Source organism: Ornithorhynchus anatinus, chromosome 3 (genome assembly GCF_004115215.2).
Source record: "Ornithorhynchus anatinus isolate Pmale09 chromosome 3, mOrnAna1.pri.v4, whole genome shotgun sequence".
Classification (NCBI taxonomy): Eukaryota; Metazoa; Chordata; class Mammalia; order Monotremata; family Ornithorhynchidae; genus Ornithorhynchus; species Ornithorhynchus anatinus.
This window is the reverse complement of record NC_041730.1, coordinates 127,669,297-127,931,173: the sequence shown is the minus strand read 5'-3', so window position 1 is coordinate 127,931,173 and position 261,877 is coordinate 127,669,297. Positions and strand designations below refer to the sequence as shown.

At 44.1% G+C, this 261,877-nt stretch overlaps 1 protein-coding gene and 4 non-coding genes across 11 annotated transcripts; 4 read left to right on the top strand and 1 right to left on the bottom strand.

The window, feature by feature from the left end:
• The first annotated feature begins 30,699 nt into the window (after window positions 1-30,699).
• On the top strand, window positions 30,700-248,577 carry FRMPD2 (FERM and PDZ domain containing 2). 7 transcript variants are annotated; one of them, XM_039911615.1, is made up of 43 exons: window positions 30,700-31,040; window positions 33,493-33,596; window positions 50,020-50,145; window positions 51,570-51,727; window positions 57,159-57,224; window positions 60,287-60,472; window positions 62,161-62,284; window positions 64,384-64,471; window positions 70,786-70,927; window positions 75,826-75,897; window positions 79,614-79,788; window positions 80,225-80,375; window positions 81,157-81,295; window positions 84,079-84,231; window positions 89,637-89,819; window positions 90,795-90,951; window positions 97,608-97,818; window positions 101,880-101,977; window positions 112,564-112,662; window positions 116,436-116,543; window positions 116,658-116,774; window positions 119,953-120,173; window positions 125,103-125,174; window positions 125,773-125,866; window positions 133,504-133,589; window positions 142,539-142,686; window positions 145,802-146,016; window positions 148,763-148,861; window positions 152,515-152,858; window positions 159,585-159,840; window positions 163,770-163,922; window positions 167,446-167,617; window positions 190,692-190,729; window positions 205,147-205,318; window positions 215,127-215,230; window positions 224,798-224,898; window positions 228,721-228,857; window positions 231,101-231,249; window positions 236,089-236,179; window positions 238,225-238,559; window positions 242,754-242,969; window positions 244,835-244,897; window positions 248,176-248,577. In XM_039911615.1, the coding sequence occupies exons 3-43, from the start codon at window positions 50,022-50,024 to the stop codon at window positions 248,251-248,253; spliced, it is 5,895 nt and encodes a 1,964-aa protein (XP_039767549.1). In that variant the 5' UTR covers window positions 30,700-31,040; window positions 33,493-33,596; window positions 50,020-50,021; the 3' UTR covers window positions 248,254-248,577. The 7 variants fall into 7 exon arrangements, with proteins under 7 accessions (XP_039767549.1, XP_039767550.1, XP_039767547.1 ...); XM_039911616.1 differs by lacking the exon at window positions 33,493-33,596; XM_039911613.1 differs by lacking the exons at window positions 30,700-31,040; window positions 33,493-33,596 and adding an exon at window positions 35,650-35,695 and having other exon boundaries at window positions 64,390-64,471.
• LOC114810926 lies at window positions 34,818-34,956 on the top strand. The gene has a single exon (XR_003758615.1). It is a non-coding gene; the product is annotated as a small nucleolar RNA SNORA7 (small nucleolar RNA).
• Window positions 54,426-54,563, bottom strand: LOC114810898. Its single transcript, XR_003758588.1, has one exon. It is a non-coding gene; the product is annotated as a small nucleolar RNA SNORA7 (small nucleolar RNA).
• On the top strand, window positions 79,181-79,239 carry MIR7432 (microRNA mir-7432). Its single transcript, NR_127422.1, is given in 1 exon segment — window positions 79,181-79,239. It is a non-coding gene; the product is annotated as a microRNA mir-7432 (primary transcript).
• Window positions 195,819-195,956, top strand: LOC114810930. Its single transcript, XR_003758619.1, has one exon. It is a non-coding gene; the product is annotated as a small nucleolar RNA SNORA7 (small nucleolar RNA).
• Window positions 248,578-261,877: the final 13,300 nt, after the last annotated feature.

The window sequence follows — 261,877 nt, the reverse complement described above, 5'->3', positions numbered from 1 at the left end:
GAGGGTAATGGGCTGAGAGCCCTCAGGGAGCCTCCCTCTAACATCGGCAGTGTTCGTGCTTGCTCTGATGAAGACCAAGAGCTCTTCTTCCCATTTCAGAGATGGTATATGTTAAGCATTTAGGCTCTGAGCATTGTACTAATTGCTGGAGTAGATACAGTTATAATCAGGTCCCACATGGGACTCACAGTCTAAGGGGGCAGGAGAACAGCTATTGAATCCCTATTTTACAGGTGAGGAAACTGAGGCTCAGAAAAGTAAAGTAATTTACCCCAGGTCACAGAGCAGGCAAGTGGAAGAGCTGGGATTGGAACCCAGGTCCTCTGACTCCCAGGCCTGTGCTCATTCCACTAGGCCATTCTGCTTCTCACTAGAAGTGGCATGCTGTGGACTAGGTTCTGGGATAATTTTGCCCATGGTTGCACAGCAGAAAAGTGTCAGAGCCCGGGATTAGAACCCAGGTCCTCTGACTCCCGGGCCCAGGCTCTTTCCGTTAGGCGGCGCTTCTCTCTCAAGATCAGCAGATAACGGAGCCAGCGGCTTCCACCCTGTATTCGGGTCCTTGGGCGCCTGGAGACTCTTCTTTCCTCCATGACCACCATCTTCCTCTGCTCCCTCTCTTGTGGGTCCTTCCCCGCTGCTTCCAAACATGCTCGCATCTGCCCCCACCCTAAAAAAACCAAAACCCCTCTCACCACCTAAGGCACTGTCCTGCTTTCTTCCCCTCTGCCTTCAAACATGCCCATGTCTCCCCCATCCCAAAAAAACCCTCTCTCTACCTCACTTCCCCTTCCATTTATCGCCCTATCTCCCTCCTACCCTTCCTTTCCAAACTCCTAGAACAAGTCGTCTACACTCGTTGCCTTGAATTCCTCAACTCCAACTCTCTCCTGGACCCCCTCCAATCTGGCTTCCGTCCCCTCCATTCCAAAAGAAACTTCCCTCTCAAAGGTCATCCACGACCTCCTTCTTGTCAAATCCAATCGCTCCTACTCTATCCTAATCCTCCTTGACCTCTCAGCTGCCTTTGACACTGTCGACCATTCCCTCCCCCTCCACACCTTATATCACCTTGGCTTCACGGACTCTGTCCTCTCCTGGTTCTCCTCTTATCTTTCTGGCCGTTCATTCTCGGTCTCCTTCGCGGGCTCCTCCTCCCCCTCCCGTCCTCTAACTGTAGGGGCTCCTCAAGGGTCAGTTCTTGGCCCTCTTCTGTTCTCCATCTACACTCACTCCCTCGGTGAACTCATTGGCTCCCACGGCTTCCACTATCATCTCTATGCGGATGACACCCAGATCTACATCTCCTCCCTTGTTCTTTTCCCCTCCCTTCAGGCTCATATCTCCTCCTGCCCTCAGGACGTCTCCACCTGGATGTCTGCGTGCCACCTAAAACTCCACATGTCCAAAACTGAGCTCCTCATCTTCCCTCCCAAGCCCTGTCCTCTTCCTGACTTTCCTGTCACTGTGGATGGTACGACCACCCTTCCCGTCTCACAGGCCCGCAACCTCGGTGTCGTCCTTGACTCAGCTCTCTCATTCACCCCACACATCCAATCCATCACTAAAGCCTGCCGGTCTCACCTTCATAATATCGCCAAGATCCGCCCTTTCCTCTCCATCCAAACGTCAATCCTACTGGTACAAGCTCTCATAATATCTCGCCTGGATTATTGTGTCAGCCTTCTCTTTGATCTCCCTTTCTCCCGTGTCTCCCCGCTCCAGTCTATTCTTCATTCCGCTGCCCGGATCATCTTCCTGCAGAAACGCACTGGGCATATCACTCCCCTCCTTAAAAACCTCCAGTGGTTGCCTCTCAACCTCCGCACGAAACAAAAACTTGACACTCTGGGCTTCAAGGCTCTCCATTACCTTGCCCCCTCCGACCTCACCTCCCTTCTCTCTTTCTACTGCCCACCCCGCACGCTCCACTCCTCTGCCGCTCACCTCCTCACCGTCCCCCATTCGTGCCTATCCCGCCGTCGACCTCTGGCCCACGTCCTACTGTTGTCCTGGAATGCCGTCCCTCCTCACCTCCACCAAACTAACTCTTTTCCCCTCTTCAAGGCCGTACTTTGAGCTCACCTCCTCCAAGAGGCCTTCCCAGACTGAGCTTCCCCTTTTCCCTCTGCTCCCTCTGCTCCCTCTCTGCTCCCCCTCCGCCCTCTGCTCCCTTCCCCTTCCCCCTTCACCTCCCCTCAGCTAAGCCCCCTTTCCCTCTGCTCCTCCCCCTCTCCCTTCTCCTCCCCTCAGCACTGTGCTCATTTGTACATATTTTTATTACCCTCATTATTTTGTTAATGGGGTGTACATCCCCCTGATTCTATTTATCATAATTATGTTGTCTTGTTTTTGTCCATCAGTCTCCCCCGATTAGACTGAAAGCCCATCATTGGGCAGGGATCGTCTCTATCTGTTGCTGAATTGTACATTCCAAGCGCTTAGTACAATGCTCTGCACATAGTAAGCGCTCAATAAATGCTATTGAATGAATGAATGAATGAAAGGTTGTCCCACATGAGGCTCATAGTTAATCCCCATTTTACAGATGAGGTAACTGCGGCACAGAGAAGTTAAGTGACTCGCCCACAGTCACACAGCTGACAGGTGGCAGAGCCGGAAGTCGAACCCATGACCTCTGACTCCGAAGCCCAGGCTCTTTCCACTGAGCCACGCTGCTTCTCATGAAGTTCCCATCACGGTCCCCAGAAGGAACAGCCCATATGGTGACTGTGACGTACCTTGAGCTATTCAGAGGCCGGGACTATGCCTTTTCAGTGAATGGTATTCTCGTCTCGTCTTATGCCGTCGAGTCGTCTCGACCCATAGCGACTCCATGGACACGTCTCTCCCCGAACTCTCCACGTCCATCTGCAGTCGTTCTGGAAGTGTGTCCGTAGAGTTTTCTTGGAAAAAATATGGAAGTGGTTTACCACTGCTTTCTTCCACGCAGTAAACTTGAGTCTCCCCCCGTGATTCAATCCCAGGCCGCTGCTGCCCAGCACGGATGAGTCTTGACTCGTATCCGATTGCCTTCCACTCGCTAGCCACTGCCCAGGCTCGGAATGGAACCGGTAGGCCTCTGCTTGGATCTCTCATATCCAAGACAGGTAGAGGACTGGAAACTCTCCAAGTCCGATCCTGAGAGGGGAAGAGTAGTAGTAATCGTATTAATTAAGGCTTTACTGTGTGGAGAGCACTGAACGAAGTCCTGGGGTGGGGATTGGAAGTGGACCCTACCCCTTAAGGGACTCCCAATTTACCAAGGGCTCAGAATACAGAGCCAAAAAATCTCAAGAATGGGGTCCTGGTGCCGGATGCCATTTCAGACTAGAACTTCTCTGGATTGTAAGCTCATTGTAGGCAGGGAATGTGGACGGTGAGCACTCGATAAATACGATTGAATGAATGAATAAATCTGTAAAGCCTAAAATGAAAGGAATCCAGTAATGGATTTTTCCCTTAGAATGATGAGATTGGGCTCTCCATCCCCTTGCCTCCTCCAACCTCACCTCCCTGCTCTCTTTCTCCTGCCCACCCCGCACGCTCCGCTCCTCTGCCGCTCACCTCCTCACGGTTCCCCGTTCACACCTATCCCACCGTCGACCCCTGGCCCACGTCCTCCCGCTGTCCTGGAACGCCCTCCCTCCTCACCTCCGCCAAACTAAGTCTCTTCCCCTCTTTAAAGCCCTACTGAGAGCTCACCTCCTCCAGGAGACCTTCCCAGACTGATCCCCCCTTTCCCTCTGCTCCTCCTCCCCTCTCCTTCCTCCCCTCCCTCTGCTCTTCCCCCTTCCCCTCCCCTCAGCATTGTGCTCATTTTTATATATTATTTATTACCCTATTTATTTTCTTAAAGTGGTGTACATCTCCTCGATTCTATCTATCTTGATGATGTTGTCTTGTTTTGTTTTGTTCTGTTTTGCTTTTTTGTCTGTCTCCCCCGTTTAGACGGTGAGCCCGTCACTGGGCAGGGATGCTCTCTATCTGTGGCCGAACTGTACGTTCCAAACGCTTAGTTCAGTGCTCTGCGCATAGTAAGCACTCAGTAAATACTATTGCAAGAATGAATGACTTCTTTTACGAAGTTTTCAACCACCCCAACAGTCTAAATGATATCTTGTGAGAAGCAGCATGGGGTAGTGGATAGAGCATGCACCCAAGGAGTCAGAAGATCATTGGTTCTTATCCCGGCTATGCCACTTGTCTGCTGAGTGACCTTGGGCAAGTCACCTCACTTTTCTGTGCCTCAGTTACCTCATTTATAAAATGGGGATTGAGACGGTGAGCTCCATGTGGGACGGGGACTGGTATCCACCCCAGAGCTTATAACAGTCTCTGGCACACAGAAAGTGCTTAACAAATATCATGAATATTACAATTATTATTATTACTTCTTCTCTAAGAAGGCTTCCCTGACTAAGCTTTCTTTTCCCCAAATTATTTGTCCTCCCCAGTCTGGGTCAACTTTGCACTTGAGTCTGTATCCTTCAAGCACTTTGACATTCATTCCACCCCATCACCACAGCTCTGATGTACATATTCCTCTCCTCTGCCCCTCGACTACTGGAAATTTATTTTAATGTCTAGCTCCCCCTGAAGCCTGTAAGCCTCTTGTGTACGGAGATTTCTTTTGTACTGTACTCTCTCAGGATCTTAATACAGTGCTCTGAAAACACTAAACACTCAATAAATGCTATTGATTGATTATCGCCCTGAACTATCTGTGGTCCCTGACTCAAATCACTCTACTGCCCCAGTTTTCTTGCTGCTCAGGGAAATAATAGAGAAGCAGCGTGACTCAGTAGAAAGAGCATGGGCTTGAGAGACAGAGGTCATGGGTTCGGATCCCGACTCTGCCACTTGTCAGCTGTGTGAATGTTGGCAATGCACTTAACGTCTCTGTGCCTCGGTTCCCTCATCTGCAAAAGTGGGGATTAAAAAATGTGAGCGCCACATGGGACAATCTGAGTATCCTGTATCTACCCCAGTGCTTAGAACAGTGCTCTGCACATAGTAAGTGCTTAACAAATATCAATTTTTAATAATAACAATATATAATGTAATAATAAAGGTAATAATGATATTTACTTTAAGAATAATAACAATGTTGGTATTTGTTAAGCGCTTACTATGTGCAGAGCACTGTTCTAAGCGCTGGGGTAGACACAGGGGAATCAGGATGTCCCACGTGGGGCTCACAGTCTTAATCCCCATTTTACAGATGAGGTAACTGAGGCACAGAGAAGTTGTGACTTGCCCACAGTCACACAGCTGACAAGTGGCAGAGCTGGGATTTGAACTCATGACCTCTGACTCCAAAGCCTGTGCTCTTTCCACTGCTAGGTGCAAAGAACTGTGCTAAGCACTGGGGTAATTACAAGATGATAGGATTGACACTGTTACTATCCCAACAGGGTTTCACAATCTGAAAGAGTGGGAAAACAAACACGTTATCCCCATTTACAGAAGAGGAAATTGAGAGGCAGAAAGGCTAGAAAAATTGCTCAAGTTTACCCAGCAGGTGACAGAGCTAAGTCTCAAACTCTGGTCTCCAGGCTTTCTTAATCTCTCTCTTTCTCTCTCTCTTTCTCTCTCTCTCTGTGTCTGTCTCCCTGCCTGTCTCTCCCTCTTCTTCCCCACCTCCAAAGCCCTCTGTAGCCCATATCAAGGAAATATGGACTACAGCTCCTAACTGCCTTGAATCTGGCTCTGATCTCTAGCTCATCTTCACCTGCTCCTTGCTCTCCCAATGGGATGGATGGAGTGTTGGTCCCAAGAGGGATCTTTCTGGCTTAGAGGTGGCAAAACGATAAGTCTTCTCCCAAAGAGTTCAGGTGATTCCCCAGCAGCTGGAGGGCAAAAGAACTCAAGAAGAGTTGGAAGAGATAAAATTTCTGCTACTTGTCTACTGTGTGACCTTGGGCAAGTCACTTCACTTCTCTGTATCTCAGTGACCTCATCTGTAAAATGGGGATTGAGACTGTGAGCCTCATGTGGGACAACCTGATTACCCCGTATCTACCCCAGAACTTAAAACAGTGCTCTGCACATAGTAAGCGCTTAACAAATACCAACATTATTATTATTATATGTACTGTGTCCAGCCTGATTAGCTGGTGTCTACCCCAGCGCTTAGTACAGTACCTGACATGTAGTAAATGCTTAAAAAATACCATAAAAAACGATTAAGGGAGACGGCTAGTAGTTGTAGAGTTCAGTGCTTCCGTGTATCGAGCGCTTACTGTGTGCTGAGGTCACTGTCGACTGCTTTTGTCTCTCCCTCCTTTCCATTTATTAATCATTCAATCAATGATATTTATTGAGCACTTACTGTGTGCAGAGCCCTGTACTAAATCCTTGGGAGAGTATTAATAATAGTAATAATAATAATGTTGGTATTTGTTAAGCACTTACTATGTGCAGAGCACTGTTCTATGCGCTCGGGTAGATACAGGGTAATCAGGTGGTCCCACGTGAGGCTCACAGTTAATCCCCATTTTACGATGAGGTAACTGAGGCACAGAGAAGTTAAGTGACTCGCCCACAGTCACACAGCTGACAAGTGGCAGAGCCGGAATTCGAACCCATGACCTCTGACTCCCAAGCCCAGGCTCTTTCCACTGAGCCAGTGCAGTAGAGTTGGTAGATATGATCCCTGCCTCAAGGAGCCAGTGGCCTCTCGGGGAAGATTTATTCATTCGTTCAATCGTATTTATCGAGCACTCACTACGTGCAGAGCACTGTACTAAGCGCTTGGCATGTACAATTCAGCAAGAGATAGAGATTTATTCTATTTATTCTTGATTCTATTTATTGCCATTGTTCTTGTCTGTCCGTCTCCCCCAGTTAGACTGTAAGCCCCTCAAAGGGCAGGGACTGTCTACCAATTTGTACAATCCAAGTGCTTAGTACAGTGCTTTGCACATAGTAAGTGCTCAATAAATACTATTGAATGAATGAATGAATTTATGAATACCACTGCTTTCAGTGACAATACTTTGAAGGTCTAGAAAGTCCTAGAGTCATCTCAAACTTGCAAATTTGCGAGTATGATGTTCCCCAATTCATACATTCATTCATTCAATAGTATTTATTGAGCGCTTACTATGTGCAGAGCACTGTACTAAGTGCTTGGAATGGACAAATAGGCAACAGACAGAGTCAGTCCCTGCCCTTTGACGGGCTTACGGTCTAATCGGGGGAGACGGGCGGACAGGAACAATGGCAATAAATAGAGTCAAGGGGAAGAACATCTCGTAAAAACAATGGCAAATAAATAGAATCAGGGTGATGTACATCTCATTAAACAAAATAAATAGGGTGATGAAGATATATACAGTTGAGCGGACGAGTACGGTGCTGAGCGGGTGGGACGGGAGAGGGGGAGGAGCAGAGGGAAATGGGGGGAAAGAGGGTTTAGCTGCGGAGAGGTGAAGAGGGGGTAGAGGGAGCAGAGGGGAATAATAATAATAATAATTTTGGTATTTGTTAAGCGCTTACTATGTGCAGAGCACTGTTCTAAGCGCTGGGGTAGACACAGGGGAATCAGGTTGTCCCACATGGGGCTCACAGTCTTAATCCCCATTTTACAGATGAGGTAACTGAGGCACAGAGAAGTTGGGAGCTCAGTCTGGGAAGGCCTCTTGGAGAAGGTGAGCTTTAAGTAGAGATTTGAAGAGGGGAAGAGAATGAGATTGTTGGACGTGAGGAGGGAGGGCGTTCCGGGACCGCTGGAGGACGTGGCCCAGGGGTCATGGCAGGTCATCAAGGTAATCTGTTGTGCTTGTGAACATGCTGTGGCGAGGAGGGTAGCGAGGTGGTTTTGACTTTCAGTCCCCTGTAGTTGGAACTGGAAGCCAGCAGATGCTGCTATTGCAGACAGCATTCCCGATTCCCGATCTGTTCCTTGTGCGGCTGCGAGAGCTACACCATTGTTATCGCACTGTCCTTCTTCTCCCAGACCCGTTCTAGATGACAAATAGAACAAAATAGAACGATGCAATTTCCCTTTATTTTCCACCTCTTAAGAGCCCTTTTTTCTTTCTCCTCCCCACCCCTCACCGCCTCTATCGAACCGGAGATCTACGCTGGGGGTTATAATTAAGGCGGATGGTAAACCAGTGACCTTGAAATCCAAGCAACAACCCAGTAACCTTGAAAACCCTCCATTCGCTGGGGATTTCGTGACCTTGAACGCTCAGGAAATGTCAGCGATCCGGTGACCTGAGAACCCAGAGACACTTCGTTTCCTGGGGAACGGTCTTACTGCACTCTGCCATCCTCAGACGTGAATATTAATTATGGCATGAATCCGGCACATATTATTAATGATAATAACTGTGGTATTTATTAAGCGCTTACTATGTGCCAAGATAGATTAGCGTATTTTGGACACATAATCGGGAACCTCCGGGAGGCCTTCCCGGACCGAGCTCTCCCTTTCCCTCTGCTCCTCCTCCCCTCCCCGTTCCCCCACTCCCTCCATCTGTTCTACCCCTTCCCTCCCCCACAGCACTTGTGTATATCTGTATATATTTATTGCTCTATTTTAGTAATGATGTGAGTTTATCTATGGTTCCGTTTATCTATTTTGACGGTAGTGATGCCTGTCTACTTGTTTGGTTTTGTTGTCTGTCTCCCCTTTCTAGACTGTGAGCCCGTTGTTGGGTAGGGATCGTCTCTATCTGTTGCCGAATTGTACTTTCCAAGCGCTTAGTACAGTGCCCTGCACACGGTAAGGGCTCGATAAATACGACTGAATGAATGAAAGAAAGGAGGATAGAGGACACTAATGGTAGGAAAAAATCCAGGGAAAAGGTGGAAGAGGCAGATTGGCAGCTAGATGGACAGAGACCATAACAACGATAACGGAAGAATCATTAGAAAGGTTGTGGATTGTGGCAGAAGACAGGACGTTCTGGACAAAGTATATCCACGGAGCCTCTATGAATCGGAAACAACTCGATGGCCTATAATAATATCGATGATTACATTAATGATAATTTGCCAAGTACTGTTGTAAGCCCTGGGAAAGATACAAGGTAATCAGGTCAGACCCAATCCTTGTCCCACATGGGGCTCACAGTCTTATTTCCCATTTTACACAGAAGTAACTGAAGCCTAGAGAAGTGAAGTGACTTGCCCAAGATCACAGAGCAGACATGTGGCGGAGCTGGGATTAGCCAGTCGGCAAATTGTATTTATTGAGTGTTTACTGTGTGCGGAGCACTATCCTAAGCGCTTGGGAGAGTACAATAGAACGATATAACTGACACATTCCCTGCCCGCAGAGAGCTTGCAGTTTAGAGGGGGAGTCAGTCATATTTATTGAGCACTTACTGTGTACAGAGCACTGTACTAAGCACTTGGAAGAGTCAGAATCTAACAATATAACGGACACATTTCCCGCCCGCAGCGAGCTTACGGACCAGAGAGGGAGATTAGAACCCACGTCTTCTGACTCCCAGGCCTGTACTCTTTCCACTAGGCCATGTTGCCTCCCAAAATTTACTTCTTGCAGAATCTTCCCCACAGATATTTCCCAGGGTGAAGAACTACCAGAACTACCTTCGACTTTGAAAATGACCAGTGGTCAGATGGAGCGAGGAGCCCCACGAACACGTGGCCTGGGGTGGAGCATACTGCTGTATTTGCTTAAATTAGGTAGCTCCAGCCAGAACCGGAACTAGAACCCAACCAATTTATCCATCAATAATAATAATGATGGTATTTGTTAAGCGCTATGTGCCAAGTACCGTTCTAAGCGCTGGGGTAGATACAAGGTAATCAGGTTGTCCCACGTGCGGTTCCCAGTCTTAATCCCCCTTTTACAGATGAGGGAACTGAGGCACGGGGAAGTTAGCGACTTGCCCAAAGTCACACAGCCGATACGTGACGGAGCCGGGATTAGAACCCACGACCTCTGACTCCCAAGCCCGGGCTCTTTCCACTAAACCACGCTGCTTCTCAACCCATCGGGTGTATTTCTCGTTCTGCACAAAGTAAGCGCTTAACAAATACCAACCTTATTATTATTTTATGCGGAGCACTGTGCTAAGCATTTAGGATTGAAAAGAGTCGGTAGGCACGCTCATTGTCCACAAGGACCTTTCAGTCTACAGCGGGAGCCAGATGTTCAAATAAATATGGATCTGTTATTTAAGTGCCGTGGGGTTGAGGGTGGGGTGAGACTAGTGCTCCGCACACGGTAATGGCTTAATAAATATGAGTGAATGAAAGTGACTGTCAGGTGCTTTATCTTCTTATGCCCTCAACTCTCAAAATTAAGATTCGGAAAGCCATGATTCTTCTCCTGCCTCCACCTCACTCCACGCTCATCGCCATTAGGGAAAGGTGCTTGACACTTCTCAGGCAATGAACTGTCCTGGTTTGGTGACCTGCACAGTAATAAAACCACTATTTATAGGGAAGCAGCGGGGCTCAGTGGAAAGAGCCCGGGCTTGGGAGTCAGAGGTCACGGGTTCGACTGCCGGCTCTGCCACTTGTCAGCTGTGTGACTGTGGGCGAGTCACTTCACTTCTCTGGGCCTCAGTTACCTCATCTGTAAAATGGGGATCAACTGTGAGCCTCACATGGGACCACCTGATTACCCTGTATCTACCCCAGCGCTTAGAACAGTGCTCTGCACATAGTAAGCGCCTAACAAATACCAACATTATTATTTATGCTTAAGCACGTGAAGCCCTCTGGGCTTCAGTTACCTCATCTGTAAAATGGGAATTAAAAGTCTGCGCACCGTGTGGGACGTGGATTGTGTCCGACATGACTGAGTTGTATCTACCCCAGCACCCAGCACTTAGAACGGTGCTCGGCACATAGTAAGTGCTTAACAAGTACCACGTTTCCTCGGTTAACTCATCTGTAAAATGGGAATTAAAGTCTGTGCACCGTGCGGGACGTGGACTGTGTCCAACATGACTGAGTTGCACCTATCCCAGCGCTTAGAACAGTGCTTGGCACATAGTAAGTGCTTAACAAGTACCATATTTTTTTTGCAGCGTCCATAATTTATTTATATTAATGTTCGTCTCCCCCTCTAGACTGAAAGCTCTTTGTGGGCAGGGAACATGTCTACCAACGCTGTTCTACTGTACCCTCCTAATCGCTTAGTACAATGCTCTGCACACAGTAAACACTTAATAAATTTGATTACCGATCGATTGATTAACCTCCCAGCACAGGCACAGAGTTAAGGGTGAAATTCCCTCTAACATGTCTCTCTCCTCACTCTACCTGCTTCACGCAGCATAGCTCAGTGGAAAGAGCCCGGGCTGGGGAGTCAGAGGTCCTAGGTTCGAATCCCAGCTCTGCCATTTGTCAGCTGTGTGACTGTGGGCAAGTCATATCACTTCTCGGTGCCTCAGTTACCTCATCTGTAACATGGGGATTAAGACTGTGAGTCTCAAGTGGGACAACCCGATTACCCTGTATCTACCCCAGTGCTTAGAACAGTGCTGTGCACGTAGTAAGCGCTTAACAAATACCAACATTGTAATTATTAACTGGATTTGCTTAAGAATCCTTCCACACTCCTCTGAAATATTTGAAGCCAGTAGTATCCGCACAGGCTGGTCTTGTTCTGTCCATCACACTGTATCCACAGAGCAGTCAGGGTCGGTATGCTGTCAACCGAGAAAATCTAGACAGAATCCCAGGAAACGGTGCTCAAATGTCTGCGTGAGATAAACTTTCCAAAATCCATTGAAGCAAAAATAGACTGCTGGGACATTTCATGACTGGGGAGACAGGGAAGAAGAGTTGTAGAATCCTAGGGTGATTTTCCCTTTAAACAATCCTTTAACTGATGATCTGACTGATTGATTTCCTTAGCTTGCATAGATGTCCAATGAATATCCTTTAACTTTATGTAAATGTTAAGATCTCTGGCCTCCGGTGAAGGATGAGTAGGAATTACTGTCAAGAAATAATTGGATTCCTCCGCTCCACTGATCCTAAAAAAGCTGGAGAGAAAAGAAGGAAGATCTTAAGCTGGTACCCAGTAAACTCCACAAGAATAAACGGTCAGCTCACTTCTATCTCGGCTAGTTATGCGAACAACCGTCTCCGCCTGATTATTCCCAACGTACAGGTAAATGTAGGTGTTTGTGAGAATGAAAGAAATACTGCCAGTCCTGAAAAAGGCAGCTATGATATCTACTCATTTACCTGGTGGCTCAGTCGCAATTCTCTATGGTAATCATTAGTTTAAATAAGTTCAGGGAAATAGACTCTTAACTACTAGGAATGGAAATGAGCTGGAGGAGAAAGGAATTCGGCCCCTTAAAATAGCCCTGCTTACACTAATACAGTCATTTGACAGGGAAGGTTGCCTGGCATATCTCGTTCTCTTTCTTGGAAAAATACAGGAATGCAGTTCTTCCTTAATATATAGCTGATCATTCTCCAACCTATCTTGAAATAAGAATTGATAAATTTATGTCTCTGTCACCCAAGAACGAGGAAACTTTGCTAACTTGTTAATCCTCAAAATACTCCTGTGAAACAGACCTCAGGATTTTTTTTTTAATAGTATTTAAGTGCTTACTATGTGCCAGGCAATGTATTCATTCATTCAGTAGTATTTATTGAGTGCTTACTATGTGCAGAGCACTGTACTAAGCACTTGGAATGTACAAGTCTGTAACAGATAGAGACAGTCCCTGCCCTTTGACGGGCTTACGGTCTAATCGGGGGAGACGGACTGACGAGAACAGTGGCAATAAATAGAATCGAGGGGAAGAACATCTCTTTAAAACAATAGCAAATAAGTAGAATCAAGGTGATGTACATCTCATTAACAAAATAAATAAGGTAATGAAGATATGTACAGTTGAGCGGATGAGTACTCTACTAAGTTCTGGAGTAGATATGATACTGGACACAATCCAAGTCCCACACGGGGCTTACAGTCTTAATTCCCATTTTCCGACGAGGTAACAGGCACAGAGAAGTGGAATGACTCGCCCAAGCCCACACAACAGACCAGTGGCAGAGTGGGGATTAGAACCCAGGTCCTTCTGACTCCTAGGCCCATGCTCTATCCACTAGGCCACCCTGCTTCTCAAATTATTACTACTGGATTAAAGATCTGGATTTTAGGGTGAAGGCAGCTTTGGATGCAGAGAGTGGATAGAGTTACGCTTGCTGCCTAAAATGGGGAACCAATTTTCAGATTGGGATTTTGCAATAGGATTCGGGACACTAAAATTAGAAGTATGCAACCTTCAGATGGAAACAATAACAAAAAGGATATTTGATTCTTCCCCTCACAATCCAAAGAAAAGTGCTTCCCTAAAGAAGCTGCATATGTCTAACAAGAAGCAGCGTGGCTCAGTGGAAAGAACCCGGGCTGGGGAGTCAGAGGTCATGGGTTCGAATCCCCGCTCTGCCACTTGGCAGCTGTGTGACTGGGCAAGTCACTTAACTTCTCTGGGCCTCAGTTACCTCATCTGTAAAATGAGGATTAACTGTGAGCCTCACGTGGGACAACCTTCCTGTATCTACCCCAGCGCTTAGAACAGTGGTCTGCACATAGTAAGCGCTTAACAAATACCAACAATATTATTATTATTAATGGATTTCAGATCCTCGGCAGACAGTATTGATTGACTGTTTATGAAATCTCCTGTCCCCCCAAACTTCTATGGCTTGCCTCCAAAGTGGTTACTCTCATCTCTCCCTCTAGGCTGTAAGCTCCTTGTGGGCAGGGAACGTGTCTGTTAACTCTGTTGTAATGTAGTCTCCATAGTGCTCAGTACAGTGCTTTGCAAATAGTAAGCGCTCGATAAATATCTTGGTGATGTTGATGGGCTGGCACGTTTTACCCATTAGGTTGCTTTGACTTTTTTTTTCAACGATGTCTTTAATTTGGCATTTTCAAGCCACTTGCTCTTAGGTGTGTTTGTGGGGGAGAGGCAGAGATGGGGGTCTGTATCCCGATTTTCTATGCAAAGAAGACACTGTGATGTTGAATTTCATCTGTGAATGTGTTTGTTATAGAAAAGGCCAATCCAGGATCCACCATCCCAATCAGTCAATCATTCAATCCTATTTATTTAGCTCTGACTGTGTGCAGAGCCCTGTGCTTGAAGCAGCGTAGCTCAGTGGAAAGAGCCCGGGCTTGGGAGTCAGAAGTCATGGGTTCTAATCCCGGCTCTGCCACTTGCCAACTGTGTGATTCTGGGCAAGTCATTTCACTTCTCTGCGCCTCACTTACCTTCATCTGTCAAATGGGGATGAAGACTGTGAGCCTCACGTGGGACAACCTGATTTCCCTGTATCTACCCCAGTGCTTAGAAGAGCGCTTGGCACATAGTAAGCACTTAACAAATGCCATCATTATCATTATCATTATTATTACTAAGCACTTAGGAAACCACAATACAACAATAAGCCCTGGCATCCCCTGCCCACAACGAGTTTACAGTCTAGAGGGGGGAAACCCCTCACACCCACTATTCTACCAACATTATAGTATTATACTCTCCCAAGCACTTAGTGCAGGGCTCTGCACACAGTAAGCACTCAATAAATAAATAAATAAATAAATAAATAAATAGCTACTCAAAAAATAAGCACTCAATAAAACACAATAAGCACTCAATCCCATGAACTCCCTAGGAAACTCCCATTCAGTCACTGATGCTCCTTTATTGATTGTAGTGTGTTTTGTTGATCTGGTTGGTACATTGGTTTTCAGTAGGATTCGCCATTGTCTAAGGCTTTATTCTAATGTAGCCTTAAAATATTCCTTTGTTCTCCTTGCTTTCAGTTTCCCAAATTCAGCTCCCCACACCGCACTCCGTAAGATCACTCTAGTCTGTAGGCTTGTTGTGGTCAGGGAATGTGTCTTTTTATTATTTTCTTGTACTCTCCCAAGGACTTAGTACAGCGTTTTGAACGCCGTAAGTGCTCGGTAAGTACAATTGAATGAATGGATGAATCCTCCTTTCGTTCATTCTCCTTACATGTGCAGCCAACTTCATCCTTTCTACATTTTTTAGTTTGGAAGCCATGTTTCTCACTGTCTCTTCTCTTCCGCTTACTATGTGATGATGATGAGATGATGATGTTGATGATGATGATAGTATTTGTTAAGCGCTTCTATGTGCCAAGCACTGTTCTAAGCACTGGGGGAGATACAAGGTCATCAGGTTGTCCCACATGGGGCTCACAGTCTTCATCCCCCTTTTACAGGTGAGACAACTGAGGCACAGAGAAGCTAACTGGCTTACCCAAGGTCACACAGCAGGCAAGTGGCGGAGCCAGGATTAGAACCCACTTCCTCTTATTTCCAAGCCCATGCTCTCTTCACAGAGCCATGCTGCTTGTGGGCCCCATATAATCCCTTCTGATTATCTTGCATCGACTTCAGAGCTTGACACGATACTAGGCACATAGTTAGTGCTTAACAGATACCATTATTAGTCTTATCAATATTAATAAGGATAATTAGTAATATCATTCTCCTTTCCTTTTAGGCTGACGCAGACTATGTTGAGTACAGCAAAGATAAGAGAAATAATAAAAATAATAATTACTGTGTGTGGTATTTGTTAAGCACTTACTACTTACTATGTGCCAAGCACTGTACTAAGCACTGGGGTGGATACAAGATATTCTGGTTGGACACTGTCCAACATAGGACTCTCAGTCTCAATCCCCATTTTACAGATGCGGTAACCGAGGCACGGAGAAGCGAAGTGATTTGCTCAGGGTCACACAGCAGCCTGGTCTTTCTTATTCATTCAATAGTATTTATTGAGCGCTTACTATGTGCAGAGCACTGTACTAAACGCTTGGAATGTACAAGTCGGCAACAGATACAGTCCCCGCCCTCTGACGGGCTTACGGTCCAATCGGTCTTTCTTATTTTCTTACAGTCTTTCTTCCTCCCAGGCCTGTGCTCCATCCACTAGACCGCACTGCTTCTCTTAGGAACTCCTGGTGATCCAGTTGAGCAAAGAGGAGAGACGTAATAATATCCACCTTGAAATTCACAACCCTTTGAATCTCTGGAAAAAAATATCTTTGAAAAGTGAAAGAGATTTCACCTTATTCTCTTTGAGAGCGCTGTGTCTTCTCATTATACTGTTGCTGTTCCTTTATCTCTGCCTGACTCTGTGGGTATGTAGGCCTTCACCTTTGTTTTCTCCCTCCATTTACGGCGAAAAGGAGGACTAAAATCCAGGACCGGCTCGATATCGTTGCCATGGCGATAGCCTTAACATCTTCACCGACCACCTGCGTCCATCTTTCCGTCACAAAGGAGCCATTTCCATTCTCCGTGACTCCTGCTGGGGCTATTATTACCAAATTGGTTTCCCCGTCTCGTTATCATTTCGAGGATCTAACTTAATACTTGGCTTGCTTCTCTTCTGACCTTCTTCATAGTGTGGGTGGGGAAGTAAGAAGAGACACCCGGAGCAGCAGGCAGGATGCAGCCTGCGCCGCGCAACGGAGAAGCAGCGTGGCCTAGTGGATAGATCCCGGGCCCGGGAGTCAGAAGGACCTGGGTTCTCATCTCGGCTCCGCCACTTGGCCGCTGTGTGACCTCGAGCGAGTGACTTCACTTCTCTGGTCCTCAGTTACCTCACCTGGAAAATAGAGGTAAAGACCGTGAGCCCCACGGAGGACAGGGACTGTGTCCCACCTGATCAGCTGGCAACTATCCCAGCTCTTTCTGCGTTTCCCTGACTGGCTCTCTTTGCTCTTCCTCCCTCCTAGGCCCTTGGCCCAGCGTGGCTCAGTGGAAAGAGCCCGGGCTTGGGAGTCAGAGGTCATGGGTTTGAATCCCGGCTCTGCCACTTGGCAGCTGTGTGACTGTGGGAGAGTCACCTAACGTCTCTGTGCCTCAGTTACCCCATCTGTAAAATGGGGATTAACTGTGAACCTCACGTGGGACAACCTGATGATCCTGTGTCTACCCCAGCGCTTAGAACAGTGCTCTGCACATAGTAAGCGCTTAACAAATACCAACATTAGAGAAGCAGCGTGCCTCAGTGGAAAGAGCCCGGGCTTGGGAGTCAGACGTCATGGGTTCGAATCCCAGCTCTGCCACTTGGCAGCTGTGTGACTGTGGGCGAGTCACTTCACTTCTCTGTCCCTCAGTTACCTCATCTGTAAAAATGGGGATTAATTGTGAGCCTCACGTGGGACGACCTGATCACCCTGTATCTACCCCAGTGCTTAGAACAGTGCTCTGCAAATAGTAAGCGCTTAACAAATACCAACATTATTATTATTAGTGCGACACCCCCAAGTGTTAAGACTGTGAGCCCCACATGGACAGGAACTGTGTCCAGCCCGATTTGCTTGTATCCACCCCAGCGTTTAGTATGGTGTCTGGAACATAGTAATTGCTCAGGAACAGCAAGGTCACGTGGATAGAGCCCGGGCCTGGCATCAGAAGGATTTGGGTTCTAGTCCCGGCACCTCCATTTGTCTGCTCTGTGACCTCGGGCAAGTCACTTCACTTCTTTGTGCTTCAGTTACTTCATCTTTAAAATGGGGATTAAGTCTCTGAGCCCCGTGTGGGTCAGGGACTGGGTCCAACTCATTCATTCATTCATTCATTCAATAGTATTTATTGAGCACTTACTATGTGCAGAGCACTGTACTAAGCCCTTGGAATGTACAATTTGGCAACAGATAGAGACAATCCCTGCCCATTGATGGGCTTACAGTCTTGTACCCACCACTTAGCTCAGTGCCTGGAACAGAGTAAGAATTTAACAATGATCACAATTACTATCAAATATCACAGTTATTATTATAACTATTATTATTATAACCATTATAATGGAAATGATAACTATGGTTAGGCACTTATTATGTGCAGAGCACTGTTCTAAGCACTAGGGTAGATACAGGCTAATAAGATTGTCCCACATGGGGCTCACATTTTTTAATCCCCATTTTTACAGATGAGGTAAGTTAGGCACAGAGAAGTTAAGTGACTTGCCCAAGGTCACACAGCAGACAAGTGGAAGGGCCGGGATTAGAACCCACGACCTCTGACTCCCAAGCCCTATAATATATATTATCATAACTATTGTTATAACTTCTAGACTGTAAATCCATTGCTGGGTAGGGATTGTCTCTGTTGTTGAATTGTTCTTTCCAAGAGCTTAGTGCGGTGTTCTGCACACAGTAAGCACTCAATAAACACGAGAGAATGAATAACATCTTCGAATCTCCCTTCCTCGGAGACTATGCAGTAGGGTCGCAGGGTTTGTGGCCACTCTAGCCCATTAGTCAGTGACCAGTGTCCGCCGCCAATCTGATGCGTAACCTTGGGCGAGTCACTTAACTTCTCCAGCCAGGGTTTCTCCACGTGCGGTCCGCAGCGGAATCAACCGCAGCACAGCTGAATACCACCGGCCTGGAGCAAGGAATCCGGTGGCAGCCAGGAGTTAGGGAAAGGTGCTCACGAGAAGAGCTCAGCAAACACGATGATGGGTTGATCGATTGATCGATTGAGATCGCTCTCTGCTGGACTTCTCTCCGATGGCCGAGGGGACGATCATCTCGGTGAGCGTGTGCGTTTGTGGGTGAGATTTAATGTGTGCTTAAGGGCGAGAGCAGAGGTGCAAGAAGAGACTCTAACCCTGACCTTCATGCATTCACTCAATGGTATTTATTGAGCGCTCACTGTGTGCAGAGCACTGTATTAAGCGCTTGGAAAGTAAAATTTGGCAACAGATAGAGTCAATCCCCACCCACCAACGGGCTCTCCATAGGAAAAGCTTAATAAATATCGTTTATTATGGTTTGACAGTGCAAGTGGTGGATTGATGTGATGGAAAATCAGTCAATCAACGGTATTTAGTGAGCATGGCCTAGTGGCTAGGGCACGGCCCTGGAAGTCATGGATTCTAATCCTGCCTCTGCCACTTGTCTGCTGTGTGACCTTGGGCAAGTCACTTCTCTTCTCTGGGCCTCAGTTACCTCATCTGTAAAATGGGGTTTGAGACTGTGAGCCCCAGGTGGGACATGGACTGTGTCCAACCTGATTAACTTGTATCCGCCCCAGTGCCCAGTACATTGCCTGGCACTTAGGAAATGTTTAACAAATACCACAGTCATTATTATTTTCGAGTGTTTTCTGTGTGCAGAGCACTGGGTAAATGCTTGGGAGTTTACAGTACAAGAGGATCGGTAGACAAGTTCCCTGCCTACAAGGAGCCTAGACCGGGATGGACATTAGGACGTTGTAGACGTGCTCTGTGTGGGACTAAGGGTAAGGTGAATAGCAAATGATTAAAAGGTACAGTTCAAAGTTGATGCAGTAGGGAGAGGGAGGAAGGGGAATGAGTCCTTAGTCAGGTAAGGCCTCTTGGAAGAGGTGTGATTTACTAAGGCTTTGAAAGTGAGGAGAATGATGGTATGCAGTATATGGAGTTGAGGTGTAAAATAAAATCAATCAGTGGTATTTATCGAGTGCTTACTGTGTGCAGAGAACTGCATTAAGTGCTTGGGGGAGAGCAGTAAGAATCATTCGGTAGGCATAATCCCTGCCCATAAAGAATCTACATAGTCAGCCCTAAAGTAGGTCTAAAATTGCTATTTTAGATCAAAGTCCAGTTCTTCTATAATACGAGGATTGCAGTCTTACAGAAATAGAGTGGAAAAATAGTCGTCAGGGAAGTTAGAACTGAAATGATTTCATAGTGGCTAATAATAATAATGATGATGATGATAATGCGTTTGTTAAGTACTTACTCTGCGTCAAACACTGTCCTAAGTACTGGATACAATTTATTCATTCATTCATTCAACTGTATTTATTGAGCGCTTACTGTGTGCAAACCACTGTTCTAGGCTCTTGGGATATTACAATATACAAATGAAGAGACACAATACCTGCCCACAATGAGCTCACAGACTAGAGGGGGAGACAGACATTAATCTAGAAAAATAAATAAATAAAATGAATTACCGATATAACAGATACATACATATGTGCTGCCGGGAAGGGAGGGAGGATAAATGAAGGGAGCAAGTCAGAGTGACGCAGAAGGGAGTGGGAGAAGAGGAGACGAGGGCTTAGTCGGAGAAGGCTTCTTGGAGGAGATGCGCCATCAGTAAGGCTTTGAGTGGGGGAGAGCAATTATCTGTCTGATGTGAGGGGGGAGGCCATTCCAGGCCAGAAGTAGGATGTGGGAGGGAGGTCCGTGTCAAGATAGACGAGACGGAGGTACAGTGAGACGGTTAGCAATGGAGGAACGAAATGTGCGGGCTGGGTTGTGGTAGGAGGGTAACGAGGTGAGGTAGGAGGGGGCAAGATGATGGACTGCTTTAAAGCCAATGGTGAGGAGTGTTTGTTTGATGAGGAGGTGGATGGACAGCCACTGGAGTTACTTGAGGAGTTGGGGGACATGCCCCGAACGTTTTTGAAGGAAAATGATCCGGGCAGCAGAATGGAATATGGACTGTATTGGGGAGAGATAAGAGACAGGGAAGCCAGCAGGGAAGCTGATGCAATAATCAAGGCAGGATAGAAGAAGCGCTTGCATTAATGTGATAGCAGTTTGGTTGGAGAAGAAGGGGTGGATTTTGGTGATGTTGTGAAGGTAGAACTGACGGGATTCATTCATTCACTGACTCATTCAATTGTATTTATTAAGCACTTACTGTGTGCAGAGCTCTGTACTTAGAAAAGTATAATACAACAATAAACAGTGACAATCCCTGCCTGCAATGAGCTCAAAGTTTAGAGGAAGGCGAGACAGACATCAACACAAATTAACAGACATCAGTACAAATAGAAAAAATGACAGATATGCATGTAAGTGCTGTGGGCTGGGAGAAAGGGGGAAGGGCAGAGGGAGTAAGTCAGGGTGATGCAGCAGGGAGTGGGAGACGAAGAAAAGTGGGGCTTAGTCTGGGAAGGCCTCTTGGAGGAGTTGGGCCTTCAATCAGGCTTTGAAAGTGAGGAAAGTAATTGTCAGATTTGAGGAGGGAGGGCGTTCAAGGCCAGAGGCAGGATCTGGGCGAGGGGTCGGCGACGAGATAGGCGAGATTGGGGCACAGTGAGAAGGTCAGTACCAGAGGAGTGGAGTGTGCGGGGTGGACTGTAGAAAGAGAGAAGGGAGGTGAGGTAGGAGGGGGCAAGGTCATGGACTGCCAGTGATGAGGAGTTTTTATTTGATACGGAGGTGGAGAGGCAACCACTGAAGATTTTCGAGTAAGAGGATGGAGACACGTCCTGAACGTTTTTGTATAAAGATGATTCGGGCAGCAAAGTGAAGTATGGACTGGAGCGGGGAGAGGCAGGAGGCTGGGAGGTCATCAAGGAGGCTGAAGCAGTAATCTAGGTGGGATAGGGTGAGTGATTTTAGTAGCTTGGATGGAGAGGAAAGGGTGGATTTTAGTGATGTTGTAAAGGTGGGATTGGCAGGATTTGGTTACTGATTGAATATGTGGGTTGAATGAGAGAGAGGAGTCAAGAACAACGCCAAGGTTACGGCTTGTGAGACGGAAAAGATGGCGGTGCTGGGTACGGTGATGGGAAAGTGCTGGAGAGAAAAGGGTTTGGGTGGGAAGATAAGGAGCTCTGCTTTGGACTCGCTGAGTTTGAGGTGACGGAAGGACATCCAAGTGGATGTATTATTAACACAGAGACCACAGCTACCGCCGACAACAACCGCTGAGAATGTTCCTCGATGCAATCATTTTTCTTGATTAACAGGCACTAGAATATTAGCTCAAACCCAGTAGACAAGGAATCCAGCACCATCCATTCCCCTGGAAATCAGAGTTGCCAGTCACTACTAGGAGCATTTATTAGCTTCCTACTGTGTGCAAAGCACTGTACTGAGGATAGGGAAAAAAGTAAATGGATGGGACTTAGGCTCAGTCCCCAAACCCTGAGAGGCTCACATTTTCATTGTACTTTAATTGTAAACCCCATTGTCCCACTACAATTAACAATACTAATAATAATGATGGCATTTGTTAAGTGCTCACTATGTGCCGGGCACTGTACTAAACGCCGGGGTGGATACGAGCAACTCTGGTTGCACGCAGTCTCTGTCCCACATGGGGCTCACAGTCTCAATCCCCATTTTGCAGATGAGGTCAGTGAGTCACAGAGAAGTGAAATAACTTGCCCAAGGTCACACAGCAGATAAGTGGCGGAGCCAGAATTAGAACCCATGACTGTCTGACTCCCAGGCCAGTGCTCTACGCCCTGCTGCTTCCCATACTCTAAGCTCACTGTGGGCAGGGAATGTGCCTGTTTATTGCTTATTTTTCCCCACTTCCTTATCTGTAATTTATTAATTCATATTAAGGTATATCTCCCTTCTAGACTGTAAGCCAGTTGTGGGCAGGAAAAGTGTCTATCGTTCTTTTGTACTCTCCCAAGAGCTTCATAGAGTGCTCTGCACAAAGTAAGCATTCAATAAATACAGTTGAACGAATAAATACGATTGAATGGATGTTCTATCTTACTCTCCCAAGCACTTAGTACAACGCTCTGCACAGAGTGAACATTCAATAAGTGTGATTGAATGAATCGAATGAATGCTAAAATGATTTCACACTTAATGAATCACCAATAATTATGCAGTGTTTTACTATCAGACATCCCCGGCCAGAAGGGAATGAGAATGGGCCAGTAACTGAAATGCTCTTTGAAAGGTTCGCTAGAAGGAGCCAGCAATAGCTGGAATGAAAGTGAGTTATACAGGTGCCATAGGCAAGTATTACCAATATATTCAGGGCCTAGCAGTACCGTTGAATGGTGACGGTTGCCATTCCCTTGCTAAATATTAGGTCTAATTGAAACGGAGACAAAAGCAATTTCCAGCTTCATTTGTTCCGGCTCAGTTGATTCTGTTATGCGGTTTGCATTCTTAGGGGATCTTTCACCTAAGGATCTCATTCCTGGCCGTGAGGGAGAGAGATCGAGGCAAAGAGGATGAAATCTATTGCTCAATAACCCACAGGGAGCCAGCTGTAAACCTCGAATTTCCCGTCTTTTCGACGGTGCACCCAGATATTACCATCGGCCTTGAAAATGGTTTGCCGAAAAACACAAGACCCATGAAAAATCAATTCTGTTCACAAAATGTGCCCTGGGCTGGCTGCAGATACTAGTTTCAGTGTCTTTTTTCCTCCAAATAGGTTCCCAATCTCCAAGGAAGTACAAGAATACCTGCAGGAAGCACGCTTTAGATGCCATTTCTCATGAAAATCAAATAAAAGATAATGGGAAGGAAAGAGACTGCTAATTTGATTTTCTTTAGGCTCTGGATGTGTGAGCATGTATTTATTTTTATGGCTGAGATATGCCATCTGTCTACCCTGTGGAAAATTTTGAAGTTCCATCCTTGAGTCTGCACTTAATCTTGGCAGCCTACGTGATCTCAACGACAAGATTTTAGACTAAAGATTCCTCCCATTTAGGAAGAGATTCAACCACATGTTGGGCAGTACAATATCCTAGGGAGTAAAGCAGAGCTCCATCTAATTCTCCTGGGACTGATTAGAAGTTCTTATTTTATTCTGGACTATATTGGACTGGACTTAACTCTTGGGAGTGCACAATGTAATGAAATTGGAAGATGCGATTCTTGCCCACAGAGAGTTTGCAGTGGGAGACAAATAGTAAAATAAATTACTGATAGAGAAAATGGCACGGCACAAGGATCTCTACCTAAGTGGTTTTGGTGGGGCGGGGCTGATTTGAGCAGGCAGAGAATCCTGCAAACCCGATCTTGGCTCCACAAGCCCTAGATATTTCAGTGTAGCAGCTTTATACTTCACGGTGTAGACGTAAAGACGGATAATAATAATAACTGTGCTGCTTGTTACATGCTTATTTGGTGACAAGCATTGTACTGAGCCCTGGGAGAGATACAAGTTGTTCAGGTTGGGTTCAGCCCCTGACATACAGAGCTTACTGTCTAAGTAGTAGGGAGAAGAGTTAATTTATAGATGAGGAAACTGAGGCCCAGAGAAGTTAAGTGACTTGCCCAAAGTCACAGAGCAAGTAATAGTACTAGTGATAGTGGTAATAGCAGTAATACTATTCATTAAATGCTTACCGTGTGCGGAGCACTGCGCTAAATGCTGGGAAAGGGTATAGAAATGGAAATAAGATATGGACCCTGTCCCCCAAGGAGTTCATTCATTCAATAGTATTTAATAATATTGTCGGTATTTGTTAAGCGCTTACTATGTGCCGAGCACTGTTCTAAGCGCTGGGGTAGATACAGGGTAATCAGGTTGTCCCACGTGAGGCTCACAGTTAATCCCCATTTTACAGATGAGGTAACTGAAGCACAGAGAAGTGAAGCGACTTGCCCACAGTCACACAGCCGACAAGTAGCAGAGCCGGGAGTCAAACTCATGACCTCTGACTCCGAAGCCCAGGCTCTTTCCACTGAGCCACGCTGTATTGAGCGCTTACTATGTGCAGGGCACTGTACTAAGCGCTTGGAATGTACAAATCGGTAACAGATAGGGACAGTCCCCGCCCTTTGACGGGCTTACAGTCTTCACAGTCTATGAATAAAGGTCGGGGAGGACAGGAGACAGACACATCGGAAGCAGTGAAGCAGTAAAACACGAAAAGAGCATAAGCAACATGGCCAAACACACAGTTAACCAAATAAAAACCAATATCGGTGGGGAGCCATGACTAGAGGGGCGGCCCCAATCCACCACTAAGACCCGCCAGTCCCACCTTCACGACATCGCCAAGATCCACCCTTTCCTCTCCATCCAAGCCTCTACCATGGTAATACAATCACTCATCCTATCCCGACCGGATTACTGCATCAGCCTCCTTTCTGACCTCCCATCCTCCTGTCTCTCCCCACTCCAGTCTATACTTCATTCCGCTACCTGGGGCCGCAGAAAGGTTCTGGTCTCGTCACCCCGCTCCTCGAAAATCTCCAGTGGTCGCCTATCAACCTCCGTATCAAGCGAAAACTCCTCACTATTGGCTTCGAAGCTGTCCCTCCCCTTGCCCCCTCCTACCTCATCTCCCTTCTCTCCTCCTACATCCCAGCCCTCACACTCCGCTCCTCTGCCGCCGCTAACCTTCTCACTGGATCTCATTGTCGCTTGTCCCGCCAACGAGCCCTGGCCCACATCCTACCTCTGGGCTGGAATGCCCTCCCTCCTCACACCCGCCACACAATCACACTTCCCCCTTTCAAGCCCCTACTAAAAGCTCACCTCCTCCAAGAGGCCTTCTCGGTCTAAGCCTCCTTTTTTTCCTTACCCTGACTCGCCCTGACTCGCTCCCTTCGTTCTGCCCCCCTCCCCACAGCAGTTGTGTATATATATACGTATCTATAATTATAGTTATTTACATGAATGCCGGTTTACTTGTTTTGATAGGTATACATAGCTATAATTCTATTTATTCGCACTGATGCTATTGATACCCGTTTACTTGTTTTGATGTCTGTCTCCCCACTTCGAGACTGTAAGCCCACTGTGTGCTGAATTGTACTTTCCAAGAACTTAGTCCAGTGCTCTGCGCACAGTAAGCGCTCACTAAATACGATCGAATGAATGAATGAATGATTTCAAGGTCCTACTGAATTCAGAGTCTGTGGCTCGCCCACAGCCGTAGGGACGGCTCGCCCCTGGTACCTCTAGCTTTCTAGAGGTTAGATGAGGCTTGATGCTGCAGGGGTTGTTCGCCCCGCTCGGTTGGAGGAAAGCAGGATGGGATGGGGTCTCTTCGATCAATCAATTGATCATATTCATTCATTCATTCATCCAATTGTATTTATTGAGTGTTTACTGCGTGCAGAGCAAGTGCTTGGGAGAGTACAACGGTAAGCAGTCACATTCCCTGCCCGCAGTGAGCTCACAGTTTAGATCGGAGAGAGGAGAGGTGAAGCAGCGTGGCTTAGTGGAAAGAGCACGGGCTTGGGAGTCAGAGGTCATGGGTTCTAAGCCCGGCTCTGCCACTTGTCAGCTGGGTGACCTTGGGCAAGTCACTTAACTTCTCTGTGCCTCAGTGACCTCATCTGTAAAATGGGGATGAAGACTGTGAGCCCTAAGTGGGACAACCTGATTACCCTTGTATCTACCCTAGCGCTTAGAACAGTGCTTGGCACATAGTAGGTGTTTAACAAATACCAACATTATTATTATTATTATGTGGCAATTACCGATGGTTAGACTGTAAACCCATCGAAGGGCAGGGACTGTCTCTATCTGTTACCGATTTGTACATTCCAAGCGCTTAGTACAGTGCTCTGCACATAGTAAGCACTCAACAAATACTATTGAATGAATGAATGGTTCATTCAGCTCCCTTCTAAGTCACCCTGACTCATTCCCTTTGCTCTTCCCCTGCTCCCTGCCCCACAGCATTTATGTATATATGTGTATACCTGTAATTCTATTTATTTTTACTGAAGCCTGTTTTCTTGTATTGATGTCTGTCTTCCCCGTTCTGTGAGCTGGTTGTGCTCAGAGATTGTCTCTCTTTTCTGCTGTATCGTACTTTCCCAAGAGTTTAGTACAGTGCTGTGCACACAGTAAGCACTCTAAAAACACAATTGAATGAATGAATGAATGAATGAATGAATGAATGGAAGAGGGACGTTCAAGCTTTTCTGCCCGGCCTGGTGTGCCCAAGCATGCTGGGAGCAGGCACAGATTTCCTCAGATTATTATAATAATAATAATAATTGTGGGATTTGTTTAGCACTTACTATGTGCCAGATGTTGATGAAGGTATTTGCTAAACACTTACTACGTTCTAGGCACTTTCTGAATTCTGGGGTAGAGATAAGTTAATCAGGTTGGACACAGTCCGTGTCCTATATGGGGCTCACAGCACTAATCCCTATTTTACAGATGAGGTAACTGAGGCATTGTGAAGTGAAGTGATTTGCCAAAGGTCACAGAGAGCCAGGATTAAAACTCGTGTCTTTCTGACTCCCAGACCCGTGCTCTAACCACTAAGCCACGCTTTTTCTTTCTGTACTAAGCACTGGGGTGGATGCAAGCACTTCAGGTTGGACATAGAGCATAGATTAGAAGCCAAGTCCCTCATCTTCCAGGCTAGGGCTCTTTCCACTAGGCTGTGCTGCTTTTCAGAGAATAATAACAAATACCAACATTAATAATAGTAATAATGATGTTGGTGTTTGTTAAGCGCTTACTATGTGCCAAGCACTGTACTAAGCGCTGGGATAGATACAAGGTAATCAGGTTGTCCCACGCAGGGCTCACAGTCTTTATCCCCATTTTACAGATGAGGGAACTGAGGCACAGAGAGGTTAATAATAATGGTGGTATTTGTTAAGCGCTTACTATGTGCCGAGCACTGTTCTAAGCGCTGTGGTAGACACAGGGGAATCAGGTTGTCCCACGTGGGGCTCACAGTCTTCATCCCCATTTTACAGATGAGGTAACTGAGGCACCGAGAAGTTAAGTGACTTGCCCAAAGTCACACAGCTGATAAGTGGCTGAGCCGGAATTCAAACCCATGACCACTGACTCCCAAGCCCGTGCTCTTAGTGACTTGCCAGAGGTCACACAGCTGACAAGCGGCAGAGCCGGGATTAGAACCCAAGACCTCTGAATCCCAAGCAGGGGGCGAGTAGAAGATGGCTCCAAATTCCTCCGTCGCTACTTCCTCAGGGCTTCTTCTCTCATTCCTTTCAGACCAATTCAGTGATTCAGGAGGATTAAGAGAAGCAGCGTGGCTCAGTGGAAAGAGCACGGGCTTGGGAGTCAGAGGTCATGAGTTCGAATCCCCGCTCTGCCACTTGTCGGCTGTGTGACTGTGGGCAAGTCACTTCACTTCTCTGTGCCTCAGTTACCTCATCTGTAAAATGGGGATTACCTGTGAGCCTCACGTGGGATGACCTGATTACCCTGTATCTACCCCAGCACTTAGAACGGTGCTCTGCACATAGTAAGCGCTTTACAAATACCAACATTATTATTATTAATATCCACAAAACCCCTATTTTCCCATTGTGAGGGCCAAGGCAAGGGACAGGCGGCTGACAGAACTGATATTTCTGGGAGAAGGAAGAGTGCCCAGAATCCAGTTCTCTGTCCGGCAGGAAGTTCTGTTCGGTAAGCTCCCTTCTCTCCACCGATGACCCCGGCACGTGGTAATTTGGTAATAGTAGTTGTAGCATTTAATGAGCACTCACATACTGGGCCTTGGGGGAATGTACAAAATAGCAAAGTGTCACGTGCCCTGCCCGCAAGGAGTTTGCACCCTAACTTAGGTTAAGGCCTTGCATCATTCTAGGCCCAGCCTTGCCAGCAGAATGCCCCATTTGTCCTTCCAGTTCAATTCACCAAAGAGCACAGTGCAGCAAATTAAAATTTTTGGAGGTGAGGATTTTATAGTCAAACACACATAGCTCATATGCAACACAATATTATTCACTCTTTTTTGGTATTTATTAAGCACTTACTCTGTACTAGACACTGTACTAAACAATGGGGTAGATACAACATGATCAGGTTGGACACAGTCCCCGTCGCTCATAGAGCTCACACTCTAAATCCCCATTTTACAGATGAGGTGACTGAAGCCCAGAGAAGTGAAGTGACTTGCCCAAGGGCACACAGCAGACAAGTGGCAGAGCTGGAATTAGGAGCCAGGATCTTTCCACTAGGCCGTGTTGCTTCTCTACCCTCCCAGGCCTTTATGGATTAGTTTTGTTGTGTGCCTCTGGAAACTAGGCCTGCGGTTAATGGGTGGGCAGTGGAGAGAGGTTATAGAGATAAGGAGGATCCACCATCCTACTGAAGTGTAGAAAATAAAGCCTGGGGTGTGAAGTTGTGAACAGTGTCACAGAGTTAAAGCGGAACATGATTGCCCACCATCATGGACCTTGTGCATTCTGCGAGTCCCAGTGGGGCAGGGACTGTGTCCAACCGATTTGCTTGTAACCAACCCAGCGCTTAATACAGTGTCTGGCAGAAAGTAAGTGCTTAACAAATGCCATTATTATTATTATTACAATGACCTGTCTGGCAGAAAGTAAGTGCTTAACAAATGCCATTATTATTATTACAATAGAACAATAAAGGGTGACCTGTCTGGCAGAAAGTAAGTGCTTAACAAATGCCATTATTATTATTATTACAATAGAACAATAAAGGGTGACCTGCCCCTAGCAGCCCTGTGTCCTAGGACCAGGGGGACTAGGAGATCATGGCCCAGGGAAGCTGAGGATCAAGGTGTCACGGAGCACAGAGGGTCTCAGGGGCAGGTGTGTTGAGTTATTAATGACTTTTTGTGATCCCTCGAATAAGAAGAAAGAGACTTTACAAAGACACTGATGGGCTCTACCTGAGGCAGGTGATTGTGGGGCCGTGGGGACGGAGCATGGAGAGAGGCGATTGTTTTCTCTCCCTGTTCTACCTAGTAATGGGCCTGGGCCAATCAGTGACTACCATGCCACAGCTGCCATGCCTAAGGCAGATAAAAGATGCCCATTTGGGAGGGTGTGGGGGTATCTGGAGGCAGTATGGAAGCACTTAGGAGGAGTAGAAGCATGCAGAGAAGTGAGAAGGAAACATGCTGAGGGTAGCGGGAGAGCAGCACCAAAAGCATTGGTAGAAAGGACTCCTTTGACCACAGATTGGTATGGGACCCTTGGGTGATTGAGTGAGTGTATGTGTCACTCCTTTGCATATTGGTAAGAGTAAGTTAGAAGGTTTTCACAGTAACTTTGGTGATCAGAGGTGAGCTTCACTATATGTTGTTTAGGATCCCTTGGTCCAGAAGGTCCTGGTTTATATGAGGAGAGGGGGTTTGTGACAACAGGCACCTTCCTCCCACTTCTGCCAGCAAGGTGAAGAAGTAAGACTGTCAGAAGGCCAGATGGTTCAGCCTGGATCTGGGCATCATGATTATAATGATGATGATGGAATTTGTAAAGCCCTTATTATGTGCCAAACACTGTACTGAGCACTGGGGTGGATATAAGATAATTAGGTTGGACCCAGTCCCTGTCCCTCATGGGGCTTATAGTTTATGTAGGAGGGAGAACAGAAATTGAATCCCCATTTTGCAGTTAGGAGTTTAGTGATTTGCTCAAGGTCATAGGGCAGGGAAGCAGCAGAGTTGCGATTAGAACCCAGGCCTTCTGATTCCCAGGCCTGCAGGATAGCCTAGTGGATAGAGTACAGTCCTGGGAGTCAGGTTCTAATCCTAGATCTCCTGCTTGTGGGCTGTGTGACCTTGATAAGTCACTTTATTTCTTAGTGCCTCACTTACCTCATCTGTAAAATGGGGATTAGGATGGGAGCCCTATGAGGGTCAGGGACAGAGTCCAACCCCATTACCTTGTATCTATCCCAGTACTTAGTACAGTGCCTGGTACATAGTAAGTGCTTAACAAATACCACGGTTATTATTATTTCCACTAAGCCACCCTTCTTCTCAATTCTTGCTGCTGGCACTGCAAGGTTGTTAGTAATTTGCTTGAATCTAATTCCCAGTTAGTCAGTAAGTCCAAAGTCTTCATCCAGGTCATGGAGTGTGAGAGGACTTTTCTAGCTAGTAAAACCTAAGGCTCCCGTTCCGAGCTGCTCGATTGGATCTCTGCTTGCCAGCCTCTTCGGATTGGACCGGCGTTGGTGATGTCAGCGTAAGAGCCATCTTCCCTGTTTTAAATCCAACTTTGTCGTGGATGTCAAGTAATCCAATTGACTTCTTACAGACCTACTGGGCCACAGGCTTACAAGAAGCCTACTTTACTTGATTGTCAAACTCTTAAAGGGCCCATGCAAATATATAGTCATGACAGTTGATTCTGATCAAGGGTGTATAAGAGACAGGAAAAGTTACTTTGGGCTTGCTTAATCACTTGCCAGGCTACTGAGTGCTTAGTAACAACCATAAACAAAGCAACAGCTAAAGGGTTGGGGTGGATGGAGTAGGGGGCAAAAGAAGAAAAGAATTTTGATTTTTTTTTATTGAAAAGACCGTGAATCCGTTGAAGACCTAAGGTAAAGGTTTCAGAGAATATTGGATGCAGCACCGACAAAGCCTAACACAGGTACCTTCTTTGCTTCTTTCTCTAACTTCTCTTCTGTTCTCTAAAAGAATCTCAGTGTCACTTTTTACATCAATACAAGAGGAATATTCACTTGGCTTTGAGGTAAAGGAGTGTTTCATTCTCTGCTTCTGTAAGAAATGGGCTGGGGATATGCTTCTCCTTATTTATGGACAGCTCAGAGTTAAATGACTGGGATGAAGAATTGTAATCGTGGTTCTGCTTTATATTGAGTCCTAAAAAACGGTTGGGTGTGTGTCAAGGAAAGGAAACCAAAACTCACTGCTTGGCACCCTCCAGATTATCAATTAGAGACCAATCAATCAGTTGTATTTATTGAGCGCTTATGTGCAAAGCACTGTGCTAAACATTTGGGAGAGTATAATATAACACAATTAGCCCTTAATGAGTTTACAGTTTAGAGGGGGAGACAGACATGAATATGAATAAACATCTGGATAGAGGCCAGGGAAGAAGAAGGGAAAGGAAAGTCGAGGGTAGCCTGAATTCTGATTCTTTGCTTTAAAAATAGCCTTCACTGATACACTTATCCAAATATCAGTGAATGCAGATGTTTGAGAGGATGAACTAGCAATCAGAGCACAATTCAAGAACCATGAAAGAATGTTTTAGTGGCTAAAGTCAGGGAAGGAAGAGAACCAGGGGAGTCTTTAGAACTAGAGTGAAAGAATTGTGGCGCTCACCCTTGACATGTAAGTGGCAAGGATTTGGTCTACATCAGAAACAGTGACTGGAAGGAGAAAGAGGATGTCGCTTCAGGTAAGGAATGTGTAGAAGGAGGTTTCTTGAGTTGCTTGAATGGCTTTCTGCCAAGATAGTTGGACTCTGGACATTGTTCTAAGTTGGAACTGCCAATTAAAAAAAAAATTACCTTCCCTTGGGCTCAGGGGTTTTTTTATCTTAAGAATGTGACTTCACACATGCAGATCTGGTTCCTGTGATAACTGCCTTCCTGCTAGCAATGCTGGACTACTTCCTTAATGTTTCTTCAGATTCAATGAATCAGTGGTTATTTATTGGGCACTTACTCTGTGCAGAGTACAGTACTAAGTGCTTGAGAGGGCACAGTAAACTCTAGGTTGTAAGCTCATTGTGGGCAGGGAGTGTGTATGTTTATGGTGTTATATTCTCCCAAGCACTTAGTACAGAGTTCTGCAGAGAATAAGTGCTCAGCAGATATAACTGATTGAATAATAATAATAATGTTGGTATTGGTTAAGCACTTACTATGTGCCAAGCACTGTTTCAAGCGCTGGGGTAGATACAGGGTAATCAGGTTGTCCCACATGGGCCTCACAGTCAATCCCCATTACACAGATGAGGGAACTGAGGCAAGGAGAAGTTAAGTGACTTGCCCAAGGTCACACAGCTGAAAGGGATTAAAACCCATGCCCTCTGACTCCAAAACCCATGCTCTTTCCACTGAGCCATGCTGTTTCTCTAACTGAATTGAATGACTAAGTACAACACAATTGAGTTGATAGCCATAATCCCTGCCCACAGGGGATTTACAGTCTATGGGGGAGACAGACATTAAAGTAGCTTAAGAATAAGGGAAATAATAAAGTATAAGTGCTGTGGAGCTGGGGTGAGTATCTTAGTGCTTAAAGGGTTTATGGTCCAGTTCATAGTTCAATTCAATTCAATAGTAATTACTGAGCGCTTACTATGTGCAGAGCACTGTACTAAGCGCTTGGAATGAACAAGTCGGCAACAGATAGAGACAGTCCCTGATGTTTGACGGGCTTACAGTAGATAGTAGTTTCTCACTCCTCAGGACTCTGCGTATGCAATTTACAAACTCTAATGCTTAATCACTAACAAAGCTCCATTTCTGTCCTCTCCCTAGTGATGACTTTTTGCTCTTTAGCCCCCAAAACATAGTAAACTCCTGAAGGGCAGGGATCATATTGACTAACTTGTACTTTCCCAAATGTTTTGTACAGTGCTCTGCATAAAGACACCCAATAAATACTATCGATTAATCAACTCATTTCCTACAGTTCCATTTTTTGGGAACAAAGACTGCATAGGATTGATATTGTCCTGAGAGGAGCAGAATTCCCCCCCACCCCCATCCCTTTGCTTGCTATCATTGCCGTGATTGGTCAATAACGTGGCAGGTGTAGCAAATGCTGATGCTGTAAGTTTCCTTCCCACCAGCTGCATGCTGACTTGAGTTTAATGACCATTAAATGGGCAGGGTTCCAAATTCCTCTCAATTGCTGACTTTGTAAACCTCAGCTTGCCTTGAGGCCAGTGTGGGAAGGGTTAAATATTAAAGCTTTGTGGTTTCTGAAGAGGCATCTAGCACTTCACTAAACAGTGCTTGAATTTTCTTTATCTAGTTTTGCCCTCAGGCTGAGGTTAACTTTTTATGTAAAAGCCAGAATAATTGATAACAGTTTGGTGTTTTGGAATGATTTCATTCCAGGTGGAAGGAATTCACTGAATTGAGGTTTCCCCATCCCCAACAACCGATTTCCTCTTGAGTCCTATTAACAGTATTCAGGTGCTCATCAACTGGATTTCTTAAAGGTAATGTTTCCTTGTTCTATGAACTACGCTTTGTATATTCTTTATAAATACAGAATACTCATTTTAGTCAGCTTTTTTCATCATTGGGGTATTTAAGCACTTTGTGTGGCAAACACACACAAGGGGCTGGGGTGATACAAAATAAGCAGAACAGACACAGACCCTATCCCTCATGGGGCTCCTAGTCAAAGGAGAAGGGAGATCAGCTCTTTGATCCCCATTTTATAGATGAAGAATCCTAAGCCTAGAGAAGTTAAGTGACTTACCCAAGGTCACAAAGCAAGCAAGTGGCAAAGCTGGGACTAGAACCCAGGTATCCTGACTCCAAGCCCCGTGCTCTTTCTACTAGGTTATGTGGCTTCTCTTGTTGATAAGTCAATTTATCATAGAATTTAAAAAAACAACTTTGAGGTAGGGAGATAGAAGGTCTTTTCCTAGTTTTTTTAAATGGAGGCCCCAGAAAGATGATTTCCCATCACAGAGCATTATAAAAGTAATGTAACTGACTCATGACCATTCAAATCACCTAATGGATCATCCCAAGATCTTGTATTAGGATTCTGAAGAAGGTCTTTAAATTAATCTTCATTTGAGCACTAGTGGAATGCAATCCAGAATAACACTCTTAGGGGAGTCAATGGCAGCCTCAAGGGCACTTACTTTGCACCGGTAGCATAATAATAATGTTGGTATTTGTTAAGCGCTTACTGTGTGTGGAGCACTGTTCTAAGTGCTGGGGTAGACACAGGGGAATCAGGTTGTCCCACGTGGGGCTCACAGTCTTCATCCCCATTTTACAGATGAGGTAACTGAGGCACAGAGAAGTTAAGTGACTTGCCCACAGTCACACAGCTGACAAGTGGCTGAGCTGGGATTTGAACCCATGACCTCTGACTCCCAAGCCTGTGCTCTTTCCACAGAGCCACACCGCTTCACCAAGTATCAGAAGTCACATGGAGTCCTAGATAGAGCATGGACCTGGAAGGCAGAAGGTCATGGATTCTAATCCCTCCACTGCCACTTGTCTGTGTGACCTTGGACAAGTTACTTCACTTCTCTGTGCCTCAGTTACTTGAGGATTGAGACTGTGAGCCCCACAGGGACTGTGTCCAACCCAATTTGCTTGTATCCACCCCAGCTCTTAGTACAGTGCCTGGCACATAGTACTTACCACTATCATTATTATTATTAGGTAATTATTAGGTAAAGTAGTCTTCCAAAGTCCTCCTCAGGGTCACACCTAGAGAGTTTCCAGTACTCTACCAGTCTTAACTATCAGAGGAGGAGTCAAGCAGAGGCATACCCATTCCATTCCTAGCTTGGGCAGTGGCTAGCGAGTGGAAGAAAATCTGCTACAAGTCAAAATTCACCTATGCTGGGCAGCAGTGGCATGAAATCTCTTTGGTCAGTAAACTCAAGTTTACTGTATGGAAGGAAGAAATGGTAAACCACTTCTGCATTTTTACCAAGAAAACTTTGAGGATCCACTACAGGAATGATGGCAGATGGAGAGGGGGGCATTCTGGGAGAGATGTGTCCATGGCCTGACTATAGGTCAGATGACTTGATGGCATAAAATAAGCTTTCCAAAATGGGATGGAGTTTGCAAGGAGTTAATAGTTGGGGCTTTGGCATTTTAAAAAGTCTAATGGTCTCTAAGAGTTTGAATTCATTCATTCATTCATTCAATAGTATTTATTGAGCGCTTACTATGTGCAGAGCACTGTACTAAGCGCTTGGGATGAACAAGTCGGCAACAGATAGAGACAGTCCCTGCCGTTTGACGGGCTTACAGTCTAATTCATGGAAATGGGCGGGATAATCATAAATCTGCCACCTGAAAAACGTTAAGGTGGACCCTCGCTCTTGCTCGCAACCAGTAGACGCTCGATAACTAACTCTGAAGGAATGATTAATCTCACCACCACCAGCAGGATGGATCAGTTGAGCTGGCACTGGTCTCTACCGCCGTCACTGTGACCCTCTGGGCGCAAGTGGCAGTGGCCCTGGCAACTGCTTCAGCTCAACTGGCTCACTCTGGGCTAGGCCATCCTCATCCCTACTTCTTGGGTCAGGAATGGCAGTAGCAGAGACAGAGGGTGAGTGGTCTCTCCTTGAGATTATTTCCTCCCCTTACCTTCTTTTCCCTCTTCCTCTTTGCTCCCTTCCTTCCCTTCTCTTTCCCCCATCTTTTTTCATTCCCATTTCTCCTTCCCATTTTCTCCCTTTTTCCTATTTCTATTTATCTCACCTGTGTACTCTCTCCCAGGGCAAACAGTAAATGCTTAATAAATACTACTACTATTATGCCTTTCTCTTTTTCTGAAAAATCTCTTTCCCCCTATTTTCTGTGCACTCTCTCTTAAGCTCCTCCCCTTTTAGTCTTACTTTTACTTGAAGTGAGGAGAATTCTGGTCACATTAATTTTGTTTAATCTACCTCCTTGGGCTGGTCACAACAGGGGCACCCACAGCCCTTTCATTCCGCTTTAGCTTATTCAAGTTCATATCTATTCAAACTTCTTTTGTGTCGGATTGAACCAGAATTTAAGACCTCAGAAAACTAGTTAGGGTCTATCAGGATTCAGACCTGGATCCTGAAACATGTTTTATATTTCCCAAATGATCATTTGCTGCACTATTTAAGAAAAGTAGTGTAGCCTAGGGGAGAGCGCACCGGCCTGGGAGTCAGAAGGACCTCGCTTCTAATTCCAGCCTGCCACTTGTCTTTCTGTGTGACCTCAGGCAAGTCACTTAACTTGTCTGTGCCTCAATTACCGCATCTGTGAAATGGGGATTAAGACTGTGAGCTCCATGTGGGACAGGGACTGTGTCCAACTTGATTTGCTTGTGTCATCCCTGGTGATTAGAATAGTGCTTGACACTATGTTCATTCAGGGATTTATCCTAAATTCCCTTTTTGTGAACATTTTTTTCTGTTCCCCCCCCCATTAACAGGGAAGCAGCTGGCTAGCTGGGAAGCAGCTGGCTCAGTGGAAAGAGCCTGGGCTTGGGAGTCAGGTCATGGGTTCGAATTCCTGCTCTGCCACTTGTCAGCTGTGTGACTGTGGACAAGTCACTTCACTTCTCTGTGTCTGTTACCTCATCTGTAAAATAGGGATTAAGATTGTGAGCCTTGTGTGGGATAATCTGATTACCCTGTATCTCCTCTAGTGCTTAGAACAGTGCTCTGCACATAGTAAGTGCTTAACAAATACCAACATTATTATTATTATTAACGTATAAGGTTTTTGCGGCCAAGGCTGCTGTTGTACTTCCCCAAGAGTCAAGTAGAGTGCACTGTGCCCTGTGAGTGCTCAAGAAATGTTTTTAGTTCTACTGTTATAGCTCTGCTACCAAGATCAATCAATCCATCAATGGTATTTACTGAGTGCTTTATGTAGACTGTAAGTCCATTAAGGGAAGGGAGCGCGTCTGCTTATTCTCTTGTATTGTACTTTCCCAAGTGCTTAGTACAGTGCTCTACACATAGTAAGCACTCAATAAATAACAGTGATGGGACTACTGTGGGCAGAGTACTGTATTAAGAACTTGGGAGAGTAATGCACATTAGAGTTAATAAATGTGATCCTTGCCCTCAGTGAGTTCTCAATCTTGATTCAAATTATTCAGTTACACAAAAAATCAGTGGCAGAATTGAGGAGTAGGATTTGGGACCTCCACCGCAGTATTTTTTCCCTGAGTGCCCCATAACAACTTTAAGCAACATTGTTATGTAAATGTCTTTAAAAGAAGTATATATTGACCTTTGGGGAACTCATAGCTACTCTGGTTATTACCATTAATAATAGTAATTATGATATTTGTTAGGGGCAATGTGTCAAGCACTGTTCTTAGTACTGGGGTAGATGAAAATTAATCAGGTTAGACACAGTCCCTGGCCCACATGGGGCTCACACTCTTAATCCTCATTTTACATATGAGGAATCTGAGGCCCAGAGAATTGCAGTGACTCCCCTTAGGTCACACAGCAGGCCTGTGGGGAAGCTGGGTTTAGAACCCAAGGGCTCTTACTCCCAGGCCTGTGCTCTTTCCACTGGGCCGGGCTGCTGATTAACTTGATATGGTGCCATACACACCGGTACTATTTTATTTTCAAGATGGGTTAAATTAATGGATGGGCTACACTTTCCACTTAACCATAAAGATCTTTTCTTCTGCCTGCAGTTCGGGTAAATGCAGTTATCTTTATGGAACTCAGTCAGAATTCTGTGCTAATTACCACTAACTGAACACTTTCAGGCACAGCAAGTCTTTCTGTGACTGGAATTTAAACCATGAATGTTAAGGGGGAAAGTCTAGTTTGCTAGAAGGAATGATAAGTTTTTATTTTCCCATCATGCAATCAGCAAGAGTGCTAGAAGAATGTTGGCAAAAGCTAAACTCTTCCCGTGCAAATTGCTAAATTGGTTTCAGAAACCTAAGAACTCTAAATGAATTATAATTCACACAATAGACTGTGGCCATCACTGTTAACAGCATTTATTTCTAGTCTGGAAACACTGCAATGTGGTTGGGAACATAACCACAGAAGTAAAAGATGTGACCCTTGTTGCCAAGGAGTTTAATCAATCAGTTCTATTTATTGAGCATTTACTGTGTGTAGAACATTGTACTGAGTGCTTGGGAGAGCACAGCATAACAGAACTGATAGACCTGTTCACTGCCCACAGTGAACTTACAGTCTAGAGAGGGTATTACTATTAAGTGCCTTCGAGTCGATTCCTATTCACAGAGACTCGATGGATCGAGGGGGAGACAGACATTAATATAAATGAATAAATTATGTCACTTCACTTCTCTGGACCCCAGCTGCCTCATCTGTAAAATGGGGATTGAGACTGTGAGCCCCACATGGGATAGGGACCGTGTCCACCACGGTTATCTGGTAGGTGCCTGGCATATAGTAAGCACTTAAATACCATAGTTATTATGGATATGCACACAAGTACAGTGGGGCTGAGGGAGGAGTGAATTAAGGGCTGCAACTTTCCACATACGATGTAGTTTTGAGAAATTAATCAAACTGTAGACTGGTGAGGTCAAATATAACACCACAACCTTGTTTTCTTAAAGGGTGCTAATTGGGTCATGGACACCTTCTCCCTCACTTCTGACCAGGAACTAAAAAAAGGGGCCAATCTGTAGTAGGCTGTACTTATCAGAGGCTGTGAGATTGATGCCCAGTCAAAGGAAGCTTTCTGCCCTACTATTTTCATGTAATGTTTAAAAGGCAAACCCCCAATTTTGTCCAGCTAAATTAATTCAATCATATTTATTGAGCACTTACTATGTGCAGAGCATTGTACTAAGCGCTTGGAATGTACAATTCGGCAACAGATAGAGACAATCCCTGCCCAATAATGGGCTCATAGTCTAAGCGGCAGACGGGAGAGCAACAAATAAAAGTAGTCTGGCATAGATACCAAGTTTGAGTCATAGATATTTACACATCATTAACAAAATAGAGTAAATATATACAAATATGCACAGTGCTGTGGGAGGGGAAGGGGGAAGAGCAGAGGGCAGGAGAAGGGGCAATGAGGAGGGGAGGAGGAGCAGAGGGAAAAGGAGGGCTCAGTCTGGGAAGGCCTCCTGGAGGAGGTGAGCTCTCAGTAGGGCTTTGAAGAGGAGAAGAGTTTGGCAGAGGTGAGGAGGGAGGGCGTTCTAGGTCAGTGGTAGGACGGGGTCCAGGGGTCGACAGTGGGACAGGCGAGAATGAGGCACAGTGAAGAGGTGAGAGGCAGAGGAGCGGACTGTACAAGGAGAGAAGAGAGGTGAGGTAAGAGGGGGCAAGGGGATGGAGAGCTTTGAAGCCAAGAGTGAGGAGTTTGTTTGCTAAATGGGTAATTCAAGATGGAAGAGACATTTAGGAAGGCCAAATTAAGAAAGCTAAAACCCCTGGCTGTAAGACCTCACAAATACACTCTAACTGGTGTGGTGGAAGAAGGCTGAGATTAATTTGGCTGGAATCTTTAACAAGATGACACTCCTTTTAGTTCTTCTTAACTCTCCCAGCTTGCAGCGCTGTTCTTGGCCTGTGATCAACCCACACATAGGAATTCTTGACAGGGCTACTAGATTTATAAATTCCTTGAGGACAGGGACATGTCTATTGATTGTATTGTGCTCTCTCAAGTAGTCCGTTCATAATAATAATAATGGTACTTGTTAAGCCCTTACTGTGTGTCAAGCACTTCTTCAACTACTGGGGTAGATACAAGTTAATTAGGTTGGGCATAGGCCCTATCCCACATAGGACTCCCATTCTTAATCCCCTCTTTTCAGGTGAGGCAACTGAGGCACGGAGAAGTTGCGACTTGCCCAGGATCACACCACAGACACGTGGCAGAGTCAGGATTAGAACACAGGTCCTTCTGACGTCCAGGCCCATACTCTACCCACTAAGCCAAGCACGCACAGAAAGTGTCCAATAACTGCTACTGAGTGATTGAGGGCCAACAAAGGGTAGGAACTTTGGGCTCATACTTGCTGATGAGTGGACAATTATTTCCCTCCCCTCCTTCAAAACTTTATTGAAGGCACATCTCCTCCAAGAAGTCTTCCCAGACTAAGCCCCCATTTTCCTCATCTCCCACTTCTTTCTGCATCACCCTGACTCCCTTTGCTCTCCCCCTATCCCAGCCCCAGAGTACTTACATACATATCTATCACTTTATTTGTATTGATGTCTCCAACCCACCTCCAGACTGTATACTTGTTGTGGGCAGGGAATATGTCTGTTCATTGTTATATTGATCCCTCCCAAGTGCTTAGTACAGTGCTCTGTGCATAGTAAGTGCTCAGTAAATATAATTGAATAAATGACTGGATTCCAGGCTCCTGCCACCGTGAAGGACAGTGAGAAAAGGGCAGGAAAAAGTTGTATAGCTGAGCCCAAGTCATAAGCACCTCTGTGCCCCACCACTCCCTCAGCTGCCCTGTTCAGCAGCAGCAGTAATCAATCAGTGGCATTTACTGAGTACTTACTGTGTGCAGAGCAGTGTCAGGGAAAGTAAAATGTATAAGGTTGGTAGACATGAGCAGAAGCAGCTGTCTCAAATTTGGTTTGCCAGGAGTGACAGGTCTGTTCATCTGTGAGTGTGTTCATGTGGGAGTGGGTTTGTGGGAAGAGGAGACAGGAGTTAATTGTGTAATAATAGTAATCACTGTGGCATGTTAAGCACTTACTGTGTGCCAGGCATTATACTATCCTCTGGGGTGGAAACAAGCAAATGAGGTTGGGCACAGTCTCTGTCTCACATGGGGCTCCCAGTCTCAATCCCCACTTTACTGGTGAGGTAACAGGCCCAGAGAAGTGAAGTGACTTGCTCAACATCACAGAGCAGACAAGCAGCAGAGACGGGATTAGAAGCCAGTTCCTTCTGACATCTGGGCTCTATCGGCTGTGCCATGTTGCTTCTCTATCAGAGTTGAGGGTGGTGGAGAGAAGAGCTCGAAGTGTGTGTCTTTGGTTCCACCCTACTCTCCCTGCTCCTGACAAATGGGAACCTGTTCTAGAACCCACAGTGTCATAAAGTTGGGTCTAGTTTCTAATGAAATAGAATTGGCTGTGAAAATAACAGTGGCCATGTCGAAGAGGAAGATTATATCCAACCAGTGTCCTTAAGTGGGATCATCGATTGGATTTGGTCTTTGCTTTTTGGCATCTGGTATGATACCATGGCTCCTTTCCCGGCGTTTTTCCCAGAAGTAAGAGCCAGATTTTACAGATGTTTATACTTTTGAAGTTTTCCTAAATCTGAGAAAATGTTGGGGAAATGTGGACAGGTGGTTCTTTGGACACCTGTCAGCTCTTCCTACAAGACTGCTCTGACTCGAGAACAACATAAAGAGCAGAAATCAGGATCTGAGCCCTTGATCTGTAGGAGAACTACTCTGAATTTTTGCACCAATTAACTTTCCATTCTTGGGGTCAAGCTCCTTTTCAAATAGAAAAGTAGCATGGCCTAGTGGAAAGAGCATTGGCCTGTGAGTTAGAGGGCCTGGGTTCTACTCCCAACTCTGGCAGTTGTCTGCTTTGACCTTGGGCAAGTCACTTCTCTGTGTCTGTTTCCTCATCTGTAAATTGGGGATTCATTGTCTGTTTTCCAATCTATTTAAAATGTGAGCCCCTTATGGGATAGAGACTGTGTATCTATCCTAGTGCTTATGTGCTTGGCACATAAGTGCTTTAATACCATAATAATAAAAAAAACCCACCTCATTATATAAATTAGCATGTTGAGAGAGCAGCATTGCTTTTAGCAGGACTAGCACCCTAAGTTCTGGGGATGGTACAGGAGAAAATTATTATATAGAGATAAGAAATTGGATCTGGGGCATTTGATCCTTCTCTCAACCCCACAGACCTTAGCTAACTAGGCCTTCCTCTCCTCTTCTCCCATTCCCTTCTAGGCTGCCCTGACTTGCTCCCTTTATTCATCCCCCTGTCTCAGCTCCACAGCACTTAGTTACATATCGGGGAAAGCAGCGTGGCTCAGTGGAAAGAGCCTGGGCTTCGGAGTCAGAGGTCATGGGTTCGATTCCCGGCTCTGCCACTTGTCAGCTGTGTGACTGTGGGCAAGTCACTTCACTTCTCTGTGCTTCAATTACCTCATCTGTAAAATGGGGATTAACTGTGAGCCTCAAGTGGGTCAACTTGATTACCCTATATCTACCCCAGCGCTTAGAACAGTGCTCTGCACATAGTAAGTGCTTAAGAAATACCAACATTATTATTATTATATGTGCCATTTATTTATAACAGTTTGTCTCTCTCACTAGACTGCAAGTTCATTGTGGGCAGAGAATATGTCTGTTTATTGTTTTATTGTACTCTACCAAGCACTTAGTACAATGTTCTACACTCAGTAAACATGAATGAATGAATTACATACATATCTACTCTACATCATGTGCTACTTTATCAATGATTAAAATTAATGCCTGTTTGTCCTCCCTTCTAGACTGTCCTCCTTTCCTACCAATTCTCTTGTACTGTACTCTAGCAAATGCTGAGTAAGTCTCCTGCCCAGTAAAGATTCAATAGTTGCCTTGATTGCTAAGAAGACCTGAGGATATATGTTCTTGTTCCTCAGGTACTTGTCAAACCTCTGAGAGTTTTGTCCTTTTTTTCCCCCCCAATAGTATTTAAGTCTTTACTATGTGCCATATACTGTACTAAGTCCTGGGGTAAGTACAAAACATGATATGGTCCATGTCTCAAACAGGGCTTGGGGTCAATCCCCATTTTACAGATGAGGTTACTGAAGGAGAGAGAGGTGAAATGACTTTCCCAGGGTCAGATAGCAGACAGGTGGCGAGTTGGGATTAGAAACCAGGTCCTTATGACTCCCAGGCCATGCTCTATCCACTAGACCACACTGCTTCTCTGCCTATATAGTGGATTCCCACTGTTTGGCATATAGTAAACACTTAATAAACAGAAAAGTAATCATGGTAATCGTGTAGAAAATCCTGAGGCTGGAAGTTTGGAGATCTGAACTCTCATCTCTGCTTTGACCTTGGCTACCCGTGTGACTTTGGACAAATCTTTTAACCCCTCTTTGGACTAAATTTCTTCACCTGTAAAATGGGAGTAGTAGATTGAGATCCCTGAAGGCCAGAGGCCACATTTATTTTTCCTTTATTATACTCTATAGCCCAGTTCTCTGTACATAGTAAATGCCATTGAATGAATGAATAATTTCTGCCTCTCCTTACCTCATAGAGATGTTTTGAGGATAAAAAAAAGTTAAATTGTGAAAGGCCTAAACCAAAAAAGAAGGTATTAAATAGCAAGGTATTATTAAAAGGAAAAAAATCACTCTGTACAGAGAAGACTAAGTTCGAAGTTGGAAGAAATTCCAATTACCAACTTTATTTGGTTGGGATTGGGCCAAATTTAAATACTCACTGATGTTAAAGTAAGATTTTTTTTTCCTAACAACCTATGAGGGAGAACCACCAAATTATCTTAATTCTTTAACCACTGCCTGGTAGATAGTAGCACCTAGCTCACTTTTTCCCCAACTAAGAAACGGAGATAGAGAACACTAAAGTGTCTTGCTTAAATGAGTTAGTGGTGAAACTGGAAGCCAAGTCCAGCCCAAATTGCTCTCAGCACTTTTTAATGGCATTTAAGTGCTTATTATTTACCAGGCACTGGAGACACAGGATAATTGAGTGCAACAAAATCTACTCCTACATGAGGCTCAGTCTTAATCCCCATTATACAGATGAGATAACTGAGACCCAGGGAAGTTGTGACTTGCCTAAGGTCACCCAGCAGACAAAGGATGAGCTTGTATTGCATCCAGATCCTCTAACTCCTAGGCCCGTGCTCTTCCCCCTAGGCCAGGTTGCTTTTCAACGTTGTCCTCTGCTCCAGTATTATAATATGATTTTATCATCTGGTTTACTTTTAACAGAACATTCTGTCCTGTACTTTTCGGTCTACATTGGTGGCTCGTTTGGTTACCCGTATTACTTCATTCAGAAGTGGTAGGGCATTCAAAAATGAAGTGATTATTGTTCGGTGCAGGTTGGATGCTCTTAAATGGGAGAAGTTATCAAAATTCTACTTCTTTCTTCATACTTGGACTGCTGCCTAAAGCGAAGTCAGCCACCATCAGCCGGGTTCCTTTGACGCATGTGGGATTCTTAACTAAGATCTTTCATCTTTCCAGGCAATTTGAATGTCCCACTGACACCTCATCTTAAACATGCCCGAAATGGAACTCCAAATCTTCACACCCAAACCCTGTCTACCCCCTCTGACATTAGGGGTCCCACAAAGTTCAGTTCTGGTCATCTTCATCCACCCCCTTGGAGAACTCATTCGCTTCCATGGCTTCAACTACCACCTTTATGCAGATATTTCCCAAATCTACCTCTGCAGTCTTGTATTTCCTCCTGCTTTCAGAACATCTCTACTTGGATGTACTGCTCACACCTCAATCTTAATATGTCCAAAACAGAACTCCTCATTTTCCCACGCTTCTCTCCCTGTCTTTCCTATTACAGTAGGCAGTACAATTCATTTAATCCTATTTATTAGGTGCTTACTGTGTGCAGAACACCGTACTCTACTACTATCCTCACTGTATAAGTTCTTAACCTTGGCATTATCCTTGACTCATCACTCTCATTCAACCCATATAGTCAGTCTCTCACCAAATGCTGCCTGTTCCTCTCCATCCAAATAGCTACTTTGCCGATTTAAGCACTTAAAAACCCACCTTGACTATTGCGTCCGACCCCTGCTGACCTCCCTGCCTCCTGTCTCTTCCCAAACCAGTCCATACTTCACGTGGCTGCCAGAATCATTTTTCTTAAACAATATTCACATTTCTCCACTCCTTAAGAGTTTCCAGTGGTGGCCTATCCACCTCTGCATCAAACAGAAGCTCCAAACCAATGGTTTTAAAGCACTCAGTGAGCCTGGCCCCTCCTACCTTAACCTCACTGATTTCCTATTAAAGCCCAGACCACCCACTTTGCTCTTCTAATGGCAGCTCGCTCACTGTGCTCCGATCTCATCTAGCTCCCCGCCGACCCCTTTCCCTCGTCCTTCCTCTGGCCTGGAATTTCCCCTCCCTCTATATTTGCCAGATCGTTATTCTCCCCACCTTCAAAACCTTCTTAGAGAAGCAGTGTGACTTAGTGGCATGAGCATGAGCTTGGGAGTTGGAGGATCAGAGAAGTGAAGTGACTTGCCCAAGGTCACACAGCAGACAAGAGGCGGAACAGGGATTAGAACCCATGACCTTCTGACCCCCGTGCTCTGTCCACTTCACCATGCTGCTTCGAACCCCTACTTCTGTTGCTGTCACACTCTTTGCTCGTTTGTATACGCAACATTATTAAATCTCCTGTCTACACGAGAAGCAACCTGGCTTAGTGGTAAGAACACAGGCTTGGGAGTCAGAGGACGTGGGTTCTAATCCTGGCTCTGCCACTTGTCTGCTGTGTGACCTTGGACAAGCCACTTTCACTCATTCATTCAATAGTATTTATTGAGCACTTACTATGTGCAGAGCACTGTACTAAGCACTTGGAATGTACAAATCGGCAACAGATAGAGACAGTCCCTGCCCACTGATGGGTTTACAGTCTAATCGGGGGAGACAGACAAAAACAATAGCAATAAATGGAATCAAGGGGGTGTATATCTCATTAACAAAATAAATAGGGTAATAAAAATATATACAAATGAGCGGAGGGGAGGGGAAGAGAGGGGGGAGGAGCAGAGGGAAAGTGAGGGAAAAGGGGGCTTAGCTGAGTGGAGGTGGAGGGGAGGGGTAGAGAGGCAGCAGAGGGAGCAGAGGGAAAAGGGGAAGCTCAGTCTGGGAAGGCCTCTTGGAGGAGGTGAGCTCTCAGTAAGGCTTTGAAGAGGGGAAGAGAATTAGTTTGGCGGAACTGAGGAGGGAGGGCATTCCAGGACAGCGGGAGGACGTGGCCCAGGGGTCGACGGCGGGATAGGTGAGAATGGGGGACGGTGAGGAGGTGGGCGGCAGAGGAGTGGAGCGTGCAGGGTGGGCAGTGGAAAGAGAGAAAGGAGGAGAGGTAGGAGGGGGCAAGGGGATGGAGAGCCTTGTAGCCTAGAGTGAGAAGTTTTTGTTTTGTGCAGAGGTCGATAGGCAACCACTGGAGGTTTTTAAGAAGGGGAGTGACATGCCCAGAGCGTTTCTGCAGGAAGATGAGCCAGGCAGCGGAATGAAGAATAGACTGGAGCAGAGAGAGAGAGGAGGAAGGGAGATCAGAGAGAAGGCTGACACAATAATCCAGCCAGGATAATATGAGAGCCTGTACCAGTAAGATAGCCATTTGGGTGGAGAGGAGAGGGTGGATCTTGGCAATATTACAAAGGTGAGAGAAGCAGGTCTTGGTGACGGCTTGGATGGGTGGGGTGAACGAGAGAGCCAAGTCAAAGATGACACCGAGGTTGCGGGCCTGAAAGACGGGAAAGATGGTCGTACCATCCACGGTGATAGGGAAGTTTGGGAGAGGACCGGGCTTGGGAGGGAAGATGAGGAGCTCAGTTTAGGCCATGTTGAGTTTTAGGTGGCAGGCAAACATCCAGGTAGAGATGTCCTGGAGGCAGAAGGAGATACGAGCCTGAAGGGAGGGGGAGATGACAGAGGCAGAGATGTAGATTTGTGTGTCATCTGCATAGACTTAACTTCTCTGTACTTGTTTCCTCATCTGTAAAATGGGCATTAAGACTGTGAGCCCCATGTGGGACAACCTGATTACCTTATATCTACCCCAGTGCTTAGAACACTGCTTGGCACATAGTAAGCACTTAACAAAATACCATAATTATTATTATTATTATTATTGTTAAAGTCACATCTCTTCCAAGAGACCTTCCCTGATAAAGCTCTCTTTCCCCCTGCTCAATCTCCCTTCTGTTTTGCCTGTACACTTGCATCTGTAGCTTTTAAGCATCTGATGATATTCCCCACCCTCAGTCCCACAGTACTTACATATCCATAACTTGTATATTCATATATTAATATATATATATATATCCATATATATTAGAGAAGCAGCGTGGCTCAGTGGAAAGAGCCCGGGCTTTGGAGTCAGAGGTCATGAGTTCAAATCCCGGCTCTGCCACTTGCCAGCTGTGTGACTGTGGCCAAGTCGCTTCACTTCTCTGTGCCTCAGTTACCTCATCTGTAAAATGGGGATGAAGACTGTGAGCCCCACATGGGACAACCTGATTCCCCTGTGTCTACCCCAGCACTTAGAACAGTGCTCTGCACATAGTAAGCGCTTAACAAATACCATCATTAAGCTCTGTCTTAACCTCTGGACTGTGAGCTCTTTGTGAGCAGGGAATATGTCTACCATCTCCCAGGGGCTTAGGACAGTGTTCTGCACTCAGTAAACTCTCAATAAATATGATTGTAAGGCAAAATGAGGAGACTGTTGGGTAGTGTCTTTTGTATTATTTTTCCGTTGTAAAGATTTCCAGTAAGAACTGCCTTCAGCAGCTACTCTGAGTCATCAGATATGAGCGTCCATGTGTTCATGAACATTACCCTGCTGAAGATGCTTTCTTAAAGCAATTACAGTGTGTGCTCTGCTGATTAGTTCTGGGAATTTGTTCCACAGTACCCCTGAAACAAGATATAGGGACTGAGTCACTGTGACAGCCAAGGTCTGTCTAATTACCTTTAATAAATCTGTTCTTTGGCTGATTGATAACAGGGAAAAGTTTGGTTTCAGTCAATCAATTGAATTGATTGAGCATTTACTCTAAACTGAACCCGATACTAAGCACTTGGGAGAGTACAGTATAACAGAGTTGTTAGTCACATTCCCTGCCCACAATGAGCTTGGGGTCTAGAGGATTTTATTGAAAAACAATGAAGTAGGTGTGGGAGAGAGAAGCTGGAGAGAAGCTTTGTTGTAATTTGTTTCATTCTTTCTTATGAGACATAATGAATACATTAACACTGTCCTGATTATCTTGTACCTACTACAGTCTTTGGTACAGAGCAAGAAATCAACCAAAATGATCAACCAAGGGTATTTATTGAGTTTTTACTGTGTGTAGAGCATCGTACTAAGAGCTAGGGAGAGTGCAGTGCAATGGAGTTTTTTATTTGTTTTTTTAATGGCCATTTAAGTGCTTACTCTGCCATGTACTGTACTAAGTGCTGGGGTAGATACAAGCTAATCAGGTGGACTCAGTCCCTGTCCCACATTGGACTCAGAGTCTTAATCCCCCTTTTACAGATGAGGGAACTGAATCACAGAGAAGTTAAATGACTTGCCCAAAGTCACACAGCAAGTAAGTGGCAGAGCTGGGATTAGAAACCAGGTCCTTCTGACTCTGAGGGTCATAGTCTATCCATTGGGTGAACCTGCTTCAGATTGTTAGATCCATTCCCTACCCACAAATAGCTTATAATTAAAGGGGAAGACAGATATTAAAATAAATTATGGATACATACTTAAGTGTTATGGGGCTGAGGGTGGGTGAATATCAAATTATGATGTACAGAGTCCTCACTGATATGCAGCACATTCTATGTATTGCTGTGGATAGAAGCAGCATGGTGTAATTGATAGAGCACTTGACTGGGAATCAGAAGGTCAAGGGTACTAATCCTGCCTTCACCATTCATCTATTGTGACACTTTGGGATTAGGTGTCATTAAGTGCTTAATTGTCATTATTATTACTGTTGTGGCACCATCGGATGGTTATCATTTTGCTAGATGTAACTTTTTTGTTTTTTTTCTTAAGTTTGGAGGAGGACTTTATTGATGCTTACCATTTGTATTTCTGGGCATTACATTCAAATATAACATTCTGGGCATTAATCTAAAACCACTTTTCTAAACGCACAGTGTTAAAAGGATTTTGAGTCTTGCTTGTAGTATTCCCTTTAGTAAGCTCTTGGGAGTGTACCATCTAATGAGGCAGGCAGGCAGGAACAAAACTATTGAGCCTTGGAAGAAAGATGTTTCAACTGGTTATATTAAGAGGAATAAATGAATAGCATCTTAAATAGTAGAATATTTTATTTCCCCTTCGGCTCCACCCTATGTCACTTTGCTAATCTCCTATTACAGCCCAGACCGCCCACTCCGCTCCTCTAGTGCCAGCTTACTCACTGTGCCCTGGTCTCATCCGTCTTACCCCTGACCCCTTTCCTACATCCTTCTCTTAGCCTGGAACTCCCTCTCCCTCCACAAATGCTAAACCACCACTTGGTCCACTTTCAAAGCATTAGTAAGGTCACATTTCCTCCAAGAAGCCTTCTCAGATTAAGCCTCTTTTCCCTGGCTCGCTCTCCCTTCTGTGTTGTTTGTGCACCTTTGGGCACTTGATGTTCTCCTCACAACTCCACAACACTTATCTGTGTACAAACATTTAAATATATAAATTACTGATTCATTTTAACGACTGTCTCCCCCTCTGGACTGTAAGCTCATTATGGGCAGGGAATATGTCTGCTAATTCTGTTATAGTGTACTCTCCCAAGCACTTGATACAGGGTCATGCACATAGGAAGTGCTCAAATACGACCAATGGATTGATTCTCCTCTCTGCAATCCCCTCTGGGTCGTCTATGAACTTGGAGGTGTACCTCTTAAGTATTTTGATGCTCACCCTAGCCCCACGGCACTTAGGTAAATGTCTTTATATGCTATTATTTTCCCTGTCCATATTCTGTTTTCACGTTTGTCTCCCCTGTACGTTCCTTGTGGGCAGGGATTGTCTGCCATCACTGGTACATTGTACCCTCCCCAGCGAATAGTGTGGTTCTTTGAGCACAGCAAGTGCTCAATCGACTACACCGGATAGATTGACGTGGGTTACCCTGAGTGTATAATTATCCTGGAAGATGAGTTGCCATGTGTTTTCTGTGGTTGCAGATATGAGTTGCTCCTCTGTGACTCTGGCCAGTGTTCTGCAAGTGAAAGGAGCAGCTTTAGATGAGGAAGAAATATGGGCCCTCTTACTTCTGGCCACTGAATGCATTCTTGAAAATCTCAACAAGGGTAAGTGAAGAGTATCTTCCTAGTGCCTTTCTCATAATTTATTACAATGTTTGTCTTCCTCTCTAAACTACCCAAGGTTTCAATTCCTTTCACAGTCAATTCTTGGTAATTCAAAGTGGATTATCCACTCACTGGATTAACGACAGCATATAATATTAATGATGAGGATGATATTTAAGCACTTACTATATGCCAAGCACTGTTCTAAGCACTGGGGTAGATACAAGGTAATCAGGTTGTTCCACATTAATTCATTCATTCAGTAGTATTTATTGAGCACTTACTATGTGCAGAGCACTGTACTAAGCGCTTGGAATGTACAATTAGGCAACAGATAGAGACCATCCCTGCCCAGTGACGGGCTCACAGTCTAATCGGGGGAGACAGAGGGACCAAAAACCAGACAACATAATCACGATAAATAGAATCAAGCCCACATGGTGCTCACAGTCTTAATCCTCATTTTACAGATGAGGCAATTGAGGCACAGAGAATTAAGTGACTGCCCCAAGTCACACAGCTAAGTGGTGGAGCTGGGATTAGAACCCACAACCTCTGACTCCCAAACCCGGAACATGCTACTTCTCTGTGTATATGAATATACTTCAATAGTGACTCTCTTAGGCCCTCTGAATCTGAACCTAGTTGACTCTAGAAATCAGAACTAGCCTGGTAATAAGTGGATTTTCAGTTTGGGAAATTTCTGATTCCTTTGGTTATCTATTCATAATTGAACACCATCATTGTGTCCAAAGGTACAGTGGTGATACTAGTAGGAATACTAGTATGGTGAACATTATATTATTATTATTATTATTCTATGGGTTCATTATTTTTCAAACCCTGGGGTTGAAACAGGGCCATCAGCTAAGACACATTCCCTGGCCAGCATGTGTTTTGTGATCTAAGATAAACAGGGAGAAGATATTTCTATCCCCATTTTACGGATGAGGAAACTGAATCCTAAATTGAGTGCCTAAGCTTACATCCAGCAGGTCAGTGGCAAAACTGGGATTGATCCTGTGTGGCTTCCACTAGACCACGTGAAGAGACCTGGAATAGATCTTTCAACACTTCACAGTATCTATTATTCATTCAGAGAAATGTGCAAATACTCCTGACAAACTTCCATCATACTTACTGAGCAGCAGTCTTAGACCAGAAGAGGTGTAGATTGGCAGAGGTGAAAATACTGTTCTTCTCTGTTTCCTGTTTGATGTTGTGTGAAATCACAGAGTGCTGTCTGAAAAGTCTGTCTTACCAAATCCACCTTCACAAATACATCCCTTTTCAGAAGAAAGTGAGTTCTAACCAGCCTGGTCAGGAAGACTGAATTATTTTCCTCGCCCACGGAAACAATCGAGATTGTATTACAGATTGAGTGTGCTTTAACAAAATACTTTATTGTTGCTATTGGCTTTCAGATTCCTTTAATTATGTTGTCTGCCCCTGGTCAGCCCTGCTTTCTGCCAGAGGGACTGTGGCTTTCCAACACAATGTTTCCCACTTGGAGGCTGCACCTTTCAAAGCCCCAGAAACACTTCAAGAACAGGGCAAAATTGGTCAGCTTGAACTATCTAAGGTAAGAATGTTTTCTTTCCCCATGGAAAATAGTAAATGAGATCCATGTTCTAATGGAACCCCCTTGAGGCTGTGAACTCTTTGTGGGAAGGAAATGTGCCTAACAACTCTGTTTTATTGTATTCTTCCAAGTGCTTAGTCCACTTGCCATGTTTCTTGTTTGCAGTTCCTGGGGCTGCTTATTTTTTTCCTTTACTCTGCACATAGTAAGTACTCGATAAATGAGAGTGGATTTTTTTTTTTTCTTTTTTGATTGATGGAATCCCCATAAATAGAATGGGTTTAAGTTGACCTTGTGCTTGGAGATCCTCAGAATGGAAGGTATGAGCAGGGTAACACCCCTGCTTTAGGGAACTTCATTATACTATAACTTCAAACACTTAGTTCAGTGCTCTGCACATAGTAAGTTGTCAATAAATACCTTTGATAATAATAATGTTGGTATTTGTTAAGGGCTTACTATGTGCCGAGCACTGTTCTAAGCCCTGGGAGAGATACAGGGTCATCAGGTTGTCCCACGTGAGGCTCACAGTTAATCCCCATTTTACAGATGAGGTAACTGAGGCACAGAGAAGTGAAGTGACTTGCCCACAGTCACACAGCTGACAAGTGGCAGAGCCGGGAGTCGAACCCATGACCTCTGACTCCGAAGCCCGGGCTCTTTCCACTGAGCCACGCTACATTTTCAACTGCTTGAGACTCTAAGCTCTCAAGGGCAGGGAGCATTCATTCAATCATATTTGAGCGCTTACAGTGGGCAAAACACTGTATAAGCTCTTGGGAGAATATACTATAGTAACAAATAGAAACATTCCTGTTCACAGCGAGCTCACAGTCTAGAGGGGAAGACAGATGTCAATATAAATAGGTAAATAGATAAATTACAGATATAGACAGGTATATACATATATGCTTTGGGGGGGTGGGAGGAAGGAAGAATGAAGGAGCAGGTAAGAGCAGCACAGAAGGGAGTGGGAAAAGAGGAGAGGATGGCTTAGTCAGGGAAGGCTTCTTGGAGGAGTGTGCCTTCAGTAAGGTTTTGAAGTAGGGGAGAGCAATTATTTATGTTGTATTTTACTCTTCCAAGCTCTAAGTACAATGTTCTGCACAAAACAAGTGCTCAATAAGCACCACTGATCTTTATAAATAAGCAGGGATTAGTCCAACTTTGTGAATACATTTCCTGAAGAATAGAATTCAGGACTTTTTGATGGAACCAATGTCCTTTTTCAAATGAAATGAATCCAAACAAGATTCTGGGGTTGACTTTTTGAACTTTCTCTCAGGGAGTGTTAGCTAGACTGTACACTTGTTTTGAGCAGGGAAAATGTCTACTAACTCTGTTATACTGCCCTCGCCCAAATGTTAAGTACAGCGCTCTGCTCAAGAGATTCGATTGTTTGGATGATTGACCAATTGTGCATCCTTAGCAGTATGGAAGGAAAAAGTGACTCCTTTTTAGTTTTGTTCTCTAGGTTTTTCAGGCTTCACCTCTGTAGCCTCTCTCCTGGTTCACACTGTAAGGGAGAGGGACTTAATAGTCTGTTAACCACAACACGTAGCTCAGTGGAAAGAGCCCGGGCTGGGGAGTCATTCATTCATTCAATAGTATTTATTGAGCGCTTACTATGTGCAGAGCACTGTACTAAGCGCTTGGAATGAACAAGTCGGCAACAGATAGAGACAGTCCCTGCCGTTTGACGGGCTTACGGTCTAATCGGGGGAGACGGACAGACGAGAACGATGGCAATAAATAGAGTCGAGGGGAAGAACATCTCGTAAAAACAATGGCAACTAAATAGAATCGAGGCGTTGTACATTTCATTAACGAAATAAATAGGGTAATGAAAATATATATAGTTGAGCAGACGAGTACAGTGCCGAGGGGATGGGAAGGGAGAGGGGGAGAAGCAGAGGGAAAGGGGGGGGAAAGAGGGTTAAGCTGCGGAGAGGTGAAGGGGGGGCGGTAGAGGGAGTAGAGGGAGAAGGGGAGCTCAGTCTGGGAAGGCCTCTTGGAGGAGGTGAGTTTTAAGTAGGGTTTTGAAGAGGGGAAGAGAATCGGTTTGGCGGAGGTGAGGAGGGAGGGCGTTCCGGGACCGCGGGAGGACGTGGCCCGGGGGTCGACGGCGGGACGGGCGAGACCGAGGGACGGCGAGGAGGTGGGCGGCGGAGGAGCGGAGCGTGCGGGGTGGGCGGTAGAAAGAGAGAAGGGAGGAGAGGTAGGAAGGGGCAAGGTTATGTAGGGCCTTGAAGCCTAGAGTGAGAAGTTTTTGTTTGGAGCGGAGGTCGATAGGCAACCACTGGAGTTGTTTAAGAAGGGGAGTGACATACCCGGATCGTTTCTGCAGGAAGATGAGCCGGGCAGCGGAGTGAAGAATAGACTGGAGCGGGGCGAGAGAGGAGGAAGGGAGATCAGAGTCAGAGGTCATGGGTTCGTATCCCAGCTCTGCCACTTGTCAGCTGTGTGGCTGTGGGCAAGTCGCTTAACTTCTCTGGGCCTCAGTTCCCTCATCTGTAAAATGGGGATTAAGACTGTGAGCCCCACGTGGGACAACATGATTCCCCTATGTCTACCCCAGCGCTTAGAACAGTGCTCGGCACATAGTAAGCGCTTAACAAATACCCACATTATTATTAAACTTGAGTCTCCGCCCTCGACTCTCTCCCATGCCACTGTTGCCAAGCATGGGTGAGTTTTGAGTTGTAGCAGATTCCCTTCCACTCGAAAGCCACTGCCCAAGCTAGGAATGGAATGGACAGGCCTCTGCTTGACTTTCCCTCTCATAGCCAAGACTGGTAGAGGACTGGAAACTCTCCAGGTGTGACCCTGAGAAGGTGCTAGGCATCTATGGATCCCTGTATATTCCTATACATAGGTATCTCAAGGGGGAAACTCATGTCTTTGTGTTTCCCAGCACAAGCCAGGGGAGTGCCCATCTTCAGCATGGGGACAACTAAGGTAAACTCTCTTTTACCTTGGCAAAATGCCTGCTCCTGAATTGAAGGGACAAAATCATGTTTATTATACTCGAGTTTCAGTTAAAAAAAACAATGCATGAAACAGGCTTTTAGACATTTTCTCTTTTTCATCATTTTAATAAGACAAACAATTTAATCAATGATAAAGATTGTTGATAGTTTAAGGAAATTGAGTCCGGTACTAGAAGCAGCATGGCATAGTAGGTAGAGCATGGGCCTGGGGGTCAGAAGGTCCTAGGTTCTAATCCTGGCTCTACCACTTTTCTACTGTTTGACCTTGGGCAAATCACTTCATTTTTCTGGGCTCTGTTGCCTCATCTGTAAAATGGAGATTGGGACCGTGAAGCCCAGATGGGACAGGGACTGTGTCCAACCCAATTTACTTGTATCCACTCAGTGCCTGGTACATAGTAAGCACTTAGCAAATACCACAGTTCTGCTATTCATTCATTCAATCAATCATATTTATTGATTTGAGTGCTTACTGTGTGCAGAGCACTGTACTAAGCACTTAGGAAATACAGTACAGCAATAAACGACGACACTGGGAGTTCTCCTGTCACCTCAAACTTAACATGTCCAAAACAGAGTTTTTTATCTTCCCACCCAAACCCTGTCTGCCCCTGACTCTTCCATCAATGCAGAATGCGCCACCATTCTTTCTGCCTCACAAGGCCGTAACCTTGACATTATCCTTAGAGAAGCAGCGTGGCTCAATGGAAAGAGCCCGGGCTTGGGAGTCAGAGGTCATGGGTTCTAATCCCAGCTCCACCGTTTGCCAGCTGTGTGACTTTGGGCAAGTCACTTCACTTCTCTGTGCCTCAGTTACCTCATCTGTAAAATGGGGATTAAAACTGTGAGCCCCACGTGGGACAACCTGATTACCCTGTATCTCCCCCATCACTTAGAACAGTGCTCTGCACATAGTAAGCGCTTAACAAATACTGACGTTATTATTATCCTTGACTTTTCTCTCTCATTCAATCCACGAATTCAATCCATCACTAAATTGTCAGTCCCTCCTTTCCAACCTCACTAAATTCTGCCCTTTTCTCTCCATTCAAACCTCTACCACAGTAATACAATTACTCATCCTATCCTGCTTGGATTACTGCATCAGTCTCCTTGCCTCCTGTCTCTTCCCGCTCCAGTCCATACTTCACTCTGCTGCCTGGATCATTTTTCTCTAAAAATGTTCAGGACATGTCACCCCACTCCTCAAGAACTCTAGTGGTTGCCCATTCACCTCTATATCAAACAAAAAATCATCACCATTGGCTTTAAAGCAGTTGACCACCTTACGCCCTCCTATGTCTCTTCTCACCTTCTACAACCCAGCCCGCGCACTTCACTTCTCTAATGCTACCCTTCTCACTGTGTCTCGGTCTCGTCGCTGACCCCTAGTCCATGTCCTGCCTCTGGCCTGGAATGCCCTCCCTCCCTCAAACCTGAAAGAAAATTATTCTCCTCTCCTTCAAAGCTTTATTGAAGGCACATCTCCTCCAAGAGGCCTTCCCAGACTGTGTCACTTTTCCTCACCTCCCACTCCCTTCTGCCTCACGCTGACTTGCTCCTTTTGCTCTTTCACCATCTCCCATCCCCACAGAACTTGTGTACATATCTGTAGTTTTATTTTTAGTGATGTCTGTCTCCTCCACTCTACTCTATAATCCACCTTGTGAGCAGAGAATGTGTTGGTTCATTGTTCTGTTGTACTCTCCCAAGCACTTAATACAGTGCTTGGCACACAGTAAGTGCTCAATAAATATGAACGAGCAATCATGACTGAGGTATTTAAGTGCTTACTATGTGGTAAGCATTAGGGTAGATATAAGGTAATCAATTAGGACACAATCCCTTTCCACATGGGACTTTCACTTTAGTTAATATTCAGTGACATTTTTTGAAAATGCTCACATGTTGTAAGTACCAACATGGTGAATTTTAGCCCAAAGTTTTATTTCTTGATTTTTTTAGCATTCCCTTATGATGTCATCTACTTAAGGATCTGGTGTTGCCTGGGTAAATTATGGGATAGTCTTGCTAATTATCCTCAAATTGTCATAGGCAATGGGCATGGAAATTTTATAGTGTAAAACTTCAAATATTCTGGGCTCTGGCACCTAAAATTGTGAAGTGTTGGGTGTTCTGTAGAATACTAATGGAGAATACTAACCATTACTCCCTGAATTAGAAATAAAAGAAAATCTTTGTTAAACTCAATTAGTAGATCAATCAAGTAGGTACTTCTCTTCTTTCCTCTATTTCCCCAGCAGTGGTATTAATTTCTGAAGAGAGATTTTATAATGAAAACACCTTCACTTCTAATAAAACAGCACAGGCTATGATGCTTTCTAATAGATTTTCCCCGAGATGGTGTGTTATTTTTATTCAAAATACCATGTGATATCATTGCTATCAGGCACCTAATCACCTTTTTTCCTCTTTGACAGATGCATGTTTATTCATTGGGAATGACCCTGTACTGGTCAGTAGATTTTCAAGTTCCTCCAAATCAGGTCTGTATTTAGGACACGTTGCTGATGTTTCTTTGCACAGCTTCAAAGTGTCACCCTGTGGGAAATAGTTTGCTGAAATATTTTTACAAGTTAGAAAAAATAGCAAAGGCTGTAACAGTGTCGAGTGACAACCAGAGTGTGAGCTTTTTTTTTTTTAATGAAATTGTTCAACGATGTGGTTGCAATTTAAGGCAGGGATTCAGTACCGATTGCTTCTATTTGGAGAATAATCCATTTTAATCAGAGGTGAGTAGATGTCTTATCCCTCTGAAGTGGAAGCCCTAATTTGTGATGAATGGACACAACGTTGATAATGATTAATTCTTTTCACAAATTATTTTCATCCCTAATGGATTTAGATGAGGCTCAGATGGCACTTCAAATTCAATTTGACTTCCACAACCCATAGGTTTCAGAAGCAATGGGCCAAATCTTTTCTTAAAATAAGAATGCCTAGAGGGACTTCTGAATTGGATAGTCCTCTTGGCTTTTATTCAAGAACTAACTAGCAACCTCAGATTATGTAATCCTGAAAACTGTTATTTCCATGGGTAAAGTGGATCCTCTTTAGGACAGTGCATTTCAATTTAGTTAGGGAAATATGTATTTGGTATTTGTTAAACACTTATGTATCAAGCACCATCCTAAGCACTGGGTAGATACAAGGTAATCAGGTTGGACACAGTCCCTGTCCCACATGGGGTTCACAGTCTTAATCCCCATTTTACAGATGAGGGAACTGAGGCACAGAGAAGTGAAATGACTTGCCCAAGGTCACACAGCAGCCAAGTGGGGGAGGCAGAATTAGAACCTAAGTCTTTCTGACTCCTAAGCCTGGGCTTTTTGGTGCTCACAGGATTTATGTGCCTCTACTGAGTACTTCACAGAGATACAAATTGGGTAGCTGGGTATCCCAGTCAAATTATTTCCATACAAATAAACTCATTGTGGGCAAAAATGTCTCCATTTATTGATGTATACTACTACTACTACTAATGATGGTATTTGTTAAGCGCTCACTATGTCCCAAGCACTGTTCTAAGCACTGGGGAAGATACAAGGTATTCAGGTTGTCCCACATGGGGTTCACAGTTTTAATCCTCATTTTACGGATGACTGAGGCACAGAAGTTAAGTGAGTTGCCTAAGGTCACGCAGCAGACAAATGGCAGAGTGGTGGATGTGGGGGATTAGAACCCACGTCCTCTGACTCCCAAGCCCGGGCTCTTTCCACTGAGCCATGCTGCTTCTCTGTACTGAACTCTCCCAAGCCTTTAGTACAGTGTTTTGTACACAGTAAGCACCCAATAAGTATGATTGGATGAATAAATGAAATATGTACTGTTGAGGCCAAGAAGTCCTGGAAATGTACTTCCAAACCAGATTGATGATGATGATGTCTTCTCTTGACATAGATGAGCCTTGATCCAGTTGCCAAAACATCATTTGATCAATATTATTGATTGAGCACCTACTCTTTGCAGAACATTATATTAAACAGTTAAGTGCTTAGTACAGTGCTTTGCACACAGTAATTGCTCAATAAATACAATTGAATGAAGAGAACAGTAGCATTAGTAGGCATATTTTCTGCTTCCAAGATAATAATAATGTTAGTATTTAAGTGCTTACTATGTGCAGAGCACTGTTCTAAGCGCTGGGGTAGATACAGGGTAATCAGGTTGTCCCACGTGAGGCTCACAGTTAATCCCCAGTTTACAGATGAGGTAACTGAGGCACAGAGAAGAGAAGTGACTTGCCCACAGTCACACAGCTGACAAGCGGCAGAGCTGTGAGTCAAACCCATGACCTCTGACTCCGAAGCCCAGGCTCTTTCCACTGAGCCACACTGCTTCCCACCATGCAGACCATCTAGTAAGGGACACACATTATAATAAATTAGAGAAGGAAGAAGGATAAGGGTATAATGCCATGAGAGGGGGGGTTAGAGAACAGGGAATGTAAGATACGTACAAAGGTGCTACTGGAGGTTATGGAGACCTAAAATGCCCAGCTAGTAGCAGTGAGCCAGCTTTGCCCACAATAGATTAAGGAAAAAGATTAAGATTAGCAGATTAAGAAAAAATCCTTCAACAGAATCATCTTGCTGAGAAAGAAACTTGGAGTCTGAGTTTTAGAGGATGTAGTCATTTGATCTTATTTGAGCATTTACGGTGTGCAAAGCACTGTATTAAAACCATACTTGTATTGATTACTTTGCTGTTTTACCCAAAGTTTTCAAAGCCTGCATCTGGAAGGAAATTCTATTTATTGTGTGATGGAAAATTTCCCTTCTTATATGAATCCTCCAAATGTATTTATAATGCAATTTAGATATTAATTCAGATGCAGATTTCAGTGTAGAGAATTCTGCCTTTGTTTCTCAGTGATGCAGAAGGCCCAGTAAATCTCTGATGTGGTCGATTCTAAATGAAGACATTTCCGTTTGCCATTTTTACGTTCATTTACACAAGAATGCCTGTAAGCACGATAGCAGACCTATTTTTAAAAAGCTCATTCTGGTGGTTGACTTTTTTTTTTTTGTCATTGTTGTTGCCTTGCTGCAAACTATACATTTGCAGTCCACTGAGGGACTTGATAGCTTAAAAGGAGACATAAGGTAGGAATTCATGTTTGCAATTCCCTAAAACACTGTAACACCTCACTGAAATACTTCAAATCGTCTATCTTGATCTCGATCTCTGGTGAGCACATCTTAATCTCTGAAGAGATCATCTATCCATTTTAACCATAATGGGAACATCAACTGTGTTAGTTTCTAACCCAGGGCTCTTGACAAGTACTTCATTTATCGACTCTTTTTAGTCATTATCTTCATTATCATGATCCTCTTGGTACTTGCTAAACACTGTGTTAAGTGCTGGGGTAAATAGAAGGTACAGTCATTGTCCCACAACGAGCTCCCAATCTAAATAAGGGGGAGAATAAGTATTTAATCTTCATTTTACAGATGAATAAATTTTTGAAGCTCAGAAGTGACTTGCCCAAGGTCAAACGGCAGGTCATACTACTTCCAGAAATGTTTTATGTTGTTTTCTTCAGCCTCTTCAGATAAGTGATCCATTGCACTCCATTCTGCTAATGATGTGTGAAGATTTGCCCCACAAACGCTTTCCTTTGGAATCTATTTTGGAAGCGTGCAATACCCATCAGAAAGAGATCGCCACAACTCCAGCCAACATCTGCATTAAGCGAATGGTCAGACTCGTGCAGGGAAGCATTCTGGAGGTCTGTTCTAAACTCACTGTAACACCTGTTTTTGAAATGACAAGGGTCATTGGAATATCTGAATGGATTGTTAGGTTAAATAAGGATGGTATTAAATAATATAAACGAAGCACTAATACTAAGGGCTGGGGTAGATCCCATAGCAGAACGGATGCAGTCCCACGTGAGGCTTCCAATCTATGAGGGAGAGCAGGGTTTTTATCCCCATTTAACTGAAGAGGAAGCTGAGGTTCAGAGAAGTTAAGGGACTTTTTCAAGGTCACACGGCAGGCAAGGGGCAGGGCTGAAACTAGAACCCAGCTCTCCTGAGTCCGAGCCTCCTGCTCTATGTAGACCACACTGTCACCAGCTTAAAAGAAAGTGTCCCAGATAGCATTAGGACAGCTATTACGTGACATCCAGAACATTTTATAGACTTAACCCCTCAGCCTGCCTTTATTTGCATACTGAGGGAGTATTTTCCTTGCTACTGAAATACAGTCACTGGTTATAATTGAGGAAATTTTCAGAGACAGTGAAGACAGTTAAAAATCTCTTAATGTTTTCCTTGGAAAGTGGAATGTGATTGCCTACCTATCTTAGCATGGCCATTAGGTGACCCCAATAACTCACCACCTTCGATTATATTTTAACTGATGGAAACCATAAAAAAGATTTTAACCACCAATACTGGCTCTCATCTCCTGTGACAGATAATTCCCTTGATAGAGGATTTTTAGTTACATGATATGATGTGAGTAACAGTGTGGCCTTAGTGGATAAAGCACAGAACTGTGAGTCGGGAGAACCTGGGTTCTAATCCAGACTCTGCCATTTGGTGGTTTTGTGACCTTGGGCAGATCACTTAACTTCTCTGTAACTCATCTACTGCATCTGTAAAATGGCGATTAAGACTGTCAGCCCTATGTGGGACATAAACTGTGTCCAACCAGATTAACTTGCATCTAACCCGGAGTTTAGTAGTGATGATAATGGTACTTTATGTGCGATGCACTGTTCTAAGCACTGGGGTAGATACAAATTAACCAGGTTGGACATAGTCCCTGTCCCCTTCTGGTCTTAATACCCATTTTACAGATGAGGTAATTGAGGCCCAGAGAAGTTAATTGACTTGCCTAAGGTCAACATCAATCATGCGGCGGAGCCGGGATTAAAACCTAGGTTCTTCTGACTCCCAGGGCCATCCTCTATCCACTAAGCCATGTGCCTGGCATAGAGTAAGTGCTTAACAAATGCCATAAAAAAATAACTATTAGAAAATATCCCCCAAATTTAGTTTCCTTAAATTCAGCTACTTAAGCTTTGGTTCTGTTTGTATTAAAAGTGATCGAACAGAATGTGATAAACTGACCTAATTATCCAACTGTCATCCGGGCTATTTTTAATATGTCAAACTGAGACTACAAACCAAGAAATAAATATGAATGGAGTGCAGCTCTGTTAAAAGAATCTAAGGAAACCAAATTTATCAGTACTGAAGAAAGTATGGGTAGTAGTTTTATTGCATGCTTTGTTTAAATAATCAAATGAGTAAAGGTTCCTTAGGCATTCATCGCTCAGTCCTGAATTGAAAAAAAAACCCAGGAGGTATGACTCCAGTTTGAATCTGTCAGCTCAGATCTATTTTGCTCCAATTTAGGCTGCAGTTCTGACTGTGGATAATGATTTGCAATGCAATTGGTCCTCAGATGGAACAACTAATAGTTGAAGAAAGCACATCGATCTGGCAGAATAGAAGTTCTAAGATAAGGAAAAGACTCCAGAAGCAAAGCGACCCTTCACTGTTGTCTTCCCAGCTGAACTTGTACCAAGGTAAATAATAGTAATAATTAATAATAATTATGGCATTTAACCACTTACTATGTGTCAAGCACTGTTCTAAGCATTGGGGTAGATAAAAGGTAAGCAGGTCATCCCACATGGAGTTCACAGTCTCAATCCCCATTTTCAGATGAGGTAATAATAGGCTCAAAGGAAAGGAGGGGACCCAGAAATGGCCTTGTGGAGAGATCACAGTAGAAAAAACATGGGATTAGAACTCAGGTTCTCTGACTTACTGGCCCTCATTTGTTTCTTCTCCACTCCCTTTTGCATCATCCTCGCACTTGGATTTGCACCTTTCATTTACCTTTCCCTAAGTCCCACAGTAATTTCATATACTTATGTAATACATTTATATTAATGTCTGTCTCCCACTCTAGACTGTAAGCCTGTTGTAGTCAGGGAACTTTTCTACCAACTGTCATATTCTCTCTCAAGTGCTTAGTTCAGTGCTCTGCACCCACAAGCACTTAATAAATGTGATTTATTGATCTTGCACTTTGTTTTATCTTATTTCTGTGTCATTATTTCATTAGCCTCACCTAGCGGTGACTTAGTGGGAAGATTAAGAGTTTTAGAATCAGGCGATTCTGATTTAAGAACCAGCCCTACCACCTGCCTGCTGTGTAATCTTGTGGAAATCACTAAACTTCTCCGTGCCTCACTTTCCTTACCAGTAAAACGGGGCTAAAACATCCATTTTTTCCTTCCTATGAGCCCTGTTTACCATCTTATTATCTTGTACCTGTCCCAGCTTTTGGGACAATGTTTGACTCTTGCTATGCACTTAACTGCATCATTACACAGGAGATCTATCATAATGGTGAATTTCTAAAATTGAAATAGTGACATTAAATTCCCTACGTAATGCTTCTGCACTACTGACACAGAAATGGCAGAAAGTACAATGGGATCTAAGTGGTGTTGGTGGTAATAAGAATTATAGTATTAAGCACTTACTATGTACTGAGCACTCTTCTAAGTGCTGGGGTAGATAGAGAGTAATCACACTGTCCTATGTGGGGCTCACATTTTTTAACCCCCATTTTTACAGATGAGGTAACTGAGGCCTAGAGAAGTGAAGTGACTTGCCTAAGGTCACACAGCAGACAAGTGGCGGAGCCTGGATTAGAACCCATGACCTCTGACTCCCAAGTCCTTGCTCTTTCCACGAAGCCACGCTGAGACCCCTATGGGACAGGGACTGTGTCTAATCTGATTACTTGTATCTACCCCAGCGCTCAGAACAGTGTTGGGCGCTTAACAAGTACCATAATTATTATCATTAGTGGTGGTTTGATTTTGAACTTCCATTGGATTTAATGTGCTGCAGTAAGCACTTGATAACCCATAATAGGAGTAATAGTCATAACCCGCTCTTAGTTAGCTTACACTGTCCTGCGTGAGACATGTGAAGAGTAATCCAGCTAACCTGAAGTGATTGCTAAACCTGACCATGGGAGATTGCGTTTCATCCAGTCTATATCCTGGTCAGCAAAACGGTATTGAGTTAGTCCGCTGTTGAATGAATCACTCCATCACAGATATTTGAGTGAGTGCTTAGTGGATGCAGAATACCGCACTAAGGTCTCAAGGAAAATACAAGAGAGTTAGAAGATGTGTTTCCACGGGAGCTTACAGCCTAGACTGGGCGGCAGACATGAAAATAGATTAGAGATGGGCATAGTCGAATAGAAGAATTTTGACATATAGATATTGGGCCCGGGGTAAGTAGTTGGACGATCCACAGTTGGCAAAAGAAGCTTTCCACCTCTCTGGTACGGCCTTAACTGGAGGAGAAATCATGGTTTAGAGCAGAGTGGCTTGGCAATTCTGTGCCTAAGATGCTAACTCCCTCCAGAAATAGAAGGAGAGAATGGGGCTCAGTACATTCTCTTTCTCCTCCAGTTTTCCCAGGCCGTTATCAATACAATGAGACTTTGTTTTCTGGCCTAGAGGATATTGGGAAGCCATTTGTGTTGACTCTCTCTGCCAATAAAGCAGTATGTGTATCCATTTTCCAGATCTTCTGTTTAGCCCAAGTTGGGAGCTTCGCTTAAATTGTATAGTAATTATATCCACTGTGTTAGTTTCAGAGAGAAATTCACAGACAAGAAGTGAATGGGAGCCTCACCTGAGCACTTTGGAGGATAACAAGTACAAGCGCTTTATTAACAGGTAAGAATAAAAAGCTGCAAGCTCTGTGTACGATGCAAGTTTTGTTATCCCACAGCAGAGGATTAACTCAGAATCCTATCACTGCCCAAGGAAGAAACTCCTATGGGGAATCAAACATTAACCAATTCACAGGTAAGTCAACCACATTTGGGCAAACTTTTTTTTTTTTAATAGAATCAGATTAAAATCTTGAAGTACATGTATTAGGGTCATCCAGTTTGTGTGTCCAAGGACATCCTTCAGATGGACACTTTAAAAAAAAAAAAATGTTGTGATTGGACCTCATTTGTAAAAGGAATACAACTAAGCATGCATTGGTTATCATGTTCTGCACTGAATCAATACACAATTAGACCCACCTTGCAAGATCTGATCTTGGGCCATTATGGTTTAAGGACAAAGACCATTTTTAGACCTGAGCCGGGTTGAAGGAACATTCTCTTGAAGTGAATTAGTTTTGTTATTATTACATTTAAATGCATACAATGTGCCAGGCACTGTATTAAGAGCTGGGGAAGAAATGAGTTAATCAGGTTGGACACAGTTTCTGTCTCACATATGGCTCACATTTTTAATCCCCATTTTACAGATAAGGTAAGTGAGATACAGAGAAGTGACTTGCACAAGTTCACACAGTAGACAAGGAGTGGAGCCAGGATTAGAATCTAGGTCCTTCTGACTCCCATTAGGCAACACTTCTTCTTCAGGAATGTTTGTCTGTGCAAGGTGAATTTGCTTATTTAAAGTATCCAAAATGCCTGATTGGGTCCAGGTCATTTACTCTGAGAATCCTTGGTGGGGTGAGGCAATTACATCACAATGACAATCAATAATAAAAATAATTGAGGTATTCATTAAGCACTTAATAAAAATAATTATGGAATTTGGTACTTGTGTCTTAAGCACTGGGGTGGATACAAGCAAATTGGGTTAGACACAGTTCCTGTCCCACATGGAACTCAGTCTTAATCCCCATTCTACAGATGCGGTAATTGAGGCACAGAGAAGTGAAGGTCACACAGCAGACAAGTGGCAGAGCTGGGATTAGAACCCATGTCCTTCTGACTTACTATGACAAACACTGGTATAGATATAATCAGGTCGGACACATGATCTGCCCCATGTTGGGGAGCACAGACAATGAGGGAGGGAGAACAGGGATTTAATCCCTATTTTACAGTTGAGGAAACCTAATTCTGTTTTCTATTCTGTCAAATCATATGGTGCTATTTACCCTGAAATCTCTTTCCCCTCTCCACTCTATTTGGATTAACTTCTTGGTCTGTATGAAATGAGTGAGGGAATAATGCAATTTTGTAGGGTGAATTCGTCTGGATAATCAGATGGCTTGAGACTGGCTCCTCAGCAGCTCATTTTGGCCAAGAACCTTCCAGTCCGAGAGAGACTTTCCTGGATGAGCAGGAGAATGGGGAAAGATGCTGGCAAATATCCAGCTCCCCTCACAGTTGAACTTGAAAAGAGCAAAGTGTTTTGGGCAGGCCTAACCTAGAGGGGAAGCAAGAGAAGTGGCCACCTCAGGCTGGATCGCCAGGGGAACGTCAGCTCTTCTGCCCAGGATGGAACCAGCATCTGCTTAACAGGGATGCAATGGGAGGGGAACACAATGGCCCTAGAATAAGGGAGAGGAGTCAGGGCTTCCCTGCAGAAATGCTCTAAATTTGGGAGTTGGGCCGGACTCGGAGGTCATTCAATTATACTCTATGCCTGCCATAATGGATAGAGCATCTCTTATGTCAGGGTGGCCTCTCCAGGGATGGCCAAAGGCCTAAACTTGCCCAATGATTATGGGGACTTAATCAATTGCTCGGTGGTATATACTGAGCCCTTACTACGTGCTAAGAACTTGGAGTGAAATACAACAGAATTAGCAGACAGGTTCCCTGCACTTAATGAGTTTACGGTCTAGAGTGGGAGACAGACTTCAATATTGATATCTTACTAAGTATAATTTAAAGATATGTACCTAAGTGTTGTGGAGTTGGGGGTGGGGAGAATATCAAATGTCCAAAGATCACAGATCCAAGTGTATAGGTGAAGAAGGAGGGAGAGAGAGCCGGGGGAAAAAAAAAGGTTTAGTTGCCAAAGGTCTCTTGGAGATGTGCCCTTAACAATGTTTTGAAGATGGGAAGCAATGATGTTCTGGCATATATGGAGGGGGAGGGAGTTCCAGGCCAGGGGAAGATGTGGGACATGGTTCATGGTGAGACAGATGAGATCAGGGTACAGTGAGTAAACTGGCGCTAGAGGAGTGTAGTGTAGTAGGAGAACAGTAAGGTGAGGTAGGATGGGATGAGCTGATTGCTTTAAAACTGGTGATGTGGAGTTTCTGTTTGATGTGGAGGGGTGTGGGCAGGCAAACTGCTTTTAACTTCTACTTCCTCTCTGTCTTATTCTCTAATAATAGTAATTGTATTTTTAAGCACTTATGATAATAATAATGTTGGTATTTAAGCGCTTACTATTTGCAGAGCACTGTTCTAAGCACTGGGGTAGATACAGGGTAATCAGATTGTCCCATGTGAGGCTCACAGTCTTAATCCCCATTTTACAGATGAGGTCACTGAGGCAAAGTGAAGTCACTCGCCCACAGTCACACAGCTGACAAATAGCAGAGCCGGGATTCAAACCCATGACCTCTGACTCCCAAGCCCGTGCTCTTTCCACTGAGCCACGCTGCTACATACTCTACTAACTGCTGGGACAGATGCAGGATAACGAGGTCAGACCCAATCCCAGTCCCATATGGAGCTAACACTCAAAGAGGGAGGGAGATCAGGCATTTCATCCCCATTTTACAGATGAGGGAAACTGAAGCACAGAGAAATTAAGTGACTCGCCCAGGGTCACGCAGCAGACGAGCGGCAGAGCCGGGATTAGAATCCAAGTCTCCTGACTCTCAGGCCTGGGCTTTTCCCACGAAGCCATGCTGCTCTGGCTCTCTCCAGATGCACTTTACAATTCTGAAATGTAGGAAGGCTGGGATGAAAATGGAACAAAACAAACCTGGAGCTTCCATTGCCCTTCATCATCAACAGTATTTATTGAGCGCTTACTTTGTGCAGAGCACTGTACTGCATGCTTGGCAGAGTACAGTACAACTGAGTCAGTAGACAAGAGAAGCGGAGTGGCTCAATGGAAAGAGCATGGGCTTGGGAGTCAGAGGTCATGAGTTCGAATCCCAGCTCTGCCACTTGTCAGCTGTGTGACTGTGGGCAAGTCACTTCACTTCTCTGGGCCTCAATTACCTCATCTGTAAAATGGAGATTAACTGTGAGCCTCACGTGGGACAACCTGATTACCCTGTATCTACCCCAGTGCTTAGAACAGTGCTTGGCACATAGTAAGCGCTTAACAAATACCAACATTAAGTTCCTTGCCCATGATGAGATTAAAGTTTAGAGAATAGCATGTAATAATAATAACAGTATTTAAGCACTTTCTATGTACCAAGTACCATGCTAAGCTCTGACGTGGATACAAGCAAATCAGGTTGGACACAGTCCCTGTCCAGCGTGGGCCTCCCAGTCTCAATCCCCATTTTTACAGATGAGATAACTGAGGCAGAGAGAAGTGAAATGACTTGCCCACGATCACACAGCAGAAAAGTAACAGAGCCGGTATTCGAACCCATGACCTTCTGACTCCCAGGCCTATGCTCTAACCACTACACATTGCCGCATCTCATAATTATGGTATATTGTTGAGCGCTTGCTCTGTGTCAAGCACTGTTCTGAGCACTGGGTAGATAGAAGATAATCAGGTTGCCCCCCGTGGGCCTTAGTCTTAATCCCCATTTTGCAGATGACGTAACTGAAGAACAGAGAAGTTAAGTCATTTGCCCAAGGTCACCCAGCAGACAAGTGGCAGAGCTGGGATTAGAACCCACGTCCTCTGACTCCCACACCCGTGCTCTTGCCACTATGCCGTGAGGCTTCTCGGGTAACGTTGCTTAGATTCCCTCTGTCTTTGGGTGCCATTCTGAAACGCCTGTCTCAGCTTTCTTGCTTAGCCCCTGAGAATCTGAAACTTGCCATCAGAGTAGGCAGCACATAGAAAGTTATGCAGTTTCCTCTTGATGGTTTTAATAACAATAATTAAGGTACCCGTTAAGTGCTCAAAAGACTCACCCAATTCATAAGTCTTGAGAGGGGCAAACTGGTCAAACGAGATGTCGGCCCCCACCCCTTTACCCCTTCGATATTGGACCAGAATAGCAGCTTTTAATATTTGCGTCCGCTTTATCTATCCACCTTTATTTACCTGAATCGAAGCTCCTTTGGTTACTAGCAGGCGAGGATACCTAGGAAAATTTGACATGCGTCCTGATTACATTTTCAAATCGAACAGAATTTGAAGATTTAATATGATGAGTGATGACAAAATACCAGGGGCTGTAGAGTGTAAAATTAGTATAAATCCCTGCCATTTTAATCACTCCAATCCATCAATCAATGGTATTTCTTGAGTGCTTCACTGCATGCAGAGCATTCTATTAAGTTCTTGGGACAGTGCAATACAACAGAGTTGGTAGAGACAATCCCGCCCACAAGAAGCTTAGGGTCTAGAGGCGTAGTGGTTAGAGCATGGGCCTGGGAGTCAGAAGGTCATGGGTTCCAATCCCGGCTCCATCGCTTGTCTGCGGCGTGGGCTTGGGCAAGTCACTACAATTCTCTGTGCCTGTTACCTCATCTGTAAAATGGGGATTGAGACTGTGGGTCCCATCTGGGACAGGGACTGTGTCCAACCTGATTGCTCGTATCCACCCCCGGCCTTAGTACAGTCCCCTCTAGAGTGTAAGCTCATTGTGGGCAGTCAATATATCTGTTTACTCTTGTACATTCCCTAGCACTTAGGACGGTGCCCTGCACGCAGTAGGAGCTCAATAAAAGCGATTGAAAGAATGAATGGCACATAGCGCTTAACAAATACCACAGTTATTCATTCAGTCATATTTATTGAGTGTTTACTGTGTGCAGAGCAATGTACTGATCTCTTGAAGTACATTTGGGCAACAGATAGGGACAATCCCTACCCAACAATAGACAATCATCAGAGAAACAGCGTGGCTCAGTGGAAAGAGCCCGGGCTTGGGAGTCAGAGGTCATGGGTTTGAATTCCGACTCTGTCACTTGTCAGCTGTGTGACTGTGGGCAAGTCACAACTTCTCTGTCCCTCAGTTACCTCATCTGTAAAATGGGGGATTAACTGTGAGCCTCACGTGGGACACCCTGATTACCTTGTATCTACCCCAGCGCTTAGAACAGTGCTCTGCAAATAGTCAGTGCTTAATAAATACCAACATTATTATTATTATTACTATTATTATTAGGAGCTTATGAAGAAATCCCTGGTGTGGAACTTTCTTCAATCTTATTTCTGCCTTTTCCATTTTCTCATTCATTCAGTAGTACTTATTGAGTAGTTTCTGTATGCAGAGCACTGTGCTAAGCCCTTGGCAGAGTACAATATAAGAATTTCACCTTCCCTACGCTTCTACGCCACATCTAAATGGGACTTTGTAGACTGTGAGCCGGTTATAGGCAGGGATTGTCTCTCTCTCTTGCTGAATTGTACTTTCCAAGCGCTTAGTACAGTGTTCTGCACACAATGAATATGATTGAATGAAGTTCCTTATCTTTCCTGGCAAAAGTTGATCTTAATCCTGCTACCTAACAAGCTCCTTACGCACAGCTTCGCTTCCCCAGTGGGCTGGTACCTCTCCATGGATATAAGGTTGTGATCCCAAACAGCCAAGTTGCCGTGAGGCCTTTCTGGGCTTGCAGTCTGAAATGTCCCATGGTTTTCCAGGATTTCGAGGGAGTGGCATTTCAGAACTTGTATCTCAATGGTCTCTTCTCTGCGAATGCAGTGGCTTTCTAACTGCATCTACGCCATGCTGCGGAGAAGCAGCACGGCATAGTGGACTGAGCACGGGCAAGGCAGTCAAGTGGTCATGGATTCTAATCCAGGTCTGCCACTAGTCTGCTGGGTGACCCTGGGCAAGTCGTTTCACTTTCTGTGCCTCAGTTACCTAATCTGTAACATTAACTCAATTTATTGAGCACTTACTCTGTGCAGAACACTATGCCAAGTGCTCGGAAAATACAATAGAGCAATAAAGAGGGACGTTCCCTGCCCATAGGGATTGAGACTCTGAGCCCCACGTGGGACAGGGACTGTGTCCAACTCGCTTTGCTTGTATCCACCCCAGCGCTTAGAACAGCGCCTGACACATAGTAACCACTTAACAAATACTATATATATATATATTCACGTTTATCCTTTGTCTGCAGATCAGCCAGCACCTCTATGAATGAGCTCTCCATGGGAGTTCAAGACAACTGGCTCAGTTCAGAATCCATATTCTCTGTCTCGGCCAAAAGCTCGTCCTCAGTGGACCCTTCTCGGAGGTACATGTTCCAGAGGAAGGCAAAGGTGATGACAAAAAATAGTGGAAGGGTTTCTTGGGATATTATATTTTTTTCTTCATCCTACCTTCACCCCACAGACTTACATAGCTGTAATTTATTTTAGTATTTGTGTCCCTCTCTAGATGTAAGATCCCTGTGGACATGGATCATATTTACTGATGCTGTTTTATTGTATCCCCAATGTGTTCAAAAAATACAGTTGATTGAATCCTCATTTTATATATAAGATGTCAACCAATCTAATATTTATTGGGCACCTACTATAAGCACTTGGGAGAGTACAAAATGATCTTGCCCTCAAGCATCTGACAATCTTGCGGGGAGACAGACGGGACATAAATCTGGGTAGGGGAGAAAAGAGCATGGACAAAGATCTGTGAATGATCGAATAAGTAATGGTAGAGATTTTAAGGGGACATCTACAGAATTGTCCAACGTGAATATAAATGTATCAGTGCCAGCAGAGAAAGTGGTGAGTAAGAGAGAATTCAGCTGGACAGAGATGTGGAGAGCCTTCTTAATCCCTGATTATTTGGAAAATATTTGTTCAATCAATTGATCGATCAAGCATATTTATTGAGCGTTTACTGTGTGGAGTTAGCCTAAAATGAGAGACAGATGTGAAAATAAATTTATAGGGGAAATTGGAAAATATAAGAATATGTACAAAAGGGCCGTTGGATCAGTGGTATTAAACGAGTGCTAACCGTGTGTAGAACACTGTACTATAGAGTAGAATAGACTGTGACTGTCTAGACCGAGCCTGTTGTTGGGTAGAGATTGTCTCTATTTGTTGCTTATTTGTGAGCTCACCTCCTCCAGGAGGCCTTCCCAGGCAGAGCCCCCCTTTTCCTCTGCTCCTCCTCCCCTCCCCATTCCCCCTTCTCCCGCCCTCTGCTCTTCCCCCTTCCCCTCCCCACAGCACTGTGCATATTTGTACATATTATTTATTACTCTATTAATTTTGTTAACAATGTGTATATATCTATGATTTTATTTATCTTGGTGATATATACACCAGACTACTTGTTTTGTTTTGTTCTGCTTCACTTTGCTGTCTCCCTCGTTTAGACTGTGAGCCCTTTATTGGGCAGGGATTGATCTGTTGTCAAATTGTACATTCCAAGTGCTTAGTACAGTGCTCTGCACGTAGTAAGCGCTCAATAAAGACGATTGAATTGAATGAATGAAAGCTGCCAAACTGTACTTTCCCAGTGCTTAATACAGTGCTCTGCACACCGTAAGTACTCAATAAACACGATCAAATGTAGGAATAAAATCGAATTGAACTCTCTAGGAGCTCTCTATTTACCAGGTAAGATAGACATTAAAATAAATTAAGGAAGCAGTGGGTCCTAGTGGAAAAATCATGGGTCTGAGAGTCGAAGGACCTGGGTTCTATTCCTGGTCCATTTAAATAACCATATCATTAAAAAGAAAACCAGCCAGAAACATTATAGAGGGGGAAGACACAGAGTTATAAGGATATATACATAAAATATATAAAAGCCATTCTTTCAGACCACTTGGTGGCCATTACTCCTGCAGTGGGTGACTTGGCAACTGGGAATTTGAGTAGTTAATTGCAAGACCAAGAAGTCCTCAAAGATATCAGATTGAAAGCTCTAGGGACATTTCTTGCCTGAACTCATGGAAGAGAAACGGTTCCAGCCAAAGGTATAAATAGTGTTGCTATTTGCATTCCACACCACCTTCCATCTGTGCATTCGGGAACTTTAGTGAAACAAATCCCCTAATCGGCAGTGAGGAGGCGAAAGACTCGGTTTCCTCCACCGTGAAAAGAGATGGAAGGACTTGCCTTAGTACTGCACAACTGGTTGGTGCTTGAGCCGGGAGAGTTTAATGAGATGTACATCACCTTGATTCTATCATTTTGTTAATGAGATATACATCACCTTGATTCTATTTATTTGCTATTGTTTTAATGAGACGTTCATCCCCTGGATTCTATTTATTGCTATTGTTTTTGTCTGTCCGTCTCCCCCGATTAGACTGTAATCCCGTCAAAGGGCAGGGACTGTCTCTATCTGTTTACCAATTTGTACATTCCAAGCGCTTAGTACAGTGCTCTGCACATAGTGAGCGCTCAATAAATACTATTGAATGAATGAATGAACTCCGGCCTCTCTACTCAAGCCATCTGATCACAGATTTCTTCTGTTATGCTAGAAAAGCAGCATGACCTAGGGTATTAAAGGGACCTGGGTTCTAATCCCAGGTTTAATCCCAGGTTCTAATCCCGGCTCCACCACTTGTCTTCCGTGTGACCTTGGACAAGTTACTTCAATTCTCTGTGCCTCAATTACTTCATCTGTAAAATGGGGATTGAAACTGTGAGTCCTATGAGGGACAGGGACTCTGTCCAACTCGATGATATCGTATCTACCCCAGGGCTTAGAACAGTGCATGGAACATAGTAAGTGCTTAACAAAAACCACAATTATTATTCCCATCTGCCAGTATGTAGGTTACCCCAATTCCCCAAAATTCTCAATAAATACAGTTAAATGAATGAATAATAAATAACTGGGAAAATAGTGAGAGGACACTTTTCTTATCACCAGATGCAAGAAGGATTCATTCATTCAGTTGTATTTATTGAGAGCTGATTGCCTGCAGAGTACTGTAGTAAGCTCTTGGAAAATACAATTTGGCAACGTGTAGAGACAATCCCTACCCAACAGCGGGCTCACAGTCTAGAGGGATCATGAGAGAGGTGGGGGTAGGGTGACGGAGGGGATTCAGTAACTGGGATGAGTCTCAGATTCAACCATAGGTTTCTGGGACTTTCGGTGCAGTGGGAAAGGAGCGTGGCCTAGTGGATAGGGCACGGATCTGGGTTCTAATCCCGGCTCCGCCTCTTGTCTGCTGTGTGACCTTGGACAAGTCACTTGACTTGTCTGTGTCACTATTCCCTCATCAGTAAAAGAGGAATTAAGACTGTGAGCCAGATGGGTACAGTGCCTGGCACTGTTTAACAAATGCCATCATTATTATGATGTGAAATAGGGACTGCGCCCAACCTGATTTTGTATCTACCACACAGCTTAGTACGTTACCTGGCACACAGTAAGCAGTTAACAAATACCATTATTATTATTATTACATCATTGGCTTCTCCTATTTGTCCTCCAATGACTATTATTCCAGATCATGGGAATAATAATGATAATCGTGGTATTTAAGTGCTTTCTATGTTCCCGGCACTGTACTAAACACTGAAATGGATATACGCAAATCAGGTTGTCCCATGTGGGGCTCACAGTCTTCATCCTCATTTTACAGATGAGGTAACTGAGGCACAGAGAAGGAAAGTCACTTTCCCAAATTCACACAGCAGACAAGTGGCAGAGTTTGGATTAGGACCCATGACCTTCCGATTCCCAGGCCCGTGCCCTATCCGCAGGGTCAGAATGGCGAGTCTCAGTTCTTACTCTTATGATCCCAGGCGGCACCAGGTAGAGGAGACTCCAGGGACTTAGAGAAGCAGCGTGGCTGAGTGGAAAGAGACCGGGCTTGGGAGTCAGAGGTCATGGGTTTGAAACCCGGCTCTGCCATTTGGCAGCTGTGTGACTGTGGGCAAGTCACTTCATTTCTCTGTGCCTCAGTTCCCTCATCTGTAAAATGGGGATGAAGACTGTGAGCCTCACGTGTGGCAATCTGATGACCCTGTATCTACTCCAGCACTTAGAATAGTGCTCTGCACATAGTAAGTGCTTAAATACCAACATTATTATTACCTCCACTTTGGGGTCTCTTCTATCTAGACTATCTTGTTGTGGCTAGGTATGTCTCTCCTAACTCTGTTATATTGTACTCTCCAGCGCACTTAGTACAATGCTCTGTATACGGTATCGATAACCTGATTGATTCCAGTTTCTCATGCTTCAGTCAAAAGCTTGGAAGCAGGAGTGGTTCAGGGGTAGAATTCTCGCCTCCCACGTGAGAGACCTGGGTTTGATTCTCAGTCAGTGCATCATTCTTTGGGAAGCAGCATGGCCTAGTGGAAAAAGCACGAGCCTGGGAGTCAGAGGATCTGGCTTCTAATTTTGGCTCCTCTACTTGTCTGCTGTGTGACTTTGGGCAAGTCACTTAACTTCTCTGTGCCTCAGTACCCTCATCTGTGAAATGGGGATTAAATCGGTGAGTCCCATGTGGGATAGAGACTGTGTCCTACCTGATTATCTTATATCTAGTAAAGGGTCTGGCTCACCTCCTTCAAGAGGCCTTCCCAGACAGCCCCTCCTTTCCCTCTGCTCCCCCTCCACTCCCCCCACCCTCTGTTCCTCCCCCTTTCCTCTTCCCCTCAGTTGAGCCCCCTTTCCCACTCCCCTTCCCTCCCCCTACCCTCTGCTCCTCCCCCTTCCCCTCCCCTCAACACTGTCCTCATTTGTATATATTATTTATTACCCTATTTATTTTGTTAATGAGGTGTACATCTCAATTCTATTTGTCTTGATGATGTTGTTTTGTTTTGTTCTTTTTGCTTTGCTGTCTGTCTCCCCCGTTCAGACTGTGAGCCCGTCACTGGACAGGGATTGTCTCTGTTGCCAAATTGAACATTCCAAGCGCTTGATACAGTGCTCTGCACATAGTAAGCGCTCAATAAATACTAATGAATGAATGGATAGTAAGTGCTAGCTCATTGTAGGCAAAGAATGTCCGTTTACTATTATATTGTACTCTCCCAGGTGCTCAGTAGAATGTTTTGCACACAGTAAGTGCTCAGTAAATATGATTGAATGAATGAACAAATACTATAAAAAAACAAACAAAAACACTTATTGGTTCTATGAGATCTCTTATTGGCGGTTGTGTGAAAAACTAGTCGTTTTTAATTGTGAGCACCGTTTTCAATAAAATGGAATTATTTTCTCCTAGTTTGCGAGGCCTGAATTTATCCTGTTGTCCGGAGAGCCGCCGGTGACCTTACCTCTGCACGGATCCGTTGTGGTGACTGTCGACTTGAATTTTGACTCTTTGGCTGAAATGGGAGGGGGCTCCACCAAAAGCAGTGAACTGCTCTTCTCATATTCTCAGTATGGTGTAGTGGTTAGAGCACGGGCCAGGGAGTCAAAAGGACACCAGTTCTAATCCTAGCTCTGCCACGGGTATTTTTGTAAAAAAAAAAAAAAAAAAAACCACCAAAAACCCACATGCTTAGCTGGGAGGACTCAAGTGTATAGGTGATGCAGTAGGGAGGGAAATAGTGCAGGGAGATGATTCATTTATTCATTCAATCGGATTTATTAAGTGCCTACCGTGTGCAAAGCATTGTACTAAAAGCTTGGGAAAGGACAATATAACAACAAATGGACACATTCCTGTCAACAATGAGCTCACAGTCTAGAGGGGGAGGCAGACATCAGTAGAAAATAGATAAGCTACAGATACATACACATGAGAGATTAATCAAGGATGTTTTCCTGGATGAGATATGATTTTAGTAGGGCAGGAATGAATTCATTTATTCATTCAATTGTATTGACTGCTTACTGTGTGCAAAGCTCTGTACTAAGCACTTGGGAGAGTAGCGTGGCTCAGCGGAAAGAGCCCGGGCCTGAGAGTCAGAGGTCATGGGTTCTAATCCCAGCTCTGCCGCTTGTCAGCTGTGCGTCTTTGGACAAGTCACATCACTTCTCCATGCCTCAGTTTCCTCATCTGTCAAATGGGGATGAGGACTGTGAGCCCTATGTGGGACAACCTGATTACCTGGTATCTATCCCAGTGCTTAGAACGGTGCTTGGCACATAGTAAGTGCTTAAATACCAATATTATTATTATTATATAACAGACACCTTCCCTGCCCACCATGAGCGTATATTCTGAATCCAATCTTCTTCTGGTTCTGGCATCACCTGTACGTTTCATCAGATAGAGTGGAAGATTTCTGGAATCCTTCTCTCCCAGCAACCTGAGTTCCTTCCGTGTGGTGGCATTAGTGAGGCATGAAGGGAAGCCAGTGGATTTTTCCGGGTCACTTGGGGATCATTTAATAGTAACGATGATGATGGCATTAATTAAAGACTTCGTTTGTGCCAGGTGCTAGGATAGATACAAAAGATCACAACAGACACAGGCTCTGTCTCATCCGGGGCTCACATCCCAAAGGAGTGGGGGAGACCGTGTAAATGCCACCCAGATTATAGAGGAGGGAACTGAGGCCCAGAGAGGTTAATTTGCCTTCCCAAGGTCACCCAGCAGTGACAGAACCAGGAATAGGATTCCCAGAACCATGCTTTTTCCACCTGCTTTTTGAGTATCTCTTTTGCATGCCTGCATCAATTTCCCCTGGGAGCCTCGTGGGCTAGTGGAGGAGAAGCATGGCCCAGTGGAAATAGCATAGGCCTGGGAGTCAGAGGAACCGGGTTCTAATCCTGCCTCAGCATTTACCTGCTATGTGACCTTGGGTACGTCTGTTACCTCCTCTGTAAAATGAGGATTCAATACTTTTTCACCCTTCTACTTATAGTGTGAGCCCTCTGTGGTGCAAGGACTGTGTCTCACCTAATTATCTTTTATCTACCTCAGTGCTTAGGGACAGTGCTTGGCACATAATAAGAACTTAACAAATGTTATTAATATTATTAATAACCAATTTGGGTACGATAAAACCCTAACAAAGCAGAAAATGCAGAAAAGAGAAGCAGCGTGGCCTGGTGGAAAGAGCCTGGGCTTGAGAGTCAGAGGTCGGGGGTTCTAATCCCGGTTTTGCCACTTGTCTGCTGTGTGACCTCGGGCAAGACACTTAACTTCTCTATGCCTCAGTTACCTCATCTGTAAAATGGGGATTGAGATTGTGAGCCCCACGTGGCACAATCTGATTACTTTGTATTTACCGGAGCACTTAGAACAGTGCTTGGTACATAGTAAGCACTTAACAAATACCATAATGATTATTAAGCACTTAACAAATGTTAATATTATTAGAAATAATATCAATATAATCATTATTATAATTAACCAATTTAGGTATAGTAAAACCCCTCTAACGGAAGATGCAGCATGGCCTAGGGGAAAGAGCCTGGGCCTAGGAGTCAAAGGACCTGGGTTCTAATTCTGACTGTGCCATTTGCCTGCTGTGTGACCTTCTCCGTGCCTCAGTTTACTCATCAGTAAAATGAATTTCAATATCCAATCTCCCCCCTAGACTGTGAGCCCTATGAGGGATAGAGACTGCATCCTACCTGACTATCTTGTATCTACTCTAACACTTGACACATAGTAAGAACTTAAGAAATACCGCAATTATTAAAACTGATGAACTGGTTTTGAGGACTTTCATGTACACTCTGGCTTTGGGTAGTGGGTTGCAAAGGTAATGAAAAGCTTCATTGTCTGGTGTTTGGATTATAAAGGAGTTCATCATAGAGGGATCCTTTTTCCTTTGACATTCATTCATTTAGTCATTTCTGAGTGCTTACTGTGTGCAGAGCACTGTACTGTGTGTGAAGCAGCGTGGCTGAGTGGAAAGAGCACAGGCTCAGGAGTCAAAGGTCATGGGTTTGAATCCCGGCTCCACCACTCAGCAGCTGTGTGAGTTGGGGCAAGTCACTTGACTTCTCTTTGCCTCAGTTGCCTCATCTCTAAAATGGGGATTAAGACTGTGAGCCCCATGTGGGACAACATGATAACCTTGTAACTACCCCACTGCTTAGAACAGTGATTAGCACATAGTAAGCACTTTACGAATGCCATTATTATTTTAGAGAAGCAGCGTGGCTTAGTGGCGAGAGCACGGGCTTGGGAGTCCGAGGTGGTGGGTTCTAATCCCAACTCCACCACTTAGCTGTGTGACTTGGGGCAAGTCACTTAACTTCTCTGTGCCTCAGTTACCTCATCTGTAAAATGAGGATTGAGACTGAGAGCCCCATGTGGGACAACCTGATTACCTTGTATCTACCCCAGTGCTTAGAACAGTGCTTGGCACATAATAAGCACTTAAATATCATCATTATTATTATTACTAAGCACTTAGGAGAGTACAGTAGAACAATAAACACACTCCCTGCCCACAATGAGCTTACACTCTAGAGGAGAATACTGATATTAATATAAAGAAATTACAGATATGTACTTAAGTTCTATGGGGCTGGGAGCAGGCATGAATTGGCTTGTTACCTCAGTCACTCGACAAGGTGAATCCCTTCATCTGTTCCTGGAGCGCAGTGTAAGGAGGAGTCACTGGAGAGAGAAACTAAAGGAAATCAGGAAATTCCAGGACTGCTCAATTTTCAGCAAATGAATATCTGTCCTGGAATTTCCTGATTTCCAGGACAGATATTGATTTGCTGAAAATTGAGGTAGAATTGGGCTGAGTCCATTTCCAGATTCTAATTCATCTCCTTATCTCTGAACCTTGGCTATGCACCGATTAGGGACATTCTTCTTCATACTGGGAGAATCTTGGCTGGGTTGGGAACCTTCATTACCATCATCTCGAAAGGCTCTACTGCAGTTTCATGATGAACAGTATTGGGTTGACTGTCAGTGCTGACAGGGAAGTGAATAAGTTATGAAGGGGAGATGTGCCAGGGAGGATGTTATACTGAGGATTTTAATGTGGATTTCTACAGAGGAGAGGGTGCGGTTTGAACTGCTCCATAAAACAATTCAGAACATGCTGCAAGACACGTACTTTCCGCTAATTGTTTTTCTTCTGTTTTCAGACAAAAAAGGGCAAATCTTACCCGTCTCAAAGAGACCTTTATGTAGTTCTGCTGAATGGACAATGCTTAGAGATGAAATGTGACAAGAAGTCCAAAACAAAAGATGTCCTTGATGCAGTTATAGCCTATATGAATCTGGTCGAACCCTTCTACTTTGGTTTAGCTTATGTGAAAGGTAAGTGCTCACTAAACACTAATTCTCTTCTAGGCAACAGGCAGATAATCATAATAATGATAATAGTAATATAATACTAAGCACTGGAAGACAGAGAACCTGGATTCTAATCCCAGCTCTGCCACTTGTCTTCTGTGTGACCATAATTATTATTAATAAGTGGCAGAGCCGGAATTAGAACCTATTACCTTCTGACTCCTAGGCTTGTGTTCGATTCCAGGCCCTTCAAAAACATAATCATGTTCCATATACATGCCTTAACAGGACAACGATATCTTCATAAGTACCGAAGCAGTGACAGGGATAGCAGGGGCAGAGCTTCACTGATGTTTTTCCCTCTTGCCATTATGTGACCTCCGACACGGGAACCCTTTGGCAAAGTCTTATTTTCTGCTCACTGTTTCCTTTCCCCAAACAATTGGTCTTCCCAATTTAGGAAATGAGTTCTTCTTTTTGGATGATGAGACTAAACTGTACAAAGTGGCACCAGATGGCTGGAATAACCAATCCAAAAAGAAAACTTCCATCGTCAACTTCACACTCTTTCTGAGGATAAAATTCTTCGTCAGCCACTTTAACACCATCCAGTAAGTGTTGTGTTTATCTTGATCTCCAACCCCAGGGATGTGAACATTAAACTCTACCCCAAAACCTTTCTCTTCGTCATTGCCCATCCACCTCTTCATCGGAGAGAAATTCCTTACTATCGGCTTTAACTCGGTCAATCACTTTACCCCCTCCTATCTTGCCTCGCTACTTTCATTCAGTAATATTTATTGAGCGCTTACTGTGTGCAGAGCACTGTACTTTCTACTACAACCCAGCCTACACACTTTGCGCCTCTCATGCCAACCTACTCACTGTACCTCAGTCTCGTCCCGTCTCACCACGGACCACTTGCCCACATCCTGTCTCTGGCCCGGAATGCCTTCCCTCTTCATATCTGACAGACTCTCCCCTCCTTTAAAATCTTACTGAAGGCACATCTCCAAGAGGCCTTCCCGGACTAAGCCCTCATTTCCTTTCCTTCCACTCCCTTCTGCATCGCCCTGATTTGTTCCCTTTATTCACTCATTCATTCATTGTTTTAATCATATTTACTGAGTGCTTACTGTGTACAGAGCACTGTCCTAAGCGCTTGGAAAGTACAATCTAACAATGTAGCAGACACATTCCCTGTCCACAATGAATTTACAATCGAGAGGGCTACGACGGATTGATTCCTGCCCCTTGACACATCTCCCATCAAATCATCACATTTCTACTGAGATTTTAGTCTGTTGGATGTTTTCTATCACCCGAGTGTCCCTGAAGGTTTGCTGCCATATGTCGTTTGGGGTCTGATTCTCCCTCTCTTTTGTTTCTCAGACACGACTTCACAAGGCATCAATTTTACCTGCAGCTTCGGAAAGATATTCTGGAGGAGAGAGTGTATTGCAGTGATGAGATGTTGTGGCAGCTTGGCTCACTGGCCTTACAAGCAGAATTTGGCAATTATACTGCAGAGGTACAATCAGGATGCTTCTGACCATCCGTCTATCCCTGGGCCGGGCGAGAAATGAAGGCAGAGTGATTCTAGCTTAAGTTGACTTAGTGGGCAGAGCACGGGCCTGGGAGGAGGAAGGACCTGGATTTTAATCCTGGCCTTACCACCTGTCCATTGTGTGACCTTAGGCAAGCCCACTTCTCTGGGCCTTAGGTCCCTCATCTGTAAAATGGGGATTAAAACCATGAGCCCCGTGTGGGACAGGGATTGCATTCAACCTGTATCTACCCCAGCACTTAGAACAGTGCTCTGCACATAGTAAGAACCTAACAAATACCAACATTATTATATCCATGTTCTTCGGCCCTTTTCTCTCCAAGAAGCATACAGTCCAGACACTACCGTGGCCTCTTTAGAGATCCTCATACTTCAGCCCAGTTAAAAGAGAAATAACATAGTCTAGTGGAAAGATCATGGGCCTGAGAGGCAGAGGACCTGAGTTGTAATTGTCGGGAAGCAGCGTGGCTCAGTGGAAAGAGCCTGGGCTTCGGGGTCAGAGGTCATGGGTTTGACTCCCGGCTCTGCCGCTTGTCAGCTGTGTGACTGTGGGCAAGTCACTTGACTTCTCTGTGCCTCAGTTACCGCATCCGTAAAATAGAGATTAACTGTGAGCCTCACGTGGGACAACCTGATTACCCTCTATCTACCCCAGCGCTTAGAACAGTGCTCTGCACATAGTAAGTGCTTAACAAATACCAACATTATTATTATTAATTCCAGCTCTGCCCCTTGCCTGCTGTTGGACCTTGGGTAAATCACTTAACATCTCTAGGTCTCAGTTTCCTCAGCTGTAAAATGGGAATCCAATGCCTGTTGTCCCTCCTACTTAGAATGTGATCACCTTGTGAGATGGACACTGCTTCCAAACTAACATCCATCTACCCTAGTGCTTAGAACAGTGCTTGACACACAGTAGGTGCTTAACAAATATCATTGAAAAAATTTGACCTCAAACAAATCGCTTTAGTTTCTTCTCTAAGAGGTACACTAGGTAACTGTTGAATTTTGAGCTTTGCAAATGGCTTCCTGGAGGCAATACTTTCCCAGAAATGTTTGTGATGAGTTTATAAGATAAAAGTTTAGAATGGTGAAAATATCTTCCCAGAGCCAAGGTAATGTCAGCCTTTTCCTTCTCCAGGTCCCAGTATGACGATTGTGAGGTCCAAATCTCAGGATCGGTTATAGCCAGGCTGAGTCAAGCCCTATATGAAAGAGGACCCAAGGGGACCTCATGAACCCAAGAACCACAGTGACCTAAAGTATCAAATTCTCACTTTAGTCAGGTGACAGGAGAATATTCTTATGGCATTCTATAAAATATTGGATGTGGTTTACATTTTCTTCTAAAGGAACAAGATAGGAAGTGGAGGACAAGTCATGTGGTTAAGTGGAAAGAGCATGGGCTTGGGAGTCAGCGGTCGTGTGTTCTAATCCCGGCTCTGCCACTTGTCATCTGGGTGACTTTGGGCAAGTCACTTAACTTGTCTGTGCCTCAGTTATTTCATCTTTAAAATGGGGATTAAGACTGTGAGCCCCACATATGTCAACCTGATTACCTTTTATCTACCCCAGCACTTAGAACAATGCTTGGCAAAGAGTAAGCGCTTAACCAATATCATTAATTTAATTTAATTCTTGCAGAACTCCAGTTTAAGGAAGCTGATCTTGGAGTACCAATGCAAAACAGACCATTTCTCCCAACACTGTGGAGTGCTGGGTACAAACGGGCTTGTTTTGTTAAACCAGAATGGCTCAGTGGAAAGAGCCCAGGCTTGGGAGTCAGAGGTCATGGGTTCCAATCCCGGCTCTGCCACTTGGCAGCTGTGTGACTGTGGGCAGGTCACTTAACTTCTCTGTGCCTTACTTACCTCATCTGTAAAGTGGGGATTAACTGTGAGCCTCACGTGGGACAACCTGATTACCCTGTATCTACCCCAGTGCTTAGAACAGTGCTCTGCACATGGTAAGCGCTTAACAAACACCAACATTATTATTATTATTGTTATTAAATACCTAAAACATTCTAGCAAAAACCCACAGTGAAAACACATGCTATGACAGAATTGGGTATAATACCCAGGTTATTCCTTCTCTTACTCTTTAGTTGTCCTACTGGATGAACAACATGAGCCTATTTGAAATGCACTGACCAAGGGAGATGTTCCCATGGAAATGGCTCTCTAAACCTCCCTTTGGGACCTCACTTGACATTAACAGCAGGCTTCTTCCCTCAGAATTCTGGATACAACCAAACCCCAGGAAGGTCTCACTTAAGGCTAAGTGGTACAATGCTTTTCTAGCATCCTCCATTTCTCTGGACTTGTAGGCTCCTCGTGGGCAGAGAATGTCTCTACCAATTCTATGTGATATTCCGCGATGTGCTTAGTACTGAAGCAGCCACAAGAAGCAGCGTGGCTTAATGGAAAAAGCATGGGCTTGGGATGCAGAGCTCACGGGTTCTAATCCCAGCTCTGCCATTTGTCAGCTGTGTGACTCTGGGCAAGTCACTTCACTTCTCTGTGCCTTAGTTACCTCATCTTTAAAATGGAGATTAAGACTGTGAGTCTCACCTGGGACAACTTGTTAAGTGTGTATCTACCCCAGTGCTTAGAACAGTGCTTGGCACATAGTAAGCACTTAAATGCCATTATCATTATTATTATCATTATTGTTGTAGTGCTCTGCAAACAGTAAGTGCTCAACAAATAAGATTAATCGATCGATCGATTTCCCGTTCCTCCAAGGTGCAGGATAGGAATTATTTTTGGATTGAAGACTACCTCCCGGCGAGTATGATCGAACGAGTGACCGCAAGCTATGCACAACAACAGATCTCAGAGATGCATCGTCTCCGCTGCCCTCTCTTTGTAGACGAAGCTGAACTGGAATTTTTAAAGGTATGGTGTGTTGTTACCTAAAAGAAAAACATCGTATTTTATTGTTCTGATTCATTCATTCATGCATTCATTCAATCATGTTTACTGAGCACTTACTGTGTGCTGAGCACTGTGCTAAGCGTTTGGAAAGTACAATTTGACAACAGATAGAGACAATCCCTACCCAACAATGGGCTCACAGTTCCAAACTTTTACCTTGCTGGTACAAGCTCTCATAATATCCCAACTGAATTATTGCGTCAGCCTTCTCTCTGATCTCCCATCCTCCTGTCTCTCCCCGCTCCAGTCTATTCTTCATTCTGCTGCCCGGATCATCTTCTTACAGAAATGCTCTGGGCTTGTCACTCCCCTCCTTAAAACCTCCAGTAGCTGCCTATCAAGCTTCGCGTGAAACAAAAACTCCTCACACTTGGCTTCAAAGCTCTCCATCCCTTTGCCCCCTCCTACGTCACCTCCCTTCTCTCTTTCTACTGCCCACCCCATACGCTCCGTTCCTCTGCCGCTCACCTCCTCACCATCCCCCATTCTCGCCTTTCCTGCCGTCGACCCCTGGGCCACGTCCTCCCATGGTCCTGGTCCTGGACTGCCCTCCCTCCTCACCTCTGCCAAACTAACTCTCTTCCCCTCTTCAAAGCCCTGCTGAGAGCTCACCTCCTCCAAGAGGCCTTCTCAGACTGAGCCCTCCCTTTCCCTCTGCTCCTCCTCCCCTCCCATTGCCCCTTCTCCCACCCTCTGCTCGTCCCTCTTCCCCTCCCCACAGCACTGTGCATATTTGTATATATTACTCTATTTTATTAATGATGTGTGTATATCTATGATTATATTTATCTTGATGATATTTACGCCAGACTGCTTGTTTTGTTTTGTTCTGTTTTGCTTTGTTGTCTGTCTCCCCCGTTTAGACTGCGAGCTTGTGGCTGGGCAGGGATTGTCTCTATCTGTTGCCAGATTGTACATTCCAAGCGTTTATTATGTGCTCTGAACATAGTAAGTGCTCAATAAATAACACTGAATGAATGAATGAATAGAAAGGGGGAGGTTCTGATGTTGCGGAGATTAAACTCTAAAGCCCTACAGTATTTCACATCTCTCTCCCCTTGGCTGACTCCCTCTTGCCTATCTGCTGTCTTCTCCCAGTACATCCAAACTCAGTCAACTGTATTTATTGAGCAGCTACTGTGTGCAGAGCACTGTACTAAGCACTTGGGAGAGTACAAAATAACAATAAACAGACACATTCCTTGCACAGAATGAGCTTACGGAGTCGGTGGTCTGTTTGTGTGGAAGACCCAAACAGAAATGAATCTTTGAGCAGTCCCTCCAGACTGTAAGCTCGTTGTGGGCAGGGAATGTGTCTACCTACTATAACAATTATACTGTTATATTGTAATCTCTTAAATGCTTAGTGCAGGGCAGTTTTAAACGATGGATAGAGCAGGTATCTTATCCCCATTTTACAGAAAAGGAAACCAAAGCATTATGTACCTGGGGGAGAGGGAAAAGAGGGAAAATCTCTTGTCTCCTTACTCATGCCATTTCCCAGGCTTGGCGCTCTCTCCCTCCCTCTTTTCCTCCCTCCCTTCATGAGACAGACTGCAGAGAGTCCCGTATTCAAAGCCCACCTACAATCCCACCTCTACCAGCCGGCTTTCCTCGATTATTTCCAACCATCCTGAGCCATATCATCCTTCCTGCCAATTTCAGACTTCTGAATGTATTTACCACCACCTAGCATTTATGTCTTTGTGTCCTCTTTATTTTGGTTCTCTCTAGTTGTAAATGGGTTTGTCTGTCTCCTCTGAGTAATTGGTTCCTGTAGGCAGGTAGTGTGTCACTTCATTATTCTGTAGTTCCCAAGCACTGCACCACTACTATTCATTCATTTATTCAATTGTAATTACTGAGCACTTACTGTGTGCAGAGCACTGAACTAAGAGCTTGGAAAGTACAATTCGGCAACAGATAGAGACTGTCCCTACCCAATGCTTACTGTTACTATCTCTGTTATTACTATAACTACAGTGTGAGGTGACATAAGAACCCAAGCCTGCTGACTCCTAGTTTAATGGTCTTTCACTAGGCCACACTGTCTTAATATATAATAATAATGTTGGTATTTATTAAGCGCTTACTATGTGCAGAGCACTGTTCTAAGCGCTGGGGTAGATACAGGGTAACCAGGTTGTCCCACGTGGGGTTCACAGTTTCAATCCCTATTTTACAGATGAGGGAACTGAGGCATAGAGAAGTTAAGTGACTTGCCCAAAGTCACACAGCTGGCAAGCGGCGGAGCGGAGATTCGAACCCATGACCTCTGACTCCCAAGCCCGGGCTCTTTCCACTCAGCCACACTGCTTCTATATGCCAGTTTGTGTTGGTTTAGGTTAATAAGCAGCCTGGTATAGTGGGTAGAGCATGGGCTTGGGATTCAGAAAGTCATGGGTTCTATTCCCTGCTCCTCCACTTGTCTGCTGTGTGACCTTGGGCAAATCAATTACTCTGAGCTTCAGTTCCTTCACCTGTGAAGTGGAGATTGAGATAGTGAGCCCTATGTGGGACAGAGACTGTCCCACCTGATTTGCTTGTATCCACCCCAGCGCTTAGTACAATGCCTGGCACATAGTAAATGCTTAACAAATGCTATTATTATTATCATTAAGTAAGTTGATGCAACATAACATCTGCTTAGCCAGTCTTCTTTGATTTACATTTTTTTATTTCTTATTTTATTTAAAGGCAGTGCCAGGCACTCGTCGAAGCACTAGGGGCTTAGTTAATCAAGTTGATCAAGGTAATCAAGTTGGAGACGGTTCCTGTCCCTGGTAGGGTACCCAGTCTTTATCCCCATTTTGAAGATGAGATAACTGAGGCACAGAGAAGTGAAGTGACTTGACCAAGGTCACACAACAGATATGAGAGGCAGAGCTCAGGTCCTTCGACTCCTGGGCCCACGCTCTCTCCACTTGGCTATGTTCCTTCTCCCCTTAGTGCAGGACATTCCCTGGAGCCAGCCACTGTCCTTTACTCACATCTTCACCTCGATCTCAGCACTTATATACGTCTATAATCTGCCATGTCCTCTTTTGTTCAGTCTTGCTTTTCCTTCTTCCTTCGGGACACGTCTGGATGTTTGGCCAATCCCTCAGACTAAATCTGTGCAAAACAGAACTCATCATCTTCCTACCCAAACCCTGTCCTCCTTCTGCCGTTCCCATTCCTGTAGACAGTACCACTATTCTCCCGATTTCACGAGGCCCCTACTATCTCAACTCGCTAAACTCCTACGACAACGCTACCTGCTCACTTGGGTCCTCTAATGCTAACCTTGTCACCGTACTCTCATCTCGTCTATCTTGCCGCCGATCTCTCACCCACATCCCGCCGCTGTCCTGGAAGTCCCTGGTCCTCCTCGTATCCAGCAGACAATTACTCCCTCCACGAGCAAGGCCTTACTGAAGGCACATCTCTTCCAAGAGACCTCCGATTATACCCTCCTTTCCTCTTCTCCCACTCCCTTCTGCATCACCTTGACTGGCTCCCTTGATTCATCCCTCCTGCCCCCATCCAGCCCCATGGCACTAATGTACAAATCTGTCTTTTTTATTTATTTATATTAATGTCCATCTCCTCCTCTAGCCTGTGAGTTCATTGTGGGCAGAGAATGTGTCTGTTATATTGTACTCTCCCAAGTGTTTAGTACAGTGCTCTGCACACAGTAAGCTCTCAATAAATACAATAGACTGACTAACTTTGCCATTATCCTCAAGTCATCCCTTTCATTCAACCCACATATTCAATGTCACCAAATATCACCAGTTCTATCTGCACGACATAACTGAAATCCATCCTGTCCTCTCATTCTACCACAGTGATGCAAGCGCTTATAGTATCCTGTTTTGACTAAGCATCAGCCTCCTCTCTGACCTCCATGCCTCCTATCACTTTCCTCTCTAGGCTATTCTTTGCTGTGCTGCCCAGGTCATTCTTTTTTTCTGAAAAAAACATTCAGTCCACATCTCCCCACTCTTCAAGAACCTCCAGTGGTGGCCTATCCACCTCTGCATCAAAGAGAAACTTTACCATAGACTTTAAAGTACTCAATCAAATTCAGAGAAGAAGTGTGGCTTAGTCGAAAGAGCCCGGGCCTGGGAATCAGAGGTCGTGGGTTCTAATTCCGGCTCTGCCACATATCAGCTGTGTGACTTTGGGCAGGTCATTTAACTTCTCCGTGCCTCAGTATCTCATCTGTAAAAAGAGTAGTAAAACTGTGAGCTTGATGTGGAACAATCTGATTACCCTGTATCTACCCCAGCGCTTAGAACAGTGCTTGGCACACAGTAAGTGCTTAACAATTACAATCATCATTATTATTATTTCCTCTTATCTTACATCTCTAAATTTCGTAGAACAGCTCAGCCTGCACTTTTCATTACACTAGTATCTGCTTCCTCACTGTGCCTCAGTCAATCAGTGGTAGTGATTGAACACTTACTATATGCAGACCACTGTACTAAGCATTTGGGATATTACAATACAACAGAATTAGCAGACACGTTCCCTATCTATAGCAAGTTTACATTCTAGAGAATTTAGTCTAGAGTCTACAGTTTAGCCTAGAATCTAATCTCATCTATCTCACCATCTAGTCCTTTCCCATATTTTTCCTCTGATCTGGAACTTCCTCCCTCCCCATATATACCAGGTCTCCACTCTACCTACCTTCAAAGCCTAATTAGTATGACATCTCTCTCAAAAATCCCTGATCCTCTATGTGTCTGCTGTATGACCTTGAGCAAATCACTTTACTTCTCTGTGCCTCAGTTACGTCATCTGTAAAATGGAGATTAAGACTGTGAGCCCTATTTGGGACACGAACTGCGTCCAACCTGTAACCCGATTAGCTTGTATTTACATTAGCGCTCAGTACACTGCCCGGCACATAGTAAGCTCTTACATGCCATTAAAAAAAAGAAGACTTCTCCGATTAAGCCCTCTTTCCCCCAACCCTTTCTCCCTTTTGTACCACCTATGGAATTGGATTTGTACTTTTTAAGCAGCTGGATATTCACCACCACCTTCAGTCCCACAACACTTCTGTACATATCCATAATTCATCTTAATGTCGGTCACCTCCTAGACTGTGAGCTCCTTGTGGGCAGGGATTATGTCTATCAACTCAATTACACTGTATTTTCCCAAGCACTTAGTAGAGAGTTCTGCAAGCAGTAAGGACACAAATGTGATTGATTAGTTGACTGTTTGACTTTGCATCAGAGGAGTAAATTTAGCTGCTAAATTCAGCAAGAAACTTAGGAGAGTTGACTGTTATTTAAATACAAAAAGAAAGTGTTATATCCCAAACAGGTGACCGATATTTTCTAATCTGGACAGTGCATTCTTTTCAGATGACCCAGCAACTTCCAGAATATGGAGTGCTCTTTTATCGAGTTTTCCAAGAGAAGAGACTGTTAGGGGAGATGATTTTGGGGATTTGTGCCAAAGGCATTATCGTATATGAAATAAGAAACAGCAGCAGAATTGCGAGCTTACGATTCCAGTGGCAAGAAGCGGAGAAAATTTACACCCACGTAAGTGCGGTTCAGTGGAGTCTAATTATTTTCTTTATTTGCTCTCTGTCTGTGACCTTTTTGAATAAGGACTAAAAAACCCATTTCCCCTAGAGTGCTCATACGATCATTCTTTGGCATGCTGATGGCTTTGTTTTTTGCAGACTCCTTTTCCGTTTATATATTTGTCTCTCGGGATCAGTCAGTAGCACTTATTGAGTTCCTGTTATGGGTAGAACGCTGCACTGAGCTGTCAGTGCGATCTTTCTGAAACCTGTGCTCAATGAGAACAGTTCCTTTTCTGTTCTCTTTCTTCCAAGCTGCCCTGTCTATTGCTGTTGGTGCTTAACCGGCCATTACTTCACCACATTGTCTGAAATGATGCCTAATTATACCTTTAAACGATTTCTCTCCTTTACTGCTTACATATATGCCATTTCAACTCACTATACCTCAACTGCTAGGGTTTGGCTGAAGAGTAAAGACAAGGGCCACATAGTTCTGTGACAGCTCTCAACTTTTTGTCAATAATAATCGTTGGTTGTGTGTAGCATTTACTAGTACTACTATTATTCATTCATTCAATCGTATTTATTGAGTGCTTACTGTGTGCAGAGCACTGTACTGCCATTAAATGCAGAGAAACCTAGATAATTGGATCAGATTCACTTCCTGTCTCCCACAGAGTTCAGAGTTGAAGAAAGAAAATGAATATCAAGTGCTTAAAGGGTACAGATTCAAGTGCATAGTCGACACCAAAGGGAGAGGGGGAAATGAGGGCTTAGTTGGGTAAGGCCTTTTGGAGGAGATGGAATTTTAATAAGACTTGGAAGTGGGGAGAATGACAAAGAAAGACAATAAGTCTTGCAGTGTCTGGGAGAGAGAATTTTGGAATGCCTTGCTAGTGCTCAAGAGAAAAGTGTTCAAAGATAGCTAATTGAAATGAATCACAGACATGAGAGCCACACCTGAGATTCATGGGTTTGCCTTCTTTAGCGAAAGAAGTTCACTGTTGAGAGCCGCTTCAGTGGGAAAAAGCACACTTTTGTCACGGATACTGCCAAGACGTGCAAGTATTTACTGGACCTCTGCTCTGCCCAGCACAAATTTAATGCTCAGATGGGCTCTGGCCACTTTTATAGAGCCTCTTCAGGTGAGTTAATGTTTTAGTCCCTACTCTGAGACACTATAGTAACTGTATGAATGGCAATTTTAGAAATGTTATATCGCAACATCAGAAACGGAAGGTGTGGGAAAACTCACACTTGTGTGGTCAGGATGTCTGTCCATGTGTTTGACTACCTCCTTCTCTGTCTCCCTCCCTCCTTTCAGCATGGTCTAGTGAAAAGAGCCCCAAACTGGGATTCATTGCTATGGGAAGACTCTCTGCTGTGTGATGGGGTATAAGTCATTTAACCACTCAGGGACTCAGTTTCCTCCTCCCCAAAATGTAGAAAAAGCAAACACCTGTTCTCCCAATCTCTTAGACTGTGACCCTGAATAGAGAAGCAACGTGGCTCAGTGGAAAGAGCACAGGCTTTGGAGTCAGGGCTCATGAGTTCGAATCCCAGCTCTGCCACTTGTCGGCTGTGTGACTGTGGGCAAGTCACTTAACTTCTCTGTGCCTCAGTTCCCTCATCTGTAAAATGGGGATTAAGACTGGGAGCCCCACGTGGGACAACCCGATTCCCCTATGTCTACCCCAGCGCTTAGAACAGTGCTCGGCACATAGTAAGCGCTTAACAAATACCAACATTATTATTATTATTATTATGTGGGACAGGCACTGCGTCCAATCTGATTCTCTTGTATCTACCCCAGAGCTTAACCCAGAGTGGGTAAACAGTAAGCTCTGAATACGATGTTGCTGTTGTCTTATCCTGTCAAGTCGTGTCCGACCCACAGCGACGCCATGGACACATCTCTCCCAGTATGTCCCACCTCCGTGTACAATCATTCTGGTAGTGGATCTGCAAAGAGTTTTTTTGGTAAAAGTACAGACGCAGTTTACCGTTGCTTCCTTGTGTGCAGTAAACCTGAGTCTCTGCTGTCGACTCTTTCCCATGCCGCTGCTGCCCAGCATGGGTGAGTTCTGACTTGTAGCAGATTGCCTGCCACTCGCTAACCACTGCCCAAGCTAGGAATGGAATGGATAAGCCTAGCTTGACTCTCCTTCCCATAGTCGAGACTGGCAGAGTACAGGAAACTCTCCAGGTGTGACCCTGAGAGGTGTCTGACTACATACCATCATCTTTATCACGTCCCCCTCCCTCCTCCAGGAGCAAAGTTCGAGATCTTGGATGCTCCCTCAGGAAATTGTCCTGTTCTCTAGGAAGATCCCAGTGGAATTTGCTTTGTAAGCTGAGGCTAACCAGGCACGAGCCAATTCTCCGTAACCCATCACTGTAGAGAGATAGCGGCTCCAGTTTGATGGCAGCAGGTGGAAGCAAGAATTGTGATGAGCGACTCATAGCTATCTAGGCTGTGAGGTTGGTGTGGGCAGGGATTGTCTCGATTGCTGAATTGGACTTTCCAAGCACTTAGTACAGTGCTCTGCACACAGAAAGTGCTCAAATACGATTGAATGAATGAATGAATGAATAAAAGGAATCCTGTTGACCCTCCACTGGATTTCAGATACCTGGATTTAAAAATTTTATTTCTCACTGCCTTCTAGAGATTATTAATGTATTTTCATCCCTAACCCTTTTAGAATTGAGCTATCAAAATGACACCATTTCTCTCCAACATGCAAATGGGGAACAGATAGGGTTCAAGTCTTTCTTCCCTGTGTCATTTGATACTGGGGAGAGGGGAAAAGCTGTTCTTCTCTCCCTAGGAAGAGGGGGTCTTAAACAGAATCAGATCCATCCATAGTTCAGGGAGTCAGAAGGTCATGGATTCTAATTCCAACTCTGTCATTACTCCGCTGTGTGGTCTTGGGCAAGTCACTTCACTTATCTGTGCCTCAATTACCTCATCTGTAAAATGGGGATTTAGACTATGAGCCCCACATGGGAGAGGGACTGTGTCCAATCTGATTTGCTTGCATTCACCCCAGCGGTTAGTTCAGGGCCTCGAACATAGTAAGCACTTAACAAATACCACAATTATTATTGTTGTTATTATTATTATGATTACCAACTGCTTCCTTCCTGTCTACCTTCCAGTGGGGAGACCAGGATACCTATTCGTACAGATAATTTTCAGATTGCTTTCACTTACCTCTCTGCAAATAATGGCCCTGTGCCCAGGACTGGAATTGCTTTCCAACAAAATTTTGGAAGTATATTTTATGCCAGGCTAGGGCCCAGAGGATATGGGAATAAAAGGGTAAAGCCATTTAAATCCCAAAGAACATTTGCAGTTTAGATGCTAGATATGCTTTCCTCACTATGCTCATTCTTTTTCAATATGCTCTTGCTTCAGTTGAGGCTGAACTCCACCAAAATCTCTTCAGTTGACCTTCAAAGAGACCTCTTGAGGAAAGAAAAACCTAAGGAAAGCTGGGATGACAAATCTTAGGCTCAGTGAGGCAATTTTACTTCCTTGCCTAATCCTGCTCCCAATCCCTTTCCCATCCCATCACTTTCTACCCCCAGTTCTCTGAGTAAAATCATCCTGAACCCTTCCTTCTCCCCCCGACCTAGCCTGCTTCTCCTACAGAAAAAGTCTCAGCTCCAAAGACGGGCAGGGAGTTCTCTGGGGCAGCATTGGTCTAAAATGTTCTGGGGGAATGAATGGTCTTCTTTACTGGGGGAGGCAATGTAGCCTAATGGAAAGAGCACAGATGCCGGAGTTCTGTTGCACCACCCGTAAGCTGCATGACCCTCAATTGACTTCCCTGTGCCTCAGTTTCCTCATCTGTAAAATGGGGATTAAATACCACTCTCTCTCCTTCTTATGCTGTTTGACCCAGAGGGGTCAGGGATGAGTCCAGTATTATTATTTTGTATCTACCCCAACACTTAGCACAATGCTTGGCATGTAGTAAGCACCGAGGAAGTATTATTTTTATTATTATTATGGTTACTAATGCTAGAGGCCCCCAGGCAAAGATCAAAGTCAGCCTTAGAAGTAGAATTTCAATTTCCTTCACCTTTGTAAGGGAATCGTTTGACCCTTGAATGGGGAAAATGGGAGTAGTCAATAAGCTTGATCCCTTTACTTTGCAGCTGAGTGAGAGCTGGATGTGAAAATTGAACATATCAAGAAGACCCAGTCTTTTCTCTGGGTAACCAGACATTTCTGTTGAGTAATGAGCAGAATGTCTTTATCCTTTCTTCTAGAGATAATCATCATCATCACTGAGCTCATAACTAGCTTACAGTGTGTTTTTTATGGTATTTAAGTGCTTACAATGGGTCAGGCACTGTTTTAAGTGCTGGGGTAGATAAGAGATGATCAGGTTGGACATAGTCCCTGTCCCTCATGGGGCTCGCAGTCTTAGTCTCATTTTGCAGATGAGGTAACTGGGGCACAGAGAAGTGAAGTGACTTGCCCAAGGTCACACAGCAGAAAAGTGGTGGAGCTGTGATTAGAACTCAGGTCCTTCCGACTCCCAGGCTCATGTTCTATCCACAAGACCATGCTGTTTCTCTGTCTAATGAATTTCTTAACTGCTACATCAGGTTAATCCAACACCTATTCCCACCCTTGGTAATTCACTTTGTGCCTTATGCTCTGCTGGGCCCAGAAACCACCTCTACTTTGGCCTATTAACTCTGAAAACCTCACTGGACCTAGATGAAAACAACTGGCTATGGGTTTGGAGTAGAAGTTTGGACATTCCTGCTTGGAAACATGATCTTTCACCTCTCTGTAAGATGGAAACTTCACCGCTTATCATTTTAAATTAGATCTTTTATTTCTTTGCAGCAAATTGGGTCATTCTAGTGTAGTGGCAATAATAGTTTTAATTGTCTTACTGTGTGAAAAGCATAGTACTAAACCCTGGGAATGAATACACTGATAGAAATTTAGTCAGAGTTCTTATCCCTTGTCGGGCTCACAATCCAAGAATGTAAGTGGGGGAGGATGTGCTGGAGACAAGACATATCAGTGATGGAATAATAAAACACTAGAACAGCATAAAACACAAAGACAGATTCACAGATTGAAAACAAAAATCAGTTGGGTGCAGTGGTTAGAGGAGAAGAATTTCAGGCTCCTTGTGGTTTAGAGTCCAAGTCCCAGCCGCAGCAACCATTACAGCAGCCATCAGACTTCCCCAGCTTTCATAGAGGCCTCATAATAATAATAATGTTGGTATTTGTTAAGCGCTTACTATGTGCCAAGCACTGTTCTAAGCGCTGGGGTAGACACAGGGGAATCAGGTTGTCCCAGGTGGGGCTCACAGTCTTAATCCTCATTTTACAGATGAGGTAACTGAGGCACCGAGAAGTTAAGTGACTTGCCCAAAGTCACCCAGCTGACTTGTGGCCGAGCCGGGATTCGAACCCATGACCTCTGACTCCAAAGCCCGTGCTCTTTCCACTGAGCCACTCTGCTTCTCTAATGCCTCATGCTCTGGGCATTTTTCTTTTTCCTGCTACAGTGGAAGAAAGGATGGAATAGAGTTTCCTTGATGGCATGGAAGAGAAGAGATAGTACCAGTTTCCAGCAAGGCACCCTGGCTACCACAGAACATTTTGGGGGCAGAAGGGAATGATGATAATAATAATAATAATAATTGTATTTAAGCACTTAACTATGTGCCAGAAAATGTACTAAGCGCTGGGGTGTATACAAGCAGATCGGGTTGGACACAGTCCCTGCCCCATGTGGGGCTCACAGTCTCAATCCCCATTTTCCAGATGAGGTAACTGAGGCCCAGAGCAGTGAAGTGACTTGCCCAAGGTCACACAGCAGACAAGTGACAGAGCTGGGATTAGAACTGATGATCCTCTGACTCCCAGGCCTGGGCTCTGTCTGCTATGCCATGCTGAAGGCTGTTGTTACCATGGTTGCTTGGCTCGAATGAGTTGTGGAATGCCCTTCGTGAAAAAATCTGCACTTTTGTGCTGGCTTTATTTTCCTGCTGCCTCAGTGTACATGATATGATATTTTGTAACAGATTCTACTTGTACAGTACCTTCATTTGCCTTGTGGTTCTATCCCAAAATGCTCAAACTATTTCACGTATTACTTTAATCCTTAGTCTATTAATTTTAAATATTCTACGCGATCAAGCGGTACTACATTTGTCCCAATTTAAATGAGAAGGAAGTCACATCTCCCTCTTTAAAATTTAGAAGGACACATTCACTATGTAGTTGAGTATTCCAGAAACTGAATTATGATATTTTGAAGACTTTTTTTCTATCTATGGAACCACCTTTCTTCCCCCCAAATAACCCTGGAACTGCTGACCTCCCAGCCAACCTTTACAACTGGGGAGTGAGAGATTCCTCAATCTTGTTGGTTCTAGAAACCAGAGGATGAGTTCTGAACTGCTCTGATATCTAACCTAGATGTTTGTCTTATGCTATTATTGTTTTTTTTTTAATCTCCCCATAACAAAGGTATAGGAAATGAATATTCGTAAAGAAATATATATATGTATATTCATTAATACATTACATTAACATATATATATATATATATCTTATATATCACTGTGAGCCCCATGTGCATTACATAGAAAAGCAGTGTGGCTCAGAGTACGGGCTTGGGAGTCAGAAGTCATGGGTTCGAATCCCAGATCTGCCACTTGTCAGCTGTGTGACTGTGGGCAAGTCACTTAACTTCTCTGTGCCTCCGTTACCTCATCTGTAAAATGGGGATGAAGACTGTGAGCCTCAAGTGGGACAACCTGATTACCCTGTATCTACCCCAGTGCTTAGAACAGTGCTCTGCACATAGTAAGCGCTTAACAAATACCAACATTATTATATATGTATATAATGTAATATATGTAGCAAATGTATACATGCATCTATATGGTAATAATAAAAATAATAATAATGGTATTTGTTAAGCACTTAATAAGTGCCAGGCACTATACTAAGTGCTGGGTTGGATCCAAGAAAAGTGGTTCGGATATTGTGAGCCCCATCTGGGATAGGGACAATCTCAATCTCCATTTTGCAGTTGAGGTAATTTAGGCACAGAGAAATGAAGTGACTTGTCTAAGGTCACCTAGCAGACAAATGACAGGGCTGGGATTAGAACCCATGGTCTTCTGACTCCCAGGCCCATGCTCTATCCACCACACCATGCTGCTTCCTCCAACAATAATAATAATAATAATGGTATTTGTTAAGTGCTTACTGTGTGCCAGGAATTGTCCTAAGTGCTAAGCAAATCAGATTGGACACAGCCCCTGTCCCACATGGGACTCAGAGTCTCAATCCCCTCATTTTATGGAGGAGGAAACTGAGGCACAGAGAAGTGAAGTGTCTTGCCTCAGGCCACCCAGCAGATGAGTGGCAGAGTCTGGATTCAAACCCATGACCTTCTGACTTCCAGGTTGTGCTCTCTCCACTATGCCTTGTTACATTCACATATAGTAATAAATGTATTACAATATAGATGATGTGTATATGTGGCCTAGCCATAAACATACAAATCAAAGCATAGCTAACTCCTATGATAAAAATCGTCGCCATCCTATCTCTCTTTTTATAGCAAGCAGCAGATGGGTTCAATTCACAATTGTCTTCCTTTTTTAAGAAATACGACCACAGCTTTTTGTACAGCTCTTTTTTCGTTTTATTACAGGTTCGTGAGGAGCCTAGTTTATTGTTCATCATAAGAAAAGTAATAACCCATGGGTTGATATCAGTGTATTTATCTTCTTTAATCCAGAGGACCATAAATTCTTGGAAACAGTGCAGTCCAACTCCGCCTTGGCGTCTCGACAGGAGCATCTGGCCTTGGTTCGGAGATTGTCTCGCTCGGAAAATGGGCTGTTGGGGTCCAAGAAGGAAACTACATCCGCCAGTCTGATGAGCAAATCTTGTGATAACCTCAGTGAAGGAACCGGTAATGGGATAGGAAAAGACAGCGATGAAGGCAGGTGGGTTTGAATCCCTCTTTTGAGCCTGGAACACTCTCCCGCTTCACAACGACAGATCATTACTCTCCCCCGTTTCAAAGCCTTAGTAAAGGCACATATCACCCAAGAGGCCTTCCTTCCCCCACTAAGCCCTCACTTCCTCTTCTCCCATTCCCTTCTGCGTCACCCTGACTTACTCCCTTTATTCATCTCCCGTTCCCAGCCCCACAACGCATAGCTGGAATTTATTCATTTATATTGTTGTCTAGATTGTAAGCTCATTACCGTTGAGGAGCTATCACTTGATTTGTTGAAAGCAGGTGAAATGAATCTTGGAGGATCCAGATAAATGGAACCTCACTGAAACTGGAATATATCTCTCATTCTATTGTACTTTAGAGGGCCTGGAGCCATAGGACCAAATTTTCTTAGTAGTAACTCTAGTTGTAGTAACATTTCTTGAATGCCCACTTTGGTGTGCTGTACTGTACTAGGACCTCTCTTAGGGTCACACCTGGAGAGTTTCCAGGACTCTACTAGTCGTGGCTACGGGAGGGAGAGTCAAGCAGAGGCCTGTCCATCCCATTCTAGCCTGGCCAGTGGCTAGCGAGTAGAAGGCAATCTTCTACAAGTCAAAAGTCACCCGCGCTGGGCAGCAGCGGCATGAGAGAGAGTTGAGGGTGAGTTGACGGCGCAGAAGGAGGCAGTGGTAAACCACTTCCGGATTTTTCCCAAGAAAAGTCTTTGGTCACATTACCAGAATGATTGCAGATGGAGATGGGACATTCTGGCAGAGATGTGTCCATGGAGTCGCTATGGGTCGGAGACGACTCGAAGGTATAAGACAAGACTGTACTAGGTGGTTGGGAAGTACAGAATAACCAAGTGGCATCTTCCCTGCCTACAAGGAACTTACACTTGAATAATAAAATAAATATATAAATTAATAGTATATTTTTAGGCACTTACAATGTGCCAGACACTGTACTAAACCCTGGGGTGGGCATAAGCAAATTGGATTGAACACAGTCCTTGTCCCAAGTGGGGCTCAGCCTTAATCCTCATTTTACAGATGTGGTGAGTGAGGTGCAGAGAAGTGAAATGATTTGCTCAAGGTCTCACAGCGGACAAGTGGCCTAACTGGGATTGGAACCCAGGTCTTTCTAACTCTCAGGCCCGTATTCTATCCGCTAGGCCACTCTGCTTGGAGACGAGCATAAAAATATGTACAAATCTAACAGCATGTCTACTGGATAGAGCACAGGCCTGGGAGCAGAAGGTCATGGGTTCTAATCCAGGCTCTGCTACGTGACTTCTGTGTGACCTTGAGCAAGTCACTTAACTTCTCTGTGCCTCGGCTCCCTCATATCTGCAAAATGGGGATTAAGACTGTGAGCCCCACATGGTACAGGGACTGTGTCCAACCCGATTGTCCTGTATCCACTCCAGCACTTAGAACAGTGCCTGGCACATAGTAAGTGCTTAACAAATGCCATCATTATTTTTATTATTGGTCAAAATAAATACTGAAATGCACATATGTACATGAATGCTGTAGTTCATAAGTGATATTTTTAGCAACCAATCACCTGCTCAGTTTTCATTAACAGTGTAAGCACTCAATACATAAAACTGATTGCTTGACTGAATAGTAAATTGTCCTTTTCATTTTTTTTGTAATAATATAGAACAAGTGTATAGGAATATGGAATTGCTAATCGTTCATATTTGAGTACCGACTGTGTGCAGAGCATTGTACTCTGTGATTGGAAGAGTACCAAAAAGGTCACAGGTGTGTTCCCTGCCCCTAGGACATTTTAATCTAGTATTCATTCATTCAATTGCATTTATTAACCACTTAATATGTGCAGAGTACTGTACTAAGCGCTTGGAATGTACAATTTGGCAACAGATAGAGACAATCCCTGCCCATCGACGGGCTCACAGTCTAAACAGGGGAGACAGACAACAAAAAAAGTAGTCACGCATGAATACCACCAAGATAAATAGAATCATAGATTATACATATTAATAAGATAAATAGAGTAATAAATAATATATACAAATATGCACAAGTGCTATGGGGAGGGGAAGGGGAAGAGCAGCAGGAGGGAGCAGGGGGGATGGTGAGGGGCGGAGGGGAAAAGGAAAAGGGAGGGCTCAGTCTGGGAAGGCCTCCTGGAGGGGGTGAGGTCTCAGCAGGGCTTTGAAGAGGGGAAGAGAGTTAGTTTGGCAGAGGTGAGGAGGAAGGGCGTTCCAGGACAGCGGCAGGACGTGGACCGGGGTCGACGGTGGGATAGGTGAGGAGGTTTGCAGCAGAGTAGTGGAGTGTGCGGGCAGGGCTGTAGAAGAAGAGAAGGGAGGTGAGGGAGGAGGGTGCCAGGTGATGGACAGCCTTGAAGCCAAGACTGAGGAGTTTTTGTTTCGTGCAAAGGTTGATAGGCAACCACTGGAGGTTTTTGAGGAGGGGAGTGACATGCCCAGAGCATTTCTGTAAAAAGTTGATTCGGGCAGTGGAATGAAGAATAGACTGGAGTGGGGAGAGACAGAAGGATAGGAGATGAGAGAGGAGGCTGACACAGTAATCCAGTCGGGATATTATGAGAGCTTGTACCAGCAAGATAGCTTGGATGGAGAGGAAAGGGCCGATCTTGGTGATGTTATGAAGGTGAGACTGGCAGGTTTTGGTGATGGATTGGATGTGAGGGGTGAATGAGAGAGCTGAGTCAAGGACGACACCAAGGTTGCGGGTCTGTGAGACGGGAAGGTTGGTAGTGTTGTCCACAGTGTCAGGGAAGTCAGGGAGAGGCCAGAGTTTGGGAGGGAAGATAAGCAGCTCAATCTTGGACATGTTGAGTTTTAGGTGGCAGGCGGACATCCAGGTGGAGATGGTCTGAAGGCAGGAGGAGATATGACCCTGGAGGGAGGGGGCGAGAGCAGGGGAGGAGATGTAGATTTGGGTGACATCTACATAGAGATGTTAGTTGAAGCTGTGGGAGCAAATGAGTTCACCAAGGGAGTGAGTATAGATGGTGAACAGAAGGGGACCAAGAACTGACCCTTAAGGACCCCCAACAATTAGTGGATGGGCAGGGGAGCAGGAGCCCACGAAGGAGACTGAGAACGAATGGCCAGAGAGATGAGGAGAAGCAGGAGAGGACGGAGTCCATGAAGCCAAGGTTGGATAAAGTGTGGAGGAGAAGGGGATGGTCGACAGTGTCAAAGGCAGCTGAGAGGTTGAAGAGGATTAGGATGAAGTAGGAGCCATTGGATTTGGCAAGAAGGTGGTCACAGGTGTCCTTTGAGAGGACAGTTTCAGTGGAGTGGAGGGGATAGAAAACAACTGGATGTAATCATTTTAGAGAAGTAGCATGGCCTAGTGGATAGAGTTTGGGCCTGGGAGTTAGAAGGTTCTGAGTTCTAATCCAGGTTCCACCACTTGTCTGAGTGACCTTGGGCAAGTCACTTCACTTCTCTGTACCTCATCTGTAAAATGGGGATTAAGACTATGAGCCTCATGTGCAACAGGGATGGTGTCCAACCCGATTTGCTTGTGTTCATCCCAGCCTTTAGTACATTGCCTTACACGCGGTGAGTACTTATCAAATCCCATTGTTAGGATTATCATTTATTGCACCAAAACCTTAACCCAGGACTTCCATTTGGTTCCTGTATGTCTTTGGGAATAGGACACAGACATTGGCATATCGAGACAACTGTATCAGTGATCAGGGACTTGGATGATGCGGGAGAATCAAAGTGGCATACACTCATGGCAGTAGGCCAGTTCTTATTCTTAGGAAGAATCATATCCACACACTGCACAGGCATATGGCCCAGTGGGGAACCGAAACTCCCAGATGTTGCACTGGGCAGACAGCCTGATAAGAGTGTGGAATTGGAGAGGGAAATTGCCCAGAGTTTTTGTCATACTCCCTAATTCTCTGACCCTCTTTGTAGGGTTGTTCCTCCATACTAATTAATGTGTACAAACCTTTGTTCTCCTGTAAAACAGAGTGTGGAAGCGATACTTCCCTTCTCACAGGGGGTTTCCTTACCTTCTCTTCTTCTATCTTAACTAGTGCCTCTGTTGAACAATCTGAGATATCACCTTCTGCATCCAAGAAACAGAGAAATTCTGACTACCTGGTTATTCAGTCTGCCCAAAAACCTTTCAGTGGTAAGTAGTAGCTACCTTTTAAGCTAAACTAAGACTGCGACAGTCTATTCCTTACTTCTGGCTAGTTTATCCTTCCCTAAAATTCTTGGTGGTTGGGAGAAATATCTTTACATTTCTTTAACCGATCAAATGCAATTGAGATTTTAGTCATCTTTTCTGCACCAGTAAGTAGAGCCATTCGAGAAAGCTAATGATGCTAAAAGTTAGATGAAACCTAACAGACGGTTAAATTTCTCTCTCTAAAATGTTGCTCTTCCTAAAACAAGCTACAGAAAAGCTTCCTAAGATTATATAGAAAGTAGACTCACAATATTAGGTAACCCAACAGAAGCAAGGCACTCCCGACGGGACTTTATGATTTCTCTGCTCTCTATCAGGTTGGAGGCAGTCCCAAGGATAGGTATCCTAGATCAAGGTGATCGTTGGTAATTTAGGACTTAATGAATCAAAACCAGTATAACCAGGAAAAGGTGTTTTCGGGAAGACTTTCCTGGAAGATGCATGTAACCCCATAGACTTCCCAGGAGTTTAGATTGTCATGGGATTGGTGAGCCTAGCCCTAAAGTAGAGAAGTAGTGTGGTTTAGTGGATAGATCATGGGCCTGGGAATGAATTATGTGATCTGGGGTAAGTCACTTTTCTTCTCTCTGCCTCTGTTGTGTCATCTGTAAAATGGGGATTAATACTGTGAGTCCCATGCGGGACATGGACTGTGTACAACCTGATTAGTGTGTATCTCCCCCAGCACTTAGAAAAGTGTCTGGCACATAGTAAGCATTTTAACTAATGCCACAATTATTATTATTATTATTATTATTCTGAATTAGTCCTTCAGTGGGGTCTAGCCAAAGAGGCTGACGTGCATGTTTGACAATTGATTAATCCTCTGGTAACTGGTTTTCCTTAGTCCAAAAATCATATATATATATCAGTCAATAAGTGGTATTTACTGAGTGCTGATTGTGCACAGAAGATTACTTGGAAGAGTTGGTGGAAACATTTCCTGTCATAAATGACCTTAGTGATTCTTTCAATCTGGTGGTATCAGACCATATGTTTGCTTGTTAGGGCCTGTTTTCCTCATCTCCCTCTCCCACTCCCTTCTGCATCAGTCTTGAACTTGGATTTACAGCTGTTATTCAACCCCCCTTAGCTCCACAGCACTTATGTACATATATGTGATTTGTATTAATGTCTGTCATCCTCTAGACTGTAAGCTTCATGTGAGCAGGGAATTGGTCTACCAACTCTGAAGTATTCTCCCAAGCGCTTAGTACAGAGTTCTGCACACAATATGTGCTCCATAAATACAGTTGATTGACTGAAGGTGAGTAATATTACAGTAGGAAGTATTAGCTACCTCCCCAAATGGAAAGTCCCCTTACTTCATGTGACATACTCTGTCTTCATCAGTTAGCTGAATTAGAATTATGAATTGGATATTGAGCCCTCCAGTCTCTTCTTTTTTCTGCCACTTGAAAATATCTGTGTGAACCTGAATAGATCACTTAATTAGGGTGACCATATGTTTTGGAATGGCCAGGATAATCTTAGAAATCCATGCTTTCCAGGCTTCGCATCCTCGTGTTCATTGTTTCAGACCTCCTTGGTTGTCTCTTCTGGAGACATTCCAAAGTGGCCATTTTTTCCACAGATGTTCTGAAAAACGTCACTCTCAGCAAATTAGATTAAATATGTGAGGAAAAAAAGCTGCAGGTTACTCCTGCTTCTTCCCTGACCATTATTTGGTCTCTTTTGCTCACAACTCCTCTGCCTCCCACCCTCTATCTGTGACTCTGGGTTCTTTTCTATTCTACACCTGCACCTTCTCCCTTGGAAAACTCATCCATTCCCAGAGCTTCACCTACTCTCTCTATGTGGATGATTGCCATATCTACCACTCCAGCCCAACCTTTCTCCTTGGCAGTCCCACATTTCCTCCTTCCTTCAGCACATTTCTAAAACTCTACATGTCCAAAACTGAACTCATCTTCCTACCCAATCCCTCTCATCCTCCTACCTTCCCATTACTGTTAATACCTCACCATCTTCCCTGTCTCACAAGCCTGCAACCTTGGCATTTTCCTGAGTCATCTCTCTCTTCTAGCCTTCATATTCAGCCAGTCACCAAATCCTGTTGGTTCTATTTTTGAAACATTATCAGAATCTTCCCCTTCCTCTCTATTTAAATTGCTACCACAGTGGTCCAAGCACGGTCATATCCCACCTTGACTACTCCAACCCTCTAGACTGTAAGCTCGTTGTGGGCAGGGATGAGTCTGTTTATTTTTGTATTGTACTTTCCCAAGTGCCCTGCACACAATAAGTACTCAATAAATCCTACTGAATTAATGAATCAGCTGTCTCGCTGACCTCCCTGCCTCCCACCTCTCCCCTCTCTACTCCATATATCACTCTGCAACTTGTAACACATTCCTAAAAAAATGATTCAGTGCATGTCTCCCCACTCCTCAAAAGCCTCCATTCCTTGTCCATCATTATCCACACTAAGCAGAAATTCCTCATCTGCCTTTAGTCGCTCAAACAGCTTGGCTCCTCTCACACCAACCTAGTAACTGTACCTCGATCTCATCTCTCTTGCCATCGAACCCTTGCTCTCACCCTCTGACTCACCAGAACTCTCTCCATCTTCAGAGCCGACAAGCCACGCCTCTTCCATCTAAAATCATATCTCCTCCAGGAAGCCTTCCCTGACTAACTTCTCATCTTCCCACCTTATTTTCCTCCCTTTTACATCACCTGTGCACTTGAGTCCATACCCTCTAAACGCTTATATACTCTCTGGACCCCAGCAGCACGTATGTACCTGTGTATATTTGCATATATTATTTGTTACTCTATTTTATTAATGATGTGTATATATCTATGGTTCTATTTATCTATTTTGTTGGTATTGATACCTAACTACTTGTTTTGTTTTCCTGTCTGTCTCCCCCTTTTTAGACTGTGAGCCTGTTGTTGGGGCAGGGATTGTCTCTATCTGTTGCTGAATTGTACATTCCAAGCTCTTAGTACAGTGCTCTGCACACAGTAAGTGCTCAATAAATATGATTGAATGAATGTACAGTTGTTTTTTTTTAGGTATTTGTTCAACGATTACTATGTGCCAGATATTGCACTAAGGGCTAGGATAGATTTAGACTAATCAGGTTAGACATAGTCCCTGTCCCACATGGGGCTCACAGTCTAAACCCCCATTTTGCAGTTGAAGTAACTGAGGCAATGAGAAGTTAAGTGACTTGTCCAAGGTCACACAGCAGACAAGTGGCAGAGCTGGGATTAGAACTCAGGTCCTTCTGACGCCCAGAGCCATGCTCTATCCACTAGGCCAGGCTGTTTCTCCCGTTTTTTCCTTATTGGTAGTTGATTTACTTTTTGTTTCCCCCACTAGATTATAAACTCCTTGAGGGTAAGGATAATAGCAACCTACTGTATCCTACTCTCCCAATCTCTTGGTAAAATACGCCATGCACAGTAAGCACTCATCTATCCCGATTTGGGCTGACTGCTATATAATCCACTTACTTTTAACCTCTCTGAACTGATTTTCTTGGCTGAAAAATTGGAAAGATAATTAAGTCTTGTATATTTTTAAATCATTTGGTAAAAGTAGTTTTACTCGGTCTTTAAATGCCAGATGAGAGCTTGTTTTTATTTTATGGCATTTGTTAAGCGCCTACTATGTGCCATTCTCTGGACCTTTTCCCAAACCCATAAAAAACATGTCTATACTTCCAAACGTGAGCTTTAAGATTCAGGTCGATGGGATTTGCAAGGGCAAAATATTATCTTACCTTTCAGTTCATTACACTTCAGTTCTGAATCATTTGATGAATGGGATTTATTGAACGCTTAGTGTGTGCAGAGCACTTTACTAAGCACTGGGTAGAGTACAATACAGTAAAGTTGGTAGACATCATCCCTGCCCACAGCAAGAGAACTAGAGAAGGAGCTTGGCCTAGTGGACAGAGCACAGGCCTAGGAGTCAAAAGGACCCGGGTTCTAATTCCAGCTCTGCCACCTGCCCGCTGTGTGACCTTGGGCAATCACTTAACCTCTCTGTGCCTCAATTGCCTCATCTGTAAAAATGGGGAATAAGACTGTGAACCCCACTTGGGACAGGGATTGTGTACAACATGATAAGCCTCTATCTACCCCAGCTCTTTATAGAGTGCTGAGCACAAAGTAAGCAATTAACAAATACCATAAAAAAAAAAACACACCAGAAACTGAGGCTCTTACATGCTGCCTTGAAACCAGAACGGCCTTAGTTCTTCCAGATTGCACACTGTGGTCTACGTTGGGAAGCTGTGGGAGAGCCCCATTAAAAATAGAACTGGAAGAGCACTCATCAATCAGTTACCTCATCTGTAAAATGAGGATTAAGACTGTGAGCCCTACATGGGACAACCTGATAAGCTTGTATCTACCCCAGTGCTTAGAACGGTGCTTGACACACAGTAAGTGCTTAACAAATACCATCATCACAATCAGTGATATTTATTGAGCGCTTACTATGTGCAGAGCACTGTAGTAAGAGGTTGGGACAGTACAGTGTAACAGAATTGCTGGATCTGTTCCTTGCACTCAACAAGCTTTCAGCCTAAAGGTATACACTTATCTGCTTCATCCCTCTGCCTCCAGGAAGGTGAACACATAGTCACCTGGAGCAGACAGTTTGCTATACTTTCCTTAGAGGTTACTGATAATAATAGTAATGATATTTGTTAAATGTTTACTTTATTCCAGGCACTGTATTAAGTGTTGGGGTGGATACAAGCAAATAGAATTGGACACAGTCCCTGCCCCATATGGGGCTCACAGTCTCAATCCCCATTTTTCAGATGAGGTAACTGAGGCACAGAGAAGTGAAATGACCTGCACACGGTCACACAGCAGACAAGTGGTGGAGCTGGGATTGGAACCCATGACCTTCTGACTCCCAGGTTCATGCTCAATCCACTGTGCCATGTTACTTGGAAGGGAGATCCCACAATCGCCCTCGGGAGCATATTTTAGAGCTTCCCCACACTTCAAGCCATGAAATCCTCCTAAGGTCCAACTGAAATCTCTCCTATTTAATCTCGCTTCCTCTCCTATGCTGCACCAGGGGCAAGGAGTGCATTGGATCAGAATAGTCCCAGTTGAAACATTTTAGGTCCTTCCCCAGGCTCAATGACAACACCAATTAATTTAATTGATCAATCAGTGGTATTCATTGAGTGCTTATTGTACGCAGAGCTCTGTACTAAGTGTTTGGGAGAGTACAGTAACACAGAGTTGGTAGGCACGTTCCCTGCCCACAAGGAGCTTACAGTCTAGAAGGGGAGACAGACAAAAATAGAAATAAATTGCAGTTATGTACCTAAATGTCATGGGGCTGCAGGTGAGGTGAATACCAAGAGCAGTACCAAATGCCCAAATGGTCCAAATCCAAGTGCAATCTTTCCTCATAGGTCCTTCTGTTCTCTCCCATTAATACTTAATAATTAATAATTAATTAATAAGAATTCATAAGAAGCAGCATGACCCAGTGGCAAGAGCCCAGGCTTGGGAGTCAGAGATCGTAGGTTCTAATCTCGACCTCTCCTCTTATCAGCTGTGTGACTTTGGGAGAAGGCACTTAACTTCTCTGGGCCTCAGTTACCTCATCTGGAAAATGGGGATTAAAACTATGAGCACCACGTGGGACAACCTGATTACCTTCTGTCTACCCCAGCTCTTAGAACAGTGCTTGGCACATAGTAAGCACTTAACAAATACCAAATTATTATTAATGCTCTTTTTGCAACCATCCTTCAAATCCTTTTTAAAGTGTTTCCAGAACGTGACACAGTACTCGATGCTTTAGTATAGAGTTTGGTACATAGTGAGTGCTTAAATGCTATTATTATTATTATTATTATTATTGTTATAAGCATCTTATCAGTGTTGGATGAAGGAGAATGATTTTAGGTCTGTTCTTGTGTGCCATCCTCATAGTGGAACACATCTTTCATTCAATCATATTTATTGAGGACTTACTGTGTGCCAAGCACTGTACTAAGCTCTTGTTCAAATTACAGTCCTGGATTGCTGTACTGCTCATATTCTGCCTCTGGATGAATAGGAATCCTTGGTCATTTTCTGCTGTTCTAGCGTCTAGCCAGTCTTTTCCCAAACCCTCCTAGATTTATTTTGTTATTTTGGCACTAAATATGGTGCTTTGTGCTTTATCCTTATTGAATTTCATCCTCTTTTTGTGGGATCATTTTTCCAATTTGTCTGAGTCACTTTGAATTCTAGTCCTGCCTTCCAAAGTGTGGGCAACCTGCCCATTTGAATAGCAATCTGGAGAGTAATAACTCAGATGTTAAGAAATTCTATTTGGCCCCAAAGGAAGTTGGAAAATTCCACTGGAAGCCATCTAATATAGAAGGGCACAAAATACAGAGAGAGAGTGAGTGTTGGGAAGCAGCATGATTGAGTGAAAAGAGCATGGACCTGGAAGTCAGAGGATGTGGGTTCTACTCCCTGTTCTGCCACTTGTCTGTTGTGTTATCTTGGGCAAGACACTTAACTTCTCTGGCCTCAGTTACCTCATTTATAAAATGGGGGTTAAGCCCGTGGGCCCCATGAGGGACAGGGATTGTGTCCTACCTCATTACTTTGTATATACCCCAGAGCTTAGAACAGTGCTTGGCACATAGTAAACTCTTAACAAATACCACAATTATCATTATTATTATTGTTCCACAAGGAGGAGATGTAGCCTAATGAGGTGGGGTGGGGAGGGACGACACTAAATAGAGAGGACCTGTCAATTTAGAGGTTACCCAAATTGTGGGCTTTTCCCAAGATAAAGTGCATCTCCAAAATGGTCTACTTATTGAGGCTATTACCAAGGCATGTGGCTGAAGGAACAGACATAGCTCTGTGGTAACAGGATTCTTTGGGGAGAAATCCTGAGTATATCAAGTCCTTATTCATTCATTCATTCATATTTATTGAGCGCTTACTGTACGCAGAACACTATACTAAGCACTTGGAAAGTACAATTTGGCAACAGAGAGAGACAAACTCTATCCAACAGTGGGCTCACAGTTTAGAAGGGGGAGACAGACAACAAAACAAAACAAGAAGACAAGCATCAATACCATCAAAATAGATAAGTAGAATCATAAATATATACACATCATTAATGTAATAAATATACAAATATACACAAGTGCTGTGGAGAGGGGAAGGGGGTAGAGCAAATGGAGGGAGTAGGGACGATGGGGAGGGAAGGAGAAGCAGAGGGAAAGGGAGGGCTCAGTCTGGGAAGGCCTCCTGGAGGAGTAGAGCCCTCAGTAGGGCTTCGAAGAAGGGAACGGAGTTAATTTGGCGGATGTGAAGAGGGAGGGCGTTACCCGTCAGAGATTGGATGAGGGCCAGGGGTCGACGACGAGACAGGCAAGAACGAGGCACGGTGAGGAGGTTAGCAGCAGAGAAGTGGAGTGTGCGGGCTGGGCCGTAGGAGGAGAGAAGGGAGGTAAGGTAGGAGGGGGCAAGGTGATGGAGAGCTTTGAAGCCAAGAGTGAGGAGTTTTTGTTTCATGTGAAGGTTGATAGGCAACCACTGGAGATTTGTGAGGAAATCTCCTTAAAGCACTTGAGTCACCCCACCCTTGGTTCCACAGATTTCAGTAAGTCTGTAATTGATTTATTTATTTCTATTAATGTCTGTCTCCCCCTCTAGACTGTAAGCTAGAGAAGCAGCGTGGCTTAGTGGAAAGAGCACGAGCTTGAGAGTCAGAGGTCTTGGGTCATTCCTGCTCACATCTGTCTTCCAGTCAGTCATCCCTGCTCCGCTGCTTGTCAGCTGTATGACTTTGAGCAAGTCACTTAACTTCTCTGTGCCTCAGTTACCTCATCTGTAAAATGGGGTTGAAGACTGTGAGCCCTACATGGGACAATTTGATTACCTTTTATCTACCCCAGTGTTTAGAACAGTGCTTGGCACATAGTAAGCGCTTAACAAATACCAACATTATTATTGTTATTAAGCTCCTTGTGGGCCGGTAATGTGCCTACCAACTCGCTTGTATTTTACTCTCCTCAGCACTTAATACAGTGTTCGTCACACAGTAAGTGCTCAGTAATACCATTGATTGATTGATACAGGGGACTGGTAGTGTGGGGGAAATGTTTTGTGAGATCCCATGCTCTATCCACTAGGCCATGCTGCTTCTCCTTTCAGAGGATGCCTGAGAAACTCCTTTAAATTCATCTTCAAAGAGGAGGTTCACTGTTGGCTTCAAAGCTGTCCATCACTTATCCCCCTCATTTCTCACCTCCCTTTTCTCTTTTTCCATCACATCCCATACATTTCGCTCCTTTGCCACAGCTAACCTCCTCACTGTGCCTCATTCTCCCCTGTCCTGCCGTCGACCCCTGACCCATTACCTCCTCTGGCCTGGAATGCCCTCCCTCCTCAGATCGGCCAAACTAGCACATCCCCACTTCAGAGTGCCACCTCCTCCAGGAGGCCTTTCCGGACTAAGCCCCCCTTTTTCTCTGCTCCCCTCCCCATCGCCCCCACTCCCTCCATCTGCTCTTCCCCACTCCCTGCCCCGCAGCACTTGTGTGTATATATGTACATGTTTATAATTCAATTTATTTCATTAATTCTGAGTTTATATGTATAATTCTATTTATATTGATGCTATTGATGCCTCTCCACAATGATCCACAGGGAACAGACCACCTGAAAACTAGTCTATCTGATATGACATAAACCATAAATTCCTTGTGGGCAGCGACTGCATCTACCAACTCTATTGAATTGGACTTTAGGAGGTAGGGCAGAACACTATTCTCGTACTGCATGAGCTCACATCTGTCTGCCAGTCAGTCAATATTTATTGGGGACTTACTGTGTCCAGAGCACTGTATTAAACTCTCAGGAAAGTACAGTATAACAAAAAACAGACAAATCCCCTTCCCACAGGGAGCTTACAGACTAGAAGGGAAGGCAGACAATATAAATAAGTAAATTACAGATACGTCCATAAGTGCTTTGGGGCTGAAACTGGGCAGGGGATGGGATGAATAAAGGGAGCAGGTCAGGGCAACACAGGAAGGAGTAGGAGAAGAGGAAAGGAGAGCTTAGTAAGGGAAGGCCTCTTGAAGGAGGTGCGCCTTCAGTAAGGTTTTAAAGGAAAGGAGATTAATCCCCTGTCAGAGGAGGGAAGGCATTTCAGGCCTTGGGCGAGAGGTCAGCGGCAAGATAGACAAGTTGGAGGTTCAATGAGGCGGTTAGCACTAGAGGAGCAAAGTGTGGATTTTCACATTACTTTATGGTGGCCAAATTTGGTGGCTCCTTGTGTCTAACCATGGACTCAGTGCGGAGAACTAAAACAAAACTTGTTTCCGAAGCACTGCGGCCTAATGGGAAGCACACGGGCCTGGGAGTCAGAGGATCTGGGTTCTAATCCCCATTCTGCCACTTGTCTGCTGTATGACCTTGGGCAAGTCACTTCACTTCTCATAACCTCAATTCCATCATCTGCAGAATAGAGATTCAATACCTATTATCTCTCCTACTTAGACTGCGAGCCCATTATGCATCAGATTTTTCATTCATTCATTAATTCATTAATTCAATCGTATTTATTGAGCGCTTACTATTTGCAGAGCACTGTACTGAGCACTTGGAATGTACAATTCGGCAACAGATAGAGACAATCCCTGCCCAACAACGGGCTCACAATCTAAATGGGGGAGACAGACAACAAAACAGAACAAAACAAAAGTAGTCTAGTGTCAGTATCATCAAGATAAATAGAATCATAGATATATACACATCATTAACAAAATAAATAGAGTAATAAATAATGCATACAAATATGCACAAGTTCTGTGGGGAAGGAAAGGGGATTATTTCATATCTATCCCAGCACTTAGTACAGTGCTCGACATATATTAAATACTAAAATGGGGAATAAAGACTGTGAGTCACATGTGGGACAGGACTCTGTCTAACCTGACAAACTCGCATCTCTCCTAGTGCTTAGTAGAGTAACTGGTACATAGTAAGTGCTCAATGAATACCATAAAGAAGCTTAATAAATACAATTATTATTATAATTATTATTATTACTACTATTTAAATTGTCAGCCCTCTTTGATAGACGTTCCCAAGCTCCCCTCTGTCTAGTGGACAGAAAAATTCTGTGCCCACATAGAATGTACTTGCCTTGAGAAACAACAACACAGTTCCTGGATTGACAAACTGATTCTTCCATAAACCGAGGCTTACTCAGCCTAAACAAGGGGAAAAAGTCGGGGGGAGAGCAAGAGAACGATCTTCCATTGTACCCTGGGAAATATGTGAGGGGAAAGTCAAGGAGATGGTGTATTTTCTCATTTTCTATTATAAAACACACAGGTGGCTTTGAACAATGAAATGAACTTTGAACTTTATGAAACTCAAGTCAGAGTGTGAATGTATCTTTCTTTGGATATATTCTTTTTTAAGTGCTCTTCATTTTCTTTGTATTGGATCCCAAGATCCTCTTGCATTTATCACCTCTTTCTTTTCAGCTCCAGGGACACCAGATATTAAGAGGGAGAACTTCTTAAGTGGACTGGAAAGAGAAATAATTTGTTTGACTCTTCATCGAGACCCAACACATGGCTTTGGTGAGTATTGGGCAGTCTTGTTCCCTAAGTAAGGAGGGAGTCGATTTTAGTAGTTGCACATGTGGAGCATTTCTCATTCGGGAGATTCAGTTAGGCCGTTCCTTCTTTCCAATGCTCTTTAGCACTCAAGAATTTCCCTCAGACATGGCTTCTTGCTCCATTTATGTATGAATGAAACAGGATTCAGTCTTGGTGGTTGTCAAGATGTATACTAGGAGATCTGGGTTCTAATTTAGGCTCTACCCCTTGCCTGCTGGCCAAGTCACTTATCTTCTCTGTGCCTCAGTTTCCTCATCTGTAGAATAGTCATTATTCATTCAATAGTATTTATTGAGCACTTACTATGTGCAGAGCACTGTACTAAGCTCTTGGAATGTACAAATTGGCATTAGATACCTTTTCTCCCCACACTTAGATTGTCAGTCACATGTGGGACAGGGAATGAACCTGACTTGAATATCTTGAATTTACCCCAGGCCTTAGTACAGTATTTTACAGACAGAATGCACTCAAAAAATTTCACAATCATTATGATTTTACCTTTCCTGTTGTATTTGTTAATCTAGTAGGAGTAATATTTAAGGAACACTTACTAAGTGCAAAGGATTACTATACACTTAGGAGAGTGTAACAAAACACAGGAAACTTACTTTCTTATGGGAAGGGAGTTACAAGAAGACTTAGAAACTGAGCAATCAGAACAAATAGTAGACTATAATTTGATAGTTTAAGTATATTGCTTTTATGATTTTCAGAATCTCCAGGGTATTCCTGCCTCTCTCTTGATTTGTCTACATGTCATATTTCCAAGCATTTAATACAGTGCTCTGCACACAGTAAGCGCTCAATCATAACCACTGATTGGTTGATTTCCTCTCATATAATAATAATAATAATAATAACTGAGGTATTTAAGTACTTACTATGTGCCAAACACTGTATCTCATTAGAACAAGAAGAAGCCTTGGATCTGAGCTCCTGGGACAGCCAAGAAATCTTGTTAGGTTTGACCTCAACTTTGCTCTAGTTTATTGCTCCCCATATTCTGACCACACACTCACAGGAAAATAGATGATCATTCAACAAGAATCTTATGTGATAAAATCCTTGCTCTCTGGCCTCCAAATGTTAATGCAGCTTTAGCCTATCAATAGAATGCACTGGGCATCTACTGAATTCAAAACACCATATCTAATGCTTGGAAAGGTACAACAGAAGAAAAACGCATGTTCCCTGCCCACAAGGAGTTTACAATCTAGGACACTTCAAAGTCACACATGAGCAGGGACAAATTGAGGCATTGAGGTCGAGCTACATGCTGCTGGAGCCAAGGACAGGTCTGTACCAACATTATTATTATTATTATCATTGTTATCAGTGGAGGAGAGGAGAAGGTAGAAGCATTTATTAAGTGCTTACTGTATGCACTTTATTTCTATTAAACTCTTCATTTTTTTATTAAGAGTATAAGCTCATTGTGAACAGAGAATGTGTCCATTTATCATTATACTGTACTCTCCAAGCCCTTAGTACAGTGCTCTGCACAAAGTAAGCACTCAATAAATATGATCCACTGACTGGCTAACACTGTACTAAGCACTAGGAAGCAATTCACAGGGGGGATTAGACACTTTCCCTGTCCTATGGGAAGTGGCAGACCATGGAGCAACTTCCAGTTTCCAGGGCCTTGAAAGATCTAGAAGTGGTGATTCCAATTTGGGCCATGAGATATTGGTGTCGTGGCCAAGGTGGGCTCATTAGAGACAGAGTTACCAAGCATTTAGAGGTCAGAACCACCGAGGCTTGCTAAAGCCAAGGGGGGCCTGGCACTGGCCAAATTAGAGGAGAGGAACAAAAGAGGGATATAGAGAATCCAAAATTGAGCTACTCACTGTGCTTCATTCTCACTTCTCCCGCCACCGACCTCCCGCCCACACCCTTCTCTCTAACTGGAAATCTCTCCCCTTTCAAATCTGACAGTCTGCTGCTCTTTCTATCTTCAAAGTCATCCAGAGATCACGATTCCTTTAGGAGGCTGGTCCTCATTAATTTCTCCTCTTCCCACCTTTATGCCCCCACAGTTGACACTTTAGAACTTCTGGGCCACCTGAGACCTTGTGAATATGCAACCTTCCTGAGTGCCTCTGCACAAACATATACCCTATTACTTAAGGCACTCACTCATCTACATATCCCCTTTCCCTTCAGTCTTCTAAAATAGCATTTGTGGTGTTTAAGAGCTTATTTTGTGCCAAGGTATTTGTAAATTATTTTGGTATTCGTTTCCCCCACTAGACTGTTCTTTGAGACCAGTACCAGATTTGTATTATTATTATCATATTAGTGATATAATAATAATAATAATAATGTTAGTGGTATTTATTAAGTGCTTACTATGTATCAGACACTGTACTGAATTTTGGGGTGGGTGCAAGTAAATCAGTTTGGACACAGTCCCTGTTCCACATGGGGCTCACAGTCTTAATCCCCATTTTACAGATGAGGGAATTGAGGCCCAGAGAAGTGAAGTGACTTGCCCAAGGTCACATAGCGAAAAAGTGGTGGAGCTGAAATTAGAATTCAAGCCTTTCTGACTCCTAGGCCCATGCTCTATCCTCTAGGCCACAACTTGTGCTCCTAGCATGTTAATGATGGATTACTAGAGGTAAAATGCAGTGAAGAGGAAGAGGGGAAAGGGGATTGAAGGGGGAAAAGAGGAAGGATTGGGGGAAACAAAGGAAGAAGGGTGAGAAGAACCGGTAGTTGAATTGTAAGGAAGAGGGAAGGTAAGGGTGTAGGCAAATGGAGGCGGTAGGAAGAGCAAATTTGAGTGTCTGAGTGGCAAAAAAAAAAAAAGGGTGACCCAATAAAGGGAACGGATAGAGAAGGACCAGGAAGGGAAAGAATGTACACTAGAATGTAAGCTCACTGTGGGCAGGGATGTATTTACCTACTCTCTTATATTGTACTCTCCCAATGGCTTAGTACAATGTTCTGCACACAGTAAGCGCTTAGTAAATACGATTGATCGATCAATTGATTGAGATGGCAGACTCAATCAGGGAAGAGACGAGAGACTAAGATAGGGAGAGGTAGAAGGTAAGATAGGCAGGGAAGGATCTGGAGAGAAACAAGCATGCAAGAAATGAGAAAAAACATAAGGGGGTTTTTAAGATAAGATGTGGGACAAAGAGAGGTGAGAGGAAGAGCAGAAATTAAGGGACTGAAACGTACAGGTCTGACAAGAAAGAAAGGCAGGGAGGGAGAAATGATGTCTGGCAGCCCTGTGTTAGGGGAACAGAAAGACTGAGTCACAGTTTCTGTCTTCAAGAAGCTTAAAATCTACTAGAGAAAGGCACAGCAAAAAGAAATACGTAAGTATAAATAATCTGCATAAAACTAAGATGGATGCCCCACCAATGATGGAAGCATATACATAATAAATTGATCAATTAGTGATATTTATCAAGCACTTACTGTGCGCAGAGCACAGAATTAAGCACTCGAGAGAGCATATTCCAACAGAGTTGGTAGGCCTGTTCCCTTCCCACAAAGAGCTTACAGTTACGCAAACACAAACATCCAATTAGCAAATTTCTTGATGTCACCGCTTTTTCCAGATGTCATTCTCTAAACGATATGACTTGAATTCCTTATGTTGTTCCTCATTTACATCATCTACAAATATCCACCTACATTTCAGAAACTATCTTCCATCTAACACTGTATTTTCCTGCAACACCCGGATCTTCAAATATAGTCTCCTACTACAGGTTTTGTCATTACTGGAGGGGAAAATGTAGGGAAACTGGACCTTGGGATCTTTATCGCTTCTGTTGTGCCCGATGGACCGGCTGACCGAACTGGAAAGATCAAACCAGGTAAACTTCTCGTTCTTCTCTTTATCTTTCAGATATTTGGGCTTTAACGAGTTTAACTCTCTTCTTATTTTCCTTGTTGGACTTTATGTTCCTGGTTTGTTTTGTTTTTCCCAGGGGGTCGAATAATAGCCTTGAATAACATTAGTCTGGAGGGAGTCACGTTTAATATGGCTGTTAAAATGATCCAGACTTCTCCTGACAAAGTGGAATTGATTATTTCTCAGCCAAGAGGTATGACTACAGCTACGTTTGGAGGCTATGGGTTGTGTCTGTTTTAAGGAGTAGATGGCTCAAGAGATTAGTAGACATTGTTAGGACTCTAAGTCGCTGAAAGATCTTTTCAGTTACTTTTCCAAGTTCGTTCATTCAAATATATTTATTGAGCACTTACTGTGTGCAGAGCATCGTACTAAGAGCTTGCAAGTTGCTGACTGATGGTCGCAGTGTGTTCCCTATGGGACTCGTAAAAGCCCTAGTGGCATAACTCAATAGACTTTGGTAATTTAAAGATGATAGACTCCTAAATTATTCGTGCTGATGGGAAGAGTCCCTCAGATAGGCATTAGACCTGTTCATCAGTCTGCTGGGCCCTGTCATTAAATTGATTAATCCATCATATTTATTAAGCTCTTACTATATGCAGAACTCTTTACCAAGAGCTTGGGAGAGCACAATACAACGGAAGCAGCAGAAACGTTCCCTGCCCACAATAACCTGTCAGTCAGAGGGGGAGGCAGACATTAATACGAATATCTGACGTTAATATGAATGAACTGATGACACGAAACTTCAAATCTACAGATTTGTGTTTTGTTCGTGATGTTTTGGAAATATTATTGACTGCTGTGATTCTAAAAGACTTGCCTGTCAAAACCTGCCTGTTCCTGATATTTCCATAACTAAACACAGTCTTAGATCGTGTGCCCAATGTTGAGAAGCCGCATGGCTCAGTGGAAAGAGACCGGGCTTGGGAGTCAGAGGTCATGGGTTCTAATCTCGGCTCCACCACTTGTCAGCTGTGTGACTTAGGGCAAGTCACTTAACTTCTCTGGGCCTCAGTGACCTCATATGTAAAATGGGGATGAAGACTGTGAGCCCCACGTGGGACATCCTGATCACCTTGTATCTCCCTCAGCACTTAGAACAGTGCTTTGCACATAGTAAGTGCTTAACAAATCCCACCATTATTATTATTATTATTTACAGGGAATGCCTAAGGTGGTTATTTTGTACGTGCCCCACTGCTTAATATAGTGCTTGATAACAGTAAGCACTTGACAAATATCACCTTTCTTCTTCTTCTTATAAAGCAAAAAGCAAAAGTTGGAAAAAGAAAAGAGGCACCGCCTATCTCTCCTGAGAGATGAAAAATTCCTTAAGGACAGGTACTTAGTGTGTGGGCCCACTGGTCTGGTTCAGTGACTTCAGCACAGTGTGGCACTCAACGATACCGATAACGAGGTTGACAGAAAAGGCATTTCACCCAATTCAGGCCGAGCAACTCTGACCCAAAAGAGAAGCCCTGAATTCCTGCCGTCACTATCATGAATTTCCCTGTTATGCTAAAGCCAATTCAACTTTTGCCTAGGAAAGGGCTTTTTGCTCAAGGCCCAGTTAATGTCGATTGCTCATACTGTTTGGACTGTGTTTTTTACCAGACTGAAGGAAACCCAGAGTTTCAAATAAGTACTTACCCAGTTCCCTGCATACGGTAAACACTCAATAAATTCTGTCAAACATATTCATTCATTCAGTTGTATTTATTGAGTGCTTACTGTGTGCAGAGCACTGTACTAAGCGCTTGGAAAGTACACTTCATCAACAAAGAGAGACAGTCCCTGCCCAACAACGGGCTCACAGTCTGAGCAGCGTGGCTTAGTAAGAGAAGCAATGTGGCTTAGTAAAAAGAGCACAGGCTCAGGAGTCAGAGGTTGTGGGTTCCAATCCTGGCTCCACTATTTATCAGCTGTGTGACTTTGGGCAAGTCACTTAACTTCTCTGTGCCTCAGTTACCTCATCTGTAAAAAGGGGATTAAGAGTGTGACCCCCATGAGGGACAACCTGATTCTCTTGTATCTACCCCAGCACTTAGAACAGTGCTTGGGACATAGTAAGTGCTTAACAAATACCATTGTTATTATTATTATTATTACTGCATGCAGAGCATTGTACTAAGCACTTGGGAGAGCACAATACAACCAAGATGGTAGACCCATTCCCTGCCCACAGGGAGTTTACAGTCTTGGGGGTGGGCGGCAGAAATGGTCAAACAACAGGATTGGCTTATAATGTCTTGACTCTCACATCTGACCCATAGATTTATGCCAAAGTCAGAAAGGGAACCTAAAATCCAGGCAGTTCATTCCCCCACACCACATAAATGGGTTTTAGTTATTAATAGACTGACATGGCATTGAAGCCAACCTCTCTGTGGTATTTTGTATAAAACTATTCTCACTGTTAAAGGGCAACTAAAAATATGATGCATGCCTTCATTAAGAAGAATGAAGTTTTAATCTACTGTGCACAGGAGGATGCAATGCAGGTAGAACACCATTTCTAGTTTGGTAAAACTCTCCCAGCCAGACACCTATCAAAACCTAAACTCTTCAATGAAACAAATCTGGAAATTGTCCTGGAGAGGCTTTTAAAGATGCTTTATTTAAAGAAGCTTTTATTCTTTTTCATCTCTCCAGCTTTTAATGTAAGTTGATTTAAACGATCTAAGAACTTTTTTTCCCTAGGAGATTTTTGAAAATTTCCACACCTCTATGTCAAATATAGAGAAATCAATCAATCAATGGTATTTATTTATTTTTATGGTATTTGGCAAGTGCTTAGTATGGGCCAGGCACTGAAATAAGCGCTGGTATAGATACAAGCTAATTAGGTGGGACAACCTTCCTGTTCCACAGTCAATCCCTATTTTACAGATGGAGGGAACTGAGGCATAAAAAAGTTAAATGACTTGACCCAGATTACACAGCAGATAAATGTTAGAGCCGGGATTAGAACCCCGGTCCTTCTGACGCCCAGGCCCGCTCTATCCACTAGGCCACACTGCTTCTCTCTAGTTGCTTACTATGCGCAGAGCCCTGTAGGAGAGAGCAGTATAACAGAATCAGCAGACGTGTTCCCTGCTTATAACGAGTTTACAGTCTAGACGGGGAGACAGGCAATAATGTGAATAAATAATTTCTCATATATAATTTAAGGTAAATGCTGAAAGAAAAATTCCTTAAAGCCATTGAACTCCTCTGGAAAACAATTCTGGGTCTATTGAAAAAGGTATTTCTGACCAAGAAACACCCCCTCTGAAAAGAGGAAGCTCTGTGGTCATACTCATATAGACATCTGGAGTCTCTCCAGCTCTCTGGAATTGGAACTTCTCAGCGACTTCTTTTTGTAGATGCCTGTGATGAGACAGCGCATGAGAAGACTGGACAAAGGAAAGGCTCGGAGGTCTCCTGTGTAGACAGTGGGATGTTCAGGCTTCAAAGCAGCAGTTCATCACACTCCAAAGAGCAAGAAATAAATATCGATGAACTTGAAATGTCTCTCTCTCGGAATCTAGCCCCCGATTTGGAACCTCAAGTTTCAACTCCATCAATTGACGGAATCAACCTGAAGGTAATCCCCACCCACCATTTTATGGAAAATGATAAAACCGCCCCCTGAAAAATGGAGGGTTGTATCGTCGAGGAAAAGGGGAATGACAGAGAAAAGATGTGGACCCTGAAGATCGAGTGTCTCAGAATTAACGTTGGCAGAGACGGGCCTTATTTGGGCCAGATCCACTGCTGCAATGAAATCCAGCCCTAGTTGCAGCAATGTGGAAGGATGTGGTGAATTTATGTACATCTTTTCAGCCACATTTGCATGCCCCAAGAGGCCTCCTCCATCAGTACCATCATTTTCAAACATAAAGTCAGTCATTTGTATTTATTGAGCTCTTATTGTGTGCAGAACACTGTACTAAGTGCTTGGGGGAGTACAGTACATATTCACGCTCCCCAACAAGCTTGGGGTCTAGAGGATGAGCTTACTGTCTAGAACAGCTTTATGTGCCTGGCACATAGTAAGCGCTTATCAAATACCGTTATTATTATTATAATGTAAGTATCCATAAAAACCACTTCCCTGTATTAACATCCGTTGTCAAAGCTGTTAGCAGATGGAGGCTAAGGATCATCCAGGACCTTTTTGCCTTGTGGGTGTTTATTTGGGCATGTGTCTGCATGTTTATGCCCCCTCCTACCTCACCTCGCTATTCTACCACAACCCAGCCCGCACACTTTGCTCCTTTAATGTGAATCTTCTCACTGTATCTTGATCTCATCTATCTTGCCACCGAACTTTCACCCACATCCTACCTCTGGCCTGGAACACCCTCCCTCCTCATATCAGACAATCATCCTCCCCCACTTCAAAACCTTATTGAAGGACCATCTCCTCCAAGAAGCCTTCCCTGACTAAGCCCTCCTCTCCTTTTCTCCCACTTTCTTCTGGGCTGCTCTTCCTTGCTCCTTAATTCATCTTCCTTCCAATCCCCACAGCACATATGTATATATCTGTAATTCATTTATGAATTTAGATTAATGTCTGTCTCCCCCTCTGTAATGTGAGCTCACCTTGGACAGGGAATGTGTCTGTTTGTTGTTATAGTGTACTCCCCTAAGTGCTTAGTGCAGTGCTTTGCCCACAGTAAGCACTCAATAAATACAGTTGTATGAATGAATGCATATAGAACCGAGTGTTCACTGAGAAGGGGAGAAATAAATTAGATTTTGATCTTACTTTCCAGGCTATAATTACTCCCACAAAATTTCTCACTTCCAGAGATTGAAGATATTAAGCTCCCTGTGGGCTGGATTTGGGTCTACTAACTATCAGATTTTACTCCCCCAATCTCTTAGCACAGTGCTCTGTCCTTGGTAAGCTCTCAATAAGTACCACTGCTTGTTTGATTTATCTCCAGACCGAGCAAGACATTCATCTTGACCAAACAGAAATGCTTTTACTTTCCCTCTGCTCACTTGAATGAAAGTTTGGTCACCTTCATTCATTCATTCATTCATTCATTCATTCGTATCTATTGAGTGCTTACTATGCAGCGTGGCTCAGTGGAAAAAGCATGGGCTTTGGAGTCAGAGGTCATGGGTTCAAATCCCAGCTCGGCCACTTGTCAGCTGTGTGACTTTGGGCAAGTCACTTAACTTCTCGGTGCCCCAGTTACCTCATCTGCAAAATGGGGATTAAGACTGTGAGCCCCACGTGGGACAACCTGATTCCCCTGTGTCTACCCCAGCGCTTAGAACAGTGCTCGGTACATAGTAAGCGCTTAACAAATACCAACATTATTATTATTATAATTATGCAGAGCACTGTACTAAGTGCTTGGAATGCACAAATCAGTAACAGATAGAGCAGTCCCTGCCCTTTGACGGGCTTACAGTCTTCGGCTGCCACAGTTTCTCACCCCTACATTATAAGCTCCTTGAAGGCAGGAATCATGTCTACTAACTCTACTGAACTCAGTCAACTAATCAGTGCCACTTATCGAGTGTTTACTGTTTGCAGAGAGCTGAACTAAAAACTTGGGAGGGTACGATAGGCTAGAGAGCACAGACATGATCCCAGCTCACAAGAAGCTTTCAGTCTAGAGGAGGAGCTTACATCAATCATGGCAGCACAACAGGAGATAACCTTTGTGTGTGTATAAGAAGGTCGGGATTGTGGCTTAGGACAGTGGCCTGTACAGATAAGTACTCAGCAGATAGAATTGATTGATTATTCCCTGAAATGGCTAACATCCTGCATCCACCATTGTCTTCTTTGGAATGGCAGGAAAGGCCACTGTTCATTCATTCATTCATTCAATAGTATTTATTGAGCGCTTACTATGTGCAGAGCACTGTACTAAGCGCTTGGAACGTACGAGTCGGCAACAGATAGAGACAGTCCCTGCCCTTTGACGGGCTTACAGTCTAATCGGGGGAGACGGGCAGTCAAGAACAATGGCAATAAATAGAGTCAAGGGGAAGAACATCTCATAAAAACAATGGCAACTAAATAGAATCAGGGTGATGTACATCTCATTAAACAAAACTGCCAAGTTAGCTGCTTTAAACCACCTCTAAATGTGGTCGAACCTGGAAAGTTTCCAGTCCTCTACCAGTCTCGACTACAGGAGAGTCTAGCAGAGGCTTGTCCATTCCATTCCTAGCTTGGTCAGTGGCTAGAGAGTGGAAGGCAATCTGCGACAAGTCAAAACTCACCCGTGCTGAGCAGCAGTGGCATGGGAGAGAGTCGAGGGTGGAGACTCAGGTTTACTGTGTGGAAGGAGGCAATGGTAAACCACTTCTGGATTTTTACCAAGAAAACTCTTTGGATCCACTATCAGAATCATTGCAGATGGAGGCGGGGTGATCTGGGAGAGATGTGTCCAAGGTGTCGCTATGGGTCAGAGACGACTTGACAGCGTAAGACAAAGACAAAATAATAGAAGAGGAACCTGTTCATGTTATTTTATCAAAAAAGAAATAAAATGACAGGATGTTTCTCTGGCTTCTAGAGCCACATTCCAAATGGTGGAACCAAATGGTGATGAGAACGGTGTTATCGGGAACTCCCACGGGCTTTCTCACTTGGCAGGTGAGAATTCTGGGGAAGTAAGAAGCTGCAGATGGATGGCAGCCCAGCTGAGGTGGCTTTGGTGAGCAGACAGTAGCCGTGTCTGCCCGGATTTCATAGGCGTCAAATATGGTCAAATTGAACAGATAGATTCCCACTCAGTTTTGGGAGAATTTTTGGTTAACCTGACTCTCCCCAAATTACACTGCAAGGCTGCTTGAGCCCAGGAACTATGTCAGTGTTTTAAGTGCCTGGGAAGTGCATTCAGGTGCTTAGTGTGAATCTTCCTGACTCCACCATTTGTCTGCTCTTCCACCTTGGGCAAGTCACTTAGCATCTCTATGCCTCAGTTACCTCATCTGTAAAATGAGACTCATCTGGGAGTCTCATGTGGGACAGGAACTGCGTCCAACCTGATTTGCTTGTATCTACCCCAGCGCTTAGTGTAGTGCCCGTCACATAGTAAGTGACTAACAAATACTACAATTATTAATATAATTATAATTATCTTCATCTTTGAATGGTCAGATCACCCTTTCCTTCTCTCCTTCCCACTTCAATCAACCAATCAATCGTATTTCTTGAGCACTTACTGCTTGAAGAGCACTGAACTAAGTGTTTGGGAGAGTATAAAATAACAGAGTTGGTAGATATGTTCCCTGCCCAAAATGAGCTTACAGTCTAGAAGGAGGAGACAGACATCAATATAAGTAAGTGAATTACCAATATGTGCATAAGCGCTGTGAGGCTGAGGGAGGGGTGAATAAAGGGTGAAAATCCTAAGTACGAGGGTGACATAGAAGGGAGTGGGAAAAGAGGAAATGAGGGCTTAGTCGTGAAAAGCCTTTTAATAAGACTTTTAAGTTGAGGAGAGTGATCATAGCCAGATATAGAGTGGGAGGGTGATCCTGACCAGAGGCAGGATGCGGGTGAGAGGTGCTCAGCGAGAGAGGCGAGAGAGATGAGAACAAGATTGGCAATAGAGAAGAGAAGTGTGAGGGCTGGGTTGAAGTAGTAAATCAGAGGGACAAGGTAATTGAGTGTTTAAAAGCCTATAGTAAGGAGTTTTGGTTGGAGGTTCATTAATTCATTCAATCAAATTTATTGAGCACTTACTGTGTGCAGAGCACTGTAATAAGCACTTGGATAGTACAGTTCAGCAACAGAGACAATCCCTACCCAACAACGGGCTCGCAGTCTAGAAGTGGGAGACAGACAACAACAACGAAAAGGTAGACAGGCAGCAAAACAAATAGAGGTGGAGGTGGATGGACAACCAATGGAAGTTCTTGAGGCATGGGGAAACATGGACTGAACAGTTTTGTAGAAACTTTGGCCCATATTGTGCTGCCGATTGACAGACTCAGATTGGGTCTTTAAAGCTGACGTGCGGCTGACAGAATCCAGGGGTGATAGGCAGTGTTGTCTAGTGGAAAGAGCACAGGCCAGGGACTACAAGGACTGAGGTTCTAATCCCAGTTCCACCACTTGCCTGCTGTGTGAGCTTGGGCACACAGCTGACCTCGGTTTATTCATTTGTAAAAGGGGGGGCTTCAATACCTAGTCTCCTTCCCTCTTAGACTGTGAGCTCCATGTGGTTCAAGAACTGTGTCCAAACTGATTATCTCCTATTTTCCCCAGTGTTTAAGACAGTGTTTTGCCCAAAGCAGCTGAGAAGCAGTATGGCCTAGTGGCAAGAGCATAGGCATGGGAGTCAGAGGAAGTGGGTTCTAATCCCTGCTCCACCCCTTATCTGCTATGTGACCTTGGGCAAGTCACTTCACTTCTCTGTGCTTCAGTTCCCTCATCTGTAAAATGGAGATTAAGATTGTGAGCCCCATCTGGGACAGGGACTGTGTCCAACCTGATTACCTTGTGTGGAAGTTCTATGTAATATCCTTATTTAGTTACTCTCTTGTGAAATAGGAAGCATCACTTGCCAACACATACTCCGTGGAGCTGATTAAAGAAGAAGGGACATTTGGAATCAGTGTGACTGTAAGTACCACTGTTGATATTATTTGTTGAAAAGGATGCTTAATTATTCTGTAGTCCATCGTTCTATACTTTAGACAAAACAGTGTGGCTTAGTGGAAAGAGCATGGGCTTGGGAGTCAGAGGTCATGAGTTCTAATGCTGACTCCATCACTTGTCAGCTGTATGACTTTGGGCAAGTCACTTAACTTCTCTGGGCTTCAGTAACCTCATCTGTAAAATGGGGGTTAAGACTGTGAGCCTCACATGGGACAACCTCATTATCTAAACCCCAGCATTTAGAACAGTGTTTGGCACATAGTTAGCGCTTAACAAATACCATCATTATTATTATTATTGTTCTTCATGGGGTTAGTTGATTCTTGGGGGAGCCAAGTCATGTCCCTTTGAAAGGACATTTGTGAATTCCCCATGGGCTGTAAATCACTTTTAATTTCTTTTAAGATAATGCACTTCTAAAACAGTTCTGGAAATGTCAATCAGGGACTCGTTTGAAGATCCATAGATGGATTTCCACTGAGGCTGTTTCTGCTGCTAGGTATTGTGATGAGTCCCACGTCATTCATGTGGAATCGATGAAGTGTTTGATCTTCTCTTCCAGGGAGGTATAAATACCAGCGTGAAGCATGGTGGTATCTTTGTGAAATCCATCATTCCTGGAGGACCAGCTGCCAAAGATGGACAAATTAGAATCGGTAAATGATTACGTTTCATTGAATTAGCCACACTCTGGCGGTAAAGCCGTTGAGCGATACTTTTTTGTGATTTTAGAAGAAAATGTAGTGATGTCTAGGGCTGCTCAATCTAAGGATGAGAAGATCTGTTCATATGTAACCTGGGAGGAACTCTCTGTCCTCTGTCTTGGAGGACCATTCATTAATTCATTCAATCATATTTATTGCATGCTTACTGTGTGCAGAGCACTGTACTAAGCGCTTGGAATGTACAATTCAGCAACTGATAGAGACAATCCCTATCCAACAATGGGCTCACAGTCTAGAAGGGAGAGACAGACAACAAAACAAAACAAGTAGACAGGTCCAGGTAGACAGGCATCACTAGTGTCAAAATAGATAAATAGAACCATAGATAAATGTACATCATTAATAAAATGAATAGAGCAATAAATATATACAAATATATACAAGTGCTGTGGGGAGGGGAAGGGGGTAGAGCAGAGGGAGGGAGTAGGGGCAGTGGAGAGGAGGAGGAGCAGAGGGACAGGGAGGCCTCAGTCTGGGAAGGCCTCCTGGAGGAGGTGAGGTCTCAGTAGGGCTTTGAAGAGGGAAGAGAGTTAGTTTGGCGGAAGTAAGGAGGAAGGGCATTCCAGGTCAGAGGTAGGATGTGGGCTAGGGGTCAATGGCGGGACAGGCAAGAACAAGGGACCGTGAGGAGGTTAGCGGCAGAGGAGCGGAGTGTATGGGGTAGGCTGTAGGAGGAGAGAAGGGAGGTGGGGTAGGAGGGGTCAAGGTGACGGAGAGCTTTGAAGCCAAGGCTATATATATATATATATATATATATATATATATATATGTGTATGCGTGTGTGTGTGTATAAAATAGACAGTGGAGGTAACTGGTTATAAAAACAATGATAGTATAAGTAGGAATGTCTTTCCCTTTTCACAGTTACATATTCCTGAAATTCAGTAGAATGCATTCTTATTCTATTCCCTATTAGGCCCTATGGCCAGACCAAGGTCAGAGACATAGTAAATCCACTGTGAATCAATCAGTGTGAGCTCCCCTCCTACCACCACCATTTAGACTGTGAGCCTGTCACTGGGCAAAGATTGTTTCTATCTGTTGCCACATTGTACATTCCAAGCGCTTAGTACAGTGCTCTGCACATAGTAAGCACTCAATAAATACTATTGAATGAATGAATGAGTGCTTACTTTGTGGAGAGTACTGTACTAAACTCTTGGGAGAGTATGATATAACAGTTTAGTTTTGCTTATTATGGTATTTGTTAATAATAATGTTGGTATTTAAGGGCTTACTATGTGCAGAGCACTGTTCTAAGCGCTGGGGGAGATACAGGGTAATCAAGTCGTCCCACGTGAGGCTCACAGTTAATTCCCATTTTACAGATGAGGTAACTGAGGCACAGAGAAGTTAAGTGACTTGCCCACAGTCACACAGCTGACAAGTGGCAGAGCCGGGAGTCGAACTCATGACCTCTGACTCCGAAGCCCAGGCTCTTTACACTGAGCCTCGCTGCTTCCCCACGCTACATAGTAAGTGTTAAGCACTTACTATGTAGCAGGCACTGTACTAAGTGCTGGGGTAGATACAAGTTAATCAAGGTGGACACAGCCTATGTCCCACGTTGGGCTCAGAGTCTTTGTAGAAGCCCCATGGCCTAGTAGCAAGAACACAGGCTTGGGAGTCAGAGGATGTCGGTTCTAATCCCGGCTCTACCACTTGTCTGCTGTGCGAACTTGGGCAAGCCACTTCATTTCTCTGTGCCTCAGTTTTATGATCTGTAAAATGAGGATTAAGACTGCGAGTCCCATGTGGGATGACTTGATTACCTTGTATCTACCTCAGTGCTTAGAACAGTGCTTGGCACATAGTAAGCACTTAAAAAATACCATTAGTATTATTATTAATAATCTCCATTTTACAGATGAGGCAACTGAGGCTCAGAGAAGTTAAGTGACTTGCTCAAAGTCACACAGCAGTCAAGGGCAGAGTAGGGATTAGAACCCAGGTCTTTATGACTGCCAGGCCCGTGCTCTATCCGCTAGACTATGCTACTTTTCAGTGTTAGTAGACATGTTTCCTGCCCTCAAGGATATTACCATCTACAGGGAGAGAGACATTAAAAAGGAATTACAGAGAGGAGGAAAGTGGCAAAGTATAAGCATATGAATATAATACTTTTATTATAGCATAGGTGGGGATGGTGCTTAGCAGATACTGACCAGAGTGTGTAGGTAATACAGAGAGAATAGGGTGGGAAGATTAGAGATTAGTCAGCGATAAAGAGAGAAGATTTGAGTAGGGTTTGGAAGATGGGGAGAGTGGTAGTCTATCACGTCTGAAAGGGGAGGGAGTTCCAGGCAGGAAGGAGGGTGTAAGTGGTCGACAAGATCAAGGCTTAGTAAGTAGATTGATGTTAGGGCTGAGTTGTAATGGGAGGGAGTTGTTTGAGTGTCTTAAAGATTAAGGTGAGAAGTGTCTGATGTGGAGATGGATGGGTGACCGTTGGAGGTTTTGGAGGAATGAGGAGCTGTGTACAGAACAATTTTTTTTTAGATAAGTAAACCTGGCAGTAGAGTGAAGTATGGACTGGAGAGGCTGGAGGCAGGGAAGTCAGCAAGGAACCTGAGGTGGGACATGACAAGTGCTTGCCCACTTGCCCTTCCAGTTATCACCCTATCTCCCTACTACCCTTCCTTTCCAAGCTCCTAGAACGAGTTGTCTACATTCGCTGCCTAGAATTCCTTAACTCCCATTCTCTCCTGGACCCCCTCCAATCTGGCTTCCGTCCCCTCCACTCTACCGAGACTGCTCTCTCGAAGGTCACCCGTGACCTCCTTCTTGCCAAATCCAATGGCTCCTACTCCATTCTAATCCTCCTTGATCTCTCAGCTGCCTTTGACACTGTCGACCATCCCCTTCTCCTCCACACCTTATCTCACCTTGGCTTCACAGACTCCGTCCTCTCCTGGTTCTCCTCTTATCTTTCTGGCCATTCATTCTCGGTCTCCTTCGCGGGCTCCTCCTCTCCCTCCCATCCTCTAACTGTTGGGGTTCCTCAAGGGTCAGTTCTTGGCCCTCTTCTGTTCTCTATCTACACTCACTCCCTCGGTGAACTCATTCGCTCTCACGGCTTCAACTATCATCTCTATGCAGATGACACACAGATCTACATCTCTGCCCCGTCCTCTCCTCCTCCCTTCAGGCTCGTATCTCCTCCTGCCTCCAAGACGTTGCTACCTGGATGTCTGTCCGCCACCTAAAACTCCACATGTCCAAAACTGAGCTCCATATCTTCCCTCCCAAGTCCTGTCCTCTTCTAGACTTCCCTATAACTGTGGATGGTATGACCATCCTTCCTGTCTCTCAAGCCCACAACCTCGGTGTCATCTTTGACTCGGCTCTCTCATTCACCCCACACATCCGATCCGTCACCAAGACCTACCGGTCTCACCTTTATAATATCGCCAAGATCCGCCTTTTCCTCTCCACCCAGATGGCTCTCTTACTGGTACAAGCTCCCATAATATCCCGGCTGGATTATTGTGTCAGCCTTCTCTCTGATCTCCCTTCCTCCTGTCTCTCCCCGCTCCAGTCTATTCTTCATTCCGCTGCCCGGCTCATCTTCATCAGAGAAGCAGCGTGGCTCAGTGGAAAGAGCACGGGCTTTGGAGTCAGAGGTCATGGGTTTGAATCCCAGATCGGCCACTTGTCAGCTCTGTGACTTTGGGCAAGTCACTTAACTTCTCGGTGCCTCAGTACCCTCATCTGTAAAATGGGGATTAAGACTGTGAGCCCCACGTGGGACAACCTGATTCCCCTGTGTCTACCCCAGCGCTTAGAACAGTGCTCGGCACATAGTAAGCGCTTAACAAACACCAACATTATTATTATTATTATTATCACTCCCCTTCTTCAAAACCTCCAGTGATTGCCTATCAACCTCCGCACGAAACAAAAACGTCTCACTCTGGGCTTCAAGGCTCTCCATCACCTTGCCCCCTCCTACCTCTCCTCCTTCCTCTCTTTCCACTGCCCACCTCATAGTCTCCGCTTCTCTGCCGCTCACCTCCTCACCGTCCCCCATTCTCATCTATCTCACCATCGACCCCTGGGCCACGTCCTCCTGCGGTCCCGGAATGCCCTCCCTCCTCACCTCCGCCAAACTAATTCTCTTCCCCTCTTCAAAGCCCTATTGAGAGCTCACCTCCTCCAAGAGGCCTTCCCAGACTGAGCTTCCCCTTTTCCCTCTGCTCCCCCTGCTGCCTCTCTACCCCTGCTTCACCTCCCCTCAGCTAAGCCCCCTTTTCCCTCCCTTTCCCTCTGCTCCTCCCTCTCTCTCTTCCCCTCCCCTCAGCACTGTGCTCGTCCGCTCATTTGTGTCTATTTTTATTACCTTATTTATTTTATTAATGAGATGTACATCCCCTTGATTCTATTTATTGCTATTGTTTTTGTCTGTCTCCCCCTCTGAGACTGTAAGCCCCTCAATGGGCAGAGACTGTCTCTATCTGTTACTGATTTGTACATTCCAAGCTCTTAGTACAGTGCTCTACACATAGTAAGCACTCAATAAATACTATTGAATGAATGAATGAATTTAATGTGATAGCAGCTTGGATAGAAAGGAAGGGACAGATTTTAGAGGTGTTGTGAAATTAAGTGCGCCGAGCCCAAGGGCTAAGTACAGTGCTCTGCACACAGTAAGCACTCAGTAAATATGAATGAATGAATGAATGAATGAATGAGTGGAGAGGGTGGGTTGCACAGTGGAGCAGATGGGTAAAGGCAAAAAATATGGAGCATCAGACGATGGAGCAGAGCTATGTCCATGAACAAGATTATACCCAGGGGCTGGCAAAATTGACAACTGCCCCAGACTTGATGTCCTGCAGACTACTACTCCAGGTGTGGAAGCTGGTAAATAAATACAGGAGGTTGGTGAGGGCCGAGTGTCAGGAAAGATCCTAAAAGTATAGTCCTTCCACAGAATGTTTTTGAGCTGAAGGACAAAGAGGAATTGGTTGGCTTGAAAGATCATCTTTATTACTTCCAAACATCTACAGGGGAGAGAGTCATTGGTGGGGGAAGGATACTCACATTCTCCGGCTCGAGGGGAGCAGGTGTCTTTCATTCAATAGTATTTATTGAGCGCTTACTATGTGCAGAGCACTGTACTAAGCGCTTGGGATGAACAAGTCGGCAACAGATAGAGACGGTCCCTGCCGTTTGACGGGCTTACGGTCTAATCGGGGGAGACGGACAGACAAGAACAATGGCACTAAACAGCGTCAAGGGGAAGAACATCTCGTAAAAGGTTCTTGCGGTAATAGGGCCAGTTCCTCTCGCACTCTGCACCTCACCTGCTCCACTCACTCCATCCTGCACCCCATCCTTTCTTCTCACCCTACTCTGCACCCCACTCAGCTCAGGTCCCAAGATGTCAATAAGCAAGCAGGGCCCTAGAACATCATTGGTTACCAATCCTCCTGGAGCTCATGTGTGAATCTGGGGGTGAGAGCTGGATACTGGGAAGATATCTCTGCCAAGAGGACTTGGGTTCTAATCCTGACTCTGCCACTTGTCTACTGTGTGACCTTGGGCAAGTCGTTTCATTTCTCTGTACCTCAATTACTTCAACTGTAAAATGGGGATTAAGTCTGAGCCCCACGTGGGACATGGACCGTATCCAACCTGATTAGCTTGCATAGACCCCAGTATTTAGTACAGTGCCTGGTACATAATTAGTGCCTGACAACATAAAACAGGTAGAAATGAGTGAATATGTAATGCTGTAATGCTGTGCATTTTCTGCTCAATTCCCACTCCAAAGAGCATTTTCACGGTATTTGTTAAGTGCTTACTATGTGCCAGACATTGTACTAAGTACTGGGGTTACAAGCTAATCAAGTTGGACACTGTCTTTGTCTCACATGGAGCTCACAGTCTTAATTACCATTTCAAAGATGAGGGATCTGAGAGACAGAGAAGTTTCGACTAACCCAAGGTCACACAGCAGACAAATGACAGAGCTGGGTTAGAGCCCAGGTTCTCCTGACTCCTAGGCCTGTGATCCAGTGTGGTCCAGGAGACCACACTGCTTCTCAAAATGCTGAGAGTTAAAGGAACTGAAGATTTGAATGAGAGATGAATAGAGGATAATGCATAGCACTGTTCTAAATTCTGGGGTAGGTAGAAAACAATCAGGTTGAACACAGTCCCTGTTCCACATGGAGCTCACAGTCTAAGGAGGAGGGAGAATAGGTACTGAATCCTCTTTTTACATATGAGGAAACCGAAACACAGAGAAGTTATCACTTGCCCAGAGCACTTATATACATATCTAAAAAAATATTGATTCATATTAATGTCTCCCCCAGCTATACTGTCAGCTCTTGTGGGCAGAGAATGTGTCTTCTAACTCTACTCTCCTAGGCTATTAGTACAGTGCTCTGCACACAGCAAGTGGTCAATAAATACAACAGATTGAATTATTGTCCAAGGTCACACAGCAGGAAAAGTGGCAGAACTGGAATTAGAAACCAGATTCTCTGACTTCCAGGCCTGTGCCCTCTCCAATTGGCCACACAGCTTATCTTCACATGGTATTCCCTCTAGACTGTAAGCTTGTTGTGGGCAGGGGATGTGTCTACCACCTTTGTGATGTTGTACTCTCTCAAGTGCTTAGTACGGTGCTCTGCACACAGTAGGTTCTCAAATACTGTTCATTGATTATTTAGGGGAAGAACTTTTCATTCATTCATTCAATAGTATTTATTGAGTGCTTACTATGTGCAGAGCACTGTACTAAGCACTTGGAATGTGCAATTCAGCAACAGATAGAGATAATCCCTGCCCAGTGACAGGCTCACAGTCTAATCGGGGGAGGCAGAAGGACTAAAACAAGACAACTTAATCACGATAAACTGAATGAAGGGGATGTACACCTCATTAACAAAATAAACAGGGTAATAAAAATATCTACAAATGAGCACAGTGCTGAGGGGAGGAGAAGGGAGGGGGGAGGAGCAGAGGGAAAGGGAAGAAAGGGGGCTTAGCTGAGGGGAGGTGAAGGGGGAGCAGAGAAGGGGCAGAGGAGACAGAGGGGAAAGGGGAAGTTCAGTCAGGGAAGGCCTATTGGAGGAGGTGAGCTCTCAGTAGGGCTTTGAAGAGGGGAAGAGAGTTAGTTTGGCGGAGGTGAGGAGGGAAGGCATTCCAGGACCGCGGGAGGACGTGGGCCAGAGGTCGACGGCAGGTTAGGCGTGAATGGGGGACGGTGAGGAGGTGAGCGGCGGAGGAGCAGAGTGTGCGGAGTGGGCAGTAGAAAGAGAGAAGGGAGGAGAGCTAGGAGGGGGCCAGGGGATGGAGAGCCTTGAAGCCTAGAGTGAGGAGTTTTTGTTTCATGTGGAGGTTGTTAGGCAACTTCACCATCAGAGGAATTTTCTTTGAATTCAAAGGACAGTTTATAGGTAGATTCCCCTATTTCTTTTAGCATTAAGGCTGTAGGAGGGAAGGTTTAAATAGAGAGTCTGTGTTGTAAGTGGCGTTATCTCATGCTGCCGTAGGAGCACGGAGAGGGTCGAGGCTCTCACCATCACTGACACTTGCTGCTTCCCCATCCTTAGGTGATCGTCTCCTGGAGGTGGATGGAGTCAGCCTGCGTGGGGTCACTCATAAAGAGGCGGTGGAATCCCTCAAGAGCTTGGGCCAGGTGAGTGAGCTGTAATGTCATACATTTTCTGCTCAATTCCCACTCCAAAGAGCTTTTTTATGGTATTTGTTGAGCGCTTATGATGAGCCAGACATTGTACTAAGCACTGGGGTTACAGGCTAGATTGTGAGCCCATTGTTGGGTAGGGATTGTCTCTATCTGTTGCCGAATCCAACCTTCCAATAATGATGTTGGTATTTGTTAAGCCTTACTATGTGCAGAGCATTGTTCTAAGCGCTGGGGTAGATACAGGGTAATCAGGTTGTCCCACGTGAGGCTCACAGTTAATCCCCATTTTACAGATGAGGTAACTGAGGCACAGAGAAGTGAAGTGACTTTCCCACAGTCACACAGCTGACAAGTGGCAGAGCCGGGAGTCGAACCCATGACCTCTGACTCCAAAGCCCAGGCTCTTTCCACTGAGCCACACTGCTTAGTACAGTGCTTTGCACACAGTAAGTGCTCAATAAATACCATTGAATGAATGAATGAATGAAGCTAATCAGGTTAGACACCGTCCCTGTCCCACATGGAGCTCACGGTCTTAATCCCCATTTTACAGATGAGGGAACTGAGGGACAGAGAAGTTAAGTGAGTTGCCCAAGGTCACACAGCAGACAAATGACAGGGCTGGGTTAGAACCCAGGTTTTCCCAACTCGTAGGCCTGTGCTCTATCTAGTAGACCAAGCTGCTTCTCCGAAAGTGCTGAGAGTTAAAGGAACTGAAGCACTGGAAAAATGAAGTGACTTGCTCAAGGTCACACAACAGACAAGTGGCAGAGTGGGGATTAGAACCTATGACCTTCTGACTCTCAGACCCTTCCTCTACCCAGTAAACCACACTGCTTTTCACTACCCCAATTTTTTTCTGGCATTTGTTAAGTGCTTACTATGTGCCATACACCATTTTAAGCGCTGGAGGAGACATCAGATCATCAGGTTTAGCACAGTCCTTGTCCCACGTGGGGCTCACAGTTTTAATCCTCATTTCCCAGATGAGGAAACTGAGGCACAGAGATATTAAGTGATTTGCCCAAGGTCACAGAGCAGACAAGTGCCAGAGCTGGGATTAGAACCCAGATCTTTCTGACTCCCAGGCCCAGGCTCTAGCCATTTGGCCACACTGCTTCTCAAGGAATAGGAAGGGGAACTCTTCCTTAGCCATCTCTCCTCTTTTCCCACTTCCCTCTGACTAGTAGGAGAGCCAAAATTGAGTAAATCGATTAACGGTATGTACTGAGCACTTAGTGTGTTTTGGGGCAGCAGCTTGGCTCAGTGGAAAGAGCCCAGGCTTGGGAGTCAGAGGTCATGGGTTTGACTCCTGGCTCTGCCACTTGTCAGCTGTGTGACTGTGGGCAAGTCACTTAACTTCTCTGTGCCTCAGTTACCTCATCTGTAAAATGGGGATGAAGAGTGTGATCCTCGCGTGGGACAACCTGATTACCCTGTGTCTACCCCAGTGCTTAGAACAGTGCTCTGCACATAGTAAGCGCTTAACAAATACCAACATTATTATTATATAGAGCACTGTACTAAGCATGTGGGAAGGTACAGTAGAGCACAATCAAACACCTTCCAAATGAAAGTTCTGCACTCTACACCCAAGCTTGAAGCAGCTAGAGAAGTAGCATGGCATAATGGATAGAGTACAGGCCTGGGAGTCATAAGGTCATGAGTTCTAATCCCACCTCCTCCACTTGGCTGCTGTGTGGCCTTAGGCAAGTCACTGCACTTCTGTGGGCCTCAGTTACCTCATCTATAAAATGGGGATTGAGACCATGACCCCCACGTGGGACAGGGATGGTGCCCAACCCTGATTTAGTTGTAACCCCAGTGCTTAGTACAATTTGCTCATATCCACTTCAGTGCTTAGTACTGTACCTGGCACATAGTAAGTGCTTGACAAATACCACAATTATTATTATTATTATTACTGAATAAACAGGAATTGGGGCTTATGTTCATTTGTTCTGGAGAATTTCATAACTTTCACTCAGGGACATGCCACTTGCTTGGTGTGTGTGGCCTTAGGCAAGGCAGGCCTCTAGACCTCAGTTTCCTCATCTCTACTATGGGGATTAAATAACTGTTCTCCCTCCCACTTAGACTGAGAACCACGTGGGGCATGGAGCTGATAAATTTGAATCTACATCATTACTTAAACAGCTCTAGACACATAGTAAGTGCTTAATAAATGCCATTGAAAAAAGGATATAATAATAATTATGGTATTTGTTAATTAATTCATTCATTCAATACTATTTATTGAGCGCTTATTATGTGCAGAGCACTGTGCTAAGCGCTTGGAATGAACAAGTCAGCAACAGATAGAGACAGTCCCTGCCCTTTGACGGGCTTACAGTCCAATCGGGGGAGACGGACAGATAAGAACAATGGCAATAAATAGAGTCGAGGGGAAGAACATCTCGTAAGAACAATGGCAACTAAATAGAATCAAGGCGATGTACATTTCATTAACCAAATAAATAAGGTAATGTAAATATATATAGTTGAGCAGACAAGTACGGTGCCGAGGGGATGGGAAGGGAGAGGGGGAGGAGCAGAGGGAAATGGGGGGAAAAGAGGGTTAAGCTGCGGAGAGGTGAAGGGGGGGGGGCGGTAGAGGGAGTAGAGGGAGAAGGGGAGCTCAGTCTGGGAAGGCCTCTTGGAGGAGGTGAGTCCTCCGCCTCTCCCCTCCCCCCCAGCAACCCCCTCCCCTACTTTCCCATCCTTCCCTGCAGTATCCTCAGAGGAGATCTCCTCCCTCCTCGCAAGTGCCACCCCCTCCACCTGCGCCTCGGACCCCATTCCCTCTAACCTTATTAAAACCATCGCCCCTGCCCTCCTCCCTTCCTTAACTTCTATTTTTAACCACTCAATCTCCAAGGGCTCCTTCCCCTCTGCCTTCAAACACGCCCACGTCTCCCCCATCCTAAAAAAACCCGCTCTTGACCCCACTTCCCCCTCCAGTTATCGTCCTATCTCCCTACTACCCTTCCTTTCCAAAATCTTAGAACGAGTCATCTACAATCGATGCCTAGAATTCCTTAACTCCCATTCTCTCCTAGACCCCCTCCAATCTGGCTTCCGTCCCCTCCACTCTACCGAGACTGCTCTCTCTAAGGTCACCCATGACCTCCTTCTTGCCAAATCCAATGGCTCCTACTCCATTCTGATCCTCCTTGACCTCTCTGCTGCCTTTGACACTGTCGACCATCCCCTCCTCCTCCGTACCTTATCTCACCTTGGCTTCACGGACTCTGTCCTCTCCTGGTTCTCCTCTTACCTCTCTGGCCGATCATTCTCGGTCTCCTACGCTGGAGCCTCCTCCCCCTCCCATCCTTTAACTGTTGGAGTTCCTCAAGGGTCAGTTCTTGGCCCTCTTCTGTTCTCCATTTACACTCACTCCCTCGGTGAACTCATCCGCTCTCACGGCTTTGACTACCATCTCTACGCAGATGACACGCAGATCTACATCTCCGCCCCTGTCCTCTCCCCCTCCCTTCGGGCTCGCATCTCCTCCTGCCTCCGGGACGTCTCCACCTGGATGTCGGCCCGCCACCTAAAACTCAACATGAGCAAGACTGAGCTCCTCATCTTCCCTCCCAAGCCCGGTCCGCTCCCAGACTTCTCCATCACCGTGGATGGCACGACCATCCTTCCCGTCCCGCAGGCCCGCAATCTCGGTGTCATCCTTGACTCGTCCCTCTCGTTCACCCCACACATCCTATCTGTTACCAAGACCTGCCAGTTTCACCTCTACAATATCGCCAAGATCCGCCCTTTCCTCTCCACCCAAACGGCTACCTTACTATTACGGGCTCTCGTTATATCCCGGCTAGACTACTGTGTCAGCCTTCTCTCTGACCTCCCTTCCTCCTCTCTCGCCCCGCTCCGGTCTATTCTTCACTCCGCTGCCCGGCTCATCTTCCTGCAGAAACGATCTGGGCGTGTCACTCCCCTTCTTAAACAACTCCAGTGGTTGCCTATCGACCTCCGCTCCAAACAAAAACTCCTCACTCTAGGCTTCAAGGCTCTCCATCACCTTGCCCCTTCCTACCTCTCCTCCCTTCTCTCTTTCTACCGCCCACCCCGCACGCTCCGCTCCTCTGCCGCCCACCTCCTCGCCGTCCCTCGGTCTCGCCTATCCCGCCGTCGACCCCCGGGTCACGTCCTCCCGCGGTCCCGGAACGCCCTCCCTCCTCACCTCCGCCAAACTGATTCTCTTTCCCTCTTCAAAACCTTACTTAAAAATCACCTCCTCCAAGAGGCCTTCCCAGACTGAGCTCCTCTTCCCCCTCTACTCCCTCTGCCATCCCCCCTTTACCTCTCCGCAGCTAAAGCCTCATTTTCCCCTTTTCCCTCTGCTCCTCCACCTCTCCCTTCCCATCCCCACAGCACTGTACCCGTCCGCTCAACTGTATATATTTTCGTTACCCTATTTATTTTGTTAATGAATTGTACATCGCCTTGATTCTATTTAGTTGCCATTGTTTTTACGAGATGTTCTTCCCCTTGACGCTGTTTAGTGCCATCTTGTCCGTCCGTCTCCCCCGATTAGACCGTAAGCCCGTCAAACGGCAGGGACTGTCTCTATCTGTTGCCGACTTGTTCATCCCAAGCGCTTAGTACAGTGCTCTGCACATAGTAAGCGCTCAATAAATATTATTGAATGAAAAGTAGGGTTTTGAAGAGGGGAAGAGAATCAGTTTGGCGGAGGTGAGGAGGGAGGGCATTCCGGGACCGCGGGAGGACGTGGCCCAGAGGTCGACGGCGGGATGGGTGAGACCGAGGGACAGTGAGGAGGTGGGCGGCGGAGGAGCGGAGCATGCGGGGTGGGTGGTAGAAAGAGAGAAGGGAGGAGAGGTAGGAAGGGCGAGGTGATGTAGAGCCTCGAAGCCTAGAGTGAGGAGTTTTTGTTTGGAGTGGAGGTTGATAGGAAACCACTGGAGGTGTTTAAGAAGGGGAGTGACATGCCCAGATCGTTTCTGCGGGAAGATGAGCCGGGCAGCGGAGTGAAGAATAGACTGGAGCGGGGCGAGAGAGGAGGAAGGGAGGTCAGAGAGAAGGCCGACACAGTAGTCTAGCCGGGATATAACGAGAGCCCGTAGCAGTAAGGTAGCCATTTGGGTGGAGAGGAAAGGGCGGATCTTGGCGATATTGTAAAGGTGAAACCGGCAGGTCTCGGTAACGGATAGGATGTGCGGGGTGAACGAGAGAGAGAGTCAAGGATGACACCTAGATTGTGGGCCCGAGAGACAGGAAGGATGGTCGTGCCGTCCACGGTGATAGAGAAGTCTGGGAGAGGACCGGGCTTGGGAGGGAAGATGAGGAGCTCAGTCTTGCTCATGTTGAGTTTTAGGTGGCGGGCCGACATCCAGGTGGAGACATCCCGGAGACGGGAGGAGATGCGAGCCTGAAGGGAGGGGGAGAGGACGGGGCGGAGATGTAGATCTGCTTGTCATCTGTGTAGAGATGGTAGTCAAAGCCGTGAGAGTGAATGAGTTCACCGAGGGAGTGAGTGTAAATGGAGAACAGAAGAGGGCCTAGAACTGACCCTTGAGGAACTCCAACAGTTAAAGGATGGGAGGGGGAGGAGGTGCCTGCGAAGGAGACCGAAAATGACCGGCCAGAGATAAGAGGAGAACCGGGAGAGGACGGAGTCCGTGAAGCCAAGGTGAGATAAGGTATGGAGGAGGAGGGGATGGTCGACAGTGTCAAAGGCAGCTGAGAGGTCGAGGAGGATCAGAATGGAGTAGGAGCCATTGGATTTGGCAAGAAGGAGGTCACGGGTGACCTTAGAGAGAGCAGTCTCGGTAGAGTGGAGGGGACGGAAGCCAGATTGGAGGGGGTCCAGGAGAGAATGGGAGTTAAGGAATTCTAAGCAGCGATTGTAGACGACTCGTTCTAGGATTTTGGAAAGGAAGGGTAGTAGGAAGATAGGGCGATAACTGGAGGGGGAAGTGGGGTCGAGAGCGGGTTTTTTTAGGATGGGGGAGACGTGGGCATGTTTGAAGGCAGAGGGGAAGGAGCCATTGGAGATTGAGTGGTTAAAAATAGAAGTTAAGGAAGGGAGGAGGGCAGGGGCGATGGTTTTAATAAGGTTAGAGGGAATGGGGTCCGAGGCGCAGGTGGAGGGGGTGGCACTTGCGAGGAGGGAGGAGATCTCCTCTGAGGATACTGCAGGGAAGGATGGAAAAGTAAGGGAGAGGGTCGGTGGGGGGAGGGGAGAGGCGGAGGAGTGACTTTGGGGAGCTCAGACCTGATTGTGTTGATTTTTGTGATGAAGTAGGTGGCCAGATCATTGGGGGTGAGAGATGGGGGAGGGGGAGGAACAGGGGGCCTAAGGAGAGAGTTAAAGGTCCGGAACAATAGGCGGGAGAGACGGGCATGGGTGTCGATGAGGGAGGAGAAGTTTTGCCTGGCGGAGGAGAGGGCAGAGTTAAGGCAGGAAAGGATAAATTTGAAGTGTGTGAGGTCGGCTCGGTGCTTGGACTTTCTCCAGCAGCACTCAGTAGCTCGATCATAGGAGCATAGGAGGCGGATAGAGGAGGTTATCCAGGGCTGTGGTTTAGTGGAGCGAGAGCGGCGGAGGTAAAGGGGGGCAAGAGAGTCGAGATGAGTAGAGATGGTGGAGTTGAGAGCGGAGACCTGATCGTCGAGAGTGGGAAGTGAGGACAGGGCGGCGAGGTGAGGAGAGATGCTTTTGGAAAGACGGATGGGATCCAGAGAGCGGAGGTCTCTGTGGGGCAGTAGCGAAGATTTGCAGGGGGAGGGAGTGTGAGAGATGAGGCAGGTTAGAAAGGTTATGGTCAGAGAGAGGGATTTCAGAGTCGGTGAGGGAAGAGATAGTGCAGCGGTAGGAGATGACGAGATCGAGGGTGTGACCTAGTCGGTGAGTGGGCGCGGTATGGTGGAGCAGGAGGTCGGCAGAGTCGAGGAGGGATAGCGGGCGGGCGGCAGAGGAGTCGTCGGGTACATCCATGTGAATGTTGAAGTCTCTGAGGATCAGAGTAGGCAGAGAGGAGAGAAGGAAGGTGAGACAGCGGTCTAGGTGGTTGAAGAAGTCGGAGGTGGGACCGGGAGGGCGGTAAATGACGGCGACAAGTATCTGGAGGGGGTGTTAGAGGCGAATGATATGGGCTTCGAAGGAGGGGAAGGAGAGGGAGGGGGGAGGAGGGATAGTGCGGAAGCGGCAACGGGGCGAGAGGAGGAAGCCGACGCCTCCTCCCTTACCGGTGAGTCTGGGGGAGTGGGAGAAGGAGAGGCCTCCGCCGGAGAGAGTGGCGGCGGAGACCGTGTCTTCGGGAGAGAGCCACGTTTCCGAAAGGGCGAGGAGGAGGAGAGAGCGGGAGAGGAAAAGGTCATGGACGAAAGGTAGCTTACTTGTAATAGAGCGGGGGTTCCAGAGGCCACACTTGAAAGTAGCTGTGGGTGCAAGGAGGGGAGGGGGGGAAGGGCGAGGGGAGGGGAGGGTTTGGATGGGAAGGAGGTGGCGGGGCCCTGGACGGGGAGGGGGGATGAGGGGTAGCGGTGGGACAGGAGGACTGGGATGGGGCGTGGTTGGGGAAGAGAGAAGGGGGGAGGCGATGAGGAGGTGGTTTGGTGGGGGGGAGAGTAGGGGGAGGGGAAGAGGGGTAGCGCTGGTAAAGTGGGGTTCTAGGGCGGGGGAGGGGAGGGGGGAGGAGGCAGAGGAGAGAGCGGGAAAGAGCTGAGCGAGAGAGGGGAAGGGGAAGGGGAGGATAGGAAGGGGTGGGAGGGAGGAGGGGGGGAGGAGGGTCATGGTGAGGCCAGAGAGGTGGGTGGCAGCACTGACAACAATAAACAGTAACAAACGAATTCGGTAATATAGCAACATGATACAGTATGATACGATACAGTAGTGTTAATAAGCGGGCGATGAGCAGGGTCGGGGGTAGGCTTGATTAAGGGCCGACCTGATCAAATGTTAAGCGCTTACTAAGTGCCAGGCACTGTACAAAGCACTGGGGTGGATACAAGCAAATCGAGTTTGGAGGCAGTCCCTCCTCTCTTGTGTGGCTCAGAGTCTCAACCCACATTTTACAGATGCGGTAACTGAGGCACGGAGAAGTTAAGTGACTTGCCGAAGGTCATACAGCAGACGGGTGGCAGAGCCGTACTCTGTCCACTATGCCATGATATGGGCTTTAGGCAGTAGAGAGCTAGCAGAGCTGCTTTTTCAGGGATATCAACAGTTGCAGGAGTGTCCAGGCACACGAAACCCGCAGTCACCAGCCCTTTCCTGCCGCCCATCGCAGTTGAGTCTTAGCACGGATGGAGTGACATGCCGAGACCCTTTATCCATTCACTCATCAGTACTTTTTGGATGAATGAATACGTATGTCACCTTGGGAGTCACCGGAAAGCCACTTCTGTCCTCCTTGGCCAAGAAAATACCAAGTAGAAGAGATGAAACAGATCGTGGCTCAAGAAACCCTGAATAAAGCTGGAAATTTTGCCCATGACATTTGTGCCTGAAGGAGTTCTGAAAGGAAGCGATGATCCATCTCCAAAGCTGTCAAACCTTAATACCATTCGGGCAACATGGAAAGTGACAGTGAGTTTGGTCCAAAAGGTCCAGCGGAGAAAATCCAAGCTTCCCTTTAGGGTTCATGCCTGAGAAGTCCTTATCCTGGATTCTGGGCACCAACATACTCACAGAGGCTTGTTGGGGGTCTTGAGGTAGATAGAGACGGCCAAAGACCTTCCTAGCATTGATCTCCAAGAGGACCTTTGGTTATCAAGGTCTAATCGGACCCCTTCGGGAGATGATTTAGGAAAAGGATCTGGGGAGATTTGTGTGAGGCCTAAACCGCTTATATGCTTTCTCTGAGACATCTCCAAATCAAAAAGGATTTGTTGGCTAGGATGAGGCACAGATCTCACACTTGCCTGCTGATGTAGGAATTGAATTTGTTCAATTTATAGGTTGCGAGGTTGGTTTTAGAGCGAAGAGACCACAGAGCTGAGGAGCAGTGTCCATCTGCTGATGACAGAAAGGAAGATGAATGTGGTGCTGTTTCCTTGGCAACAACCTTGTTTGACAACCCCAGGGACTGTGTCTTAGTGACAGATGGTGAGAGAAAAGGGAATTCAGTGTTACTATTGTCATATTTTCCTTATGCTGTTTTAGAAGGAACTAAATAAAGAATCCCTGGAAAATGAATCCTTTAAGTGTTACATAGAAAATGGAAGCAAGAAAATAAGGAAATGGATGTCTTTCCTTGCAGAACTGAAACCATACTAATGAGCCATTTATTAAAAATGGCTTGTGCCAAAATTAGTAGACAGCTAAGCCTACCCTTAACTTCAACAGCAATTTTCCCTGACTTTAGTGGGACTTGGGGGTGAGCAGTGTTTGACGGCTGGTTTATCTGATGAATATTGTTATTTAAAGGGTAAAATGTTGTGTTTTGTCTCAAATGCCACTGCCGTGGTTTGATTACAAATGAAATCTAGTATTTATTCAATTCATTCATTCGTGTTTATTGAGTCCTTACGGTATGCAGAATACTGTACAAAGCGCTTGGGAAAGTACAATATAACAATAAACTGACACATTCTCAGCCCACAAAGAGCGTGTGCTCATAGACTCACTCTAAACTAAAACTAAATTTAGTGTAAATTTAGTGTAAAATCAATTTCCCCCTCTAGACTGTAAGCCCACTGTGGGCAGGGAACATGTTTACCAACTCTATTTTATTATGATATTGAACTCTGCCAAGTGATTAGTACAGTGCTCTGCATGCAGTTAGTGCTCAATAAATACGATTGATAGTGTAGAATACTATACCTATTGCCTATCTGGTTGACTGAGTAATAATAATAATAATAACGGTGGTATTTGTTAAGTGCTTACTATGTGCAAAACATTGTTCTAAGCACTGGAAGAATACGAGGCGATCAGGTTGTCCCACATGGGGCTCACAGTTTTTAATCCCCATTTTACAGATGAAGTAACTGAGGAACCCCTGACCTCTGACTCCCAAGCCCGGGCTTTTTCCACTGAGCCATGCTACATGATTGATTCAATTTTTTCTTTTCATTTTTTTATGTTGTTTGTTAAGTGCCAGTCACCGCACTAAGCACTGGTGTAGATACAAACTCATCAGATTAGACATAGCCCATGTTCCTCATGGGGCTCACAGTCTTCATCCCCATTTTATAGATCTGTGGCTGAATTGTACATTCCAAGTGCTTAGTACAGTGCTCTGCATATAGTAAGCACTCAATAAATACTATTGAATGAATAAGGTAGCTGAGGCACAGAGAAGTTCAGTGATTTACACAAGGCTATCCAGTGGACAACCAGCAGAGTCAAGATTCAAACCCAGAACCCAATAGGCCTTCCCAGACTACACCTCACTTTTCCTCATCTCCCACTCCCTTCTCTGTCACCCTGACTTGCTCCCTTTGCTCTTCACCCCCTTTCCACACCCCCCACAGCACTTATGTATATATCTGTAATTTTGTTTATATTGAGGTCTGTTTATTTGTATTGATGAATTTCTCCCACCCCTCTAGACTGTGAGCTCTTTGTGGTCTTTACTGCTGTATTGTACTTTCCCAAGCATTTACTTATGGTGCTCTGCACACAGTAAGTGCTCAATAAATACAATTGGATGTATGAATGAGTGAATGAATGAAGTTCCTTCTGACTCCCAGGCCAAATCTCTATCCACTCTGCCATGCTGCTTTCTCTATGGGGAATGCTTATTTATAAGGGAATATCAGATTCCTGTAAAAGTCCTGGTTTGAACTTGGCCCTTTAGGAATCTTACAATGATTTCTTTTTTTTTTTTTAAGCCTATTGTAAATCAGGGCAGCATAAATGAACAAATGGGTTCCTCTTTGTCATTCAGATGATTCAACCAACCAGTCAACCATGCTTATTTAATGTTAATGTTGGTATTTGTTAAGCGCTTACTATGTGCTGAGCACTGTTCTAAGCGCTGGGGTAGACATAGGGGAATCAGGTTGTCCCACGTGGGGCTCACAGTCTTAATCCCCATTTTACAGATGAGGAAACTGAGGCACAGAGAAGTTAAGTGACTTGCCCACAGTCACACAGCCGACAAGTGGCAGAGCTGGGATTCGAACTCATGAGCCCTGACTCCAAAGCCCGTGCTCTTTCCACTGAGCCATGCTGCTTATTTAGGGAAGCAGAATGGCATAATGGATAAAGCATGGGCCTGGGAGTCAGGAGGTCATGGTTTCTATTCCCTGCTCCACTTGTCTGCTGTGTGGGCTTAGGCAAGTCACTTCACTTCTCTGTGCCTCAGTTTCCTTATCCATAAAATGGGAATTGAGACTGTGAGTCCCATGTGAGACAGGGACCCTGTCCCTCTCTTGTATCCACCCCAGAGCTTAGTGCAGTGATTGGCACATAGTGAATGCTTAATAAATACCTCTATTATTATTATTGAGCATTTACTGTGTGCAGAGCACTGTACTAACTGGGAGATTACATTGGGAGATTATACTATAATAGAGTTGGTAGATACATTCCCTGCCCATAACAAACTTACAGTCTGAAGGGGAAGACAGAAATTAATACAAATAAATAAATTACTTGTAAGTGCTGAGGATTGATTCTCTGAGAGGATTTGAAAAGTTGAAATATAAAGCTCTTGTGGTCTTAATTTTTTTGTAAGACTTCATCTAGAGCACTTCATAAGCTTCTTATCCTCATTTCAAAGTTTTATTTGCACTGTTTCTATATTTTCTGAATTGAATTGCAGACACTTTTTACTGAGGGAAGCTAGAGAGCTTGATTTCACTTTTTATTTCTATCCAAATCTCATTCTGGGGAATGGTGCTGAAGAGCTGATGCAGCTGTGTTTTAGTGTCTCCAGCCAACTCCACTCAACCCAAAAAAGTAAAATGTTGAATGAATTTAGGATCTACTTTTGTCTGAATTATCTGGACTGATACTCTAAATCACAGGGTTCATTACACAGCCTTTACCTTATACTTAACTATGGAATCCTGACCTGCCTGACAGTGTTAAATGTAATAAAAAAATAAAATGGATCTAAAGCAGGCAATATTTTATGCAAAACATTTTTAGAAAGCAGGATTAATGAGCTGTCTTTCCTGTTTCCATTTGGAGGTTGATTAAAGTAATTTGTGAAATAATTTATCTGCCAAACTCTACTGAGATATGCCTTTGTTAACTGCTTGCCATCCAGATAACACTTTTGAAATCAACCTGACAAAGAACTCTAGTGGTCTGGGGTTCAGTTTTCTGCAGATGGGAAGAGAGAGCTCGGATCACCTCAGAAGTGACATTGTGAGAATTAAGAAGCTGTTTCCTGGGCACCCAGCGGAGGAGAATGGAGAAATGGAAGTTGGTGATATTATCCTAGCAGTGAATGGAAAGATGACAGACGGTCTCTCATACCAGGTACTTGTAACCCACTGAATGATAGTCCTACTTATCTGAACTAAAAAACTGGGTTTCATTAGATTCTAGCAATCCATCAGTAGCTTTTATCAAGTGCATACTGTGTGCAGGGAATTGTACTAGGTGCCTGGAAGAGTACAATAGAGTTAATAAACACAATCCCTCCTCTCAAAGAGGTAGAATTTAGCTACCTAAAGAATAGATAGCTTGAATTTTTGAGTAATTAGTTTCCTAGCTTGAAGCTTCTTTGTTGAAATAGGATGCTCCTGGATAGGATCTGGCCATGAGTGAATAGAAATACGAAGTCAAAAACTCTTTCTTGGGTGTTGCTTTATTTCCCTCAGCTTTGACAAAGGAAATATTACCATGGAGATTGATTTTCTTCATCAGTTAATTGTATTTTATTCATCTTAAACTGAGTCAACTGCCTGATTCTGGGAAATACTAGTAAATACAAATTGTAAAGTAAGGTATCTTTTCATATTTGTTGTGCTGTCAATCAGTCAAGCAAAAGTATTTATCAAGGGCTTACTGTGTCTGGAACCCAATAATATTATAAATAATGATAAATGGTGATATATGATAAATGGCAGTATCAGAGGGCATAAGAGAGGGGATGAGATTTAAAAAAGTTAAAAAATTCTGAATCAGTTGATGGGGGTAATGGGCAAAGGCATCAGAAAGATGGAGAAACATTGTTGCTGGGTGGAGGATAGGGCAGAGTTATAGCCAGTGAGGATGAGTTTGAAATGGCTGAGGGTGGCCTGATCTTTGGATTTCTACCTGAAGTATGCCTCAAGACTCAAGCATGATGGATGAGGAGGTGGTCCAGGAGTGTGGGTTGGTAGTATGAGATTTTTAGGAAAACCTGCTAGCCAGAGTAGGAATTCGCTGGTATGAGGTTCTTAGGATAACCCGTTCACCGGTTAAGGAATTTGCTGGTATGAGGTTCTTAGCACAACCTTCTTTCTGGATAAGGAACTTGCTGGAATGAGATTCTTAGGTTAACTGACTTGCCGGATAAGGAATTTGCGGGTATGAGGTTCTCGGCCTAACCTGCTCTCTGGATAAGGAAGTTAGTGGTATGAGATTCTTAAGATAACCTGCTTGCTGGATAAGAAACTCGCTAGTGTGAGATTCTTGGGATACCCGGCTCACTGAATAAGGACCGGGCAGCAAGGTATAAAGTTAATGATGCATGAGGCAAATGCAGGGAGAACCATCTGGACTCAGCTCGAAAATGTACAGTAGCCACGCTGAGAATCAGTTGACATTGACAATCTAAAGCTGACCCCTTGGCCTTCCCATGCGGACCAAAAATGCTAAGATGATGTCCCAAGAGGCTCACCTGCATGGTCATGCCAACCGTCTGTTAACAGATAAGAACATGTTAAGCCTGTGGTGTTGAAGAATGGAAAGAGCCTGAGCCTGGGAGTCAGAGGACATAGGTTTTAATCCTGGCTCTGCCACATGTCTGCTCTGTGACCGTGGCCAAGTCACTTCACATGTCTGTGTCTCAGTTACCTCATGTAAAATGGTGATCAAGACTGTGAGCCCCATGTGGAGTAAGGACTGCGTCCAACCTGATTATGTTGTAACTACCTCAGCACTTAAAAAAGTGTTTGGCCCACAGTGCTTAACAAATAGTACAGTCATCATCATCATCTTGAACTAGCTGGAGGGAGGAAAGTGCTTGAATTTGCCCCATCCTCTGGGTAACACCCACTTAAACCATAGGTATAATCAGTCCATCGATGGTATTTATTGAGAGCTCACTGAATGAGGAGCTCTGTACTAAGTACTTGGGAAAGTTCAATATAATAGAGTTGGTCAACGTGATCTCTGATTACAAGGAATGCCCTCCCTTTTCATATTTGATGGGCATTACTCTCCCCTTCTTCAAAGCCTTATTAAGGACACATCTCCTCCAAGAGGCCTTCCCTAAGTCCTCATTTCCTTTTCTCCCTCTACTTCTGTATCACCCTGACTTGCCCCCTTTATTCGCTTCCTCTCCCCAAGCCCCATAGCACTTTTTATTTTACTTATTTTATTTATTCATATTAATGTCTGCCTCCTCCTCTAGACTATAAGCTTGTTGTAGACAGAGCATTTGTCTTTTAAATTGTTTTGATCTACTCTCCCAAGCTCTAAGTACTGTGCCTTGTACCCAGTAAGTGGTTGGTAAATAAGAATGATTGATTGAAAAATATGATTGATTGAAGGAGTTTACAGGTTAGAGAACTGCTTGCAAGAGAACCACAAGATCCTCTTTCTGTGGGACCACCTGGAGAGGGTCTGTTGGGGGCGTGAGCTAATTTGATCTACTTCCTGCTCAGAAAAGACCCATGAGGTTGTCTTGATGTCAGGAAACCAAGGGAGGGTCTGTGAACTAACTCGATTGGCTTCCTGCTTGGACCAAAACCTCACAAGTTCTGCTCGGTGTCAGAGAATCCGGGGAGGTTTTGTTGGATATGTGAGCTAACTCGATCAACTCCCTTCTTGAACCAGACCCACGAGGTCCTCTCCATGTTGAGAAACTGGGTGAGGGGATCCTGGGGATCCAGGCTAACGCTATTGGTTCAGAATAGCGCGTTGGGGAAAACGATGAATTATTCGAAGCCCAATAAAACGATGAATTATTCGAAGACCAATAAAATCAGCCACGCTCCCTGTGACAGAACATTGAGACCTACTTATAAAAAGCAACAATTTATTTAACCTGACCGTGATCCTTCTCTCCTCTTAGGAAGTCCTTAACTTGTTGAGAGGGGCACCCCCGGATGTCACACTGCGACTCTGCAGACCACCTAAGGGTGTCCTGCCGGAAGTAGACCAGGGTTTTCTGGTAAGATGTCACACTCTTTCTCTAGTTACTTGCTTTGCGATTTTAAAAATTCCATCTAGTGTATGTACTAAGAAACAGCTCATGTCTTTCTTGAAGTCAGAAAATGGAGGATACTCTTTCCATTTTTTTTTTTTTTTAAAGAGGGATTTCTGAGAAAAGATGCTAGAATGTCACAGGGCTGGGTCAAGCTTGCCACCCCCATTCTCTGAGAATCTAGTCTATAAGCAGGATGGTGGAATGGAAAGAGCATGGGCCTGGGAGTCAGAGGAACTGAATTCTAACCCCAGGTCTGCCACCTACCTGCTGTGTTGACCTTGAACAATTCATTTAATTCTCTGTGCCTCAGTTTCCTTCTCTGTAAATACCTGTTCTCCCTCCTAATTTAGACTGTGAGATTCAGGTGGGCAGGGTTTGTGTCCAACCTGATTATCTTGTATCTAACCCAGTGTTTAGTACAGTGCTTAGCACACAATATGCTCTTAATAATAGCCACTATGCCAGTAACGATGACTATTATTATTATAATGAGGCTATTGGGATCTCGGTGGAAATACAGGAAGCTCAAATCTTACCAGGGTCAGAAATCAAATTAATTATAGTATTTACTAATCACTTACTAGAAGCCCAGGACTATAATAATGACCAGTATCAATTCAAGATATTCAGATCTGTCTCACTTGAGGTACATGATTTGCACACAGTAAATGCTCAGTAAATACCATTGACTGATAAGCGATAGGGAGACCAGTTATCATCATGGTGTGGTGGATAGAGCATAGGCCTGGGAGTCAGAAGGACATGGGTCCTAATTTCCGACTCTGCTACTTTTCTTCTTTGTGATCCTGGGCAGGTCACTTCACTTCTCCAGGCCTCAGTTCCCTCATCTGTAAATTGGGGATTGACACTGTGAGCCCCACATGGGACAGGGACTGTGTCCAGCCCGATTTGCTTATATCCCCCAGAGTTTAGCACAGTGCCTAGCACATAGTAAGTGCTTAATAAATACCACAATTATTATTCTCATTTTACAGATGAGTTAACTGAGGCCCAAAAAGGTTTAGAGACTTGCTCGGGGTCATTCAGCCGTCCAGTGACAGAGCTGGGACTGGCTTTCTTGACCTCTTTGCTCATATGCATCCCACTAGGCCAGACTCCAGCAACTACTCCTCAGTTCAGAAGGGAAGAGTGGGAAGGGACATATAAGAGGGGAAGAAGTCGCTCTGAGTATGTGGGTGCTAATTACTATTTACAGCAGGTCTCTCCGCAGCATCACGGCTGCTGCCACTTTCCAACCGAGCACTAGAAACAACGGAAAGCACCAGACCTGAGAGCAGGATATGACTTTCTTTTCTCAATGGTACTTGTTAAGCAATTACTATGTGCCAAACACTGTTCTGAGCTCTGGTGTAGATACAAGTTAATCAGGTTGGACACGGTACCTGTCCCAAACGGCTCTCACAGTCAAAGTAGGATGGAGTAGGCTTTAATCTTCATTTAACAGGTGAGATTCCTAAGGCACAGAGCAGTGAAGTGACTTGCCCAAGGTCATACAGCAAATAAGTGGCTGAGTCAGGACTAGAACCCAGTTCCTCTGACTCCCAGGCCCTTGCCTTTTCCACTAAGCCTCGCTGCTTCTCTATCATTCTATCACAAGCCAAGTTCTGTTTGAACTATCCAAGTGATAACTACAGAGCAATCCACCTATGGTCGCTCAATAATTATTAATGCTACTACAAGATCCAGCCCTGATTAAGTTGTGTATGTTTTTTTTTCTTGCTGCATCTTGTTCTTCCAGCTTTGGGTTATCTTTTCCAGTTTTGAATTCTTAAGAATTGCGTTCGTCCATTTTTTCATCAGGATCTGAAGAATCATTTATAGAAGGAGACAAGTAGGAAAAAGGAGAGTGAGAAGCAAGGAGGTTATTGTCATTGAAACAGAGGTGGAGAGAGAATTATGGAGGTGGATGGAACAGTTTGCTGAAGAAATGATCGAGTCAGAAAAGAAATCTAGGGTTCCCTTTTTAAGGAATGGAAGAGAGATTCTCTTTTAATGAGCCACAGAAGATGCTGGGAGAAGATTGAGTTTAGAAGGGAAAGTGGGGGCTTGGGTTTGCATCGTTGGCAAGTCATTCAGGAAGCAGAGTGATGGATGAATGTATGGGAGAAATCAAAGACTAGAGAAGTAAAGAAGGAGGAGAGGAGTTGAAGAGTGAAATTAGATGAAATGAAAAAGAAGGGGAAGAAACTCTCAGTAGAGCTCTAAAATGTATGGCAATCAACCAGTGGTATTTATTGAGTGTTTATCATATGCAAAGCATTGTACTACTACTATTAATGATAATAATAATAATAATTTTGGTATTTAAATGCTTACTATGCAACAGGCACCATACTAAAAGCAAGGGTAGATGTAAGATAATCAGGTTGGGTACAGTACCGGTCCCACATGGGGCTCAAGGTCTTAATCCCCATTTTACAGATAAAGTAACTGAGGAACAGAGAAGTGACTTACCCAAGTTCACACATAGCAGACAAGTGGCAGAGATGGAAGTTAGAACCCAGGTCCTTTTGATCCCAGGCCGTGCTCTATCCATTAGGCCACACTGTACTAAGCCCTTAGAAGAATAAAATACAATAGAGTGGCTTGACACTATCCCCATCTTACAGTCTAGTTAATCTAGTGGGAGAGCCAGACATTAAAATAAATTACATAATGGAAGTAGCAGAGATATGTACATATGTGATACGGCACTATTTCTCTCAGAATCACAAACACCTGGAGAGTTTCCAATATCCTTCCAATCTCGGCTACAGAAGGGAGAGTCAAGCAGAGGCATTCCCATTCCTAGCTTAGGCAATGGCTTGCGAGTGGCCAACAGTCTGCTACAAGACAAAAATCACCTGTTCCGTGCATCAGAGGCATGGGAGAGAGTCAAGGGTGGAGACTCAAGTTGATTCCACTGAAAGAAACAATGGAAAACCACTTCCATGGTTTTACCAAGAAAACTCTAAGGATACACTACCAGAACAATTGCAGATGGAGGTGGGGCATTCTGTGACAGATGTGTCTATGGAGTCGCTATGGGTCGGAGACGATTTGACACCATAGACAAGATATGGCACTGGGTTGTACTGTTTAAAAGGTATAGACGCATCTGTGTAGGCAACACAGAAGGGAAGACAAATAGGAAGTGAAATGAGTGGTTAGTCAGGGAAAGCATCTTGGAGGAGATAGAGTAGAAATTTGAAGGTGGGGAGGGTGGTGGTTTGCTGGCTATCAAGGGAGAGGGAATTGCAGGCCAGAAGGAGGGCATGAGCAAGGGGTTGGCAGTAAGGCAGATGAAATAGAGGTACAGTGACTAGGTTGGCATTAGAGGAGGAAACACCAGTCTGGGTTCGAGAGGAAGATTAGCAAAGTAAGGTGAGAAGGAGGAGCAGACTGTGTGCATTAAATTGCAGTGTACTGAAGGTTTGAGCCTAAAACTCCCTAGAAGAGTTTGGAACTATGGAGAGATGAAGCATGACAGGTCAAAGTCACAAGAGTGGGTGTGTTAGATGCAGGCACAGTAAGGAGAGTGTTGGAGGAGGACAGAAAACTTGGCCAAGGAAAATTGGTGAACTCAATTGGAATAAAATCCCTTTTTCATTTTAAAGACTCCAAAGCCTTCATCAGATAAGGAGTTCATAAAAGCAGACAGCACTTCCCCAGACTCTGGACGCAGTTTGGACCAAGATAACAGTGAGAGGAACAGTTTCTCTCCAGACTTGGAGGAAAACTTGGATACTTCAACAGCATCTTTCCATGAGACCAATATTCTGAAAGGAGAGGTTCAAGAACCAGATGAAGAGAGACCTCTGAGTAGTCATTTGCTTCATCCTGAGGCCATCCACGATGAGCATTTTTGGAGATCTGATAAAAAAACAGAGTTGCTCACTTCCCTGGAAGAGGACATGAGACAAAACTGCTACTCAGTATGTGATAGCCAGGATTCTGGAAGGTAAGAGTTTCCTGTTCAGCAGTGATGATGCATGTAGGAGAAACTATATGGCTGGAAATCATGTTTTTCAAATCACGATTTTGAGTTTCATAATTACCAACTGGCATTTACCATCTCTTGATGACTGTAACACACCTATATTTGCTACTGTTCCTTACTAGAAGTAATAATAATAATAATGATGGTACTTTGTTAAGCGTTTACTATGTAACAAGCACTGTTCTAAGCCTTGGAGTAGATACAAGCAAATCAGGTTGAACACAGTCTCTGTCCCACTTGGGGCTCACAGTCTTTATTTCCATTTTATAGATGAGGTAACTGAGACAGAGAAGTGAAGTGCCTTGCCCAGTTAGACTGCAATATTAGACTTGTGAAATTATGAAATGGCTGTAGGATTCTTAATCCAGTGAGATTGGGTTCAGAAGAGGGCTTCTTAAGGGTCCCATCTGCATTTCCTTCAGAGTTCTATCACATCTGTCTTTAGTCTTCATAAAATCTCTGACTGTTGCTGTGGTGAGCCCACAACAAGCTGCCTTGCTAGTGACTTTTTGTGATCCCGTGAACAACAACAAGGAAGAGACTGGCGAAGGCAGTGAGGGGCTCTACCTAAGACAGGTGATTGCCGGCCTGTGGGGGTGGAGCATGGAGGAATACGTGGCCTTCTCTCCCTGCTCTACCCGATAACGGGCCTGGACTACTCAGTGACTGCCACGTAGAGCCACGGCTGTGACGCCTAAGGCAGATAAAAGGCGCTGGTTTTGAACTGAGAGGAAGCACAGAGAGGGAAGCACTTGGAGTAGAAGCCCTCAGAAGAGCAACAGAAGCAGCAGGAGAATAGTACTCGAAGGCAGCAGAACCTGGAAGCAGAAAGAAGAAGCATCGACAGAACGGGCTCCCTTGACCAACAGACCGGTATTGGTGGTCCCTTGGTGGAGTGGATGGAGCAAGTGAGTGTGTGTATGTGTCACTCCCTTGCATGTTGGTAAAACTAAGTAAAAAACTTTCCACAGTAACCTTGGTGGTCGGTGGTGTGGTTTGACTCTACTACATGTCACCGAAGCAGCGTGGCTCAGTGGAAAGAGCACGGGCTTTGGAGTCAGGGCTCATGAGTTCGAATCCCAGCTCTGCCACTTGGCTGTGTGACTGTGGGCAAGTCACTTAACTTCTCTGTGCCTCAGTTCCCTCATCTGTAAAATGGGGATTAAGACTGTGAGCCCCACGTGGGACAACCTGATTCCTCTATGTCTACCCCAGCGCTTAGAACAGTGCTTGGCACATAGTAAGCGCTTAACAAATACAAAATACCAACATGTCACCGAGGTTCTTCAGAGGAAAGACTTGGTTGTTATGAGCCGGGGAAGGGGGCTCACAACAGTTGCCACGGATTAAATTGCTTTTGCCCTCAGGCACAAAACGTGGGCAGCCCTCCCCTAATAGATAGCTTCTAGTTCTCGACCCCTTCCCCAGATACATCTCAAAACACTAACTAATGAATTCCAAGCAACAGATCATTGCAGTGACAATATGGAAAAAATTCTACATATCCAACTCCCCAGTTGCCACATAGAGACACTATGGGAAGGATGGTGTGGGTCATTATGGATCCTTGAATAATAACACTAATGAAAATAATAATAATTATGGTACTTGTTAAGTGTTTTCTATGTGCCAAGCTCTGTTCTGAACACTGGGGTAGATACAAGTTAATCAGGTGGGACATATTCTCTGTCCCACATGGGGCTCATATCCTTAATCCTCATTTTAAAGATGAGGTAACTGAGGCTCAGAGAAGTTATGAGGTCACACAGCAGACTGGTGGCAGAATCAGGATTAGAACCCAAGTCTTCCTGACTCCCAGCCCTGTGCTCTATCCACTAAGTCATGCTGCTTCTCATTGACTCCTTTGACTTCTAAATGGGCAGATTAATCCAACAGTGATACTCATTGAGCGTTTACTGTATGCAAAACACTGTACTAAGCATCTGGAAGAGTACAGTACAACAGAGTTGTTAGACACTTTCCCTGCCCACAAAGAACCTACAATTAAGAGGGGCTGACAGTTGCTAATATAAATAAATGAATTATGGATATGTACATTATAGATATTGGGAAGCAGTGTGGCTCCATGGAAAAAGCACTTGCCTGGGAGTCAGAGGACCTGGGTCCTAATCTCAGCTCCACAACATGTCTGCTGTGTGACCTTGGGCATGTCACTTAACTTCTCTGTGCCTCATTTTCCTCACCTGTACAATGGGGTGTCAATACCTGTTCTCCCCTCTACATACACTGGGAGCCCAATGTGGGATAAGGACTGTGTCTGACTTGATTAACTTGTATCTACCCCAGCACCAATAACAGTGCTTACCACAAGGAAAGCACTTAGCAAATACCATAATTTTAGTAATAATTGTTATTATATAAGTTCTCATTGTGGGCAGGGAATCTGTCTGTTATTTCATTATATGGCACTCTCCCAAGCACTGAGGACAGTGCTCTGCACACAGTAAGCACTCAATAAATATGAATGATTCTGTGGGGCTGGGCCTGGGGTGAATACCAAGAGTCCACTAGTGCATAGTTCATAGACTAGTGTATAGACATAGAATGAAATCACCTTTCAGGATTCACTTTGACATTCAAGAGATTCATCCAAAGCTTCCCTATCTTTGCTAAAAGGTCTGAGGGAGCATAAATACCATCACAGAAAAGGATACAAAGAAACACTATCCCTCAGTTGATTTCATGAAAGATACACTATTTGATTCTTGGTTTTCTTTGCAGCCCTGTTGTGGTTGAATTACAACATCACTGGACACACTTCTCTGGGTTCCTTTTTCCCTTTGCTACCAAGAAAAGGATTATAATATTATAAAGAAGGAAAGAAAGGAAACTTAGAGAGAATTCATTCATTCAATAGTATTTATTGAGCGCTTACTGAGTGCAGAGCACTGTAGTAAGTGCTTGGAATGTACAATACAGCAATAAAGAGAGACAATCCCTACCCACAATGGGCTTACACACTGGGGGTTGGGGAGACAGACATCAAAACAAATAAATGAGCATCAGTATAAATAAATAGAATTATGGATATATACATAAGTGCTGTGGGATGGAAGAGCATAGGGAGCGAGTCGAGGTGACACGGAAGGGAGGGGGAGCTGAGGAAAAGTGGGGCTTAGTCTGGGAAGGCCTCTTGGAGGAGATGTGCCTTCATTAAGGCTTTGAACATGAGGAGAGTAATTGGTGAATTTGAGGGGGGAGGGTGTTCCAGGCCAGAGGTAGGACGTGAGTCAGGGGTCAGCAGTGAGACAGGTGAGATGGAGGCATAGTGAGGAGGTTAGCACCAAAGGAGCAGAGTGTGAGGGCTGGGATGTAGAAGGAGAGAAGGGAGGTGAGGTAAGAAGGGGCAAGGTGATGTTGAGCTCAAGTAGGTGACTCAATTGGTAGAGTTTGCATAGTAGGTAGGAGGAAAATCAGGAAGGAAGTGTTTCATAAAAGAATACCATAATTCTAACAATCAGTGTGTACAATTGATTGATTTGGACTCAGTTTCCATATAATTCACTCATTCATTTCATTCAATAATTCAATCGTATTTATTGAGCGCTTACTGTGTGCAGAGCACTGTACTAAGCACTTGGAATGTACAATTTTGCAACAGATAGAGACAATCTCTGCCCAACAACATGCTTACAGTCTAAAAGGGGGAGACAGGCAACAAAACAAAACAAGTAGTCAGGCATTAATACCATCAAAATAGGTAAATAGAATCATATATATATGCACCTTGTTATTAAAATAGAGAAATAATATATACAAATATACCCAAATGCTGTGGGGAGGGGAAGAGGTTAGAGCAGAGGGAGGGAGTAGAGGCAATAGGGAGGACAGGAGGGGCAGAGGGAAAGGGAGGGCTCAGTCTGGGAAGGCCTCCTGGAGGAGTTGAGCTCTCAGGGCTTTGAAAAGGGGAAGAGAGTTTGGTGGATATGAGGAGGGAGGGCATTCCAGGGCAGTGGTAGGATGTAGGCCAGTGGTCAACAGCAGGACAAGCGAGAAAGAGGCACAGTGAGGACGTTAGCAGTAGAGGAGTGGAGTGTATGGGGTAAGCTGGGGAAGGAGAGAAGGGAGGTTAGGTAGGAGGAGGCAAGGTAATGGAGAGCTTTGAAGCAAGAGTGAGAAGCGGCGTGGCTCAGTGGAAAGAGCACGGGCTTTGGAGTCAGAGGTCATGGGTTCGAATCCCGGCTCGGCCACTTGTCAGCTCTGTGACTTTGGGCAAGTCACTTAACTTCTCGGTGCCTCAGTTACCTCATCTGTAAAATGGGGATTAAGACTGTGAGCCCCACGTGGGACAACCTGATTCCCCTGTGTCTACCCCTGCGCTTAGAACAGTGCTTGGCACATAGTAAGCGCTTAACAAATACCAACATTATTATTATTATTATAGGAGTTTTTTGTTTCATGCGAAGGTTGATAGACTGGAGGTTTTTGAGGAGGGGAGTGACATGCCCAGAGCGTTTCTGTAGAAAGATGATCTGGGCAGCAGTGTGAAGTATAGACTGAAGTGGGGAGAGACAGGAGGATAGGAGATCAGAAAGGAGGCTGATGCCATAATCCAGTAGGGACATTATGAAAAACTGTACCAGCCAGGTAGCAGTTTGGGTGGATAGGAAAGGGTGGGTCTTGGCGATGCTGTGAAGGTGAGATTAGCGGGTTTTGGTGACGGATTGGATGTGTGGGGTAAATGAGAGAGCAGAATCAAGGATGACACCAAGTTTGCAGGCTTGCGAGATGGAAAGGATGGTAGTTCCATCCACAGTGATGGGAAAGTTAGGGAGAAGGCAGGGTTTGGGAAGATAAGGAGCTCAGTCTTAGACATGTTGAGTTTTAGGTGGCAGGCAGACATCCAGGTGGAGATGTCCTGAAGGCAGGAGGAGATATGAGCCTGGAGGGAGGAGGAGAGAACAGGGGAGGAGATGTAGATTTGGGTGACATCTGCATAGAGATGATAGTTGAAGCCATGGGAGTGAATGAGATCACTAAGGGAGTGAGTATAGATGGAAAAAAAAAGGGGGCCAAGAACTGATCCTTGAGGAACCCCTACAGTTAGGGGATGGGAGGGGAAGGAGGAGCCTGTGAAGGAGACCGGGAATGAATGGCCAGAGAGATGAGGAGAACCAGGAGAGGACAGAGTCTGTGAAGCCAAGGTGAGATAATGTGTGGAGGAGAAGGGGATGGTCGACAGTGTCAAAGGCAGCTGAGAGGTCGAGGAGGATTAGGATAGAGTAGGAACCATTGGATATGGCAAGAAGGGGGTCATGGGTGACCTTTGAGAGAGCAGTCTCGGGGGAGTGGAGGAGACAGAAGCCAGATTGGAGGGGGTCAAGGAGAGAGAGTTGAGGAATTCAAGGCAGCGATCATTCTAGGAGTTTGGATAGGAAGGGTAGGAGGGAGATAGGATGGTAACTGGAAGGGGCAGTGGGGTCGAGAGAGAGGTTTTTTAAGGATGGGGAAAACATGGGCATGCTTGAAGACAGAGGGGAAGAAGCCATTGGAGAGTGTGGTTGAAAATGGAAGTTAAGGAGGGGAGGAGAAAAGGGGAGATAGTTTTTATAAAATTAGTGGGAATGGCGTCCTAAGCACAGGTGGAGGGGGTGGCACTTGCAAGGAGAGAGATCTCCTTTGAAGATACTGCTGGGATGGATGGGAAAGTAGCTCAGATCTGATGGTGTTAAAAGTAATGGGTAGTTGATCCACATTCACACACATGGTTATTGACCAACTGACATAGAATTGATGGGTATCCAATTCTATCCAGAGAAGCAGTGTGGCTTAGTGGAAAGAGCATGAGCCTGGGAGTTAGAGGACCTGGATTCTAATCCCACTTCTAGCACCACTTGCCTGGTGTGTGCCTTTGGGCAAGTCACTTAACTCCTCTGTGCCTCAGTTACCTCATCTGCAAAACGGAGATTCAATATTTAGGGATCTTAGATCTGTAAAATGGGGATTAAGTATGTTAGCCCCTTGTGGGGCATGGACTGTGTTAAACCTGATTAGCTTGTTTCATTCATTCATTCATTGAATTATATTTACTGAGCACCTACTGTGTGCAGACCACTGTACCTAGAGCTTGGGAGAGTATGACACAACAATAAACAGACACATTTCTTGCCCACAGTGAGTTTACAGTCTAGTATCTATTCCAGCATTTAGTACAGTACCTGACTTATAGTAAGTGCTTAACAAATACCATTAAAAAATTGCTGGAGGTGGAAAAAAAAAAAGCTTATCTATTTCTCTCCCCACAACATCATGCCACAGCAGAAGAAAAAAAAAAGAGCTGAGGCTATGAGGGTGTGTGTGGGGGAATTTATATACATCAAAAACATAACTTTGAATAATATGAAATATTTCTCACAGTCTACCAATGAAAGATCTGGCCTAAGAGACACTGTGAGTTGGAAATGGCCATAGATTGAATTCATAGGTCAAGGCGATGTCATTTTGGCAATTCAGTTTTCACTCTTTGTAAGGCCAACCTATCACATGGATGTTTGGAAGCAAAGAAGCGGTGCGGGTCTTGTAGTTATCAAAAAATGGGAGGTTTAACATTGCAAATCTGTGTTAGAGATAATAGAATCCGTTGCCAGCCCACCTAAGGTGTTCACAAGGAAAGAGACCGTAGATGTCTGTACACTTTAGAATCATACTGAGGTTTTTCTTTTGCAGCTCTGAATTTGACAGGAATGATTATGAGGAATTTGACACAAGTTGCCAGCCTGTAATTCCTTCCCTCGACCCTGCTGGTGAGGAGAACTCTACAGTAGCCACCCCACTCTTTTACGGAAAACGTTATGTCTCGTCTTCAAAGACCATTCATCTTCCAACGTTTGGTATGCCTGACCCTTTATCAGAGTCCCTGCTTAGTGAGGACTCTTGTAACAGTGAGAGCGAATGGGAAGAAAGAGAGGAGGCTGCAGATAAGGTAGGTCAGAGCTTCATAATAGTAATGATAATAATTGTGGTATTTGTTAGGCGCTTACTATGTGTCAGGCACTGTACTAAGCCGTGGGGTGGATACAAGCAAATCGGGGTGGACACAGTCCCTATCTCAACATGGGGCTCACAGTCTTAATCTCCATTTTACAGATGAGGCAACTGAGGCAGAGAAAGGTTAAAGCTGCGGAGCTCAGAACATGATTTACAAACTATAATAGCAGAAGAAATATAGTTAAAAATGTAACTCCATTCTTCCATTTTTTAGGACTCCTTTATTCCAGTAAATTGTTATACCAGTAGTGGTTTTTATTGAGCACCTACTTGGCACAACACACAATATATCATACTAGGTACATGAAGCAGAAACAAGAGATATGGTCCCCACCCACAATGAGTTTACACTCACATAGTGTAAATGAGCTTATTCTCCCAGTAGCTGTGGCACTGGTTAAGCTCTTACTCTTCCCCAGAATCTGCTTCAGAGGACAACACCATCCCCAAATCTCTTCTGGGAAAATCCCGCAATGGGAATTCTAACTAAGAAAACACCCCTGCACCTGTATCAGGAAAGACTCATCATCAATCAATCAGTGGTATTTTTTGAGCACTTACTGTACAGAGCCTGCACTAAGTACTCGCAGGGAATGTGTCTGTCTGTTGTACTCTCCCAAGCAATTAGTATAATAATAATAATATTATAGTGATCTGTACACAGTGAGTGTTCAATAAATACAATTGATTGAAGGAACTTGGGAGAGTACAATACAATGGAGTTCGTAGATGTATTCCCTGCCCACAATTAGCTGACAGTCTAGAGAACTCACCCTGAGATACTGCCTGCAAGAGTAAGTTTTCCTATTAAATCCTCTCTTCCTTTCTGACCCTCTACTGAATTTCAACTGGATATACAGACCCACACCTACATGCAGTCAGTCATACACTCCAAACTCATTTTAAAAATATTTTTTTCATTTTCAAGTAGGTCAACCGTGTCCCTTTACACTCACTAGTCATGTTGCTTTTCAAGGGCAGAGACTGTGTTCTAGTCTTAGGGAATGTTGCTAACAGCAGTGGTCTGCACACAGCAGACTAAATAAATGTTATTGATGCTACCAGACCAGTCACTAAACCCGCTGCTTTCCCTTCCTTCAAGACATGATGCTGATTTCATCTCCTTACAAAGCCCCATCATCTTATTAGAGCTCCACGGATCAATCAGTAAATTAATCATATTTATTGAACACTTTTAAATGATTTTTTATGGTGTCTGTTAAACACCTACTATGTGCCAGGCACTGTACTAAGTACCGGGTACATTCAAGCTAATAATAATAATAGCTCAGGTATTTGTTAAGAGCTTACTATGTGCCAGATACTGTACTAAGCTCAAGGGTAGATACATGTTTACCAGATTGGACACAGTTCCTGTCCCACATGGGGGTCACGGTCTAAATCCCCATTTTACAGATGAAGTAACTGAGGTATGGAGAAGTGAAACGACTTGCCTAAGGTCACACAGCTGACAGGTGGCAGAGCTGGGATTAGAATACACAGCTTTCGAATTCTCAGGGCCAGGCTCTTTCCACTACTCCATCCTGGTTGGACACCATCCATGCCTCATATGAAGCTCACAGTCTTAAGCACCCACCTTACCAATGAGGAAATTGAGGTGCAGAAACTTTAAGTGACCTGCCTAAGGTCACTCAGCAGGTAGATGGTGAAGCACTTACTAGGTGCAGAGCACTGCATTAAGTGATTGGTAGAATACAGCATATCAGAGTTGGAAGAATCATTGCCTGCCCACAAGGCTCTTGCAGTCTAGAGGGGGCTCTCATCTGGGTTTGTGGATAGCCTAGTGGATAGAACATGGACCTGGGAGTCAGAAGGTCATGAGTTCTAATCCCAGCTCCAAAACGTATCTGCTGTGTGACTTTAGGTGAGTCATTTCACTTCTCTGTGCTTCAGTTACCTTCGGAATTATTCAATCGAATTTATTGAGCTCTTACTATGTGCAGAACAGTGTAAAATCGGGATGAGACTGGGATGCCCCACGTGAGAAAGGGACTGAGTCCAACCTGACGATCTTGTATCTGCCCCAATGCTTAGAACAGTGCCTGGCACATAGAAAGGGCTTAAGTACCATAATCATTATTATTCTTCCCCTCTCTCATCCCTCTCCCCTTCCCCTGCCCCCAGACTGTGAGCTCACTGTATGCAGGGATTGTCACTCTTTATTGTTGTGTTGTACTTTCCCAAGCACTTAGATGAGTGCTCTGCACACAGTAAGCGCCTAATAAATATAATTGAATGTATGAATTAATGAATGAATGGATGAATGCGATTCAATCCACAGGGCCACAACATATCCCATGCCACCTAGGCAGGTCCAGACGGTAACTTCTCCCTTTTATATACTCATCATCTTTCCTGCACTGCCATCTTTCCTGGTTCCTCTATGTGCTTCATCTCCCCATCACAGGCTAACATACCAGGTCACCAAATGGGGATCTTGCTGCCTCTTTTGGTCTTGTGGCCCGATTTTGCCATTCATTCATTCAATAGTATTTATTGAGCGCTTACTATGTGCAGAGCACTGTACTAAGTGCTTGGAATGTGAAATTTGGCAACAGATAGAGACAATCCCTGCCCATTGATGGGCTTACAGTCTAATCGGGGGAGACAACAAAACCATCTAGCCGGGAGGGAGACAGACATCAGTACAAATAAATAAAATTACAGATATATACATAAGTGCTGTGGGCCTGGAAGGAGAGGGAAGAACAAAGGCTGAATAATGCACTCTCCCCTTGGCTAGTTTCCTTCCAGTTGCCTCATAAAACTTTACTTTTGAGTTTCAGCTCTTCCCTGCTACTTCAACCTCTACCCTGGTTGTTCCTTTACCGGCCAGTTTATTAAATCTTATCTTAGTGACTTAGCTATTCCCCAGGACCATTCTGTCCGAGAAACAGTGATTGCTGTCTTTGGTATCATCAATCGCATCTGCCATGAAAGCTCTGTCCTAACTACTAGAGAGAAGGCATTCGTTCTGTCATATTTACTGAGTGCTTACTGTGTGCAGAGCATACATATTCTCTACCAACACAAAGGCATGGAAACTGGTTAAGTAGCACAACATGAGCTCATTTTTTAAGGGGGAGGATGAATATGTAGAGGGGTCAGAAGGTAAAATAATTTGTACTTAGAAACTTCAAGATCAACTAAAATCTATCATTTCTCAGAAACAGAACAGCATGGCTTAGAGGAAAGAGTGTGGGTCTGGGAGGCAAGAGACTTGGGTTCTAATTCCAGCTGAGCCAATGGCCAGCTCTGTGACTTTAGGCAAGTCACTTAGCCACTCTGTGCTTCAGTCACTCCCACTCCCTTCTGCATGGCCCTGACTTGCTCCCTTTATTCATCCCCCCCTCCCAGGCCCACAGAACCTATAGACATACCTGTCATTTATTTCTTTATATTAATGTCATCTCCTTTTCTCTAGACAGTAAGTTCATCGTGGGCAAGGAGTCTGTCTGTTTATTGTTGTACTGTACTCTACTCTCCCAAGCACTTAGTACAATGCTTTGCACACAGTAAGCGCTCAATAAACATGACTGAATGAATAAATGGTACCTAGTAAATGTTTTACAAATAAAACAATTAATATTAAAAGTGATTAACAAGTGTTTTTCTAAGATATTGTTCTGTTTTCCATAATTCATTCAATTGAAACAGTTTCCTGATTTATAATATAAGCTCATTTTGGCCAGGAAATGTGTCTGCTCATTCTGTTGTATTCTCCCAAGTGCTTAATACAGTGCTCTGCACATGAATAGATTTTCTTTTCTAAAATAGGAGGCAAAAGGTAAAGGGTGATGGCGGATAGCAGGCTTAAAATGCACATGGTGCTTCCATTTATAGGGAACCTGGACCACTTTGGCAAGATCTGAAACGATTAATTATGGCACCACAAAGGCACTGAGCAAACTGCACAACTGTTTGGACAGAGAGGACACTCTGCAGGAGTCTGCTGCTGTGGATGGAGATCTCAAAGACTATGACAAACACATTGAGGTAAAGCAAATTCATAGTTTACAATATTGGAGCATATAAGAGATAAATCATTATTTGTCTTTCATTGTATTTTGATTTGAATACATGTATGTACCCATAGATGTATATACACAAACACATTAATGTGCATGTGCATTCTATACACACAAGATATCAGGTATCCAAATTTTGTTAGAGGGCATCCAAGTTTTACCACGAGAGAGGTTTTTACTTCGGAGAGACTCATTAAAGCCTCATTATTGTGTTCAGCCTAGTTGTCTTCTTGCAAACAGGAGGAACTGACTGATCTTAGGGCCTGACTGATTGACTAAGCCATCCTTCACAAGATTGTGTCACTGTGTGTCTTTGGGGTACATAAATACCATAATTATTAGAACAGATTAGGGGTGGTTGCAGGCAGGGGAGGAGTGGTTAAAAAAATAGTTGTTGTGTACCTTCAAGGGTTCTCCTCTGACAACTAAGATGGCAGTGCTACTTTAGTAGCTTGGGTTGCCAAGAGACTCCTTCAGTTATATTTATTGAGTGCTTACTGTGTGCAGGGCACCATACTAAGCACTTGGGAGACTACAAAATAGCAATAGACGCACTGCCTGCCCACAGTGAGCTTACAGTCTAGAGGGGGAGACACAGACATTAATTAATTAAATAAATGACAGATTTGGACATAAGTGCTGTGGGGCTGGAGGTGGGGGATGAATAAAGAGAGCAAGTCAGGGTGACACAGAAGGGAGTGGAAGAAGAGGAAAGGAGGACTTAGCTAGGGAATGCTGGTGTTCTTCCCTCCGTCAAGGTGGCAGGCGTAATTACCAAAGAAGGGGAGAAGAGAGGAAAGGAGGATCGAGGTGAAGGAACAAAGGTAGCTGGGTCCAAAGCAGAGGCTTGAGGTGATTCTTCATCATCGACATCGACGGCATCCATCTTTACTGCCAGACTCCTTTTAGACCTTCCCAGTGCGTTTTCAGATGTGGTCATTTTCTCCTTCATGCTGTTAACTTGTGTGCTAGAATGGCTTGCTGGTAGGCATGGAAACGGACAAAAAACCAGTGCCTCAAATGCAGCAATGGGTGATGGCTTCAAAGAAACTCAGACATATCCCCAACACCTAAGTAGACAGTCACCCAGAGAGCTGCAGATCAATAAAGACACCTCCTTAAAAGACCCAAGATGCACAGACTCACACTCACTCCAATAGGCAGACACCCACAAGGACAAAAACACAAACTCAGAGACAAAGGCACCATCACAAAGTGAAATAGACGCAAACACTGAGATACCTATACAACCCCTGAAAAAAACAAAAGCAGACAATTTAGACAAATAGAAGCCTGCATAAACACATACACAGAAACAGACACAGAAAAACAGGCACTGAAAGACATTGGTATTAGTAATGGTATATAAATTTATAATAATAATAATAATTATGGTATTTAAGTGCTTACTATGTGCCAGGCACATAGGACTAGAGTAAGAGGCATGGAATTGCCAAGACTCAGAGACATACTGAGAAAGAAACATACTGTTTATTCAAATGGACACAGGGTGCCAACCTACTAACACACAAGGTTACTAACTAAAACAGATACTGAAAGAACTAATGGGGTGACATGAATAAAGACACTGATACACACATAGAGACATGGCTTAGTAGGAAGAGGGATCTGGGAACCAGAAGGCCTGAATTCTAATCTTATCTCTCCCATCGGCTTCCTGTGTGACCTGGGACAAGTCATTTCACTCCCCCAAGCCTCAGTTTCATTGCATAGTGGATAGAACATAGGTCTGGGAATCAGAGGACCTGGGCTTTAATCCTGGCCTCGCCACTTGCCTGCTGTGGGACCTTGGGCCATGAGTTCTTATCCTGGATCTGCCACTTTTCAGTTGTGTGGCCTTGGGCAAGTCACTTCTCTGAACCTCAGTTACCTCATCTGTAAAATGGGGATTAAGAGTGTGAGCCCCATGCAGGATGGGTTTACTTGTATCCACCTCAGCGCTTAGTATGGTGCCTCATACATAGTAAGTGCTTAACAAAAACTACAAGTATTATTATGTTGTGAGCCTATGTGTGACAGGGACTGATTACCTTGTAGCTAGCCCACCAAGTGGGACAGGGATTGTGTGCAATCTGGTTGCCTTATAGCTACCTCAATATTTAACATCTACAGGAGCTTAATAAATACTATCACTCAATTAAAATACAAAGATATATATATGTTCACACACACATACACACCCTTCCCCACCACACACACTGTATTATGCTATTCTAATTTTCCCTAGGCAGGAAGTTCTATTTTCAACACACTAAGTTCGAGGTGACAGTGGGAGATGCAAGTAGAGATGTCCTGGAGTCAGGAGGAAATGAGAGATGGCAGAGGAGAAATGTTGGGGCTGGAGAAGTAGATATGAGAATCATTCACATAGTTGAAGCCTTGAGAGTGAATGAGTTCTCCAAAGGAGTGGGGGTCAATGGAGAATAGAAAGGGACCCAGAACGGAGCCTTGAGAGTTCCCACAGTTACTGGGTGGGAGGGAGAGGAGGAACTTTTGAAAGAGTATGAGAATAAACAGTCACAGAGCTAGAGAACCTGGCTCCTTTCTTCTGTCTCCCCAGAACGCTCAATAAATATGATTGAATTGAATGAAATGAATAAACTGACAAAAGCAGGACCCTATCTCATTCTTCTTTTGTAATTCCCTTCAGTACATCCTGTTGATGATGATATTTGCATCTGTCTCTGCCTTTGCATCTGTCTCTGCCTCTTGATGCTGGATGCTTGAAGATATCTCCTTGTTTCTTCTTACTAGCTTAATTCATTCAATCAATCGCAGTATTGAGAGCTGACTGTGTGCAAAGCATTGTACTAAGTGCTTGGGAGAGTACACTATAACAATAGACAGACACATTCCCTGCCCACAATGAGCTTCCAGACTAGAGGTTATAGACTAAACAGGCTAGAGATTGGCTAACTTTCCCTGCAACTGTGTACAGTAATCCTCACCCATAAACAGTCTTCTCAGTGAATCCTGCTGATTGATAGGCACTCGTGTTCTGAAATAATTTGTCTTAACGATGACTTCTCCTCAGATGAAGTAATTTCTATAAACTGTTTCTGTAGCTGAAGGTTGATCATGTATGCTTTCTTCCCCTCTACCGTTCTCAAAAATACCTAATGCTTTTGCCAGGTGTCACTTACAGATAATGTAAATCTGAGGAGCTCACGTTAGCCTCTGAGAACTTTGCAAACATGAGTATATTTTAGAATATAATTTCTATTCATTCTTTAACTGTAGAATTCTTTCGCACGGTCCTAGAGTATAGTTCTATCTGTGTAACTATTGCATTACAAGGTACTGAAATATTTTATATCACAAAACAACGTATTTTTAACTGACACAAATATGAAAAATCACCACAATAGGCTGAAACGGATCTAATTTGGAATGCATTTTTTTCCAGTTTCATAAGGGGACAGCCTAATATATGGTCTCTGCCAGTATTTAAAGAGAGCCTTATTTTTTAGCTGAATGAAGAGGCTGAGACAACCTCCTTTGATGAAGCCGGTGTATATACGAGCTTTTCTCCTTCTGCACTGAGTGCAGCAGTCAGTAAAAGCGATCAAGACCTTCCAGCTTCTCTTAGACCTGAAGATGTGCCAGAAATATCGCTTATGAAAGACAAGAATGGACAGCTTGGTGAGTGATCGAAACCTCTGATGTTCTGGTTCGAATAGTTTCGTCTATTTTCACTGTATCTTCCACAGTTGTCGAGTCTCAGGAACTTCAGAGGGAACTTAATAATGTTGGTATTTGTTAAGCGCTTACTATGTGCCGAGCACTGTTCTAAGCACTGGGGTAGACACAGGGGAATCAGGTTGTCCCACGTGGGGCTCACAGTCTTAATCCCCATTTTACAGATGAGGTAACTGAGGCACCGAGAAGTTAAGTGACTTGCCCAGAGTCACACAGCTGACAAGTGGCCGAGCCAGGATTTGAACCCATGACCTCTGACTCCAAAGCCTGTGCTCTTTCCACTGAGCCACGCTGCTTCTCTGGGAAGCTAGGGAAGCTAGGGATAGGGACACCCTGACTTGCTCCCTTTGCTTTCCCCCCATCCTAGCTGCACAGCTTATTTACTTGTATTCATGTCTGTCCTCCCCCCATCTAGACTGTAAGCACTTTGTGGGCAGGGAATGTGTCTTTTTATTGTTGTATCGTTCTCTCCCAAGAGATTAGTACAGTGCTCTGCACACAGTAAGTGCTCAATAAATATGATTGAATGAATGAATGAGTACAAGTTAATCAGGTGAGATAAAATCCTTGTCCCATATGTGATTCACAGTCAAGTAAGAGGGAGAATGGGTATTATATCCCCAATTCGTATTGAGGAAACTGAGGCACAAAATAGTTAATAATAATGACGGCATTTGTTAAGCGCTTACTATGTGCCAAGCACAGTTCTAAGCAGCGGGGCGGGGGGGATACAAGGCAATCAGATTGTCCCACATGGGCTTCACAGTCTTAATCCCCATTTTACAGATGAGGGAACTGAGGCACAGAGAAGTGACCCACAGCCGACAAGTGGCGGAGCCGGGATTAGAAGCCATGACCTCTGACTCCCAAGCCCGTGATCTCTCCACTGAGCTATGCTGCTTTGCCCCAGGTGACACAGCAGGTCTTTGGACTCCCAGGCCTAGGGTCTTTTCACTAGGCCATGTTGCTCCCCAACCGATTTTCACTCTTACTTAGACCTTAAGTCCCATGTGGTAGAGGTCTCTCAGACCATAACCTTCTCACCTACCTCCTCTCTCACACTCTCTCCCCTGCAAATCTGTACTACTCCCCCCCAGAGACCTCCGCTCTCTTGATGCCATCCATCTCTCTTGATGCCATCCATCTCTCCAAAAGCATCTCTCCCCACCTTGCCCCCCGTCCTCTCTTCCCACTCTCTATGATCAGGTCACCGCTCTCAACTCCTCCCTCTCTACTCATCTCGACTCTTTCGCCCCCCCCCCCCCCGCTGCTCTCACTCCACTAACCCAAAACCCTGGGTCACCGCCTCCGTCTGCCTCCTACGCTCCTATGCTCGAGCTGCAGAGCGCTGCTGGAGAAGGTCCAAGCACCAAGCCGACCTTATCCATTTTAACTTTATGCTTTCCTGCCTTCACTCTGCCCTCTCCTCCGCCAGGCAAAGCTTCTTTTTTTTCCCGCTCTGACCCATGCCCGTCACCCCCGCCAATTGTTCCAGACCTTTAATTCTCTCCTCAGGCCCCCTGTTCCTCCCCCTCTCCCATCCCTCACCCCCAACGATCTGGCCACCTACTTCATCATGAAAATTAGCACAATCAGGTCTGAGCTCCCCAAAGTCACCTCTCCCCCTCCTGCCTCCCCCCCCACAACCCTCTCCCCTACTTTCCCATATTTCCCTGCAGTATTCTCAGAGGAGATCTCCTCCCTCCTCGCAAGTGCCACCCCCTCCACCTGGGCCTCAGACCCCATTCCCGCTCACCTGATAAAAACCATCACCCCTGCCCTCCTCCCCTCCTTAACTTCTATCTTTAACCGCTCACTCTCCAATGGCTTCTTCCCCTCTGCCTTCAAACATGCCCATGTCTCCCTCATCCTAAAAAAACCCTCTCTCAACCCCACTTCCCCTTCCAATTATCACCCTACTACCCTTCCTTTCCAAGATCCTAGAACAAGTCGTCTATACCCACTGCTTAGAATTCCTTAACTCCCATTCTCTCCTGGACCCCCTCCAATCTGGCTTCTGTCCCCTCCACTCTACCGAGACTGCTCTCTCTAAGGTCACCCATGACCTCCTGCTTGCCAAATCCAATGGCTCCTACTCCATTCTAATCCTCCTTGACCTCTCTGCTGCCTTTGACACTGCCTACCAACCCCTCCTCCTCCACACCTTATCTCACCTTGGCTTCACAGACTCCATCCTTTCCCGGTTCTCCTCTTATCTCTCTGGCCGGTCATTCTCGGTCTCCTTCGCAGACTCCTCCTCCCCGTCCCATCCTCTAACTGTTAGGGTTCCTCAAGGATCAGTTCTCGGCTCCCTTCTGTTCTCCATCTACACTCACTCCCTCGGTGAACTCATTCGCTCTCACGGCTTCAACTATCATCTCTATGCAGATGACACCCAAATCTACATCTCCTCCCCGTCCTCTCCCTCTCCCTTCAGGCTCATATCTCCTCCTGCCTCCGGGACCTCTCTACCTGGATGTCTGCCCGCCACCTAAAACTCGACATGTCCAAAACTGAGCTCCTCATCTTCCCTCCCAAACCCTGTCCTCTTCCTGACTTCCCCATCACTGTGGATGGTACAACCATCCTTCCCGTCTCTCAGGCCCGCAATCTCGGTGTCATCTTTGACTCGGCTCTCGTTCACCCCACACTTCTGATCCGTCACCAAGACCTGCTGGTCTCACCTTTATAATATCGCCAAGATCCGCCCTTTCCTCTCCACCCAAACGGCTATTTTACTGTTACGGGCTCTCATAATATCCCAGCTGGATTATTGTGTCAGCTTTCTCTCTGATCTCCCTTCCTCCTGTCTCTCTCCAATTCAGTCTATTCTTCATTCTGCTGCCCAGCTCATCTTCCTGCAGAAATGCTCTGGGCCTGTCACTCCCCTTCTTAAAAATCTCCAGTGGTTGCCTATTAACCTCTGCATGAAACAAAAACTTCTCACTCTAGGCTTCAAAGCTCTCCATCACCTTGCCCCCTCCTACCTCTCCTCCCTTCTCTCTTTCTACTGCCCACCCCGTAGGCTCCGCTCCTCTGCCGCCCACCTCCTCACTGTCCCCTGTTCTTGCCTATCCCGCCGTCGACCCCTGGGCCACATCCTCCTGCTGTCCTGAAACGCCCTCCCTCCTCACCTCCGCCAAACTAATTCTCTTCCCCTTTTCAAAGCCCTACTGAGAGCTCACCTCCTCCAAGAGGCCTTCCCAGACTGAGCTTCCCCTTTTTCCTCTGCTCCCTCTGCTGCCCCTCTCCCCCCCCCTTCACCTCCCCTCAACTAAGCTCCCTTTCCCTCCCTTTCCCTCTGCTCCTCCCCGTCTCCCTTCCCCTCCCCTCAGCACTGTGCTCATTCGCTCAATTGTATTTTCATTACCCTATTTATTTTGTTAATGAGATGTACATCCCCTTGATTCTATTTATTGCTTTTGTTTTAATGAGATGTACATCCCCTTGATTCTATTTATTGCTATTGTTTTTGTCTGTCTCTCTCCCCCGATTAGACTGTAAGCCCATCAAAGGGCAGGGACTGTCTCTATCTGTTGCCACTTTGTACATTCCAAGCGCTTAGTACAGCGCTCTGCACATAGTAAGTGCTCAATTAATACAAATGAATGAATGAATGAATGAATGAATGGAGGGGCTGTGTCTGACCTGATTACCCTGTAAGTACACTCAGAACAGATTAAGCCCCCTTTTTCTCAGCTCCCCCTCCCTACAGTGTCACCTTGACTCGATCCCTTTGCTCTCCTCCAACCCCCACAGCATTTAAGTATGTATGTATTTATCTATGCTTGTACTTATTTATAATGATGCTTTTTAACTTCTTCTGATGTCTCCACTGCTCTAGACTGTAAACCCATTGTGGGCAGAGATTGTCTCTCTTTATTGCTGTATTGTACTTTTCAAGTGCTTAGGACAGTGCTTTAGCATGCAATAAGTGCTCAATAAATACGATTGAATGAATGAATGAAGTTAGCAGTGCTTGGCACATAGTAAATACTTAACAAATACATTATTATGTTTATTAATGTTATTACTATTAATAGTAATAAAAAACTTTATTCCAATTCCAAGAGAACTCTCCTGGTGACTGGGGAAGATGTTATGTTTGGGGAGAAACTGGCTCGTTATGATGGACTTGTGTGCCTCTTTCTAACCAGGAATCTGAGAAAAACTCCAAGGGCATTAAGAACCACAAGTGTCCATTTAACGATCAGTAAAGGTTTAATTTAAAATGTAAAAACTATAGAATGAGGCCTTGGAAATAGTTGTCATTATGTAGTCTATCTAAACCCATTAATATACAGCAATCAATGCCTCACTGCTAAATCAATAAGGTGCTGCCCAAAATAACATAGTTCTAATGAGGATTAAGGCAAGAGGGTTTATCATGGAAAGTTTTACATAGACATCTGGGTGGTTTGCATTCCAGAAACAAGAGGAAGAATTTTTAATTTGACAAAAGAAAACTAAAGTGAAATACTTAAGAGTGAGTTTAAAAAAAAAAAAGAATCCTCTTTCCAAAGTGTCTAGCAACCAAAGAGCATGAGGACCAGAAAGGAGAATTTCGTCATATCAGTTTTCTTGAGTTGGGTCCACACTATACCACCTCTTATTTAATTTGGACATTTCAGTCCAGATAACCCAATTTTCACCCAAAATATTTATACAGGCACACATACATGCACAGAAATATATATATATTTCTAAGGGGTTTGTAAGTACAAAGTGACTTAGTAGATAAAGCACAGGTCTGAGTGTCTGAAGGATTTGGGTTTTAATCCCATTTCTGCTATTTGTCTGCTCTGTGTCCTTGGGCAAGTCAATTAAACCTCTCTGGGCCTTAGTTACCTCATCAGTAAAATATGGATTAAGACTGTGAGCCCTGTGTGGGACATGGCCTGACTCCAACTTGATTATCTTGTAACTAACTACCCCAGTGCTTAGTACATTACCTGGAAGATAGTGAATGATTAAGAAATGCCACAAATGAATAAAAAGTTCACATTCACATTCAATCATATTTATTGAGCACTTACTGTGTAGGAGCACTGTACTAAGCACTTAGGGGAGCACAATATTACAACTGACAGACACATTCCCTGCCCACAGTGAACTTACAGACTAGAGGTGGAGTCAGACAAACTACATACCTATATTTAAAAGTTTATGTCCTCTTCATTCACTTTTGACCTCTCTAATTGTAAATATTTCTGTGTTCATCTCTCCCATTAGAATGTAAACTTCTTGTGGCAGGGAATGTGTCATTTCATAATTCTGTTCTTCCCCAGCACCTAGTACGGTGCAGTTCACCAAGTCCGTGCTCAATAAATAATAATAATAATAATAATAATGTTGGTATATTTATTAAGCGCTTACTATGTGCAGAGCACTGTTCTAAGTGCTGGGGGCGATACAGGGTAATCAGGTTGTCCCACATGAGGCTCACAGTTAATCCCCATTTTACAGATGAGGGAACTGAGGCCCAGAGAAGTGAAGTGACTTGCCCACAGTCACACAGCTGACAAGTGGCAGAGCCGGGAGTCGAACCCATGACCTCTGACTCCGAAGCCCAGGCACTTTCCACTGAGCCACGCTGCTTCCATAGGCAGCAGATAATAGGCAGCAAATAGCAAATAATAGGCAGCAGCATGGCCTAATAGATAAATCACAAGTCCGGGAGCCCGAAGACCTGGGTTCTAATTCTGACTCTGCCATTTGCCTGTTGTGTGACTTCCTATGAGTCTCTTAACTGCTCTGTGCCTCAGTTTCCTCTACTGCAAAATGGGGATTCAACACCAGTACTCCCTCTTACTTGATTGTATCAGCTTGATTAACTTGGAGCACTTAGAACAGTGCTTGACACAAAATAAGCACTTAATAAATGCCATTAAATCAATAAATAGATACAGGTACAACATCTACTAGAATACTTTCAAGGGACATTTCACGGAATCCTTCTGTCAACTTGATCGGCTCTAAACAAGGAGAGGCACAGGCAGTGACCAAGGGTTCTGCGGAGTAGGAGTTCGTAGGGCTGCTGAAAAAGAAAACTGAGTCAGTGAAGAGGTACAGGAAGAGGAGGAGTACCTGAACATATTCTGCCCCTCTTCAGGATTCACCACCTTGAAGGCACCCAGAAGGCTGTTCTCTCCCCTACCTACCCTCACTCTTCTCTCACTACCACTCAGTCTGTACACTTTGCTCTTCTGATGCCAACTCATTCACTGTCATCTTATCTCCCTTCTCATTGACCCCTTGCTCACATCCTCCCTCCTGCCTGGCGTGCCCTCCCAGTACATGTACCATAACTCTCCCCCCTTCAAAGCCTTATTAAAAAAAAAAAACCTCTCTTCCAGGAAGCCTTCCCTGATTTGTCTCTTATCTCCCTACCTTATCCTCCCTCCCTCCTGCATCACCCCGAGTCTATGCCATTTAACCACTTAGATACTCGATCCACAGCATTTATGGATGTACCCTTACACTCTATTGCTTCCCTTATCAGTAATTTGTCTTGATGTCTGATTCCCCTGCTAGATTGTAAACTCCTTGAAGGCAGAGATCATGTCTGCTTACTCTATTTTGCTTCCTCAAGTGCACAGAGCAGCGAGCTGCACAAAATAAGTTTTTAGTTAATGCCACATTATTCAATTGATTGATTGCCCCTAGGTTGCCATTATAGGGCTTGGAATTGAGACTTCTAATTTTATTATCTCTTGAACCAAAGGCTGGTTTCTAGGGCTCTAATGTATAATTTGGTTTGATACATTTGAGTTTTTGAGGGTTTTTTTCTCCCCCCCACACTATCCTTCTAGGGTTGAAATTAACTGACAGATCTAGAAGTGAAATGCAGGGAATATTTGTGCTAGAAATCGTGCCCGGATCTCCTGCCAGTATTGAAGGAAGTCTTCAGCCGATGGATAAAATCATCTCTCTCTGTGGAGTGGGGATGGAAGGCTTTGGTTTAGGTGATGCTTTGAGGGTGTATGAAGCTGCTGGAGCGATTGTGCATCTAAGAGCAACAAGGTAAGCTCCCATCTCTGAAGTCATAATGAAATATTCAGAATTAGGATTTTTCACGGTATCGGGCTTGATTCAATGTGTTTTTATAGAGTCTTTCATGTGACATGTCTCACGGTTCTGGAGGGAGAGAAAATTGAGAGATCTTGCAGCCTGGCTTTAAAGATTTCCTTCTTGATTGACTCACACTTCATGATGTTCAGTGTGAAGGATCATCTAAAAATAAATTGTGTTGTAAGTCATAAAAATGCAAAATGTCCTCTACTTCAGAAGATGGAGTGCTTTTTTTTTTTTTTTGGTTTCCCTTTTCCCCATTTTCCAGAGGCTCGTATGTTCCACTATTTCAGGGAAACGGCTCAACAATAATCGAGGTCTAGATTACTGTAAACCCTAAAAGAGTCAAGATGGGCACCCTAATTGTCTCCTCTTCAATGGCAAAGTGGGTTTGACAGAGGAGGGGAGGTGTGGCAAGTGAACAAAGTAGAAAGTTGAGGAAAATTTAACAAGGGAAGCCACCTTATGTGTGGCCTAATGGAAAGAGCGTGTATTTGGGAGATAAGCCCCAGGTTCCAGTTCTAACTCTGCCCGTGGCTTGCTGTGTGACCTTGGGCAAGACACAATTTCTCTGAGCTTCATTTTCCTCATGTGTAAAATGGAGAGATACGATCTGCTCTCCCTCTCACTCAAACTGTGAGCCCCCTGCGAGACAGGGACTAAATCCAATCAGTTTACCTTGTATCTACCTCAGTGCTAAACACAGTGTTTTGCACATAGAAAACACTTAAATATCATCATCATCATGATTTCTGTGTTCTTCTTCTCCAATGAAGGTCACCGAAAAGGACCTGAGTTACCCAAAATAGTGGTAGTGGATGAGGAGAGGGAAGACAGAGGGAAGATGCGGAGTGCTGTCACACTCACCTTCTTCTCGTCAGCGGTGAAGAATGGCAGCCACAGTCAAAGGGTGTAGAATTACTTCTCCTTTGGCTACTTTTCCAGGACCAGGCAGTTAATCCTTCTCTGTGATCCTGTAGCAGGAGATGAGAAATCCTCAACATCTCCCCCTCCACTCTGTGTGTTCATTGTGGACAGAGAATGTGTCTGCCAACTCAGGCTGCACTTTCCCAAAATCTTAGTGTAGTGCTCTGCACACAGTAAGTGCTCAATAAATACGATTGATTGATTGAGCCCAACTTTGCTTTAACATCTGGCCGCAGTGGAAACATAGGAACATGTCAAATTTTTTTTGTTTTGTTTTGTTTTGCTCATTTTTTCCTAGGTCCCATTTACCTCACTAGCTGTTCTGAGACCATTGTTCTCTCTACCCTGAAGCAGAGGAGGAAAGAGTAGCTTGGCCTTATCAGAGTCCAAACAACCAGGCAGAATTTGAATGCTTTGCTTCATGTCCAGCTTTCTACTCTCTAATCATCTCTGGAGAATACTTAAGAAACAAAACTACTTGTTTTGTTTTGTTGTCTGTCTCCCCCGTTTAGACTGTGAGCCCATCGTTGGGAAGAGATTGTCTCTATCTGTTGCCAGATTGTACATCACAAGTGCTTAGTATCGTGCTCTCCATACAGTAAGCGCTCAATAAATACGATTGAATGAATGAATGAATTAAGCAGATTGGAATCTCACCCTCCCCTGCACTCAGTTGACTAATTATAACAGTTATATAAGCTCTATTTTATGTTTACCTCCCACACTAGAGTGGAAGCTACTGCAGAGAAGCAGCGTGGCTCAGTGGAAAGAGCCCAGGCTTGGGAGCCAGAGGTCATGGGTTCAAATCCCGGCTCTGCCACTTGTCAGCTCTGTGCCTCAGTTCCCTCTTCTGTAAAATGGGAATTAACTGTGAGCCTCACGGGGGACAACCTGATTACCCTGTATCTCCCCCAGTGCTTAGAACAGTGCTCTGCACCCAGTAAGCGCTTAACAAATACCAACATTATTATTATTCCTTTCTTCTCAAGGAAGAGTTCACTGCACAAATGAGCAGTCAGTAAATTTTTCTGCTACTATTACCACCATTACTACTACTGTCAAGGAATCAATGAGTGGTATTTACTGAGTGCTCACTGTGTGCAGAGCACTGTACTAAGTGCTTGGGAGAGTGCCATTTAAAATATTACCTGGCATATTTCCAGCCCACAGGGAGTTTGCTACTACTCCTAGTCCATTACTACTATTACTTCCATTATTAGCCCGAATTGTATATTCCAAGCACTTGCACAGTGCTCTCCACATAGTAAGCACTCAATAAATACTATTGAATGAATGAATGAATTATTACTACTATTATTACAATAAAGGAAATAGGAATGGAGAAACACTTGGGAGAACAGTTTTGGCCATCTTACCAGCTTTGGATGCAATCATTCCCATAACCAGCTGTGCACAGGCTCCAGCTTCTGAAATCTTGGTGTTGTAGGGCTTCTACTTGTCACCCTCCCCGCCCCCACTAAAAAACCCCAGTGGTTGCCCATCCACCTCTGCATCAAACAAAAACTCCACACCGTTGGCTTTAAAGGAGTCTACCACCTTTCCCCCTCTTACCTCACCTCACTTCTCTCCTGATACAACTCAGCCTGCACGCTTTGCTCCTCTAGAGTTACTTTCTCACTTTCCCTCCGTCTCCCCTGTCTCGCCCCCGAGGCCTAGCCCACCTTCTGCCTTCTTTCTGGAACACCCTCCCTCCTCAAATCCGACAAACACTTTCTCTCCCACCGTTCAAAGCCTTACTGAGGGCACATTCCATCCAAGAGGCCTTCCAGACTAAGCCCCACTTTTCTTTATCTCCCACTCCCTTCTGCCTCACCCTGACTTGCTCTCTTTGTTCTTCCCCCCTCCCAGCCCCACAGCACTTATGTTCATATCCCAATTTTGTTTATGTGTATTGAGGTCTGTCTCCCCCATTCTAGACTGTAAGCCTGGTGTGGGCAGGGAATGTGACTATTGCTGTACTGTACTCTCCCAAGAGCTCAGTACAGGCTCTGCACACAGTATGCACCCAATAAATACGAATGAATGAATGACTGAATTCTAAGTTACCTAGAAAAGAGAAGGAGTAAATCTGGTGTGCAGTAAAACATGGTTGGAAATGATTTTGAAGCTCCAAGGTGCTCTCACACTTAGAAAAAAATACTGGGAAAAGCTGCCCATTTCAGACAATGTCAGTTCTTTTAACATAGGCTAATGGGAGAAAATCATGTTTCTCTTCCTATAGTTCTTTATTTCATCTCACATAGAACAAAACTTGGTTTGCTTCATTCTTTCTCTCCTCTCCCTGCTGCTATGAACAATTTATACTCTCCATTCCTCCCAAGGAAATCTCCCAAACAGTATGCATTCTCCACTCGGTCAATCAGTAATATTTCCTGAGAGCTTATTGAGCACAGTACTAAGTGCTTGAAAGAGTACAATGCGATAAAGTTTGTAGTCAGGATTGCTGCCTTCAAGGAGCTACTCCCACATGGAATTCTTCCTGCTGTTCTCCCTCTCTGGAATACCTTCCCCTCATCGGCCTTTCCATTCCACACCCCTTCTCTCCTTCAAAGCCTTTCTAAAACCCACCTCCTCCACTGGGCATTCATTGAGTAATCCCCTACTGTACCAATCATACCCTCCCCACTGCCACCTCATTTATATATTTAGGGATTTATTTATGGATTTGCTATTTAGGTATTACCGGGGACTTTCATTTCATTATCTTCAGGGTGCGTTAATTATGAATTTTCTTTTTCCTATGTGTTGTCCTTGAGGGCAGGAAGTATAGCTCAGTATCAATCCATGGTATTTGAGTGTCTACTGTATGTAGAGGACGGTACTAAGTACTGGAGGGAGTTCAACAGAAATTGTAGATATGTTTCCTGCTCACAATAAACTTACAGTCTTGATGGTGAGAATATATTCCCTAAACATCCATTATAGTGCATAGAGTAGGTGCCTAGTAAATATTGTTTATGAGATAATGAGGATGAGGGTGAACCAAGGGGAACTCAACAGGAGGTGTTAAGGAACCATTTTACTAGACACTACTCAAGGTAGTTTAGTAACACTTTCTGGTTAATCATTCACTGAGGGTTCATCAAGTGATCTAGGAAATTAAACCTTGAGAAACAGCCCCAGTTTATAACATTAGTTTATAAAGTCTGAGGAATTCATCTTAATGCTGGAAGTCTGGAGGCACTGACAGTCAAAATTTGGTCTCTGGACTTACTAATAATGTGATTTTGGTAGAGAAGCAGCGTGGCTTAGTGGAAAGAGTATGGGCTTAGGAGTCAGAAGATATAGGGTCTATATCTTAGATCTATAGCCAATTGTCTGCTGTGTGACCTTGGGCTAGCAATTTAGCGTGGCTCAGTGGAAAGAGCACGGGCTTTGGAGTCAGGGCTCATGAGTTCGAATCCCAGCTCTGCCACTTGTCAGCTGTGTGACTGTGGGCAAGTCACTTAACTTCTCTGTGCCTCAGTTCCCTCATCTGTAAAATGGGGATTAAGACTGTGAGCCCCACGTGGGACAACCTGATTCCCCTATGTCTACCCCAGCGCTTAGAACAGTGCTCGGCACATAGTAAGCGCTTAACAAATACCAACATTATTAATTTAATTTACATGTACCTCTTACCTCATCTGTAAAATGGGGATTAAGACTGTGAGCCCCACATGGGTCAACCTGATTACCTTGTATCTATCTCAGTGCTTAGAACCATGTTTGGCACATAGTAAGTGCTTAACAAATAGCATAATTATTATTATCATTACTAGGAAGCTAATCCAACTATATGTTTGGTGAATAAATTGTATTTATTGAGCACTTACTGTGTGCTTAGCATTGAAATGAGCACTTGGGAGAGCAAAGTACAATGTCTACTCTCTCTGCTGTATTGTAGTCTCCCAAGTGTAACCTAGAAAAGTAGCATGGCCTAGTGGATAGAGCAGTGGCCTGGAAGTCAGAAGGAGGTGGGTTCTAATCCTGGTTCTGCCACTTATCTGCTGTGTGACCTTGGGCAAATCACTTAACTTCTCTGTGCCTCAGTTACTTCATTTGTAAAACAGGGATTAAGGCTGTGCCCCATTGGGGACAGAGACCATGTCCAAACTGATTATTTTGTATCTACCCCAGTGCTTAGAACTGTGCCTGGCACATAGTAAGCACTTAAAAAATACCATAAAAAGTACTAAGTACAGAGCTCTGCACACAGTAATCGATAAATACGATTGATTGAGTGGTTGATTGTTAGAAATCACTGATCATTTTAGAGGCGGCTTCACAAAGTGATTATTCCCTTTGTCAATTCTATTATTTCAACCCTCCTAGTGAAGGAAAAATGAGGAGGGGAACAGTAAGACTGCCCCTTCCCTCCACCTCCTATCTGTGGGAGTCCCTTATGACTCAGTTCAAGGTCATCCTCTAATTCTCCATCTGCACCCACTCCCTCATACTCATTCGCCTCAGCTACTATACATCTCCAGCCCTGACCTCTCTCTTTGTCTGCATTCCTGCCTTCTGGACATCTCATCTTGGATGACTCACCAACACGACTAACATAAGTCCAAAACAGAACTTTTCATCTTCACACTCAAACCCTCTCCCCTTCCCTGATTTTTCCATCACTGTCTCAAAGGCTGGCAACTTTGGCATTATCCTCATTCAACCCACATATTTGGCTCGTCACCAAATTCTGTCAGTTCTACCTTCACAGCATCATTAAAATCTGCCCTTTCCACTCCACTCAAGCTGCTATCGCATTGATCCAAGGCCTATTATATCCTTCCTTGACTACTGTATTTGCAGATTCACTGACCTCCCTATCTCCTGTCTCTCCCCACTCTAATTCATGCTGCACTATGCTGCATTAATTTTTGCTCAAAAAAATTCAGTCTATGTCTCCCCAGTCCTCAAGAACCTCCAGTGGTTCCCTATCCATCTCTGTATCGAACAGAAACTTCTTACCATCTGCCTTAAAGTCATCGATCACTTGCCCCCACAACCTTACCTCCCTGATTTCCTCCCACAGCTCAGCACATCCATTTCACTTCTCTAATACCAACCTACTCACTGTACCTCAATCTTGTCTATCATCACCAACCTCTTGCCCAGGTCCTTCCTTTGTCCTGTAACTTCCTGCCATTTCAAATCCAACACACCAACATTCTCCCCACTTTCAAAGTGATATTTCCCCTACTTCCCCTACTTCCTGTCCTTTCTGCATCTCCCTTGCACTTAGATTTGTATCCTTTGATTCAGCCCACCTTCAACCCCACAGCACTCGTATTTATTGAGACCTTACTCTGTGCAGAGCACTGTCCTTAGTACTTTTTATGGTATTTTTTAAGTGCTTATTATGTGCCGGGCACAGTTCTAAGCACTGGGGTAGATACAAGGTAATGAGGTTGGACATGGACTCTGTCCCCAGTGGGGCACAGCTTTAATCCCTGTTTTACAAATGAAGTAACTGAGGCACAGAGAAGTTAAGAGATTTTCCAGCAATCATATCTTTTTTTTGAGGGGTGGGAGGCAGAGGAAGAGCCCATAAAAGAGATTTAAAAGGAACAGTCAGAGAGATAGGAGAAGAACCAGGAGAAGACAGTGTCAGTAAAGCCAAGGTTAGATAATGTTTTCAGGAGAAGGGGGTGGTTGACAGGAGCATTAGGATGGAGGAGAGCCTGTCGGATTCGGCAAAAAGGAGATCATTGGTGACTTCTGATAGGGCAGTTTCCATGGAGCAAAGGTGTTAGAAGCCAAACTGGAGGGTTTCAAGGAGAGAATTCGAAGAGAAGAAATGGAGGCAGTGGGTGTAGACAACTCGTTAAAGGAAATTGACAGGGAAGGTAGGGAGGAGATGGGGAGATAACTGTGGGAAGTTGTTGGGTCAAGGGAGTTTTTTTGGTTTTTTTTAGGATAAGCTCATTGTGATTAGGGAATGTGTGTGTTTTTTGCTGTTTGTACTCTCCCAAGAGCTTAGTAGAGTACTCTGCACACTGTAAGTGCACAATAAATATGATTGAATGAATGAGCATGTTTGAAAGCAGTAGAGAAGAAGTCATTGGAAAGTGAACAGTTGAAGATGGCGGCCGGGGAGGGTGAGAGGAGACGGGGCAAGTGTTTTGATAATGTGTGAAGGGATGGGGTCCAAGATGCAAGTAGGGGAGGTTGATTTTGAGAGGATGAACATCCACTTTGAAGGACTCCGGAAGCTCTCCACCTACTACCTTACCTCTCTGGTCTACAAAATCCCAGCCGGCACACTCTGCTTCAACACACTCTGCTTCTTTATCGCCAACCTACTCTCCATACCTCGATCTCACCTTTTTCACCCCGATCCCTTACCCCTACCCTCCCTCTGGCCTGAAACTCCTTCCCCCTTCATTTCTAACAGACTACCACTCTCCCCATCTTCAACACCATCCTAAAATCATATTTCCTCCAAAATGCCTTCCCTGACTAAAACTTTACTTCCTGGTTTAAGCCCTTCCTTCTATGACACCTATTCATTTTGGTCTATACCCCTTAAGCCCTTTGATATTGACACCTCCCCTAGCCCCACAGCACACAACAATCAATCGATGGTACTTACTGGGCTCTTACTATGAGCAGAGCACTCTTCTAAATGCTCGGGAGAGTACAGCAGGGCAGAATTAGCAGACATGTTCCCTCCCCATAATGAGCTTACAGTGTATGTATCCATCTCTAATTTACTTTAATGTCTGCCTCCCCCTCTACTCTGTAGACTCCTTGTGGGCAGGGATCATGTCTACCTACTCTGATGTAGTATTCTAAGTAGTTATTACAGTGCTCAGTACATAGGAAGTGCTCAGTAAATAGCATTAGTTGATTAAGTGTTTGTGTTGTTAGGTGCACTTCAGTGTCCGATATTCCAACATGCCAATGATGGCGGGTCTGCTTGGCCTCAGGTGTGAAAGGCGTCCAGTCAGTACAGATCAAACGAATCTTCGATCTGACACTTTCTCTAACTTATCTTGGGGGTCCCAACCTGAAAATTTGAAATTAATCTGCATTTCAGTTAGCCTGTTTTCTTAGGTTTGACCTATATTGGGGTGGGTCCTGATCAAATTGCTAAAAGATGAAATGGGAATTAAGTCTTACTCCCTCCTACTTAGTGAGAATTTTGTGGGACAAGGACTGGGTCCAATCTGATCATCTTCCATCTCTCCCAGTGCTTAGTACAGTGTTTGGTACTTAGAAAGCACTTAAGTACCATTGAAAAAAAATGATGGGGGAAATGAATCCCAGATTTTCCTGGACAATGGGTTGATTTATCATAGGGTCAATGGAAGAAAAGGCCACTGTTGAAGAGGGGAAATTCCTGTAATTTATTTTAGAGTCTGCCCCATTAAATTGTAAGCACCCTGAGGCCAGGGATTGGGTCTACAACTCTTTTGAACTCTCTCAAGCACTAGTACAATGCTCTGCACCGAATAAGTGCTGAATAAATTCTATTGATCTGCCTCCTCCTCTAGACTTTAAGCTCCTTGTAGGCAGGGATCATGTCTACCAGTTTTATTATTTTATACTCTTTTATATTATTTTATACTGTTTAGTACAGTACTCTGCATACAACAAGTACTCAATAAAAACCTCTGATTGATTGATAATCTGCAAAATGGACAACACCCTACTAAAATAACAAGGAATGAATTTCCCTAATGTGATGACAAATCCATTTATTGGAGAAGAACGGATTCGTATATGAAAGTGCTCACCCTGTCTAGAGCACTGGGAATGAATAGAACTGTGAGAAGGGCACAGGAGCAGCTTGGAACTTGTCAAAGCTCTAAAATTATTTTTTGTTGAAATGTTCTTATGCCATGGAAAGGAAAATCAGGCTGGTAATGAATTGGATTGTACATCAAAATTTGTTTTATAAGTTGTAGCAGAGACACTCGCCCTGTGTGTGATCTAGGTCAGAAACTGCCAAGCGAACTAAGGAGAGAAAAATGTTTAATCGTCTTGGACTTGAGCACTAAACCACCGTCTGGCCTTGAAGTTTAAACTTTTATTTAACTGGATCAGGTGCCAATGACTGACACACAATTTTCCTTCATGGGTCAGTAAAAATGGAGCAATCATTAGAGAAAGCTTCTCCAATAGAAGAAAAGCAATAAAAATAAATTAGGTTATGGAAAAATAGAGTTAGAAAAAGCAGAGTCTGCAGAATACAGTGATAAACTTTCTATCCACTGTACCAGAAGTATGACTAGGTAGTCCCCTTGACAACGAGAAGCAGAAGAAAGATTGTCTTTTTGTTCTGTTTAACCTGTTGTTCATATCCACGCAGAGAACTCTGGGTGTGTGTTTTTGTGTGTCTGTTCTTTATGCTTAAAGAGAAGGCTACTCATAGTGAAATGGTTCATGTGGAGGACTGGTTGTGGCTGAAAATGGCCATGTTTGACAATCCTTAGTCAGTCAATCAATCATATTTATTGAGCACCTACTGTGTGCAGAGCACTTTACTAAGCATTGGGGAGGGTATAGTATAACAATAAACAGACACACTCCCTGCCCTGAACAAGCTTACAGTCTCTAGGGGAGAGGAGACATTAATATAAACAAATAAATTACAAAAATATATTACCATGCAGTGCTCTCCTAAAGGTTCAATCCATAGTATTTACTGGGTACATATTCTGTGCAGAACTGTGTACTAAGCAGTTAGGAAAAAACAATAGAGTTAGTGTTCATTCATTCATTCATTCAATAGTATTTATTGAGCACTTACTATGTGCAGAGCACTGTACTAAGCGCTTGGAATGTACAAATCGGTAATAGAGACAGTCCCTGCCCTTTGACGGGCTTACAGTCTAATCGGGGGAGAGAGACGGACAAGAACAGTGGCAGTAAATAGAATCGAGGGGAAGAACATCTCATTAAAACAATAGCAAATAGAATCAAGATGATGTACATCTCATTAACAAAATAAATTGGGTAATGAAGATATATACAGTTGAGCGGACGAGTACAGTGCTGAGGGGATGGGAAGGGAGAGGGGGAGGAGCAGAGGGAAAAGGGGAGCTCAGTCTGGGAAGGCCTCTTGGAGGAGGTGAGCTTTAAGTAGGGTTTTGAAGAGGGGAAGAGAATTAGTTTGGCGGAGGTGAGGAGGGAGGACGTTCCAGGACCGCTGGAGGACGTGGCCCAGGGGTCGACGGCGGGATAGGCGAGAATGGGGGACGGTGAGGAGGTGGGCGGCACCATTCCTATCCTCGAGAGCTTACAGTCTAATGGTTGAGATAAGCGCTAGTATAATTACATATTAGGGAAGCCACTGAGTATAAACACATGAACCGAAGTATTGTCGGGGGGCCGGGGGCAGTGACATAAGAAAATATGTACTGAAGGGAGTGGGGTAGTGCTTAGATGGTTAGGACTCAAGTGCATAGGTGATGCAGTAGTAATAATAATAATAATAGTATTTGCTAAGTGCTTACTATGTGCCAAGCACTGTTCTAAGTGTTGGCGTAGCTACAAGATAATCAGGTTGTCCCATGTGGGGCTCACAGTCTTAACCCCATTTTACAGAAGAGGTAACTGAGGCACAGAGAAGTTAAGTGATTTGCCCAAAGTCACACAGCTGACAAGTGGCAGAGCTGGGATTAGAACCCACAACCTCCAACTCCCAAGTCCAGGCTCTTTCCACTAAGCCAGGCTGCTTATTCTAAGGAAGGAAATGGAGTGAAAAAAGGGAGATTAATCAGGGAGGGCTTCTTGAAGGAAATGAGATTTCAGGAAGCAGTGTGGATTAATGGAAAGAGCACGGACGTGGGAATCAGAGGTCCTGGGGTCTAATCCTGACTCCACTACTTTCCTGCTGTGTCACCTTGGGCAAGTCACTAATGTCTCTGTGTCTCATCTGCCAAATGGGGTTTCAATACCTGTTCTTCTTATCTAGACAGTAAGCCTCATGTGGAACCTGATTATCTTCTATCTTCCCCAGTGCTCAGTACAGTGCTTGGCCTGTGGTAAGCAGTTATTCATTCATTCATTCAATAGTATTTATTGAGCGCTTACTATGTGCAGAGCACTGAACTAAGCGCTTGGGATGAACAAGTCGGCAACAGATAGAGACAGTCCCTGCCGTTTGACGGGCTTACAGTCTAATCGCAATTAGCAAATACCATAATTATTCAGAAGGACTTTGAAGGCAGAGAGAACAGCGACTTGCCAGATATGAAGGGGAGGGAGTTTCAGGTAGGAAGGAAAACATGAACAAGGGGTCAACAGTAAAAATGACAAACATTGTGGGAAACCATTATTAAAGGAGTAAACTGTATGGTCTGAGTTGATGTAGATTGTAATAAGTTATTTTTCCAGTGTTGTTACATGTGACAATTGCAGAATTGGCTCTTTCCTCGATCATTTTTTGTCATGGCCTGTTTGTCGTGTTTCCTCTAAACTGTAAGCTCCTCATGGGCAGGGTCTGTGTCTACCAATTCTTACATGATACTCTCCCAAGCACATAGTACAAATGATTGATTAGAGACATCTCTGTGTTTCTTTAGTTCCTAGAGTTTGATTTTTAAATTGGAATTCTGGAAACAACAGTAATATTAAAATACCTTCTGTAGGATGTGGCTCTAGTTTATTTAGCTCAGTATTTAAATTCGTGGATCATTAAATCAAAATCGAAGTTAAGCAAACACGTTTAAAAGTCTCCTAATGCTAGTTTATGTCCGTTCATGATCATTAAAAGAAAGACATTATTCTCTGACCTTGAAACAGTTTTTGTTTTACCTTGTCCCCTCTTACTGTATGCTATTGCTGTAATTAATGGCCTTTGTGTCTTAAAAAATCCCTCAAGACTAATTTCTGCTTCAGAAAAAATGACCTTAGTGTACCTTCATTCTGAGCAGAGCAGAATTCTTGACTAACAAATCATCCAGTTAATTCAGGTTTCCAAGATTCACCGTAGATTCAATTATTCTTCTAGTTCAGTTGAAAATCTTTTGGAGTGGAAATATCCAGTTAATTGAAGCTATGGTCAATTGAGTTGGAGGGTAAAGACGTGGGGAGTCTGAATCATCCGGGTAATTTGCTGGTGTAGACCAAATCAGAGAACTAGAAATATGTTAGGAGATTCCAATTTGCTGTAAAGCTGAAGGGCCATCACTGTGAATTAAAATTCCCCCCAGTGGGAATTTCAATGAGCGAATTGTTCATTTAAAAGTCGCCAGTCAGGCTTAGACAGACTGGCTTAATGGATAGAGCACAGGCCTGGGAGTCAGAAGGACCAGAGTTCTACTCCCAGCTCTGCAGTCTGCTGTGTGACCTTGGGAAAGTCACTTCACTTCTCTGTGCCTCAATTACCTCATCTGGAAAACCAGGTTTTAAGGCTGTGAGTCCTATGTGGGCCAGGGGCTGTCCCCAACGCAATTACCACGTATCTACCTAGTGCTTAGTATGGTGCCTGGCACATAGTAAGCACTCCACAAATACCACTATTATCATTATGAAAGACTGAAACAATTCTCAAAGCTATCTAATGGGCACATGCCAGAGTATTTAATTACAAAGGAAAGACTATTCATAATAAGCTTCTTCCATCAATCAATCAAGGGTATTTATTGTGAACTATGTGTAGATGACTGTACTCAGTTCTGTGCGATGAATCTTCGCTTTGAATGCCAAAGGCCGGCATTTAGGATGTGCTCCAATTTACACTGGGGAAGGGTCAAAAGCATTTTATTCTCTGTGATCTCCCCAAGTTTCTTTAATGTGAGCCAAGAATTTCTTTAATGTGAGCCCAGAAACAGATCCTGTGGGAATGGCCCTTCTGTAGCTGAGGAAGAAGATGATAATGATGATTATGTTAAAGTTTCCCACAGAGAACAATCGAGAATCCATGCTAAGGATTCTTTATATTAATAAAATAATAATAATGATGGTACTTGTTAAGCACTATGCATTATGTAAGCATCGCGTAAATCAAAATGCACTGAAAAGCTGATTAACTGATTGGGTAAGTAGGAAAAAAAAACACCTCACAGACACAATGCTGAGCAAACATCTGAGTTTGGGCTATGTTGTTTTATTTGTTTTTTTTTAACAGATGAGGTGACTGAGGCACAGAGAAGTTGTGACTTGCCCAAGGTTACACAGCGGACAAGTGGTGGAGCCAGGATTAGTACCCATGACCTTCTGACTTCATTCAATTGTATTTATTGAGTGCTTATTTTATGCAGAGCACTGTACTAAGCCATAGGCCTGTGCTCAGCGTGGCTCAGTGGAAAGAGCCCGGGCTTGGGAGTCAGAGGTCATGGGTTCAAATTCCGGCTCTGCCACTTGTCAGCTGTGTGACTGTGGGCAAGTCACTTAATTTCTCTGTGCCTCAGTTACCTCATCTATAAAATGGGGATGAAGACTGTGAGCCTCATGTGGGACAATCTGATTACCCTGTATCTACCTCAGCACTTAGAACAGTGCTCTGCTCATAGTAAGCACTTAAATACCAACATTATTATTATTACACTGGGTAGAGTAGCACTTCTTAGCCAATCATGTTCTGGCTGATGCAGAGTACAATACTGACCCCTCTATGACTGTACGCTCATTGTGGGTATGGAATGTGCCTACCCACTCTGTTATATTGTACTCTCCCAAGCGCTTAGAACAGAGCTCTTCACACAGCATTCATTAAATATTACTGATGATGATGGTGATGAAAGGCTGTCCTTGGTGCTCCTACGTTCTCCCCTCTATATGGTCCAGTGATCATGCTGTCGCGAACGGCCCCAGTCGGTACTAACCAGGACCTTCCTGGGCCAGGAGAGCCTCGGTGACACGTAGTAGAAGTCAAACGACACCTCTGATCACCAAAGTTACTGTCAAATGTTTTTTACTTAGTTTTACCAACATGCAAGGGAGTGACACATACACACACACTCCCTCACTCCACAAAGGGTCCAGTACCAGCCTGTGGTCACAGGAGCCCATTCTGCCAATCCTTCTTCTTGCTGCTGCTTCGATGCTTGCTTCTCTGCCTGCCTCCAGGTGCTCCTGGGTGACTTAAAACAACCATCTTTTATCTGACCTGGGCTTTGCAGTTGGGGCAGTTATTGATTGGTCCAGGCCCGTTACCAGGTAGAACAGGGAGAGGAAGCCACCCCTCCCTCCATGCTCCACCCCCATAGGCCCGCAATCACCTGTCTCAGGTAGAGCCCATCAGTGTCTTCGCAAAGTGTCTTCCTTGTTGCTGTTGTTCACGGGATCACAAAGTCACTAAATAAGGCAGATTGCGGTGGGCTCAGCATACATGGCTGACTCACCATCAGCTTGTGAGCAATTATGATCTCAAGATCCCCTTCTGTGTATTTGTCCGCGGTCTATCACGCCCATTTCCTCTGTGTGCCATAGCTTTTCTTCCCCAAGCGTTCTATTTTGCATTTTTCCTTCCTGTATGTTTTCCTGCCTATTTTTGATCACTTACCCAACTTGAGAAAATCAGATGGAATTCAGCTCCTACATTGCAAGATTTTGCCACCTGCCTCTGTCCTGTGAAAACATGAGAGCTAATTTTATTCTCTTACCCAGGTTATTAATGAAAATGCAACTTAATTCTCCATTTTGTTTCTTGACAGGGGCTTACAACACACTACACTAGGGAGGGATGAGAAATCTTCTTCTAGGAATCTCATGGATTCCCAGGTGGAGTTGGAGCAGGTTTGCCAGCAGGTTTGGCAGAAGGGCCTAATGCATACAATAATCATAATAATAATTGTACTTGTTAAGTGCTTATTATGTGCCAAACACTGTTCTAAGCACTGGGGTAGATACAAGTTAATCACCTTGGATACAGCCCCTGTCCCATATGGGGCTCACACTTTTAATCCCTATTTTACAGATGAGGTAACTGAGGCCCAGAGAAGTGAAGTGACCTTCCCAAGGTCACACAGCAAAGATGTGGCAGAGCCAGGATCAGAACCCAGGTCCTTCTGACTCCCAAGCCCACGCTCCATCCACTAAGCCATGCTGCTCCTCATCAAGAGTAGACCTAGCAAAAACCCTAAACTGGGGTTCTGTAAGCTTGGAGAGTACAGTGTGCAGATAAAGCGCATTGTTGGGTAGGGATTGCCTCTATTGCCGAATTATACTTTCCAAGCACTTAGTACGGCGCTCCTCACATAGTAAGCACTCAGTAAATATGACTGAATGAATAATTCTCTGGGGGCAGGCTCTGTTCCCCTGCCCAAATTCTCCTGTCTCCAATTTCTAGCTGATCAAGAAGGCTGCATGGATTTTTTTTTTTGTCCAACCTCCAACCACTCTGATTTGAATATTTAGGAGTTCTCCAGTCCTTCTCAACCCTCAAATGCCTGCCTGGACCCTAAAAACGAGAAGATGTTTGTGATAAGGCAGTGTGGCTCATGGAAAGAGCCCGGGCTTGGGAGTCGGAGGTCATGGGTTAGAACTGTGTGACTGTGGGCAAGTCACTTCACTTCTCTGTGCCTCAGTGAGCTCATCTGTAAAATGGGGATGAAGACTATGAGCCTCACGTGGGACAACCTGATTACCCTGTATTTACCCCAGCGCTTAGAACAGTGTTCTGCACATAGTAAGCGCTTAACAAATACCAACATTATTATTATTATTATTATCCTGACAGGTGAAGAAGAGTGGATCTTCTTTTTAACACTACTTACAAACACTTGTACTTAACATTCTGGAGAAGTTGTGGTATAGAAAGCTGGACCCCTGCTTTCATTTTCAGTCTTTTATTTAATCTATCATTTGCATATATGGTACCACATCCAATTATGAGATGTTTAGGAAGAAACCGCCACTCAGGGGGCAGTACATAAGGTTTGACATAAACAATCTGATGGATTTGTTTCTAGGGCAGATTCAGTACCCGTGTTAAGAAGTAACACCCACATCCATATGTTCCAATTTCTTCCTTCCCAAAATATGTGTGCCATCACAGGAAACCTTGGTAAATTCCTTTAAGATCATGCATATGTATGAAGAAATAACTTGTTTATCTTTTCAGACAAGGCAAACCCGTCATTGCCAAAGGACAATGTAGAGGTGAGTTTCCAATTTCTTCCTATATTTTGGTAATCAAGAAAGCAAATTGAATTCTAAGAGTAATTCCAGTTTTATCTAAAGAGATGCATTGATTCAGTTTTTTTAGGTCTAACGTCTATAATCTGAACTGGGTATTTTAAATTCTGAAAGCAGTGACTTCCAAGTTGAATTAACTCCGAAGGATTGATATTCGCTGAATGTGGAATTTAATTAAATGTTTTTGTTTTAAAAAATGATTTAAAGTTCATTTATCCACACCACACCTTTTTGCTTTTAAAACGTAGTCGTTTTAATAATGGTAATTGGTCAACCAACAGGAAAAGGGAAATCAAATGAAGAAGGAACTTTGAATTTCAAAAGAAATGTGAAAATGAGCAATTTTTTTGGCATCTACCATTACCTGGGACCCTTATAATTCATCTTAGTCTCCCTGGTGTAGGTTTCTTTCTTTCTCAGATGCCTATCTGTCCTATCTGAGTGGAACGGTGACTTGAAGGAACAGTGTAACAGTGACTTGCAATAACATTGCTCCTTGTGAAGAGAATGTAACAGTCAAAAAACTGAACCATTTTCCTTCCTCCATGGGTGCTGTTGGGATTCTTCAGACCAACATATGGTTTTTCTTGGTTTTACCTGAGTTCTTTTAAGACAGGCAATATGTTAGTTGCCTTATAGTTGTACTTCTCTCTCAATTCTCCCGCCTCCGTTCCCTCTGTTCCACCAGCCTGAAACTCCCTCTGACAGACAACAGCTCTCCACAACTTCATAGCCCTCTTAAAATCCTACCTCTTCCAAAAAACCTTCCATAATTAACTCCCCAAACTCAAGTCCCCTCCAACATTTACATGTCTATTTACTTATACCCCACCTCAGCACTTGTGAGCAAAGGTATTCATTTAATCCCATTTATTGAGCACCTAGTGCGTGCAGAGCACTGTACTAAGCACTTGGCAAAGTACAATAGACAGTGACATTCCTTGCCCACAACAAATTTACAGTCTAGAGGATATGATCGATTGAGTCAATTTGCTCATTCTCAATTTTTTGTTTGTTGCTCCCATTAAACTCTAAGCTCCTTGAGGACAGGGAACTTGTAGCATACTTCTGTTGTACTTTGCCAAGCACTTAGTACAATAAATTGCACACACTGAGAGCTCAATAAATAGCTTAACTACTACATATAACAGAATGATCATTGCTGCAATGGGGATAATTTCTAATACCAAACGTTGAATTACAGAGTTTGAAATCATTCAGGGCCCTATCAGAGAGCAAGGGATGAGGGTAATTTTCATTTCCATTTAAATACAGAGATATTGTACATCAAGGGGGAGCCAATAAAAGGATCTAATTCTCCCGTGGGCTCATGTTACAAAATGCCCCTTTGGCATTAAAGATTACTCTGACTTTTTACAATCCTCAAAAAGTGGAAGGTATGAATGTCAGTCATTCAGTCAATCATTTATTTAGTATTTACTGTAATTATAATAATTATTTTAATAATTATGGTATTTGTTAAACACTTATTATGTGCCACATATTATACTAAGCTCCGAGATAGATACATGTTAATCAGGTTGGACACAGTCCCTTTCCCCATTGCTTATTGGCTTATGGTTCATGGGCTCCTCTTAATCCCCATTTTACAAATGAGGGAAATGAAGTGACTTGCCCAATGTCACACAGCAGACAAGTGGTGGAGCCAGGATTAGAACCTAGATCCTTTTGATTCCCAGGAACCGTGCTCTATCCACTGAGCCACACTGCTTTCCTACAGTGTGCAGCGACCTATACTAAGCACTTGGGAGAATACACTACAACAGCAGCAAACAGACACATACCCTGCCCCCAGCGAGCTTACAGTCTAAAGGGAGAGACGGACATTAATATAAATAAACAAATTATAGATAGGTAAGTAAGTGCTGGGGGCGGGATGGGGGATGAATAAAGGATAAAATATGGAGCGCTTCATTCATTCATTCAATAGTATTTATTGAGCACTTACTATGTGCAGAGCACTGTACTATGCACTTGGAATGTACAAATAGGCAGCAGATAGAGACAGTCCCTGCCCATTGACAGGCTTATAGTCTAATTGGGGGAGACAGACAAAAACAATAACAATAATTAGAACCAAGGGGATGTACATCTCATTAAAGCAATAGCAATAATTTGTGTGTCAGATGGAAAAGAAATAGAAAAACATCTGGTTTTGGGATTTCTGAAAAGAAAGTTTCTATTTGTTATTGTATCCTTTAGTGATGGAAGAGATTTAAAATTTTTTGTGGTTCCAACAAAATTTTTCAGAAGCTTATTTACAGTCATTCTCCAGCATGGACTCATTTTGCAGGCACAGAAAAAGACACAGTATCTCTCTCAGATGAAAATCGAAGTTCTACAGAACATCAGCAGGGTAAGGGAACTATTAAAATTATCAGCACATAGTAAGTGCTTAAATACTATCACCATTTTTAGCTCACTTGAGACTGTTTTGAAATGGAGATGCAGCTGTCTAGCTAATAGAAATGATTAGTTATTAGTAAAACCTCCTCTGCATATTTTTATTTCATTCAGTGGTATTTATTTAGCACTTAATGTGTGCAGAGCACTGTACCAAGTGTTTGGGCTAGTACAGCATGGTATTTGATAAGCACTTATCAATCCCGGCTCTGCCACTTGTCAGCTGTGTGACTGTGGGCAAGTCACATAACTTCTTTGTGCCTCAGTTCCCTCATCTGTAAAATGGGGATTAAGACTGTGAGCCTCAAGTGGGACAACTTGATTACCCTGTATCTCCCCCAGCACTTAGAACAGTGCTCTGCACGTAGAAAGTGCTTAACAAATATCAACATTATTATGTGCCAGGCGCTGAACTAAGCAGTGGGGTGGATATAAGCAAATCAGGTTGGACACCTTCCCGGTCCCGCATGGGGCTCACAGTCTTCATCCCCATTTTGCAGATGAGGCACTGAGAAGCAAAATGAAGTGCCCAAGGCCAAATGGCAAACAAGAGGTGGAGTCAGAATTAGAACCGATGACTCCCAGTCCCCTGCTCTATCCACTACGCCATGTTGCTTCAGAAAAGTTGTAAAGAAGTTACTGTGTGCCTCAGTTACCTCATCTATAAAACAGAGATTAAGGTTATGCCCCATGGCGGGCATGGACTGCATTCAACCTGATTAAAGTGTTCTACTCCGACACTTAGTACTCTGCCTGGTACATAGTGAGCACTTATCAAATACCTCTCTGCTTGAGGGAAGCAGCGTGGTTTAGTGGAAAGAGTCCGGGCTTGGGAGTCAGAGGTGGTGACTTCTAATCCCAGCTCCTCCATTAATCAGCTGTGTGACTTTGGGGAAGTCACTTTACTTCTCTGTGCTTCAGTTACCTAATCTGGAAAATGGGGATAAAGACTGTGAGCCCCACCTGGGACAACGTGATTACCATGTATCCACCCCAGTGCTTAGAACAATGTTTGGCACACAGTATGCACTTAACAGGTCCCATCATTATTAAAAACCATAAAAAAGAGAAAAAATAGGTACACTAACAGTTATTCAGTACAGCCTAATGGAAAAAAGCTTAGGCCTGGGAGTCAAGGGACCTGGATTCTAATCTCAGCTCTGCCATTTACCTACTGTGTGACCTTGGGCAAGTCACTTAACTTCTTCTGTTCTTCAGTTATTTTTTCTGTGAAATGGGGATTTAATACCTGTTCTCCCTTCTATTTAGACTGTGAGCTCCAAGTAGGACAAGGATTGTGTCCAACCTAGTTATCTTGTATCTAACCTTGTGCCTAATACACTACTCCACACAAAGTGCTTAACAAATGCAACAATTATGATTGTTTTCTGCCTCTGATATTGGCACAGAACTTGAAAGGTAGTTGGGAAATTGTTCTGTGGGATGGAAAAGGCAGTAGAGAATGAACTATAGCAAGTTCACTTAATTCCTCAATCACTGGAAGAAAAGGAGCAAAATAAGTGAACTTACAATAAACTATTTTTTCTTCTTCCTTGACTGTGATGGAAGTTAGTATTATGGGATACGAATGGGAATTCATGCCTAAAAGTAGAATAATCACCGGAATGCATAAAAATATGTAACTACTAAGTAGCAATTTGTAGTTTATTCTTGATTTGGGGGTTTTATTTTTTAAACAGCAGCAGACTGGAAAGTTCAAAATTGTAATCTGCCAGCCCATTCCTCCAGTGAGGAGGTAAGAACTCTTATTATGATTAAAAGGAAAGCCAGAACCAAATTCAATGACTGTTCTGACAATAAATATTTAGCACCGGAAATTCAAGGGGTTTTTTTGGTCCTGTAAATATCCTAGGCAGATTTCCAGAAGTAAATCACATTTGTTTGAATTCCTGCTGAATATTGTTCATTTTCAGTTACTAGATATATTGTATTTCAATATATATGGTAAAAAAAGATGTAAGCCCCTATTTCCTGCCACTTGGATTTGTTACCTCAACCAACAGCACGCACCTAGTCAGTCAATCATATTTATATGCACCTATCTGTAATTTATTTATTTATAACAATATCTCCCCTTTGGACTGGAAACTCATTGCGGGGAGGAAACGGGTCTACCAACTCTGTTATATCATACTCTCCCAAGTGCTTAGTACAGTGTCACACACACAGTAAGCTCTCAATAAATACAATTGATTGAGAGGGGAAAAAAGCTATCTGAATAACCTATAAATATAAGCTTCTCTTTCTGCATTCTATCTCTGGATCAGTTTGGGAAACATAGGAGAATATGTTGCATCCGATAGTGCCATGAAACCACAACCCTATTTAGCGTAGTACCGAATATATGATGGTATCGACTTGGAATTTTTCATCATCACTATGGTCTACTGAGATGTGGAATTGATCACTGGTATTTACTAACCACCTGGGGTGTTCAGAACACTGTACTAAGTGCTAGAGAAAGTTCAATACAAGCAAAATGGTAGACACCATTCCTGCCTTGGAGGAGTTGTTTTAATGCTATATTGTTTTGTTTTGTTGGTCTTACTGTCTGTCTCAAGTCCTCTCCCAACTTGATTTATAAATTGTGTGTCCCTAAAGGGACAGACCCCTCTCAGAATGTCACCTGAAGAGTTTCCAGTACTCGACCAGTCTTGATTATGGGAGGGAGAGTCAATCAGAGGCCTATCCATTCCATTCCTAGCTTGGGCAGTGGCTAGGGAGTGGAAGACACTCTGCTACAAGTTAAAACTTATCTGTGCTGGGCACCAAAGGTTTGGGAGAGAGGAGATTATTGTGTGGAAGAAGGAAATGGTAAGCACTTGCATATTTTTACCAAGAAAACTCTATGGCTACACTATCAGAGTGATTGCAGATGGAGGTGGAGCGTTCTCGGAAAGATGTGTCCATGGAGTCGCTATGGTTCGGAGACAACTCGACAATAAAAGACAAGACAAGAAAGGGACAGGGTCCCTTCCCAATTCCATACTCTGTCCCAGTATTTAATACAGTGCTTTACACATAAGTAAGTGCTTAATAAATACAGTCTTCTAGACGGTAAGCTCCTTGTGGGCAGGGAGCATATCTACCAGCTCTGTTATATTGTACTCACTGTGCTTAGCACAGTGCTTTGCATAAAGTAAGCACTCAATAAGATTGATTAAATAAATTGTATTACTACTACTAAGGAGTTTACTGTCTAGAAGTGGAGATAGACATCAAATAAATTTTAAATAGAAGAAATGGCAAAGTGTAAAGATATATACATTAGTGCTCTAGGGCTGTGACAGTGTGCTTAAGCCTTCCTTAACCAAACCCTCCTCTCCTCTTCTCCCACACCCTTCTGGACCGCTCTTACTTGCTCCCTCATTCATTCTCCTTCCCACCCCCACAGCACATGGGTATATTTCTGTAATTTATTTATCTATTTATCTACCTATTTATTTCTATTAATATCTGTCTCCCCCTCTAAACTGTGAGCACTGTGGGCAGAAATATGTCTGTTGTTATGCTGAATTCTCCCAAGTACTTAGTACAGTATTTTGCACACAGTAAGCACTCAATAAATATGATGGAAATGTGTAAGAGACACAGAGCAGGAGGGAGGGTGGAGGAAAGAAGGGCTTCCTCAGGGAAGGCATCTTGGAGGAGTTGTGATAGTAGGAAGACTCTGAAGGTGAGGAGAGTGGTGGTCTGTTGGATAATTATTATTTTTATTATATAGAGGGAGAGCAAGCCCCAAGCCAGAGGGAGGATATGGGAAAGTGGTGGAAAGTGAAAATTCCCTATTCAATAGTTCAATGTTGGTTATATAAGCCTTTTAAGGAAGTCTCATGCATTCCAGGCCCCTCTCACAATGACTGTAAATCAATCAATAGTATTAACTGAACACTTACTGTGTGCAAAGTACTGTATTAAGTGCTTGGGGGAGTACTACTACTACTAATGATAATAATGATAATTGTATTTAAGTGCTTTCTATGTGTCAAGCAATGTACTGGGTACCCCAAGCAAGCTGGGGTAGATATAATCAGGTCCCCCAGGGAGCCCACAGTCTAAGCAGGAGGTTGAACAGGTATCGAATAGCCATTTTGCAGATGAAGGAACTGAGGCATAGAGAAGTGAACTGGCTTGGCAAATCCAAGCTAGGAATGGAATGGAATGGAATGGATAAGGTAAGTATCAGGTAAGTGGCAAATCCTGGATTAGAACCCAGGTCCTCTGACTCCCAGGACAGAAACAACCTACCATCAGCTTTAGAGGACTCAATCACCTTGCTCCCTCCTACCTTACCACTTTACTCCCCTACTACAACCCAGCACACATTCTTCATTCCTAATACTGCTTAGCTTCTTACTGTGCCTTGATTTCATCTATCATACCAACGACCTCTCACCCACAACCTTCCACTGGCCTGGAACACACTCCTGCTTCATATCTATCAAACAATTACTGCCCTCCCCCCCCCACTTCAAAGCCTTAGCGAAAGCACATCTTGTCTAAAAGGCCTTCCCTAAAACCTGATTTCCTCTTCTGCCCCTCCCTTTTCCATCGCCCTGACTTGATCCTTTTATTCGTCCTTCACTTCCAGCCCCATGTACATATCCATAATTTTATTTATTTATATTAATTTCTGTTTCCCCATCTAAACTGTAAGCTCATTATGGGTAGAAATGTGTCTGTTGTTATACTGTACTGTCCCAAGTACTTAATACAGTGTTTTGCACACAGAGCTCAATAAATATGATTGAATGAATTGGCAGGGAATATGTCTGATATATTGTTATATTGTACTCTCCCGAGTTCTTAGTACAGTGCTCTGCACACATTAAGCCCTGAATAAATGTGATTAATGGATTGACTAACTCGGTTGGATTTGGTTGGAAATAGTTCTCTTTATCTTTGGATGCAGCATTCACTGGTATTCCACAGCCCTACCTACTGAAAACTGGTTAACTTCTCTCTATACTGTAGGCTTATGGTGGACAAGGAATATGCCTACCAAATATGTTGTACTGTACTCTCCCAAGTGCTTAACATAGTGCTCTGCACACAGTAAGTGCTCAGTAAATACCACTGATTGATTGAGTTCCTGTCAGCAGCCCTGATTAAAGAATCTCCCATCTTCAGACAATGTAGCCATGGCTTCCAGAGCCATGTTGATGTTGTTCAGTATCGTGTTGAACTTTAGCTAAGGGTTTCCAGAGTCAGCTCTACCTTCCTTGCTTGAAAAGATCAAGAGAACAAGAGGATATCAATGCTGACAGTATGTTAGTCATAAACTGGATAGATGTCCTAGACCTGAAGGGATCTTAATTAGTGGCAAGAATCCAATATGGAAAATCACCAAGAGCTTGAGGGTCAAAAATGTGATAGAAATAATCAACAGAAACAGTCATTCAGTTTCTGCCCCTCTTCCAAATTCCACTCCCTCCCTGCAAACCTTTTATGCTTCCCATCCCCATCATCCCCTTTACTCTTTTCTGAAACTCCCCACCCCTGCTGAGTCCTTAGTAATAATAGTAATAATTATTATGGTGCTTGTTAATCACTTACTATGTACCAAACACTATTCTAAGTGCTAGATTCAAGTTAATCAGGTTGGATATAGTCCCTGTCCCTCATGGGGCTCACAGTCTGAGGGAGAAGGAGTTAATCCCCATTTTATAGATGAGGTAACTGAGGTACAGAGAAGTTAAGTGACTTGCCCAAGATCACTCAGTGGATACGTGAAAGAGCAGGAATTAGAACCCAGGTCCTCTGACTCTCAGGCCCATGCTCTGTCCCCTAGGCCACACTGCTTCTTGAGTTCTCATCTTACTAATCACTAATATTGCCAACCTCTCTAAAGTCCCCCAGTTCCTCCCAAACTTTCTTCACCCCAGCTAACTTCCATGTATAATCCTCTGACTCCTCAGATACTGAAAGAATTTCTCTGCAACTGATGATTCCCAGAGACTCCCAATCAGTCCTTCCATTCCCCACTAACTTTTCCCCCTAGCTCCAATAACTCCGCAGGTATTAACCCATCAAACTTATTTTCCTGCTTCCTAGTTCCTAGTTCCTAGTGGCAGGTTGGGATAGTGTTATACTTATCAATGGAAATCCAAAATAGTGATGCCAGCCCAACTTTTAAAGCATGCGAGGTTGTTAAATGGAATTTAGAGGCAGATGGTATCTATTTACTCAGAGAATAAAATGAGAGGAAATGCACAAGAAATTGCAGAATGAGAGATTTAGATTAGATATAAGGAGGACTTTCCATGCAGCAAAGATTATTGAATAGCTGGGCTGGTTGCATGAGGGAGATTATAATGAATAATAATAGTAATGGTGGTACTTGATAAGCATAATAAGCACTGGGATAGATACAATATAATCTGATCAAGTACAGCCCCTGTCCCACATGGGGCTCATTCTAAGTAGGAGGAGAGATTGTGGAAATTCCTTTTCTAGAAATCTCTAAAACCTGGATAGGTTTTGAAATGAAATGGTTTGTGTGTGGTTCTGTCTGAAGACAATGGATTGGCTTAGCACACTTCTTAAGTTGCATGAGTATAAATCATTTATATTTTCTTTCTTAACACATTTTCTCAGTACTTAGGAAAATATTATTAAGGGTTTTCACTGTGTTTCACATAACTGCTTCGATAAAATATATTTATTTTAATTAAATACAGTTTTCTCAGTGCTGGACTCCTTTAGTAGTGATGAAAGATATGGCATTAGAAAAATAACTGAACTAAATCGAACTGAATGTTCATTTAATCATGTGGTTCTCTTTGGGGTTTTTTCTTTATTAGTGTTTCAAGAGGAAACCGATTTTTCTCATTTCTTCGTATATCCGTAGTAGTAGGAGTAGTAAGAGTCTTCTTTGAGTGCTTACTGTGTGCAGAGTACTGTACTAAGCACTTGGAGAGCATACACATGTGGGAATTAGACAGGGTCCCTGTCCCTTAGGGGTCTCTGTGGATGTCAATTAATCAATCAGTCAGTGGCTTTTATTAATAATTGTGGTATTTGTTAAGCACTTACTGAGTGCCAGCCATTGTACTAAATGCTGGGGTAGATACAAGCAAATCAGGTTGGACATAGTCCCTGTCCCACATGGGACTCAGAGCCTTAAGCCTCATTTTACAGATGAAGTAACTAAGGAACAAAAAAGTGAAATGACCCGTCCAAGGTCACACAGCAGACACGTAGTGGGGATTGGAATCTAAGCCCTTCTGACTTCCAGTTCCACGCTCTAACCATTAAGCTATGCTGCTTCTCACTGAGCACTTATGGTGTGCAGAGAACCATACTAAAGGCTTGAAGGAGTACAATACAGTGGAATTGGTAGATATATTCCTTACCCACAAGGCTCTTATAATAATAATAATTATTATGGTATTTTTTAGCTCTTACCATTTACCAAACACTGTACTAAGTGCTGGGGTGGATGCAAACATATCGGGGTGGACATAATCCCATACCACTTGGGGCTCAAAGTCTCAATCCCCATTTTACAGATGAGGAAACTAAGGCACAGAGAATGTAAGTGATTTGCCCAAGGTCACACAGCAGACAAGTGGTAGAGTGGGGATTAGAAGCCAGGTCCTTTTGATTCCCAGGCTTATGCTCTATCCACCAGCCCATGCTACCCCTGTCTGCATAAAGCAAGAGGAAAAAAAATGAGACTGGACTCTTAGCTTGGGGTCTTAAAAGTCGATGAGTCGATGTGTGGGCCTGAAAGAGAAAATATGGTCCATGTATTAATTCAGTCCCCAAAATATTTACCACTGGGACTCCTGATTTTCAGCTCTAATCCCCACTCTGCCCCCCGCCTATTGTGTGACATTTGGTGGGTCACTTAACTTTTCTGTGCCTCAGTTTCCTCACATGTAAAATGGAGATTAAATATTGAGATTCCCCTCTTCCTTAGACTGTGAGCCTAATGAAAGATGGAGTCTATGTCCACCCTGATTATCTTGTCTCTGTTCAAAACTCCCCCCTTTGAACTGTAAGCTCACTGTGGGTAGGGAATATATCTGTTTATTGTTGTCTTGCACTCTCCCAAGTGCTTAAAACAGTGCCCTGCATGCGCTAAGTGCTCACTAAATAAAATTGACTGACTGACTCAGTAAATGTTTAACAAATATCACCATTATTATTATCATTCATTATTATTTGTTATTCTTTGCATCTTTCCCCATCCGGGGAAACATTTTGGGATGAATTTGATGAAATCCTGGTTTGGGTTTGGACTCAATACCATCATTATAGGCTATGAATAGCACCCGCACCTGTGTTTAGATTGGGGATCACTTAAAACAACCCATCAGGGGCCCTGGCCCCTGATTAATATCACCCTCCACTCAGGAAGATAAATGTTTAATCTATATTGCCTCTGCTTTATGCTGGAATAGTGCCCTGTTGCCTAAGTAAATAGATCTACTGGGCTACAGATTCTTCCATTTTACACTGCCTTCCTGCCTTTGCCATTCCTATTAAAAAACCCAGTCCATTACAGTGCAGTATATATTGAGGAAATATTTCCCAGGACTATCAAGTTCTCCCTATAAATACTTTCCTTTAGATTTATATAATCATATTTCACTCTACTTCCTATGTTATATTTGGGGGAAAAAAACATTTTTCTATCCTTATTAGACAGGGGAGCGTTGTTTTCATTAGATTTTAACTGGATAGGCTTTTCCTGGCTATTTTCCAATCTGGACACTTGCCCCCTTGTGTCTCTTTCACTTTGCTCAGTGTTTTTACAGTGGAAATAGAATTTTATTCACTTCCTCTTTTTAACAGAAGGAGTCAGTAACCGCTGCCAAGCTGTGGTAGCCCTGTGGCACTGGGGAGGGCTATTTGGGACCATCAGCTTAAATTAATCTTTTGTGTGTGTGAGGGGGTCCTGCATTTCATTCATTCAATATTATTTATTGAGTGCTTACTATGTGCAGAGCACTGTACTAAGCGCTTGGAATGTACAAATCGGTAACAGATACAGTCCCTGCCCTTTGACGGGCTTACAGTCTAATCAGGGGAGAAAGACAGACAAGAACAATGGCAATAAATAGAATCAAGGGGAAGAACATCTCATTAAAGCAATAGCAAATAAATAGAATCAGGATGATGTACATCTCATTAACAAAATAAATAGGGTGATGAAGACATATACAGTTGAGCGGACGAGTACAGTGCTGAGGGGATGGGACGGGAGAGGGGGAGGAGCAGAGGGAAAGGGGGGAGAAGAGGGTTTAGCTGCGGAGAGGTGAAGGGGGTGTAGAGGCAGCAGAGGGAAAAGGGGAGCTCAGTCTGGGAGGGGACATAAAACCATCGTCTATTGAGCTCATTTATATAACCTTGCAGGGTAACTTCATAACCATTGACTTGGATAAAGAAGTGGCAGCAAGCTTGGGCTTTACTCTGTTTTGTGCCAAAAAGAGTCACGTCTTGCTGATCAAAGCTATCTCCCCTGGTAGCGTTGCTGATCTTGATGGGAGACTTCAAGTGGGTGATGCTTTACTCCAGGTACTGAATGCCTGGCCTTTTTTTTTCCTTTTACGGTCTCAATTCTGCATAGACTGGACATTATTCTGTATGTCCTGAGTTTAGAGTAGCTGAGAGGTCTGTTACAACAACAACACCTAAAAATTGTCAACGCCATTGAAAACAGGAATACAGAGTGTGGAGGTATGACCTGAGGGAAACAGCATAGGTCTGGTAGCTAAGTAGTCTAGGTTCTAGCCACAGTGGGTACTGCTGCCTGATTGTGTGACCTTGGACAAGTCACTTCATCTCTCTGGGCTTCACTTTGTCTTTAGGACCCTGAGTGTTCTCTCTCCCCACTACTTATTCCCAGCCATCTGACTCTCCATGCAAGTCAGAGAAGCAGTGTGGCCTAATAAGATGGACCACAGACGTGGGAGTCAGAAAGACATGAGTGCTAATCCCAGCTCTGCCACTCATCTGCTTAGTGACCTTGAACAACTCACTTCACTCATCTGGGGTTCAGTCCCCACATCTGGAAAATGGGGATTAAGACTGCGAACCCCATGTGGGACTGGAACCGTGTCCAACTTTATTAGCTTGTTTCTATCCCAGCTCTTAGTACAGTGCCTAACACATAGTAAGTACTGTACAGATATTTTTTTTAAAGTCACACAATTCAATTCTCTCAAATCAAGCCACCTCACCACTGTCTTGTTCTTACCTCTCTCTCTCTCCCCACAGTGATCTCTTCCTTGCTCAAGCCCTCCCCTCTGTCTGGAACTGTCTCTCTCCCCTCACATCTGGCAGACCACCACTCTTCCCCATCTTTGGGGACCTTCGAAAATCACATCTCCAACACCTTTTCTGCTTAACTTTTCATCTCCCCAGCTGGTTTTTCTTCACTGCCACTTTCACCTAAGAGCTTGATTGCCTCCACTCCATGTAACATTTATGTACAGATCATCAAACTCTGTTGATTTCCTACCCTTAGTTCATATTAGTATCGGCCTCCCTGACAGATTAGAAGCTTTTTGAGGGCAGGGATTATGTCTACTACTTTACTGCCCACCAGGGGACAAGGACCATGTCTACTTCATTCATTCATTCAATAGTATTTATTGAGCACTTACTATGCTCAGAGCACAGTACTAAGCACTTGGAATGTACAATTCGGCAACAGATAGACACAATCCCTGCCCAATAAGGGGCTCACAGTCTAAATGGGGAAGACAGCAAAGCAAAACAGAACAAAACAAAACAACATCATCCAGATAAATAGAATCATGGAGATATACATCTCATTAACAAAAGAAATAAGGTAATAAATAATATATACAAATATGCAGAGTGCTGAGGGGAAGGGGATGGGGGAAGAGCAGGGGTTAGGGGGAAGGAGAGGGGAGGAGGAACAGAGGGAAAGGAGGGACAACTTCCCACCTTTTCCTCTTCCTGACTGTATCAATATACTTCCCAAATGTATATTCTGTCCCAGCATTTAATACAGCTCTCTTTACATTGTAAGGATTCAATATAGTTACTACTACTGAACCCTCCCAAATACTTAATACAGTGCTCTACACATAATTTTTTTCATGGTATTGGTTAGGCACTTACTCTGTGTCAAGCACTGTTCTGAGCACTGGGGTAGATACTTGTTAATCAGGCCAGCTAGAGTCCCTATCCCACCTGGGGCTTAATGTCAGGTGGGAGGGAAAACAGGTATTGAATCCCCATTTTTCAGTTGAGGAAACTGAGACACAGAGAAGTTTAAGTGACTAGCCCAGGGTCACACTGCAGCTAAGTGGAGGAGATGGAATTAGAACCCAGCTCCTCTAAGGGCTCCCAGACCCATGGTTTAACCACTAGGTCATGCTACTTCTCTGTTGAGTTAGCACTCAATAAACTACTATTGATTGAGAGACATCCTCATCTGAAAAATGAGATGTGAGTCCTGCTTTCCTTCCCCCTTAGACTGTAAGTCCCATGTGGGATAAAGGGTGTGTTAGTTCTGATTATCTGATATCCAAAGACTTATTGAAGGAATATCACCTCCGAGAGGCCTTCCCAGACTAAGCCCCACTTTTCCTAACCTTCCATTCCCCTCTGCGTCTCCCAGACTTGCTCCCTTTTTGCTCTTTGCCCCTCCCAGCCCCACAGCACCTATGTATGCATCTGTAATTTCATTAATTTGTATTGATGTCTGTCTCCCCGCCTCTAGACTGTAAGCTTATTTTGGGCAGGAAATGTCATTGTGCTCGGCATGCAGTAAACACTCAATAAATATGATTGAATTAATGAAATAATTAATAGATGCCATAATCACTTTATGGACCTCAAAAAGAAGTCTTCACTATTAGACAATCACTTTTCCAGGTGATTAAAAGTTCAGTGACTGGGTAGATGAGAACAGTATGATAATGGAAATGTTTTTGCTTTGCGTATTTGACTAGGTCAATGGGAATTCCGTGTTGGGTCAACCACATAAGATTGTTATCGACTGGATACACCAGGCCAGTGGCACTGTGAGGCTCACTGTCTGCAGAAGTGCAGACTTGCTTTCATCTCACGCCAGCCAAGGGCTCAATATGCCATCGCCAACTGGGCAAGCAGCAAACCCCTCTGGTAGGTATCAGTTCAGCCTTCAAATGGGATGAATTTGAATTATCTTTAAGGAGGCCAACATTTCCATTAATAATAATAATAGCAATAAATATGGTACTGGGTATTTGGTATGGTATTCGCTAAGCACTTACTAGGTGCAAGACATTGTACTAAGCGCCAAGGTGAATGCAAGCAAATCGGGTTGGCCACAGTCCCTGTCCTGAGTGGGGCTCACAGTCTTAATCCTCATTCTATGGAAGAGGTAAATGAGGCAGAGAGAAGTGAAATGACTTGCCCAAGGTCACATGGCAGAGAAGGGATTGAGCCAGAATTAGAACCCAGGACCTTCTGTCTCCCTAGGCTCATGCTCTATCCACTAGGCTACTTACCCTCTTCCAAGCACGTTCAGCCGTTAGTTCATGTTTATGGCGTTAATGTCCTCCCACAAGTGATCAGAATAATGTTCTGCATGCAGTAAGTACTTAATAAATACCATTAGATTGATTGATGCCGTGCTCCTACTGGACAGACCTCAGCTCCCACCTCTTCCTACGCATTCAAGGGAGCCCATGCCATCCTCGATGCCCTCTTAGGGCCTAGGTACGTCCCAGCTTAGAGTCAAGGTCCACCACCAAACCTACTGCCCTTCTCAATCACTACTTCCTACTTAAGCTGAAACTGAACAGGGTCTCTGAGCCATCTCACTGGGGGCAGCATGACCTAGCGGAAAGCTCACAGGCTGGGAGTGAGGAGACCTGGGTTCTAATCCCAGCTCCATCGCTCACCTGCCTTGAAACCATAGGCAACTAACTCAGTAAACCTCTTTGCATCAGTTCTCTCATCTACAAAATGGAGATAAAATATTCATTCTACGTCCCCCTTAGACTGTGAGCTTTGAGTTGGCTGGAGATTGGGTGCGATCTGAGAATTTACTAAATACGATTATTTGAAATTATTTGAAACATTGCATCAGCAGCTCAAAAGTTCACTAACTTCTGCCCATTAGGTTAAAGGCCTCTAATCTCACCCTTACAGCCTTCCAACAGCCTTCCGTCCTCCTCCCAAGGAATTGCAGGGAGCAGACCTCCTTCTCTCACATTATTAGTATTCTTATGATTATTATTGTTACCACTGGATTTGTTTAGCGCTTATTAGCACTCTTCTAAATGCTGGGGTAGGCACAAGTCAATCAGGTCAGGCATTAAAAGGCATTCCATCAAAATCTAGAGCATTAGGACTAGCCTAGCCAGTTAAGCATCCTAGCTTCCTATGCCTCCAGCTATGGTTTTCAGGGAAGGAGCCATGGAAAAAAAAAAAATCCAGGTCAGTTAATTTTTGAAAAATTAGACCTCTGTCAGAGTACTATAGCTTGGGCTAAATTGTCTCCTAATCCAGGCTGCTCTCTTAAATCAATCATTTGTATCTGAGTCCTTTGCACACAGTAAGTGCTCAACAAATATGATTAATGAATGAGTGCTTACTATGTGCAGGAGACTGTACTAAGCACTTGGAAGAGTACAAAACAGCAATAAAATAGCCACAGTTCCTGCCCACAACGATCTTACAGTGGCAAACTTAGTTCAAACACCAGCTTTCCTGATTTTGAAAGAGCTCAACTTGACTCTATAGATTCTAAATAGACTCGGCTCTATTTCCAGTACATTGCATCATGTTCTAAATAAGAATTTTGAACTATGCAGCCCATTTCCATCTAACGAATGGTATAGACTTGAAAAACATTCTTAAAACTTTCTTCTCTTTCCATTCAGGTCTCCACTTTCGGCCATTATGGAATTGCCATTATGGAAATCATTTTCTGGCTGTGTTGCTTTGGGCTAATTCTAGTTTCTCGAAAGGTTGACTCCCTAGCACAATAAGTCTAGCCAAAAAAAGGTAGAGGCCAGTGTAATAATAAACCAGGTGCCAATGCAAACAGAATGAAGGAAGCCTGCTAGGAAGGGTAAGCAACCAGGTTCTCCTCCATAAATTAGCTTCAATAGAGCCCTGCATTCTTTCAGAAAAATGAGGTCCAATTTAGGAAAGAACAAATTTAGCTGGTCACCAAGCTCTCCAAATAAATGAACTTTGCCCAACACCTAAATAGAAACACAGACCCCTGTGTTTGTAGATCTCGTTAAAACAGCCTTTTGGGATGAAAAGGGCCAAGGCAGCTTCGAGAACATAAAAAAGTATCTAATCCTCTATCTGATGCTTTTTAAATGTGACAGGTTCTCCCGTAGGTAGTCAGTGAAAGAGTAGGATAGTGTTCTCAAACGGCACCTATCAATCGTGCACCAAATGTGACTGGGATTGTAATGCTTTGACTGACTGTAATGCCTCTGTAGACGTTTCAAGCTCAATATGGTTCTCTCGCCCTGGGCTTTGAGTGCCCGTGTGACTGACTGACATGGCAGTGACAAATTAATGATGTCACAGAGCCCCAGACGAATAATGGCACAAAGCCCTCAGTGAATGAAGACACCCAGTCATCCATCCACAGACTTCTGAAGAAGAACATGTCTATGGAGGAAAAAGGTCTGAATTCTTCCACAGGGGGGAGATGTAGCATTTTGAAGGAGATGTGAGGAGATTAGGGTGGAAGAGTTGGCCTAACCGCCATTTCGTCTGAAGTGGGTGGTGAGATGGGGAGGCTGAAGGGCTTAGGTTCATGGGCCCCTGCTGGCGAAATCTTTCCCCGTGGTCTCAGCGGTCTGGGGGAAGCGAGGTAGGAGGGAGAGAGAGAAAAGGCAAAATCACCGGCAGTAAAAGATGCCATTCGGTGGATCGGTCCTAGCACAGCCGAGGTGGAAATGGGGAGCGTAAAAAGAGTCGATCGATTGGTGGTAATTATCGAACTCATCCTGTGTGCTGAGCATTGAACTAGGCGCTGGGTGGCTTAGTGGAAAGAGCTTGGGTTTCGGAGTCTGAGGATCTGGGTTCTAATTCTAGCTCTGCATAGTGGATAGAGCACCAGCCTGGAAGTCAGAAGATCATGGGTTTTAATCCCCACTCCACCACTTGTCTGCTTTGTGATCTTGGGCAAATCACGTCACTTCTCTGTGCCTCAATTCCCTCATCTGTAAAATGGGGATTGAGTCTGTGAGCCCCTTGTAAGACAGGGACTGTGTTCAATCTGATTCACTTGTCTCCCTAGCACTTAGTACAATGACTGGCACATAGTAAGCACTGAGCAAATACCACAATTATTATTATTATTATTATTGTCTTCAGTGTGGCCTTGGGCAAGTCGCTTAACTTCTCTGTGCCTCACTTACCTCATCTGAAAAATGGGCATTAAGACTGTGAGCCCTTTGTGGGGCCGGGACTGTGCCTAACCTGATTTGTTTGTATCTATCGGGACTGTGCCTAACCTGATTCGTTTGTATCTATCCCAATTAGACTGTAAGCCCGTCAAACGGCAGGGACTGTCTCTATCTGTTGCCGACTTGTTCATCCCAAGCGCTTAGTACAGTGCTCTGCACATAGTAAGCGCTCAATAAATACTATTGAATGAACATTTAATAGTACGCACTTAAATGCCATAACAAACAAAAAAAACCAACAAAAGAAAAGAAAAAAAACATGCAGTAGATTTGGTAGACATGTTCCCTGCCCACAAAAAGCAAACAGTGCTTGGCACATAGTAAGAGCTTGACAGTCACCATCATTATTATTACAGTATAGAGAAGAACATTAAAATAATAATAATGATAATAATGCTATTTCAGTCATTCAGTCATATTTATTGAGTGCTTACTGTGTGCCGAACACTACTAAGCACTTGGAAAGTACAATTCAGCAATAGAGACAATCCCTGCCCATTCTGGGCTTACAGTTTAGAAACCCATGTGGGATGAAATCTACCCCAGAGCTTTGCAAAGCCCTTCCTGTGTGCCAAGCGCTGTACTAAGTGCTAGGGTGAGTACAAGCAAATTGGGTTGGACCCAGTCCCTGTCCCCCATGAGGCTCATAGTCTCAATCCCCATTTTACGATGAGATAACTGAGACACAGAGAAGTCAAGTAACTTGCCCAAGGTCACACAGCAGAGTACTGATAGGGGAATGGGAAAATGCAAGGATAGTTATAGAAGTGCTATGGGGCTGGAGGTGTATTGAGTATCAAATATGGTGAGTATCAGGTGTTTAAGGGGAACAGCTAAGTACCTAAGCAGCATAAAAGGGAAGCAAATAAGAGAAACGAGAAGCATCCTACTCAAGTGGAAGAAGTATGGGCCTAGGATCCACAGAACCTGGGTTCTAATACTGGCTCTCCCACTTGCCTGCTGTATGACATTGGGCAAGTCACTTATTTTTGCTTCAGTTTCCTCAATTGTATAATGGGGATTTAATACCCGCTCTTCTTCCTTCTTAGACTCTGAGCCCCAGGTGGGACAGGGACTGTGTCTGACCTGCTTAACCTTTATGTACTCCAGTGCTTCACACAAGTGCTTAACAAATAACTGATAAATTAGTAACCATTGTTAAATGATTAATAATTGATAAAATAATCAATTAATTAAGCAAGGGTCTAGTCAGGAACCTGCAGTTGCCCCTGGGGAATGTTGTGGTTTCTCTGCCTAGGCTTGGGCTTGCCTGAGTTATGACTCTTCTAGGATGCTCCTCAGGTGAAGAGTATGCTTTTTCAGTTTGCCTTCCTGCTTCCTCCCACGCAAGGACAAGGATGCAGTGTGGCTTAGTGGAAAGAACGTGAGCCTGGGTTCTAATCCTGCCTCTACCACTTCTCTGCTGTCTAACCTTGGGCAACTCCCTTAACTTCTCAGTGTCTCAGTTTTGTCATCTGTAAAATGAGGATTCAATAACTGTTCTCCCTCCTACCCAGGAGCAAAACTAGGAGCTGCCCAAGGACATGCGAAAGAGAAGTAGCAGAGCCGGGATTAGAACCCGGGTCCTTCCGATTCCCAGATCTATTCTCTGTCCACTAGGCCATGCTGCTTCTCTAGGCAACTATGGCGGAGGATGTGATGACAGACCTGGATGTGGATGTTGGAATATATTTTTTTCCCATTGCCGGGAACTCTTCCCACTCTCTTGAGGCTTTGAGCATCATTCAAAGTCCTAGAGCCAGTAACTGAAACAGTCCTGTATGCAGCTGACTACGTTAAAGATACACACCCAAGAAGACATGCAAATAATTGCATCCTGCCTCACTGATTCAGCCAGCTGCCATAGGCTGAAAGTAGATCTAAGGAAAACTGAGTGTCAGAGGCACCAGGCAAGCCTGACTCACAAGCAACATGGCGTAGTGGATAGAGCATGGGAGTCAGCAGGTCATGGGTTCCGATCCCAGCTACGCCAACCGTCTGCTGTGCGACCTTGCGCAAGTCACTTCACTTCTCTGTCCCTCCGTTACCTCATCTGTAAAATGGGGATTGAAACTGTAAGCCCCATGTGGGACAGGGACTGTGTCCAAACTGATTTGCTTGTGTGCAACCCAGCAATTAATACACTATAAGCACACAGAAAGAGCTTAACAAATACCATTATTATTATAATTAGTAGTAGCAGTACGGGGCAAAATGCTGTCACCAAACTTTGTTACAAAGGCAGCTCAGAGACAAATGACCCAATGATACACAATGAAATTAAAAAAAATAATGAATTAAGATGACCGGAACACTTGGAAGATAGTAATATTGTGCTAGTCACCTGGTATTAGTTTGATTGAGGTAAGGACCTTCAGAGCTCTAGTGTCCTTTGACTTTCTCTTGGACTCTGAGGCCTGACTTCATCCAAGAGTCCTATTCAGTTCCCACCAGCTTCATTGCAGGCTATCCCAATATTCATTCATTCATTCATTCATTCATTAACTCAATGGTATTTATTGAGCGCTTATTGTGTGCAAAGCACCGTAATAGGTGCTTGGAATGTATAATTCGGCAACAGATAGAGACAATGCCTGCCCAACAACAGACTCATATCAAAGGGCAAGAGACAGTGAAGTTCTGGAATGAGAAGCAGCTTGGTGTAGAGGATAGATCACAGGCCAGGGAGTCAGTAGGACCTGGGTTCTACTCTCTGCTCCGCCACATGTATGCTGCGTGGCCTTGGGCAAGTCACTTCCACTGACCAGGAATGCCTTTCCTCCTCACATCCACCAAACTAACTCTCTTCCCCTCTTCAAAGCCCTACTGAGAGCTCACCTCCTCCAGGAGGCCTTCCCAGACTGAGCCCTCCCTTTCCATTTGCCCCTCTTCCCCTCCCCATTAGCTCTACTCCATCCCTCTGTTCTACTCCCTTCCCCTCCCCACAACACTTGGGTATATTTGAATATATTATTCATTACTCTATTTTATTAATGATGTGTATATATATATCTGTGATTCTTTTTATCTATTTTGATGGTATTGATGCCTGACTACTTGCTTTGCTGTCTAAGGGACACACTCGTTTTAGATTGTGAGACTGTTGTTGGGCACATATATTCCATTCACAGAGAGTCAAGGAGTAAATGAACACCAGCAAATGCCCAGGGGGGCAAGGTGACCTTGCTCCCACCTTGCTACTCACTACTCTCCTACTACACCTCAGCCTGCACACTTTGCTCCTCTAATGCTAACCTTCTCACTATAACTCAATCTTGACTATCTCCCAGCCGACTTCTCGCTCTCTGGCCTGGTGCGCCCTCCTTCCTCATACCCGACAGACAATTACTCTCCCCCCATTCATCGTCTTATTGAAAGCACATCTCCTTCAAGAGGCTTTCCCTGACTAAACCCTCCTTTCTGCTTCTCCCACTCCCTTCTCCATTGCCCTGGCTTGCTCCCTTTATTCATTTCCCCTCCCAACCCCACAGCATTTATGTCCCTATCTATAATGTATTTATTGATTTATTTATATTAACCTCTCCCCCTCTAGGCAGTAAGCTCCTTCTAGGCAGGGAATGTCTATTTATTGTTATATGTTACTCTCCCAAGCTCTTAGTACAGTGCTTTGCACACAGTAAGCACTCCATAAATATGATTGAATGAATGAGTGAAGGAATGAATCCTCCGTTCCCACAGATGCCTTCTCCATGGTCCCTGTGTCTGTAGTCTTTATGGAAGAGAGTACAACCTCCTCTAGATTGTAAACTTGCTGTGGGCAGGGAATGTTATATTGTTGTGTTGTACTGTCCCAAGAACTTAGTACAGTGCCCTGCATACAGTAAATATAATGAATAAATCATAAATCTGATTGATTCATAACCTGACATGGTTCCGTCAATTCATTCATTCATTCAATAGTATTTATTGAGCGCTTACTATGTGCAGAGCACTGTATTAAGCACTTGGAATGTACAAATCAGTAACAGATAGAGACATTCCCTGCCCTTTGATGGGCTTACAGTCTAATCTAGGGAGACGGACAGACAAGAACAATAGCAATAAACAGAATCAAGGGGATGAACATCTCATTAAAAGAATAGCAAATAAATAGAATCAAGGCGATGTACATTTCATTTAAAAAAAAATAGGGTAATGAAAATATATACAATTCAGCAGACGAGTACAGTGCTGAGGGGATGGGAAGGGAGAGGGGGAGGAGCAGAGGGAAATGGGGGGAAAAGGGTATAGCTGCGCAGAGGTGAAGGGGGGTGGTAGAAGGAGAAGGGGAGCTCAGTCTGGGAAGGCCTCTTGGAGGAGGTGAGCTGTAAGTAGGGTTTTGAAGAGGGGAAGAGAATTAGTTTGGCGGAGATGAGGAGAGAGGTCATTCCAGGACTGCGGGAAGACGTGGCTCAGAGGTCGATGGCAGGATAGGCGAAAAGGGGGGACGATGAGGAGGTGGGCGGCAGAGGAGTGGAGCGTGTGGGGTGGGCAGTTGAAAGAGAGAAGGGAGGAGAGGTAGGAGGGGGCAAGGTGATGGAGAGCCTTGAAGCCTAGAGTGAGAAGTTTTTGTTTCGTGCAGAGGTTGATAGGCAACCACTGGAGGTTTTTAAGAAGGGGAGTGACATGCCCAGAGACTTTCTGCAGGAAGATGAGCCAGGCAGTGGAGTGAAGAATAGACTGAAGCGGGGAGAGACAGGAGGAAGGGAGATCAGAGAGCAGGCTGACACTGTAATCTAGCCAGGATATTATGAGAGCCCATAACAGTAAGATAGCCGTTTGGGTGGAGAGGAAAAGGTGGATCTTGGCTATATTATAAAGGTGAGACCGGCAGGTTTTGGTGACAGATCGGATGTGTGGGGTGAATGAGAGAGCCGAGTCCAAGATGACACCGAGGTTGCAGGCCTGAGAGATGGGAAGGATGGTCGTACCGTCCACGGTGATAGGGAAGTCAGGGAGAGGTCAGGGCTTGGGAGGGAAGATGAGGAGCTTAGTTTTGCTCATGTTGAGTTTTAGGTGGCGGGCAGACATCCAGGTAGAGACGTCTTGGACGCAGGAGGAGATTCGAGCCTGAAGGGAGGTGGAGAGGACAGGGGCAGAGGTGTAGGTCTGTGTAGATCTGTGTGTCATCTGCATAGATGTAAATCCTAAACCCTTTCTTAATCCCTTTCCAGAGCCTGTCCATTCCCTCCCCACCCTGCTCCCTCAGCTGGATCCCACTGCACTCCCCAGCCCTCACCTCCTCTCATCCCATAAGAATCCCCTGACTCCTTTGTCACAGAGATGCTCCTCAGAGAGACAAAAACCCCAGTGAGACATCCTCAACCACCTCCTCTCCTTGAGTGAGGGGAAGGGGAGATAAAGAGGTTCATCTGGGCAAGCATAGGCCTAGATTTCAATTTCTGAGTGGAAATGTTACCCACCAACTATTCACCTTCTACAGTAAATGATGTGGGTACAAGAGTGGGTGTATATCTGTACACGGATGTATGCAGGGGTGTGGCGAGAAGATGAGAGAGAAAGAGATTGAGGGTAATCTAAAAAGAAACAGATTAAGGCTCAAACAGGAAGCTTTTTTGGAGATGAGTTTAATACTCTTGCAATTACAGGATGCTAAAATGTATTAGCAGGCCCAGCTTTGAGTTCCTGATTCCTTCCAATCCATCTGCCCAAGGATTCAACCATGCCCTAGGGAAATTCATTCAGTGGTATTTATTGAGCATGTATCATGTGCAGAGTGCAGAGGGAAATGCCACAGGACTTGGCTCCTGTGAGGAGCTCAGAGTCAGTCCTTAAGGAGACAAGTGGGGAGAGACCCCTCAAATTATAAGGATAAGGTGCCAAGGGATTGAGACATGGGCTAATCTTCAAAGTGTCTTGGGCAGATTTCTGGCAGGAGCAGGTTTCCTTAGGAATCATAATGGTGGGGCTGTGACCTCACCGTGGCAGGCCTCTGAGAGGCTCTGAGAAATTCGGGATGATAAGGCAGCTATATTAGATTGACATAATAAAATAAATAATAATGTTGGTATTTGTTAAGTGCTTACTATGTGCAGAACACTGTTCTAAGCGCTGGGGTAGATACAGGGTAATCAGGATGTCCCACGTGAGGCTCACAGTTAATCCCCATTTTACAGATGAGGTAACTGAGGCCCAGAGAAGTTAAGTGACTTGCCCACAGTCACACAGCTGACAAGTGGCAGAGCCTGGATTCGAACCCATGACCTCTGACTCCAAAGCCCAGGCTCTTTCCACTGAGCCACGCTGGTAGATGCAGGACTGTTCAGACCATACCACAGTCCCCTGAAGGGAAGTAGTAAAGAGAAATGGAGAGAGAGGAACAGGGAGACTGAAATCAGAGAGAGGGCTGATCCTTGTGAGGAAATAAAAGTGAAAAGCCTCAATTTAGTTATTTAGGTACCCCAAAAGGGAAAGGTGTTTATTGAAGACTTACTGAAGGCACTGAACAGCCTTTTCCATTTGATATTTCCCTTTTTTGTATTTAGGTAAAAATCCAGAAAAAGATGCCGCTGCTGAGAGGAGACTGAGTCCCCAAGAACCTCTGTCATATCCAAGCCGGTCTGAGTCAGCTAGCACATCACAGTGGCAGGTAAAGTCCTGAGGCACAGAGGGCACCAAATGGCTCTGACTGATGCTACCTCTCCAGCCTCTCTTAGTACCTAGCTACCCTGAGCCTACTCTATCCTCTGGTGTCTTCCACTCAAACATCGATACTTTTCATGAATATCATTTTAAAATCATCTTCCTCTAACCATTTAATGAGAGGAGAAAAATATATAAGTATCACTTCAGCATCTCCACCAGCAAGTCTCATTACCTAAAATCATCTGTTTGCCTGTGCTGGGGATATTTCAAGTTGGGACATCAGTGGAACTGAGAGGAGGTGTACTTGTTTTAGGAGTCCTTGGGCTACTTTGAAGGTCCCTTCTTTCTGCTTAATATTTACGTTCATTATTGCCTCACTTTTCTCAAAAAATCTGTGTTACATTAGAACATGGGTGAGGCAATTATGTGGGTTAGATCAGAATTAAATCTAGCAATAAGGGGAGGAGAAAAGAAGAGGAAGGTAAATGGGCCTTGGGACTTGACTCTCTTCTTGTGTTATCCCAAGTGCTGCATACAGTAGGCACTCAGTAAAGGGTCTCCCACTCCCTCCTGTGATGTCACAATCTCATCCTTCTCTTCCTCCATGGCAACCCATCTAAATGAAGCAATTCACCCACTTGGGCTGCATTTTTATGTTCTCACCTTCCTCCTTCTCCTCCAATACACCCTGATCTCACTGATTCAAATTATGTGATTCAAAAAAGAATATTTTCCCCTTCAAAAAATTATGTAGGGCAATTATTCTGTGGAGGTAATTATAATTGAGAGAATGTGGCATTTGGGGAAGATTGGTTTCAAGCAGCATGACCTAATGGAAAGAGTCCAGGACTAGAAGATCAATCAATCAATCAATCAATCAATCAATCAATCATATTTATTGAAGGCTAAGTATGTGCAGAGCACTGTACTAAGTGCTAGGAGGAGAGTATAATATTACAGACTTGGTAGACATGTCCTGTACCGACAGGAGCTTACAGTCTAGAAGGGGAGACAGACATTAATATAAATAAATCATAGATATCTACGTAAGTGCTGTGGGTTTGAGGGTGAGGTGAATAAAGGGTGCAAATCCTAGTGGAAGGATGGCACAGAGGGAGAGGGTGCTGGGGAAAAGAAGGCTTAGCTGGGAAGGCCCCTTGAAGGAGATGGGATTTTAATAAGACTTTGAAGGTGGGGAGATTGATGGTCTGTCAGATATAAAGTGGGAGGGAATTCCAGGCCAGAGATAGCGCCTGGGTGAGGGGAGAGATAGATGAGATTGAGGTACAGGTTAGCAGTAGATGGGTGAAGTACATGAACTGGAATGCAGTAGGAAATCAGTGAGGTAAGACAGAAGGGGGAAAACTGCATGTTTTAAGGCCATTGATAAGAATAATAATGTTGGTATTTGTTAAGCGCTTACTCTGTGCCAAGCACTGTTCTAAGCGCTGGGGTAGACACAAGGTAATCAGATTGTCCCACGTAGGGCTCACAGTCTTCATCCCCATTTTACAGATGAGGTAACTGAGGGACAGAGAAGTGAAGTGAGTTGCCCAAAGTCACAGAGCTGACAAGTGGCAGAGCCAGGACTAGAACTCATGACCTCTGACTCCCAAGCCCGGGCTCTTCCCACTGAGGAACGCTGCTTGTTTCTAGTTGTTGTGGAGGTTGATGGGTTGTCACCGGAGGGTCTTGAGGAGTGATGAAACACAGATTAAGCAGTTTTGTAGAAAAATGAACTGGGCAGGAGAATGAAGTATGCACTGGAGTCAGTAGAGACAGGAAGCAGGGAGGTCAGCAAGGAGGCGGATATAGTAATCAAGGTGGGATAAGATGCAGTAATCAAGGCGGGATAGGATGAGTGCTTGGAATAAAGTAGTAGAATTTTTGATGTAGAAGAAAGGATGGATTTTAATGACGTTGCAAAGATAGAACCAAAATGATCTGGTGACATATTGGATATATGGATTGAATGAAAGAGATGAGTCGAGGATAATGCCAAGGTTATGGACTTATGTGACAGTGAGGATGGAAGGGCTGACTACAAATGATGGGAAAGTCAGTGGAAGGACAGCGTTTAGATGGGAGGATGAGAAGTTCTCTTTTGAACTTTTGAACATGTTTAGTTTGAGATTTCCAGGGATCATCCATGTAGAGACGTCCTGAAGACTGGAGGAAATAGGAGAATGCAGAGAAGGAGGGAGATCAGGTATGGCGATGTAGATTTGGGAGGAGTAGTGGCTATTGGATTTGGTAAGAAGGTCACTTGTTATTTTAGGGCTGTTTTGTGGAGGAAAGGGGACAGAAACCAGATTGGAAAGGTTGAAGAAGAGAATAGGAGGAGAGGAAGTAGTGGGTGTAGACAACTCACTTAAGGAGTTTGAAAAAGAATAGTAGAAGGGTGATAATTGAAGAGAGTTTTGGAGGGATTTTTTTGTGGGGAGGGGATGGGATTTTATGATCATGATACTGGAGACAGGAGAGCTAGGATCTAATGCCGGCTCCATCACTTTGCCTGAGGTGGGACTTAGTCAAGTCACTTGCTTTATTTATTTATTTATTTAGTCAGCGCTTAGAACAGTGCTTGGTTGTAAGCGCTTAACAAATACCATTATTTATGCCTCGATTTACTACTCTGTAAAATGGAGAATCAATACCAATTCTCCCTCCAGCTCCGAACTTAGACTAGGAGCCCCACATTGGATAGGCCCGATATTTATTTTATCTACCCCAGTGCTTATTACAGTGCTTGGCACATAGATACATATCCTCACTTTATCATTAAGGTTAATCCCTTACTTTTCCTATACAATTACTTTCAAATCTCTTTCAGTCTGAGATACAGACCTTTTCTTTTCATGTCTACTTGGCCACTATTTCACTTGCCCATTAGGTCTTCGACTTTGTGTTTTGATGCACTTAAGGCAAAAATATTTGTCTAAGGATTGGGTGTCTGGGGACCTCAGTACCAGGAAGTCCTTGATGGCGGTGTCCCAAGCTCACAGAATCAACAACTTTTCACATTCTCGCATTTTTGCCATTACAGTCTCTGATCCCACCAAGCATTCTGATGGCTGGTTCCCAAAAGGTGTCGGAATGCCTTATGTATGAGCAAAGAATCTTCTCCCCAGAGGTTTCTATTGTGTTGCACTCCCCCAAGCACTTAGTACAGTGCTCTGCACACAGTAAGTGCTTAACAAATATGATTGATTGATTGATTGATTTGCTTGCAAGCATTCCCCCCTCAGGTCGAACATTCCTGACTCAGTTGATCTTAAATTTCAGTGACGACAGTTTGGAAAGGACTCTGATAGACCAGAGAAAGGGTAGGGAACACCAGTGTTGACCACCAATCCATTCACATGGGCAAGTGTTCTTTAAAAAGTCACACTTTGATGGGTTGATTGCACTTTGCAGTGTTAGGCCTTGGCGTTTTAAAAATCTTAAAGACCTGTATCAAGTTTCATCAGGCTGAATCAGGTTGCTTGATTCAAAAGTATCTCACCTGGAGCCTTGTGCAGTGGTTTTCTCTGACAGCACTCATCCATTTTCAACAGAGTTTAATTAATAATTATAACAATGATTATAATAATAATGAATGTATTTGTTAAGCTCTTACTATGTGCCAAGCACTGTTTTAAGCAGTGGGGTAGATACAGGATAATCGGGTTAGATGCAGTCCAACTTAATTCACAGTGGTCTGTTGGCTTGAATGTCACAATCTTTTTCCACATCTATGAGATGCTTGGGATCTATAGGTATGTTTTGTTGTTTTTAATTTCTCCAGAAAAGAAAAATGCTTTCAACTCCCACCCAGCCCCACAGCACTTATGTACACATCTGTAATTTATTTAATTATATTAATGTCTGTCTTCTCCTCTAGACTGTAAGCTCGTTATGGGAAAGGAATGTGTCGTATTCTCCCAAGTGCTTAGTACAGAGCTCTCGACACACAGTAAACATTCATTTGACAAATGTAAGAAGAATAGATGAAAGAAAACAATAAAAATGAAACTTCAAAATATGCTAAATTTTAACATGTAATAAGTGAGATGATAGCATGAAGAAAATAAATGAGACCATAAACAATATTTTTCAGGTTTGGAAACTGTAGAGGATCCTGTAAGATTAACATGTCTAAAACTGAGCTCCTTATCTTCCCTCCCAACCCCTGTCCTCTTCCTGACTTCCCTGTCACTGTGGATGGCACCACCATCCTTCCAGTCTCACAGGCCCTCACCCTTGGTGCCGTCCTTGACTCAGCTCTCTCATTCACCCCACACATCCAATCCGTCACCAACACCTGCCGGTCTCACCTCCACGGTATCACCAAGATCCTCCCTTTCCTCTCCATCCAAATTGCTACCATGCTGGTACAAGCTCTCATAATATCCCGACTGGATTATTGTGTCAGCCTCCTCTCGGATCTCCCTTCCTCCTGTCTCTTCCAACTCCAGTCTATTCTTCATTCCACTGCCCGGATCATCTTCCTTCAAAACTGCTCTGGGCATGTCACCCCCCTCTTCAAAAACCTCCAGTGGTTGCCTATCAACCTCCGCACGAAACAAAAACTCACTCTTGGCTTCAAAGCTCTCCATCACCTTACCCCTTCCTACCTCACCTCCCTTCTCTCTTTCTACTGCCCACCCCGTAGGCTCCGCTCCTCTGCCGCCCACCTCCTCACTGTCCCCTGTTCTCGCCTATCCCGCCGTCGACCCCGGGCCACATCCTCCTGCTGTCCTGAAACGCCCTCCCTCCTCACCTCCGCCAACCTAACTCTCTTCCCCTCTTCAAAGCCCTACTGAGAGCTCACCTCCTCCAGGAGGCCTTCCCAGACTGATCCCTCCGCTTTCCCTCTGCTCCTCCTCCCCTCTCTTCCCCTCTCCCCCCACCCCGCTCTTTCCCCTTCCCTCAGCACTGTAAATATTTGTATATATTATTTATTACCCTATTTATTTTGTTAATGAGGTATATAGCTCCATGATTCCATTTATCTTGATGATGTTGTCTTGTTTTTGTTCTGTTTTGCTTTGCTGTCTGTCTCCCCCGTTTAGACTGTGAGCCCATCATTGGGCAGGGATTGTCTCTATCTGTTGCTGAATTGTACATTCCAAGTGCTTAGTACAGTGCTCTGCACATAGTAAGTGCTCAATAAATACTACTGAATGAATGAATGAAAGTAAGCACTCAATAAATACCATTGACTGCCTGACCTACTCATCACAGCCCCCAGTTAGAAATTAATTACTCCTATCCGCATTGCAAAATGTTTTTTCCAGGGTAAGAATAACAGCTCTCTCTTCCACAGCTCCATTTTCTTTACATAATTCTTTGAGCCTCTGTCTGTACATCTTCTGTTTAGTGGCTGGGCCGGCTCTTATTCTTCTCAGGACTATTATTATTATTATTATTATTTTTCCATCAATCATCCAATCAGTCAGTGGTATTTATTGAATATTTACTGGGAGCCAAGCACTGTGCTAAGAGCTCAGGACCCCACAAAAAATAGACATGATCTCTGTCCCTTAGCCTTATCAATGGTTGTCTATCACATATTCTCTTTAGACATCAATCAATTAGTGTTATTTATTGAGTACCTAAAATGTGCAGGACCCTCACTAGTAATAGTAATAAAAATTAAAAAATCAATCAATTGTATTTATTGAGGGCTTATTACATTCAGAGCACTGTACAACTCGTGTGGGAGACACAGAGTTAGCAGTCTCATTCCCTGACTAAAATGAGCTTACAGTTTAGAGAGAAGCTTACAGCTTATAACTGTTAATTTTGCTTTCTGGTAAGTGCTTACTATGTGTCAAACACTAAGCACTGAGGTACATGAAAGAAAGACCCTGAGCTCTGGGTAAGACCTGATGATTTTTCATGTACCTCAGTGCTTATTATTGACACCGGAAGCACTCAGTAAATACAATTGAATGAATGTGTGCAGAGCACTGTAGTAAGCACTTGATAATAATAATTATAGCATTTGTTAAGCGCTTTCTATGTGTCAAGCACTGTTCTAAGCTCTGGAGGAGGTATGTCAAGCACTGTTCTAAACTCTGGGGTAGATACAAGTTAATCAGGTTGTCCCATGTGGGGCTCATAGTCTTAATCCCCATTTTACAGATGAGGTAACAGGCACAGAGCAGTTAAGTGGCTTGCCAGAGGGAGGAGTGTTATCGAATCCCCATTTTGCAGATGAGAAAACTGAGGCGCAGAGAAGTTAAGTGAATTGCCTAAGGTAACACAAGCAGGCAAGAGGCAGATTGAGGATTAGAGCCCAGTCTTCTGGATCCCAGGCCTATGCTTTTTCCACTAGGCCAAGCTAGTAGTTGTAATAGTATTTATTAAGTGCTTTATGTGTGCAGAGAACTGTACTAAATTCTAGGAAAGGGTGCACAGGTGGGAATAAGACATGGATCCTGTCCCTGGAGGGTCTCACAACCTAAATTTGGTCATCCCTGGAGGTTATTAAAACTAATGATAATGATAATAATAACTGTGGTATTTGTTAAGCGCTTACTGTGTGCCAGGCACTGTACTAAGCACTGGGGTGGATGCAAGTACATCAGGTTGGACAGTCCCTATTCCACATAATAATACTAATAGTATTTGTTCAGCACTCACTATGTGCCAGGCACTGTACTAAGCACTGGGGGGGATACAAGCAAATCGAGTTGGATGCAGTCCCAGTTCCACATGGGGCTCACAGTCTCGATCCCCATTTTACAGATGAGGTGACTGAGGCACAGAAAAGTGAAGCGACTTGCCCGAGGTAACAGCAGACAAGAGGTGGAGCTGGGATTAGAGTCCATGACCTTCTGACCATGCTCTGTCCACTATGCCATGCAGCTATTTATGATCTCATTCTCACGATACACCCTCCAAGATGAGACAATGAACTGAGTATCTTTATTGTGGTACAGTCTCACTCTCTTGCAGGGGTGAAAATCTTGTGTGTGAATAAACCAATAAAGGATATAGGTGGATGGAGGGGCAACAGACCCTGTTTGTCAGAGGAATTGTACAGGTTCCTCTTACTCCAAACTGAAATAAAAAAACAACAAACAAAAAACAAGCTGTGCTTTCATTCTGCTCGGAGAAAAGCAATCATTGATAAGTCATTTCCCAGCTAAGTAAATATCTATCAAATGTTCCCCAGTTTGAAAGACTCACCCTGCAAATGCTAACACAGATGTTCTGTCCTATAATCTGAAAGCAGAATCCAATTATCACTCACATGCTGTGCAATCAGCCACTGGTATTCACAGCATTTTTTTTTCCATCGTCTCCATCTGGAGGGCAGTGAAGTGTCTGTCTTGAAGACCAATCTAGTGCTCCTTGCAGTAAAGGGTTGTACCCTGGCAATAGCATCTGGAGTGCTTTCACCCGGGAAAAAAAAAAAGTAAGTTGTCGCCAGCAGTTGAAGTTCAGCTAATGGCTTTCTCAGCTGCTAGTTCAGAGATGAGACTGGAGAGTCCACTTAGCACCATAAATCCTCAAAGTGATTGGCCTCCCCATAGTGGAAGAGGACTTATAAATGTGGGCTTGTTCCCGAGGCAGAGAGCCTTAGATGGCCACATTTTCTCTGCATTGCCTGGTCTGGATTGAGTTAGAGCAGTAGGGGATTAAGATTTTGTTTTCGTTCAGATCGGTCTGGTTTCTTGCCCCTGATTTGAGTAGTCAGTCTGGGGGAAAATGATGTTTCTTTTCTTTTTTTTTAGTGAATGTTTTTGTTAAGTGCAGACTCCCAAGAAATGAATGCAAATGATCAGTACAATGAAAGTTCAAGTCAAGTTCCAATAATAACAACAACAATAATAATAATATGTAAGTGCTCAATAGGTGCCAAACACAGGATTAGACAAAGAATAATCAGATCAGAGACAGTTCCTGTCTCACAAGAGGCTCACAGTCCAGGCAGGGAGAGAGAACAGGTAAAATCCTAATTTTACAGGTGAGGAAACCGAGGCACAGAGAAGCCAACTGACAGCATTCTCTGATTAAGCTCTCATTTCCCCTATTTGCCCTTCCTTCTATGTCACCAATCCTCTTAGATCTGAACCCCTTAAGCACTTTATATTCATCCCGGCCCCAGCCCCAAAGGATTTCATACGTTTCCTTATCCTCTGTTATTTCTCCTATCTTTAATTCCTTAACCATCTGTCTCGCCCTCTAGGCTGTAAGCTCCATTTGGGCAGGGGATGCGTCTAGGAAGTCTATTGTATTGTACACCTGAACAAGTGCTTAGTTCAGTGTTCCTCACACTGTAAGGACTCAAAGAATGCCGTTAATTGATTGATTGACTTATTGGTGTGCTCGTTCCACTAGGCCACACTTCTTCTCAACATAGTGAAAATGTTCTAAACATTTTACTCAACTTTATTAGAGTGTACTCTCCCAAGTGCTTAATACAGCACTTCACACACAGTAAGGGCTCGATAAACACAATCGATTGACTGATGGGCCCAAAGGAAAAATATATACAGGAAAAAAGTGGTCATGTTTTCTTATTCAACAAGAATCTTCTTGCAAGTGGATGGATTCAGCACAGAAAGGGAAAGCGTGGTGAGGAATAGTCTAGGTTTTTCAATCCATCAGTGGTATTTATTCATACAATCATATTTATTGAGTACTTACAGTTTGCAGAGCACGCTATTAAGAACTAGGAAGAGTATACTATAGCTTATGCAGTCCTTAAAGTTTTGCTCCTCCTTATGAATTCAATGTATGAGCAGTACAAAGCACACAGAAGTTCAATATTAATGATAATAATAATGGTATTTGTTAAATACTATAATAATAATAATAATAATAATTATGCCAAGCACTGTTTTAAGCCCTGGAATGATTACAAGCAAATCGGGTTGGACACAGTCCCGGTCCCATGAGAGGCTCACAGTCTCAATCCCCCTTTTAGAGATGAAGAACTGGGGCCCAGTGAAGTGACTTGTCCAAGGTCACACAGCAGACAAGTGGTAGAGCCAGGCTCAGAACTCATGACTTTCTGACTTCCAGGCTTGTGCTCTATCCACTGTGCCATGCTGCTTGTCCATTTGTGACTTTGGGCAAATAACTTCTCGGTACCTCAGTTACCTCATCATTAAAATGGAGATTAAGACTGTGAGCCTCGCTTGGGACAACTTGATTACCCTGTATCTACCCCAGCAATTAGAAGAGTGCTTGGCACATGGTAAGTGCTTAACAAATACCCACATTATTATTATTGTTATTATCAGAAAGGCTTTATTAAAACTTGTTGAGTCATTTTCTTATAGATTAGTTGAGGATGAACTGACCAAAAGGGCAGTTTTAAATTCCCATATTTTGCCTTTGGTATATCTTATTTTCCCTGGATGCTCTTTCTCCACCCTCCCTTGTGTTGTGAATAACAGTACTTGAACCCTGAGACCAACTCCACATCTTGGAATAGTGGTAATTAATTTATTGACCATTGCCTTGCTCCTGATTCTTTCTTTCGGGAAAGTGTTGGAAGAACCCATATTCCCTTGGACAGCAGGTTTTCTCTAAATGTCCACTATCCTGACTCCCGTCATTTTCTCCATAGGAATCTGGATCCAACCTCGAATCAACAAAGGCGAGACTGTCTTCACTGAGACTTTTGCTTCCTAGAAATGATCAGGCTATCCTCCAACAGAACTGCAGAAGGTACATACCTAGCTATAGTTTCTATGTTTGGTGGCTTCGAGATCTGTTTACCTCTGAGATTTCAGCCAAGCTTGTCCTCCTCATAGAGGAGAGTAGACAATAATTATAATAATTTTTTTAAGTGCTTACTAAGTTCCAGGCTCTGGGCTAGATACAAAGTAATCAGGTTGGACATAGTCCTTGTCCCACATGGAGTTCACACTCTTAATCTCCATTTTACAGATGAGGTAACTGAGGCACAGAGAAATTAAATGTCTTGCCCCAGGTTGCAGACCAGACAAGTGGTGGAGCCAGGATTAGAACCCACATCCTCTGATTCTCAAGCCCATCCTCTTGTCCCTAGGCCATGCACAGTAATGTCCTAAGATAGCAGGTGCTATGAAATGAGTTGCCAAAAGTTAGCACTTTTCTTTGCTTGAAGGAGTCTGTTTTGTTGCTAAAATTGTCTAGATCTCTTTTGACCGTATGGATCCAAGAGAGTCACTCTTTCAATCAGTAGTATTTACTGAATGTCTACACTGTGCAAAACACTGAACTAAATGTGTGGGACAATAAAAGAGAATCAGTATGCTTACCCTCAAGGAATTTACAATATAGTAGGGGACGTAAAAAACCCCACTTAAATAACTTCCTGATAGTAAGAAGGAAAAGGGTCCAGTATAAATGTGAGGTGTGGATATAAATGCTATTGGATGTTGTGAGTATTAAATGTTTGGGAAGTTCAGGAGACACATTGCTATTGTTTTTGTCTGCCTGTCTCCCCCGATTAGACTGTAAGCCCGTCAGTGGGCAGGGACTGTCTCTATCTGTTGCCGATTTGTACATTCCAAGCGCTTAGTACAGTGCTCTGCACATAGTAAGCTCTCAGTAAATACTATTGAATGAATGAAAGAACCTGGGAATCAGAAGACGGGGGTTCTTAATTTAAGTTCTGCCACTGCCCTGCTATGCTATCTTGGTCAAGACACTACATCTCTCTGTGCCTTAGGTTCCTATTCTGTAAAATGATGTTTAAATAGCTGCCCACCCACCCCTTAGACTGTGGATCCTAGGTAGAACAGGGAATATAATAACATTGGTATTTGTTAAGCGCCTACTATGTGCAGAGCACTGTTCTAAGCGCTAGGGTAGATACAGAGTAATCAGATTGTCCCACGTGAGGCTCGCAGTCTTAATCCCCATTTTACAAATGAGGTAACTGAGGCACAGAGAAGTTAAGTGACTTGCCCACAGTCACACAGCTGAGAGGTGGCAGAGTCGGAATTCAAACCCATGACCTCTGACTCCCAAGTCCGGGCTCTTTCCACTGTGTCATGCTGCTTCCCTATGTATTCTACCCCAGCATGAAGCATCATAGCCTAATGACAAGAGCACGGGCTTGGGAGTCAGAGGTCATGAATTCTAATTCCCCCACCATTTATCTGCTGCCTGACCTTGGGGAAGTCACTTCACTTCTCTGTGTCTCTCAGTTACCTCATCTGTAAAACGGGGATTGAGACTGTGAGCCCCATGTAGGACAGAGATTTATCCAACCTAATTATGCTGCATCTACCCCACTGCTTAGAACAGTGCTTGGCACTTAGTAAGTGCTTAAAAAATGCCATTATTTTGATTAGCACAGCTTAAGCCCTTTAAATAGTATCATCATTGTTAAGGGTCATTGAGGTCATGAAAAACCTCATTTCTCCCCTAAGAAAGACCATGTATTATTTTCTTTTGTATAATCTCACCCATCTCCCTCCCTGTTCACAGGAAATACTTATAACTTCGAGAAAGCTAGGGATTTTGTTTTCAATGTGCTTTGAGATCATTGGCTAAAATAATGCTCAGAACAGCAAAGTCCATCCAGTATTTGAGCCACATTTTCCTGGCACTTCTCTGTACCCAAGAGGGGAGTTTGGGAATGGAAATATTTGGCCTTCTAGAAATAGTCAAGGAAATCTTGATATATTGGGGTGAAGAAAAAAGCTTTTTAAGCAGGATAATGATAAATGTGGAAAAGCCTCATTCCTAGGGGATGCCCACATTTTAGTGTCACGCAAAGGAAAATGTTAAATGTGGAAATTTCATAATGAACAGTCTGGAAGTCCATTAGGGCTCTGTAGAAGCTATATTAACTCTTTCAGGACATAGGAGTTGATTGGAGTAAGTTGTGTTTTGGACACCCAGCTGAGGAATGAATCGAGGATTAATCTTACTGACTCGGGGAACAATCTCCGCAGACAATATGAAATTCCTGATTGTCCTACAATGAGATGATTTAGGTTCAGTATCTGGGGTGGCTTGGTTAAAGAGCTCCGTGATGCGCAGGAGTTACTGAATTGTACACTCCAAGCGCTTAGTACAGTGCTCTGCACATAGTAAGCGCTCAATAAATGCTATTGAATGAATGAATGTTGACAGAGCTTCCCTGTCACTGACTTCTGCTAAAGCCTCTGCCCTCAAGGTTGTGGCAAAAGATGTTTGGCAGGCAGAGTGGTCCAGTGGAGAGAGGGTGGAACTGGGGAAGTAGGAGATCAGGGTTTTAGTCCTGACTGCTACATTTGCCCGCTGCGTAACTTTGGGCAAGTCACTTCATTTCTCTGCGCCTCAGTTTCCCCATCTGTAAAATAGGAATAGGGATTAAAAGCCTGTTGACTCTGAGTCTGTGAGCCCCATTTGGGATGGGGACTGTGTCTGACCTGATTATCTTGTATCTACTCCATGCTTGCACATAATTAGACCTTGATAAATGCCATCCTGATTATTACTATGATCCCTCTAGAGACTGTGAGCCCCTTGTGGGTAGGAAAAGTGTCTATCGACTTGATTGGATTGTGCTCTCCTAAGTGCTTAGAACAGTGCTCTGCCTGCAGTAAGCACTCCTTAAATACTACCGACTGATTGATTGTGGTAGGATTCAGCATCAAAGCGTACTGGGACAAGACCATGACTAGTAACTCTATTGTACTCTCGAAGATGATAATAAAAGATAATAATTATGGTATTAGTAAAGTGCTTACTGTGTGCCAAGCACTGTTCAAAGTGCTGGGGTAGATACAAGGTAATCAGGATGCCCCATGTGAGGCTCACAGTCTTAGTCCTCATTTTACAGATGAGGTAACTGAGGCCCAGAAAAGTGACGTGACTTGCCCAAAGTCACACAGTAGACAAGCAGCGGGGCCGGGATTAGAACCCATGATCTTCTGACTCCCAGGCCCATGCTCTACGCACTATGCCATGCGGCGATCCGTCAGTGGTGATCAGTATTTTGCTCTGCACAAAGTGAGCACTCAGTAAATAGCCTTGCTACAGGGCCTGGCACAGAGTAAGCACTTAAGAAATACCATCGTTATTGAAGGGTAATAGGAACACAACCAAAGCCTGTCTGGAATGCCCTTCCTCCTCACACCTGCCAAACTAACTCTCTTCCCCTCTTCAAAGCCCTACTGAGAGCTCACCTCCTCCAGGAGGCCTTCCCAGACTGAGCCCTCCCTTTCCCTCTGCTCCTCCTCCTCTCCCCATTCCCCTTACTCCCTCCCTCTGCTCTATCCTTTTCCCCTCCCCACAGCACTTATGTATATTTGTTTATATAATTTATTACTCTATTTATGATGTGTATATATCTATGATTCTATTTATTTTGATTCCTGACTACTCGTTTTGTTGTCTGTCTCCCCCTTCTAGACTGTGAGCCCGTTGGGCAGGGATTGTCTCTATCTGTGGCCGAATTGTACATTCCAAGCACTTAGTAGAGTACTTGGCACACAGTAAGCGCTCAATAAATACGATTGAATGAATGAATGAATCAATGAATGAATGAATAAAGCTTTTCTTTCCCAGTAGCTTGGACAGACATGAAGACCACCGTACTTTCAGTAGCACCTCTAGTGTGCGGATGGACGCTCAGGAGACAAGCTCAGAACAGTGGCTCAGTGAGGAGGAGAAAAGGACTCCAAGGTCGTCGTTTGGATCCACAGGTAGTTGTCATTTTATGGATATTCTGTGGCCACAGCAGTCCCTCAGCACTTACGTCCATAGCTGTAATTTAGTTGCCTATCAACCTTCGCTCGAAGCCAAAACTCCTCACTATTGGCTTCAAAGCTGTCCATCCCCTGACCCCCTTCTACCTTACCTCCGTTCTCTCTTTCTCCAGCCCACCCCGTACACTCCGCTCCTCTGCCGCCGCTAACCTCCTTACGATCTCTCGTTCTCGCCTCTCCCACAGTTGACCCCTGGCCCATATCCTACCTCTGGCCTGGAATGCCCTCCCTCCTCACATTCACCAAACTAACTCTCTTCCCCTCTTCAAAGCCCTTCTGAGAGCGCACCTACTCCGGGAGGCCTTCCCAGACTGAACCCTCCCTTTCCCTCTGCTCCTCCTCCCCTCCCCATTCCCCCTATTCCCTCCCTCTGCTCTACCCCCTTCCCCTCCCCACAGCATTTGTAATATTTGTACATATTTATTGCTCTATTTATTTTATTAATGATGTGCATTTATCTCTGGTTCTATTTATTTATTTTGATGGTAGTGATGCCTATCCGCTTGTTTTATTTTGTTTTGTTTTGTTGTCTGTCTCCCCCTTCTAGACTGTGAGTCCATTATTAGGTAGGGATTGTCTCTATCCGTTGCTGAATTGTACTTTCTAAGTGCTTAATACAGTACTCTGCACACAGTGAGCGCTCGACAAATATGATTGAATGAACGAATGAATGAATTTATTTCTATTAATGTCTGTCTCGCTTTCTAGACTGTAAGCTTGCTGTGGGCAGGGAAATGGCTTAGTGGATAGAGTATGAGCCTGGGAGTCAAAAGGATCTGGTTTCTAATCCTAAGAGCTTAACAAATACCAACATTACAGTGCTTGACACATAGCATTTAATAAGTATAATAATGGTAATGATCATCATCATAATAGCAATAATAGTAATAATAACACTTTAAGTGCTTACTGTGTGCAAAGCACTATACTAAACACTGGGATAGAATGGGCAGGGGGGGATTAGATAAGTGCCTGGCCTTCAAGGGATCCATAATCTAAGAATGCTTGAGGAGAGAAGAGACGGGAGACAGGCACGTAAGGAGTGATGCAGGAACTAAAACACTAAAACAAAATAAAAGACAAGGGCAGATGCACAAAATTCAAAGCAAAAATCAGTAGGCGTGGTCAGAGAAGCAGCGTGGCCTAGTGGAAAGAGCCTGGGCTTGGGAGTCAGAGGTCATGAGTTCGAATTCCGGCTCTGCCACCTGTCAGCTGTGTGACTGTGGGCAAGTCACTAACTTCTCTGTGCCTCAGTGACCTCATCTGAAAAATGGGGATTAAGACTGTGAGCCTCATGTGGTGCAACCTGATTACCCTGTATCTCCCCCAGCGCTTAGAACAGTGCTCTGCACATAGTAAGCGCTTAACAAATACCAACATTATTATTATGGCTAGAGAAGAAGAACTTGAGTCTCCTCCTGACTCAGAGTCCAGGGCATACCCATAGCCACAGCGACCATCGCCGAGGTTTTGTGGAGGCCTCATCCTGAAAGAGGTTGTCTCTTTTCCTCTGCATGTCTCTGCATGGACATGTACGCGCGTATGTGTATACATGTGTGTCTACCTGCCAGATGCTACTTTGGTTTCAAGAAGTTTTATATGTTTCGTGAGGATCACATATTTAATCTTGGTCTTGGGCAAATTAAGCATACTTCTACAAAAAGATGCATTTAATGTTGTTTTGTTACATATGTAGAACATCAGTTGTAATGCTGATGACATCAAAAGCACTCTGGCCACCTGATACACAATTCCTTAATAAAGATTAATGATATATTAATGATATACAGTTTTGTGGTCATCCTTTTGATGGGAAAGAAGCAAAATATTTTTAATGGAATTTCAATCAATTAATAATATCTATTGAGTGCTCACTCTACTGTTAAGGGCTCACTATGTGCCAGGCACTGTACTAAGCACTGGGATAGTTACAAGCCATTCAGATTGGACACAGTCCTTGTCCCGTGTGGGGCTCGCAGTCTTAAACCTCATTTAACAGATGAGGTGACTGAGGTGCGGAGAAGCTGAGCGACTTTTCCAAGGTCACATAGCAGACAAGAGGAGGAGTTGGGTTTAGAATCTAGGTCCTTCTGACTCTCAGTCCCATGCTCTATCCATTAGGTATTAAACATAACTTAACATAAACACAAATTGTAGGTGTCCTTATATTTTCTGAACAGGGACTCTGCTGGTTTCCGAGGAAGAATTGGCTCAGATGACACAGATTAGGCCAACAGTAACCGGCGTTCAACTGAAGTCAAGAATAAACACACTGGTTGCGACCATTAAACAAAAAATGGAGACACAAGAGATCCACAAGGAGTTTATGGTAATTATTTTAGCACTGCTTACTTTTTGTATGCACCCTTTTCTTACACTTGGGATCAGCAAGATTTAAAAAACAAATATTTCTCCTACTCTTACACTTGGGATCAATGAGATTTCAAAAACAAATATTTCCCCTACTCCAGTCTTTATGCATGTATGTTTAGGGATACTATATGAAGGGATCTCTTCTCACTATCTGATCTAGAAAATGTTAAATTTATGTTTGGATATATGGATGCATAAGCAAGACTAATCCAACATGAAGACATTAGGTACTATATGACTAGGAGGAAAATCACTTCAATTAATTAATCAAAAATCAATCATATTTATTGGGTGCTTACTGTGGGCAGAGCACCCGTACTAAGCACTTGAGAGACAGTTGATAGACATATTTCCTGCCCATGATGAGCTTACAGTCTAGAGGGAGAGACAGACGTTAATAGAAATAGATTAAATAAATTAACAGAAGTAATGTACAGTAGGTGATTCGATATCTTTCAAAAGGACATAAGTTATCTCAGATCAATGATCCATAAAGTCACTATTTTTTCTCTTATACTACTCAAAACAATGATAGTGGTAATTGTTAAGCAGTTACCGTGTCAAGTATTGTACTGTTCTAAATGCTGGTGAGTGATCTGCACATGAGTACATCTGATACAATATAATCTGACTGGACAATAATAATGATGATAATAATAATAATTGTAGTTGTATTTCAGTATTTATAATGTGCCAACTATTGTACTAAGAGCTTGGGTAGTTATAATCATGCTGGACATAAGTCTCTGTCCAATTTGAAGCAGCGTGGCTGAGAAGCAGCGTGGCTCAGTGGAAAGAGCCCGGGCTTGGGAGTCAGAGGTCATGGGTTTGAATCCCAGCTCTGCTACTTGGCAGCTGTGTGACTGTGGGCAAGTCACTTAACTTCTCTGTGCCTCAGTTCCCTCATCTGTAAAATGGGGATTAACTGTGAGCCTCACGTGGGACAACCTGATTCCCCTGTATCTCCCCCAGCGCTTAGAACAGTGCTCTGCACATAGTAAGCACTTGACAAATACCAACATTATTATTAATTGAGAAACATAGTGGATGGGATAGCGGTTGCCATGGCCACAGATTTACCTGGACTCTGAATAATGAGGAGCCTGAAATTCTGCCCCTGTAGCCACAGCTTCTTGCTGACTTTGTTTTTTAATTTTGAGTGTTGTATTTGTGTCCTAGGCCTTTATGAGTGTTTTTATGCTTTACCATTTCATGCTCTTGATGTGTCTGTGGCCCATCCCCTGCTCCCCTCATAATAATAATAACAATAATTATGGTAGTTGTTAAGCACTTACTATGTGCCAAGCACTGTTCTAAGCGCTGGGGTAGATACAAGTTAAGCAAGTTGGACACAGTCCCTGTCCCACATGGGACTCACAGTCTTAATCCTCCTATTACAGATGAGGTAGCTGAGACCCAGAGAAGTGAAGTGACTTGCCCAAGGTCACACAGCAGACAAGTGGTGGAGGTAGGATTAGAGCCCAGGTCCTTCTGACTCCCAGGCCCGTGCTCTATCCATCTAAGCCATGTTCCTTGTAAACTCACAGAGGGACAGGGACTGTATCTAATTTCCACCTGTATACTGTTTCACAGTCCTGCAAACAGTAAGCACTTGATACTATTACTATTGCTAATCAATCAATCATAATTCGACAGCACTTACTGTGTGCAGAGCACTGTACTAAGCACTTGGAAAAGTCTCGTCTTATGCTGTCCAGTCATTTCCTAGCAATAGCAGCGCCTTGGACACATCTCTCCAAGAAACAGCGTGGCTCAGTGGAAAGAGCATGGGCTTGGGAGTCAGAGGTCATGGGTTCAAATCTCTGCTCCGCTGTGTGACGGTGGGCAAGTCACTTAACTTCTCTGTGCCTCAGTTACCTCATCTGTCAAATGGGGATGAAGACTGTGAGCCTCACGTGGGACAACCTAATTACCCTGTATCTACCCCAGTGCTTAGAACAGTGCTCTGAACATAGTAAGCGCTTAACAAATACCAACATTATTATTATTATTATTATTATTATCTCTCCCAGAAACCTCCATCTCCACTGGCAGTTGTTCTGGCAGTGGATCCATAGAATTTTCTTGGTAAAAATTCACAAGTGGTCTACCACTGCCTTCTTCCGCGCAGTAAACTTGAGGTTCTGCCCTTGACTCTCTCCCATGCCACTGCTGCCCAGCACAGGTGAGGTTTGACTTGTAGCAGATGGCCTTCCACTCGCTAGCCACTGGCCAAGGTAGAAATGGAATGGACAGGCCTCTGTTTGACTCTCCCTCTTGTAGTCGAGACTGGTAGAGGACTGGAAATTCTCCAGGTGCGATCTTGAGAGAGGTCTTGGGAAGGTACAATATAATAGACACATTCTCTGCCCACAACAAGCTTATATTACTTTGGAGCTCCTGCTGGCCAATAAACTGACAAATTACTGGAACAGTCAACTACACCTCCAAGGTCTCTTTAGAGAAGCAGCGTGGCCTAGTGGAAAGTTCTATTTTTATCTAACTAACTAACTCTATCTAACTTCTATTTTTAACCACTCAATCTCCAAGGGCTCCTTCCCCTCTGCCTTCAAACATGCCCACGTCTCCCCCATCCTAAAAATACCCGCTCTTGACCCCACTTCCCCCTCCAGTTATCGTCCTATCTCCCTACTACCCTTCCTTTCCAAAATCTTAGAACGAGTCGTCTACAATCGATGCCTAGAATTCCTTAACTCCCATTCTCTCCTAGACCCCCTCCAATCTGGCTTCCGTCCCCTCCACTCTACCGAGACTGCTCTCTCTAAGGTCACCCGTGACCTCCTTCTTGCCAAATCCAATGGCTCCTACTCCATTCTGATCCTCCTTGACCTCTCTGCTGCCTTTGACACTGTCGACCATCCCCTCCTCCTCCATACCTTATCTCACCTTGGCTTCACGGACTCTGTCCTCTCCCGGTTCTCCTCTTACCTCTCTGGCCGATCATTCTCGGTCTCCTACGCTGGAGCCTCCTCCCCCTCCCATCCTTTAACTGTTGGAGTTCCTCAAGGGTCAGTTCTTGGCCCTCTTCTGTTCTCCATTTACACTCCCTCCCTCGGTGAACTCATCCGCTCTCACGGCTTTGACTACCATCTCTACGCAGATGACACGCAGATCTACATCTCCGCCCCTGTCCTCTCCGCCTCCCTTCAGGCTCGCATCTCCTCCTGCCTCCGGGATGTCTCCACCTGGATGTCGGCCCGCCACCTAAAACTCAACATGAGCAAGACTGAGCTCCTCATCTTCTCTCCCAAGCCCGGTCCGCTCCCAGACTTCTCCATCACCGTGGATGGCACGACCATCCTTCCCGTCCCGCAGGCCCGCAATCTCGGTGTCATCCTTGACTCGTCCCTCTCGTTCACCCCACACATCCTATCCGTTACCAAGACCTGCCGGTTTCACCTCTACAATATCGCCAAGATCCGCCCTTTCCTCTCCACCCAAACGGCTACCTTACTATTATGGGCTCTCGTTATATCCCGGCTAGACTACTGTGTCGGCCTTCTCTCTGACCTCCCTTCCTCCTCTCTCGCCCCGCTCCGGTCTATTCTTCACTCCGCTGCCCGGCTCATCTTCCTGCAGAAACGATCTGGGCATGTCACTCCCCTTCTTAAACAACTCCAGTGGTTGCCTATCGACCTCCGCTCCAAACAAAAACTCCTCACTCTAGGCTTCAAGGCTCTCCATCACCTTGCCCCTTCCTACCTCTCCTCCCTTCTCTCTTTCTACCGCCCACCCCGCACGCTCCGCTCCTCTGCCGCCCACCTCCTCGCCGTCCCTCGGTCTCGCCTATCCCGCCGTCGACCCCTGGGTCACGTCCTCCCGCGGTCCCGGAACGCCCTCCCTCCTCACCTCCGCCAAACTGATTCTCTTTCCCTCTTCAAAACCTTACTTAAAAATCACCTCCTCCAAGAGGCCTTCCCAGACTGAGCTCCTCTTCTCCCTCTACTCCCTCTGCCATCCCCCCTTTACCTCTCCGCAGCTAAAGCCTCATTTTCCCCTTTTCCCTCCGCTCCTCCACCTCTCCCTTCCCATCCCCACAGCACCGTACTCGTCCGCTCAACTGTATATATTTTCGTTACCCTATTTATTTTGTTAATGAATTGTACATCGCCTTGATTCTATTTAGTTGCCATTGTTTTTACGAGATGTTCTTCCCCTTGACGCTGTTTAGTGCCATTGTTCTTGTCTGTCCGTCTCCCCCGATTAGACTGTAAGCCCGTCTAACGGCAGGGACTGTCTCTATCTGTTGCCGACTTGTTCATCCCAAGCGCTTAGTACAGTGCTCTGCACATAGTAAGCGCTCAATAAATACTATTGAATGAATGAATGAATGAATGAATGAAAGAGCGTGGGCTTGGGAGTCAGAGGTCATGGTTCTAATCCCAGCTTCTTCACTTCTCAGCTGTGTGACTTTGGGCAAGACACTTCACTTCTCTGTGCCTCAGTTATCTCATCTGTGAAATACGGATTGTGAGCCCCACCTGGGAAAACCTGATTACCTTGTATCACTAGGGAGCCCAGTGCTTAGAACAATGCTTGGCACATAATAAGCGCTTAACAGATACCATCATTTTTATTTCCCATCTGACATCTCTGAACTTACTAGGTTGTCTTCCATGTATTTCTCAGCAGTGACAGTCAGCTGACGCTTTGCAACCTTTGCTTGGGAGGCTTTGAATCAGACCTAGGGTCACCTAGGTTTGAGCAGAATGGAAAATATTCCTATTTTTGTTGCAGGAAAGGAATGGCGTTCATGTTTCTTACTTGTTTTTAGGCTCTAGAACAAATGAAGCCACTTGATGACTGCCACTATGGAAAAGCACCAGAAAACAGAGAAAAAAATAGATACCAAGGTATTCTTCCATGTAAGCAAACAACAATTTACACAAATTTTCTCTTAGAGTGGAATTAGTCTCTTAGTTCATAAGATTTAGGATCAAAAACAAAAAGGCCCAGCATTTTCAGATGATCCATTCAAGTCTGGGTCAGAGCGATTCTGACTGAAAATGATTTCCAACTAATGCAGGATGCTAGAGTGGCCATTAGGAAAAAAAAATTATCATTGAAAGGGTTGTGAAACATCAGAATGGATTATAAGGATCATTTGTGAAATCAGCAGGGGTGATGTTGAAAGAAAAGATTGAGCATTACCTTTTGGGACAGTGCATGTGTAGCCCTTTAGAGGAAGTCAGTCAATCATTTATTGAGCACTTACTGTGTGCAGAGCACTGTACTAAGCCTTTGGGAGAATAAAATACAATGAACAGATACCATCCCTGCCCACATTGAGCTTGTTGGGGAGACAGACACTAAAAATGGACTGGTAGATTGTCTCTTCAGTTTCCTTCTACCCTCGCAATTCTAGATCTTCCAGGTCATGTGGGCAGGGAATGTGCCTACTAACTCGGTTGTATTGTACTTTGCCAAGCACTTGAAAAGCAGCATGGCCTAATGGATAGCGCACAGGCCTGGAAGTTCTAGTCCCAGTTCTGCCACTTGTTTGCTATGTGTGACCTTGGGCAAGTCACTTAACTTCTCTGGCCCTCATTTCCCTTATTGGTTAAATAATAATAATAATGATGTTGGTATTTTTTAAGTGCTTACTATGTGCAGAACACTCTTCTAAGCTCTGGGGTAGACATAAGTGAATCAGATTGTCCCACGTGGGGCTCACAGTCTTAATCCCCATTTTACAGATGAGGTAACTGAGGCACAGAGAAGTGAAGTGACTTGCCCACAGTCATACAGCTGACAAGAGGCAGAGCCAGGATTCAAACCCATGACTTCTGACTCCAAAGCCCGGGCTCTTTCCACTGAGCCATGCTAGTGATTAAGACTGTGAGCCCCATGTGGGATAGGGACTGCGTCCAAACTGATTGACTTGTATCTTCCCCACTGCTTAGTACAGTGCCAGGCACATAGTAAGCCCTGAGCAAATAAATACAAAAAGGGTAAAATCTAACCCTTTTAGACACATCCATATCTAGGAGGCCAGGGAGTAACTGGACTTTGGAAATTTCACTTTTAGACAGTGACATTATGGTTGCAGTAAAGAGCTGATGGTCGCTGGGTGAGTGTGAATAATGAACTGTTTCTGCTGTGTTGGTCTTGAAGGATAGTTTAAAGATCAGTTTACTCGGGGAAAAGGAAATCATAAAGACCCAGACACATTCATGAAGCCCAGCAGAAATACTAAGATTCCACCTTCCCATTACAAACATTATTAAGAAATAAAGACTTCCAGTTATTCAGTCCCATGAAACTTCTATGTCTAAATTAACATGAAATCAAAAATGGTCCCTCCAAAATGCACCTTTGTTAGGCAGGACCGATGTGATCCTTTAGATTCGAAATTCTTTTTGGGACCTGTGTGTGTAATTGAGAGAAACATCACGGCTTAGTGGAAAGAGCATGGGCCTGGGAGGCAGAGGACCTGGGTTCTAATCCCGCCTCTACCAATTGCTTCAGGGTCATCTTGGGCAAGTCACTCTGTGCCTCAGTTCTCTCAGCTGTAATATGGGACTGTGAACCCATCATTGGGCAGAGATTGTCTATATCTGTTGCTGAATTGTACATTCCAAGCGCTTAGTACAGTGTCTGCACATAGTAAGTGCTCAATGAATGCTATTGAATGAATTCCATGCCTCTTCCCCCCCACCCACCTTCTGTTCCCACTGTGAGCCCTGCGTGGGACAGGGACTGTGTCCAGCCTGATTAACCTGTATCTACCCCAGTGCCTAGAACAGTGTTCGACTTACAGAAAGCACTTAACAAATATAACAATAATAATAATAATAATGATAATGACACTAATAATGTAGCTGTCATAGAATCTAGTAGAAAAAGAAATTGCAAAGACAGATTTAAACTGAGGCAGTTTGAGATCTTTCTGTTTCTGCTTTTATTACAGATGATGAAACACGTGTTCCTCTAGGAGAAGAGAAGGGTTACATCAATGGAAGTTACATCAGAATAGCAATTTCAGGAGAAGAACTTTTCTATATTGCAACTCAAGGCCCTCTGGCTGGAACCATAGATGACTTTTGGCAAATGGTTTGGGAGCATCAGTCCAATGTGATTGCCATGGTAGCTAAAGAAAAAGAGCAAGGAATAGTCAAATGCCATCATTATTGGCCTGATTCTCTCACTCATTCTTTGAAGCTGAGGAACTTTCATATTATGCTGGAGTGTTACCAGGTCTTGAAGTTCTTTATAATCCGACTGATTAAAATGGTTGAAAAGGAGGTGAGTCTTAAAACAACCTGTGTAAACAGGGGAATTACATACTATGCTATTACGGTCATTATTATTATTACGTTGGTTAAGCACATATTATGTGTCAGGCACTGGTCTAAGTGCTGGGGTAGGTTCACGTTAAGTTGGACACAGTCCTCTCATATGGGGCTCACAGTCTTAGGAGGAGGTGGAACAAGTGTTTAATCCCCATTTTGAATTGAGGAAAATGAGGTACAGAAAAGATAAATGACTTGTCCGAGGTCACACAGAAGGCAGGTGGCAGAGCCAAGATTAAAACCCAAGTTCTCTGTCTACCAGGTCTGTGCTGTTTCCACTAGCCCATAACTGCTTCTTTAAATTCACAATTGGATTTAGGCGGCAGTTACTTGATGCAAACAATTGCCAACTCCCCAGTATTTTGGTTCCAAAGCATTCCTCACAGAACAAAAATGTGAAGGATGAGAGTCTGATTGGATAGGGAGGTGGTTCCAGCATGATTCACGTCCTGTCCTATAGTTAATTCCCTCTTGTGAGCAAGCAGAGAAGCAGCAAGGTCTAGTGGCTAGAGCACGGGACTGGGAGTCAGAAGGATCTAGCTTCCAATCCCAACTCCACCACCTATCTGCTGTGTGACCTTGGGCGAGTACTTTCATTTCTCTGTGCTTCAGTTGCCTCATCTGTAAAATGGGGACTAAGGCTGTGAGCCCCATGTGGGACAGGGAGTGTGTCCCACTCTATTTTCCTGTATCCACCACAGCGCTTAATAGAGTGCCTGGCTTAAAGTAAACACTTACCAAATACCACTATTTTTATAATAATAATGTTGGCATTTGGTAAGCGCTTACTATGTGCCAAGCACTGTTCTAAGTGCTGGGGTAGATACAGGGTAATCAGGTTGTCCCACGTGAGGCTCACAGTTAATCCCCATTTTACAGATGAGGGAACTGAGACACAGTGAAGTGACTTGCTCACAGTCACACAGCTGCCAAGTGGAAGAGGCGGGATTCGAACCCATGGCCTATGACTCCCAAGCCCGGGCTCTTTCCACTGAGCCACGTTGCTTCTCTTATTATTATTACTGTAACACCCTGGAAAGATGGGCCTTTTATGGTATGCTTTTGTTTGTAATCTGACAATAGTTATTATTATGGAATTTATTAAGAAATTTACTAGATGCAAAGTATCGCACTGGAGCAGATACGAGAGAATACCAAGCACTTAATGCAGTGCTTTGCACATCAATAAATTCCACTGATGGACTGTTTGATGAACAGATTGATCCAAACCGTCTTTGCTCCACATGCACCTTTTTGGACTCTTTGCCTATTGGAGGGGAGCATGCTCAGACACCCACGGTACATTCCAAGCGCTTAGTACACTGCTTTGCACAGAGTAAGCGCTCAATAAATACGATTGAATGCATGAATGAAAGGGAAAAGGATGTCAGGCAGCTGAATTGCTTTTCCAGCAGGGTTGATGTTTTGTGCTAATTCATTCATTCATTCAATAGTATTTATTGAGCGCTTACTATGTGCAGAGCACTGTACTAAGCGCTTGGGATGAACAAGTCGGCAACAGATAGAGACAGTCCCTGCCGTTTGACGGGCTTACGGTCTAATCGGGGGAGACGGACAGACGAGAACAATGGCGATAAATAGAGTCGAGGGGAAGAACATCTTGTAAAAACAATGGCAACTAAATAGAATCGAGGCGATGTACAATTCATTAACAAAATAAATAGGGTAATGAAAATATATACAGTTGAGCAGACGAGTACAGTGCTGAGGGGATGGGAAGGGAGAGGTGGAGGAGCAGAGGGAAAGGGGGAAAAAGAGGGTTTAGCTGCGGAGAGGTAAAGGGGGGGTGGCAGAGGGAGTAGAGGGAGAAGAGGAGCTCAGTCTGGGAAGGCCTCTCGGAGGAGGTGAGTTTTAAGTAGGGTTTTGAAGAGGGAAAGAGAATCAGTTTGGCGGAGGTGAGGAGGGAGGGCGTTCCAGGACCGCGGGAGGACGTGGCCCAGGGGTCGACGGCGGGATAGGCGAGACCGAGGGACGGTGAGGAGGTGGGCGGCGGAGGAGCAGAGCGTGCGGGGTGGGTGGTAAAAAGAGAGAAGGGAGGAGAGGTAGGAAGGGGCAAGGGGATGGAGAGCCTTGAAGCCTAGAGTGAGGAGTTTTTGTTTGGAGCGGAGGTCGATAGGCAACCATTGGAGGTGCTTAAGAAGGGGAGTGACACGCCCAGATCGTTTCTGCAGGAAGATGAGCTGGGCAGCGGAGTGAAGAATAGACTGGAGCGGGACGAGAGAGGAAGAAGGGAGGTCAGAGAGAAGGCTGGCACAGTAGTCTAGCCGGGATATAACGAGAGCCCGTAACAGTAAGGTAGCCGTCTGGGTGGAGAGGAAAGGGCGGATCTTGGCGATATCGTAGAGGTGAAACCGACAGGTCTCGGTAACGGATAGGATGTGTGGGGTGAACGAGAGAGACGAGTCAAGGATGACACCGAGATCGCGGGCCCGAGAGACGGGAAGGATGGTCGTGCCATCGACGGTGATAGAGAAGTCTGGGAGAGGACCGGGTTTGGGAGGGAAGATGAGGAGCTCAGTCTTGCTCATGTTGAGTTTAACCATCCACATTTTTTCACCCCATCCCCACCACACCCAAGTCTTGAGTCTCTAAGTCTCTGTATCCAAGGTCAGAGAGTGTTTCTAAGGGAAGAAAGTAGAGAAAGTAGCCACAGCATGCAGCCTGCCCTAGTGGATAGGGTACAGACCTGGGAGTCAGAAGGATCTGGGTTCTAATTCCAACTCCACCACTTATCTGCTATGTGGAATCTTGGGCAGGACACTTCACTTCTTGGTGCCTCAGTTACGTCATCTGCAAAATGGAGATTTAGACTGTGAGTCCATGTGGGACCGGGACTGTATCTGACCTGATTAGCTTGTATCTACCCAGCATGGCGTAGTGGCTAGAGCATGCACCTGGGCGTCAGCAGGTCATGGGTTCTAATCCCGGGTCCACCACGTGACTGTTGTGTGCCTTGGGCAAGTCACTCCACTTCTCTGGGCCTCAGTTACCTCATCTGTTAAATGGGGATTGAGACTGTGAGCTCCACATGGGCCAGGGACTGTGTCCAATCTGATTTGCTTGTGTCCACCCCAGCGCCTCACTCACAATAAGTGCTTAACAAATACCATCATTAGCATTATTATTATTACCCCAGCGCTTAGAACAGAAGCCCGCCACCTTGGTCTCATCCTTGACTCGTCTCTCTCATTCACCAAAGCCAGCCGTTCTCAACTTCACAACATCGCCAAGATCCCCCCTTTCCTCACCATCCAAACCTCTACCTTGTTGGTACATTCTCTCATCCTATTCCGACTGGATTATGGCATCAGCCTCCTTTCTGATCTCCCATCCTCCTGTCTCTCCCCGCTTCAGTCTATGCTTCACTCTGCTGCCCGGATTATCTTTCTACAGAATCGCTCTGGGCACGTCACCCCCCTCCTCAAAAATCTCCAGTGGTTGTCTTTCAATCTTCGCATGGAGCAAAAACTCCTCACTCTTGTCTTCAAAGCTCTCCATCCTCTTGCCCCATCCTACCTCACCTCCCTTCTCTCCTTCTCCAGCCCACCCCGTACACTCGGCTCCTCTGCCACCAACCTCCTCGCTGTGTCTCGTTCTCACCTGTCCCACCGTCGACCCCTGGCCCACATCCTACCTCTGTCCTGGAATGCCCTCCCTCCTCACATCTGCCAAACTAGCTCTCTTCCGCTCTTCAAAGTCCTACTGAGAGCTCACCTCCTCCAGGAGGCCTTCCCAGACTGAGCCCCCCTTTCCCTCTGCTCCCCATCCTCTCCCCATCACCCCTACTCCCTCCCTCTGCTCTACCCCTTCCCTGCCCCATAGGATTAGTGTATATTTGTACATATTTATTACTCTATTTTATTAATTATGTGTATATATCTATAATTCTATTTTGATGCTATTGATGCCTGTCTATTTGTTTTGCTTTGTTGTCTGTCTCCTCCTCCTAGACTGTGAGCCTGTTGTTAGGTAGGGATTGTCTCTGTTCACAAACTGTACTTTCCAAGTGCTTAGTACAGTGCTCTGCACACAGTAAGTGCTCAATAAATACGATTGCATGAATGAATGAACTTGACCCATAGTAAGTGCTTAACAAGTACCATCATCGTTATTATTTTTATTCCAGACAGGAAAAGTGCACTTGGTAAGACACTTGCAGTTCATCAACTGGTTGGACCACAGCACTCCCCAGATACCTGAATATCTTGTGAAGTTTGTTCGTTACATGAGGAAGGTTCACCGAACGGGGCCAATCATAGCGCACTGCAGCGCGGGCATCGGCAGGACTGGAGTTCTCCTCTGTGTGGACAGTCTGCTGTTCGCTATAGAAAGAGACTTGAGTGTAAGTATTAGAACCAACCGAACGGTCACAACTTTTAAAGTCAAGTGATAATAATAATAATGATGGTATTTGTAAAGGGAACCTCTCAGGGTTGCCCCTGGAGAGTTTCCAGTCCTCTTCCACTCTCAACTAAGGGAAGGAGAGTCAAGCAGAGGCCTTTCCATTCCATTTCTAGCTTGGGAAGCGACTAGTAAGTGGCAGACAATCAGGTCAAAATTCACCTGTGCTGGGCAGCAGCAGCACCGGAGAGAGTTGAGGGTGGAGACTCAGGTTTTCTGCATGGAAGGAGGCAATGGTAAACCGTTTCCATATTTTTACCAAGAAAACTCTCTGTTTCCACTACCAGGACGATTGCAGATGGAGAGCAGGGCGTTCTGGGAGGGCCGTGTCCATGGCAGACACGACTCAGCAGCATAAGACAACAGCAACAATTTAAGTGCATACAGAAGCAGCGTGGCCTAGTGGAAAGAGCACGGGCCTGGGAGTCAGAAGGTCATGGGTTCTAATCCAGCTCTACCACTTGTGCGATGTGTGACCTTGAGCAAGTCACTTCTCTGTATCTCAGTTCCTTCATCTCTAAACTGAGGATTAAGAGCATGAGCCCTATATGGGACGGGGACTGCATCCAACTCAATTATGTTGTAAGCAGCGTGGCTCATTGGAAAGAGTACGGGCTTGGGAGTCAGAGGTCATGGGTTCAAATTCCGGCTCTGCCACTTGTCAGCTGTGTGACTGTGGGCAAGTCACTAAACATCTCTGTGCCTCAGTGACCTCATCTGAAAAATGGGGATTAAGACTGTGAGCCTCATGTGGGACAACCTGATTACCCTGTATCTACCCCAGTACTTAGAACAGTGCTCTGCACATACTAAGCGCTTAACAAATACCAACATTATTAATTACTGCCGTGCTTAGAACAGTGCTTGGCATATAGTAAGCACTTAAAAAACACTATAATCATCATTATTATTATCATCAAGCACTGTTCTAAGAATTGGAGTAGATAGAAGCTAATTGGGTTGGACACAGTCCTGTCCCACAAGGAGCTCAGAGTCTTACTCTCCATATTATAGATGAGGGAACTGAGGCACGGAGAAATGAAGTGACTTGCCCAAGGTCACACAGCAGACAAGTGGCAGAGCTGAGATTAAAACCCACATCCTTCTGACTTCCAGACCTGTGCTCTATCCACTAATAATAATAATAATGCTGGCATTTGTTAAGCGCTTACCATGTGCCAAGCACTGTTCTAAATGGTGGGGTAGATACAAGGTAATCAGGTTGTCCCACGTGGGGCTCATAGTCTTAATCCCCATTTTTCAGATGAGGTCACTGAGGCACAGAGAAGTTAAGTGGCTTGCCCGAAGTCACACAGCCAGGATTAGTACCTGCAACCTCTGACTCCCAAGCCTGTGCTTTTTCCACTAAGTCACGCCATTTTCACTAGGCCACGCTGCTTCTCTAATCAGTGGAGTGGTACATTTTGAGGGATATTATTTAGAGATTTCTAAAAACTGCCTTTGTTCTGTAAAGGGGAAACACTGAGGGTTTCAGAAAATGGGGATCACCTCTAGACACCTGAGTCCTCCTTCCATAACCTCAAGCAGGCAAAGGTCTAAGAAAAGCCCCAAATTGTCACAGAGAATGAGATGGGTTTATTTGCACACAAATAAGTGCTCGGTAGATACCACTGATTGATTGATTGACACTGAGTTACCCTCCTGGATTATGGATGGGGGTACTCATCAGTGTGCTAATGTGCCCTGCTACTTAATCTGGGCTGTTTTAGGTTGGAACGTACCGTGGAATTATAGATGTCTTTTCTTTTCTCTTTGATGATACCAATCAATGTCATCTCCTTGCAGTTCAACATCAAGAACATAGTAACTGAGATGAGAAAGCAACGTTTTGGCATGATTCAGACAGAGGTAAAGTCTCTCCAAGTAATCAAGAAGTAAATTGCAGAAAGGCAATCTATGTTGAGGCAAAATTTCCTACAACCATTTTATGTCAGTTTAATTGGCATGAGACTATTTTGGTTATAAACCCATCTGGACTGGGGCGAGTCATATAGACATACTAAATTCTCAGTTAACCTCTCCATTGGTGATTGGTTGAACTCATGAACGATTAAATTCCACAGGTAATCCCCAAACATCATTTTTTTTTCCTAGTTTTACACCACCAAACCTTTCATCGCTGTTCAGAACTAGTAAACTTGACTTCTAAGGTCTAACTCTTTTGTATCCCCCCAGTGGAGACATTATGAAGCAATTAATTGATCAAAAAGTAAATCGTGAATGGGAGAAGCAGCCAAAGGCCTCAAAAATCCACAAACTGATTAATCATCCCTGAATAATGAATACTATAAAAAACCAACCCTATTCTATCAAATTGAGAATGCAATTTCATTTTTTATTAAACTAATAGACAAAGTAACATATATTGCAGCTGGTTTAGTTGTAAAATGGGATTGCTACTAATTAATTGTAATGGGAAATTTGCCTTTGACCAGTCTGAAAAATCTCTGACTCTTGGATTTAGTAGATTAAATGATTCACTCTCCAGATTTCACTAGGACTTGTGCTGCAACCTAAGCAAGGGACAATGGCCAAGTTCAAAAGAAAAATAGGGAATATAAGAAAAATAAGACTAGAGGTAGGACTTTCATAGGACTCTACCCTAAAAGAGGGAGTCACACATATTTATTTTCTCAAGTATTTATTCAATCAATGGTATTTATTGAGAGCACTGTTCTAAGCACCTGGGAGAGTACAGTACAATAGAATTGGTAGATATAAATTGCTACCCTCAAGGAGTTTCCATTTTAGTGGGCACTTTAGAGCTATAGAATCAAGAACGTGAGGTTGGAGAAGTACAGTCAGTTATTAAAACCAGCAGGGTCAGAAAGTTCCTGTAATATTTAGCTATTAAGATGAATTTCCAAGGGAGGATTATTGGGAACTGGTGTCATCCTAGGTAATGAGAAGCAGCATAGCGTAGAGGATAGAGCACAGACCTGGGAGTCAGTAGGTCATGGGTTTTAATTCTGGCTCTGTCACCTGCCTGCTGTGTGACCTTGGGCAAGTCATTTTGCTTCTCTATGCCTCAGTTCCCTCATCTGTAAAATAATGATAATAATTATGGTATTTGTTAAGTGTTTACTATGTGCCAAACTCTATTCTAAGCACTGGGGTAGATACAAGGTAATCAGATTGTCCCATGCTCAGTCTTAATCCCCATTTTACAGATGAGGTAAGTGAGGCACAGAGAAGTGAAGTGGCTTGACCAAGGTCACACAGCTGACAAGTGGTGGAGCTGGGATTAGAACCCACATTATCCAATTCCCAAGCCCGTGCTCTTTCCATTAACCATGATGGGGATGGAGAGTGTGAGCCCCACATGGGAAAGGGACTGTCCTCTGAAATTTGCTCGTATTCACCCCAGCACTTAGTACAGTACCTGGCACATAGTGAATGTTTAACAAGTATTATTACTACTATTACTATCATTATTATTGTTATTATTATTAATACCAAGAAGCAGAAGTATTAGGAGCTGGGCAAAGATATGTCTCTTCCCTCTCTCCTAAGGGAATATGCAAAAGAGGCAGCTTCTAAGATATAAGCTCATTGTGGGAAGGGAATTTGTCTTCAAACTCTGTTGTATTGTAGTCTCCCACAGTGCTGTGCACGCAGTAAGCACTCAATGAATATCAATGATTGATTGATTGATGTCCTTGACTCGTAGTGTAATGCAATAGTGTCATAAGGAACATTTTGGAGAATCCAACCAAAATTATAGTGTTTCCTCCCTGGGGCGGCCCCTCCTGACGTCCCCGCAAGTACCTCAGAGTGCTGGTGCGGCCCGCTAGGGTCGCTGTTAACAAAGGCGCTGCTTCCGAGACTTAGCAGCAGGAGTCGAGATGGAGGGAAGTTGGGCCAGAGAAACAGTGTGGAATAATGGATAGTGGACAAGCCTGCGAGTCAGAAGGACCTGAGCTTTATTGCCAGCTCTGCCACTTGTCTGCTGTGTGACTTTGGGCAAGTACCTTAACTTCTCTGTGCCTCAGTTACTTCATTTGTAAAATAGGAATTTAGACTGCAAACCTTATGTGGGGCAGGGAACGTGGCTCCTATCTTGTATCTACCCCAGTGCTTAGTACAGTGCCTGGTACATAGTAAGCACTTAGCAAATATTGTTATTATTATTTCTAAAAATTATGTTTAGTACTATATCTCCACGGGACAAGGGACAGACCAGGTGATAAATAGGCAGTCCAGTTCAAAACTAGACAGTAAGATCGTTGAGGGAAGAGACTGTGTCTACCAACTCTTGTATTGTACTCTCCCAACTGCTTAGTATAGTGTTCTGCACCCAGTAAGAGCTCATAAAAGGCCACTGATTGACTGAATGACCACCCTAGCAGCCACCCCACAGGCCAAGGAAGTACATCCTTGATAGTCTAATCTTGGTTTGAACTGGGAAGCAGCATACAGTACTGGAAAGAGAATGGGCCTGGGAGTCAGAGGACCTGATTCTATTTCCAGTTCTGCCAATCGCTTGCTGTGTGACCTTGGGCAAGCCACTTAACTTCTCCGTGCCTCAATTTCCTCAGGTGTAGGAAAATGAGGATTTAGTACCTCTTCTCCCTCCTGCTTAGACTGTGAGCCCCATGTGGGCTCGGAACTGTGTCTGACCTGGTGAATTTATACAGTCCTCTAGACTGTGAGCTCGCTGTGGGCAGGGAATGTGTCTGTTGCTATATCGTTCTCTCCCAAGTGCTTAGTACTGGGCTTTGAACACAGTAAGCACTCAATAAATCTGGCTGAATGAATGAATACCTAGGCCAGAGCTTAGAACAGTGTTTGACACATAGTAAGTGCTTAACAAATCTGATAATAATGATACTGATAAAATAATGATAATAGCAATAATTATGTTATCTTTAGAGGGTTCCCATCTACCTCCCCCTCTAGTGAGTATTTGTTCAAATCTCACGATAATCTAGAACAACTCTATGGGTGAATTCTTTTTTCCCAAAGTAACTCTTGGACATACAGAAGCAAAGCCATTTTAGAAACTGTTTAGATTTGTTGATCAAAATAAGAAGCTACAAACAAGCTTTCCAAAGAGACAGATATTTGCATTCAGAATGTTACAATACAAAACACCATGCTTAACTCTTTGTTATCTTCACACACAGGAGCAGTATCACTTTTGCTATAAAGTTGGGCTTGAAGTGCTTCAGCAGATTCTATACACCAATCAAAGGTCATCTTAATAAGGAATCCTCCTTTCACTCTTCATCATGGAGTTGCCAAATGGCTCAAGGTCTCTCATAAAAAGAAATTTACTAGTCTTGGAGGAAATGTGCCGTGAAGATGTTGTATTTTTCTTACTTTGTTCATGTAGTTTGACCTCCCTAAAGAGCCCCTAAATCAACGTGATATGATTTGGGGTGAATGATGATGCCCTATTGGTCAAGTTAGATGGTATGAAAACAACCCTTCCATCCCTGTGGGACAAATATTACAGAAAAGAACTGGCTACTGGCTAGACAGCTGGCTAAAAGCATTACAGGGACCAATAAAGAGTTTTAACTACATTCAATAAGCTTTTACTCTGGAAGGGCAGCTAAAGGGCATGGAAGCTTTCCAGAATTTTACAAAGCCTTCCTTCTGGGAGAGCACAAGGCTTGGAACCCCAGGAATAACAGTGATTATCCATGCCTCACAGACATTTCAGGCAGGTTTGCTCATGTATTATGACTAAAGGATCTGTTAGCTTCTTATCTGTTTTAAAGCCAGTTGTCTGATTAACGAAAGGTGAGGGAACGATTGATGGGGTGGGCAAAAAGGCACTGGCAATTAGAATGGATTAGTAAAGCATAAATAAAATGGAGGCAGTTATTAGTTTTCTTCTACACCCTTCTGGGGCTCCCAATCCCTCCCAAATCCAGGCTTTTCCACAGATGTGGGAAGAAAGTAGGAAAACTGGTTCAATAAGAACACAGATATACAGACATGGTGGGCCAAATTCTTCCATTTCAATTTGTTAAACCATGTTTGTTGGTGTAGCCTAGTAGCAGAAGGGATTTCTGGGATGTAGAAGCCAGGGAAAACTTTTATCCAGATTCCAACCTGAGATTTCAAGCTATATTTGCTCTGGTGTGTAGGTAGCTATGCACAGATAATAATAATAAGTATTATTATTACGGTATTGGTTAAGCGCTTACTATCTGCCAGGAACTGTTCCAAGCACTGTAAGCTTGACATCTTGCTCAAGTATTACTTTCTTTTATCTAATTTCCTCCCTCTTAAGTTATTTAAGCATCAACTCGTTGTTCATGAATGTCTTCCCTAAATATAGTTGTAGACATTCACAGGCGTGTGGGTGTGGGAGAGGGGTGGGGAGGGGAGAGGGGTTTTTGTGTGTGTGTGCACTTATAGCAGACTTCTGGTAATATATTTTCTATGAATTCCAATGAAAGAGATCTCTCCCTTGCCCATGGAAACTTGGAAATAAAAGTGATTTTTCAGGACACAAAACTAGCACTTATTGAAATGTAAATACAGTTTTTTTTTACTGCATTTAAAAATCTGTTCCACTTTGACAAGTAATCAATATTTAGGAAACTAGCTAATGTAAAATACAATAACTCTAATATAAACTAGAAGTGAGTTAGTGAAATGTTAGCATTGCTTTGGATCCTGAATTATTAAGTACAGTTACGATTTCCATAAAAATGACCCCGAAAAATAGAATTCTATTTTGGATGCTAAGCAGGATTTCTGAGCATTCTCTTCTGAATTCACAGAAATGAGCCCTTGGAAAATATTTGTTGACATTGTTTGCTTTCCTATAAAAAATATTATTAATTATTTAAATAACTGGGGCGTTAAAGCAGGAATTCCGTTTGTGTCCAGGTTTAGTTTAAAAGCTGACCTTCTAGTGGTTTATTTCCTGAATTGGATGATCGGTCCATTTTTTGTAAAATAATATAAATCTAATGGACAACAAATGTTTAATGTATAGTACTAGAGTCTACGTCATTTTTTCCAGTAGAAATATTTACAACAAACTATAAAAAGGTGTTTTTATTTAGCTGGACCCTTAACTATTCTTGTAAAAACAACTACCCTGGCCGTTTAATACTCGTGTCCAACATATTCTCTTTTAATGTGTACATCACCTTTACAGTTTTGTATTTTCTTTGAAAATTAAAAGAGCAATTTCAAAAATATTGGCTGCTTGCTTTCAATTCAATCTTCCTCAGGGGAAGTTCTCTTGAAAAATGTTTAATTGCAATACTGACCTATAACAGAGAGTAGCTCAAATTTGACTCCGCATTACCAAAGTAGGAGAATTGTGGATTCCACTGGGAGTATCTAAAGGCTGGTTTGGGCATCTTGTTTAAACTTGAACCTGGGTTAATTCAATCACTTCAGGAATATATTCATAAGAGATTTATGTGATGGAACTTTTAAAATTAGCCCCAAATCTCTCTTTCCAAGTAACAGCACGGACCCTGTAAATTCTTATTCAGGCTAAATTCTTTCCTTTCATTCTGCCCATCACATAATGCAATTATTGTTGGGTCACTTTGGTTTTTCTTTTAGGTAATAAGAATTATGGTATTTGATAAGCACTCACTATGTTCCAGGCACTGTACTAAGCCCTGGGTAATTTCTGCAGCAATAAAATATCATAATTGAAGTGCTCCAGAAAAAAAGGAGGGTGTGGTAAAACCAATTTCTCCAAAGAGGTCTCTGTATTCAGTGTTTTGGGAGGTCAAGCGTCAAGCCCTGTTTCTTCTCCTTTTGATGTGATTGGTTTTGCAATTAGAACATTCTTTGGACCATGACCAGGGGCTATGCCATATACCCTCCAGCAAACTGTTTCCTACATTTAGAAAGAGGCAAGCAGAAAATAAGGCAGACATAAGTAGGAGCCTAGGAAAACCATTTTCAGACTCCGAACTGGAAAGACTTGATCAGAAACTCACTGAAACAATATATGGACTTGGACGTTTGTTTCTAATAAGGGAACTATATCTACCCTTTAAAAGATTTCATTAAGTCCTGGAAGTTTGAAACTAAAATGGCCAATTTGTTCCTAATTAAGACATCTCCCTCCACAAAAGTATCTGTTCTCCCACAAGAGACCACAGATCTCAGTCAATAATTAATCAGTGGTATTTATTGAGAGCTTAATGTGTGCAGGAGCACTGTACTAAATAGAGAAGTAGCATGGCTCGGTGAAAAGAGCCCGGGCTTGGGAGTCAGAAGTCAAGGGTTTGAATCCCGGCTCTGCCACTTGTCAGCTGTGTGACTGTGGGCAAGTTACTTCATTTATCTGTGCCTCAGTTACCTCATCTGTAAAATGGGGATTAACTGTGAGCCTCACGTGGGACAACCTGATTACCCTGTATCTACCCCAGCACTTAGAACAATGTTTGGCACATAGTGAGTGCTTAACAAATGCCAACATTATTATTATTACCTGGGAGAGCACAACAAAATTGGTAGAGACATTCCCAGCCCCTGGGGAGTTTATAGTCTACACGGGGAAGAGAAACATTAATATACTCAATCAGTAATTGGTATTGATCGAGCACTTACCATGTTCAGAACAATGTACTAAGCACTTAGGAGAGTGCAATACAACAGAGTTAGTAGACATCTTCCCTCATGATCTAAAGAGAGGACAGACAACAAAATAAATTATTGATCGGAGAATGAGACCCTCTCAGGGTTAATGATAATAATGTTGCTATTTGTTAAGCGCTTACTATGTGCCGAGCACTGTGCTAAGCGCTGGGGTAGACACAGGGGATTCAGGATGTCCCACGTGGGGCTCACAGTCTTAATCTCCGTTTTACAGATGAGGTAACTGAGGCACAGAGAAGTTAAGTGACTTTCCCACAGTCACACAGCTGACAAGTGGCAGAGCTGGGATTCGAACTCATGACCTCTGACTCCAAAGCCCGTGCTCTTTCCACTGAGCCACGCACCTGGAGAGTTTCCAGTCCTCTACCAGTCTAGGCTATTGGAGGGAGAATCAAGTAGAGGCCTGTCCATTCCATTCCTAGCTTGGCCAGAGGCTAGCGAGTAGAAGGAAATCTGCTACAAGTCAAAACTCACCCATGCTGGGCAGCAGCGGCATAGGAGAGAGTCAAGGACAGAGACTGAGTTTACTGTGCAGAAGGCGACAGTGTTCAACCACTTCTGTATTTTTACCAAGAAAACTCTATGGATCCACTACCAGAACGATTGCAGATGGAGGCGGGGCGTTCTGGGAGAGATGTGTCCATGATGTCGCTGTGGTTCTGAAATGACTTGACGCCATAAGACGAGAGGAGGAGAATGAGAGAATATAAGGGTGAGAATGTAAATGACTATCAAGTGTGTAAGAGGTACGAATCCAAGTTGATAGGCAGTGCCAAAGGGAGGGAGAAGAGAAGAAATGAGGGGCTAGTCAGGGAAAGTTTCTTGAAGGGGGTGTGATTTTAAGATGGCTTTGAAAATGGGGTCTGGGTGACCTGTCAGATATGAAGAGGGAGGGAGTTTCAGGCCAGAGGGTGGGAACGGGTGAAGAGTCAGTGGTGAGATAGATGAGAGTGAGATACACTGAAAAGGTTGGAGTTAGAGGAGTGAAATGTGTGGTTGGATTGTACCTTTGTGACTGTGGTCAAGTCACTTAACTTCTCTGTGCCTCAGTTACCTCATCTGTAAAATGGGGATTAAGACTGTGAGCCACACGTGGGACAACCTGACTACCCTGTATCTACTCCAGCACTTAGAACAGTGCTCTGCACATAGTAAGTGCTTAACAGATACCAACACTATTAAGAGAAGCAGCGTGGCTTAGTGGAAAGAGCCCGGGTTTGGGAGTCAAAGGTCGTGGGTTCTAATCCCGGCTCTGCCTCTGCCTGCTGTGTGAGCTTGGGCAAGGCACTTAACTTCTCTGTGCCTCAGCTACCTCATCTGTAAAAATGGGGTTTAAAAAATGGGAACCCCATGTGGGACAATCTGATTACCCTGTATCTACCCCAACGCTTAGAACAGGGCTCTGCACGTAGTAAGCACTTAACATTTTCCATAATTATTATTATTAGTAGTAGTATGAGATATTGAATTCACATTTTACAGATAAAGAAAATGAGGCACCAAGAAGTTAAAAGACTTCCCATGGTCACAGAGTAGAAAAGTGTTCTATGTGAAGAGGACTGTTCTAAGCGCTGGGGTAGATACAGGGTGATCAGGTTGTCCCATGTGGGGCTCACAGTTTTAATCCCCATTTTACAGATGAGGGATCTGCGGCTCAGAGAAGTTAAGTGACTTTCCCACAGTCACACAGCTGATGTGTCAGAGCTGGGATTCGAACCTATGGCCTCTGACTTCCAAGCCCGGGCTCTTTCCACTGAACCACAAACTCAGATTCTCTGACTCCGTCTTTCTTCAAGGCCACATTGCTTCTCTGGAAGTGACAGTGCAACTATGGTGGAACCTGGTAAAAGTGGAAAGTCCATCTCCCTTATTCTCTGAGCTCCCTAAAATCACCCCTGCCCCTCCTCAGTCCCTCTCCCCTCCGGCCTCCTCTTCAACTCTCTCATCCGGTTAGAGGATGGGCCTGGGCGTCAGGAGGTCATGGATTTTAATCCCAGCTCTGCCACTTGTCTGCTGTGTGACTTTGGGTACACTTCATTTCTCTGGGCCTCTGTAAAATGGGGATTGAGACCGTGAGCCCCACGTGGGATAGGGAATGTGTCCAACCTGCTTCGCTTGCATCCACCCCAGCACTTAGCACAGTGCCTGGCATACAGTAAGCGCTTAACAAATGCCATCATTATTATACAAGATAATCAGTTTCCACTTGGAACTCACAGTCCAAGTAGGAAGGAGAACAGGCGTTGGATCCCCATTTTGCCGATGAGGGATCTGTGGCAATTTGGGAGAAAATCTGATCAATTGTGGTGATGGAGTAATATTTATTTTAGGAAATTATACATGTTCAGTGACTGAAAACCAGTGGAAAATGTGAAATCAGTGTCAGACTTATGGCAGCAGAGCTGAAGCAGTAAAGGACCCACCGAATTCCTGAATATTCGTACCAGGTGTCTCTGGCACTGACTAATTCAGTTTTTTTCAACTGCTGTATTGGGGTGATAATGGATGTAGCAGAAATCCCATTTATTGCAGGGTTCAGAAGGCTGTTTTTTTGCAGTATCTGAAGTACAGCATAACGTTTTCCCAGCTGTGATTATGGATTCTTTGGTTCACTTTTTCCTTGGAGCCAAAAGAGATTTGAGGAACGATTTTAATGATTGTTAAAAGGAGCCAAGGATACAAATATGACAGTTTAAATTCTATGGGGAGTTTGCTGTGGGCCTTTCTCTTTTACATGTTAAGGCTCAGTCATATAATTGTATAGTAATAATAATAATAATCATGGTGTTAATTTTGTGCAAAACATTGTGTTAATAACTGTGGTATTTGTTAAAGGTTTACTATGTGCCAGGCACCGTACTAAGCATTGGGGTGGATATAAGCAAATCGGGTTGGACACAGTCCCTGTCCACATGGGGCTCACAGTCTTAATCCCCACTTTACAGATAAGGTGACTGAGGCCCAGAGAAGTGACTTGCCCAAGGTCACCCAGCAGACAAGTGGCAGAACTGGGATTAGAACCTATGACCTTCTGACACGCAGGCCTGTGCTCTATCCACTAGGCCACGGTGCTGCCAATCAGATCTGACATAGTCCCCGTCTCATCTGGAGTTCACAGTCAAAGGGAAAGGGAGAACAGGTAATAATAATAATAATGTTGGTATTTGTTAAGCGCTTACTATGTGCCGAGCACTGTTCTAAGCGCTGGGGTAGACACAGGGGAATCAGGTTGTCCCATGTGGGGTTCACAGTCTTAATCCCCATTTTACAGATGAGGTAACTGAGGCACCGAGAAGTTAAGTGACTTGCCCAAAGTCACACAGCTGACAAGTGGTAGAGCCGGGGTTCGAACCCATGACCTCTGACTCCAAAGCCCGTGCTCTTTCCAGTGAGCCATGCTGCTTCTCTATTTTATTTTATCCCCATTTTGTAGTTGAGACATAGATAAGTGAAGTGACTTGTCCAAGGTCACACAGGGGCAAGGGGAACCAGGATTAGAACCCAAGTCTCCCGACTCCTTGTTCTCTGATTTGTCCACTAGGCCAAGCTGCTTCTCCACTGCATGTGGCCAGTTCACGCTAAGTTAGAAAGTACGACCCAACACAAATCCTATACTAAGCATTCAGGTGTATGAGAAGACAGATAAGTTTCCTTCGCATCCTGAGAGAGACAGATTTGCTTCTAAGCATTATATATTAAATCACACTGTGGCCTTGTAGAAAGTGCATGGGCCTGGGAGTCAGAAGACCTGGGTTCTAATCCCAGCTATTTCATTTACCTGTTGTGCGACCTTGGACAAATCACTTAACTTGTCTGTACATCATTCCCAAAATGGGATTCAAAGCTCCTACACAGACTGTGATCCTCATATGGAACCTGATTATCTTGTATCTACTCCAGCATTTAGTACAGTGCTTGATACATAGTAAAGGATGATTAAGACATTGTGACTCTCATGTGGGACATGGACTGTGCCCAACCTAATTAGCTTGTACCTACCCCAGAGCTTAGTACTGTACGTGGCACATGGTAAGCCCTTAACAAATACCACAATTATTATTTTCAACATTACTATTCATGCAAACAATATGATTGCATGAGAGGAATGGTTTGCGTGTAGAGTCCAATTAAAAGACAAAATAAATTTAAGCTGTGAGCCCCATTAGGACAGGGACTATGATTACCTGATTCTATTGTCTCTACCCAGCTTTTAGAACAGTGCTTGACATATAGGAAGAGCTTCACACATGTAATAATGATGATTATAATAATAATAATAATAATAATCAATGAAAAAGCAGCGTGGCTCAGTGGAAAGAGCACGGGCTTTGGAGTCAGAGGTCATGGGTTCGAATCCCAGCTCTGCCACTTGTCAGCTGTGTGACTCTGGGCAAGTCACTTAACTTCTCGGTGCCTCAGTTAACTCATCAGTAAAATGGGGATTAAGACTGTGAGCCCCATGTGGGACAACCTGATTCCCCTGTGTCTACCCCAGCGCTTAGAACAGTGCTCTGCACATAGTAAGCACTTAACAAATACCAACATTATTATTATGTGTTTAGAGCACTACCGTTCACAAGTGACACAGTCCCTGATATGCTCTTCATGAGCATGTGAATATGGTTCTTGATCCAAAACAGATTAAGTGACCTGAGGGGAGTTGTGATAAAGACTGTCCTTATTAATTAAAGGAAAAATAAAAGCAGCAAGACATTTTCAACCAGTTGTAAGCCAGGCCTTGTCCTTCTGGAAGAATGATTAGCTTGTTTACTTTTTGATAAAACTTGGAAGGAGCCCAAGCACAGTGCAATAATTTATGATAAAGCTGTCCTTTTCCAGGTTCCTTGGGGGTGGGATCTTGCTTGGACTGTAATTCTTTTTTATAACTATTTGGTCACCTAAATCGATACTAGTCACAGCTTCCTTCTAGTTGTTTTGAGCTGTAGTTACAATTGGCCATTTTAATACGGTTTTGATTCTGATTTATTATAGAGGGCTTGTGCATTTTTACAGTGTGTCAGTTTCACTGACAACTGCTTTACATGCTGGGAGCAAAGACCAATCAATTAATCAGTAAGTGATATTTTATTGAGTGCTTACTCTATGCAGAGCATTGTACTAAACACTTGGAAAAGAACCTCAGAGTTGGTAGACACCACCCCTACCCTCAAGGAGCTTACAGTCAAATTGGAGAGATAGGCATTAAAATAAATTAGAGGTAGGGTAATCAGAAGGATATAAGACTATGTAAATGCCATGAGGCTGTGGGTGGATTAGGTATCAAAGTGCTTAAGGGGTACATACCCAAGTGCTTAGGTGACACAGTGAATCAATCAGTGGTATTTTTCGAGCACTTACGGAGGGCAGAGCAGAAGGGAGAAGGGTGGGGAAATGAGAGGTTAGTCAGGGAAGCAGCATGGCCTAGTGGTACCAAGGCACTTATGTATATATGTATATATCTATAATTATATTTATTTATATTGATGCCTGTTTACTTGTTTTCATGTCTGTCGCCCCCTTCTAGACTGTAAGACCTGTGTGGGCAGGGGTTGTCTCCCTTTACTGCTAAATTGTACTTTCCTAGTGCTTAGTATGGTGGTCTGCACATAGTAAGTGCTCAGTAAATATGACTGAATGAATAAATGAATGAATAAAACCATCTGCCTGGGCTCAGAGGATCTGGGTTCTAATTCCAGTTCTGTCACTTGTCCGCCTTGTGACCTTGGACCAGTCACTTAGCTTCTCTTTGCCTCAGTTCCCTCATTTTTAAAATGGGGATTCAGACCGTGAGCCCCAAATAGGACATGGACTGTATACAACCCGCTTAGCTTATACCTACCCTATTGCTTTGTACAGGGCCTGGCACATAGTAAGGTTTAATAAATACCATTAAAACAAATGGTTCTAATAATTTCACAATATCCGGCAACAGAACCCTGCCAGTAGAGGAGGGCCTTCCAGACAGATGGGGAAGATTGATTCTATATTCATTAGTCCTCTCTGGGTCTGTCAAGCCAATGCCAGAAGCCAGTAACAGAGAAGGGATACTCTAAAGGGAAGTAGATGGTGAAGTGGTAGAACACCAATCTAGAAGCTGGAGGACCAGGGTTTGAGTCCGTGCTCTGCCGCTAACCTGCTGTGGGACTGTGGACAAGTCACTTAACTTCTCTATACCTCAGTTTTTCATCTACATGAGATGTACATCCCCTGATTCTATTTATTGCTATTGTTTTTGTCTGTCTCCCCCGATTAGACTGTAAGCCCGTCAATGGGCAGGCATTGTCTCTATCTTTTGCTGAATTGTACATTCCAAGCGTTTAGTACAGTGCTCTGCACTTAGTAAGCGCTCAATAAATACTATTGGATGAATGAATGAATGAATCTATGAAATTAGGATGGTCATACATGCCTTTCCTATCTACCTCACAGAATAGTTTTGAAGGCTAAAATGGGCTAATAAATGTGAGAGCCCTTTAGGAATAAAAGTGCTAGGGAAGATTAAGGGATTCAGCACTCAGAAGAGTGTTTGACACACAGTAAGTGCATAGCAAATATAATATCAATGCTAATACTATTAATAATAATGAATCACTAGATCACCATTAACCAAGAAGGGTTTGAAAGGTGAGTTACTGTTGATGAGCAATCGTATTCAGCGCTTACCGTGTGCAGAGCACTGTACTAAGTACTTCACTTTTGGGGCTTGGGTCTAAATCTCTGACTTTCCTAGTCATCATTCATTTTTCAAGATCCATAGAGGATTGCCTTTAAGCCAGAACGGCTGTGTTCACAGAGAGAATGAAGCAGTCTTTAAACAATCACTAAGCCTGGGTTCAGAAAATCAGTGGGGATCTTTATTCTCCTTGTGTTCAATTAGTATGTTTACCAAATCCGTTATATTGTATTTTCCCAAATGCTTAAGACAGTGTTGTGCACACAGTAAAAGCTGAATATGCTTGATTGATTCATTAATTGAGTCTGCAATTCTCACAGTCCTAATCTGATTTTACGGACTGGTTTTCCTAAGCTTCTAGTGCCTGAGCACAAGACATAGAAATCATTAGGACATACTGATGGATTGTTATTGCTGGTGATCAACTGCCTGATTCCTCAGCTCCCTTTCATCATCTGGACTTAGATGTAAAAATAATAATTCCAATGATCATACTATATAATAATTACATAGTATATAATGGAAAAATGCTATGTGCCAAGTACTGGGGTAACTACAATAATAATGCTGGTATTTGTTAAGTGCTTACTATGTGCAGAGCACTGTTCTAAGCACTGGGGTAGATACAGGGTAATCAGGTTGTCCCACGTGAGACTCACAGTTGATCCCCATTTTACAGATGAGGCAACTGAGGCACAGATAAGTTAAATGACTTTGCCCACAGTCACACTGCTGACAAGTGGCAGAGCTGGGATTCAAATCCATGCCCCTGACTCCCAAATCCGGGCTCTTTCCACTGAGCCACGGTCCCTGTCCCATAGCCTAAGACATACTGAGCACGGCATAACATTTCCAGAAGCCAGTCTGAGATTGTTCCAGCTTCAACTGCAACGTCCTAGTGAAAAACTGCCGACATAATAGTCCCTGCTGCATTTACTCCCCTATAAAATGCTCTGCCCACACTAAGGGCTCAATGGATAGCACCGGTTGACTCTGACTTTGCAGTTGTTAGCCCAGCTGCAATCAAACACACCAGCATATTAGTTTCATAGAAAGCAGCTAGCCTATGTGAAGAAAATCTAATTGGACAGAAACACTTAGCGACCAAATACAGAAAGATTCAAGGACCCCAAAAGCCCATCAGGAAATTCTATGGCCTTTCACAAATGTACGGCTCCAGGCCTGAGGCAACTCTCCTGTATTAATATAGTGTTTGTGGTGCTGTGAATCCTGCCTGGAATCACAACTAACAACTACTGCCACCCATAGACCCCACTTGAAAGCTACAACGCGACAATATTAAAAGAGAATTAAAACCAGACTATTTTACCCCCTTCAACAGAGCAGTGCAATTTAGGATCTGCAAGACAATTTCCTTGTGGAGTTGAAGGACTTTTAGCCATCTATTTCTCACATTAATATCTCTCTCAATCAAAAAATTCTATCCTCATTTTGTATCTGAAATGTGAAGCATCAATGGATTACGGGTGTAACTATAACTAGATTTGTCTTCTGTGCTGCGGTCATTTGGCGGGTGCACAGTGCATCTACTGTGTTTTCAGAGTTTTGCAGGGGTAGTAGAAACAATCCTTGCCCTCAAGGAGTTTACAATCAAATGGGGAAGACTGACATTTAAATAAATTGTCATGTCTTGGGCCGTCGTTTCCGACCCATAGCGACACCATGGACGCATCTCTCCCAGAACCCTCTCCATCTGCATTCGTTCTGGTAATGGATCCAAAGAGTTAAATAAATTACAGAGAGGGAAAGCAGAAATAGGGACATTTGGGCATAAGAGCTCTGGGGCTGGGGTGAGTATCAAAGCGTCTAAGGTGTATAAATACTAAAGGGTTCTAAACCCAGATCCGCCACTGATCTGCTGTGTGATCTTGGGGAAGTCACTTCACTCCTCTGGGCCTCAGTTACCTCATCTATAAAATGGGGATTAAGACTGTGAGTCCCATGTGGGACAGGGACTGTGTCCAACCTGATTAGCTTGTACCCATCCCAGCGCTTAACACAGTACCTGACACATAATAAACCTTTAATGAATATAATAATACTAATGACAATAATAATGAATAATAAGATCCAAATGCAACTTCAATACAGAAGAGAGGGAGATTAGGATGGAGAGGGGTGAGCTTAGTGAGAGAAGACTTCTTGGAAGAGATAGGATTTTAGTAGGACTTTGAACATGGGCAGAGTGGTAGTCTGTCAGATATGAAGGAGGAGGGAGTTCCAGGCAGGTGGGAGAGCGTGAGCAAGGGATTTGGCATGAAAAGAGAGATGGATTTGAGAAATACTAAGTAGGTTGAAGTTAAAGGGAGTGAAATGTGTTGCCTGGGTTGTAGTGGGAGATGAGTGGGATTAGGTAGAAATATCTGACTGAGAGTTTTATAAAGCTGCTGCTAGCATCATGATTGTGTAAATAGCAATTGTTCTACTACAAAATGAATTCAATTTTAATCATGGCAACAATTTACAGAAAAATCCCTCAGGAGCAGGTATTTAAATCCCATTCATCCCTCTCATTTTTTTCTTTACCCAGCTTCCTGCCGAAGTTTGTCGTTGAACAATAATTTCAACCCCTGTGTTTTTCTGTAATTATTCATACTCTATCTGGCATATGATTTATCAGGAATATATGAGCTTATAAATTTGTCTTGAATGTCTTAGAAAGAGCAACTATAATAAAGACATTTGTTAAGCGCTTAGTGTGTGCCAAGCTCTGCAGTGGATAAAATGCAATCAGATCAGACCCAAACGCTTTCTTATTTTATAAATAACTAAGGTCACATAGCGGGCAAGAGGCGGAGATGGAATTAGAACCCAATCTTCTTGAATCCCAGTGTTGTGCTCTCTCTACTAGGCCGGGCTGCTTCTCAATCTAGCTACCTCTCAGAGAAACTCTGTTGTAATTCAGATTGTATGGTCATGTGTCACACCTAATTACTGAGGTAAATTTTGTTACTCACCAGTAAATGTCCAAATTTCAAATGAAAACATTGTTTTAGGGTGAGCAGACACCTAGAGAAGAAAGTTTTTCTTGGGTCCAAAATTAGGGTCATGAAGAGTCTTGTGTGAAAAGTTCATTTCTGAAGATATTGCCTCTGGTTGTGACATTAAGCTCTAGATGAGTCACAGGTAAATTCCTCCATTTTACACCATAGCTCTACATGAAGGCTCTCTTCACCTACTACTCACCAGCTGGCCATCTTGGCTTATAATAATTATAATAATAACAATAATAATAATGACATTTGTTAAATGCTTATTAGAATGACTATATAACGTATATGTAATAAATCAATAATTCATATTAATATCTGTCTCCCTCTCTAGACTGTAAGCTCACGGTGGGCAGAGAATGTGTTGGTTATCTCTTTTTCTCCCAAGTGCTTAGTACAGTGCTCTTCACGCAGTAAGTGCTCAGTAAATATGACTGAGTGATTGATTATGTGTTAAGTTCTGGGTGAGTTTCAAGATAATAAGGTCTCACATGTGGCTCACAATCTAAGCAGGAGGGAGAACAGGTATTGAATCCCCATTTTTCAGATGAG

Excerpts from the sequence above, each read along its gene's own strand:
- FRMPD2 (XM_029061466.2), top strand. The coding sequence starts at position 35,674 with ATGGCAGTAGCAGAGACAGAGG. Across the intron at positions 125,175-125,772 it reads CATTTGGAATCAGTGTGACT|GGAGGTATAAATACCAGCGT; the intron begins GTAAGTACCACT and ends CTTCTCTTCCAG. Across the intron at positions 242,970-244,834 it reads CTATAGAAAGAGACTTGAGT|TTCAACATCAAGAACATAGT; the intron begins GTAAGTATTAGA and ends ATCTCCTTGCAG.